The 283,987-nt window shown below is 33.5% G+C and overlaps 8 protein-coding genes, 1 long non-coding RNA gene and 1 pseudogene across 12 annotated transcripts; 4 read left to right on the plus strand and 6 right to left on the minus strand.

The window, feature by feature from the left end:
- Positions 1-7,210: 7,210 nt before the first annotated feature.
- Positions 7,211-16,091, minus strand: LOC133183772 (membrane-associated tyrosine- and threonine-specific cdc2-inhibitory kinase-like). The gene is made up of 16 exons (XM_061318683.1): positions 15,841-16,091; positions 15,182-15,317; positions 12,334-12,431; positions 12,097-12,179; positions 11,865-11,990; positions 11,673-11,748; positions 11,341-11,463; positions 11,129-11,223; positions 10,914-11,020; positions 10,674-10,777; positions 10,537-10,578; positions 10,126-10,300; positions 9,893-9,992; positions 9,495-9,599; positions 7,749-7,896; positions 7,211-7,434 (listed from the first exon to the last, which is right to left on the minus strand). Exons 1-16 carry the CDS (start codon positions 15,910-15,912, stop codon positions 7,405-7,407), a joined length of 1,620 nt encoding a protein of 539 aa, XP_061174667.1. The 5' UTR covers positions 15,913-16,091; the 3' UTR covers positions 7,211-7,404.
- A 15,331-nt stretch (positions 16,092-31,422) lies between these two features.
- Positions 31,423-59,030, plus strand: LOC133183782 (mucin-2-like). Of its 3 annotated transcripts, XM_061318706.1 has the most exons (17): positions 31,423-31,925; positions 47,971-48,876; positions 48,982-49,157; positions 49,545-49,713; positions 50,306-50,505; positions 50,633-50,763; positions 50,872-50,996; positions 52,769-52,857; positions 53,140-53,236; positions 53,357-53,471; positions 53,905-53,944; positions 54,271-54,368; positions 54,669-54,818; positions 55,790-55,815; positions 55,917-56,041; positions 56,725-56,760; positions 57,208-59,030. In XM_061318706.1, exons 1-17 carry the CDS (start codon positions 31,823-31,825, stop codon positions 57,712-57,714), a joined length of 3,093 nt encoding a protein of 1,030 aa, XP_061174690.1. In that variant the 5' UTR covers positions 31,423-31,822; the 3' UTR covers positions 57,715-59,030. The 3 variants fall into 3 exon arrangements, with proteins under 3 accessions (XP_061174690.1, XP_061174676.1, XP_061174683.1); XM_061318692.1 differs by lacking the exons at positions 31,423-31,925; positions 56,725-56,760 and having other exon boundaries at positions 45,713-48,876; XM_061318699.1 differs by lacking the exons at positions 31,423-31,925; positions 54,669-54,818 and having other exon boundaries at positions 45,713-48,876.
- Positions 59,031-61,744: 2,714 nt separating this feature from the next.
- Positions 61,745-120,862, minus strand: LOC133183807 (uncharacterized). 2 transcript variants are annotated; one of them, XM_061318720.1, is made up of 43 exons: positions 120,475-120,862; positions 118,170-118,224; positions 116,410-116,430; positions 108,763-108,894; positions 108,059-108,151; positions 98,891-98,961; positions 98,722-98,795; positions 95,436-95,518; positions 95,010-95,092; positions 94,856-94,885; positions 94,425-94,451; positions 93,802-93,935; positions 93,311-93,443; positions 93,015-93,136; positions 92,443-92,463; positions 91,633-91,753; positions 91,145-91,282; positions 90,767-90,877; positions 90,277-90,446; positions 89,915-90,074; positions 89,183-89,284; positions 88,758-88,883; positions 87,818-87,954; positions 86,982-87,048; positions 85,847-85,900; positions 85,212-85,319; positions 84,938-85,009; positions 82,969-83,088; positions 82,674-82,706; positions 81,908-81,971; positions 80,504-80,641; positions 79,479-79,586; positions 76,228-76,293; positions 74,701-74,849; positions 71,792-71,855; positions 70,411-70,581; positions 70,071-70,133; positions 68,148-68,346; positions 67,700-67,778; positions 66,281-66,961; positions 65,915-65,965; positions 65,031-65,112; positions 61,745-62,963 (listed from the first exon to the last, which is right to left on the minus strand). In XM_061318720.1, the coding sequence occupies exons 1-43, from the start codon at positions 120,508-120,510 to the stop codon at positions 62,830-62,832; spliced, it is 4,683 nt and encodes a 1,560-aa protein (XP_061174704.1). In that variant the 5' UTR covers positions 120,511-120,862; the 3' UTR covers positions 61,745-62,829. The 2 variants fall into 2 exon arrangements, with proteins under 2 accessions (XP_061174704.1, XP_061174697.1); XM_061318713.1 differs by lacking the exons at positions 116,410-116,430; positions 118,170-118,224; positions 120,475-120,862 and adding an exon at positions 111,158-111,829 and having other exon boundaries at positions 70,414-70,581.
- Positions 120,863-128,565: 7,703 nt separating this feature from the next.
- LOC133181283 (uncharacterized) lies at positions 128,566-130,952 on the minus strand. The gene is made up of 4 exons (XM_061315842.1): positions 130,843-130,952; positions 130,278-130,374; positions 129,206-129,395; positions 128,566-129,066 (listed from the first exon to the last, which is right to left on the minus strand). Exons 1-4 carry the CDS (start codon positions 130,923-130,925, stop codon positions 129,020-129,022), a joined length of 417 nt encoding a protein of 138 aa, XP_061171826.1. The 5' UTR covers positions 130,926-130,952; the 3' UTR covers positions 128,566-129,019.
- Positions 130,953-134,199: 3,247 nt separating this feature from the next.
- Positions 134,200-139,676, minus strand: LOC133181390 (protein FAM221A-like). Its single transcript, XM_061315934.1, has 8 exons — positions 139,514-139,676; positions 138,216-138,294; positions 137,836-137,930; positions 137,534-137,724; positions 135,609-135,821; positions 135,055-135,165; positions 134,612-134,724; positions 134,200-134,457 (listed from the first exon to the last, which is right to left on the minus strand). Exons 1-8 carry the CDS (start codon positions 139,588-139,590, stop codon positions 134,323-134,325), a joined length of 1,014 nt encoding a protein of 337 aa, XP_061171918.1. The 5' UTR covers positions 139,591-139,676; the 3' UTR covers positions 134,200-134,322.
- A 6,774-nt stretch (positions 139,677-146,450) lies between these two features.
- On the minus strand, positions 146,451-156,110 carry LOC133183825 (uncharacterized). The gene is made up of 9 exons (XM_061318731.1): positions 155,931-156,110; positions 155,042-155,140; positions 153,751-153,929; positions 152,548-153,447; positions 151,904-152,422; positions 149,722-150,648; positions 149,068-149,228; positions 146,820-146,923; positions 146,451-146,622 (listed from the first exon to the last, which is right to left on the minus strand). The coding sequence occupies exons 1-9, from the start codon at positions 156,001-156,003 to the stop codon at positions 146,489-146,491; spliced, it is 3,096 nt and encodes a 1,031-aa protein (XP_061174715.1). The 5' UTR covers positions 156,004-156,110; the 3' UTR covers positions 146,451-146,488.
- Positions 156,111-158,944: 2,834 nt separating this feature from the next.
- Positions 158,945-202,659, minus strand: LOC133183871 (uncharacterized). Its single transcript, XM_061318768.1, has 10 exons — positions 202,612-202,659; positions 188,107-188,336; positions 187,178-187,276; positions 183,813-183,991; positions 182,595-183,491; positions 165,938-166,456; positions 164,514-165,440; positions 164,240-164,412; positions 162,248-162,354; positions 158,945-159,225 (listed from the first exon to the last, which is right to left on the minus strand). The coding sequence occupies exons 1-10, from the start codon at positions 202,626-202,628 to the stop codon at positions 159,095-159,097; spliced, it is 3,279 nt and encodes a 1,092-aa protein (XP_061174752.1). The 5' UTR covers positions 202,629-202,659; the 3' UTR covers positions 158,945-159,094.
- A 7,092-nt stretch (positions 202,660-209,751) lies between these two features.
- Positions 209,752-210,377, plus strand: LOC133181498 (uncharacterized). Its single transcript, XR_009720480.1, has 3 exons — positions 209,752-209,876; positions 210,103-210,177; positions 210,352-210,377. It is a non-coding gene; the product is annotated as an uncharacterized LOC133181498 (long non-coding RNA).
- A 2,562-nt stretch (positions 210,378-212,939) lies between these two features.
- LOC133181849 (beta-1,3-glucan-binding protein-like) lies at positions 212,940-219,745 on the plus strand (annotated as a pseudogene).
- A 31,406-nt stretch (positions 219,746-251,151) lies between these two features.
- LOC133181859 (uncharacterized) lies at positions 251,152-252,338 on the plus strand. The gene has a single exon (XM_061316499.1). The coding sequence runs from the start codon at positions 251,152-251,154 to the stop codon at positions 252,133-252,135; it is 984 nt and encodes a 327-aa protein (XP_061172483.1). The 3' UTR covers positions 252,136-252,338.
- The last annotated feature ends 31,649 nt before the right edge of the window (positions 252,339-283,987 follow it).

Consider the following 283,987-nt stretch of genomic DNA (forward strand, 5'->3'; position numbering starts at 1 on the left):
CTGGTTACTAAAAATAGAGATTTCTGGGAAATACTTTCAAAACACTACTCCTCCTACAGTTTTGATCTGATTTCAATATAACTTGGCACACAAGTAGACTATAATAAGATACATAATTCTGTGTATCGGTTTTTGATTTCAATGAACGGTGTTGCCATGGTTACTAAAAATAGAATTTCTGTGAAATACTTTCAAAACGCTACTCCTCTTTCAGTTTTGATCTGATTTCAACGTACATGTAAATTGGCACACAAGTAGACTATACTAAGATACATAATTCTTTTTATCGGTTTTTGATTTCAATGAACAGTGTTTCCATGGTTACTGAAAATAGAAATTTCCTTGAAATACTTTCAAAATGCTACTTCTACAGTTTTGGTCTGATTTTAGTGTAACTTGGCACACAAGTAGACTACACTAAGATACATAATTCTCTTTACCAGTTTTGGATTTCGATGAACAGCGTTGCCATGGTTATTAAAAATAGAATTTCTGGGAAAAAACTTTCAAAATGCTACTCCTACACTTTTCGTCTGATTTCAGTATAACTTGGCATACAAGTAGACTACACTGACATACATCATCTTTATTGTTTTTTGATTTTGTTGAATGATATTGCCATGGTTAATTAAATGGAAATTTCTGTAAAATTGTTTGAAAAGGCTACTCCTCCTACAGTTTTAGGCTGATTGCAATAAATCTTGCCACAAAAAGAGACAAAACCAAGGATCATTATTCTACTTATTGCTGTTGCAAAGTTTCAAGTCCAAGTGCTACTTTTATCTTCCTTTATAAGTACAACCAGTAGAGCTACGATCTCGTCAGAGACTTCTGGTTAAAGAAGTACCGTTGAACTTCAGTATCTTGAATATCAATATCTTGAACACCATGGATGTGTCGAACTCATTTGGAAGTCCCAACCTCATTTTCTATATGAATGTAAACTTCAAAATTCCTCCGATATCCCAAAAAGTTTTTTTCTTGGTCCCAGCAAGTTCCAGATATGGTTTGAAAGTACTTGAGAATTATACCTCTAAGACCATGTCATGTGGGTCTCGATCCTAATTTATAGACAATACGAATTTGCATGTAAAATTTTAAGTCATTTAAGTACATGTCAGTTTGCTGTTCGGAGACTGTGGAAACTCTTTTATGTTATTCAAGAAAGCAAAACAAGCCATATGTTTAATCAAAATCTGACCTTATCTCTAAAAGTCATGGTAGACAAGGTGTCAAAAATTCAGAGTTCAAATGTCAAGGTCACAACTCTTTAAGGTTTGATTACAAAGGCTCAAATTTGAAAAGTGATAGGACCTAAATGAAGGCCATATAGTCAGGGTCACCAAAATTGGTACCAATTTTGACAATGTATTGTACGCAACCTATTGTAATGCAGAGGTAGCAATCATTAAAAAAAAACATTTACTTAATGAATGACTAGGGAGAATTACATAAAAATTTGGTCATCTTAATTTGATCAAGGTCAGTTATTTGATTCATATGTAACATTTTTACACAGTCTTCAACTTTGTATGATGCTGTCATGATCTCTTTAGAAAAGGGGATATCTACAGACTTCAAAGCATTAAAATATTTCATCAGCCATGACACTGTATGTTAAATGTGAAGTCAGGAAAGTGAAGTAAATTCAAAATTTCCATGATTTATTGAGAAAAAGCTGTATAGGAAGAAGGAAAACTTTCAAGGATGAACCTAAAATGGGTTGAAATATTCTTCATGTAAATTAAGTGTGAATTTTTTTCATAATCTTCCGATGAAGATCAGGGCCAAGGTGACTCAGATGAGCATTGTGGCCTATGGGCTTTTTTTTTTTTTTTTTTTTTTTTTAAAAATCTTCTTCAGCAGAATAGCAAGGTCATGAGAGTTATATCAACACTGAAGTGTCTCCATATCATGAGGATTCAAATTTAGTTATGTAATGACCCCTTGGGACTAAGGTGTGATCACACTATAGGTTAAAATTTTTCATGGAAATGCAGCAGGAAAACTTAAACATAGGTAATCAAAGATTACGAAGCTCACCTCGACGAATGTTATCTATAAGTAAGGCAAATTTCACATCATATTTTTTTTCTAGTTGGGAACATCCCAAGATCAATATCCTTGCAAGTTTGGTTTAAGTAGGACTTGTAGTTACTTGGAAATAGACCTGCTCAAAAAAACTTTTTTAAACCTATTTAGTAATCAAGAAAATTTTGGTCAGTTCCAACATCCAAAGCAAGTCTGGAAGTTTTCATCCTTAGATGCACCATCTATTCAAGTTTAATCATAACAGGCCATAATATGATATAGCTACACCAAAAAAATTATCCTGGTCACTCATCTGGATAATGTAGATCAGATTCAGAATCCAAAGCAAGTCCTAGATACATCATCCATGCTAATTTGGTTAAAATATGGCTAAAATTCACTCATGTAGAAAATCTAGGTCAGATCCAGCATCCGAAGCAGGTTGGTTAGTGTCCATCCCTAGATGCATCATCCATGAAAGTTTGGTCCAGGTAGGGCTTATAGTTACTTTGGAACAGGACTGCTCTAAAATCTAAACCTGGTCTCACATGTAGAAAATCTATCTCAGATCCAGCATCCGAAGCAAGTGTGGTAATGCCCATCCTTTGGATGCATCACCCATGCAAGTTTGGTCAAGGTAGGGCTTATACTTACCTGAGAAGGGACCTGCTCAAAAAACTTTAACCTGGTCACTCATCTGGAAAATCTAGGTCAGATCCAGCATCCGAAGCAAGAGTGGTAGTGTCCATCCTTTTGATGCATCATCCATGCAAGTTTGGTCAAGGTTATAGTTACTTGGGAATGGACCTGCTCCAAAAACTTTAACCTGGTCATTCATCTGGAAAATCTAGGTCAGATCCAGCATCTGAAGCATATGTGGTAGTGTCCATCCCTATAGATGCAACATCCATGCAAGTTTGGTCCAGGTAGGGTTTATAGTTACTTGGAAATGGACCTGCTCCTAAAACTTTAACCTGGTCACTCATCTGGAAAATCTAGGTCAGATCCAGCATCCGAAGCAAGTGTGGTAGTGTCCATCCCTAGATGCATCATCCATGAAAGTTTGGTCCAGGGAGGGCTTATAGTTACTTGGGAATGGACCTGCTCCAAAAACTTTAACCTGCTCACTCATCTGGAAAATCTAGGTCAGATCCAGCATCCACAGCAAATGTGGTAGTGCCCATCCCAGGCTGCATCATACATGCAAGTTTGGTCCAGGTAGGGCTTATAGTTACTTGGGAATGGACCTGCTCCAAAAACTTTAACCTGGTCGCTCATCTGGAAAATCTAGGTCAGATCCAGCATCCGAAGCAAGTGTGGTAGTGTCCATCCCTAAATGCATCATCCATGCAAGTTTGGTCCAGGTAGGGCTAATAGTTACTTGGGAATGGGACTTGCTCCTAAACTTTAACTGGGACGCCGATGCTAACGCCGACGCCGGGGGTATAGCATAAGCTCATCTCGACTTCGTCGAGGTGAGATAGAAATCTCCAGAATAACAGCAGGGCCAAAGTGACTTAAGTGAGCATTGTTAGGGCCTCACATCCTGATGGTGCCTTTAGTAATCACCAGGTCCTCCAGCTGTCTGTCAACACTTTACTTGATGCAATACTTTATATTACCTTTTACAACTTCCAGACTTCATTTTTAATACATATGTGAAGTATAGTAATAGGGGAAGACACCTGAAGTTTTTTTTAAAAATTTTTTTGCGGGGGGGGGGGGGGGGGGGGGGGAGGGTCAGATTGTCAAAGGTTGATATTACAAAAATATGACCAATCTTATGCAACAACTTACACAATTTGTAACCTATAGCCTTCATATATAATTATATGGAAACGGCTTCAAAATAAATTATAAACACTTGGTCAAAGGTCAAGTGTTCTGCAATATATATTTTTTAATCTTTTTAGTACATAGGAAAAAATTGTTTAGACAAAATCTTTTGAGTATGGATCAGTGAAAAAATATAACAAGGGTTATGAATGATAAACAAAGGTCAGAGTATTGATATGGTCCTGTGACTTTTTCAGTTTTCCAATTCTTGCAATTTTTCCACATCTTCAAAACATTTTTCCAACAGTGATCCAGACCTCAGCATATATCCCATGTACGTGCATACTGTACATAAAGAAAGAGGATATATATAGGCTTTGCCTGAATACACCACTATATATGGGTACATACCTCTAATTATTATTTTTCGAATTGGTAGGGGAAGAAAGTAGTTCACTAAAACAGAACAGTTCTTTAACTTTCAAGCAGTATATAAAACAAGCATTCTGAGATTATTGCATTAGTAATACTAGTCCCCTACCGGCAAGTGTAATCTGGTTCCCGCTAAAAATTGAAAATGCCATAATTCCGTCAAAAATCACTGAAGCGGAATGAAATGCAAACTTGATCTATAAGTAATCAAGGTAAAGTCACATACCAAAAATCAGCTCATTATCTCAAAGCATTTAGAAAAAAATCGCGGAAAACCCTGAAAAATTGAAAAGGTCATAATTCCGTCAAAAATCAATGAAGCGGAACGAAATGCAAACTTGATCTGTAACTCATCAAGATACACTCACATACCAAAAATCAGCTCAATATCTGCAAGCGTTTAGGAAAAAAGTGCAGAAAACCAAGTGGGACAGACAGACAGACGGACGGACAGACTCAGAGGAAACCTTAAGTCCCCTCCGGTTTCACCGGTAGGGGACTAATAAGTAGGTCATCTGAACTAAAGATGCTTGACACATGTACATATGAAAGAAGAGAAAATTCCATGTTCAAAACCATTTTCATTTTTGTGTTAACTTTTAAAAGGAAAGGAATTGAATTGTTTGATATGTGCATACCCTGACTTTGGGAATTACCCTACTTTTACTTTCTTTTTCAGATGTTTTTGTGAACATGTGCATTTCGCCAGAAAACGAATCTGACATGCCACCTCCAGATTTTAACCAAAGAATTTCATTTGAGGGGTGTCCCATCCTTCAACGAAAATTAGGGGAGGAGCTGTGCGAGAAAACCTATGGGAAATGTATTAGTTGAGTGTACCCATATAATATTCTGCATAAATGCCCATAAAATGTCATCTCTTGCTGGAATCTTGACCTCAAACCTGGGCAAAAATACAAGTTAATGGAAAAACAAATCAAAATTGCAAGCAGCTTGTATTTAATATTTTACTCTAGATGCACTGTGTACTAAAATTGCATATGCATATTTCAGAATGCTTTCCAGTAAAATACATGTAACAAACTAGAACTGTCCAAAAGGGACAAATACCCCCCGCTGGGTTTTTCAGAGGTGCCAAATCACTAATATTTTATGGATCTACGAGGTGTTTACAATTTTCTTATTAACATTTAGCGTGAAATAAATAATTGCTCATTATATTTTTTTAATGAATGAAACCAAGGAACAACCTAATAAAACATCAATACCAATACATTGTAATTACATTGTTTTTTAATACATTGAAAAAATAAGTTGCAACTATCTGTCATCTTTTTGAGACATGACATTCTGCAAATTGATTGCTGAAAAAAAAATCAATTAATTACAAAATCAAATTAATCTTGATAACTTTATATCAAATTCATTTTAAAAATGAATGGCTGGTCATCCAGTAACTATGTACTATGACAGACAATAAATTACAATTAAGAGAATTAAAGAACAGAGATCTTTAAATTCCCAGGAGATATAGATAACACATGCTTGATCAGAGATGCCCTAACAACTTCCCACACTGAACTCATTAATTTATCTCTAACTGGATGATGTCCACTCATTACTCCCAAGGGACAAATGGATTTACACTATCTGCTGTGTAATGTAAAAATTGCTTTTAATACTTGGTGATTTTTTTTTGTTTTAATGAATAGTTTTAAGCTGTAGTTCACATTTTTGTACAGATGTTCTAGATTCTGTGTCTCAAACTTTAGAAATAAACCCAAAATGACTAAGTCAATAAAAATAAAAAGAAATTAAAAAAAAAAAACCTTGTAAAATGCAGAAAAATTATCAAATAATGTTGAAAATACCAGGTGCACATCTTCATATGGTAAATAATGAGTGTACAAATTTTCATACAATTCTATGAAATAGTCTATGAGAAAAGGTCAGGACAAAACCACATAATAAAAATGAAAAAAAACATCTGTAAAATGCAGAAAAATTATTCAATCATGATGAAAATACCAGGTGCACACCTTCATATGGTGAATAATAAGTGTACAAATTTTCAGACAAATCTATGCAATAGTTTCCGAGAAACGCTCTGGACAGAATCTTGTCTACAGACAGACGGACAGACGGACAGACAGACGGACAGACAGACGGACATGGTGATTCCAATATACCCCCCCTAAACTTCGTTTGCGGGGGGTATAAAAAAGTTGTCTATACTCACAAATGTAGATCAAATTAACATGTCCTTCCAATAAGAGAAATTAACAAGAACTAACAGAAGCAACAAATTAAATGTAAATAATAACAAAGGACATTTAATATGAAATCTTTACAATCCTTTTCTGTAATAAACAGAAGAAATTATACATAAATGATACAGGTAAATTGATCCCACTTGACTACGATTTTGTACATTTGAAGTGGGACTTTCTTGGAGGAATTTATGTTCAACCAAAAAAAAAAATTAATTCAAACATTTAAATAAACCTTTTAAAGTATAAAAAAATGAATATACCAGTCTATAGTGTCTCTGACATCAAAACAACTTAAGTAGAATGAAACACAAATGGTGGCCCTATTTACTTTATTAACTCTTTAAGTATATTGAAATAAAGCACCTATAAATGGTTTTTGCCTGAGTGTATATTTTATGGCAGCTTTCTGTAAGATTTATAATATCAAAACATTCAAGCAATTAATTGGTGAAATGGGTTTTGTGAATTCGAGTGACATAATGGCTTTGGCAAGATTAAACATTTTGGTGACTTTCTCTAAAATTAACTGTATAAAAATCCATTTTTTAACTAAAACTAATTTAATGTTTTAATAAATTCCAATTTTTATACTTATTCCATAAATTATGTTCATGATTTAAACATGCATGTAAATGATGGGGATAAATGCTAGTATAATATTACACACATGTAATTCTCCAAAATTAGGGTTTTCTTATTCCTTATCTAAAGTATACATATACTATAATCATCAAGTGATACACAACACAAATAATGAAGCACTATTCACAGCTGTTGCTTCCCCTGAAGCTGGCATTCTTACTGAACACATTTCGGTGAAGTCTTTGAGGCAGTCGGTGCTGGTTGAACACATAAAACAGCAGTTAACTCAAAGTCTACAAGCTTAATACTTTTTGGTGCTGAGCAACATCCACTGATTTTCAACAATGCACTAATCTTCATCACTCGTAGCATCAAACATCTGGAAGAAAATATATTTCGATTATTACCCATTTTCTGCAAGCCCATATTTGCTGCTTCCATAACTGTAAAATGATGATACTCAGAAACTTAATTAAATGTTTGTATTTCTAAAGTGGTAATATTACTAGTATGGAATATTAAAGTGGTGAAAATACCATTTACAAAGCCTCTAACACCCACTATTTTTCTACTACAAATAATATTTCTCATACTGGTGACTAAGGTAAAATGGTAATTTTGAAGTTTTTTTTAACCGGACTCTACTACAAAGTAACTGGTAATAATTAACACCGAGAGAAAAAGATGGCTTACATCCATCAGATTCTTGGGTTCGATGCTGACTTTGTTACTCTCCTCTCCACCCTCCATCAGATTATTGTTACTACTGTTGAAAGTAGGTGTGACAGATCGCTCATCTTCAAAACTGCTCTCAAAGCTGGTGTTTGGCGTATCTGGTTTTCTATAAAAAAAAAAAAAAAGCCAAGGTACAGATAAGATCGAATATGGCACACATTAATGTAAATATCAGTTAAGCCTATTGATTGTCTGCAATTAACAATCTTCAATGCTGCAGTCAAAAACCCATCTATTTGATTCTCAGCATACCCAACAGCCACAAGAGGTGGATAACATTTCAAAATTTCCTTCTTTTTATTTTTCACCAAATTCTACTTTTCACTTAAAAAAAAGTGTAACCTGTTATTTTCATTCACATTGTATAGTAATTCAAACTTGTGCATAAAACAGAAAATTGTTGGGGGGGGGGGGGGGGGGTGTTCCTTATTCTGCCTTTCTCTTTGATTTTATGTTCCGACACTAAATTGCCTAATCCGACACCTGTGCAATCCATTTCACTTTGAATATTTTCACTCCCATTTTACTTTTTTCCATGTTGTTTTTACTGTATAACCTGACACTATGTCTAACACAAAATTTGTCTCCCGTATTATTCAGGTTTCACTATACATTTGAATACAGGTAACTCTCGAAACCTCGAAGTCCGCGGGACCGAGGAAAAACTTCGAGAAATCAAGAGTTCGAGTTTTCAAGAGTCCGGAATTTTCCGGGTTTGTCGACAGGTTTTAAAATTAGTCTTACCGGATGTAATGATTTTCATGCAGTGCTAACCTTTTACACGTGGTTTTTATAAAACAACGATATATTTTCATAATTCAGATGAATATTTCATTAAACTGAGTAAAGCAAAAAATGTATATCGTCATATCATGTATATTTATTTATTCTTTGTAATACGGACATCATACTACGCATTCGTTACATGAAAACGACATTCTACAGCGTCGTACATAGCATTGACTATTCCAAACATGATCACTGAACGAAGTTCTGTAAGTATTTGTCCATTAATAGTCGTCATATTGACATTGAGGCTGTTTCTGCTTTTTTCATATTTCGTTTAACTTTGACACTGACTCGAAATAAAAATTAAATTAGTGTTTTGTCTTTTAATAAATTACTACTTTTCAATGACACTGCGTCTCTAAATTATCGTAAGACAGTCGATGATAATTATTTTAATAGCATATAGGCAAAATATGATTCATTATAAATCAATTATCACCTTGCAGCATAAGTGTCACCTGAATAAACATCCTGTTCCTCGAGACCCGCGTCTTCTGCCTGGGGCCATTTAAATGTCCAGGTAAAGGTGCTAATTATATAATCTTGTATACACATAGCCACTTCGAGGTATCGAGGGTAAATTCTAATAGAATATGCATAGTGGGACTGCATTTTGACTTCGAGGGATCAAGGGTTTCGAGAGATCAAGAGTTCGAGAAATCAAGAGTAAATTTGCTTAGTTATATAGTGGAAAAATTCGGGACCGGAGACTCACTTTGAGCGATCAAGAACTTCGAGAGATCGAAGTTCGAGCCATCAAGAGTTACCTGTACTTCATTGTTAACACTGCATTAAAATTTTGCACTTTGTCCATCTGATTCCTTCATCAATGTTTTACCAAAATAATGTTGGGCATATTGATGTGAATTAAAAATTGTTAATAATGAGACCCTTTTTACTTGTTTTCTTCTTTACCTGGATTTGCAAAACAAAGGAGAGGAACTCATTGGAGGACTAACATAGTTCAAAGGTCGTTGTCTTGACACTGGGGATGTGAATGCTCTTCTTGGAGGAGGTTTACTAAAAAAAAAAAAAAAACATTTTTAATATTTTCAACATTTTTTTTTTTTACAAATCAATAACTTTTTGAAGTGTAATATGTGAGAAGTGTAATATATATAATATTAAAAAGAAGCTTACAAGAGAAATACTTTTATATTGTATATACATGTATATGTAATGCTTTTATAAATTTTGGGGAAAAAGAGTTAATTTTCAATTGGGAATGGGTCCTTTTACCAGATCTGCATCTAATGGATATTAAACCCTGATAAAAGTGAAAATAGCAACTTTTTGCAGTCCATCATCCTTACCAAGGAACGATGAATTCACTGAAGCTGTCACCTGAGGAGCTGTCTAAAGGTGACCCCATGGAGTTATTGTGTATGCTCAGATCATCCTCAAAGCATTCATCTGTCAATATAATAATAATGTTTATAAGTACACATCTCCTTCCTTCTCAAGCTGCATATCGTTTACATATGGTCAGATTACACTTTAAGTAATTTGCAAGATAATTCCCAGTATGTATGATTGTTTAACTTACCATCAGAAATACCGTGATCAAGTCCACTGGAGCTGTGGTTACTAAAACTGCTGTTATGTTTGCTGCTAGAAGCAACACTAAGTCTGGAGTTTCTCCAATAACTTGGTGTGAACACACTGGTGATCAGGAACAAAAAGGCTAGTATGCTATGCAGCAAGGCTGACAATGCATTTACCTACAAGATCATATTAAAGTCCTTTGGTTTGAACTAAGAAATAATCAGGAACAAAAAAGGCTAACATGCTATGAAGCAGAACTGACAATATATTTACCTACAAAATCATATTTAAAAGTCCTTTGATTTGAGCAAAGAAATGCTTGCACATAAATTGTTGCTTCCAATATAAACTACTTTAACATGTAGATGATATTTCCTGTAAATTTTCGTCTTGCTGAGATACAAACACTTACTGCTCTTTTGTACATGTACTCTCTTCGTCTTTTCTTCCATACCTACAAAGTAACAAGTAAATTGAAATTCAAGAGACAGATATTGAAAGAACCACATTTAACTGTTTCCTTATCTTTAATTTTTCAAATACACTTACTTTTCTGACATATGGAAAAGCTAGCACTTGGTCTACTGTGGGTCGAACCTTTGGATCAGGATCTAACATTTGCTGTATCACATACTTGAGGTCAAAAGACTTGTCTGAAAAGTAAAATATAACCATGTACTTGTCTTCCCATCAATAAATAGAACATTTTTTCATACAAATAGAAAATGGCATAACCATTGTAAATGTGGATCTACAACCTTAGACTAGAACTAGAATTACTTCACTTACCTCTTAGGAATTCTTCAGGTAGTTGTCCAGAGCGTAGCATATGCCACCCTTCTCCACCCCGTGGAAGATCAAGGTCACTTGCCAACTCCAGTATTGTCATACCAAGACTGAAAACATTTAGGCATGGTAGTTTTAAAATATGTATCTTTAATATTGATTTCTCTGTATTATAATTACATGTACTCTGAGATCAACATTTTTTAATTCTTGCTTACCTGAATATATCAGCAGGCTTTCCAAACTTGCCCTCCATAAGCTCTGGAGACAGGTATTTTGGATCTCCTTCTTGGGCTTCAGATATATCATTACCCTTAAATAAATATGAATTTTTCAAAAATTTTTAGACTTGTCTACTGCACAGAGACCATAAAAACTGATATGTACTGCATTATGCAATGCAAAATGAGAAGAATGTCCAAACACATACCTTTGTAAGGTCCAACACTAAACCAAAGTCTCCAAGTTTGCAGATATCATCAAAGGATATGAAAATATTATCTGGTTTGATGTCCATATGAACCAGATTATGGTCATGTAAATGTTTTAATGCCTTTCAAAAAAAATAACATGCCAAGTTCAATGGTTGAAAATCACTTTACAACACATACAAAACATCATTTAAATCTTCATCAAATGTCTTTCAATATTTTTTTAAATATTCTAATTAGATATTGTAAGAATATTGTATGACAAAGAAATCCAAAATAGTTTATGAAAAAGGTGTTCAAATCTTAAATGATTTCTCAAAATTGCACTCACCATCAGTAAATCAACCAAGTAGTTAGCTATGGTTGTCTCTGATAAATCATGATTCTGTTCAGTGTAGTCTGTCAAGCTGATAATACCAAATCAAATGTTATACATTAGCATAAAAAAAATCTGATAGACTTAATTCTATTTATGTTTCTTTCAAATGAATAAGTAATAATAATCTTGAAATTTCTTTCATACCTTAGCTTACAGAGCTCAGTTTGGATATACAAATGCTGTCGTTCTTCCCAGGCCCTGTAGAAACGAACACAGTTCGGATGTGGTGGTAACGTCTCATGCTTTGCTACTTCTTCAAATTTTCTTTTCCTGATCACAAAAGCAACAGGAACGTCAACAAAATAATCTGACATGATTTGTCGTGAAGTTTTGTAAACAATATAAAATACTTTTTTCCCCTTCAAATTTTGCTAACCTATCTGACTCTCCTCTGAAAGGATCTCGAGACTTCTTTATTGCATAAAACTTGCCATCCTCTTTGCTCTGGACTTTGAAAACCTGCATGAAAAAAGTTCTTATTTTTATGGATTTTTTATATGTGTGTGTGTGCATGTGTTGTGTGTGTGTGTGCCTTCAATACATTTTCAGGACATCAACTAAGAAAAAAAAGATACAAGAAATGAAAAAAAATAAACTAGATAACATTACTAACCTCTCCAAAAGATCCATATCCCAGTCTATTTATAACTTTAAATCCTTGTTCAAAGTACAGATGGTGGCTGTTTCTATTGTACTGGTTTTCTAGAAATGCTGAGCACATAGTTAAAGAAAAGGAAGGCTATTGGTTGAAAAGATCACAACAAAAAAATTACACAATGTTGAATGTTTTCCTGAGACCATTCATAAAAGGGTGTAAATGTACATATGCAATCCTGCACCTTTTTTGCTCAATGGTAGAGAACTAATATTTTTTCCAATACATGTCAGGGTTGTCCCTAAGAACTGAAATAGCGGGGGACATTAAAAAAGTAGAAGGGTGTCTAGGGTTTCACCCCCTATTAACATGGGATTGAGGGGAACCAGAATAACCAGGGGATTATGTCATTGGAGGTGGGGAAATCCCCTGGATCTTAGGGACAACCCTGCATGTGTATCACTACTTGTCAAATATTTCTATATTAAGCAAGCAAGGGCTTTATTGCCTTGGACAAGAGGAGAGAAGAGTGTACTATTGCACACTGGTATTTTATTTGGGGGGGGTCAAGAATGTTTTTTTAAATTACAGCCTCAATGATGAAGCAATTGTATTTTCTCTGATTTAAGGCTTACCCTTAAGGAAAACAACTTCCCTTCCTACTAAAATGGAAATTTTCTCTGTTGCTTAATGTACTTAAATGATACAAAGATAAAAATGAGTTTACCTTGCAGTGCAAACTTTGATACAATTCATTGTTAAAGATGAAATTAAGAAGGTATCCCTCTAACAATTATCTGTCTTTTCATCTGAGTCACTCCTCCTTCAAAATTTGAACTCATTACAAAATAACAAGAAAATATAACTTTAATTTTCATTAAAATATTGCAATACATATCGCAATAGTTATACAGTTAGAAATATCGCAATATATTGCAATACGAAATCTCTAGGCAATACCCCGATTTGTTGAGCACTCTAATGGAAGGGAAAATAAAGGATAAAGGTGAAGAAACACTCTTACAGTGTATAGTGAAATTAGATTATTTCAATGTTGACAGTCAGGGGTGATACTGAAATCCGTCATTTTTAAAATGACGATTTTTAGTCATAAAATAAAATTTTTATTATGACTTAAACTCGTCATTTTTAAGAAAATGACGAAAAACAGTCATAAAAATTTAGAGTGTTTCTAGAATACCGAGTTACCTCTCTTTGAAAAATGTTAGATCCACCAACCGAAAAAAGGACAAAAAACATCGTAAACAAACTTCATTTCTCTAATACAGTTGACTACAATACTGGTTATGTACACAGTACAAATTTCCCAAGCAAAAATAAGAGTGGAAGAGTTATTTGTCAATTTATTTGCATTAAATAGGAAAGAAGACGAAAATGGCGATATGCCGTCTTTTTTCAAAATGGAGGGTCTGGGCGCACTGAAATATCTCGCTTGTTTTTACGGGGCGCACTACTTTTTTATGGCTTTAACTTTTTGTCGAGACTTTTCTCTACAAGTATGTATTCTTCCAGACGGTGTACTATATGTTTTTATAGGTTTAAAAGCCATGTAAAAATGGCGAATTAGTTCTACCAAAATTCGACATTTTACCGCTAAATAATAACTTTCACCTTCTGTTGATGTTCTAACGCACGTGGTTGGCAGTAATTAGTGACCCGGATGAAATGAAACTTGCATAAACACTCTTCTTTCAGCGGTGAATTCAAATTTCGCTTTTATGTAACCAGGATAGAAGAATTAAGTTGAAAAAGAAAATATGACGATAGTAAGTCATATTGACAAAAATGACGAAAATACGTAGTTAGTAAATTTGACGATTATCCATCATTTTTCAGAAATGACGGATTTCAGTCTCACCCCTGACTGGTTGAGCTTACCATGTTTTTTCACTCAATACTTTACAATAATGTTTAACTTATTGCATTTAACAGGGGCAGTGCTAAGGGAATTTCAGTGACTGCATCCCTGCAGTTCATTATAATGTTGTTTAACTGTGTTCACTCAAAGAAGAGCTATGTTATACTATGTTATACATTATAGAATGGTTAAACCTAAGGGTGCAACGATAAACCGTTTGATGGTATATCGCGGTATATTTTTCCACGGTTCAATTCACGATACGCTAAACTGATATCGCGGTTCGGTTCAATCGGTCCAGAATTATCCGAATCGTCCGTTTTGTTTCCTTTTTTACAATTTCAAAATGGCTTCCGCGCAAAACGTGAGGTCACCGATAACGCATTAACGGAAGTTAAACTCATCTCCAGCATCTTACAGACCTCAGATTTAACACGGAGAAAGACTTAATGTGATTATAAGTTATAGATGTTAAGACTAATGATAAACCCTTTAGATTTAAACGTATTCTTTGGTAATACACGATATTTCATCACCTGTGTATTTCGATGAAAATTCACTGTCTTGTTGACTAAAACGTGTTAACATGAGAAATATGACAACTCCTTTTTCATTCCAATTTAAAAGGAAGATTATTAGGAAAGGTCCCCGTAGTTCCCTGTAAATGTTCATCATTGAATTAGAAAATTGTCAAAACTCAAAGATCTACCTAACAATCCAATTCAAGTTAACAAAATTTTATTTTAATCATTATTAGAAAAATATGAACATTTATATAACCCTGTCAAGGTTTAAAAAAGAATACGATACAAACTTGAAAGACTTTTTAACCTTGTCATGTATCGTGATACGTATCGTATCGTGAACTGAATACCGTGATACGTATCGTATCGTGAGGTTAGTGTATCGTTGCACCCCTAGTTATACCATGAAACATATTTTTCATGCAAAGCAGATATTGCACAAATAGAGGTGTATAAAGGATACATCTACTGCCTTCATCACTGCGAAATGACACTACCTGGGCCCTCTCAATGGGACGGTGGTGAAATATTCGGCTGATGGGAGGGGCACTTTTAACCGGAGGTCTTGGTGGACCACAATTCCTTGGGGTTGAACGAGCCTGCAAATAAGTTCACTAGTGAAATATATGAACATTTTATTAGGGTTGCAAAGATGGATGACCTTCAAAATACTGTCACAACAAAATATACTAAACTTCCCATTTGAGTAAAAATGAAGACAATACCATAGATCAACACTGGCACCTTGAATTAAGTCTAAATTAGCTGTCTCAGCGAGTAAATCTTAAGGACAGCAACTCTTCTAAGCTTCAGATACTTGCAAAAACACACTTATTCCATACAGCTAGGGTAGCTCCAGTGCACAGCATTGGGTTCACATATAAGAGAACAAATGTGAAAAAGACAGGGAACAAATGCCGAAGACTGTACATTTCGAACTGACCTCTTGGCATATCTGAACACCATATTGGCACCCCCCATTTATACACATTGCTTGGTCAGCAATAATATATTCACTTTTATTCACCACAATTTGTAGTTTTTCGTTCTAGACGTTGTAGGTAATGAAGTCAGTCAGTTCACAGTGTTGTAAATAATGACATGTAGATGACACTCTCTTACCTTTTTGGTGGAGAATGTCTGAGGTTCTAGAAAAAATTGGGGGGTTGGTCGTGGACTTGGGTACACATCCATCTTCGGATTCACATCTCTTCAACCCATTACATTCACAAGACACACAGTCATTAAGTGATAATGAACAATATACAATTATATACACGACTTTCTAATCTCTTTAATCCTTGAGAATTCCTTCACACTAAACCGTAAACAAAAACAATTCTCAATGGGGTAATAATTCTTTTCGCGGTCTTTTGCCAGAGGAGATGTAACAGCAATTTTCATTGGATAATTATATTTGCAGATTATTGATACTTAAAATTTTCAAAGTTAAAAGGGTTCCCATGAAATGTAAAAGTAATGTCTAATAAAGGTATATTTATTTTTTCGATAATAAATAAAATTGAATGATAAAACATCATCTTATATTTTACGAAACTATTAGCACTATTTCGTAGCCAATGAAAATCGATTTCACGTACCGTTACATTGGGCACGTTGCCAAACCGTTACCACAATATCACGTGGTAGTCAGGAAGACAGGTGATCCTAATGCCCACAAAGGAGGGATTATGAAGATTAAAAATTAACTTCATAGCTGTAACTATGTGATACATCAATACACACAGTCTATTTACATAAGTCTATAAGTTATTATGAAACATTTGCTTATATGAATAATTAAGTATGTGAGGACAAGGGGGGGGGGGCATATTGAGGGCCGTAAAAAGTTTTTTGAAAGGGGGGGGGGGTAAAACAAAAGTCCTGGAAGAGCATGTGCATTCTAAAATACAGTTGAAAAAGAGAATTTATACATACATTTCTATATAACAAATATTTCTTTGAAGAACATTACATTACACCTTTTCAATTGCTTCAATTGCTTTTTTGGGGATGTTGGGTATGGTACAGTGGTGGTCGCGTTCTCTCTCTCTCTCTGATTTCATGCTTGAAATTTTTCCTTGCACCAAAGCAATGAAAGTAATAAATCAAAGTATACATGCACACAATTGAAACCCATTTGTTCTAGAATGAACATTAGAAATCTCAAGTGATCTGCATTTGTATGGCGAACAAGTATAATGCAGCAGCTGAGTCGTGGCATTTCAAGATTTTTATTTGACTTTTGTTTGTGTCTGATGTAGTTAAAAAAATCTGGATTTCACAATTATTTACGTTTTAAAATTATTTACGCATGAATGATGTTAATAATCGAAATTGCAAGCTTTTTGTCAAGAATGCGAATTTCACGCAATCTGATACATCGAACATGCCAAGAAATCCCGTCCATTTTTCCACAGCGATGGAGTCAATAAAAGTGTAATTGATGCAAATCACCCATATTCCCCTAACGCTGGCGAGACAATTAACGGCAGCAGATTTGAGGGGGTGGATCCTAAGTTTTCCGTTTTCTTAGTCAAAGAAAAATAAACTTCTACCCCAGGAAGTAGCCTCCTATGCCCTGAAAAAAATAGTTCCTGTCAAAAACCTTTATTTATTTACAAAATATGTAAAATGCACTAGACACAGGTACCAAAATTGTAAAAATAGACTGGAAGGAAATTAAAAAAAAAAATTCAAAAGGAAAAACTAATAATTTTATATGTATGGAACTACACAAGTTCATTTTCATTGGTCAATTACCGGTATGATACCTTAATAAGGCGCGAGACTTCCACAACAACCAAGTTCATCGTGCCCGATGTTGATTTATACTAGGAAAAAAATATTTTGATATATAAACACTGAAAAATTTGAAAGGCGTCTAATTTTTACTGAACATTTAATTATTTCACTACAAATCATTTCACTTTCTTTTTCTTTTTTTTACTTTTTTAACCGCATATGATTTGCATGGAAAATCGCCCCCCCCCCCTTTAAAAAAAAAACTACAGGAAAAAAGGTGCAAAGGCTTCTAAATAGTAAGTATTCTAGCTTTAATTTCAAACCAGTAAAACTTAAGATCCTTCCCTCAAAACTGCTGACAATAATTGCCTCGCACACATCTCCCTGGGGAAAAATCACAGATTAACGCTAATTCCGCTTTTATTGAGTTCGCTCTAAAACTAGAATGCGTACCTTTTCTTGGCATGGATAAATTTCATAAATTTTATTATTAAAAAAGTAATTGGCGGTTCTTTATTGATCTTGTAACGGCAATGCGTAGCAATGTATCTAACACTGATGCAAAAATGCAATCTTATGACGGTTATCATTTAAAACATCATTTATCTATGTAAGTTCCTGAAGCCGGTTAGAGCTCTCATGTACGAAAGCCTATTAGGATCAAACTACGGTAAAAAAAATTTAAAAGGCGTTATAACGCCTTTTCAAAAGGCGTTATAACGCGAAAAAAGGCGTAATAACGCCTTTTGAAAAGGCGTTATAACGCGGAAAAAGGCGTAATAACGCAAATAAAGGCGTAATTACGCCTTTCCAAAAGGCGTTATAACGCGAAAAAAGGCGTCATTACGCCTTTCCAAAAGGCGTTATTACGCCTTTCTAAAAGGCGTTATAACGCCTTTCCAAAAGGCGTTATAACGCCTTTCCAAAAGGCGTTATTACGCCTTTCCAAAAGGCGTTATTACGCCTTTCTAAAAGGCGTTATTATGCCTTTTGAAGGGCCATTATTATGTTTTGACAGGCCCGTGCTTTTAAAGTTGGGGGGGGGGTTTCCCATAAAATTGACAAGCAAACAAAAAAACAAGAACCCCCCCCCGAAAAAAATAAACTGCCTAAACTTGAGGGGAAACTTTTTCTAATTTTTCGGTAAAACTTTTTTTAAATGCAATGACTTGCCCGAGTTTAACCATACTGCAACAAAATGTTAAGGGACCAAGCAATCAATTAATGATTTTTTATATTTAAACTATAGCAAGACTATTCTCCCAAAAAGTGGAGTGGGGGACCCCCCCCCCCCACTCACATTCGTACTACCGGCCTGTTTGAAAAGGAGTTGTATCCAAAAATGGAAAGGCGTTATTTTAAAATAGTAAATATATGAAAGATTGAACCAAAGACATCTTTATTTATGCAATATTTAGATTATAGTTTTAATATTATAAATTATATTATAAATTATAGTATTTTCTATATTCCTGCACATCTCGCAGACAGTTGTTTGCATTTTGCATGCATATTAAGAGAAGTCAACACTCTACTTTTGAAAATCCAGAATATAGGCAGAACCAGCTTTGGGTTTTGCTAGCCACGTATTAAAAATTCATGTCAAATTTGAAATATTTTTCTCTCCTCTTGGTAAAAAACAGGCAAAGTATTTGCATAGGTATAATGAGCAATTAGCCTTCAACAAAATTTCTGAAATCCATACACCTTGATAGAAGCGTCTGGCATCAGAGAAGGACTAAGTTGGTTTAACACTGAAAATATTTTACACATTTAAAAATCTTTTTTCCTAGAAATCTAATTATAATCAGCCCCCAGGGTGGGCTAAGTAAGTCATGTATTGAAAAAAAGAGGCGTAATAACGACTTTTTAAAAGGCGTAATAACGCCTTTTGGAAAGGCGTTATAACGCCTTTTGGAAAGGCGTAATAACGCCTTTTGGAAAGGCGTTATAACGCCTTTTTGAAAGGCGTAATAACGTCTTTTGGAAAGGCGTAATAACGCCTTTTGGAAAGGCGTTATAACGCCTTTTGGAAAGGCGTAATAACGCCTTTTGGAAAGGCGTTATAACGCCTTTTTAAAAGGCGTAATAACGCCTTTTGGAAAGGCGTAATAACGCCTTTTTTCGCGTTATAACGCCTTTTGGAAAGGCGTAATTACGCCTTTATTTACGTTATTACGCCTTTTTTCGCGTTATAACGCCTTTTGAAAAGGCATTATAACGCCTTTTAAATTTTTTTTTTACCGTAGTTTGATCCTAATAGGCTTTCGTACTCATGCTTTCGATTGATAGCGGTGAACGGTTTCTGGTCACGTGATGAGTAGAGTTCAGCTCACAAAACAGTTACTTTTCAAAGACTGCAACAATGATTTGTATTACATTTACATTCTTCACAACAGAAAGAAAAGTTTTGTATCGTTTTTAATTCAACAAAGAGCATGTGCCTTTTTAGTCACATCCTTGTAATTGCTATATCTTAATTCCTACAAAAAATGCATTCTTAATCATTGTAAAGAATAAGTTTTCTTACCATTTTGATCCTTCAAAATTAACACAGTCACAACTCTGATTAATGCAGACAAGACATTAATTGCAAGAATAGAAAATGTATTAAGATTCAAATATCTGAGGTTAAAATTTATTTTATAAAAACACTATATCAATAGGTGTCCCTGAAAATAAGAAGAATTTATTTGATCAAGCATTAGGTTCACAGGTTGCATATGCAGTACAATGCATGTACATGCATGTGCAGAAATATGAACCAGGTTGGTTCATTGGTTCACGTGTCTTTTTATTGCCTGGTTCATTGGTTCACGTGTCTTTTTATTGCCTGAAACAAGCAGAAATATTAGCCCACCACCACCCTCCAGAAATCTCCAATTTATACTAATCTCTCAAATGCTTAGCAGTCATCTTGTGAAATTTGCATAAGGTAACTCTGGATGTACTCAAATGATCTCCCTTTGAACGACGTAAGTACAACGTTCATTGAATGAAGCTAATGTAAATTTTAGGGGTCGGTGACGAGATGGCGAGATTTCATCTTGAAAAACACACAAGTACTGTTCAAAAACTATATTTTACCTGTTATTAAGCACTTCATGACAAGGAGAGATAAGGTTTAGGTATTCTATTCTTCGTTAAATGTTACAGAGATTTACCGTTAATGCATTTCAAATTTTACAAATACACGCAGTATATTGCCAGTAAAGGTAAACAAAATAAATTTCATAATACATTATCTGTTACACTTAGTCAGCAATGTTATTTTCAGAAATAAATGACATGAAAAACGACTGAATAATAATATGCAAGTTTATGTCTATTGTGAATTTTTGAGGCGAATTGAATTCTCTCTTTCTTTCTCTCTGATTTCGCTCGAAATTTTTCCTTGCACCAAAGCAATGAAAGTAATGAATCAAAGTATACATGCACACAATTGAAAACCATTTGCTCTAGAATGAACATTAGAAATCTCAAGTGATCTGCATTTGTATGGCGAACAAATATAATGCAGCAGCTGAGTCTTGGCATTTCAAGATTTTTATTTGACTTTGGTTTGTGTCTGATGTAGTTAAAAAAAAGTCTGGATTTCACAATTATTTACGTTTTAAAATTATTTACGCATGAATGATGTTAATAATTGAAATTGCATGCTTTTTATCAAGAATGCGAATTTCACGCAATCTGATACATCGAAGATAAATTTCATAAATTTTATTATTAAAAAAGTAATTGGCGGTTCTTTATTGATCTTGTAACGGCAATGCGTAGCAATGTATCTAACACTGATGCAAAAATGCAATCTTATGACGGTTATCATTTAAAACATCATTTATCTATGTAAGTCCAGGAAGCCGGTTAGAGCTCTCATGCTTTCGATTGATAGCGGTGAACGGTTTCTGGTCACGTGATGAGTAGAGTTCAGCTCACAAAACAGTTACTTTTCAAAGACTGCAACAATGATTTGTATTACATTTACATTCTTCACAACAGAAAGAAAAGTTTTGTATCGTTTTTAATTCAACAAAGAGCATGTGCCTTTTTAGTCACATCCTTGTAATTGCTATATCTTAATTCCTACAAAAAATGCATTCTTAATCATTGTAAAGAATAAGTTTTCTTACCATTTTGATCCTTCAAAATTAACACAGTCACAACTCTGATTAATGCAGACAAGACATTAATTGCAAGAATAGAAAATGTATTAAGATTCAAATATCTGAGGTTAAAATTTATTTTATAAAAACACTATATCAATAGGTGTCCCTGAAAATAAGAAGAATTTATTTGATCAAGCATTAGGTTCACAGGTTGCATATGCAGTACAATGCATGTACATGTCATTGGTTCAAGTGTCTTTTTATTGCCTGAAACAAGCAGAAATATTAGCCCACCACCACCCTCCAGAAATCTCCAATTTATACTAATCTCTCAAATGCTTAGCAGTCATCTTGTGAAATTTGCATAAGGTAACTCTGGATGTACTCAAATGATCTCCCTTTGAACGACGTAAGTACAACGTTCATTGAATGAAGCTAATGTAAATTTTAGGGGTCGGTGACGAGATGGCGAGATTTCATCTTGAAAAACACACAAGTACTGTTCAAAAACTATATTTTACCTGTTATTAAGCACTTCATGACAAGGAGAGATAAGGTTTAGGTATTCTATTCTTCGTTAAATGTTACAGAGATTTACCGTTAATGCATTTCAAATTTTACAAATACACGCAGTATATTGCCAGTAAAGGTAAACAAAATAAATTTCATAATACATTATCTGTTACACTTAGTCAGCAATGTTATTTTCAGAAATAAATGACATGAAAAACGACTGAATAATAATATGCAAGTTTATGTCTATTGTGAATTTTTGAGGCGAATTGAATTCTCTCTTTCTTTCTCTCTGATTTCATGCTCGAAATTTTTCCTTGCACCAAAGCAATGAAAGTAATGAATCAAAGTATACATGCACACAATTGAAAACCATTTGCTCTAGAATGAACATTAGAAATCTCAAGTGATCTGCATTTGTATGGCGAACAAATATAATGCAGCAGCTGAGTCTTGGCATTTCAAGATTTTTATTTGACTTTGGTTTGTGTCTGATGTAGTTAAAAAAAAGTCTGGATTTCACAATTATTTACGTTTTAAAATTATTTACGCATGAATGATGTTAATAATTGAAATTGCATGCTTTTTATCAAGAATGCGAATTTCACGCAATCTGATACATCGAAGATAAATTTCATAAATTTTATTATTAAAAAAGTAATTGGCGGTTCTTTATTGATCTTGTAACGGCAATGCGTAGCAATGTATCTAACACTGATGCAAAAATGCAATCTTATGACGGTTATCATTTAAAACATCATTTATCTATGTAAGTCCAGGAAGCCGGTTAGAGCTCTCATGCTTTCGATTGATAGCGGTGAACGGTTTCTGGTCACGTGATGAGTAGAGTTCAGCTCACAAAACAGTTACTTTTCAAAGACTGCAACAATGATTTGTATTACATTTACATTCTTCACAACAGAAAGAAAAGTTTTGTATCGTTTTTAATTCAACAAAGAGCATGTGCCTTTTTAGTCACATCCTTGTAATTGCTATATCTTAATTCCTACAAAAAATGCATTCTTAATCATTGTAAAGAATAAGTTTTCTTACCATTTTGATCCTTCAAAATTAACACAGTCACAACTCTGATTAATGCAGACAAGACATTAATTGCAAGAATAGAAAATGTATTAAGATTCAAATATCTGAGGTTAAAATTTATTTTATAAAAACACTATATCAATAGGTGTCCCTGAAAATAAGAAGAATTTATTTGATCAAGCATTAGGTTCACAGGTTGCATATGCAGTACAATGCATGTACATGCATGTGCAGAAATATGAACCAGGTTGGTTCATTGGTTCACGTGTCTTTTTATTGCCTGAAACAAGCAGAAATATTAGCCCACCACCACCCTCCAGAAATCTCCAATTTATACTAATCTCTCAAATGCTTAGCAGTCATCTTGTGAAATTTGCATAAGGTAACTCTGGATGTACTCAAATGATCTCCCTTTGAACGACGTAAGTACAACGTTCATTGAATGAAGCTAATGTAAATTTTAGGGGTCGGTGACGAGATGGCGAGATTTCATCTTGAAAAACACACAAGTACTGTTCAAAAACTATATTTTACCTGTTATTAAGCACTTCATGACAAGGAGAGATAAGGTTTAGGTATTCTATTCTTCGTTAAATGTTACAGAGATTTACCGTTAATGCATTTCAAATTTTACAAATACACGCAGTATATTGCCAGTAAAGGTAAACAAAATAAATTTCATAATACATTATCTGTTACACTTAGTCAGCAATGTTATTTTCAGAAATAAATGACATGAAAAACGACTGAATAATAATATGCAAGTTTATGTCTATTGTGAATTTTTGAGGCGAATTGAATTCTCTCTTTCTTTCTCTCTGATTTCATGCTCGAAATTTTTCCTTGCACCAAAGCAATGAAAGTAATGAATCAAAGTATACATGCACACAATTGAAAACCATTTGTTCTAGAATGAACATTAGAAATCTCAAGTGATCTGCATTTGTATGGCGAACAAATATAATGCAGCAGCTGAGTCTTGGCATTTCAAGATTTTTATTTGACTTTGGTTTGTGTCTGATGTAGTTAAAAAAAAGTCTGGATTTCACAATTATTTACGTTTTAAAATTATTTACGCATGAATGATGTTAATAATTGAAATTGCATGCTTTTTATCAAGAATGCGAATTTCACGCAATCTGATACATCGAAGATAAATTTCATAAATTTTATTATTAAAAAAGTAATTGGCGGTTCTTTATTGATCTTGTAACGGCAATGCGTAGCAATGTATCTAACACTGATGCAAAAATGCAATCTTATGACGGTTATCATTTAAAACATCATTTATCTATGTAAGTCCAGGAAGCCGGTTAGAGCTCTCATGCTTTCGATTGATAGCGGTGAACGGTTTCTGGTCACGTGATGAGTAGAGTTCAGCTCACAAAACAGTTACTTTTCAAAGACTGCAACAATGATTTGTATTACATTTACATTCTTCACAACAGAAAGAAAAGTTTTGTATCGTTTTTAATTCAACAAAGAGCATGTGCCTTTTTAGTCACATCCTTGTAATTGCTATATCTTAATTCCTACAAAAAATGCATTCTTAATCATTGTAAAGAATAAGTTTTCTTACCATTTTGATCCTTCAAAATTAACACAGTCACAACTCTGATTAATGCAGACAAGACATTAATTGCAAGAATAGAAAATGTATTAAGATTCAAATATCTGAGGTTAAAATTTATTTTATAAAAACACTATATCAATAGGTGTCCCTGAAAATAAGAAGAATTTATTTGATCAAGCATTAGGTTCACAGGTTGCATATGCAGTACAATGCATGTACATGTCATTGGTTCAAGTGTCTTTTTATTGCCTGAAACAAGCAGAAATATTAGCCCACCACCACCCTCCAGAAATCTCCAATTTATACTAATCTCTCAAATGCTTAGCAGTTATCTCGTGAAATTTGCATAAGGTAACTCTGGATGTACTCAAATGATCTCCCTTTGAACGACGTAAGTACAACGTTCATTGAATGAAGCTAATGTAAATTTTAGGGGTCGGTGACGAGATGGCGAGATTTCATCTTGAAAAACACACAAGTACTGTTCAAAAACTATATTTTACCTGTTATTAAGCACTTCATGACAAGGAGAGATAAGGTTTAGGTATTCTATTCTTCGTTAAATGTTACAGAGATTTACCGTTAATGCATTTCAAATTTTACAAATACACGCAGTATATTGCCAGTAAAGGTAAACAAAATAAATTTCATAATACATTATCTGTTACACTTAGTCAGCAATGTTATTTTCAGAAATAAATGACATGAAAAACGACTGAATAATAATATGCAAGTTTGTGTCTATTGTGAATTTTTGAGGCGAATTGAATTCTCTCTCTCTCTTTTTTTTCTTTCTCTCTCTCGTACGAAAGCCCATTGAGCTCATTTTCGTAGGTTAAAAATTTTCGCGTTATAAAGCGAAACTTTCGGGAATGAATGCGAAACTTTCGCGTTATAACGCCAAATTATATATATGACAGATAAAAAACATGAAAGCAGGCAAGAACTTCGATGAATTTATAAGTGACATTTCTTCAGAATTAAGAAAACTTCGCATTATAACGCAAATGTTTCGCGTAATAACGCGAAAAATATATTTCTTACCTTCGAAAATGAGCTGAATGAGCTTTCGTACCCTCGTATATTTCATCTTATTAAAAATCAACTTATCTGAAAAAAACTTTGACGTGCCAAAAAGGAGGTCAGCAAATTCCATATCTTAATACGGGGAGATTGGGGATTGGGTTGAGTTGGGTTAAGGTCCATTAATGTAGGAGGGACTTTACTATACTATATATCAAAAGGGGGTGGGGATGGGGGCAGACTTTTAGTGAACATTTTCAAATAGCAAAACCGTCTTTACGTTCATAAAGAAGAGGGGGGATGTGACATCGATTTTGAAGGGTGGGGGCATTAGAAGGGAAAAATGAAAACTTACCTGAAAGAAATCTTTGACGACCCCCCCCCCCAAGAGGAGAATTTTGAAAACTCCATTTCTCATTTCGGTGAGGAAGGGGAGGGTTAGGGTCCACTTATGTAGGAGGGATTTTAATATAGTGTATTAAAAAGGAAGTAACCAGACTTTCAACGAACGTTTTCAAAGTAAACTGAAAAAACTAAGAAAAAGTGGAGGGCCTTTACCCCCTCCCCCCTTGATTTTGTCTGGCTGCGTGTTATGTTTACCTGAGGGCATGGCGGTCGGATGCAGGTGAAATAACTTTTCAGAACTAACTGTATCAATTTGGAAGTTCTCAATCTATTTTTAGTCCAATGTAGAAAAAAATCCTTATGTTCATCTGGAAGGTCATGTGTAGGTGAACATAAAGCATTTTTTTTATGTTCCCCGTAATCGAAGATTCAAGGACATATAGTTTTTACCCTGTCCGTTCGTCTGTCTGTCTGTCTGTAAAAACTTTGATTTTGCCCATAACTTTTGACTGGTTAGAGTTATGGCTTTCATATTTCACATGTGAATTCCTTGTGACAAGACCTTTCTCTGGGTACCAACATATTTGACTTCTTGGCATTGACATTTGAGTTTGATCCACTTTTGCAAAATTTTACCAAACTTTAATCTTGGCCATAATTTTTGAACGATGCTAGGGCTTTTATATTTCACAAATGTATTACTTGTATTATTTTTGACCTTTTGGCCTTGCAGTTTGACCCACTTTTAGAAAACTTTAACATTGGCTATAACTAGCTGTGTTCCTTGTGACAAGACCTTTCCTTGAGTATCAACAATTTTGATCCTTTAACCTTGACCTTGGACTTTAACCTTGGCCATAACTTTTGAACATTGGTGTTAGGGCTTTCGTATTTTACAGTTCTTGTGACAAGACCTTCTCTTGGGCACCATTGATTTTGAAAATTTGACCTTGACCTTGATGTTTGTCCTACATTTGAAAAGCTTTAAGCTTCGCTATAACTTTTCAACGGTTGGTGCCATGGCTTTCATATTTCACAGGTATATTCCTTGAGAAAAGACCTTTCTTTGGGTACCAACATTTCTGATCTTTTTACCTTGACCTTGGAGTTTTACTTGCATTTGGGAAACTTTGACCTTCGCCATAAGCTACCACACGGGGGCATCGGTGTTTCACAAACACACCTTTTTTTAAACAATGTTGGATTTCAGCCAATCAGAGAAATAGGAATTAATCAATCATATCATCAATATATATTTCGCAATTACGAGGTAAACCATATTCATTTCTGTGGTTCATTCGATGGTATTATGTACAAGCCTTTTTATGCCCCGTATCGAAGATTCGGAGGTTTATAGTTTTTGCACTGTCCGTCCGTTTGTCTGTCTGTTTGTTTGTCCGCAAAAACCTTGCCCATAACTTTTGATTGATTGGAGCTATGGCTTTCATATTTCACATGTGTATTCCTTGTGACAAGACCTTTCTTTGGGTACCATCATTTTTGACCTTGACCTTGGAGTTTGACCCAGTTTTGCAAAATTTTACCCAACTTTAACCTTGGCTATAACTTTTGAACAATTGGTGCCAGGGCTTTCATACTTCACATGTGTAATCCTTGTGACAAGACCTTTCTTTGACCTAGGAGTTTGACCTACTTTTGAAAAACTTAATCATTGGCCATATCTTTTGAACAGTTAGTGCTAGGGCTCTGATACTTCACATGTGTAACCCTTGTGACAAGACCTTTCTTTGGATACCAACAACTTTGACCCTTTGACCTTGACCTTGGTTTTGACCTACTTTTGGAAAACTTTTACCTTGGCCATAACTTTTGAACGGTTGATGTAGGGCTTTCATACTTCATATATGTAATCCTTGTGAAAAGACCTTCCTTTGGATACCAACAATTGTAATTCATTGACCTTGACCTTGGAGTTTGACCTACTTTTGAAATATTTTAAACTTGGTCATTAATTTTGAACGATTGGTGCTTCGGCTTTCATATTTCACCTGTGCATTTCTTGGGAGAAGGCCTTTCCTTGGGCACCATTAATTTTGACCATTTGACCTTGACGTTTGACATTATTTTGAAAAAAAATTAACATTTTCCATATCTTTTCAATGGTTGCTGCTAGGGCTTTCATATTTTACAGGTATATTCCTCGAAACAAGACCTTACTTTGGGTACCAACATATTTGATTTGCATTTGAGAAAGTTTAACCTTTGCTATAAGTTGTCATATGCGGGCATCAGTGTTTCACAAACACATCTTGTCATGTGTTTATGTTACACTTTCACCTACCTATTATATATATGTGCATAACACTGACAATTTTCTTTAAAAGCGACCTCTACGGGTCAGTACAAAGAAATAATCTGATCTCAAGTTTTAATTGAATGAATTTTGAGTGAATTTATGAATATAAATGCTCAGCAATTGCAAATGAGTTTTCTTCACAAGCGACGAGTGCAGAACACTGGGAAGATATGAACCATATCTTTTAGTCTAATAAATTCTACTGTTGTTATATCCATTTTGCATTTCCATTTTGTATTTACTTTAATTGATGTATGTATTAGTACTGAATGTCAGACACCTCGGCCCAACGGCACCTCGGCCCATTGACATCTCGGCCCAATTAATTATAATTTTGAAAGTGCTAACCGATAAACAAACAAGATGCCGCGGCGCATCCTTTGGAGTCTCCAGTGCGTGTCATATTGGTGACAATGAGGGAATAATTACGAGCAGAGGTAATTGTGAGACAGTCATACAGAATATTTACATCCATTTATTTCTTAAGAATTCAACTTACATTAAAAAAACTAGTTCGAAGCCATACATTTTCAGTTGGGGGGCAATATCAACTACCAAAATTCCTTGACAGGCAAAAAAAAGTCATCAGACGTTTTTATTGAGGGGGCACAAGCATATAGTAGCTATGTTTTCTATAGTAATCTATATATCGGCAAAATTATTGGGGGACACGGCCCCCGTGCCCCTCCCCCCTATATCTATGTCAACATGCGATATAATTATGTTAACATACAAGATATTTATGTCAACATGCGATATAATTATGTTTACATGCTAGATATTTATGTCAATATCCGAGATAATTATGTTAACATGCAATATATTTCGCATCAACATAATTATCTCGCATGTTGACAAAATTAAGTCGTATGTTAATATAATTATCTTGCATGTTGACATAAATATCTAACAATTTTAATGATAAAAGCTCATTTTGACCAAATTGTCTTGAAAGACGGTTGATATTTTTAACATAAATAAGTCGCATGTCGATATAAATAAGTCACATGTCTACATAATTATATCGCATGTCAAAATCAGTAAGTGGCATGTCAGAATAATTGTAATTGCATTTTGCATCTATGATGTCAGATACTGGCGCTATAGTAAGTAAATTTACCCATATTAAAATCAGATTCTTTTAAAAGATTTGTAACTTGCATGTCAACATAATTAGCTTGCATTCAGACATAATTATCCTTGCATGTAGAGGGCAGAAATATACCACCATACTTTGATCTGTGTGTTCAATATTTAATCTGTGCACATATGAGAAGTCAATGTGGAAATAAAAAAATAAATGATGAAGAGGGTATTGATCTTTCGTTTTTGAAAGAGTTAGCAGTGTTTAGCTTTCTATGATAGCTAGCAATTTGTTTAAAATCTTAAATGTTACGTTTTACTTTTATTTATTACCTCAAAATAAAATTTGTTTGTAGTGGATCCTGAGGTCGATAGCAATATATATATGTTCAGTAAAACCTATAGATTTCTCTTAGAAACAAATGCATATGGTCCTTTTTTAAGGACAGCAACTTGTTTATTCATACTTGCAAATACATGTACAGCAATTATCATGTTCATGTTGCTCATGGTACGTGTTGTTTAAGGATAGCTGTTCCTCCGCCAATGAAGTTTGAAATTGATTTTTTTTTTTCATGTAACAAGTCTCATTTCATACATCTTTATATGATGTAAAAAGTAAACATTTGCTCTCCATAAAAATACAAAATATTTACATTTTTAGATTATAATCGAATTTCTTTTATCTCTTGCAATGATATCACGCGCTTTTTAGACTATATATTATATAACTATCGAAGTTATCAGAAGAACTTAAATATGAATAAGTATTTTAAAAAAATTCCCCAATGCATGGATACCTATAATTATCTTTTATTTAAATTGATCCTTAAATCATCTTAATTCACTAGCCAAGGGTTTCTGATCCGCTATTCTCCTCACAAATGGGCGTGGCGGATCAGAAACCCTTGGCTATATAGCGTATACTTGTTGTTGATCAATTTTCAATCAGCAAATACATGACTGGTACTTAAAAAAATAATCATGTCCCCAAAATATACAAATTTGAGATTTGATAATCTTCTATAATTTTTTCTTTTTGTCAGTAGTGATAGTGTACTAAGCTGTCCAAAGAGTTGTATAGGAAAACTGAAGTTGTTTTCAGTATGTAGATAATTAGGGGTAGGCATAAAGGTATGCGCAAGGAGAATAAAATGGGGGGAAAATCCAATAAATAAAACAATAAATGCAAAACAAAAATAAATAAATAAATAAATAAATAAATAAATAAATAAATAAATAAATAAATAAATAAATAAATAAATAAATAAATAAATAAATAAATAAATAAATAAATGAATAAATCATTACCAAGTGATAGAAGTATAATCTAAGGATACTTTTTATTTGCCAGACCAAGTAATGTACTGAACGATTTTAGACGTCCTCCATTTTTACTCAGGAAGACAATATAGTATACAATGTACTTACAAATTTCTGTAAAAAAAAAAAGTAGCAAAAATATATCATGAACTTTTTTAACTTTGATTCTTTCGAGGAAGATACTCTCAAAAGAGAAAAAAAAATATCACAAGAATGTAAATTATCCTTTAATACTTCTGTTTTTAGGAACAAAAAAAATTATGCATGGAATAGACTTGAAATTTTGACAGTGTTAAGTGAAAGAAAGGAAAATTCGGCAGAATATTAGGTGATCACACAATATTTCTATAAAGAATTTTTTTTCAATGACATATGTATTTTTAAAAAATATCACTGACTTTTACTTATGGCCTTGTTATGCACATATGTTACTGTGTAATTTCCATAACAAACCTTTGAGAGAGAGAAAACTTGAAACTTGAAACTTTTATTTTCACTAAAGCCCCCACATGGGGTATGTTAGTACAATAAGAGTTTTAACAATTGAACAAATCAACATGTGAACAGTTAACATAATGAACCACAAAAAGATCTTTGATATGGAGAGAGAGAGAGTTAGAGAGAGAGTTACTCCCCTTTGCAGGTTTTCAGAACGCGGAGTCCCATTTACATCCTTGCCAGCGCATGTAAACAACGGACTCGGCAGAAAGCGTGTGGTCTACAGACATGCCACTGTTGCCGAAATTTAAATGGGATGTGCCTTTTCTTTGACGCAGTCTTCTTCTATGCAATGGGATGAACTGAGAGAGAGAGTTTTGATGTCCCTGTCTGGCGACAAGGATGCACATTGAATTTACAGCGAGTCATGAACAGGTTCACACACGCGAAATTTTAAAGCGAAAACTGTTAAAAAAAACTTTGAAACTTTTTTGGGCATCATTTAAACGAAGTGATTAATGTATTGAAAAACTTCAATAACAGTGTTAAAATGTGAAAATTAATAGCCTTTTTCGTTTTGTTGGATTTTGATTGATGACAAGAATGGATAACGGTGCAGTGGTGCTGAGTGTTGTGCTTGTGTTCATTTCATTGATCGTGGGTTCGAATCCCCAATCAACAAATGATTCCATACAAGGTTTGTTTCTTGTGTATAGTTAATAACCTCTGTTTCTTTTGTTAAAATATGAAGATGTTTATGTCAGACAAAGGGATAAATGAATCTGAATGGTCTCAATAAATTAAGATATAGTGTACATCATATAATAGTTAGGTTAATATAATATACTATCAGTAATAGCTTATAATAGAATAAAAATTCCATTGTATAGAATCAAAAATTATAATTTTTGACTTCTTTATTAAAAATTTTGGATTTTAAAAGAGGTTTGAATTTCTTTAAATGAGTTTTTATAATTTTTAATTTAAAAAAAACATTGAGAAGGAAAAAAAATGAAATAGTACATGTATATACTGTGATGAACTATGTTTTAATTATTTGGTCATACAGAATGGGTCAAAATGTATACGTTATAATACTTTATTCATTTTATGTTAATTTTCTTCTTTTATCTATGGAATTTTAATTTAAAATAATAGTAAATATGTGATATAGTTTCCTTGGGAAAAAATATAAACTTGATGAATAACCTTTCCCTCTCTTCTTTCACAACTTTTAAATGTTAATTCATATCGATTTATTAATCAACTGTCAGAATATGATTAATCAATCTGATTTTTAAATCAACAGAAAACTGCAACAGATGATGAAGAAATGGTTACTTTTTATACTTTAAAACATTCAAGCTGTAGCCAATATCAATGCGTTGTAAAAGGTTATCACGTCATAGACATCCCTATTTGTTTATTGTTAGGCAATAAACTTAGATAGATATTGGACATACTATAAATATTCACCTATCCCATGATCAATAATTCAGGAACTAAATATGGGAGTAATTCTAGCAAATACTATAGAGCATTAATGTTATTGCTACTACCATATTAAATGGATGTTCATGATTACGCTTAGGTTAAAAAACAGATTTTCTTTTCATAGCAATATATAAATTTAAAAAAAAAAAGTATATAACAAATGGTAAGGTGATGTGGTCAAGAGATTACTTAATAACTCAAATTTTGTTTTTGAATAGCAACATTCTGTTAAGATTTAATATAAATTTGTAATATGAATTATGATTATTTAACTTTTTATTCAAAACTAGACTAATTAATAAAGTTGTTTTTTTTATCAATGTCCTATTTAAATTTTGTAACTCTTACTTAATTATATCCTCACATGAAAAGTGGGAGTCTTTAGTGATTTGGGTGTCCATCATGCATCCTTCCATCTAGCTCTTATGCTTGGGTGTGCCCATCTCTCATCTGCAACTCCTCTTATACCAATGAATACAATTTTAAGAGACTTTCACAGAATCTCTATTACAGAGTGCAATTGTGCACATCCTATTTTACATTTTGTTGAGACACATTTTTTGGGTTTCCCATAGCAAAACATAGAACGCTGCCATTCTTTCTATGATATTTGGGGGTACCCATCTCTTATCCCCATCTCCTCCTATATCACTGAATAAAATTAAATGAGGCTTTTAGAGAATCTTCATTACACAGTGACATTGTGCACCTCCTATTTTACATTTTGATGACACATATTTGGGGTTTTCATTAATTAGCAAAACATAGTGGACACAGCCATTTTTTCTATAATATTGGAGGTACCCACCTTTTATCATTAACTTCACTTATATCATAGAATAAAATTTAATGGAAAATTCCCAAAATCTTTATTACATAGTACCATTTAACTTTTGATCAGACATGTATTTTGGGTTTTTCATAGCAAGATATGGACTTTGCCACTATACTCATATGGGGGGTGTTATTTTTGTGAGATCATAGCCCACAGTACCTCTAGTTTAAGTTTAGTCTCATGTAAAGTACTAAATATGTGTTTAGAGACTATAGAATTAATTCAATTATTGTTTAATAAATTGTCTGTAATTAAAATTTTAACAAAAACAAGTTAGGAATTAGCCACCATCTTATAAAGGCCTCTTTATCAGTGATAAGACCATCACGACACCTGTTAAATTGGCTTCTCCTGATTGTGCATTTTTCTTCTTTCGTTTTCCGCCAGAGTCCATGAATATTACATAAGCGGAACTTCTTTATTCCTCAGCTGCTGCAGGCAAGGGGTGATGTTTGTCACGCAATTAATCCCTTCTTCTCTAGAAATCAATTATAGAAAAGGAAAACTTACGATTTTCGACAGGAAAGGAAATGTGTTGCACTCTGTCCTCTGGGAAACAATTTGACAGCTGTTGCCATGGACACCTTACATAGACCATGTTTAGAAATCAAGGCCAAAAGTAGTTACCATAGAAAACTAAACAATGCAGTGTTATTAATTATGTACCTATAGGGAAAGAAATTTTATTAGAGATAGCTTCTTCTTGATTTCTTATAAATTGATTCACAGGCTAGTTACCGTTGAAGTTTATTGGTTAATATTGAGGTTATGAATTGTTAATTAAGTAATAAGGATCATATATTGCCCTGACCATCTGACATGTTATTTTTTCTTGTGTGCACGCATTTCATGTTTATGTAAAACTTTCCAAGAGATAAGATATGAGCCAATCTTACCAGTTAATATTGGTAATTAATTGATAGTTGTATAATACTGTTGTTCGCATTAGAATTTATATATACAGTAAAGTTGAGCTTCGCTATCTCAAACACTGATATATTCAATACCAGGGATATGTCAAAGTGAGTTGGCAGTCCCAACCACTCCTAATTATGTTTTTTACTTTCATTATCTTGAATCCTTGAATATCTTGAAGTTTAATCTTGGTCCCATCTTGTCCAAGATAATGAGGTTTGACTGTATTTTTCTTTTTAGCTTAATTCTGAGTTAAAAAGAGAGCAGAATTCAATTTCTTTGAAGATTTATATTTTGAGTTATCTTTGAGTTACAAAACCAAGTTTTGAAAAAAAAAAAATGGTAAGATTATATTTAAAGTTTTTAATTGATGGGATATTAATAATTTGTAATTAGAGTAAAACTCGTTTAGAACACGGATATAGCGAATTTTTCTTGGATCCCCAGCTGTACAAATTTAGCAAATTTCTTATACGGATATAACGAATTACAGATATTGCGAAGTAATTTCATAGGTCCCAGTGACTTCGTTATAACTGAGTTTTACTGTATTATGTGTGTCAATGATGTTAACATTTATAGAATCTGAGGAAGGAAAGAATTCTCAGAAGACAGGTATAATGGTCCGTGAAATTCAACACCAAATTTCAAGTTATCAAACTGAAACATCCTGGTTAAATGATAAGTTGAAAATAAATCAAGTAATCTGTTTACTTATGTCGACTAAACACTGAAAGAAATCAACAAAAACTGAATTATCTACAGACTTCAAAGACCAGAGAAGGGTCCTCCTAGACCACAGTTTTCTAAAATGTCTGTAACCGATTTCTAGAGAGGAAGATAATTTCAGTGTTTGTCCAGTTAGACCAGATCCAATCAATGTCAGTGTTGACAAACTTTTGTGTTACTATTTACAGAGATTACAACCATCTGCAGGTGAAAGGGTAATTAGAGGTCTTTATTGTCCTGTTTTAGATGGTGTCTATATAATGCTATGGAAAATACCTTAAATAAAAATAAATTTGATGCACTGATATTATTTCTGAAAAAAAAATATTTGAAAGTGGCCTTAGCATTGCCATGAAATATATGTATTAAATAAATGCATTTAATTTTCTCCTATATATATAACAGGTTTTTCCTACATAAGGCAATGCCAATGAGGATGAATCTTATCATAAATATGTGTACTTTTTAAAAAAAAAAATTAATAATCTTTGATTCATAATGTTCAATAATAATAACTAAACAACCAAAATATGTTTAATAGATTAATTTGTATGATAACCCAACAAAGGAATGAAAAAATGTCATTATCCATGTTTCAGATATTTTCATAAGGATCGAGAGATTTACATATGAAGTTATTAATTATGATTTAAGTTGATTAAAACAAACCCAGCTAAAACAGATGAGTTACACTTAGTTCAAAGAACCTGTCACAAAGAAGCCGGTTTGTACTGTTAAAATCATCTAAAGTAAAAGTGTTGCATGGTCTCATATTTTTATGTTGTTTTTAAAAGGTGACTCATGCAAGGATTGGGATAATAATGGAAGAAATGAGAAACTTTCTCTTGTTTTAAAAGATTTATTTATAACTGTTTCTACAATTTTACAAAGCATACACATAAATAATGCATATTTTATAAAGACCCCTATCTATAGGGTAATATGTCATTTGTCAGATAGGCGATATCATAGGGGTTACATTTTAAGGTCAATAATTAAGAGAAACTGTAAGGAAAATCTGCTTGATTGCATATAACAGGAAACTACTTAAACAGGGATTCACTAAGGCAGGGTTGACTGTATATAAATAGTTGTACACTGTTTAGGGGGATACACAAAGCAATATTCTAAAAATGTTATGATAGTCTAATACAGTATAAAAAGTCTGTTGAAAGTGTTTTGAGGGGCTCAGCATAAAACCTTTACATGTACACAGTAACCCAAGCATCCTGTCAAAATGGTCTCTAAACTCTGAATTGATTAAGTTGGTGCCTGTATTTCCTGGCTGTGTAAGAAAACATCAGTTTTAATTCAGATGATCTATAAACTCATTAAACTCATTTATATCAGTCAAATTCTTACATCCAAGCATTCATCACATTGAAAAAGTATTTTTTAAATGACTTGTTTGTTACCAAGTAAATGAAAGATTCTCAGGAAGAGGGATCCCTTTGCTTGAAATGTCTGCTCCTGATGGATTGAAAAGCCTCTTGGTACATCAATCTATAAAGAAAGCCAAAGAAAAAGAAAAAACAGTTTGAAAATTTAATTGGCCTAATTTTAAGTCTTTTAATTAGGATGATCAGGTTTGCAGTAATGGCGTGACAATGTTTGACGAAGGCTTGTGATGGTCCGTGTGATGAATTGGTTTGCGCAGGTGCTTGGATATCTCCAGCTAACTGTTTCTGTAAACTTTCTCTCTCTGACATCACCCCAGTGCTTCTATAGAGGAGCAATACAAGTGCCCACTGGAATTTGCCAAACACAGGAATTTTTCTCGTGAATCACTTTAATCACTTTTTACATCAGAAAACTTCATTTTTCAGTAGCATTTTTGCCCCTCCCACAAATAAGGGATTGCCTCCACCTTAGTTCTATATTTATTTTACGATAATGTAAAAACAAACTCCTGCATTTATTTTGTTAATTTGAAAAATGGAAAGTATTTTAATGTGGGGCTGTTTTGATTTTATTGTTTATAAGTTTTGCAAACTTCAGATTAAATGTCAATAGATCTAATGTAATTGTATGTATGGCACGCCAATTTCACAAAAATTAGCGAAACTTAGTTTCACAGTTGATAAACTAGGTTTATCGACTGTAAACTATAGTTTACAAACCGTGAACTATAGTTAACGATTCGTTAACTATAGTTTTCATCTGTAAAACTATATTTAACGGTTGTTAACTATAGTTTACGAATGCTAATCTAAGTTTATCTGTCTGTAATTAAACGTTAACAATAGATTTTGTTGATAAACATAGATTCACATCTGTAAACTATAATTTACAATCGTGAACTATAGTTAAGAGTTGTTAATCATAGTTTCACAAATCGTGAAACTATATTTATCAGATAAACTATGTTTTACATTCGTTAACCATAGATTTCGGTTGTAAACTATAATTAACTGTCATTTATACTCACAAACTATATTTAACAGATGTAAACTATACTTATCGATCGTAAACTATAGTTTTGAGAGCTAAATTATGATTCACATTTGCCAATCATAGTTTATCGTAATAAACTATAATTCACACTCGTAAACTATAGTTAAGAGTTGTTAAATATAGTTTATGAATCTAAACACCTGTTAACGATAGTTTTCAATTCGAAATTTCGCGGCACCAATCGCGAGAAGCAAATAATGGATATTAAGGACACGTGTTGAGCATTATCTAAAGCAAAGATCGAGTTATATATAATCAATATTACTTTCTCTATTTAAACAGGATTAATTGTATTTGTTTTAAAATGTCGTGTATATATACATTTCCCATGGGGAAATTTTTAGAAATATGATAAAATTTTAATTTTTTAAAAGACAGAATATTACGAGATTTTTGCTCAAGCAGAGGAGGGTGAAGCGCGTTTTACAATGTGCCAAGCATTTTCCCGCCACATCTCATCACCAAAACAAAGAAACTGAAAGAGAGGAAATGCAGTGGCGGATATAGATAGGGTTGTGGGGGTTTCAACGTCCTCCTTTGAATTTAAGAGAGAGAGAATGAGAGAGAAGTCCCAAATATTTGTTGTGTTTGTTCCGTGAAAGGCTACTTTTATTTATGTATGAAGAAAATTCGGTTGTTGAAAAATAAATTCCGCGCCTGCAATGTTACATGTACTGTGTTATGTCTTTATTTACAGAGGAATCTAAGATATACATGTATTTTATTAATGACAGATCACGCATTTCGGTCTCTATATTCTCTTTTAAATCAAGAAAATAAAATTTTAATCAATAATTTTCCAGTCATTTTTCTTTTTATTTCCAACTAGATTTGCTTTAAAATAATAGAACATTTACTTATATAATGCCAACAAGAAATATACATGCATATATATTTAACAACAATTGTCGTAACATAGCAAAATCTTATAATGCTGTAACTAGGATTAGCCGATCTATAATTTACAAAAAAAAAAAAAAAACTATTGTTAACTATGGTTTTGATCGTAAACTATGGTTTAGAGTCGTGAAATCTAGTTTCACAGAAAATTGTGCATCTCCGATACAAAATAAGCGATTCTGTTCCTAAACTGTGTTTCTCAAGTGTAAAACTATGTTTATCGCATTTTTGTGAATTTGGCGCTTTGTATGCCTGTAAAGTATACTTTACAAAGCCTTAACTATAATTTACATTTGTTAAGTATAGTTTAGAGTTGTAAATCATAGTTTACAAATCGTGAAACTATATTTATCAGATAAACTATATTTTGCAGTAGCAAATGATTGTTTTCCGTGTTAATTATAGTTTACGCTTGTGAAACATAGATTATCGTGTAAACTATAGTTTACATATGTGAAATATAGATTATCATCGTTAACTATAGTTGACGGTCTGTAAACTATAGTTAACAATCGATAAACCTAGTTTATCAACTGTGAAACTATGATTAGCTCATTTTTGTGAATTTGGCGTGCCATATGTATGTCCCGATCCTAATTGTTTATTCACTGACGCTGTTTTATTCGTGTGGGGACAAAATTTTGATAGCTTGTTTTGACACCTTGAAAGATATTTAGGTTCTTGATACCAATTTATTCTATTAAAACAAAATGTTAGAGTTGACCTTATGATATATATATTCTTTGTGAATAACAGCTACTCCAGAAATTGAGTAGCTAGTACAGTTAAATAATTTGGGTTTTTAAAGAGCTTCACGATGAATTAGATTTACATTAATGTAGTCATTCTAGTTGCTATATATATGTACTTGACTGATTTTTGACTTTCAAAAACATTGCAGCAAATTTGTCCAAATAGACCAAGTACTAAAGCAAGAGTCTGTTGATTGCCTAGCTACAAGAAGGAAATATTCACCCTATCCCTTGTAATAACAGTGGAATGGATTACACTTATCAAATAAAAAGAAAGAAAAAAATTATCTGTCCTGGCAAGGTTTGATAAATCTGTTTGTATATGGTTTAACAGTCCAACAAAATTTTCTCTCATATTGAGAACTTACAGCTGCAATATGTGAAGTACAAATTTTAGACCTTTGTTTTGGGCATTACTTGAAAAACAGAATTTAGACCTATGCTATGGTTAGTAAATTTAGACCTTTGCTATAGGCTTGGGTATACTGACAGTAGGAAGATTCTTTCTTTTGTGTCAACACCTGCTGGAACAAAGGGCGAAGTTTAGTTTTTAAGGTCTTATCCAAAGGACTTGTGACTTTCACTTGCTAATGCTAAAGTTTATAAAGTCTCAAGTTTGAACTTACTATATGACTATAGTTACTCGCGTAAGGTGAATGCCCTAACCAAATAAGGTAGTATATCTGTGTTATATTTTTTTCTTGTAATTTGATAATTCATGGGTTTGAGAAAATAATGTAAGCACTAAATAAATGAATAAACTTTTGGGAAATTACTAGGTAATCCAAAAGTACTTCTAGCTTTGTGAGAACATATTTCTTATGATTTTAGCATATGATAAGAGCATATTTATTTATATTACATTTAATTTTTATACTCAAAAACTAAAGGTGATATGTTACAAATTATAATATCCTCCATCGATACAATGCGAAACATTACATGTTACAGGTCTTGTAGAATATGTCTGTTAGCTTGTCCTCTTTTTCAAGTTTATAAGTCATTAAGTGAGTTGAGTAAATGAATCTTCTTGCACAGTTTTGTAGGAGTATCCATGCCATGATGGATAAATTACTTTATATCAAAGGCTAGAATGAGGCTTATCTACATATTATTGGGCATTGATAACTTTTATGACACTTTAATAGTCAGGAGCATGTTTTTTTTTTTCATTGTTTTTCAAGGGAATGTACATGTATGATAGTCATTGGATTGTCATAAAAATGGATTATCCACATCATGAAATCAATATAAGTAGGTCATCCACAATCAGGATATAAAGGGGGAACAACCATGTTTTGAAAGGTTAATGGATCACCCACAAGAAAAAAGATTTCTCAGTTGCATACTTCACATGAAACATGACTCGGTCATCAAATGTTGCTTCATACCATTCCTCTCTTCACCCCCAGACACACACAAGAAGATTATCTAAACAAATTCCTCATCTGTCATATTCATTTTTTTATCTCTTAAGTTACAAACCTTTAGAAGATATAACATTTTCATCCCAAAGAAATCTCTCTGAGTAGGAGGGATGGCATTTTGATTGTGCTGGAGAGATAGCTTGACAATCATAGTTCTATTGTAGCCAAGCTGCAAAAAGCTCTTAAAACACAAGATAACTGGTTGTTTGTAAAAGATCTTTTAATGGTCTCATTGATGGTGAATGCGAAACTTTTACTCTTTTCCTTATCAAACATGAATGAATTTGAATAAGGGCCATAACAAACACAAAAACCTACTGTTAAAAGAAATTACTTAATACTGTATTCATACATTTTGGTCATTTACAAAATTAAGAAATAGTAGTTAATTAACAATTGAAAATTGATTATTATAAAACTTTGAAATGTAATTTATTTGGCCAGAGAAGGTAAAATGTCTGGATAAGATATGAGTCATCTTTAAAAGATTCAAGATAATTATAAAAAAAAGCTTCGTTGATAGCGTAGATGTTTATTTTTTGAAAAGAATGTGTGTGGTGCACATGTACTTGGAAATTATGACATACTGTAATGGAAGGTGCAAAATAAAATGTCACAGATCATGTCCATTAACTGCATCATTGTTTAGTCACATAATATATCTGTAAACATTATACAGATGCTCCACCCAGAGTTTGGGGGATGATGTGGTCTTTGTTGTCTGGTACGGTCCATTGATTACAGATAAAATAAATCAATGACTATTGTTTGTAGGAGGGAAACAGCTGTGGAGGATATACTTCATCTCTGATTTCTCAATGGCTTCTCATGATTTATTGAAGTTTATATGTGAATTATATGTATAAAGTTAGAAAAAAAAAATAGTCATGCTTACTTGAGTTGTTTTGTTGTATTCATTTGTTAATTTCATATTCTTATATTGTTTGCAAGTCTCCTTTCATTAAAAGTTATTAAAAGGAGACTCGCAAACAATTCTGGTTTTTCTTTATAAAGTAAATCAAAGCAATACCTATAGGTAGTAAAAAATGATTTCTATATAATTTGTCCCTCAAACTAAAGAAATTACATACAGCATTCATGGGTAAATTGCATGTATTCATGGATTTCGTCATTTTGCTTTTAAAATGCAACTAACACGGTCTAGAAAAGTGTCTTTAATCAAAAGTATAGTGACTGAATTTAAGGTGGTGTATTCCTTTTTTACAGTAGAGTGTATTGCTGTTGTGTAAATTAAGCACCATTGAAGTATTACCAACAAGGGCTTTAAGGTTATGCTTTGAGAAAATCTACTAGAAGGATGGCTAAATGATTTCCTTATGTAAATACTTTGCAACATTCAGACATTCTCTTACATTTCATCACAAAGTTCTAGATGGATATACAGTAAAACTTGTCTAATCTGGACACCATTGGTTCCAAAGAAATTGGCCGGATTAGGCAACATTCTGCATTAAACAGCATTTAAAACAATAGAATTAACTGCAAGGGACTTAAAGTTTACACCGTATTGGACAAGATTTCGGCTTACATAACATCCAGATTAGACAAGTTTCACTGCATGTACATGTACCTGTATATTAGTATGCTCTGCAGCATGTTGTAAAGAACTCAAAATTCTTGTTAGTACGTGTGGCATTTATTCCATTAAACAGAGAAGTGTTAAGTTATTGCACAAGTATACTTACTAGCATATGAGTCTGTGTGTATGAAAGAATTTTGAGAGAAATATTTTAGTTATTCATTATCATAAATTGAACTTAATTTACTAACACTAATTGATATTAACTAAGTTGATCTACATCAATTGATTAATGTAACTTTGAAATAGGAAATTGAAACTTGGGCACAATTTGACAAATTTTCTCTGAAGGCAAACAGAATTGACAGCTAGACAAATTGCAAGTGCATAAAATGGAGTACTGGGATCAATATTGCAGAATTTATGTTTTCTTGCAAAATCCAGGTCATTTTTTGACAAATTCTTTGCAGTTGGTAGAGAAGTTTTATTCAATTATGCGGCATATCTGTATCGATTTTTGTTGTTCAGTTGCACAAATCTGGGGGAGATTTATAACTTTCACAGAATATTCAAGGGACTTGGAAAAGTTCATCACTGTCCATTTTATGTGCAGAGGTTCCCCTCTGCACAATAAAGTCTCCTTTTTCATCATTTCCAATCAATATCAGCTGCATACTTAATGACAAGAACTAGACTTGAAGAAGTTAAAGTTGTGAACATACTGTATATATAACATTCTGAAAACCGGGCATTTATTTAGATGATATTTGCATGAGTTATTGTTATTTCCAGTTAGATGCAAATAACCAGTTGGGCATCCTGCGGAACAATTTCATATAATTTCCTGGCATCCACATGATTATAGTAGAATAGCAACCAAAGTAATATTGCTTAATATGAAAGCTATAATTTGTTTGGGTTTTTGAGCTAAATAATGAAAATGTTCATAGACATTTCAATGTCTGGATTGGACCATATTTGCAATATGAAATTTATAGAGTTGCGTACATGACTTTATTCCCCCCCCCCCCCCAAATCTAACACTTATAAAGGCTGTTAGGAGTGGAAGAGTGCATTGGGTGCGATTGCTTCTGCTTTTTGGGGAGTGGGGGTGGGAATCATATTTGAAACAAAATGAATTCATTTTTCTTCTGTCTAAAGTAATGTTGAGAGGTTTTGTTTATTTAATATTAAAAGAAACATCCAGAATGCACCAGAACTCATAAAAAATTGTATCCATTTAATGATGAAAAAAATTCTGACATTTGGGAGGAGGGCCCTCAAAGACTCTCACTGCGCTCCCCTTTCCAGGAACCTAGTGATGGCCCTGCTTTCTAATTAGTGAAAGCTTGGAATACATGTAATTATCTAATTTGCCAGTGGATACCCGAGGAATATTTTATATAGGTCAACATGTACCTTAAAACCTTGGGACTTTACATTGTACCACAATGTTACATTGCTTAACCACTCGAATAAGGCTTGACATACCACTTCAAAGGGTTCCATAAGTGCTCAAATATATCTGTCAATATTGCAGTAAGGTAATATCAATTGTAAGAAGTAGCATGACTTTCTCAGGATTGACAATCAAGATTATCTCCATATAAAATTTGCAATTTGGTTGATAATTTTTTTTTCCAGAAATTGAGGAAGAAATTAATTTCCATTATTTAAATACTCCTATTTAGCAATTTTGATATGTTTTGAACATATTTCAATTCAAATTTGTAAGAATATTGTATCACAGTTCTATGTATTGTTAGTTTGAAGATGCTTTAGTCAATTAGTGTGTGATTTGCTGTGAGTTTGCAGTGGCTTAGTAACCCTCATTTCTCTTGGTGTAGGTGACAGTGTGCTACTAACCTCATCCACAACAGGAAGTGTAACCATGGAAACTAACATAGCAACTACTACAATATCAGAGACTAATGTAGTGTCTACAATAGCATCAGAAACTAACAGAGTGACTTCTATAGCACCAGAAACTAGCAAAGTAACCTCTGAGACTAGTATAGTAACAGATTCAGCAACGGAAACAATTTTAGTGACTTCAATACCTTTGCAAAGTAGTGAATTAGTTTCATCATCAGCAACTAGTTTGGTAAATACAGTATTAACAAATACAGATATTATGACTAGCTCTGTTGTAACAACTTCAAGTACATCATCTTTTGAACCCTCATCAAGCTACTCATCTCATTCCATACAATCTCCATTCCCTCAAACATCACATACAGAGCAAACTTCAGAATCAACTACAAGTCTGTCACAACAAGTTATCACATCCAGCCATATTCAAACAACTAGAGTCACAAGTCAGCAAGAGTCTTTAATGATGTCTTCTGCGATATCAACAGTCCAAGTACAGCCGAGCACAAGTAGCCTGGCTTCATCCAGAGAAGAAACAAGTCAGCAGTTATCTTCCAGTCAGTCACCAACTAGCAGTGAGATATCTAGTCAAGGATCAGTTTCCTCAGTATGGTCCATGCTTCCAACAGCTACATCCACTGGCATTGCTGTAGGTTCACTAACAGCTGTTACACAGTTGCAAACTTTAGATACACCACAAGTAACAACTTTGTCCTCATCAAATACATCACCATCAGCAGTAACAACTCTGGCTTCATCTTTCATATTAACACCATCAGTCACTGAAAGTAACACTATTGCAGATTCCCAGTCATCCATGACATCAGAATCAACAACATCAGTCTTGACACAGAGCTTGATCCCAACAGTCATATCTTCAGCATCAGTGTCTGGAGTCTCAACTGTAACTTCACAGACATCATCCTCATCAGAATTTACAGTTTCATCAACAACTACTGTAACTGATAGTTCCAATTCAGTGTCACAGAGCCCAGTATCATCACAGGAATCTGTACCTTTGTCAACAACTGTTCCATCTACAGCTGCTTCAGTAACAAACATTCTGAGTTCTGTTGTGGTGCTACCATCCTCAGTGACAACATCTTCTGAATCAGTATTAACAAGTTCTCAAGGAATCACCAGCTCTTCCTCAATATCTGTTTCAGTGACTGCATCATCAAAATACAGTGACACAAGTGTTGAATCTACATCTGTGATTTTATCATCATCTCTAACAACCCCAGAAAGTGTGAATACCCTGATAACCAGTATAGACAGTTTTAGTTTCTTATCTTCATCCATTGATATAACTCCAGAATCATCAACATCATCTCTAACAACCTTTACGAGTTCAATCAGTTTACATTCATCTAACATTATTAACAGTATTTCTAGTGATTTGGGTGCTGTGTCAACATCAAATCAGTTAGTTACTAGTTTGAGTGAATTGATTAGTGCTAGTAGAAGTGATGTGATTAACTCAACACCAAGTTTATCCTCAATAGGTTCTGCTAGTGAGTCAGTAGAACTAGTTTCATCCTTTGAAAGCTCATCAATTCAGCCTTCGATAGAAAACACTGAAATAAAAGTTACTATGACAACATCTGCATTGCTAAGCTCCTTTTCCTTAACTGGATCTCCCACAACTACATTGCAAACAGCACAAAATTTCTCAGCTGGCGGACTGTTAACACCATCAAGTGATATTTTGCTGACTTCAGCAGTATCCACAACAACGGTATCCAGCAGCATGTTATCATCTCTAGATATTTCTGAAACTTTATCACTCATTTCAGCCTCTTCAAACACAGAAGTATTAACATCTTCAACAATGGTTATTTCTACCAAACATGTGAGCTCTGGAACCCCTTCAAGTACTGTTGGTCCTACAGAGAATACAACTTTAACACCATCTTCTACAGCCGTATTTTCCAGCTTACAAGTGAGCTCTGAAATTCCTTCGAGTACTATTGGTTCTACTGAGAATTTGACATCAACAATGGTGTTTTCTACTACACAAATAAGCTCAGAAACCCTTTCAAGTACTGTTAGTTCTATACAAAATTTAACTCCAACAGCTGTGTTTTCTACTTCACAAATGATCTCAGAAAATCCTTCAAGTGCTCTTGGTTCCACAGAAAATGTAAATTCAACACTATCGTCATCTACACTGAAGATGAGTACCAGTGTCTTCAGTGCCATGGAGATGTTAACAACATACTTATATACATCTCAGGTGAATTCTGATTTTCAGTCAAGTTTGACAGCAAATGTTTCTTCAGTTCCATCCATATCCCATTCATTGGTCAGTACAGTGGTAACAACACACAGTCCAACATCATTTGAAAGTTCAATGCTGACAACACCACAAACAGCCAGCAGTTTTATAGCCACATCTACTGACGTTTCTTTAGTAACAACTCCTCTACTCAACACCTCTAGTGAAACAGTCCAAATAACAGTGACACCTTCCAGTGAATTTACCACTACAACAAACAATGTATCTTCAACAGTAGAACTGTCTTCTGCACCTTCGACTTTGATACCAAACACTTCTGTTACTGCTGTTACAACAAGCAATTTGGGAACCAGTGAGCTGCTACCTTCAATGATGTCAAACTTATCAACACCTGTGCTTTCTGCCATTTCATCTGAGCCAATTTTTGCAACCATATCACAAACAATTGAGCCAAGCAGTTCTGTAAATGTATCCATGGTTGAACAAACAACACAGCAGGCAACAATGAGTATGTCTTCATTCCCAGCTTTAACTGTTTTCCAAACAGAATCCATGGTGACTGGAATTTTGGAAAGTTCTTCAGTTTTGTCTAATTTGTCAAAAACAGAAATAGCCACTTCATTTACAGTGATGGTTTCTACAAGAAATATGTCAGAAACAACCATTTCACCAACATCATTTATCATGAGTAGTGCATTGACAGCTAGTTTGCTAGGAATGTCTTCTTTGTATGTGTCAACAGATTTTGGAAATGGATCCACAGTTTTGATGTCCAGTACAGCCTCATCAATGATTGAACACTCTGTTTCTATATCTTCATCAGAAAATGTAAGCAGTGGGGTTGTTTCAACTTCATTCATATTGAGCAGTGGACAATCAACAATGATGCCTTTCTTAAATGGATCTTTACAGCCTTCTGTGGAAATAAAGACTTCCAGCTCAAGCACTGAGTTTTCGAGTGAATTCTTCCTGTCAACATCCTCTATACCAGAGATCAATGTGTCATCAACTGCAGTATGGAGCAACTATACGGAACAAGTTACAGGTGGACTTTTCACATCCACTATAGCACCGGATCTTTCAAGTTCTTATTCAACAATTGATATATCAAATTCAAGTACTGTGCACCCTATAGTGTCAACTATATCAACAGAACTAATTTACAATAGCACTTATAGTCCAACAATTACTAATATAGAGACAGTTACTCCCAGTATGCCAAGCTCCCTGGCAAGTAGTCCAGTAATCACCAGCATGATCAATTCATCCATTCTGAATAGTGATAGCATGTCCACAATACTGATTATATCTGAAGTACTAACAAACTCTACAATAGCTGTACCAACATCAAGTAGTCAGATGTCATCAGGTGTTATGAGTGAATTATTATCTAGCACGGGAATTTTGAGCACATCTAGCACAAATATGGTGTCAGAGAGCACAGCGGGAGTGTCACCAAATTTATCTAGCTTGGTTATGGATCAGTCTTCACAACTGGTTCCAGATTTATCTTCACTCTACACAGCACAAAGTTCACCACAAAACACAATGGTCAGCTCTCAAACTTCAAATTTCTTTTCTTCAGTGTCATCAACTTTTGCAGCAGTGACAACAGGTGTTCAAAGCATGACCTTTGTTGTGTCTTCAACTATTCCAAGCAATACCGAAGTTGTTTCTTCAACTATTCCAAGCATCACCCAGGTTGCTTCTTCATCTCTTCAAAGTACCACCCAGATTGAGTCAACATCTCTTCAAAGCACTTTGCCAACTGTTCCAGACACCTTTCTGACTTCATTATTTTCTTCACCTCCTTTGGTAACAGTAACTCCAGTTAGCTCAGTGGAAGTGACATCAAGTACTATTCAGGCAGCATTGTCAACTGTATCAACTCCGCATACATCTTCTGTAATAACAACCTCTTCAGTTAATGTGCTAAATTCCAGCCAGGCAGCAGTTTCAATTTCATCAACACCAGAGGTATCTCTCACAACAACGGTATCTGCAACTCCAGACATTAGTCCCACTCCATCTTCACCCAGTGTAACAAGCCTTGTAACATCAACAATATCAAGTACCCCTACACCAGGCCAAAGTGTTACACCATCACCTGCATCGACAAGTCAAATACCAGACGCATCAAGTGTCCAGACTAGTATATCAGGGGTGTCTACTCTAGTGATGGAGGCATCTCAGCTGGTATCAAGTGTCAACAGTACAGTATCAACAACAGATATGGTCTCCACTGTATCAGCAACAATTAACATCACCACTACCCTTATCCCAAGCTCTACAGAGATGCAGATGAATATGACTTCTTCAGAGCTTCCATCGTCAACTGTAACAGTCTCTTCATCAGTGGTCACAGGTAATATAACTGAGGGTTCAACCACAACAGAGGTTCCCTCTACCACAACAACAACAACAACAACAACACCAACAACACCAAGCCCAACAACAACAGTTAATGTCAGGACCTTCTGGGTTGTTACAGGTATGCTTGAAATCTTTAGTGGATAAAATACAAACTGAATTTTACTGAACTACATGTATCTAGATACCAGAAGGTATGTTGTTTCATAATCTTGTGATATTACAGTCTTGAAGATCCCTATGACAGAGGATATTACCAACAAAACTTTCATTTTATCCATGGAGGTTAAAATTGCAACTGCCTATTTGAAAGCATTTGAGAGACAAAAACAGATTGCAGAGGGCACGTATCAACCGCTTCGTCGAAAGCGTGCAGCACAAGTCCAAGACACTGTTGTAGAAGTAAGTTGTCCATACACAGATGATACTAGTATCTATAAAATGTTATTTTATGTTAGTTTTATCCATCAAGTTGAAATGGTGAATATATTTGTGTGTCAAGTCAAGTGAATACATACACACTTTTCAATAAGTTGGATAAAGTTAAAATGAAATCAGATTTATTCTGCTCAAACACCATTAATTTATAATTGTCCTCTGTTGATAAATCTTAAGCAATTCTGATGAATTCTTTAAAAGAAATATCACAAAAACTATAAAATTCTGGATCCAGATTTTTTTTTAAGAATTAAAAAAAAACCAGAATAACCATGGTTATCTTAATTAACTTGTCAATGTGAATCATCTCTCACTCATGTAAATAATTTTTTTTATGCTTCACTTTAACAGATAGCAAATGCTACCAGGACACAGGGAACAGGAAATGTGACCTTTGTTTACACGATTACCAAAAATGGAACCCAAGTTCGTTCAGAAGAAGCTGTTAGGACACTTGGATTGCTTAGTGACCAGGAAATGGCTCTTAAGTTAGGATATGTTGTTGCAGAAAAAGCCAGTAGTAAGTTTGATTTAGATCATACTGGTTTTTGGGGATGGTCTTTTTGATCTCTTCATTTATTTTTGTTTTTCACCAACTTTAACCTCAGGTATTACTTTTAATTCCTGTGGGATATTAACTTAATATTGTTCAAGTTGAGATCAAGTTGTGTCAGTTCAAGTTATACATAGTGGTCAAGGTCAGTACAAAATTGTCACTGAAGGAATTAGACATCATCAAAAAACTTTTCATCACAAGAACTAGTTTTCTCTTAGTCTTTCAGACCTGATCAGCAGAAGTAATAATGTAAACTTGATTAAAATAAGGAAGCTCTAAACACTGTTCACTGAAGAGGTCTATTTCCATGGTAGTTTTATGCTCTTAGAGTGATCTGCCCTTTGATGTAAAATGGAATACTACCATGAGTGAGTGAGTAAATGGCACAATTTGAAATAACATATGGCAGGTACCCTATGTTGAATAAAGAAACTTAATAAATTTATGTACATCTTTATGATACATTTTTTTAAAGTCCAAAAACATTTCTCATTGGTGTTTAGAGCTTCTTTAAAGAACGCTTTATTTTGCTTTACATTCCACCTCTCATTTGCAGCTTATTATGGAAGGAATAGTGGGGGTGCTGCTCCAGAGGAGGCCAATAATCTGTGGGTGGTGGGTGTGGCTGTCAGTGCAGTTGTACTTGTCATCATAGTCATTTGGGTGATTTTCTGCTTCATCATCAAAAAGAGAGGTCCAGAGAGTTTAAAAGAAGGAGAGCCAGCCCAACTTCTAAAGATGAAAGGTGGAACAAAGGTATTATCTTATACTCAGTATTCATGTAGAATATGGATGATTCCCTTAGGATTAAACAAAATTAAGATCAATGTTGTATATGCGTCTTCAGTTAATTAAAGTTTAGTATTATTTAATTCACGTTAAGGATGATGAGTCAGTAGAGATGGTTCAGTCACCTAGCACCTCAACACAGAATGTGAAAAAGAGGCAATCTTATGAGGTCACCAAGGGTGAAGATATGGAGGACCCAACCTATGCCACTGTTAAAAAGCCAGGGTAAGTTTACCGGTCTTGCATATTAAAAAAACCTTGTTATTGAGACTCATATTCTCTCCATAATCCAGTGAATTAAATTTTTATTTATAAATTATTACTTTTGATCAGCAAAAAGCCAGCAAGAGAAGATTCTACGGCTGGTGAATCTGCTACCTTGGCATCGGATGACACGGGGTTGATACCATCACCGAGTAAAAGGGGCAAGCGAAAGAAGAAGAGGAAACCCCCTTCAGGTACGGATACCGTATTTGGCTGAATATAATACGCACTTTTTTCCCAAAATAATTTTCTGTGAGAAAGGGGTGCGTATTTTACACCACAATGGGATTTTGATAGGTTTTTCTTTCATGTGAAACACGGCTATCATACCCACATACCGTAGTATTACCTCGAGACTTATGCAATTTCTTGCTGTTTATCGCCGTATTTAAAACTTCGGAAAGTTATTGTTGGAATGTAGGCTTGTTAAAAATGTTATATTTATAACCTTTTGATAGTTTAATTAAATTTAAAAGCAAGTTAAAATTAATTTGAGCTGCATGTTCATCGTCTCCGTGTAGGCCGCCATTAACGATGTTATTTATAGAAGTTGACACATTCCTTTGCCACGTGCTTCAGTAATCATAGTACACATGTACCTAATCAGTCGGGCACTTGGTCAAAAAAGTAATAAGACATTTTTTTAATGAAATACATTAAAATAAAATTTATTTTAGGTTTTAAATAACTCAGAGAAAATTCATTTCAACATAAACATCCCTCTATACGTCCCAATGAATGGAAGCCAATGTTGTGAACACGTGCGCTTGTCACTTGATAATTACCCCTCAACACCCCTCCAGGCAATTAAATTGTTTACCGACTCCAAAGCATTGTTTTTACAGTTAGAGCACTGATCATTTACTGCCCTTATTAATGGCTGTGATTATTTTCTTTGTTAAAAATCAGGGGTTGGTTTATGATCTTTCGTATGTATAAGCGTGTGTTGATTACGACACATTAAACAGTTAAAAGCTTGTTAAATGTAATTTTATACTTTATCTTATATCGGCCTCGTGTTAAAATGATTGAGAGTTAAAAAAGGAAATATGAAGTATGTTGAAACTTAAGTGTTAACACACGTGCTTTGTAGAAAATAAAGCATCCACGAAGATTACCTCGATGTATGAAGACATATATCCCATCTTTGTACATCATTTTTCACAGCTTTGGAGGTGTGTTGATAACTACACTTTACACGCTTGTTAAATTTTGATTTTATTTTGATAACATCAGCTATTTATTTAATTAACTAATTTCAAGTTCAAAAGAGGAAAATCGTAGTTTATGAATACTTTGATGTTGCAATATCGCTTGCCCTGTTAATTTTACATGATTACTTTAAACTAAAAATAAATATGACAACTGTTAAACTTGCAACAATACCTCGTGCTTTGTTGAAATAAAATTATTTCCACAAAGAATAGTTAGGATACGGCGACGTATAATTTCAATATCACCGTATGCTTAAAAAAAATTAATAATAAACTCTGTTAATACTTTAATGCAACATTATCTCGTGCTCTGCTAAAATAAATAATTTACTCCAGATTGCCGCGATATGGAAAGTCAAGATTAAGAAATAAAAAACGCATTTGAATAAAATATCGTGTTCTGTAAATTTTCGGCACTTTATCTCCGCGCCGATTTTCATAGAAAATTACCGCGATTTTCAAAAGTTCAAAACACTGCTTGGTAAAATTTTCTGCTGCGTATAATACAACCGAACTGCGTTTTTTTCCCCAGTTTCAGGCTCAAAAAGGGGGGTGCGTATTTTACACCAATGCGTATTATATTCGGCCAAATACAGTAGTTGAATTCAAACTAGTCCTCTTTTATAAATAACTTACCTATTTGAAATAGTTTACTACAAGATCTTTATACAATATGGTTGTTTGGTTCTTTATTTCACTATTATATACTATACTTATACTTATATATATACTATTTTGTATTGATTTTGCAGAGGATTTTGATAATATTGAGAGGGAAACTCACTTAGGTTCGTCAGCCCCACCTCAGCCATCCAGAGAATATAAGCCAATGTCTTTGGAGGTATATTTTAAGTCTTTCTATAAACTTGTGCCATTCACAAATTAACTAATGGCTGTAAAAATATCCAAAAGAGCACTGCTATCCAAAAAAATCCTTATCTATCATATATGGATTAGACAAGATTTTTTTTAAATTGAAAAATATTGATTCAGTATGTTTAGGTATTGGGGGGGGGGAGGGGGGGGGGATGGGTTGTGTTTTCCTGTTTACTCCTGTTTTATAGAAGAAGGAGTAAACAATCCTTGGAGCCATAAATTAATGATGAGTTTTGATTTATTTTAGGATGAAACAGAATACCAGAGGAAGGTAGCAGAAGAGAGAAGGAAAAATAAGAAAAGATTGAGAGAGAAAAGAAGGAGAGAGGGACAGAAAAAGGAAGGTACTGATTTTAATACTAGTAAAAAATTATAGTACCTTGTTTATTTTCTTATACATTATATTGTTTTTAAAATGTGTAATACTTGAATGATTTAAATGTAAAAAGTTGAATTGATTTCAGACACTGAAAACATGATGAAGGAGTACCTTGCTGTTCAAGAGGAGTTAGACAATGTGTTAGATGCCCCTCTTCCAGAGGGGGAGGTGCCCGAGGTCTTCAGAACCTCATCTAAAGGGTAACTATGTACACTGTACAAATTGTGGTAACTATGTACACTGTACAAATTGTGGTAACTATGTACACTGTACAAAGTCTGTACTATGGTAACTAATTTTACTTTGCAAATGCCAGTTATTAATTCAGTCATTATTTTAGATTAATTTTATTTTTGAAGAATATAGTAAAATCATTGTCTACTTTTGAAAGATATCTGTACTTTTATTATATTTCTGGATACCTTCTGTGCATAAAAACTTAAAATTATATATAGTCAATCCATGTTCTACTTAACATCTGCATTTGGAGAAAAAAAAATCAGACTTTAAAAATGTTAAAAACTCTATAAAATGATTGAAATTTTTTACATATCTCTTGATTATTCAAAATATCTTGATCATTACCTATTTTTCCTGTCATGAAACACTTATTTTTTATTTTTCCGTTTTTAGTTCCAAAAAGAGAAGAAGGAAAAAGGCAGAAGGGGAAAAGGTAAAAAAAAAAATGGACAATTTCTTATTGATCCCTGCTTCAGTTTGTAAAAAAGTAGACATATATCAAAAGATTAAAAATAAGACTTATTACTGTATTCCATTTGACACCGTAAAGCAGAATATTTAGTGAGAATGCTGAGATCGCTAAAATTGAATATCGCTAAAAATTAATTGTGTTTTATTTGTAATAGCTTCTTTAGTGAGCATTTTAAAATTGCTAAAATTACTTCTCGCTATAAATAAAATACCAATTTTTAAGGACAAATTGCTTAATTTGTGTCTCGCTAAAATTTCCACTTATGTGTAATGTTTTGTTTTGTTCAGAACGAAGGCTTTGAAGCTGAGAATCTCTCAGACGCCAAGAAGAGGATGCACAAACTGTTGGATGATGCATTTTCCCTAATTTCTCCTCAACTTGATGAGTATGTATCAATAAATTACTTGTCCTGGTTAAAAAGATTTTTTTTGAAAGAATTATGAAAAATAATTTTGAAATCTATTGATAAAACGGTGAAAGTGATTGTTGTCCCTTTACCAGGTTTGAGAATGGAAATTCTGACTATAGGTTGTGACATTCAAAGAAAATATGTATTTGATTGTATCTGCAGCATAAGAATATGCAAGTAAAAGATCATTCTGACAACAAGAAAAGTCATGAGAATGATTTGCATGGTTTAATTATTTTTGGATACCTACCAAGATTTTCTCTTTGTTTCCTGTAGATCTTCTTCAGAAAATTCTGAAGATAAATTAAGTTTGCTTGGTGATAGAAGAGCTCTGTCACCCAAACAAAGTACTATGTCTCAGAGCGAGGGCCCCTCCCCCTCTACTAGCCCCAGGAGTAAATCCCCCGTGTCCCTATTCAAAGAGAGGTATCTTGATGTAGTGAATGCACACCTAAATAAATCACACAAATATCCCTTATTTATACTAGGGAGAAAAAAAATCTGTTAATATTTTTGTTTTTCTGAAACAATGAATTTCAGTCACACAGCATGAATTGGAAATTTAAGTTTTACCAAAATATTGACATTATAGCAGTATCATCTGATAATAATGTCACATATTGCTTGCACAGTTATATTTTGGTAAGGAATTGGATATTGCAAATTTTAGCTCTTTGGCATATTATATTTCTACATGTGCAAGTGTTACAATAATGTAAATATAGATAGATAATTTATTTGATTGCATGTTTATACAGTAAAACTCTGTTATACAGAACTTCCTTATAAGGAAATCTTGGTTTCAAGGAACATTTTACAAATCCCGTAGAAAATGTTTCATTATGTTCCTTATACAAACATAAAGGACCTCAGTTATAAGGAAGCAAAATTCAAAGTCCCAGTGACTTCTGTATATCCAAGTTTTACTGTATATTGTAAAATTCAGTGTTGTTTCATCCTCTACAGTTGTATACAAGTTGTATGCACCCACTCTTGCTTTTGCTGTATTAAGATGAGGCATAACATTTATCCACACACCCAATTTAGGAACACACAAAGTTTCTGTTTGCATGTTCTTTTATTGTAAAACCAAAAATAAATAGAAGAGTTCTTCATTCAAAATTCAAGATAGAGGGAAAAAAAACTTTGTTATAAAAAACTTATGCAAAGCTATATTAAATGTGCAAGTTGTCAGTTGATTTCCTGCTTTCTTATGTCCTGAACTGTTCTTCTGAGCAGAAATAAGGTTTTTCCAGAGGAGGAGATTACAACTTCACCCACTGGGTAATTATTTACATACTTGTCCTGAGTATATGTATTGTAGGACTACACAGTAGTTCACGTTCTTGCAAAAATGTTGGCATGTTTTCATAGTTCCTCCATTTTTTTTCTTTCAGGAAAAACCAAGAGGAGGAGAAGCCAGGTATGTAAATTTTTGAAAATAAATGTATTTTGTTTAAAAAATATTCTCAATATTTAATTTACTCCATGCTTTCGCTTTGTATTATTTATATGCTGATGCAGAAAAGAAACATGAACCTATGATAGTAAATCCCAGTTACCATGGTTCCCGGAGGGAGGGTCTAACCACGTGGAGTCCGTACAGGGCAGCGGATGAGGTGACTTTAATCTCCATGCCAAAAACTGTGGTAGGTTATTTTCTGTGTCGTTATGGATGTTTAAACAAGTAAACAGAAAGTACAGTCAAACCTTGTTATCTCAACTCGATGGGACCAAGAAAAAACTTCAAGATATCCATGGGTTTGAGATATTGAGGGTAAAATACTTAAAGAAAAAGGGCTTGGACTGTCCAATCACTTCGACATATCCAATGTATTCGAGATATCTGTGTTCGAGATACCGAAGTTCAACCTTATTCAATATAGAAAGAAAAACGTTAATTTATTTTAAAAAAATCAAAGTAAACCAATAGAGTATTTGGTAGAGGACTTCTGAATCATAAATAGATTAAGATTGGGTCAAGCAACTTAGTACAGTTGAACTTTGATATCTCGAGCATTGATAGCTGCAGGTTAAATTCTATGGATATGTCAAGGTGAAATGGAAGTCACAGCCACTTTTTCTTTATGTATTTTAATCTCAGTATCTTGAATCCTTGGATATTTTTAAGGGGTTCTTTTCTTAGCCCCATTGTGTTTGATATAACAAAGTTTGACTGTAATCAACGAGTTAGAATAAATGCTCATTTTAGAAATAGTTATCCTATGCTCAATAAAACTCGGTAAAGCTGATAATATTAAGCCCAATATTTCTTTCACCATTAAGTAAGATAATAGTCTGATATTAAAATGTCTTTTACTGCAATATACAGTTGGTAAAACCCATGAGGAGGGGTTCAACAAAGGAAGTGAGTTCCAGTCTTGTATTCCACTCTTGAATCACGCAGTTCATAATTCTTGTTCCTCACAATCAAAGTGCATGGATACAATTTCCACAGTATAAAGAGTTCCAGTTTTATTATTTTTTTCAGTACATTTATTTTTTTTTCCAAGATGGCCAATGAATCTGGTTGATGGACCTAGTCCAATTCACTTGATTATTTGCATGCATTTCATTTTAAATTTGTTGTCGAATTTTTTTTCTCTCCCCATAGAAATAAAGAGTCCAACCTGTCAAAATTTAGTTTTAATTTGTATACTTGTTATGTAATAAAAGCAGAAGTTAAAACAAAACCGAATTTCATAAAACATATAACTATATATATGTATATGAATTTTATACACTGCAAAAAAGTTGAAGAAGATGATGATGACTAAGAAGAAAATTTGATTTTAACTCTCTCCAAATTTTACAGGTTCCTGAGGATGAGGTGGAGAGAAAGGGTCATCACTCAAAGCGACCCGCTGTAAATCTCCCAGAACCTGTGCCAAATACCTCCTACACTACAGAGCCCCCCAAACCAATCATTCTAAGGAGTCTGAGCAAAGACAAACCCTCTTCAAAACACTCAACAGACCCCAAACCTTATCAGCATAATGGTTTTGGTTCTACTGAAGAATCAGCCACAGACAGACTGAAATCCAGTTATGTTAGTCAAAGTGGGTCAGGAAGGGTCAAGTCTGCCAATGGTGACCTGACCCGAAAACCACCAATCCAACATCAAAAACCCTTTAAACGCACCCCAGAAGGGGAAGATATGACTGATGTTGTATCAAAAGAAATTCATCCTGGGGAGACCCCAGAAAATACAATAACAGCTGTGAGGAATGAACTCCAGAATATTGTTCACCCCACTGTTGTGACAGTGAAATCAGGGGGGTGGACCAGAAACTCCTCAGGGGGGATGGCGGATATAGCATAGCTAGGTGATTTCATCACTGAGTTCCATGAGAGTTTGCCTAGTATTCAGTATAGAAAGAAAAATGGATGGTTATTTTTTGTCCCACAATTACCTGTCAAAGGGACATAACTGTGATTTGTTACTAAACTGGAGGCACATTTAGATTTTTATACTACATGTAGTGATAAGTAATTGAATGTAAAAGGATTTCCTCTACATTTGGTTGAGATATATTTAATATTTTTTTTAAAAGGAGTGCTCTTGAAATATTTTAGATACTAAGAAGAGCTGCTGGTGATTTAAATGATAGGGCTATAAATATTTTGCAAGTTCTGGTTGAAAATCATGCATTTATATTTTTACAATAATTTGCATAGTTGAGTGATGTATAAGAACTCATTGTTAGATCTGTTGAAAGGATCTCTTATATATATTGATAATTATAATAAAACTGCATTTATTTAGTTTATTTTGATTGGTTATGGTAGGTTTATAAATTTTATTTGGTTGTAGTTTAATCAAAGTTATACTTGTAGACTGATATTAATGTTTATTTTTAATTATTTAATTAATTCTATGTGTTCCCATACAAAACAATGAGCAATTCTCTGGAATTATTTTTTTATATGACAAAAAGCATGTCACAAGTTGTGGTTTGTTTAGGCTTATAAGCCTACAAGTACTTCTACAAGCACCTCTTTTTCAAATGCTTTGATATTTTTTTTCTGCAAGTATACTGAAAGGTTGGATACACATTCCTGTTTTGAAATTTGATTGGTCTCTTCATTATGTTTTGAGAAATATCCCTATTTTATAGCATTATGTTTTGCAAGTGTTTTATTGTTTAAAGCATTCCACAATTTCTTGTTTTGTATACATACTTTTTAGGAAAGAAAAAATTATTTCCCATGATAACAGTCTTCATCAGAAAAAACTCCAGAGTTGAAAAGTTTAATATATATTCATTGTCACCTGCATTGTTGTTAAGTGGGAGCTGTTAGCGTTGGAGCCCAGTCAGTCTCGCTTCTCTTACCCCCGGAGGTACCATGGGTTTCAGAAGATGAAGCAGTTATTAACAGACATATTCTTTATATTCTTGGAGAATTGAAATCATTAATTTTTTATCAGACATTCCCTATATATTCTTATAAAAGGCAGTATCGACATTCCTCTTCCAAATGTTATCCTTGTTCCCGGTAATAGGGTTGTGACTTAGTGCTGAGCTTATGTGATATTTATAATGTTTTTTTTTTCATTGCACTTGAACAAATGTTTTCTACTTAATAAATGATCTGTTATTTATGATCTTAATAAATTATTGACCATTGTGCACTAGATTTTGTGTCAGTTTGTAAAAACTTTTTGGTTTGCCTTAAAAGCAAACAACAAAGATAAGCAACACTTTACATGTATCAATCTCCCATCTTTCCTATATCCCCTCTAACCTTCACCTTTGATGAACTCTGATTTATTTTTGTCTTTCCTCAATGTACATGTACTTTATATTCCATTAATTGCATGGGAATGGCAGTTTAAAATCACAAAACCTGACATAATTATATTCAGAGATTTGGGTTACTATGTACAAAAATGTCTTCTTGAAAGATACAGAACTGAATTAAGTTATTGCATTTCATTAGTTCCTGCTGGAAATGTGCAATATAAGCTTATGCAAGAATTATTAAATGCTCCAATGTCCATAATACACACCAAGACATAGACATTACCTGGTACTTGCATTTACAAAACAACTACAGTTGAACTTTGGTATCTGAACACCATTATCTCAATATACCATGGATTTTTATTAGGGATGTCAAAGAATATTCGAACATTTGAATATTCATTCGATGAGATGATATTCGAATATAAATTTAAGATTCGAATATTCGGTGTTTTACAGATTTCGTAAAAAGAAATAGTGTTTAATAAATTTTGATTAAATGAAAACCTTCTTGGAATGTCTAAAAGACGTGAAGAGTATACTGATCAAAATAAATTTAATTGATCGTTGAATGAGTGTCTGATAGAATTAGTCTGTAACTGATATTGTAAAGGGCTTAATTTCTGAATAAATGTGTAAATTACTTGATTATCTCGGGTTGTACATAATCCTGAATTTTATATTCATTATCGGTAAATTAATTAATTACCTAGGAAAATTGTCTATGGAAATATTTGTTTATATTTTAAAAATATTTTACCCAATATTTAATCACATCTCTTATTAGACTGATAATTGTAATTAATTACACGTATTGAAATCTAAACAGTATACGACTATTCTGCCTTTGGTAAGACGATTGGTTCCTCAGTTGGAGCTACTATTAATTTATTAAATTATTAAATTTGTTAAAATCATATTTTTCTACATTTAAATCAATTATTTATTTCACACATTGACAAATATCAAATGGAATTTCTTATTGTACAACTACAAAAGCCTTCACACAATTTTACTCCAATATTAGAATACCTATGCTAAACCTTTTATGAGAGTAGGATCATGCATATTTAAAATAAACCAGATTTCATTTATTTTATCGAATATTCGAATATATTCGAATACTTTCATTGAATATTCGAATATGAATTATTGACAAAATTGACATCCCTAATTTTTATAAATAATTTGGAAGTCTCAAACCCTAAATATTTTAACCTTGATATCTTAAATCCTCAAATATCTCAAACTTTTTTCTCGGTCCCATCGAGTTTGAGATAATTGAGATTTGACTGTATTTTCCAACTTTTGGATCAAGCTTGACACATATTGATATGAAGACTCCTCAGAAACAATAATAATTTTCACCATCTCACCCCCTATCTCTCTTCATTCAACCTTCTGACTTGCACTTCAAACTGATCCTATTGCAAAGATTAAAATATTTTAAAGTATTTTGATGTCTGCACATATAAGCCGGCCACTTTGCATCACATTAAGTGGATGATTTGAATGTTTGCTCCAACATATCTCCATCATAAGAATCTTCTATACTGTATGTATGTCAGAGCATCGATCATTTCTCTATCCCTTTTAACCTGAAATTATTTTGGAAAGAAGTTTGATCTTGAACAAGTTGGGACCAATTGCCCAAATGGGATATAATAACCCATTTGGGATATAACATCCCAAATGGGATATAAATTTACAGTGCAAAAAATGAAAATTTTTATTTGGGCTATAGATTTCATAAATCTGCAAAATACTTAAAAAGGAATAACTTTTGGCAAGCAGGTTTTTCTGCAACTCAACAGTTGGCAAGATTGATACCCAAGAAGTTCAGGAACTTTGAGGGATCAATCTCCTAAACAGTGGGCATACAGAAAAACTTGTTAACCAAAAGTTATTCCTTTATAAGTATCTTGATGCAGATTTTTTGCATTGTAAATTTATACATGTATCCAATTTTGGATATTATTTCCCATACCGGCTATTATATCCCATATAGGCAATTAGTCCCAACCTGTTGAAAGTTAATATCGTTGTCTATTATTAGATTACTGATAAATCATGTATCTAATGCCTGAAAATGATAAATTAGTTGTTTGGGCTATATGGACTACAGATATATAGGCTTGAATGGCTTGGTTATAGAGCACCAGAATAGCAATGCAGGGGTCCCAGGCTCAATTCCCAGACCAGCAATGAAATTTCTCCTTTCCCATTATATTTGGTGCCATTGACCACCTCTGGACTTGCAAGTAAAAGTCCTGCCAGGGTGGGCTAATGTATATGGGTTGTGCATCTCTCATGGCTAAGACAATTTAAGGAGGGAGTAATGTAATAGTTTGGGCCATGGAGATCGCCCTGGATTAGTTCGATTCCTGATCCAGCCAAAAATTTTCTCCTTTCCTGTTATACTAACTATTCCCAATATTTAACAATGATTAACTATCCCCAATAAAATTGAATGTGGCAAATTTTGCAATGGTCCTAAAACTTAAATAAGAATGCTTATAATATTAAATGACTTTGAAGAATTCACAAAACCAACAAATACTGTCAAGTATACACCCTCTCTCTCAGACAAACAAAAAAACCAAAAGATAAATTTTTAACATCATTTATAGCTTGAATTTTCATACCAATTACATTAATAAACAATGCATTCACTTTCACATTTTAAAACAAAAAATGGCCTGACTTAAAAAAAAGGCACAGTCAAAACTTAAGTGATCAGCATATTGGACACTCATTTAAAATAGTTGCTGAAGTTCAATACTCTGTAATATCCTTAAAATACAAATTACTAGTACTCTGTTTTCCTAAACAGTAAAAAATCATTATACAGTTATTCCCAACAAAGCTTGGCACATATTATAGAATAAAATCAGAGACATTTTTTGTCTGGCAAACATATGCAGATATTTAAAAAATAACCCTGTTCTAGTAAATAGTACTGTAAATTGTATCCTATATAGTTGTTAACTAAAAATTAAAAAAAAAGAACTTCAAGGTTTTTGTTTGATGTACATCTTTCTTGCACAAATGTACTTAAACATATTTCACATTTTTTTGTCAGGCAAACATATGCTGATATAAAAAAATAACCCTGTTCTAGTAAATAGCACATGTACTGTAAATTATATCCTATCTATATATGTAGCTAAAAAAAATACATTTTCCTTTGATGTAAATCTTTCTTACACAAAATCTACTTCCATTGTACACATATTTCACATTTTGACTTTACATGTATCTGGTGATATATGTATTTGTAATATCTGATCAAATCTAAAATCTGCACACAATTAAACTCTAAATGAACTCTCAATCTCAATAAATATATCTACACAATTTGGCACAATAGAAATGAATCTCTCTTAAAAGTTTGACAAACGCATTCATACATACAGATCTATATACAAGCTCCTGGTTGAAATGGATCAGCAGTTTATACTTCTAGAGGTAGGTCTGAATATTTATATTAATATAATGGCATGGTGTTATATGGTTCATTCTCTACATTATCTGAGTCTCCCATGCCACACTTTTCATGAATTTAAATAAATCTTGCACTGAAGAAACCTGAATGGAATAAATCCATTCATATATAGCACTGAGAAGAAATCATATTTGGGTAACTGCATAGCTTTAGACCAGAAATCTCTCTGATTCAGCACACATACTCCTCATTTCCGTACAGAGCTGTTTCTGTAGAATGGTGCCCGGATGGTCCGGGAGAGGGGGAGGAACTGACCCCCATACGCCTTCTCCTCTTGATGGTCTTGGGTAATCATCAGTTGTATTTTTGTCGGCACAGCCTCTGTAAACATCAAACAATTTCCTCAATAGTTATATATTAAGGCAAATTCTTTGAAAATGCTAAACATTTATTGTATGTTACACATGCTTCAAAAACCTGCAAGCTAGCTGGCATCAATTTACATTAGAAATAATTCAAATAGAAAACTTAGAAAAAAAAAATGAGTGATTTCAATGTGAAGTGGAGAAAATAAACAAGCGTTATAGATATATACTGAAAATAGCCTATATTCACATCTAAAAAAAAGTTTTAATTCACTTTGCAAATCGTTAAAAGGAAGACAAACAACTGCCAATGATCAAGGATCATTGCATTTGAACAATATTGCTTTCAAACAAATATGGAAACGCTGGCACGTCACGAACAATTCTGGTCCTAATATTATTATAAACCTATAATCACTGGCACAGCACAAGGTCTCACCCGACAGTTTCCTCTTAAACACCAGTTTGGGTAGAACTATCGACTCTGTGTAAACCACAAGATATAAAATATATAGAGTAGAGGAAATTTGCTCCGAAGAACTCTTGGAATAATTATATTAAGCAATCGTACAGTTCTTTTATTATTATATTTTTGCATGAAAGCAAGACTTCTTTTTCTGGAGACATACAATTAAAATAAAATTTGAACAAAAATTAAAGGTTATAGTTAATTAACTAGCAACTACAGAAGTAATTTGCCTTTAAATGTGGAAAATAAAAATAAAAAAGCAATAAATTATAATATTAAAAGCAAGCACAACTGGATCAAGTCTTCTTTTAAAAAAAATAAATAAATAAAAAAGATTAAGAAAATTATCTTTTGAAATTGAACAAGTAAAACTGATTAAAGTTAGGATAAAATTAGAATTGTCCAAACAGGATTAATACTCCCAAAATGCCTGGAGGGAAATCAAAATGTGGTACATTTCAAACACTGCATAGGCAAAAGCATCCAATGATGCACCAGATCATGAATTTTGCACTGTTTATCACAAGTTATAACCTGGAAGTAAGCTGAAACCTTACTGATTCTGCATCACAGAAAAGTAATGTAGGTCAGATGCAGCATCCAATACATGCATACACCAGGAAAAAAACTGTTACTTGTGATAAGCAAAACATATGCAAAAAGCATTGTACTTTACCAGTCATTCATGCATATTTGATGCAATCTTTAAATCTTGCATCATATTGAACAATGTCTGCATATTTGGTTGGATATGAAAAGCTATATACAGGCCTAGATGCTGAACATAATCAGTCACTCATGCACTTATGATCAGCTGCTTATCTTTAACAGAGACACTGGAGTAAAAAATATATAGGTTTCATGCTGTAGCAAAGCATATGTCCAGTGGAGCATGCACAGATGCACAGGTGCAAGTTTGGTTTGGATACCACTTAATGATACATCAGAAGTTGACGTAAATGTTAACTAGTTACTGGAGCATGAAACATAAATCAGATGCAGCATCCACAGCATGCATCACACTGAGTATTCAGAGAAGCATCTGACTAGAGGTATCAATGCTGAGCTTAACTGCATAACACAGCATCTGCTGACATGCAGACAGACCAAGATACAGACAGATGGACACAGGAGGATTCCAGTATATTCCCCTACAACTTTTGTTGAAGGGGTGTAAATAAATATTCCAGAGTCAAGCAAATATTAATCATATAAGCATTAACTTTGCTGGCGTGACATAAAACCGAAAGAAAACATCACAAAGTCAAATCATCTCAATGGAATATTTTACAATTCTGTACAGGAAAGGATGGCGGTGAAAAAAAAATAGGGTATTGTGTAACAGTAAGCATAAATAGTTACAATAATTTAACAACATAGAATGCATACTACTGGGTATATATAATAATTTAATTATTTCTATATAAACTACATATATAGAGTACTTGTCCTACAGGATAAATACTTAATATTGAAATACTAAAAATAGTTAATAGGAGGATTAACAAAAACTGAACTAAAAATATCTACATCTACTTCACTATCTACTATAGATATTAAGTGATCTGAAGAATTATAAGCAGAAGAGTTAGAAGTGAGAACGGCAAACTATACCTGTTAGTGAGGTCGGCGTGACGGTCTGCTTACCTACTGAATGGCGACCCGATTTGGCAGACTTCACTCGATTTTGGTGCTGCTAAAACGTGTCATTAGAAGCAAAAGTTACCATAGGTATAGAACACTACATGAATACAAGAACCCAAACCCTAGCAAACAAAGGTTTCACCCTTAACCATTCAATAATGAAGCTTAATTATCATGCTGTTTGATTTAGATTTGTCAATTTGCGAAATACATCTTACTTTTGTATAGAAATTGCTTAATATAGGAAATTTATTAATATATATCTTTGTGTTAATGTATGAAATACTCCCCAGCAACAATAGTAGTTATGCTAATTATTCAAATAAAGGAATAGTACATGCATCTACTGATGAAAAAAATAGATGTAGAAAAAACATGTTTGTCTATACAGAGACAGTAAAAAGGATTCCATGATATGAAAAACCCATCAGCCATAAAAGACTGGGTTTAAATTAATAAAAGCTTATGTACCAAAGCAGACTTTGAGAGAAATTTAATGCTTTGAGATTCAAAGTATCTTCAATTAATATTACCGTGATTTTCAACTGGTCCAAATACTACATCAAAACAAAATAATACAGCTGGTTTAAAGCACCGATTACTCCCCCCCTCTCCCCACTGATTATGGAAACACTTGACATATCAATTAGTATTTGTTATGCATGCTATTAACCATATATACACTGTAGTGCCATTTAATATAATCAACGTTGTTATACATGTATCATACTAGTATTCTGAAATTGCAAGATTATTCATTTGAGTACATGTTACTATAAATAGTTGCATTAGTCATAGTCATACCAGCGCATATCAACATGTAATAAGTCTTATCTTCCAGGGCCATTTCTTACCTTCCCAGGAGAACGATTTTTGGCAGAAAGATTCAATCCAGTAATTTCAAACTAAGAAACGGCAGCAAAGTGTATGAATATGAAAATTAATTTCAGTAGATTTTCTTACAATCAATAAAATTCTTTTATCTTTTTGTTTATTCATGCATTCAAGTGTTTCCATTTCAGCAGAATGGAATTTTTTGACATCATGCAAAGCAAATGCATACTTACAAAGACTAAGAATGAAAGACTTTGAATCCATTTTATCAAACTAATATTTATCTAAATTTTTTCCTGGGTTTCACCAATGAAATATGCATTTGCTTGTCGTGCCTGAACAAAAGCAAGGAATATACTGGCAAGCACACACATGCAGAGACACACCTCAAAGTATTTTTCTGTTTTGTCATTGGACTTGCGGTCCTCTTTACCAGTGACCAAATTGGTTATTCCGTCTCGTAGATCCTTTGCACTTTTTGATTTGGTGTTATAAATAGCATATCCATTGGCATCGGCTACCCTAATTGGATGCATATGGTCAGTTCCTGGGTATAACTCTACCCTGGGGAAGGACCTCTCTATCTTTGATGAAGTTTGAGTGGCAGTGGATGTTGTGTTTGGTATATAGCTATTTCTATGTGAGCTAGCCCCTGCATTGCTGTTATACACTGTATCATTAGCATTACTAGCGGGGATGGTGTAAGCAGTTTCTGAGGTGGATTTTCTCACATTTGTGACATATGTATTGCTGTAGTTGACCGTTGATGTGTCACCTGTGATCATAAGATTTGGATCTCTCCACTTTTGAGTTCTGTCATATGTCCTATCACTGACCGGATAATTAGTCACACTCCTGGATTTGAATCTGGCATTAAATGGTCTCTTGTCATCAAAAGTATTGCCCGGAGGTTCTCGGGTTAACACAGTCTTACTTTTATTACCAATGGACATAGCTTGGCTGTTGTAGTTTCGATTTTCATTGTTAATTTTGTAATCATCAAGTGATTGAAACTTTCTAGTAGTATCTTTTGTTTTCTGTTTGTCCTTTGACAACCTACGTTCTTGCTGTAACAAAATACCAAGAGCCATGGACAGAATGTTAATATTGAAATACCTGGAAACATCACCCTAACCCTGAGAAATTGTTTTTGAAAGGGAATGTTTTTACAGAATATTAATGAGACTATTTTTCTTTATGAATTAGTATTTACAGTATATTCTCAGAGGAAAGTACTTGTTATGAAAGTATTGTAGAGAAATAAAAAGCACACTTTCATAGTCTACGGAATAGTGTTAATTTGTCTATTAATTTCTTATAGTGCATGTTTTTTTCAAACCTTGGAAAAATTTATTCAAATCAAACATTTGAAAAAAAATTCCATGAATATCATTTAATGCTAAAAATGGAATTTTTTTTTTTTTTTTTTTCCCCTTGTAGTTTGATTGTTCCATAATATTTCAAGAAGGAGGGAATAAACTGATATATGAATGACTGCTCTATATACATGCTGTTATATATTGTATCTAGCAAAAAGGGACCAGTCATTGTGTGTTGACAAAAATACCAATTTTAGTAGATCATTCATTTTTTTTACTGAAATAATTAAATTCTACTTCAGTTGCAAATTAGCAACAGCATCATTGAGGAAAATATTTCATCGCACAATCTTGCCTCATTCTGTCTACACAAAATGACTAGTTGGCTATAAAGTCAGCAGGTCAAAGCTTTCAACATAGACATGCCAGTAAAACAGCTGTATATCAGAGAGGTATCATGCATCAACTGCTGTAGTGGGACCTTACCTCGATGTCATGTCGGATTTCATTGGTCAGTTCCTCAATCTCCTCGCCGGTCTCTCTCATCAGTCTTTTTATATAACCACTGAAATTTTTATCAATAAGATTTAAGAATTTTTCGTGTCCCCCCCCCCCCCCTCCCTTCAATGAGTTTGCAATCTACTGAGACTTTTTATTGGAGGTTAATTATTCTATAGAAGTATCTATCACAATAACTACACTTAATGGAAATATTTTCATTACAGGTGTTCTATCTACAAGTCTCTATTACAATAATTACAACTAGGGAAAATAGGCTATATATCAGGGCATTAATATTCAACTTTGTAATGTATTTATAAATTAGAGAAAAAAAAGGTGATCTAAGTAAGTGATAATTTTAGCATTATCCCCCCTCCTTACCTCCCTCCAGGTAAAAGAAGAAAAATTAAAGTTTTTATAGAATAAAACCTACCCTGTTGTTGGACTGAGATTCTGCTGCATGGCATTATTAGCCAATGATTGTCGCAATTCCTTAATGCTCTCCACCATGCTGTCCAAGTCCTTGCCCCCTTTGGCCGATTTGACCCGAGGTCCCCCATGATGATGAGGGTCCTGTATGTAGTCTGGACCCTCTTTTGTTTGAGATGCATCATCATCAGACTCCCTCATTCCTATATAAGTACATTTAAATATTATTTTATATACTAAGTTTTGTGTACTTTCTTGGTCAGTATTTTTTAATACAATCTAGTTATATAGTGCAATTAGTGTCAAGTTAAATTAACAATTAACATATTTTCAGCTATGGCAATTTAATTTTGGGGGGCCAGGGAATGATTTCATAGTTGAGTTATTTTGGTGTTTTATTTTTACTTGTGTTGTTTTCATTGCAAATGCAAACACTGTGATTATAAATCAGGTGATTGATTAATGAATCTTTATGCCTAAAATTAATGTGCATGTGCTTTTGTACAATTTAATAATTAAATATATTAACAAATGTGATTCACCTAAGGGACAAATTCAAATCTACACAGGCAAAAATTAAATAAATAAATAATATATTAATTCCAGATGAAAATTTCATGGAAATTTCATATGAAAGAATACTGAATGAAATTCATGAGAAAAGGAAAATCAAATATATTTACATAGGCTTATACATGTATTTAGTTTGGTTGTGAAAATGGTAAAAATTTTCATGACTGTAGGTCATATAATAAATGACTCTATCATTATTCAAATTATGAATATTTTTCTCGAGACTTCATCTATATGTGTTTTTTTTTTTTTTTTTTTTTTTTTGGGGGGGGGGGGTGTAAAATGATGAACTGTTCAAAACAAGTTAATGAAAAATTTTGATCCAGGTATCTGCAATTATTTTCAAACAGAATTATGTAATTAATGTAAATAAGGTTGTTTCATCATTGTACTTTGAGAAAAGATATGTAAAACCTGAAACAGAATATATGAAATAAAAACTTTGTGTGAAAGTTAACTGAAATAGAAAACAAAACAATAAGTTAGAAAACTAAAAACAGTTAAAAGTGAAAGTGAAATTTCAGCCGGAAAATGCAGGAAATGCAGGAACCCAATTCATGAAGGCGTCAATACCAGTATACGAAGAGTAGTCTTGAAAAGATTTCCGCAACTCAGTTCTAAACTGAGGAAAACAATTACGCTGGAAAGTAGTGCGATCTTGTATTGAGCCTCTACGCAAAATGAGCCTGCCGAGATTTTTAATTTCCCTGCCTGGATTTTTTAATTCCCTCGTTGTAAGAAATGGAACATTATTTTCCTGTGGTATCACAACTGAGAATTTTCTTTCCAGGGCTAATTCTATGGGATTAATGGAATCTTGCACACAGGTAGGTACATAAGTTGGAGCTTTCTTGTCTTGTGAAAACTGGTACAAAATGTTGGTTTCCTCAACTGTTGAATGAAAAATCAGACAATCCGAGCAGCTAAAAAAAACCTGCCTACTACATTACACAGGCACAAGAAATAATGATATCAGTAGTTACAAACAACACACATACATGTTATATTCCATCACCAATGATTTTACCAGTAAATGTACCATCACCATAAAGCAATTATTTTATCGACACTGCATTTAAACTGCATATGGCCACAGAGTATGTGATACTTTAGATATTGCATCTATTATTTTTAAGGATCAATTTTTAGCCTTCCTCATGAAAACACTTCTTTAGTTCTTATGCTAAACAAAAGCAGCATTATGGCATTTAATTGTGCCATAAACAGATTTTTTTTATCACCAAATTTCTTGGCCTCCCCCTCCCCACTTCTATTTCATAAGTTTTTAACATGAAAACAAAACATCAACAATGCTAGTCTATACATATAAAGATAAGCTGATGGTAATGTTTACCCATTCTGCTCTTTCTTCCTCCTTTTTCTTTATGTTTCCCTTTATGACCATGTTTTCTGTGTTCTGGAGAGTGAAGAAAGAGATTCTGTTTGTTAGGGAACACAGAGATTTGAAAATATTAACAACAGGGAGTAGAAAATACCAGTTAAGAAAGAAATGGTTCTGCAAAAAAAAATAGTGTGTCAAGAAAACTTTTTTTTTTTATTTTGAAATTGGTTCAGTTAAAAGTTGAATTACAGTACCACAGAATTCCAAATAAAGGCAAAATGAAGAAGAATTGAAAGAACAGCAAGTAGGTTCTAGAAGTTTCCAGAAATTCTGAGTTAAAGAACCAACTCACCACCCTCTTCATCCTCGGGCTCCTCTCTGGCAGTGGTTTCTGAGGTGGTGTCCATATCGGGTGGTGGTGGTACATGTTCTTCAGGTGGAGGGTGACTTTTGGTGTCATCTTGGAGTTCATAATGATTGAAAGAGGTTTCAGGCACATGTGCTCGAGGTCTGTTGTTCTTTGCTGAAAAAGGGGCAGCCCAAAGTGAGTACATTTTTTCAAGCTCTCTATGAATCCCTTGAGATAGCCAAATGCAATTTCAAAGTTTAGCAATATTTACTCACATCGAAATCTTACGAATTTCATTTTTTCTTAAATCTTTGGACTGATCCATACAAAAATATGGTTTTGAATGTTTCCTTTTAAATCATAATTCTTTAAAAAATGAAATTATTTATTTTTTTTAGTTTGAAATCTTTAATCTACAATCTGGATGTAAAATTGTGTAGTCACCAAAAAACGCAGTCATATAAATTTAAAATAATTTTCCTGACTATTATAATTGAATTATTGACAATTATTATTACGATGTGCAGATATATTTTTGGAAGCTTTTGTGCAATGTTATAATTGTCGTATCATATGCATTTCTCAAATGACATGAATTAAAATTGTGCATGCACTTCATCAATTTATCAAGCCTTTCTGAATTAAGATTTCAAGCAAAATATTACTGCAGATCATGCTATGATTGTGAAAATCGTATTACATGTATTTCCTGGAGTAATAATTAGTAATTACATGCTATTTCTATAATTTTATGACACCATCATCTATTTATCATAATCTACAACACAAGATCTACGATATACAACTTAGAAAATCAAAGCAGTTGAAAAAAAAAATGTCGCAGGATTTTGGAAAGAGGAATAACTACAGGAAACCCTAGGGGAGACTACTCTGACTCTAAAAGGAACAATTCTTCATTTTATTTCCCAATTTGAAGACAAATTACCATCTAAATACCTTATATCATTCCTTTGGCCATGAGTTACAACAAACATGCACAGACAATATTAGAACAATATGAGAAATCATGCAAATCACCCAGTTTCAAGTTTTAAAATTCCCTAAAATTCATCCCCGATATTACAGTTAATAAATACAACAAAGATGAATATGGAGGTATGCTTAACATTTCTCTAAAAACTTGGATTACTTGAATAAATATGTTTCAATTTTTTAAAGCATAATTAATTACATGTAATTTTTAGTATCTTAAGTACCCAAGGTCCCCATGTGAAGAATTACAGTGTGAAATATATGTACACATATATACAACATTCAATCTACATGCAAATGTGACCTTTACTCATAGGGCTCTCATTGGCTTGGTTTTGTGGGAGGTCATTACCATGGTTACAGGAGGGAGGGTGTTAGTAAGGGAGCTTACCATGACTATATTGTTCATCAAAAGGGTTAGGGTGTTGACGAATGGCATTACCTGATTTGTCTCCCTGTAAGAACAAGAACATCATTAATATCATCATTATAAAACAACATACTGATATCCAAAAACATTTCCCATTTCAAGATTCAAACTTTACAAAGTGTGCAAATGGTGTGAGGTTGTAGTAGCATGCACTTGCAAAATCTTTAGTTTCAGCATTATTCACATATTAAATTTTAATATGGAAAAACTTGATTGAAAATGGCATTTAATATATGTGGTATAAACTATAGATTTTGAGTTCAGTGCTGTGTAGTCTGTGAATTTATCACTCAGATTATTAGGAAAGGGAGGGGGAGGAGGTGTCTTTATAAATCTTGTTTGGGATGATCCTGTAAAGCAACTAAAAAGGTCTTATATATGAAAACCTAAAGTATGTGTAACTGGCAGCTAGTGTGTTTTTCTCTGCTAATGTCGTTTTATCTGGCTTGCATATTCTATGAAACTTTTGTTTTTAAAAGTTAAGAGATGTTGAATGTGGGCTTTAAAAAACTTCAATGACGTCACCCATTGTTATTGGTCTACTTATATTTTACCGATTCAACCATCACTAGTTGGATATTTAGAGATCCAACTGGCCATCAGTTGGATATTCAAATATCCAACTGCCTATCGGTTGGGTATTTAAATATCCAACTGTGCATACAAACATAATTAAGCAATGAACAAAAGAGATAAAAGAGTTGAAAATGTATTTCCAATGCACATAAAAAACAATTACTGCGAATATGTCATACTATTAGAATTTATGTCCAATGCACACGGAATTTTAATCACTTTTTTCACACCATTAGAATTGTGTTAAAAATATACTTTCAGTGCTCACAAAAATTAAATTCCTTCGAATTTTGCACACTATTAACACTTGTCGTCAATAAAATATCCAATACTTATCCGATGGTATTTTAATAGAATGTTTCCGGTCTTAAATTTTGAAAGCATTACTTTTTGACATGCTTTTGAATACATTTTCACCTTGAATCTTAATCCACATCACTTCCTGTTGCTGAATGTTATTTCAGGAATGCGTTATTAGCAAATCCTCTCAGATTTTTCGAGGTTTGTCTCTGTTCTCATACTTTTCCAGCGTACTTCCCAAAACAATTTAATAAATTGACACCCCATCTATTTTTTGTCACCCTTTTTTATTGCAAATCTTGATATGGAATATTTTTAAAGCAGGTTCCGCATAAAACCGACAATCTTTTCATCTGTTATAGCTACTAGAAGTATTGTCCGAATGGAGCTCCGCAAGATTCCAACACTTTTCCCCAACAAATCATCATCTTACATGTAATGATAAATTTCCAACCTTTTATCAAAATTTTGTAGTTTTCTTCTGCTTTCAGGACAAAAGTATTCAAAACACTATCTGAACCTCTCTAAATTTACATTGGATTTAAAACTATTCTTCATCTGATTTCATGACTGTTCAGAACAATGGAAAGGTTTGAAATGACATTAGCACCATGCGGTTTCATGCTCACTAGTCCATGAATAAAAGGGGTGTTCGATTAGGCTATTGTATTGTGTCACTGTTGGATATCTGAATGGGCTAGATCCCATTGTATTACAGCAAAGTTGGATATATGAATGGGTAAATGTTTCTTTGGGGTCCAAAGTGGGGAAGTTTTTTAAGTAAGATAAATAACTCGATAGTGTTGAATAGTTTAGAGAAAACATCCCCTCCTCGGGCCTTCGGCCCTCGGAGGGAATGTTTTCTCTAAACTATTCAACACCATCTCGTTATTTATCCATTACATAGATGGTTAAATACAGTTACCTGGACAATGTTCTGTTATATAGAGAGTCAGTGGGTTATCATAAGCAGCTATAATTAGCATTGGTGTTGGTTGGTAGTCGAAACTATCTAATGGATTGCTGGACAATGTTTTTAATTTTCTGGCATATTAAAGATTGAGTCTGTGTGGTTATCAAAGGTAATTAAAAGCAACTATCATTAGCACTTTTTGATTTTTTTGGTCTGTAGTCTAAATCTAAAGGAAAAGCACATTTTAGCCTTTAATTATTATAACACACAGTTAGGAATTTGGGCATGCATCCTATACCTGCAGGACAAATGATTGGGCAAGGGAATCTTGGAGGAGAACCAGATTGGGGGTGATCTGGTCTCGGCTGATGGCCAGTTTGTGGCGGTAGCACAATCTGCCCACTACCGGATAGTCAGGCTACAAGAAGGAACCATCAACATCAGACACCATACAAAAATCAACGATGAGCGATAAATCTGCCGCAATACACTGGCTTTTGTCTTAATGTCTTGTTTGAATATTGGAGTATATATATAATGTAAGTATATACTTTTAATGACAAACACCCTCCACCTCTTTGATTATATATATACATATATAGCATCAACAAGAATACTGATAAATATGTCACACTCTTTCACAAATAAACTAATGAAAAAAACGGTGAAACAAACTGTGAACACATTCAAGTGAAGAAGTTGTTTTCTTTCTTGCAAATTATTAGCATTTAGCAGCAATCTGAGTACCAGAATATGAACCATAAGCGATTTTAAAAGCATCTTTCAAAGTTTTTTTTTTGATAGATCATTGTCTCAATTATCATAATTTTCTAATTTAAAACATAGTATTTAGCAGAAATGCATGATAACAAACTATTGAAATGAACAAAATTGGATTACTTCATCAAATATTTTTTGTGGTAATTAATATAATCTGAATTTCTTATAACAAAAATTTTTTAAAACATAAACATTAACTGGGACCAGAGGTTTATTATCTTTCCAAACTTCGATATCTTTTATTTTTTTTAGAGTTGATCGAATCAAAAGTGAACAAAAACATGCTGTGCACAGTGCTTACATGTTTACGTGCCTGAAGTAGCACATCCTGCTGCCTTTGTTGTGCTGCAGACACCTCCAAGATGTGTCTCTGAGTTGGCTGTCTGGTGAGGGGGATACTGGCTTGGTGGGTGATCTGAGAACGTACAATCTCATCTATTGTGGCATCCGCTGTCAAAAAGTAAAGAGATTTCATTTTTAAACAGTATTATTCTCAGAATACGAGAGTTTTAATTAAAGTAGAATCTCTTTTATTCATTGGCAATTAAATGATTTCAATATTTCTCTATGTGTTTGACCAGAACAACAAAATATCTTTGATTAAAGAGTGTACATCAATAAACAAAAAAATCTCATGCAGTGGCTTTTAAGTGACAAATCTGGAAATCGTGTTTGCTTGTTAATTAAACAATGTACAAGTTACTTATGTTTACTATTTTATTTATTCTAGATTTTCTGAGCAATATTTTTTTCACTTAAGTTATCCCAGTAACTGTAAATATTCTACATACTGATAGAACAATGCCCTCAACAACAAAATATGCATTGAAACTGATAAAAATAAATGCAAGAACAGTCCCATCAATTTCAAAGCTTAAGAAGTTTCTGAACATCAATTTGGAAAAAAAAAGTCATCATGTAATGGAAATAAAGATATGAATTTGAATTGCATTATGGTACAAAGATGATAAATACATGTTAAGAAGAAATAGCAAGAAAACTAAAACATCTGAAATGCTAGTATGAATAAGGAATCCACTTGAAGCCTCAATTCCTGTCTTGGTGCCCATAGTTTGAACAGACATATAAGTTAGCCTAATGCATATAATTTTATTTTTATTTCTGGCTTGATGTTAATAGAAGATTTTTAAAAATAAAGGTACAACTCTCTTTCAATTTTTCTCATCTGGGTAGATGCCCCATATTGCCCTTCATTGTGAATCTCTATTGTCCATGGATACTTTGTAGTGAATTTGGTAAAATAAGCCCATTGTTCCAAGTTGAAAAGTCAAATTTATCCATAATGCAAGAAGGGTGATGAATGGATGAAAAAGATAGCAACATATTACTAAATTGACCCAGGTTACCTAAAATCAAAGGTTGACAATGCAAAAGTTATATTTTTATGAGAAAAAATGCATGAAGAGCATGTTTAAAAAAGGTGTACTAAGCTACTGTAGATTTAGAAACAATTTGGATATACTACAGTACTTTGTCAATTTGTAAATAAATATGCCCCCCCCCCCCCCAGGAAAATGGAAGACAAAAGAAGCCTTTTTATATGATAAACAGGTACCGGTACTTTTTGTCAATGCCATTACAGAGAAAGAAAATACAATATGCATAATTTGTCTTCTTAAACAAAAGGGAACTTAATTAAATTCCATACATCTGACCACATAATTTTATATTTTACATCACATTGTATTTGCTTTCTTTTTCAAAAACATGAATTGTCTACCAAAAAAACTACAAGTGAAAGTGGTAAGACTAAGCACATATGGAAGAAACTACTCTAAATGAACTACATGTACGAATAGGGTCTTACGGAAATTGCTTCTCCTAGATTTATGTATCCTGTCTTTCCAAACCTTTACAAAGGTATTTCCTACAACTAAACAAGCAAGTCTTTTCCTTATTACACTCATTTAAGCAAAAACACTAAATATACATGTAAAACTTTAACTTACCAAAAAATAGAAGCTTGAAAATGATATTTAATATCAAAGCAGAGGAACTTAAAACTTTTTTGACAAAACAACTAGAAAAGCTGAAATTTTTTGCTGAATCCATGCAAAGTTGATGACAATTCAGACCAAACCATCCACCAGGATAGAGGAGTTTGGGCAGGGTTCGACACTAACTTTTTAAGGATTAAGTCCGGCCGGACTAGTGCTTCTTTACTTTTACTAGTCCGCACGCGATTTTATGAGTCCGTCAAAAAAGAAAAAGAAACATCAATGTTTTTAAACATTAATTTAAATTGACAATTAATAGACGTTTTATACTTTTTTTGAAAAAAAAACAAAGCATTTACGTGAAATACATTATTCCACAGATTCGTTGAAATCTCGCAATCAGCAAGTACGATCGTATTCCCGATCTCGTTTTTTTTTAGTCTTTACATTACATCCAAAACGTACAACATCTTTCTTTAAAGTGTCATACTAAATCATGATCGCTAAAAACATTTTACTTCATATCGATCATGACTCAGAACTGCGTAACTACCCGCCAAAAGCTAGAAATCTAAAAATACACGGAGATTTTCCAGTAAACGTTGTCGAGAATGGGACATCGGTAATTTATTCATATTGTTTTCCAGAAATTTTTATTGGTCCGCTCGGACTAATTAGCCACAGATTTTACTAGTCTGAATGAAAATGTATTAGTCTGAGACTAACGGACTAACGTTAGTGTCGAACCCTGTTGGGTTTGTGTTCAAAGCAATGTAAGTGGAAGAGAGTTCAGAAAAATTGTGTATGTATAGGCTTTCATGGGATTTGCAAATGATCGAAATAAGTATCATTAAATTTCAAGAAAAATTATTTAAAGAATAGAGTATTGTACAATATATAAGATATATTAAAAGATTCATACCCTTACTCTCAGTTACATTGAGGAAATCAATACACTCTCAAAGATTTTTATGTCCATGTTTTTCTTGTGAAGGATATTACTTGGAACAAGTACTCAATATTGACTAACTACAGGGATTCTACTCCACAATTTGGGAATTAAGTGAGAATCTTTTCTTATAACAACCAACCACCAAAACTGTCCTCATTAAGTTGTGTCTCCTCCACAATGTACAATAGACCTAAGACTATCCTATCTATAACCCCACAACCTTCTCTCACCTGGGATGGGCAATGGTCTCAAAGGTGGGCACACTGCTAACATTTACAATACAAATGGAGTGAGCAAGACAATCTTGTAACATTGAAGTGGACATAATGGATTAACCAAATCTCTAACTACACAGTAACTAAAATATGAACTTATTAAAAACAGACTTTGAAAATTGTTTTTTAAAAAATGCACATTAAAGTTTAAAATGTAATTCATCAAGACTGAAGGTGGACTTGTTAACCACGGCACATATCTAAAAACATGCAAATTATTTTCTAAATTACTCAACACATGTGCAATCTTGGTGCCATATATTCATTACATTAGTCAATCCTTGCATAATAATTTTAAAGTTAATAATTTTCTTAGTATTACAAATACCAGTTTCTTTACTAAAATTGTGCAAATCTAATTCTGGCAACAGACACAATATTACAAAACTACTGCAAAAAATGCCACAATTTAAATGGCTGCTGCAATCTATACACAGATTAAAAATATCAAATTCCTGAACTTGCTTGTTTAAAATTATTTCAAACTCAAGTCTCAAATTGGTGAATATTATAACGTGTAATTTCATTTCACAATCCTGACACTTACTTCCAGTACTGTAGATCACTAAATTTTCACGACACCTTATTTTCATGAGAATGTGGTCTTGGTATGTATAAGGCCAACTTTAAAATAATGTTTGTTTGCCCTCTCCCGACTCAGGATGAAAAAATTGGGTTGGTAGGTTGGTAAAAAAAATATTTTCCAAGAAAATTTCAAGATCAATGCCGAATTTTTAAAATCTATTATTCTGAATGCATAAAAAATAATTGTTTCCTGCAGATTCAAAAAAAGTTTTGAGTCAGGCCATTTCAGTCAGTCGGTCGAGAGAGGGCAAACAATTTCTTAAAGATGGCCTAAGCAAAACAAAATTTTCATGAATTTTGGTTATTGCTTTATACAATCTTTACAGTAGAATTATATGTGAGAATGAAATTTTCGCAAGCAGATGGTCTCGCATTATTATGCAAAAATAAAGTTTGACTTGTGAATAAGAAGTGATTTACAATAATTAATTTAATATTTTCACAAATCTGTTTTTTTAATTTAATTTTACAATCTTAACTGAAGGTGCATATTTTGTTCCCATTAGTGTACCATAAAAATGCACATTACTTAATGAAAATGGCAACTGTTTAGTACAGCTTTCCAATTTGAGACCTGCAAACATTAGTGTGCCTGTTGCAGGTGATGCTAGTTTTATTTTTTTCAACCACTCCCAGTGATACTACCTCCAGCATGCTGACCCCCCTTTAGCAGGGTCTGAGGGGTCACAAGGGCATCAAATGGCCCTGAATATGCCATGGTGGTCACAATGCTGTCTGTTGTTCCAAGCTGTGGAGCATGTGCATGGCACACCTCTGGCACAGCAACTAAAAGATTGCACAATCACATGCTGTAGCACTCTCCATACATTTGTGTACAGTTTTTGTCAAGTGTCAATACTACAAACACCACTGCGATTCTCCTAATTTTAACCAAAATCTAAGCTTATAATTGTTTAAACAAATAACAGCATTCCACTAAAACACATAACACAAAAAGTGCAATACGACAAACAAAAGCTTGTGGTGAAAATAGGTGGGTGGGTCGGATATGGATGATTGATAAGCTGATTGATATGATTACGGTCTCGTTATAACTAAAAATAAGCCCATGCATTTCCTACATCCCTCACAAGTGCAAATCAATCTCCCTCTCATATGAAATTTGGCATTACCATTATATTTCTTTAAAGTGTTGCCTAAGCAAAAATTTTTTCTGAAATGTGTCTTAGAGGCTCTCTTTGATTTTTTTTTTTTTTTGGCAATTAAAAAAAAATAATTTCCATGAGAGAGAATTGATACCAAGAATATTCCTTCTCTGCCACCTGTGAGATGAATGGGAGTAAGCTACCTGCAGGCATCCCTAAAAGTTTTGCAATTATCTCATCCTGATTTTTTTGACGGAATGGTTTGAGAATTTTGGGTCGTCCTCTTATCCCATGTAGCAACCAATCTGGATCTATCATTAACAATTGACAAAACAACATCAACACTTGGTTTCCAAATATAGCAATGATTTTCAATAATAATAAAGCCAAGCTGCTGCTCATAAACTTCTTCAATGCATATCATTACATATGTTCCCACATCTAAAATTTTAGATTTTGGCAGTCGCCAGACTAAATAAAGAGTATGTTTATAACATTCTGCAACTTAGCAGTTTTAGCAAAAAAGTGAGTGTCAAACTTTGCAGTGTATAAAGTAATTTAGAAATTAGGAGCTTGACAAGATTAGATTATGAGCAGCACAGCATATTAGTACTAAGGAAAGAAAAAAAAATAGGCTGCAAAAAGAAGACTGTTATTGGTAAACTTATAATGTATGAGGAATAAAAAAATTTAACAATTATTTAATAATGTTAAGAATACAAAGTAAGGTAATTATATATGTATTTATAAAAGTTAATTCTTAAAAAATCATTATTTCAATCTGATATCTACAGCTACTCTATGAATACTGCTAATTAAGCCCAGCTACACTAGAACTTACACTTTCTATCAGATTTTACTGGGCCTTGTTCAAATATAGCTAATAATGAAAGACATAATCAAATGTAGTCTTATTTCATAAATCTTGGCATTTTTCATTATGATACTGAAAGAATTCAATCAGTTTAATTAGTTTTTAAATTTTTAAAATTTAATTTATTTCAGCTGAAACAAAGAAATAAAGAAACATTTCAATAAATATATATACTGTATATAATCATATTATTTAAACACAAAAAAGCAAAATCTCAAAAGCTGCAATGCACTAATAAACACAACGTGCAAAATGACAATGAGACAGTGAAAGAAAAGCAGAAAGGGTTTAACTCACACAGATAAGACACAAAAGAGTTAGGTTAAAAGGGGGGATAACTCTGTTCCTGATTACCTCCACTGTTTATGTTTTGTATTTGCTGTGCCATATACTGAGCAGCAAATGTCTGCTCATGGTGAGGGCACAATCCGTCCAGATTAAAAGGAATTGTCGGAGATACCTTGTTGCCCGAGTAACGGAAATGTGGAGCTGCTGAAGGAGAAAAAAAGGCAGAGAAAGACAATATCATGCTGCGTGATTACACAAAACAAGAAAGCGGCCATAGTGTGGCACTCTCCCACCTCACCATAGAGTAATCTAAGTCACCAAAGTAGATGGTTATAAACATATGTTCTGTGATAGTTGTGTGACCAGAACTGCACTGTTCATATGAAAATTTACATTCTTATAACTTTTTTTTTTAAAATTTCAGATATTTTATCATTTATATGTATTTACTTGAAAATCCAATTCAGCAGAGATACTGTGCAAAAGAAAATTAAGTGAAAAAGAAACCTTTTTAAAGATACTGCATGGCACTAAATTCTGGAAACACTACCATATCTGACTCTACAAAACCTTAGTAGGACACAGTCATAAAGATATTGGAATCTTCATTGTAATGGCTTATAAATATATTTGTACAAACTTCTTATTGAAACTTTATGACTGTGTCAAAGATGTTTATCATGTCCTGGTTGATGTCAACTATATTCTAAATTCTATGCGTTATGGAATTTTTTGTTGAAAACATACAAGTAGGAAGGAATGGAACAGATTTTTAAGTTGTTTTCTTTTTCTCTCTTCACTATTACTTTTTATGAAATAAAACAGTGATTGCTCATATTTTTTTGTTTACCAACATAAAAAATGATTAATAATGCTTTTTCTTAAAATTAAATTTAGAAATCTTTTAGCTGGACAATGCAGCTTTAACATTTTTCCATTCCTACACTGAAACATCCTTTACCAAATTGTATAGGGTAAATTTTACAGAAAAAAAGACTTCACCTCCAACCCAAATACATAGAGATATATTTTTCAAACAATCCAAACTAGGTTCCCATTTATCTATTTGTACCTTTCTTTGGATAGGGTTTGTTTGATTTAACCTCAGATCCTAGAAGGAAAATTCCAGCAAGGCATTTAAGTGCAATATGTTTTTTCTTGTGCATTTCAAAAAAATATTTACTTAGATTGAATTGTGTCAGTGGCTTACTTTTTTAAATGCTGTAATTACTATGTGGACAACTAAAAGAGACTACAGTATATGTGTACATTAAATTCTCTCTTCTTCCAGTAGCCTTATAATATGCATGCTTCTACAACTTGATTCACATGCAAGTTTCTCTATCATGGCTTAATCTATCTCTCTGTATTTCCGATCAGATCATGCTTAAGAAGCTATGTAGCAAGATCACCATCATTCTGCGGAGAGAAGCATTCATCATTCTTCTAATTAATTGTTAAATGCCCTACCTTGGTCCTGAACCAGCAATCCATTTCTGAGATACGCGTTTGTCAAAGCTTCGAGATAGTCACTCTGTAAAAGAATCGGCATTTTGTAATAAGTAAAATGCATTTTTAAAAAAATCATTCATACAAAACTGAGGTATTTATATGTAGATAATTGAAACATCACTTTTAAATGACAGCTTTAAATAACAAATTAATGCAGAAATTCTATTCAAAGCAAAATCCTGCAACAAAAATTTCTTGCTCACTTTAGTCACAACTGTTATGTCTTAGAGATGCACATAGTTTACGATTAAATCTGCACTCAGTTTTCCATAACCAAAATTAATAAACTCTGTCATCCCACCACCATCTTTTATATAAAGCTTTTTGATTTTGCTTTATAAATCATTAATTGATCAATATTATTTGAATATGTAATGAAATTCACTTGACAACATATATATATATATATAATTTTAAAATTCATGCATTTTTGTTAAGAATTCACACTCTATAGATAAACCGTAGGCTGCTGTAAGGAAATTAATAAAGTTGTATCCTCCGCTTATAAACAAATGTTGATCACCTAATCTTTTAAATATGAATCAATTGATTATATGTTGTTTTACATCCCGTTCGAGAATTTTTAGCCATATGATTGATCATGGAATTGTAAATTAACTACAATGAAATTACCAAAATGCAAAATTGGAAGAAGCATAAATATGAACATTGATCAACATTCATTTAGTAAGAGGTCTTATGGCAATTTAATTAACATATTTACGTGGTCTCGAGGATTGAAAAGTGTTGTGTAGGCCTAATATAAAATTAAAGAAGTCAAAGATGATTGTTAGATAGGATACATTAATGAAAAAGTGCAAAATAATTCCATACATTCTCCTATATTTTAACATGAAAGTATATAAATATTTTCTGAGCTGTTTTTTTTTTTTTTTTTTTTTTCGGTCAAAATGTGAAAAAATAAATTAATTGTGCTGGTTATTGCTGAGATTGAAGTGGAAGAAATTATAGAACAGAGGCCGTTCAATATGAAATTCACGAGGAGGTGTCTACATTACCCTTCGAGCACGTTGTTCCGATTTCTCATCATTTATTATCGGTTGTGTTGAATGTTCCTCACTAGATTTGGGCCTCTTTACAGCTAATGTATACTTCATACCAGTTGGAGGTGAAGTCAGCTGTTAATATCATAACTTGTCATTTAATGGTTTAGGCTTTTTTAAATATTGCATGGATTTTTTTATTTTACTGGCTTGGGGGAGCTTTGCTGATCTGAATATCTGTTTAATGACCTATTAGGTTTCTTCGATAAAAATAGAAAGCAGATCATGGGGCCTGGTCAGATACTCATGGTTGTGTAGAATTAAGACCATGCAACCTGGAGTTTCTGACAATTATATATTCCCCTGAAAATAAGACTGGTTATTTTTCATATATACCATGAATATATATTATTATATGGCACATGCAATAAATACTGATAGTTTATATTTTATTAACCCGTACTGAGTTTTAGAAGCAAGTTATCTTTTTCTCCAGTGTTAAAGTCATGGTCTACCTCTCTACCTCAAAATCTTGTTTTCTTTTACTTGATTTTTTCTTCAATGGCTGGAATTGTCAATTTAAGCTTTATTTGAAAAGTGGCCTTTCAAGAAAGTGCCTATCAAGGTATGGTTTATTATAGCAAGTTCATGTGGTGCAAGAATTAAAAAAAAAAGGAACATATCAGGATATAAAAAAAATTACAATATGCAAAAAATGGCAAAAAATATGCTGCTTCAAATATAAAAGTAATTGGAAAATATTTATTGAACTTAATAAGCTCAAAAATGCAATTAAATAATTCAGACTTTTTTTTCTTACTCAATGTTTTGAATGAAGCAACATTTGTAAGTTCATATAATATGAAGGAGCACTGTCTATGAACAACATAATAGCTTTCTTTAGCCAGCTAGGTATAATGTCTAGTTCAAGCTCTGAATGTTGACACTGGTTACCTAAGTTACTTCCACGGAGGGCCAATCCGTGGCAGTTCAAGGGGAGCAACTCCGTAATATGGCTGAAAAAATATAAGCTTCTACTTGTGAAAAAAAGAAAAAAATATATGAATTTCTTTTTCCTCCAATGCAAATAATTTAAAGATGGACTCCAAATACAAAGACACTAGCTCAACAGCCTGGGGCCCTGGCTCTAAATATATAGAGCTATGACAAGATGATGCCAAATTGAACTATCTTACATTATCTGTGGGATTCTGTAAGAGAAGAATTATCAGAATGTTTTTCCTGCCATCAAAATTGATTTCTTATTTTTCATATTTTACAGCAGCCTCTTCACCAAAGTGGGAAACTAATCCGTTTTCTAATCAATAAAATATTGGGTTGTTTATAAATAAAGAACTCGTTCCCTTCACCTGCTTTTAATCACACTTCTACCACCCATAAAAAAAGTGCCTAGTCAAAACATTTTTTTTCAATTTAAAAAAGAAAATCCTACTATAAACATGAAAAAAAAAGAAAACATTCAAACTAATGCAATCACCTGGCATGCAGAATGGTTTGGTTTGTTTATAAAAAGTCTAAGTTTTAGAAAATCTTTAAAGGGACATAACTACGGAATAACTACGAAATATCATACAGGGACGTAAGGGTGCTGAAAACTGCATGGCTTTCCTTAAAATTCCATCACCTTTCTTACCTGTACAAATTTTAATGAATACTGCAATTTCATTTTTCAACCATTTATCTTTACTTTAAATAGACTTCAACAAAGTACATTGTATAAACAAACTCAGCTATTAAATGCACTAGAACAAAAATCTGGTGTAAAACTTCGGATAAAATTAATGGAGTATAATGTGAAAATTTATCTTAAGAAAAAAAAAAAACAAGTTAAGGCCCTCTCAGATCCTGATTATTTCAGTAAGAAAAAAACTGATCAGCAAAGGTTTACACCTTTATAAAATAACATGAAAATATTAAAAAGATATTATTTATTAGAATCTAATGTCTATTAAAAAATGTATACCTTTTCCTGCTTTGCATGTGCTTGCTGATGCCCTGTCAACATAGGTGGTTTCTTCTCACAAGCATGTGGATCCTAGAAATGTTTAAGAAACTTTATAAGAAAATATATAGCTCAAAAGAATTTACATTAAAATATATCATAATGTATTTTGATCCACTTTGATTTTTTTAAGGTCGTGTCAAATATCTTTTATTATTTACATTTATATTAAATGAAGTAGCACGCATCTCATTCTATACATCATAACATTACAATCACAGATTTGCAGACTTACAGATGCAGGTCTATCTTGGGCTGGCTTTTTTGGCGGTTCCTCCTGTTTTAGACTTCTGACACGGTCCCTCTCTTTCTTCGTCTTCAACTTTTTCTTCTTTTTAGTAGGCTGTTAACAAACATTGCAATAATAAAACACATGTTCGTTACTTTAACAATTAATTGAAGTAAAAAATGATTCATAAGGAATAGATATTAGAATCTTTATAGCGTAATACATGAATCGTAATATCCAGATTTGATCTTAATTATTATAAGTTTTTATATATCATAGGATTAGGTCACAAATAGTCAATAAAACACTGTATCAAGCCTAGACATAAACATCCTTTTTTTTTTTTGCAACACACACAATTATAACTGACAAGAAAAAAAATATTCAAAACTTCAAACCAAAGCCACTTTCTTCTTCTACAGTTTAAGTTTATATTAAAAAATAGTTAAATAAACATAAATAATGATAAAGAAAAAAAAATGACAAAACCATGTGAAGGGATTTGGTAAGTTAATTATTATTGATTAATTTCAATTTTTTAGTATTATTATTATTATCCAAGGTAAGCAACATGTCTCAGTTGTCAGTGGTTAACAGTCTCAAAATTCTTATTGCGACACTTTTGTCATGTGACTTCCTACCTGCCAATCAAATGGCATGACCCGAATACAGGGTCGTGAATGAGGTCGAGTTGGCTGTGTAAAAAAGTAATAAAAAGTTGCTGCTCAAGTGAGATTAAATAAGCTTGAGGAAAAATAATATGCATCTAACAGTCTTCAGGATGAAAGTAATGCCCAAATTTGGATACATCTTAAATTTTCATTGATCTGAGTGGATTTTAATATTTTACCATGATTAAGATTATGTTATACATAATTTAGGAATATTGATGCAGTACTGATCAACAAAGTATTCAGTAAAACCTATCACTATCTTGAGGGCGAAAATGAAAATTTTCATTCATTGCAAGTTTTCATACCGGATGCTTTAGACTGGCTAATAAAACTACAGAAATATGTCAGGTAGATAATCAGAAGTGAAAAACATTAGTGTCAAATAAAAAAAAAAAAAGAAAAGAAATAAAATGAGGTATTTAAAAAAAAAAAAATTGAATACCAATATAAATTTTCTGATTCAAAAAAGCACTCACCAATTAATATTGTCCACAGATGATTGATTGAAATGAAATGATTTTAAAAAATTTATGTCAGACTGAGATATAATTTTTTTTAATGTAAAAATTAATTTATGCAGATTTTATCCTTTTATCGACAGTTATATGGTTAAAAAACATAAGTCAGGATTGTAAATAATACTGTATTTTCATGCAATTGAAAACATATAGGTTCATGCAGTTTAAGGATAATATTACATGTACTGGTGAATTAAACTCATAAATCTTGTCTAAAATGTTAGAGGAATATATACAGAGTTTAACTAGTAGTTATGCATTATAAGCTCTTATAAGGGCTGATAAAAAATGAAATTATAAAAATGTGCTGTACAGTACAAGTATTAAGAAAATGTATTTAATATAACTTCTTGAAGAGGGTTTCCAATAAAAATTTAGACAGTTAAAAAATGCTATTTGCAGAGGAATGAATATTTGCTCTAAAATGCATTGCATAGTACATACATTCTGTTCCTGTCAAAGTGGGAAATAAAAAGACAAGAAAAATGATTATTACAAATTATTCCTTTAAATTACCCTTCAAAAACATTTAAGTTCTATCAATAATTCATATAATATCATATAAAGGTGATATGAAGACTTACTCTGGAGGCGTTGAATTGTAGATGGACTGGTGGTCCATCAGATACTGAACTGTCTGATCCCCCATCACTTCAAAATAAACACTCATTTTAGAAAACATTACACACTTTATTTCATGTCTCTGGGATTTATAAAACTATCCAGGATCCTAAGAAAAGCTGAATATATATTATGTGCTGAAAGAGGAAGATATAATTATGGTCAATGTCTAAAAAACAATTACAATTAAATAATATGCCTATGCATAGCTCAAAAAGATAACACAATAACAGAATTCCTACAGCTCTGCACAGTTACAGAGTAGGGATGCGCGATTTTATCGGTATACTGGTATGTCATGATTTTTTATTGAGTGATACGTATTGTGATACGGAGACTAAAGTACTGGTATTTGGTACATAACTATAAATTCTGGAAATTATTCATTTATTTGTTCAAACTATTGAATGACAATTAAAGAAAGTGTAAAAAATATTGAAAACAATTAAATAACGGCATTCAAACATGTTTATATTAAATAAATAAAAATTTAAAAAGTAAAGTCAGGTTTTTAGAGCATATTTTTAAGAAATATTAAGGAAATTCATTTGAAATTGTAGTAAAAATTGTGTGTAAAAATATTAAGATTTATCGTGATATTTTTGGGAAAAAATCATGATATATCACGATAAGAAATTTTTGCTGATACCCATCCCCATTACAGAGTTCCTACAGCTCTAGCCTATTTGTGCCCCTATTCCTCTGTACCCTGTCATTTCTGCACATGTATAGAGCTCCTAAGAATCTAGCCTAATTTTGTCTTTGTCCCTCTGTTTCCTGAGCTTATTTAAGCTCCTACCTTGACTCTACATCTGAGGAGTAGTCACTAAGGTTGATGTCGTTGATGTCTGTCGTAGTTGTTGTTGAGATTCTCTGGAGTTTAACCATTATCTCCCATTTCAAGCGCTCCTCAAGTTCAAGAAGAATATTGCAGGTCTACAAAATATTCATAGAACATGAATATGTCTGCAGTTTATTTTGGCTACCAAATATTTTTCTTTCATCAAATGACCATAACAACATGACTACCTCACTAACAGAAATACTACAAATACAATTAGCAGATTGGTTTGTTCATAATCCTATAACTAACAGAAATCCTTGGAAAATGCGACAAAGCTGATCTCATTCTGAAAACCACATGTAAAGTTTTTCTACAGTATTTAGAAGTACATGTTTCTCATAATATTGAAAATAAATAGTACATGTGTATTTCAAAATCAAAGCACAAGTCTGAAGGTCACAGCCATTTTTCCCCCCTCATACATACATACAAAATCATGCCTGCGCATATATATGTTTGTAATGTGGGTAACATCTGTTCATGCACATGCAAATTTCATAGTTCCATTATCATCATATCATGATACAAATCTTTAAAACAAAATTTCAAAAGGAAAAAAAAATCAGAGAGGCAAACAAGACTACAATGTCAGACTTGTTTCTCAAAGCTGGTGCTTACTGTGTTTGCTTGTTTAAATGGTGGCTAAACTCTAATGCACTTGATATAATTACCATTATTTATGTATTTCCTCAAATTTTCACACCAACATCATGTAGGCAAGCATTTCAAAGTGAAATCTGAGTTAGTACACAACATATTCAAACATCATTACCCAGGTAATGTTGAACCTTATCATATAACCTTGAACTATTTTAATGGTGGCAAAATTCACGAAATATTAGATATGAAAACATGGTATATCTTGTTAGTGTTTTATTATTGTTTAGTTTCTTACTTTAGTGTTATCTGGATCACAATAGTCTAGTAATGTATCACAGAAATGGTATCCTAATGCCTCAAAGTCAGCCATACTGAAGTGGTAACCTTTCTTTTTGCCCATCGTGGATCCACAAAATGTGGCCTAGAGAGTAACCATATCTCACATCATCAGCATAGGGAAAAATATGTGTACATGAGTAAAACTTGTCTTATCTGGACACCATTGGTTCCAAAGAAACTGGCCAGATTAGACAACATTTAAAACATCGAAATTTAATGAAAGGGACTAAAAATTAACATCATAATAGGCAAGACTTCAGAATACACAACATCTGGAATAAACAAGATTTACTATATTTTCTAATAATTCTTCCCAATTTAGAACTTTTGAAATAAGAGAGAAAATCTATTAGAAATCTTAACAAATTATGCGTAACTGACCTCCATTGTATAACTGTTCATGATGCCCATGTTCCACATGACAATTCTGCCTGTGCCTTCCTTACTTTTCTGTACTTTGAACTTGCAGGATTCAAACTTGAACTGTGATAATGAACAAAACCTTTTCAAGAAATGCAAATAATAAAAAAATAAATATACCTGTAACTGAATTGCTATCCTACATCTCAGTACTCTTTATCAAGTTAAGAACTCTGCATGACTCCTTCTAATATTTACATGGCAAACAGTCAAAATATCACAATTAAATAATTTTAAATAAATTATCTCTTCTCAAGTCATCACTGTAAATGTCCTTTTTGTGTATAAATTTGATTTTAATTATTTTCATGGTAACCAATATACAAAAAATATAGATTCTGCAAATAATGTGCTAACAACTACAAAAAATATGATCATATACAGTAAAACCTGTCTAATCCTAATCTAACTGGGAGACAGATTTTGTGTCAGAATGGACAGGGTGTCAGATTACACAGTTTAAAGTAAAACAGAAGGTCAGAATTCACAGTGAAACAGATTGCACAGGTGTTGAATTAAACAGTTTTCACTGTACTAAATTAAACACTGTCTTGTATTATCATGCAATCTCACAATGATGATAACTTTCAGGGATCTTAACAAATAAATTAAACCTGAAAGAAATTAAAAGACCTTTGCAGCATTTTTTTGTGTGAAGTAATATGTATGTTCTTGGCTGTAACAACAACATACTTTGTCAGGAGCATTCTTGTTGAGCATGAGTGGAAACACCCTCTCCTTCAGCCTTTTCTCTGCATTGTGTCTATTCTCACAGCCATATATAAACACATTTTGTTTTCTACTGTGTCCATGTAAATCACAGTACACAATTATCTCCCTTTCCTGCAACAACCTGCAAAGAAAAAAAATAATATCTTAAATTTAATAAGTAAAATAAATTAAAAATTCTAACTTTATAAGGAATGTTATACAGAAGTATACAAGAACAGGACTTACAAATAAGTCTTTGAATAAAGAAAAGTATGGATTTCAATTCTCTATTCATATTTTCTTAAATTCCTAAAATTTGTCAATAGAAGTTCAGTTGTCCTTACTTTCTGATCATGTTTTTGGTATGCCACACTGAGGGGTAGGAGTCCTTGAGCACCGTTTTGTAGTTTCTATTGAGATCCCTCCCTGCTAGAGAGCACCTATAGTTACCCACTATCACTCCATCAGGGTTCAACATTGGCACAATTTTAAAAATAAAAGTATCACGAAGCAGCTGAAAGTAAAAGGAAATCAATCTTAAATGTTGTCTTATCATATGCAGAGTTTTTTTTCAGACAGAGGTGTAAAAAGTATAAGCTATGTGTCTATGTGATCCAACAGAGTATAGACACCTTTACAAGAGCTAAAGATCTCTACAGATTTGGTAAGATATTGGTAGATTTTGAATTTTGCTTTGCTTCAACCACCCAGGATTAGACCGAGTTCAGATATTCAGGCCATAAAACAACACAGAATTACCCACCACTGAAAAGTGTGGTATGTAGTGTCCAACAATTTTTGCTCAGTACTGAGGAACAGTAGACAGTAGTTTACCTTCGCATCAGCAGAATTTCCTGTCAGGTAGTCAAGGAAGCCCTTCATCATCCAGCTAGAGTTACACTCCCCTGGATGTACCCTGGACGTGATCACAACAGCCTTCTTGTGCTGCAGAAACAGTGAGAATTGAAAACATTTTTATTTAATTTACTCTTGACATTAATTAAATGTCAAAATATTTAATACATTTTTTCTAACACCACAAACAATTTCGAATTTCATGGATATATGTCTAAATGCGTTGGATGTACTTAACACTTTTTCTTTATGTATTTCAACCTCAACATCTCTAATCCTTGAATTTCTTTAAGTTTTTTTTCTTGGCCCTATTGAGTAAGAGTTAGTGAGGTAAGCCTAGGGTTCAGTTTAACTAACCTTCATGTCCTCTGGGTTCTGTGTGGGGGAGGTGATACTGAGTAGGTAGACTAGATTCCCCGCCAGTGTCCGACAAAGAACTCTCTGTTTACAGATCTTACTCTTCACTGGATCATTATTGAGGTCCAGAAGATAGTCCTGTAAAGTTATAAAAGAAATCAAATGATCTGATGTCATCCAACCATGAGAACAGACTTCATTGCAAGATAATCTAATGGGTATTTCTCAGGTGTGATAATTTCAAAATTTGACAAATCAATACTTTCTGTCTATGAAGCAATGAATATCCAATCTAATACTGTAGGTATGCAGTAAAACTCTGTTTAATATAAGGAAGTCCCTGGGATCAAAATTTCATTGAGATTCTTTACATCTGTACAAGAAGCATATTGAAAAGTCCTTGTCGGGATTGGTAAAAAATACCCCGGATTTTCTCGTAAGCGAGTACTTTATAACCAAGTTTTATTGTAGACCTAATTACGCCATACCTGGAGGTCTGTATAGGTGTATGGGAAGCAGTGAGCAAAGTATACAGTGTCATGGTTGTGTTCAAACTTCACAGTCCACGTCAGAGAGTAGAAAGACTTGTCACATTTAGACGTTGAATACCTATACAAAAACAGAAACTACTTAGTTCAGATACTCATTATATAAATTTTACTGACAATATATGGGTATACACACAGCCATGAATTAAAGCTCTGCAAAAATCAAAAAAATTGTATCATTTCTATATCCATATCTGCAGAATAGAACAATTTTTTATGTCAACACAACACAAAGTATTTTCCCAAAGCCAACAATATGCCTTTTCTCTATTTTAATCCTCTGAAAGCTGTATAAGTAACATTAACACTCCAATATTTTAAAAAAAAATTTAGATGAACAACTTGCATTAGCACTGAGTCAAACAAAGCATTTGGACAAGAGCCTATAAAATAATGCTAGCCAATACTATGTCATCAATCCTTCTCCATATAAGCACATTAAACTATTCCTTTTCAAACCAATGCTCAAAATCATTTGGACAAAATTATCGCTTCTTTAAGTATATGTGTGTATTTAAAAGTTTAAAAGTTTTTACCAAATTCAACAAATAATATAACCTTTACTGTCAAACTGTAACTTTAAACTTGAATTTAAAATATACCGGTAAGTGCAAGAACATTTCTTAAAAGTGCCTAAAAATGAAATATTTAAAAAGAAAATTGCATCTTAAAGTATTTTTGTTCAGAATACAACAATTATACCCATGACTGACTATAGCTCTATTGACATTTAGAAGGTGCACAACATACCTGTTGATAGTGCCAGATAAACTGTATATATACATGTAGATTTGATAATATCTGAATCTATTCTTATTACCAAATGATTGTTTTAATATCTAGTTCTACTAACAATTTAATATTTGAATATCTGCATTTTGTTTATACAATGTAATGACATCATTGCAGAATATTAATCAATTACGTAAATGTCTTAGAAAACATATTGTGATCAATCTCCAAACAGAATCACAGGAATGATTTTCAAGGTTACTGTGTACAGGGTTATTTTCGCCTCTGTGTTATTTTCGCTCTTTCACACTTGTAAATAATTTTGCCCCATTTTAAATTTGCCCAGTCACAGTTCTGTTTAAGGAAATATACTGTCTTCTTTGAATTCATCCCATCTTAAATTTTCCCACTTGTGTCTAAGGGCGGAAGATAACAAATATAACGGAGGCGAAAATTTCCCTGTATAAAGTATTTGTTTGCTCATTAATGTATATTTTATTATCTTGATGTACAGTAGGAATTAAGCCTTTATCATTCTATAACGTACAAATTCTAATCATCCGTACTCCTGTAGACCAAAGCTGTCTTACCTGAGATTATTTTTATAGTACTTGATGTCACTTCCACCTCTCACCCATCCAATCTTCTTTTGTTGAGCATTTTTCTCACTGTATATTAATGGTTTCATTCCATTATTGTACAGACTATCAGACTGAAAAAGACAAGACAAATTCTCTTTTTTAAACATTCAAATTAGTAAAAAAAAAAAAATCATCGTATAATGAAAACAAATTAAAAAACTAGAAATACGAGTGACTCAGGTGACCTGAAAACTAGACAACTGAAAGAAATTACCCACTTATATATTATTCTTTTGAATCAATACCTTCATGAAGTTGACGATGGTGAAGCGATATGTTTTGTTGGCCCTAGTGTTAGATACCCTGAAGTAGAACCATTGTGTATGCTTGTTTGTGTAGAGGTCGTATCTCAACCACAACTCATAATCAGTGGAATTACTGAAAAAAAACAAAGTCAACTTATAACTATATATCTCAGTCATTACACAGGTAATACATTATCTAAAATACTATATCCATATATTATGTTGAAATGAGTTGGAAGTCCCAACCACTTTTACTTATGTTTAACCTCAATGTCTCAAATCCTCAGATATCTTATGATTAGATCTTTTTCTCAACCCTACTGCATTCAAAATAACAAGGTTTGACTGTATGCATTTTCCTTCTATCTCATTTCATACATAAAATGGAACCTCAACATTTCATTTTAGAATTGTAATTAACATAGTGTAAATTGTTTACTGCTGCTTGAAATTAATATTTCAGAATAGTCTGACAATTATTGTATTCTTACACTTGAACAGCTTTGGCAAGATTTCCACTTTCAAACCGAGATTCAAATATTAGAGTTTCATCCTCCTCAGATTCGAGGTCAATATTGCACTTCTGAGGTCCAGAGCGAAGTCCTCCTACACGGGACCTCACAAACTGAAAGATAACATAACAAATTAACATTACAAATTAATCACAGTGTACTGACTACCTCACTTTAAGGGTTTAAAACATAGACCTCCTTCATATGACTTGAACACTTTAAAATAAATGCAGATTTGTCTAATCTAGTTTATCATATTCTTCAGAAATTTGATTTTCTTAAATGTTAACATTTAGAATTATACTTTGTTAAAATAGCCTAGCTAGTTTAAACTTCAGCCATTGAGATATTAAAAAGACTATGGCTAAAATTTTCCAAGTATACAGTAACTTCATAATCACAACAATACATGTAGTACATACGCATTTTTTAAAATTATTATAAATAAAAGATATTTTAAGTCAATAAACGCTCTCAGACTGAAAGAAAATTTTACTTTCTAATTTGTAAACTTGTCAAAAGAAAACTGAATTACAGTGGTTCCAAATGGGGATATTAAAAAAAATGGAAAACTGAACAAAATAATGAATGAAGTCATATACCTCCTCTTCTTGGCCTGGGCTAGGTGACTGTTATGATAAAAATTCTACTTATATGTGGAGCTATAACCACCATAGCTGAATTCATTATACATTGTATGTTATAATGTAAAATTCACATTCACAAAATGTGCCTCTTTATTCAAATTTCATATTTTAAGATCAACAAAATGTCTTTAATAGTTTTTCTTTTGTTTCATTTTAAAGAATTTCATGGTTTTTTGTCTTGACTTAACATTGACTATTTCTTCTGTATTAAATAATGTCACAGAAATTTTTTTTAAAAAATTAAAAATTCCAAAAAAATTTCAAACACCAAATATATCAAATATATTATTTCAACTTCATCTTTTTCTAAAGTAAAACTGGCCTTTTTTACCCCTAATCTCCTAAATAAACTAACTAAACAGAACCCAACATTGAATAAACTTTACCTTCAAAGGTTGGGAAACACTCTCTGTAAACTGGCACAGTAACAAAAATACTAATGTATATTGAAGTTAATTTTTGTCTTGCTATACCATTACTTTATCATTGGCACATTAAATTTCAGCATTACAATGCATCAACAAGTGTACGGGTACTTACAAATGTGGAACGGGGTTCATACATAAACACCAGGCGGCCTCCATTTTCTTCTCCCCGTACCATTGGTGTTTTCTCACAACCAGCTGCAATTATCACCATGTACATTTGAAAATGTGTCTCTACATATATAAACCTAATACATGTACATAACAAACCAATTGTCAGATCTTATATTCTAGACAGATGATCTTGTACTCGAATCATAAAACTCAATCATATAACACATATAATGGTTACTGAATAGCATTTGAGTATGTTTATAACTTTCCCTTCCCCAATTTAACACACACTTACATGTATATATGCTCTCATATATTTTCAGACACCCTTTAAATGATCCCCTCCCCCATAACAGTGTTTTTACCCCTCCCCTTTTTCCCCCAACTCACACTTTATTGCTATAAATTATTAATTTCATTGACTCACTTGGTTTATAAAATAACTCAGGTTCTGGTGGCAGGTATCTTATGTGTTTGACTTTCTCATCCAGGACTTGAATATCTGCTGGCCTGGAATAAAATAGGACAAGATTGGACAACCAAAATTTCTAAATTATGAATTAAAAGGGGATTTCTTTCAAAAAGTTTTCAGTGATTGAGGATCATGCATTATAAGAAAATTGCAGAAAATGAAAAATCTATGCTTAAGGGTTAAATTTATTTCCCAGCTTGTTTTGCTAGTTTGCTATCAGAATTCAACAAAAAGTTATCAGTGTAATTTGGACTTCAAGGCTTGAGAAAAGTAAAAAGGTTTGGATAAGATCCAGAGCAAATAAATGTACATGTATTTATTTAAGGAAATGGATTGTTAGCCTTATTGCATGTTGTACATGTATTTCCAAACACCAGGCTTCCCTATTTGGCATTTTTCAAAAATATATACTTTAATATATACAAGAGGCCCAAGGGCCTTAACGGTCACCTGAGTATGATAAAACAATTTCAAGGACGCATAGAGTATAAAATGAACTAAAAGGTGAAGCTTTGTTGCCCAAAAGCAAGAAAAATAGGGTGATCATGATCAACAAAATAATTGGTCTTAATATTCATTAACAGTTCATAAATTAGGTTCTAATCTGTTCCCCATTTATCACTATCACTATACAGTATATTAACAAATTATCAATGCTTCTGTACTATTTTAATCCTTTGTTGAAATCTCTTACATTGGCATCTCTTGGTCTTTGATGAATATTTAATAAGACAAGTTATTTTTGTCTCATTTTTATTTATCTACTACTTACAAATCTATCTGATCATTAAAACTATGAAAGTACTTTTTGTATTATACAATAAAAGTTTTTGCATAATTCTCTATTTACCTTTCAAGTACATTATTTACAGTGATAAATTATCAAAAGTAAATGGCAAAGGGGAATAACTCCTCTCAGTAGAATACAAACTAATAGAGCCCTGGCCAGGACCAGAACACTTGACCAAATGGTCCAGATGTTCAAAAATCTGGTAAAAATTCCCTTCCTTATAAAAACTTTTACTCTGTTTGCCTCAGATATGCCCAGGTGCGGAGAAGATTTTAAAAATAAATAATGCATTTTTACTACAGATTCACTATATTATCAATAGAGCCCCCCCCCCCCCCCCCCCAAAACACCAGAGCTTCTGACCCTGGGACCATATGTTTGCTCATCATCACTTTGTTTATCTGCTTAACACTAAGGAGCAAACAGGATTATTTAATAGAATTAATGCATTTGCTCTAAATTATTAAGAGCCCCACCCTCACACCAGCACATCTGACCCAGAGGTCATGAAATTCACTACTCTGGAAGAAGCACACTTGCTCATCATAACTATACACTTAGCTTCTTTGCTTTTTTAACCAGAAGAAGAAAAGAATATTTTCAAAGAAATTTTGCTTTTTCACTTTATAATCAATAGAAGCCCCCCCCCCCCACCAGAACCCTTAAACCTGGGGTCATAAAATTCACAATTTTGGAAGAGGCATCCTTGTGTATCATGACAATGTACTTAAGCCTGTTTAAGCAATACCCAGGGGCAGAGAAGAAGATTTTCAAAGAAATAATTCACCTTCACTATAGGATCTATATAACCCCGCCCTAGCACCAGAACTCCTGTCCCCGGGGCCATGAATTTCACAATTTTGGAAGAGGCATCCTTGATTATCATAACAATGTACTTAGTTTGTTTAAATAATACCCAGGTGCAGAGAAAAAGATTTTTAAAGAATTAAAACATTTTCACTTTATAATCAATAGAGCCCCGCCCTAACACCAGAACCCCTGATCCAGGGGCCACGAATTTCACAATTTTGAAAGAGGCACTCTTGCTCATCATAACTATGTATTTAATGTGTTTCAATAATACCCAGGAGTAGAGAAGAAGATTTTCAAAGGATTAATGCATTTTCACTATATAATCAATAGAGCCCCACCCTAACACCAGAACCCCTGACCCAGGGGCCATGAAATTCACAATTTTGGAAGAGGCACTCTTGCTCATCATAACTATGTACTTAGTTACTGATTTTAATACCCAGGAGTAGAGAAAAAGATTTTCAAAGGATTAATGCATTTTCACTATATAATCAATAGAGCCCCGCCCTAACACCAGAACCCCTGACCCAGGGGCCATGAATTTCACAATTTTGGAAGAGGCACTCTTGCTCATCCTAACTACGTACTTAGTTAGTTTATTTAATACCCAGGAGCAGAGAAGAAGATTTTAAATGAATTAATGCATTTTCACTATATAATCAATAGAGCCCCACCCTAACACCAGAACCCCTGCCCCTGGGGCCATGAATTTCACAATTTTGGTAGAGGTACTCTTACTCATCATTACTATATACTTAGTTAGTTTATTTAATACCCAGGAGCAGAGAAGAAGATTTCCAAAGAACTAATGCATTTTCACTATATAATCAATAAAGCCCCGCCCTAACACCAGAACCCCTGCCCCTGGGGCCATGAATTTCACAATTTTGGAAGAGTCACTCTTACTCATCATAACTATATACTTAGTTAGTTTATTTAATACCCAGGAGCATAGAAGAAGATTTTCAAAGAAATAATGCACTTTCACTATATGATCTATATAGCCCCGCCCTAGCACCAGAACCCCTGACCCTGGGGCCATGAATTTCACAATTTTGGTAGAGGACTCAATGCTTATCACAATGATGCCAACAGTTTGACTGCTTGATGTCCAGGAGTAAAGAAGAAGATTTTTAAAGATTGCATTAATTTTGGTGGTTTTAGCCCCACCCCTCAGGCCCCAGGGGGGCAGGGACCATGAAATTCACAATTTTTGTTCCCCTTCACCCATAGATGCTATATGCCAAATTTAGTTGAAATTGGTTGAGCGGTTTCAGAGAAGAAGCTAAAAATGTTCAAATGTTAACGCACATCGCACGACGCACGACGACGGACAAAAACGGATAGCAATAGGTCACCTGAGTGACTCAGGTGACCTAATTATCAGACACCCTTTAAATGATCCATTGTTCACAAGAACTGATAAAACAAGAATACACCAACATAAACCAGTCAAGTGTACCTTTGGTCTTGGACATTAACAAAGTCAACATTTAAATGCTGAACCAGTAGAACGGTGGTCAATATTCAGGTACTAATGCCTTTATCATAAGGCATTGTTTTAGACACTTTTACTTATTGATTGACAGATTGAGTTTATCAACTGAACATGGTTCTTCCATTAAGTCAAAGCCTCACCATCTAGCTGCCTGCTGGGGCCCAAGTTCTTTGGCAAGAGCATACAAGTTTCTAGGTTCTCGAAGCTTTGGGACCTAAAACAAATTTAAAATATTTCAAACAAATGATGTCTGTCAATTTCAAAGTTCTTAAAATGAATCAGTTCCATGTTTTTTTGGGGTCAACTTACCATTCCTTTTCCATCTTTATAGCTGTAGACAAGCTGAGTTGTGCGTAGAAGGTCTTCCTGTAGTTTATTGTCTGAAAAAAGTCCATAGTAAAATTATATAGCGACTGGTGTTATACATGAGGGGACAAGGGAGGGGGTCATCAGGACACTGTATCTCTAATGGCCTTGATTTTTAAAGTCTGAATTGTGTTCTGAAAGGTTTATTATTAACATTCATTATAATTTTCTATAGATGATTGACTCTCATGAAATTGACTAGCACAAAAATAATTCATCAGGTTTGACACTGAAAATTTGGCCACAAAAGATTTACTTTGATTTCTTCTACTTTTGGGACCATGCAACCAACCCTTTTGGCCAAAAGCCAAACACAGGACTTTTAACCTTTTTTCCTTAAACCTGAATTTCCATTTAGTTTCAAATTGATAAGAACTTGTGTTTCTGTTAAAGATCTAATACAATTTTTTTTTTCGGTTACTTCAAATGAGAGATGTTTGACTGATTTACTCAAACATGACAATCATGCAATTCAATACAATCCTATTTACTGCAACCAAGACACTTCAAAATTTTTAAAACAATCCTTGATGCCAAATCTCACGTGTCTTCAAATGACTGCAAATAAAAGCAGTCATGGCTCCTCTAATATCAGATATGCACACGTTACAGGGATTAAATTTCTAAAAGATAATCTGATTAAAGTCCTTAATAAAGAATACTTATCTACACAATAAATTCTACGCACATCACTTTAATCAGTCTACAAGTCTTAGACATCATGCTCTCTATGCTTTTGTTGTAGTGGCTGCAATGTGATCTAACGAAAACGCAAACCTTTCATTCAACTGACAATCTCGAAGCATCAACCATTGGAAACAAAACAATTAGAAGCTAGACTTTTGATCAAAGTATGTCATGTAACATTTGAAGATATCCAATATATGACTATAAAAATAAAATAAATCCTAAAAAATTCTTGAATGTTGGTCTTCAGGTAAATTGATTCAAAGTTTCATCTGGCAAATTATTGAAATGGTGTGAATTAAGACCTTAATTTGTCACTGCAATCATTTCTGATAAGTAGAAATTCCAAATAAAACAAGTGTTTTGAATAAATAAAATATTAATATCTCAAATTTTATTTATATTTTATCACTTTTCCATTTCATTTAATTTTCCATTTCATATGAAAAAACAATTTACTGAAATTTTCAGTCTTAAAATATAACTGATCAGTTGAAATTTCCTGTTCAGTGATTCACTCAAACACTGGTCTTTATCCAAATAAAAAAAAAAGAGACAAATTTTACACTTTTCCATCGATTCTTGATTTAAAATGAAAAGCAAACACTGCCAACTGATAAATAATTCTGATGGAAAACTCTATTTAAAATTCTGAATGCCAGTGAGCTTGTTGACACTCTATATCAATTTCTTTTTTCCATTTGAAGGAGAAATTCTATAATTATACAAACACGATATATTATTCATAGATGGGAACTAAGCGAAGTACCTCACATAGAAGGCAAAGGGCCAATAAAGAAGGGGGTGTTTCAGCCATTTGAAAACTTGCTCTTTTTTCTGGGAAGGGGGGGGGGGGGGTTGGAGGACACTTTGTTTCAAAAGTGATCTGTTTAGCTGTTTGTCCAGTGGTTTCCAAATTATATTTGGAAATAGTGAAGCAGAAGTTTATGAATTGAACTTTTCCATAATACACACAAATGGTCCGAAGTAAAGTCTGTCTATGGCTGAAGAAAAATTTCAAGATTTAGAGAGTTACTGAAGAGGACTATATATGTACAAGAACCAAAATTACATTGAAAACCAAACCATTTAATCTAAGGTCCACAATTACTACACAAAAAGGAGGAAAACAAATACCCTGGTACTATATTTATTTGTAGTTTGATTCAATATGACTTCTTATTTCAAACTGTCCACTTGACTTGAAATTTAAAATACACACAAATGTACACATTATAAGTCACCTTACTCTTGGGTAACAACATAAGCACATTCAATGGACAAACACCACTCCCCTGCCAATAAGCTGAGGATTTTAACAGTGGTCATTATCAAAGGCAAATGTTATTTCAACTGAAATAAGAAAGTTCTTATAAATCTAACCTTTATTAAATGAAGTTAATCTTTTCAGCCCTTGAAAAACTAACTCATGTAGTACTGACCATGCAGTACTAAGATTATATGATCAAGTTTTCTCTTAAGGTCAATGAAATTTTTTATTGACCCCATCTTCCAAAATATTATGCCAACATTACATTTAAGTTAAAAACAAGATTGAAGCTTGACACTTTACCTGCATTTTTGAAGAAATCAAAATGATCTAGAATTTCCGAGGAATCTAAAAACTGCCATAACATGAAATAATTATCCTCATCCTCGGAACTATTGGTATTAATATTATTCTCCTCCTTGCCTCTAGGTCTGGACCCAGGTAGACTTTCCAAAGTCTCTTTCTTTTCTTTCATGGAAAATATGTCGTTTTTGTACATTTTTCTCTGAGTCACCTAAAATTCAACTGTTTTCCTTCCACTTCTGCAAACTCAGTTCTCATCCATTTAGAAGCTTTGATTCTCTGAGTAACTTTGGACTTATAGATCTATTTCAATGCTAACATTGGTAATGGTGTATATAAATCACTCCTCAAATACTTATTCAGATAAACATACGGTATATTTAAATTTCACATTTGTTGTCTACACAGAGAAATAAATCTTCCTTCAAAATCTGATATGTCAATAAATTACATATCTAATATCACTCAGTCCCAACCATGTTTGACTGAACTGGGGTGTAGTTTTCAGGCAAAGTATTGGTTTAAACAATGGGGTCATGTAATACAAGTCCCATCAGTACTCAGTTGCTACTGTATGTGTTTCCTCTCTAAGAATGTTTGGCATCGCAAGAGAAATTCTCTTCAATTGTGCATTGAAAAAACACAGGAAACTGTCCGTATTTTATTTGAAAATTATCTTCCTTTGGGATGGCCAGAGTTGTTCAATCTTATCACATTTTTATGGTAAACTATTATCTCATTTCTCATTTCACTTTCAAATAAGAATTAATAAAACCTCACCAAGGCCACCAGTAATTGAAAGGAGGTAATTTTATACCCCTGTTGATCAACTCCTAGTCGACGAAAAAGTGGTCTTTAAAATTTTTTTTCCTCCAAGAAACACACTGTAACTGTTTTGTCAATATGTAAAATAATCATTTACACCGGAAGAAAAGTTTTCAACTTCTGACAAATGATATGAAAATGGCACATAATGGATCAAACTAAAGGGTAATCAATAAAATCCACAAAGATAGTCTCCATAAATACCTTTCCAGCATTTACTTTCTTATTAAAGTCTAATAAACATGAATGAACATAACACTTATGGGACAGCCAGGCACCCAAAAAATTCTCATTATTTCTCCTACAAACCTTGTAATGGCAGAAAGGAAATAGGGACAAAATCCTTCGTTAAGAAGATGGAAAAAAAAAGTTTTAGAGACCACAACAAAAAAATACCACTATTACGCTAATTGTTATTATAAGTCTTAAAGAGCAAAAACAAGCTTTGGCATTAAATCCATGACGGTGGTTTTAATTCGCAAATCTCTCACAATCTTAATTCCAAATTAACAATCTCAAGGAAACAGACATTATGTATGATTCATGTGCAAACATTGCAAGGTCTTATAAAAAGGATCCAATTGGTCTGGTTGGCAACTACATTTTTTACATCCATGTAGCCATACAGCCATATAGAAAAAAAAAAAACTTAATCCAATTTTTAAAAGCTCTTAAATCGTCAATATATAAACTCATATTTGACAACGGAAGATGACAAATATACTCTTTCTCAATTTTGTCGCCTATGAATGCATTCAAGATTAAAAAAAAACCTCTTTAATCATGTTCAGCTACCAAATTCAGATTGGTTTGTATACACAGGTACATACAATAGAAAGTGAATTTATCACTCAATACCTCTAGATAATCACTATCTTGCTCGTAATGGGGATAATGCTAGGAACATAAAGCTGCCATTTAGCACGGCCAAACAGAAATTTAAACCTCTCCATATGTTCAAAATCTGCCAATTTTCTGTGTATACAGTACTTTATAACATAGATACATAAACTTTAATTTGAAATCTGTCAATACTTGGATAATTATCTTCTCAAAAAAAACCTACACTGATTAAAATGTCTTCTTTGCCCTGCTACAATGTACCTTATAATGCCATGGCAACAAACCTCTTTGGACAGGGGAAGATAAGATGTTAATAATTTATAAGCACTCTGCTTTGGTGAATGTTACTTTTTAAAAATTGCTAAAAATAATAATAGGACTTTTATTCCATTTATTAACTTCATATTTTTTTAAATTTAAAGTGAACCAGTGAAAATTTTAAGACTAGTCTATTACTTGTTATGAAATGAAGTACAAACTTCTATTTATGTCCTGCTCCGAGTTTTTCTAGTAAGAGTGGCTAAAATAGGGATTGCTTTAACATCTACTTGCATGGGTACACCATGTAAATGGCATGGGTTCACCATATCAATGTCATACTGAGCCAGTGGTATTAGACTGGTATTGCCTGTCTCTATCATACGATAAAGGCTGTATATAGTGCATATCAGACAGGCAAGGCCAGACTACCAGTGGTATATGGTACAGAAGAGATACAGTTGAACTTAGTATCTTGAACATTGATATCTCAAATACCATGGAAATTTATCATGTCAAATGAGTTTGTGGTACAAACTACTTTTTCTTTATGTATTTTAACATCAATATACAAATCCTTGAATATCTCAAAGTTTTCTTGGACCCATCAAGCTTGAGCTAATGAGGTTTGACTGTATTTTGATATACAGTAGCACTTAAATGCCTTAGCTGTTGTCCTTGCTCATCTGCATAAGAGATTGAATTTACCAGTAAACACTTTAAAGCATGATGTTCAGTAACTGTGTGACCACAAAAATCAGAAAGCATTGGCACTTCCATTTAAAGCACTTAGTGGTTTGGTCATAACTTTTAAAGAAAAATAATTGTAAACCAAAAATAAAAAGGATTCATTACAATAAAATGCTTAATGACACATATATGTGTAGCTAATTTTTGGAAGAAAGCCATCTGAAAGACATACATTAAAGTTTTGAAAGTTTTAAAAATATTTTTTGATCAATGCATTAAATTACATGTATGTTTAAATGCAGAGTCCATGACTTCATCATATACAAAAATAGAATAAAATAAAAATCAGAAACTCAAAGTTATTTTTGGAACCATTTGTGGGGTCTCCACTTGCATGCAGTTGAATCTATATACATAAAATTATGAAATGATTTTTACAGAAATGAAATAAGTCTAGCTACTTCGAATTCTGCTTTAGAATATCAAAACTGCATTGGAGGTGCAAACAAATGCTACAAAAGCATTCAAGTATGTCTAACACTCAGTAGAAAACTTACAGGTAAATTTTTTACATTTCATTTCTGTACCTTACATAGCAGCTGTGTATATAACCAAACTGATATAAAGACATACAGTACATATATAACTTACAGAAAAAAAGTTTATTAATTAAGAAAGAATGATGAATGTGAAAGTGTCTGTTTTCAAGATAAATTGCACAAAAAAAGCCAAAAACAAAAAAAACAATAGAGCTACATTAGTAACTACATGAGCTTGGCCTTATTAAAGGCACCTCAGTTAATCCAAGAGTCTTGATAATTGGCCACTACATTTTCTTTTCTTTTTTTTTTTTAGTCCCCATGCACCTTTTAGGATTATTAATTGATCATTAAAGCAGAAAGACTGGTTGCATGTCCTTGGATGGGTGCTAGCTGTTTTTTCATTGGAAAGCACTTAATCTGCATTTGCTTGGACCATTTATAACTGTAAACTGGCGCCAACCAAGGGAGTGATAGTATATATAGAACATGCATTTTACATTAATAGCCAGCTTTAACTTTCCTTTTATAGCCTTCATGGTAAAAAGAGGATTAAATTTTAATTAATAACTTTTGTGCACATTTCTTTTTTTTTTAATTGAATCCTAAATATAGCCTCATCTTGATCTCAAGGTCCTGGCTATCAGAGATATATTTAACGAATTCTCAAAAAAGACATTTTCTTTTGAAGAATTTTATATATCAACGATGATACATAAATAACCTCTTGTGTAATTTTTAAAGGATTTTCCTAATATGTTGACGGTGCGACCGTTGGGGCGAGCGCATTGTTCACTTCATTTTAAGATCCGCCTCTTCAAACCTCATGAGACATTTGGAACGTCTAGACTGTGACGTCACATGACGTATGTTAGCTGCATTTCCATAAACAAAGTTTAAAAACTGCACATATTTTAACAAAGAACGTTTAATCTACTATCTGCATGCAATATCCATTAAATTAAGGTGACTTTATTTTTTGTGAAATTTTAGTTGTTGTTACCGCGTGAATGAAGTTAGCAGCGAGAACAAGAAGTGATGCATTGTGGGTCAGAATTACTGAGGAAAAAAATTCTATTGAATGAATGTGCAGTAGTCCGAATTTTCTCTTCGCCCAGGCGTTGTCGTTAGAGCTCGCAGTGACGAGCGGCGCTTTGCGCCGCTCGCTGCGCTCGCTATTATTGATTGTAAAAGAGACGATATTCTTCAAATTTCTGATGAAAGTGTATCTCCAGTCCAAAACCTGTGTAGTTGTTTCATGGTTGAAAAAAATGAAAATCTCAAATGATTTTGATGTACATGCATAGTCCAGTGGATTAAGAAATGATGAACAGAGTTAGACAAATCACATTTAACACTTCAGTGGATACATTAGCAGCATGGATGATGGGGATTTACTGCACTTGGTTTAGTCATTATTATTAATATTAAGATAATCTCCTGTATTGCACAAATTGATTTTGATGGAACAAGAGAGATAACTCTTGATCCTACAGATAACGTCTATTCATTAGAAATGCAAGAAAAAGTACATTCATTTGGTAATATAAACTGTCTTTTTTTTTTCTATCCAAAAGAACATATAACAACACTGAAGAAAGCAGAAAGAAAAATACCTAATTCTTAAATCAATTACTGAAGCATTATTAGCAGTCTTTCTACAATTAGTTTTTACTGTCATCAACATTATTAGTGATCTTTCTAATAAGTTTTTACTGTCATCAACATAATATTAGCAGTCTTTCTAAAAAAAAAATCTGTACATCTGACATTAACATGATTTCAACTTAAGAGAATAATTGATAGAAATTTGCATGTACATGCATATACATGTTATAACACATAAGAACTAGCTAGCTCATTTATGGGAAATTAAATTAAGGTAAATGAACTTTCTCTATACCTTGCATGTTCATTGTATTTCATAATTCCCTTATAATCAATCATCCAATTTAACCCAATATCCCACTTCCGTAATGACTCAGATGATTCGATAATTAGTTACAGAGAATTTGCTCCTAAGACTTAATATCAATCTTTAATGACTGCATGGACTTCAGAAAAAAAATGAACTAAGTCTGGAAAATTGTGTTACTAATGTGCAAACAAAGTAAATCTCAAACAAAAGACAAAACACAATACTATTTATCTTGGGCTTAGTAAATGGTGAAATCGTGCTAAACTAGAGTGTTCAAGGAACGATTGTCGTAATTCATAGTGATATGGAAATATCAGAAATTTATATACCAGTACACAGCATATATTGTATACATTGGGATGGGTATTAACTGTACAGATTGTTGCAAACACATTAATCAGAGCTCATCACTCCCCCCCCCCCCCCCCCCACCTTAAAAAAAAAAACATTGATTTTGAACTAACCATTATAACTCCTGTTAATGTTTGTATCTTGATTACTGAGATGTCTTATATCATGATGTTTCACAATTTAGGCTATATGAATTGAAATAACTATAAAGAGTATATATATATAAGTTTGCCTCCTCCCAGAGAGACAGACACCAAACAAGGGGATCTCAGTGCATCTGCTATTGCTTTGTAGGTGACCCCCTCAAAAAATGTTTCTACCATGGATAATTGACCTTTATTCTCCTTTAATTGTCCAGTGCTCAGTGTTACAGTTAGGAGATGCTTCCTAGTCCATTGTAAAACAATCACAATGGTTGATAAGGAATACACGTCACCCCAAAGGTTTTTTTTTCCCGTGAAAAATCAACTGAGAGATGGATGGATGGAGTGACAAATAGATGACAAAGTGACATGCTCTCCAGGGAACATAAATACATGTATAAGTATAAAACTGAGTCTTTATTTCAAGTTTTAATCCCCCGAAAACTTAAACAAATGGTCTAGGATGCTTTCATGTTTCAAAAAACAACAACACTATATTGAAACTCTCTTTCGGGTCTGACTAAATTCCACTAGTTTTGCTAGAATGGGGAAATCACAAATGTCTGATGCTGAAAGTGAGGCCTAACTTCAATGAATGCACTCCATATTCTTTGTTAGTTTGAGGAAATTGCATTAAAATTGCCAGAAATACTGTTTGTTCTGATGAAGAACCATACTGGAATCAATAGCTGTTTTACAGTATTCTTTAATTGACTTGTGATGGCAAAGTTGGAAATTGCTACATCAAACTAGCCACTCTCAAATAAAGCATTGATACAATCATCCTGTCCATAGAGTACAGTGTCATAGCAAAAACAGCTGCATTTTTTATTGTCTAACATGAAAGACATATATTATCTATGTAAAGTGCTAATCCCAACCAACACACAGACAAAGTGATGCTAGTAGGTCTCTTAAATTCTGCTATTCAGGAGACAAAAAAGTATCGCAAAACATGAATTTTCTTATTATAAATGAATAGCTATATGTAGAATGATCATGAGTTGTTATACAAATAAAAATTAAAAAAAAAAAACATATACAAAAAGTATAAATTTAATGAATTCATTCCTTAACAAATTGGAAAAATTAATGTCTATAATGTTTATAGTGAAAAAAAGTGAAAATTCTACATAAAATGCCTACACAAAATTACTACTATGGCCATCATGTGAAATTACAGGTGAAAACATGCATGAAACCCGGTGGATATGGTGTCTGCAGACTAACATGAAACCATTTTATCATCGGTGAATAAGGTGAATTCTAACAAAGAAACCTTACCACTTAGATTTCCGTCTACACAACTCTTAATGCCGCTATCACAATTAACACCTGCACGTATATGATATGATCTCTCTTTATCCACCACTATAGCTGATTATACAAAAGCATGTATTTTTTAATTCTGATGATACAATGTAGTTATAGAACATGTAGAAAATGACAATTTTCATGAACAACTGTGCAAGTATGACATTGGTTCTTGAGTATTAATCACTGCAAGTGCACCATATGCATTGATGGGTAGCATTAATTTATGATTCTTAGGTTATATTTATACCAAAAATTATCTCTAAGGATGAATGGTAACTTAATTTTTATTTTTACAATTTTAATGTTGTTATTAATGTATGAGTACTGATGTCTATGAAAAAATGATGTCCCATCTGAACATTCTGTACATGCAAGCAGAATAGATGCTCTAAGGAGCAAAACTGATGCCCATGGGAGCACCATTAAAACAGATAGCTACTGGACTACTTATTAAGTTATCCATGTTTATTTTTCTTCAGTGGACAATCTTTTTATTTGTATTTTACAATGCAGATAACACTGAAAATATAAAGATTATGGAAGAAAATATGACCAACAGAGAGTGATATAATTTGTCTCTGTCATCCCTTCAGGTGGAATGCCAGTTCAAGCAAAAGATAAAAATGTAGAGGTAGTTATTTTTAAGAGTGTTACATAAATCTAGAACATACCATTTTTCTTGTCATCAAAGTCCGAGTCGGAGTCGTCACTCTCGCTCCCACTGCCGCTACTTAACTGGTACCCATACGTTTTCTCCCATTCAGCATAGGAAGAAAAATTGTGTCGGAAGCCCTGATTCCTCCCTGAAACCCAAGTACAAATTTGTTACTAAGGAATGTTTCTACAAAAACGTTATCATGATACAAAACTAGGCATCTTCAATAACATTGAAGAGATATCTCATTAAATATTTCTACATATAGCAAAACAACATTATATTTTGTTAACCATTTTCATATACATACCATTGAAATTTAACTTGAGCATTCAGTGACTAAACAATCTGCATGATCCATTACATATTTATGTAGTATCAGTATATATTTAGAAAGCATATGTCACTAGGTCTCAATATATACATGTATCTGCAAGATTATGACTTACCAGACAGGTGATTACAATGTATACAAGAACAAAAAACACTTATATTAGTACTTCTAATTCAAACACTCTATAATTATGATGTTTGTACTTGCACACAAATATAACTACATGTAGTATATACACATAAACAAAATGTAATTTCCTGAAAATTAACTATATAATTTTCTAAATCTTTGACCAAAAATAAATGTTTGGTAAATGAATGGATAGGATAGATAATTTTGGACATTTGCACTACTTTCAACTTATCTTGAAGTCTAATAAGAGCTATAGCTATGTATGTAACTGCTACTACTAGATGCATGACTTCAGATCTTTTCTGGCCCATAACCCAATATACAAATAAAACCAATTCAGAAACTTAAATGATTGTGACCACTTTTATAGTATGTAAGAAATGTATATAAAAAAAAATGCCACTCATCATAAAGTTTGAAGTCAATATCACTTATATACAACAACATTACAATTGTGCTTCTTCATCCAAATAATGTATTAAATCTAATGTGATTTACAAGTAGATCAAAAACTAGGCAGCATCTCTAGCAGTTTGGGGTAAATCTCAGCTGAATTCAAACCCTTAGTCTGGTCTAGCATACAGAGCTGACTATGAATAGACAACATTAGACATACACGACTACTCAGACAAGAGACCTGTGAGGAGACTGAAATCCTCCTCATATTCCTCGCTTTCAAATGACCCCTCTTGACCCTCATCTTGGTCATCTTTGCTCTTGTCTGAATCAGCTGACTTTGAGGGACGGGAAGATTCGGTTATTGGAAAAAGCTGACGATTTCGGGCTGTAAACATTTGCATTAAAATCTATTTTAACAAATAGTCTTTCACTCACATGCATGCAGGTTTGCACTGTTAATACAACTAAAAGTGTTTTCATAGTGTTGATACATGTACTTAAACAATAAACAGCATTTTTCCATTCTTAAATCCAATATTGATACAAACTGTTGTTGAAAGCCCTGAATTTCCATTAATCAATGCCAAATTACCAACAGACTTGCATATTTTTCAATATTTAAAGCGGCGCAGAGGAGAGCATAATTTCAGGTCTTTGTTGTTTTTATTTAAACATATCTGCATGACATCAAGAAATTTAAAAATTCCATTTGTAGAAAAACTGTACAATAACAAATGACTCTTACGTAAAAGTTGAAAAAAAAATTTATATACATGTAGTTAACATAAAAGAGCCAATTACCCATTACCTAGGACACTTCTAAACAAAACATATTTATATGAGGTAAAGGTAGGGTTTATAGTCTAGCTTGCTTACAATTTGAAAGTAAATTGCACTGCATGACTTCTACAATTTAACCCCTGAAAGAACCTGCACCATCAAAAGCATTCTCACCCTTCCTCCCCCTTGGGAGGGGGGCATAAAAGCAGAACTCATTTTAACCCCTGGGTTTAGAGGCTGCACCAGTAGAGAGTAAAGTAACTTGCCCAAGTTAATAATGATAATGCAGAGCAGCGGCCGAACCACTGCGCCATCACCTCCACTGAGCATAAGAGCACCGACACAGTGTAAACTGACTAAACACAGTCTTGAAACACACACATGTAGTAAATTCATTATTTTACATCCATCTACATACACATGACATCATCATTGGAATTTCATCATTTTAGTTTTCAGTGAAGTTTTTTTTATCAAGTTGTATTAATATTGTTGTTATATCTATCATCTCCTGTACAAATTAAGAGATTCCAACATACACATTCTCTTTTGAAAAGTTGATAAATCAGCCTTTGTGAAAACCCATACCTATTGTCTTGATGAAAGCTACATATATATGCCAATTTATTGACTTCGGGAGAAAGCAGATAAATGTATTTATGTATTGAATAATTAAACATACAAACAGTTAATTGGTCAGATCACAGCACTTCAATCTAATTAACTACATACATGTAGTACATAATTCTACACATTCTCTACATACCAAATATAGATACATCTATGGGCCGAAAAGATAAGTCCACCTCCCAGAAATTACTGGGATCCTCCTCTTGATAAATAGGTCCTTTAATCCTGGATCTCGCAGACTGAGACGTTCTCGGCCGAGATATCATTTTCTCTGAGTCCAACTTCATTGAATTACATCAAATCCCACTCTATGTAGCTAAATCCTGTATTAAAATCCGTTAGGAAGCAAAACCATCGACAAAAATGAAACATAATCTCAAGATCAAGTGATTTCTAATTGTGATGAATAAGTAATGCACTGCCGACAAACGATTTTTCCTATTTGGTGCTTATAATTCCTCTGCTACATTCAGTTTGTTCACATCTCGTGAAGGGCGACTTTCAATGAATACAAATCAACAGACCTGACAACCAATATAAACTTCATCAATAATGCCATTTTACGATGGTTTAAGAGCAAATTTTAAAATCCATACACAAGTTCATATAAATCAATTGGGCTACTCCTTAGTTCCTCTAGATTGGATACATGTTTTATTGCCCATTTTACGTCCTAACAATGCACTTAAATATCCAATCCTGCATACTTATTATGAGCACTCCTCAATCTTAAAAACTGCTTATAAGGTAACTGATTATGCACTAGTCCTTATCTTTATATGTCTGTACCACAGATCCTTGCAGGTGAAAAAATTTGAAAATTCTATCCAATCAGGTTCACCGAGACTTAAACACTTTTCAATCTCTCACCCGTTTTGCTAATGGTTGTCTGCCCTAGCCCTGCCACGTTAGTCTATTACTCAGAGTGGTTGACAAGATAGATTGATGCCCCCTCTTACTCGGCACCGTTGCTTGGAAGGACTGCTCACAATTGTATAATCTATCACATAGTATTTTTGTAAGCCTTTCTTTATTAATTAAAGGGCTACTCAACAGGTTCCTGCTGAACAATAGGACTATATTCTTTATGCCATGCGCACCATTTAAAATTCTGTATTGTTGCGATCCTGATTAATAAAAGAGCATATCTGGACCATATCAAAAATACTGGTTTTAGTATTGTGCCAAACATAAATAGGTATTGAGTTAAGGAATTATTAGTTTAAACCCAAGCAGGTCTAGAACTCTTGTGACGATCTTCTCTTTTAACTGGTCCAAATTCCAATTCTGAAGTACAGTCAAGATTAAATTGGAATTATACAGGCCATTTTTCTTCACTTTCTTTAATGCTAAAACCAAGATCACTTGGACTATAGCAAGAAATTTTGAGATTACAGTCTTGCAAGATGAATGGAATACTATATCTACTACCTCAATCTGGCAGCTGTTGAATCGTATGATAGTATACCATAACATTAAACAATCTAATGTGGCACCTACATCCATACAGCTTTGATTTTTCTCATATGAAAAATTAAATAGATTATAACTTTTTATACACAAAATCATTTTTCTCTGTGATGATCTGAAGTTACAGTTTTCCATCACTATAACTGTACGTTTATTAATCATTTATGTAAGGTTATGTTCCGTATTAAAAATACTTTTTTTTTTTACAAAGTGATATTATTAATAAGTTGATTACAGGTATTCTGTGCAAAAGTTAAACTATATTATACTGCCCACCAAAATGGCAATAAAAAATTTTTAAATTATCATCCATTTTCTTGAGTAGAACATGTAACCATTAAGAATTTGATGAGTAAATGTATTTAAGTCTCAACGAGAGTTAAACTGCGTAACCATTTAAAATATAATTGCTGTATGTGTTCAAAAAGACCTGTGCTTAATTAGAATGATAAGCATCCTTCATATTCAAAAAGACCTGCAATTAAAGTCTGCTCATTGCATAAAATCAAAATTGAATGTTCATGCATCATAGAAAAATGGTACAAATATAGCTACATGCAAGTAAAACTGGGGACAACGGAACTTTTTTAAAACAGCTGACACCATCAACTATTACAGTTCAAAATAAAAAAAATTGAATACAGCATTGTCACATCTCATTGTAAGCAAAATGGTCTAAGAAGTTGAATTCATAATGATAAACTGCATATCTTCTTTAGGCTGGACTTAGCCACTGCGGAGCATGTAATCCTTAAAACATCACAATAGTCCAGTTTGTTTGAAATTCTTCAGTTGATACGAGTAGATATGGGGGGAATACTTTGTAGATCTTGGAACAAGAAGAAACTTTATAAACACTCCAAATTAAACAAACATCCACCAAATTCAAGAAGAGCAATCCTATATATTCTATGTAAATACTTTTTGAAATTTTTCTGATAGGGACCAACTGAATTCAATGAATGAGGGACCTTCCATGGGCTTTTATTGATTACACAAATATATATTTAAAGAACAAATTGATCACTAAAGCAATTTCTTATCAAAATAATTTCACACAGATTTGCTAATAAAGTACACGTTTAGCTAGTTAGCAAAGACTAGAATCCTTCTCTGAGCACATTCACTAGTAATATGTCCTTTATCAAAACATAGATTTATTATTTTATTTCCATTTTTTAATGTTAACCAATCTATCTTAGTCATGGATGGCCCCTGGATTCATCTGGATGTTAACATTATAGGTGCCCCATCCAGATCAGGGAGCCATTGGATTATTCATTAGATATATATTGAAGGGGGCCAGGTATATGTGTATGTAATTATCACAAACCATGGCCAAAATGTATGATCCAGCTCTCCCATTCTGGAGAGAGCTATATGTGGACCATGGCTTGAGATGATGAGTGTATATATGTTAGAAACTTCACATAACAAGTGCTTCCAAGGACATTTTGAAATAATATCAAAGATTTTTACTTATATACAGATAATAAAAAATGGCTCAGAAAACCTAGTTAGTAAGTATCACTTCACTTGAAATTCAGTGTATATGAAATTTTTAAATGATAGCTCCTGATAAAATAGTTTGTAGACCAAACTTGAGATATCTGTATAAAACCTGTTGAAATGTAAGACATTTTGGCAAGCAGGCAAACCAAAAAAATTAGTCAAATGCATGATATAAAATTATGTAACAATTTAAGTCTGAGTCTAAGCCAAAATCAAAAAATCCTATTGCACTGAAACAACTTTTATTCACAACAGCTAAATATATACATACAAAGTACCCACTGGCTACGCTTAACACATATAACATGACTGTATAAATACATGAATAAATCTCTCCAATACTAATTCATTTAAAATCAAGAAAGGTGTTCTACATAACCACATAAAAGATTTTTATTACAGGTTAGCCTGTATTAATAAAAATTAAAAAAAACTGTAAATTTTCAAACAAATAGATGGGGGGGGGGGGGGGGGGGTTCGGTTGCAAACTTCAATTGCACTTACACATGTAAATACCATGTGAATACCAATTTAACAGAGATAATTCATTTTGTAATTAAAATATTTGCCCCATTCAAGCAAGATGTGTTTGAAATACACTGATCCCCCAATACAGCAGCTCAAGGCCATGGGGAAAGTTTTTCAAAAGCAGGTCAAACTTTTAAGTCAGGGTCATGAGGTCAAAAATAATGTCTTTACTCAAAGAAATGTCCTGTCACAATAAATACACATGTGAAATATGAAAGCCTTAGCACTAACCCTGCAAAGTTATTGCCAAGGTTAAGTTTTTCAAAAGTATGTCAAGGTTATGAGGTCAAAAATAATAGTATTCAAAGAAAGGTCTTGTCAAATGAAATACACATGTGAAACATGAAAGCCCTAGCACCAAACCATGGAGAAGTTATAAGCAAGGTAAAAGTTTTTCAAAGTAGGTCAAACTCCAAGGTCAAGGTCATGCAGTCAAAAATAACGGTACCCAAAGAAAGGTCTTTTCCCAAGGAATAGACATGTGAAATATGAAAGCCCTACCATCAACCGTTGAGAAGATATGGCCAAGGTTAATGTTAATTAAAGTTTTACAAAAAAAAAAACAGGTCAAACTCCAAGTTCATAAGGTCCAAAATGTTAGTACCCAAAGAAATGTCTTGTAACAAGGAATATACACATGTGAAATATGAAAGTCCTAGCATTAACCATTCAAAAGTTATAAGCAAGGTCAAAGTTTTGCAGACACACAGAAAGATGGACAGACCAAAATCTTAATTTTCTTCCTTTAATCTCCAATATACAGAGGCATAAAAAGGACATGAAAGAAAGAGTACACTAGAAGCAGATTCATGTACTTAGTACTAATTACAATCCAAACAATGTTGTGGAAATTGACCCCCCCCCCCCCCAAATTGAGTCTCCCCCTCCCATCCTGAACACGTTCTGAAAACTTCAAAAATCATTGGTGTAATAGATAATTATACAATGTTAAAGAAATGAAACTTGACAGAGATATAATACACCTTATGACTATGGCATTCAATCCAAAATTTAAGCTTCTCCAGCATGTCTAGTGTACTGTGCTGACAGTATACAAAAATAAAAGTCTATCCTCATTCGCATATTGTACAGTAGTCAATTGCAGTCATAATATGGTATATTTATTCTCTGAATCTCCTTTTAAATGAGGAATTAAATATTTTGATTTCAACAATTTTTTTTCAATATACATGATATATAAACAAATATTCATACACAGTTGAACTGGATATCTTGAATCCTCTGATATCTCAAAGTTTTTCCTTGCCCCATCGAGTTCAAGATAACAAGTTTTGACTGCATTAAGAGTAAAAAAATTCATGAAGAGCATTGCATAGCTGATCCTCAGAATGAATTTTATATGAGACATGTTGTATACATATATAAACATGTACTGATGTAGTTTACATATTCATGTTGAATGCATATACAATTTTTACATTTCATAAATGTGCATTTACTGACACATGCTACTCCATGGGCATTGCATAGGAATATAATTATTTAGCAAAAGTATACAATTATGAAAAAAATTACCAGGAATGTTGGAGGGTCTACAATTGTAATATATTACACCCCCTCCTGAAATGTATGAAGTAAAGACATGCATAAGAGATATTTTTCTAATTATGAAATATCATCAAAGCAACCAGTTCCTGGAAATTATTTAGTAGTTTTTTCAAGTACATGCTGATAATAAGAGGAATCAGAATAAAACAATTCATTATGTAAAGGTGCATGCTCATCTCTAAGAGTGAATGAGTGAAAAAAAAAAATGGTGATTCACTAAACATGTAGTTGCAGAAAAATTCTACAATAAGAAAGCAAAAATTTGTGATAAAAACAAGAAAATTTGTTAGTTCTGTCAGCCTTACTCACATTTGTCAATTTCAGTTTGAGCTAAAAGGAGGGAGAAAAATATGTAAAAATACTTAAAGAGAGATAACTCTTTCCAGATTGATTTTAGAAATTATCAGAAGGGTGCAGCCACTTTATACTGTTTGCTTATTAAATTAACAAGTGCCTTTAATAACCCATTTAAATCTTTGTTGAACTATGGCGCCACTGATATTGGTTTCACTATAGGGGTATTTGAAACAAACATCAGTGAATCTACAGCTCGGGAAGTCTTTGTTGGTTTGTTTATCTGTATAAGTTTAGTACACTGACTAATTGACAAATTAATGGTCTCTATACAAAATACCAGACAAAGTCAACAAAAATATTGACTTCATTGACTGGAAGCTTGGTATTATATGCTTATATTTTCCCACTCCACATCAAATATTCATGGGTATTTAAAATGCAGAATGAAAATACTTGTATTACTAAGTACATGTTAAAAATTTTGATTACAGTGTTTGCAGTAAGAAATAATTAAATTATTTTAGACATATTTTTTTCTTATGAGAAATAAGACAAACTTAAACTTAAGATAGATACAAAATAAAAACAAACATACTCAATATACTTTTTAAAAAAATAATTTGGTAGTTTTCATGAATTATTATGATTATTAGTATACATATTTAGTTATTAACAGAAAATGGATTATCTTGTATTATACATCCTTAAAAAGTTTTTGTTTTCCCTTTACTTAAGATTATAAAAGACATGTGATTTCTTGTTTGAGAAATGTTCAACTCCCATAATTTAAAAGAATTGATACAAGGATATGCTTTCATTTTTGAAAATGTGAAATGTGTCACAAAAATATAGAATGCATTACCATATCATTTTAAATTCCATTCTATGAATTTTTAATGCTTAAAAGTGCTTTTAAAAAATTTCAGTCCTCAGTCTAACTAAAGTAAAGCCATCCCTCTCTTCTCCCCCTCCCTTTAGCCAAGTGCTACATGCATGTCCATCCAACAAACACAGTGGATATAGTTGGGGACTACTGTAGCAGGGATACTTAGTCTTGTACATCCAATTAAGACAAATACTCATTCTTATACTGATATACTGAACTAAAATTTCAAGAATCTAAAATGTTTATAAATTTATATTTAAGGCTTGTGCACAATATAATACTGAAAATTTAAAAAAACAATAAACTTTATCACCTACCATTGCATCTTGCCTTAATAACTTTCAGGTTTATTAATCTAATGATGATCTTATTTTATCAATTACATACAGCCCACATATCCATGAATCACTACATGTATATGTAGAAGCATGGTTTAAATATCAAACTCAACCCAGGATTAACCAACTTGCCATCAGGGGTATATTATATTCATGATTTCTGGTTCATTTATAATCTAATTATCTTAAAGAAATTTGTCAATTACATATTTTCCAAGGTAATTTTATCAGAATAGATGGAAATCTTGTCAGTATGTGTGAAAAGATATACCTGGCTTGATTATTTATAAAAAAACATAAGATGCCTTTTTTCAACAAGATTATTAGATATATAGCATGAATATGATTTTGCGTGTAAAGGGACTATAAATCAAAATTGTCTTAAAGAGTGTAAGTTTACATAATTATGATTGATGTGGATATATATATTCAAACAATAGTTATTGACATAAATCATAAAGGACACAGATAATAAGAAATAAAGATTTGCTGTTGATTATTTATTTTACTCAGGCAATTACGACCTGAGATATATCCAGTAGAAGTACCTGTATAGTATCCATAGTGTTCCAAATGCTTGCGCATAAAACTGTCATATGGATTCTAAAATGAAAAAAAAGAGTCTGTTATATGCACATTTTGCCACTATACATGCTTAACAGACATTCTACAAAAGTATATGCGCAATAAATCAATCCATAAATAACGTTACAAAGAACATGAACAAGGTCCATGATTATGGAGTGAGTGCAGTGAGTGGTGCAAAGCACTACTCACACTGTGAGCTCTTACCAAAATGCTTTAGTGAAGAGAAATTCGGAATTAGCATATTGATCCAAATGAATTTTTTCTGCAGTAACCTCAAGACCTACAATGCAATGCAAATGCATCTTGCTGCTAACCACATTGTTGTGGTAACAACAAAAGTTCACAAATAATAAACTCACCTTTTTTTTTGAATGAATATTGTGATATCATAAATAGTAGATTAAATGTTCTTTGTTAAAATTTGCAGACTTCATTTCGGTAATGCAACTAACATTCAATGTCATGTGACATCAAAGTCTAGATGTTCCAAATGCCTTGTGCGGATCTAAGTTAACACTGAATAGGTATTCAGTAATACACATCTGCACTTGCCCTAATGGTCGCACTGTCAACATATTATGGTACATGTAACTTAATTAAAAGAAATACATGCAATACGTTTGTTAGCACCTTCTGTGAGATAATGGATGAACATAGTTATGTTTGTCTTAATTATGACAAACTGCACCTATTTTTAATTTTTAAATTAAGCTCACAATTTTTATGTCATAATTTTGTGCATGAGCTTTGTGAAGATCTTTCATAGTTTTTCAATTTAATAACTTGAATGAGAATTTTACTGATACTAAGAAGATATAGATGCATAAGTATCTAAATTCTTTTTACCTGAGCCTTGTAAAAACAGCTCTATATTCAAATTAATTTTTTTCTTCAAAATCTTTACAGTGTTCCTACTCAAGTTTGAACTTTAAAGATTGTATGCATCCCTGCATGGTCTCTATGTGGTATAGTGTTTCATGAAAATAAGTGTTATCTTTGAAAAGAAGGTTTAAAGGTATGTAAACGTAGCTTATATTGACAAAGCAGTCAAGGTGAAATGTTCAAACTTAAGTCTTAAAGGCAGACAAGTAGGAGAAAATTACAATTCTCATATTTCCGATTCTATTCATGTTCACATTCATGTCTCTAAATAAATTTATTCAGTGCTAGAACACTAACTATAGCACTTCTAATAGTCAATTATTATTTGCATTTCAAAAAGAAATGAAAGAAGTGTATTAATGATTAAAGATTTTTCTAGTAAAAAGGTATTTTTTCAAGTGCATGCATATGGTCTCATTTCTTTCACACATTAGTATCAGATTTATAATTATCTTTTAGTTCAATCATTAGCATCCTTCTTTCTTTCTCTCATTCTCTCTCTCTCTCTCTCCGGGCATCCATTTATTGATATCGATGGTATATACATCATTACATTGTGTAAGACGGTTACTTAGAAACGTGAACTAGCTCAACTATTTATGAAGTAGTTGTGGGACAATAAAAATTATTTGCCCAACACCTTTAAAATACATTAAAGTTTCCTTGTGTTACTTTCAAAATGACATCAGAATTCAATGTGAAGACAGAAGGTTAGGATAGATAATAAATTGTCATGAAATATGTCATCATTTATATTAGATAAAGAATGAATATCCACAAATTCTTGATTTACCATGTTTGTTAATTAAAAATGCATGTAAATCTATATGTGAATACATATGTTGAAATATTCCACTTGAAAGTACACAAAACATCTGTACAATGTAACAAAATTAAGACCTTTTGAACCATTATCTACAGCATATCTGAATTGCTTTGCCTCTTGTACGAGATAACACTAGCATTTACCAGTATATAGATTAAATAGTCAATAGTGAATCAATGGCATAGCTTTCAAGAGCTGTTATGGTGGTTTAAGAAATGTCTGAGGAAATATTTGCTCTAGACTTGACTTTTAATTTTTTTTTTATCTCAGCATGCATTTTGTTTTGGAGAATCTAGCACCTTAATATTATCAGATTATAGTGGGACATTTTAGGTTATAGGGCTTAATCATAGTTATAATGTGTGTTTTCTGATTTTGTCAGTTCATGATTTTAGTTGGTGTTTTCAGTACACATCATGAATAAATGAAAGAACATGTACACACACTTTCTGTGTGAACATCTGCTCTAATCATATTATAATTATCTTATACTTTAAAAATGTTTTAAAACAATGAATGAAGTATGGACATGGACAGTCCCTGAAATTCTGACTTACCAGATCAAACTGAAATTCACTGTCAGAATTCCACATGGTAAATCTATTGGCATAGTTTCTTACAAGCTGAACGATCCCACAAACAGTTACACATATCTTAGTCAATGGAAGTCCGAAGAAAATACTAAACGGGTTCTAATTAAAACTGCCATTCTGATTAAACTCACTAAACTGAGCTTTTCCTAAGATCATTAGTATCGAAAAATGTTTGTCGCAGACACATTTCTGATTATCCCTTCCTTACATTGAAATTCTTAATCAGTTGAAATAATACATAGTGCGATTTTTAATACTTCTCGATTTAAATCCCCGCTAAATGCTATTTCGATTGTTCAATATCAAGCGCTAACGTGCTTTATTTTGGACCAATGACTATTTACATCGAAAGACGCCACCTTGCGCAAGAAAGTAAACCGGTAAAAACATCAGTAAGGTCAATCTTGATCATTGAAAATTGCCTTTCTTCGGAAAAATTTTTGATTGAAAATACATAATTACATATGTATGATTTATTTTCATACAAAGAGTCATGGAATGTGTTATATAAATAACTAAATAATTGCTCCGCTGCAGACGACGTTGTCATGCAGAAACCCGCAGTAAATTAAACTGTTGTTGATCACGATACATTTAATTATTGACAACAAATTTCTTCTATTGCTTGTGTATGAATGATAAACGAATCTAAATTTTTGAATGATTCACTTCTTAAATTTTGATGGTAAACAAGTGCGCACCTATCGCACATACTTTCTTTTCCGGTTGGACGCCATACTTGAAAGGAGTCCAACATGGTATGAGATGAAAACATTGATGTTTATCTGTATATTTATGAAAAAAGCATGATTAAAACAAATGGAAATTAAATAAAAATGTCATTTAAGTATTGATTTTATGCGATTGCTCATGGATGACGAGAAGAAAGACGATTTAATTCATTGTTTATGTGATGTTCGAATTTCCTCGAAAAATGTTTATTGAAATAATGAAACATGTTGCAGGGTGCCCATAAAAGTTACAGAACTAAGATGCGGTTAGCTAAGAAACAAAAGCAAAATCGCCCAGTGCCCCAATGGGTTCGAATGAAAACTGGAAACACTATCAGGTACGTTTCATATTATGGTATGGCATACAGCATTACAGAAAACAATATATGTTTATGTATTGAAAAATAGTAATAATAGGGAATCAAAGAAGCTTTATTTTATCCATATTGCTTTATGTGTATATTACAGAGAGTGCAATATGGTTAAGAACCCCCTCTGAGTGAATGATACTATGTTAATTGTTGCAATAATTCGGTGGACTTGACCAGTCCCCAGAATCCATAAGATCGCAAGCACATTTCACTATGATGTAAGATTTACGTCACATAACTATTAAGGGTTAGCCTTGCACAATACTTGACTGATTAGGGTTAGTTTTGACCCACTTCAGAGATTTTTTTTAGTCCCTGAACAAATATTTGACTGATCATAGGGTTAGTCTCGCATCCATCTGAGAGATTAGGGTTAGTCGGTGCACACTATTTGACTGATTAGGGTTAGTCTAGCATCTGCCCTGGAGATTTGGGTGTCCTCACATACCACCCGAGAGATCAGGGTTAGTGTCTTGTTCTATTGAATAAATTCAGTTGCATTTGTATTTTTTGCAAGATCTTACAGCTTCAACAACATTTTTTACATGGTTTACATTAAAAATAACATGAAATGGCACTAACCATGTGCCACACGTTTCGTTGACAATTATTTTGTCAGGTTTTCACTGAATAGATAGCAGCATTTATAGAATGTTGTTTGAGAACGAGGTTTAAAACTTCATTTAAAAACAAGGTTTAAAACTTCATTTAAAAAGAAGTTTTAACGTTTAAAAACGATGTTTTAAACTAAACTTTTATCTGTAGAATTCAATTTTGGAGTCAAAAGGCCCAAAACTTACTTTTATTTTGATCGCTCACATGATCTCATATATATTGAAGTACCTACGGTACAGTATATTTTAGCGTGTTTTTTCTGGAGACTGGTAAATTATATTGTTGTCATAAATATGATTCGTTAGCATACTTGATTCTGATAAATTCGGTTGAGCCTAATTAAGCATGGTAAATTTGGCTAAGCACTTCAAATCAAGCAACCTGGCCTTATATATACAATAATGGAAATGTATTTCTATCGTAAAACATAACCTTGCATAAAAAAGTACTACCGTTAAACAATAATGTTCATATCACCAGCATACTTTGATCAAAAGCTTCACATCGTAAACTACTTTTGACACTACTATCTCAAAAGATGCCATGTTGAAGCTGCCTGAGTCTATCAGATTTTTCAGGCTCAATCAGCTAACCTGTGTTGACACCAGCTCATGATAAAATGTGTTGCTGGTCATCGGTGGTTTACCCAGGGGGTACACTGTATTAATGAGAAACACGTTTTTTACATGCCAAGTTTTTGATAATTCTATCTGTTTTAAATGATAGAGAATCAGTGATTTTATATGAACATGCAATATGACCCTTTCAAACAAGTATTTTTACTGCTTAGTGGTTCACAGGCACCTGAAATTTTATCAATAAGTTGCATATAAAGCCCTAGAATTAAAAAAAAACCTAAACTAAATATAAAAATGTGAGATGTGTAACACCATCCCCACTTTAATTAGACATAGAAATTGGACATACCAACTGGTTTGTGTGTTGCAATGAATGGGTTTAAATATGATAATTCTCATTACCCATTGTTTCAAAACTTTTAATTTCACAGCATTGATAATGCTATGAAGTATGAACTGAATTCCTTTTCCACCAAATCTTAACTTCCATTAATAGCTGGTGTCACTAATTGAAAATGAAGTTGGCCTTAACTGTGTCTGCCGAACTATGGATTATATAGATACCATATGCTGTTAACCAACTGGCAATTCTTCATTTGATTGCCAGGCTATAATATATTCTAAAGGGCTAAATTACTCAGGCTCTGTTTTACTATTCATCATATTAATTACCGGCTATGCAGTCTCTGATTATAGATCTGCACAAACTAGTGATAAATCATTAGAACAAACATAAATAGCTAAACTGATTATGAAGTCTACATTTTTTTGAGTATATTATATTTAAGTAAATAGCAATATGAAAAATACTAGGATCTTCATACTATGTTTACTTATATTTTTTATAAAAATTGGGCACAGGCAATCAGTTTGTGAATTCGTGTTTGATATGTGTATTTGGAATATTAACATTTTTCTAGAATTAATAGCTTAGTACAACAATCATATAGTTTGAAAAAATAAGAGTTGATTAAAAAACTCAGTTTTAATATATACTCTGTTTAAATCTCATTTCAGGTACAATGCCAAGAGGAGACACTGGAGGCGTACAAAGCTAAAGATGTAAAACTACCACACTCTATTGGACTTCTTACTAGTTATAATTTAAGAATGTGTCAATTTTGGGCATCTGTTATGTATGTGTTACAACATTTTTCAGAAGTAAATATTCATTAAAGGCACATTCAAAATACATCCATGTCCTTTTTATTTTAATACAATAAACATGGAAGTAGACAATTTTGCCATGGTTTTCAGCCTATCACAAATTGTGTCTGAAATCCTTTATTGCCCCCTGCTTTCCCAAAAGTGAGAGGACATTGAATCTCATTCATCTCTCAGTCAGTCCATCTGTATGTCTGTCTCAGTTGTCTGCCACAAAAACTTTAACGTTAACGTTGGTCATAACTTTTGAATGAGGAAAGATAGGACTTTCATATTTCATGTGTACATTACCTGTGATAAGACCTTTCCAAGTATACTAAAAAAAAATTTACCTCTTGACCTTGACATTTGACCTAGTTTACAAAAATTTTAACATTACTTTTACCTTGGTCATAACTTTTGAATTTGATTGAAATGATATAAGGCTTTCACATTTTACATGTACATTACATATGACAAGACCTTTCAAAATGTATCATGATTTTTGACCCCTTACCTTGACCTTGGGGTTTGACCTAATATCCTAAAATTTTAACATTGGTTATAACTTTTGAATGAGAGAAGATGGGGCATTCATATTTGACATGTGCATTACCTGTGGCAACTTTTCCGAACATGCTATGATTTATGACCCTGTGACCTTCACCTTGAAGTTTTATCTGATTTTCAATAATTTTAACATTGGTGATAACTTTTGAATGTTAGAAGAAAGGGCATTCAAGTGCATCACCTGTGACAAGGTTTCTGAATGAGCTTTGATATTAGACCCTGTGACCTTGACCTTCAAGTGTCACATTATCTGTAAGAAGACCTTTCCAATTGCACTATGACTTTTAACCCCTGACCTTGACCTTGAAGTTTGACCCAATTTTCAATAATTTTAACATTGCTGATAACTTTTGAAAGGCAGAAGACAGGACATTTATATTTGACATTACCTGTTTCAAAACCTTTCTGAATGTGCAATGACCCTCTTGATCTCAACCTCTAAGTTTAACCTACAACCTTTTTCCATTTTTTTACATTGGTAACATCTTTTGAATGAGAGAAGGTAGGGCTTTCATATTACAAATGTAAATTGCCTACGACAACACCTTTTAGAAAGGATAATCATTTTTGACTTCATGACCTTGATCAAGAAGTTTGAAGGACAAATAAACAAGACAGTTACAATATGTCATAAATACATGTAATTGCATCCCAACCACTAAGACACGAAAGGGGGGGGGCACAATTCTTTGAATTTGCTTGTTTGAATGAATTTGAACTAGCATGGGGTGCTCATGACCTAAAAGACTGACCATTGAAAGATGATATTTTAAAGGTCAAAAGTCATTAGTATAGGAGTTGTGAGAACACTGTTGCAAATCGTATATGGGCTTCTCTTTGCTACTGCATAACCCGCTGACTGGAAGGTCTACTGTGTAAAACTTGAGTCATGATCTTCAAGGTCACAGATGTATGAATTATATTGGGAAGGAGTTGTACACCAAATTGAAGGAGTCATGAGATTAAATGAACTTTTAACTTTTATGATGAATTTGGTCTTAGTTTTTAGCTCAACTGGTCAGAGAATTTATGAAATAGTAAGGTGTCCATCATCCGTTTGTCTGTAAACATGCAATTTCTCAAAACGCTACTACTCCTACAGTAATGGCCCAATTTTAACGTTACTTCGTACACAAGTACTATATACTAAGATACACAATTCTGAAGTCGACAAATGATGTTGCTATGGTGACTAAAGCTAAAAATCTTGAAATTCTTTCAAAATGCTATAATTCCTCCTACAGTTTGTCCAATTTCAGTAAGACTTGGTACACAAGTACCCTATACCAAGAAACATTTCTATATGCTGGTTTTAGATTTCAACAAACGATGTTACCGAAAATTGAAATTTCTTTGAATTTCTTTCAAAATGCTACTCCCCCTACAGTTTTTATCCATTTTAAGCAAGATTTGGTATACAAGTTCACTGTACTGGATACATAATTCTTTTTATCCGTTTTTGATTTTGACAAACAATGTTGCCATGGTTTCTAGAAAATAGAAATTTCTGTGAAATTCTTCACAGAAGAAGCACTAATCCTCTTACAATTTTCGAAGAAATTTCTATATTTAGTAATCATGGCATTTACACATTTGTTGAAATCAAAAACAAATAAAAAGAATGGTGTTTCTTAGTATATTAATGACCAAGTCTTACTGAATTGGACCAAAACTGTAAGAGGATTAGTGCTTTGAAAGAATTTCGCAGAATCCTGAAGCACATATGATTTCTTACGTAGGTAGCAACCATGGAGGGTCTAAAGTCAACGGCACCTGGTGTGAATGAAAAATTTGATTTTGGAAAATATTTGGGTTTTAGGACGAATCTTCACTCGTGACAAGCTTATTTTTGAAGAAGGGGGGGGGGGGGGGGGTGGCATATTAGCATAATGGATGTTTACATTTACGAGTTTATTTTAAGTTTGACCATACATTGTTAGGAATAATCAAATAAATATACATTTTTTATTTTAAAAAAAAAACTAAAGAAAGGAAATGCCACATTTTTACAGCTCTAGACCAAATGACATAAATGCAAATTATACAGGGCATCAAAGGTGCTGCCTTAAAGAGATGTATCGCAAACATTTTTTTTTACCTCTCACATGCAAGAGTTAAATTGCTGTTTTTTTTTGTTTTTTTTTTTAAATTTCTTTCAATATATATCTAATTAAGAAAATTTGTAAAATTTAGAAATAGAGTATTGAAAATGTTGCGAGAGAATCATTACAGAAACAAAACTTCATCATATTTCTAAAACTTTCCAAAAATTATATTGCATTGTAAAATTATATTTACCGACTCTCCACCAAATTTTGTTACGCATGTTTTAATTTAAAAAAAACTTGGGTTTTGTCTTCGAGGGCGAAAACAATTTAAGAAGAGAGGGATGTAATGCTATGGACCATAGGTATCGGCCTATGTACGCCCAGTAGGTAGTGCACCTGATCATGACTAGTGATGCTGAGGTCCTGGGTTCGATTTCTGATCAAGCCATATATTTTCTCCTTTCCTGCTCCATAATTTGGTGTCGTTGTCCACCCCTGGCATTGCAGGAAAAAGGCCTGTCAGGGGCAAAGAAGAACTTGGGTTGTGTCTTTGAGGGCGAAGACAATTTAAGGAGCGGGGATGTAATGATTTGGTGATTTGGACCATGGATAGTAGGTAGAGCACCTGTCTAGTGATACAGGGGTCCCGTTTTCGATTCCCGGTTCAGCCATACATTTTCTCCTCTCCTGTTATAGAAGAACTTTATGTAGAAAATCAATGTAAGTGCAGGAAAAATGTTTTGCTGTACCTGATTTTATATTTGTAGGTGTGTGTGTGTCCTTTCAAGTTCTTTGCATTTACCTCAATTGATTTTCAAACTATAATATTCATGGCCGTAGAAACCGGGGGGGGGGGGGCGTGCACCACCACCCCACCCCCCAAATAATTTTGCCGATATATAGATTACTATAGAAAACATAGCTACTATATGCTTGTGCCCCCTCAATAAAAACGTCTGATGAACTTTCTTTTTTTTTTTTGCTTGTCAAGGAATTTTTGGGTTGATTGTGCCCCCTCAACTGAAAATGTACGGCTGTGCCCCCCAAACTGAAATTGCTTCCTACGGGCCTGATATTGATAGTTTTTTATGGTAGCCTCAGTGTTTTAACACTCTTGTACTCCTGATCTTTTTTTTAATTCAAAATGAATAGGAGACCCTGTGGAGACTTTACGGGAGAATAGCACACAGTATTACTATTTGTTTTAGGGTACTTACCTCAAATTATCCAGGGATTGAGACAAACTTCTATTTTCAATATCTTACATTTTGCCAACTGCTGACATAAAGTTAACAGAAGCCCCCCCCCCCCCCCCCCCATTTCCGAGACTATGAAGTCTATTTTGAAACATATTCTTTATCAATATTGGTATAACGATCAAGGGTATGTCAGAGCCCTAACTAAAGAGTTATATTTTTGTCAAAGTTACTTTTCAGTTGGATTGGGAAGGATTGGGCTAGGCATTTATGACGTATCTTCTTTCAAACAAAATTCATCCTATATTTACAGCTCTTTTACACTAGCCTTTGCTGCTATTTGAAAAAAAAAATAAAATGAAAAACAATACCTTGGTATAGGATTTACATTTAAACAGAAGCAAGTACCCATGCCCCTTTATGGTATGTTTGCTTAAGGCTGTACTTATACATAAATTTTTCCTCCCAAAAGATACCTACCAAGACTTATCTGTAACTAAAGTGAGTGATTGTCATATTGTAAACTCAAAATATTCTCTCTAGAAATTACAACACCCATAGTCATTTGCTTCAAATTTCATTCATTGTATACAATCACAGAAAAATAAATTTTAACAAACATTGATAGTTTCTCCTTCTGGTACACATAATAAATGAGCACAATTTTATCACAGTTTAGAAAAAAGTCTGCCAATAAAACATTTATTAGGGAAAGCAAAAGTATATTGCTTCCTTTAATAAATATGTATCTATAAAAAGATTGTAAATATAAAATAAAAACAAATAGATGTTGGTATAAAAGAAAATACACTTATACTGAATATAACAAAAATCTTAAAATTTTTGTTTCATGATTCAGAAAAAATAATTCCACAAATAAAACCCTAAATTGGTTCCTTAAAAATATTGATTAAAAAAATGTATATAAAATTCACAAATGGATATTGGTAAAAAAGAAAAGGCTATAAATGTAACAAAAACGATAAATTCTTGATCGTGTACCTGATTTACGCTTCAATTATTTCGGGTAACATGTTTCAAGTACCGTGTATGCAAAGGTCTTCAAATGCAAAGAAATTGAAATTGTTTAAATTTCCAAAAAGCCCATGCAGAATAAGAAATATTGTGAGCTAAAGCCAACAAACTTGACACTTTTTAAGTAGGCATTTCCTGTATGCCGGTGTTGTTTCTTTACTCCATGTGTTGGGTCAGGATCATAAAACCACTTGTAGGATGAGTGGTCAAAGAAGTTTAGGACTACACCTGTCTTTGTTGATATTCTTTGTTCCAAGGATTTAGAAATCCTAAAATTACACATAAGATTTGATTTAAGAAGTTCAGTAATAAAACCAGTATTGACTGCTAGTCTTTATAAACACATTTCAAAATTAGGAAAAGGAATTGTATGTACCTTAACAAAAAGTTTAACTGTATTTTACATACTAAGTATGGAGTTTCCAGTGCAGAGGAGAGCAGCCCAAATGTACATTAGTATAAAGATCACTCCCCAAACAATCATCCAGTTCTTCATCAACCATTCCTTCAGCCTATTTTCAATTCGTAGAAACATGTATCTAAACAGCAGATGTAAGGCTACAAGTACTGCCACATATCCGGACAACTCCAATGCCATCTGTTAAAGAAATACTTAATAGCTGGTTTAATGAACAAATGCTATATATTCATTCTGAGAAACACAGAAAAAACTTTCTTGCATAAAGCTCAGTAAATTTACAATTCCAAACCTATCATTTATGATAGGTAGTGTATAGCTTATTATTTTATATGTTTTTAACTCAACATTGTTAGAATATATGCAAGCATATAAGGTATAAACGATAGGGCCAAGGGTCAGAATGCTTCCCCCTTTTTTGATACCCTTTCAGGTGTCAAAACTAAGACGAGTACTTTATTCAGACATGATCAGATACATGCCCTTATTTGTCAAAATGCAGTGTATAGCCATGTTTCTGTTTATAAAATTTATTTCATCAACATTACTACCTCGATCCATGGGACTAGAACCTAACAAACTTAACTCTGCATTATATGAGAAAGACTTCAATTTCATTGGAGGAAAAATTGCAAGATTTTCCTTGCATTATCCTTCTTAGATTTTACTCCTCAATAAAGCCCCACCAAAGATTTGAACAGCCTTGAAAATTTCTCTTATATTTCTAATTATAATTTGAACCCCTGCTAGTACCCTACATGTACCTAACCATTGCCTATCAGGCAGACACATGTAGACAATTATTTCTTTCCTGTGTGTTCATACTCTACTCATAGAGTATCCCTTCACATGACCACCAATTCATTGATGTCTGTATATGCTTCAAAACATTCAACACTGATCAACAAAATGTTCACTTAAACCTCAAGCTGAGCCTAGGTGAGTAAATTTTTATTTCTTTTATACAAAAATGCAATATGAGCATTAGTTTCTTTTTTTTTTCTCAAAAAAGAAGAAGCTTTGAACAATACAATAAAATTGTTTGGATTTTGGACACTTTACCTTGGTCACTTCCTCATTTCCAGGACAGGGATCTGGTCTCTTCATAAAATTCAGATATATTTTCACCTCATCCCAGTATGATAGTTCTGGTTCTTTGCTGTGCAGAAATATTTGATAGAATAAATAATGACATAAGGTAGCCTAGTTTATCAGTATTGAAAAAAAAATTACAAAAAGAGACAGACGAGTGGCAAAGATTGAAATATCCATACTGTTCCTCTCCTTTGAATGATTACCTTTACACCCACTGGCGGATTTAGAGCCCCCCCCTCCTTTTGTGTCCAAAATATACATAAAATTTAATAAACCAATTTTTTTTTGTGGCCGTGGGCCCCTACCCGACCCCAAACTGGTCCTCCCCCCCCCTTTTCAAGATTCCTTGATCTGCCACTGACACCCTTAGGTTTAAGGGTCTCTAATTAATATTTCATTACATCAAAGGCTTTTATAAACAATATTTTACACCATATGGAAAGTAAGTGGGAGCTGCTCGAAATGTGTCAAATATTTCCCCCATAAGAATCATTGTCAGTGCACTAGATTCTCTAAACAAGATAAATCTTACCAATAGAAATACTCCTGGTGGTTGAAAAAGACAATGATGGTGAGAATCAACAAAATCAGAGTGATATACTGCTTCTTATTCATCTTGAATTTGACAAATGCCGCCAACTCAACTTAGTTGTTGTCAAGACAATATGGCGCATGCGTAACATTGCTTTGAACTTATTTTTAAGAACGACATATAAGGAAACGAAATTTGGATTTTGTTGGTAAAATGCAAAGAAATACCACTTATTTGAGATGTTTTAATTTTTTTTTTTACCAGGGATGGTTAAGGTAAATTATTGCATTTTAATATATGTTGGCCCATCATAAATAAATGTATGTATTGCCGGTATAAACTCTATAATAATCTGTAATTATTTAAACGATTAATCTTTAAAACTATTTAATTGTTCAAGTTTATGTTTTTCACTAAACCATAACCAAATTATAAGTAAACAAATAGAGTACAATCGTAAATATTTTTTAAATCCAATTAACTATAGTTTCATAAAGGAAATTTATATGAGAGAGAGAGAGAGAGAGAGAGAGAGAGAGAGAGAGAGAGAGAATCTTTCTTGTTCATATACGTTAACAGAAGAACCAACAGAAATACCAGCCGTGCATGTATGTTTTATCGTACAAGGAATTTGCGGCAAGCTCTTAGTTATGCATGGGCAGATCCAGATCAGTGCAAGGAGGAGCCATAATAAGCTCCCCACAGCCTTTTTTTAATTAAATTTAAAGAAGAAAATACATGAAATAGACAAACTTAGTATCATCTTAGAACACAACTCATTAAATATTGCAGAATATTTGCCTGAAATGATTTGCTTCAATTTGACTTTAATAAATGAAACAAATATCCAAAGAAATTGCTGATTCATATTTAATTATTTTAAAAAGTTAGATAAAAGTTTGTTTTCATACAAAGACATTTAACTGCATGAATGTTTAACTGTTCTGTAGATATAAATGTATTAAAGATACTATGTTATTATATACTTGGCTTGGACATCTTTAAAAAATTGTTTGTTTGCTCGCTCCCGACCGACTGGCTAAAATATATTTTGCAAATTCAGCATTGATGTTGAAATTTTCTGGAAATTTTTTTTCCACCTACCTGCCGACCCAATTTATTCATCCTGGGTCGGGAGAGGGCAAACAAACATTATATTTAAGTTGACCCTAATGTATAAAGTTGGCATACACCCGTACCCCCTTAAATCCGTCACCAGATAATACAAGATTTATATTCAGGATAAGTTTTGTTATAAGAATATTCCCAAACTGGCTAAAAGAATCAGTTAAGAACATCAAATATATCTTTGCTGCTATAAACTAAATATGTTTTTACTACATGAAGCGCAATTTTCATTGAAAATTATTGGCAAATTATATTCAGTATCTTGAAGATGAATTGTTGTATTGTGTAACTTGTGTCATAAACAGTAGGTTTACTTGTTACTCTGAATTTCATTATGTTGAATTATGATATCCAATATCCGATGAAATATTGGCCAAGAAAATATGATGTTTATCATGTAAAATTATATTAGAAAATACAACTACCCCCCCCCCCCCCCAAACACACACTCACACTCTTTACCGATTTGGTATATAATTATAATTTTGTTACTGTTTTTTTTCTTCATATTTCTTTTCTCAGGTGCATTATTGTAAATATTTCTTTGCTGTAATATTTTTTCTACACTGTTTATGAGAATAAAGAATCGTCATTGTCATTGATAATTTCTTTTTAAGGGCATACGCAACGTACCTTACCTACTGATGATTTTTCAAGATATTCTTAATATAAGATTATAGTGCCATCAGATGTTCATAGACAAAAAATCAGCATACATTACCATGGGTTTAAAAAAAAGATATATCAATTGCTGAAAATTCTTGATTGATTCGAAGAAAATATATTAAAATTACAAAACATATATTCTATAGATTTTTTTAAAAAATCCAAACTTATTTTAGAAGAAGTGAACAACACCATATATAGACATAAAAATATAGCACACAGTTCCTTCAAGTATAGGAACTTTTCAAAACCATGGAAAAAGGCAATAAAGTTCAAACTACGTTGCGTATGTCCTTATAAAAAAATCTCTCATAATAAATGATTAGTCAAAAGAATTAACGGGCATTGGATTCAAATCATATATCACATAACAAATCAACATAATAGACTAAGTATGCTTTTTTCGAAATGTTAAAATACTTTGACTCCCTCACTAACTGGAAATCAAATATATTCCACTCCTAATTAGTGTCCTGAGCAAGTAAGAATCTTCCCACCCCGTTTCTTCTCTCTTTCATGTTGAAAATAATATACATGGCTTTTGTTTTCAGGATGGAAGTTTCTGTACTTAAAACCATTCATAAATGTATATCATTTTACATGTATGCACTTAATACATGTTCCATTTATAAAGTGTGCATGTGTGGACTAATTCATCTGATTTGCGCACCTATTCAATAACAGAACTCCTCAAATAATTTTAAAATGATACATGTATCTTCAAATATGAATTATTGCATTTATTCAATCGTTGAAATCATAAATTCATTTCCTGGAGAGATTCGCGCAATAATTGAATTATTGCTCTCTTCAAAACGAATTAATGATATCAACAATTAAATTGATGCGCATTTTAATTCAATTTCAAGAGGGCAATACTTAATTTAATGAATGCGAGCAAAAACTGGAATACCGCTCTCTTCAATTGAATGATTATGCGCATCGATTCAGTAAATGCGTGCAATAATTACTGTTCTCCTCAATCGAATTAATGATATTATTAACTCAATCAAAACACATAGTAATTCATTTAGAGAGAGAGCAACTATCTAATTAGGGATATCTTCTATTCGACATATGAATTGAAATTGAATTGATATATGCACATGATCTCTTTAATTTTAATTGTTGCTCTCTTTAGAATAATTTATGTACTAGCTAATTTCTCTAACAAATCATTGTAAAATACATGTTTAATTAAGTATACATGGGTCTTCACTTAAAGTAAAGAGATCAACAAATTATTTAATCCGAGGTCTGAAATATTTTTTGGAGCAACAATACCACCACGTGATTGCTCTGATCATTTGAATTTGATGCGCGCATCAAATCAATTATTGCTCTCCTTGATTCATCAATATGAGAGCATCAATATGCGCACATCTATCCATTTGACGAGAGCAATGATCGAATTGATGATATCTTAAGATATTAATTAAAGATATCGCCAATTATCTTTTGGTTAGGATGTTAATCCAAACTTGGGCATAAAGTTGTTATCTATTACCTGTAATAATATTGCATGGATACAACATACAAAATAAACCCATTCCAAGTAGAGAACAGTGTTAAAAAGAGTATATTCTTCCTTGACATAACACTAACACAAGTATATCATAATTACACATAAGTATAGTATGTGCACTCAGATATTACATTTATTAATTGTTTGTGATGTGTCTATTTTCACTTCTTTGATGTCGGTCTTGACGCTGGTCTGCGTCCAGATCCAGGCTTATCCTCGATGGCTCTTCGACTTCCGGGACGGAGGGAATTGTGGTCCAACCCTTGTGTATTGCTGTTGCTTGGGACAAGTTGTTGCTGAAAGAAATGCAATGTACAGTACAAAAAGAATCATTGCTAAATTTGATTTCTCACTCACTCACTCACTCTCTTTCTCTCTCTCTAATATTAATATAAACTTCATAATCGTCTGCATTCCTGTTTCGTGTCCCTAGTAACATGTGTGTCTTACCCTTTCGTTGTAACGTCTTTCATAGTACGCCATGTCGTCTTCTCCTGGTCGTCTCATCTGAGAAACACGCTCCGTGATGTCATCAAACATTTCGTCATCTGGGTTTGTTAAACCTGTCAGAAAAGTCCAGCAATGTTAAGGAATAAAGAAAAAGGTTACAGATTTTTATTTTATTATTTTTTTTTTTACACTTGTAATACATTTATATAAAATTTCGTATCAGCTCACGTTATCCTTGAAATAGTCGGGGAAAATAATCCAAGAGTTTTCTAAGGCTTATATAATCTCATTCTTTGTAGCAATAATCGCAAGACCAACCTACATGCATCAGTGGAATCGTCCTACTACTAGTATTACAAAATGTTTCATGTTTACAGTTATTTTGTCGCAATGAAAGTTTTTCTAACGTTTTATATGGCACATTTGACTTGCCATAGTCTTACCTTTGCCTTCTTTTTTCATTTGATGAGCTTTAATGGCCTGGACATTGGACCGCAAAAATGGGTTGTCATTAGATGTTATCGACTGCTCCAAGAAACCTTTGTTTGGTGCACCTTTGCAAAGCAAATATAAAAAGATTGAAATATTTCTTCAAAGTAGATTTGTAACATTGCATTCCACGAGCGGATTCAATTGGGGCGGGGGTATATCTAGTATTTGAAGTGCTTGCAAATTTAGAAACACTTTAATAAACAAAACTGAAAATAAATTTTGACGAAAAAGAATGTTAATAAAATATCATGGTCAAAAAGGTCGCTTTTTTCTGAAGTCAAATTTCCCCTCCATTGGATATATGTTCTCTTCCTAGCTGAATCCTCTGAAAATTGCTACATCCGAATTTTAGACTTATACACCGAAGAGTACAATACATGTACTTATTATTAATAGTAAAAGATGGCTTCTGTATCGCTGCCGATAAAGAGATAAAGCTAATGTTTACGCATGTATTAAATAAAGAATTTATTCAATATTTTGTACATATCGGCAACTACCGTACCCTTCCCACTGGGATCTAACCGTTGGTATCCGTCAGCCAATGAGGAAAACCCTGTTATCCCTCCCATGGCAGCATAGGGTGTTGACTCGCCCAGGGGGTGACCTCGCGCCTCCCTCTCCTCGGCCGTCTCTACAATCATTTTATGGTCCTTTACGGGAGCCATACACCCACAGGTAAAGGAACTCTTAAAGCCAGCACATTTCGTGCAACCTCCTAATGATAAATAAAAATGGAGAGATGTTAATAAATAAATAAATAGATAAAAATCAAAATGGAAACGAGTATCAAAATTGAAGAAATTCAAAATATAATGGAGAAAACTAATACAGAGGGAAATCAGTTCGTCTATTCATTAATGTATTGACAAAATTCTAAATGCAAAATATTTTTTATCCGAGAATTTGTTGCTGACAAATTTATTGCCCATTTTTCATCAATTTACTGTCATTTTGACCGATTTACCGCGTTTGCATTGCTATAATTACATGTACATGTATGCATGTGCATGTACTTAGAACTTTAAAGTGCCATCTACGGTATATCTAACGGGAAAAAATATATTAAATCCACAAAAGGACTGATGCATGAAAAATAAATATGAACATGATTGCTATATGTATAATGTACATTATTTCCGGAATATATATATTTCTGAATTCCATGATTAAGTAAAGAAGTATCTACTGAGAATTCAACCAGTGTCTTACCCTAAGACTTTATGTCCAATTGAGTTATTGAGCCTGTTGAAATACTTTAATAATTATTAATTGAAATACTAGTACCTATACATTTTCAATGTAAAAATAAGGATATTTATTTACTATTCTTGATAGCTTTTAATAGGAAAACCTGAATCCACATCATCAGACATGTGGCAACAGATGGGGGGGGGGGGGCTGTCCCCTTTTTTCAAAACACAACTTTTTACTTTTGAAAATGTTTATTGAAAGGCTAGTCCCCCCATCCACTGTTTGTTGCTGTATAGTCAAATATAGTCAAATAAGGGTAATGTGAAATTTGGTACTGAAAGAAGTTGGAACTAACGCCCCATCCCCCCCCCCCCCCCGAAATAGAATTTGTACAATTTTAATTTTTTTTTTTTTTGCTTGCCAATTTTTTTTTATCCAGGTACTGACTATGTTGATTTTTTTCTTTGGCCACCCCTTTCAAAAATGACGCCATGTTCCTGATCATAAATATGTGGATACTGATTCACAGTTATGAGGATCCCCATACATATGAAAATTCAAAGCTGTTCTTGAACAGCCTAAAAAGGAGAATTTTGAATATATTTTACTATACATGTATCTGATTTTGAAAACATAAATTTTTAAACGCTTCTATTTCTTTTCGAATCTCTTCGATTCCTTACCCTGGAGCCATATGATTTCATACATAAACATAATTATGTATTTTGATATTTGTGGTCAAAAGATCATAAAAAATCATAACTGACTTCAACATTTTCATCTATTTCTTTCCCCATTTCGAGAGAGGAACCAACACTACAGATAATGAGCAAAAACTCAAGCTAAAGTGCTCTCAAGTGAGCTGATAAAAGCAAACAAAACAAAGGTGGAATTATTAGGGAGTGAAAGAAATCCAGATCAGTTAGGTTAATGGTAAACACAAGATCGAACTCCTTGTCCTTTAGTGTTAAATGTGAAACTGAAAAAAATCGTAACTAAAGGCAACTTGAAAATCACACACTACGGATACAAACCTCCCGTCTGTGCTAGAAAAACAAGTTGGTTCGTCATCGAAAATATATAAACAGATCGAGAAACATATATGCAAACCTTTTAAAGGAGAAAAAAACTTGTTGGTTGTCTTTCCAATTTTTAAAAATAAATCTTTAAGGAAAAAGGCATCGTATATGGATAGAATATTTTGAAAATTTGAAGAATCGTTTGTGCATGTCTTACTGCGCTTGCAGAGGAAGGGTTCGAACTCGAAATGTTCCTCTGATGTGTGTTTGCACGTGCATCTGATGGGTTGACCCCCGTTCATGGGGATGTAATTGTAAGAGACACACTTGCACCCCTTCTGGCGACACGGGAGAAGAATTGGTCTTTCTGTAGGTATAACCTCAAAGTCAGTTTTGTGTTGCTTGTACCTGCAGAAAATGGTTTGAATGTTTTTTTAAGGTTGAGCTGGTGTTGATGTACATTACAGAGGTATTGCAGTACAGTTGATAAAAATTTTCACGACGGAAATTTGATCGCACCTATGTTTGCAGAAGCAGGGTGTTTCGGGTCCAACCAGTTTACAGTCCATTCCTGTGGGTCCGGTCCAACAGGTATAAAGACGGTTCTTCATTCTCTGATGACAGATATATAGCTCATGGATATAGGCAATGTTCTCTGGGTATTGTACGATATTTTATTGATTCTCACTTCATTTGAATGATACTATACATTTAAATTTAAAAAAAAAGATCAAGAAGCTAGCTTTCACCCAGAAATTAGTAATGAAGCCCGAAAAAAATTGTACTAAAGACTATTTGTGAACTCAACAGACAAAATGCTAAATTGCAGTGAGTTTTTACACAAAAAAACTTGATAACCAAGTAGGAAAAAAAATGACTAAATGATTTTTTTTATGTACCATCGGTAGGACTTTTTTCTTATATTCCTCATACTGCTGCGGTGTGAACAGTTCTCCTCCATCGTCATCACCCACAATCCTAAAAACCGGAAAAAGAGAAACTGACTTAAAAAGTCTATATACATGTACATGTACTAAATTCGGAGTGGATAGAAGAGTACCACTCGTTGAAGGGGTGGGTGGGGGTATGGGGTGAGAAATTGATATGAGACCAAAGTAAGTAAGAATATATATATATATATATATATATATATATATATATATATATATATATATATATATATATATATATATATATATATATATATATATTGCTTGTTTTTGATAGGTTGTTATGGTACATAAGAGTTGAAAGGGGATATGAGTGCTTTACCTTTTTTTTATTCTAAAAGTTCATTTCGCATACAGTATTATGAGGCAATAAATAAAGGAAAAGGGGTCTCCAGATGCACCCCATAATATCCTACTGCCTAATATAGTGCCTTTCTACTGTCATGATTATGTAGGTTACCAAAGAAACACATATTTGTTTCAACAAAATCATAAATCTATATTGAAGTAAGTGTACAAATTTAAGCGCTGTTTAAGATTTTACAATCAATGTTAAAATTTTGTAAGATTTCTCTGTAGCTGTGAATCTTGTAATCTCTACTTGCCAAACATTTCCATCTAATAGATCTGATGTCAGTTTTGAATGTGGTCCAAATTTTAATAGACACGTTTGTGGAAAACTTCATTACTCTATGCAAGTATCGTAAAACACTTTTCTTCTTTTTTTTTTTTTTTTAAATAAATCAATGCCATGCTCTAAGGATTGAAGCGGATATAAACTTGATTAATAGGTTTAAATGCCGGAGTCAATCTAGTGCATGAAAACATGTTTATGCTGATGTTTTGAAACTAAGTTTAATGAATTTCATGCCTTAAATATGCCTTAGATATATATATATATGACGAAAGCTTTCGGAATGCAATAATTAATTTAATAAGACATTAGTTTGAAAGTGTAGAAAAGAAAATATGACAAATGCACATTAAAGATATAGAATAAAAATAATTCCAGGAAATATGTTGATATATATTGATAAAATGATTAATTAATTGAAGTTAAGGATATTCCCCCTTCTTTTCCCGATGTGTATAAAAAAAATATTCGGTATGGGTATTCAGTTACAATTTTGTAAAAATTACGACTGTATTGGAGTTATCTCTCTTGTGAGAGAACACCATACACAATCGGCTGACTTGTCTAAGATGGAGATAATCAAAGTAATTTTGATAAAAAAGATAAAACCTACCTTGAGTACTCTAAATACTCGTCTACTGCTTTCGCATTTGCCCCATCAAACTTGAGTTTAAATTGCTGTTCCGCCATTTGTATCTTCTACTCGTCCGCCATTAAAGTTGTTTTCATTAACGACGGATAATACTTTTCTTATCGATTTTCACTGTGGGCGTTAGTTTAAATTGGAGTGTGATACATTTAGGCGTTTTCCTCTTGTTGTGTTTCTTGCATAATGTTTAAATCCCAACGTACTTTGACTTTAATAAATTAAAAATATGAAATTCACAGCAAATATAGTTTGTAAAATTAAGTGCACGTGCATATATTAATTGAATGATGATAAATCATTATTCATTGTGTAACTGTAGGATGAATTAAAAAAAAATGACCAGACACATATTTATCAACCTGCATTAAAAATACAGGCAATCAGAATAAATTTCTATAACTCAGCAAATGTCTTTTGATATTGTCTAAATACCTGTCAAATATCTCATTGATATCTCAAGTCACAAAAAGTTATGCCCAAAAATGATGCTAAAAAATTCAGGAGTGCAACACCTTTTTGTGACATTTTGAAAATTCAATATTATTTGGAGATCTGTGAAATAAATAATAATGGTTTATGTTGGAAATAAAGACTTTCCAGAAAATATTCAAAGTATTGACCTTTAAATGTAGTCTGTAGCAACTTTTCTTTGACCAGCTTGTAGTCTTGGCTGATGCTGAAAAAAATGTTCCATGCCAGGAGTGCAACAGAAAAAAATGTAGTGTTGCCAAAAACACTGATTTTTAAAATCTTTATGACAAATAATTCAAAAAAGAATTTTCGAAGTGTAAAACAATAACTGATATACCATTTAAAACTTTAAAATGTTACATAAATCACAGGTAGCATTAATGAGAGTCAAGTATCTGTGCATACCCAATTATGTCTGGAGTGCAACATTTGATGTTTTGCTCCCCAGCATGGAAAAACTTTTATCATTATATGATTCTCTGATTTCTGTTGTGGAAAATAAAGACACAAATAATATTTTTACCAAATAGATCTACCAATTACAATTAATTGTCCACGTTTCAGATCTATATTTCTATGGTTAGGAATGCAATGCATTTTTTAAAGATCCAAGTTACATGTATATGATGAAAAACTTCTATCCATATTAATGAATATTCTTCAATCAATAGTGAACTATTTGAATAGTTTAGTACTAAATTATTGACAGTTTTATTAATAAAATCTGTCTCTTTTTTTCCTCAATTTTATCAATCCAGATGTGTTTTTATTTTTTCTTTGAATTTTTTTTTTATGAACACACACATACATACACCCTTACACACACTGAAAAATTGTTATAAAATTCAAGTAATTCTACCTCAACTTCAGTGAAACTGATATAATTTATGCTTCACAAGTCTACTTTAGAGACTCGCATGCTCTTAGTCTGGAGTGCAACAAAAATGGTAGAATTATTGCTGTATGAATAAATGTAAAGAAAAACTCCAAGAGTAGAATGTTTCTGGTTGACCTCAATTGCTTACAGTGTGTGTCCCGTGAAGGAAAATATACTATAAAATATACTTTTATCTTTGAAATATATTTTAGCTAGTATTTTTTACATAAATAGAGAATAATTAAAAGAAGAAAGCTAAGATTAAATACTTTTAAGAGTTCTAACCATGAAGTGATGACTATAAATACATGTATTGCACAAGTTCATTTGATGTAGCCAACACTTTATGAATTTTTGTGTACTATGGTTTAAATTTTAAATTTTACTGTAGTCAGGAGTGCAACAAAACTGTTTTATAATTATCAATGAACTTCATCTATCCTTACTAAAAAAAATAAATTGCAGGAAATGTTTGATACTATTTGTGGTACAAATTATGTCTGTCAACAAATTACAGATATTGTTTGGACATTTTACAGTCAATTCACAGAATAGTTTTTGTCACCAAATATATTTTTTTAAAATATACAATGTTTATTACGCAAGCAAAGTTGAAGTCCGTAAGTTGAAGTCCAGAAAATATGGAAAAATTGCCGTAAATGGTTAAAATACCAAAACGATGAATCGATTTACAAACTTTAAAACATTGTTTAATAAAATACATATCAGATGTCAGGAGTACAACAAAATAAGGCAAAATAGGATCACTTCAAAAACTAGTATCTTTTGTAAGAAAACTTGTAAATCAAAATTCTTTTTTTTGGCTTAGATTTAAAGAATTGACTTAAATCGACAAAAAAGTAATTTTGGGGGAAGTTGTTGTTTCATATTTCTTTCATATTAAAACTGTTCAAACCAGAATAAAAAAAATAATGTAAATAACAATCAAAACGTCAATATTTAAGAACGTCTTTTAGGATGTAGAAACATTTCCTTTTTTCAATTAAAGTTTTACTAATAAAAATTCTGAAACTTTTTTTTAATGCAATTGTCTATTCTATTGCCACTTCAGGAATTTTAATTAGAATGCATGTACAGTATGATGATATAAGTGAAAAATATGGTTAGTTGAATTTTTTTTAAAAAATTCAATTTAATGATCACTATCTTTGAATTCACCCTGTACATGTACAATTTTACTTGAAGTTAAAATGACGGAATCAAATAAAAAAAACAACAAAATGAACATATAGATTTATTTTATAAATAACACATGAAATGTGAAGATAACGAGCAGTGTACATTCTCAAAAGTCCATGCACACACATTATTATCTTGACAACGTTATTAAAATATTCAGTGTATATCTACAGGGCTTTTATAGAGTATAAATCTCTGAAACAAGCATTTGAAACATTGTCTTAAGTTGTGAAACTAAATTCTGCTACTTAACTAAAACAAGAGACCTGTGGGCCATGATGGTCACCCGAGTAGGATAAGTTACAAAGGCTATAACCACTTTGGCCTCATCTGGAACTGGAATTCTATTTTTTTTTACGGGGCTTTATAGTCATTGTTATATTCATGCAACATATCTGCTAGAAGTTGAGGAGTAAAGAAGATAAGGTACATTTATAATAAATTTCAATATAGAACTAAATTCTGCCCTTTGATCCGGTTGATATGAAGTTTTAATATTTGTAGAGAACTACATGTATCTGCTCATTATAATCTTGCAAACAATTTTCTCGTTAAATGTCAGTGAGTAATGAAGAAAAATTTCAAAGATGTAATGCACTTTCAAAACATGACCAAATTATAGTACCATCCTGTTTCCACTTCTGAACCATGGGACACTAATTGTACCATTTTAGCCGAAGGCTGAGTGTTTATTATAATGCAAAAAGTTTTTCCGCCAGATGATACTGGGGGAAGGGTAATTTTCAAAGGAGTTATGTATATTCAATACGTGACCAACTTCACCTAACTCAGAGACTTGAACATCGAATGCTAGATATGAATTTACAATTTTGATACATGTAAGAGGTACGTACCTTACGCATTCATTGTAAAAACACAACCAGTTTACCCACTGAATGTCTTTTAGATAAGATTTTCAAATGCATGATTACATGACAAATTTTTGTCATGTAATCGTTTTCAACTTTAGATTGAAAATTTATAAACGACACTAGCATTAGAATCATGGAAATGGTTTGCCTGATGCAAAGGTTCATAGGGCCTGAATGATGGACCCAGGGACCATGAAATTTAAAATTTCGTGAAATGTTGAATATAAACATTCAAACAGTATGCCTGCTAGATCACGAAATTTACATCTTGATCTACAATTCTATTTCCGATAAATACTATTTGCCGAAATTAATGAAGCCGTTGAAGAGAAGAAGCTGAAAATGTTCAAAAGTTTACAATCAACGGAAGAAGGAAAACTATAGACGAAAACAGATGGAGATAGGTCTCCGTCACTCACGTGACCTGATGAAAATAAAACAAAATAGGTTTCACAAGTGCGTCCCACTATTTTTGAAAACACAAATACATGTACTTTATCGTATATTCTGTAAAATATTCCCTTCAAGAAACATTCATCCCTCCTGTTCTATTTCAATAGATGTTTTAAAAATGATTCTTTCTCCAAGTAGTTCATTCCTTCAATATACATGTAGACCGTTCACGGTTGCTCAGTCGGTAGAGCGCTCGCTCCGTGATCGGGAGGTCGTGAGTTGGAATCTCGGCCGCGACTGACCTAAGTCGATAAAAAATGGGTAGCAACTGTTCCTTCGCCATGCACTTTGAAGTGAAAGTTGCGGGTCCTTCGGATGAGACCTTAAAAACCGAGGCTCCGTGTCATGGCAGGCGTTGGCACGATAAAGATCCCTCACTGCACAATGGACCTGAGTGCCGAGTAAAGGTCAAAATTTGAAGCCCTTCACCGGTATATGGTGACGTCTCTATATGAGTGAAAAATTCTCGAATGGGACGTAAAACAACATACAATCAATCAATCAATCAATATACATGTACAAACAGTTCTCAATATGAATTTCCTGGTGCTTGAGCTACAAGATTTAGATAATTTGCTGTCAATACCTATTTAGCCTGCTTTTAGAGATTTTCCTTGTTAATAATAAAAAAAACAACAACAATAATAAAAATATTTACAAACATATGCATTCAATTAGTAATGCTATATTTACGCTGAATGTATTCACACATGTACACAGTGAAACATCATCAATATGAATGAATTCAAACTTTTCATTTATAAACGACTTAAACTTAAGTATTAAGATCCTTCTATACTCTGAGAAAATTAAATCGTATAAAGTTTTTGTTTGTTTGTTTGTTGTTTAACGTCCCTCTCGAGAATTTTTTACTTATATGGAGAACCCACCATTTGCCGGTGGAGAGCTGCAAATTCTGACCTATACTCGGCACTTAGGGAAATTGAGCATTGAGGGATCTTTTTCGTGCCAGCACCTATTGTGACACGGGACCTCGGTTTATACCGTCTCCACGTCCCACAGTGGGATTCGAACCCGCGACGTAAGGATCAACTCCTTACTTCACGACTCTAGAACAGACGCTCTAACCACTGCGCCACGTGGGCGACAAGAAATATTGAGTATATCTATTTCATTTTCAATGTAGGGTACCAACCATTTACCCCAGGAAAAATGTTCAAAGACAATGTAGTGCTGATGATGTGTGGCGGTGAGGCAGGGTTGATCGCCGGTGACCAGCTAACTCAGACTGGGAGAGCCTTGGTTGGTATCTTCTTTGTGTGTGTGTTGGGGGGGGGGGGTTAGGCTTGAGGAATGTGGCCGTCAGTCAGGTTCGATCGTGGACGGATGGTACAGCACCCAACTATTGATTCAGGGTACCCATTTTCTACTCTTCTGTTACAGTCATTTACTTAAATAGGAAAAGTACATTCAAATAAAAGTATTCAATTACTGGTAATTCATTTAACATAATAATAAGTGAAATAAGTGTCCGATCAAAAGAAAAATAAAAGGTGCACAATGGCATTATGTAACAAAGACCCTGTGAAAGTGTCATTAAATTTTATTCAATGGTGTAGCTGAGTTGCGGATAAGAGACTGGCACCCCTCAATATTATAGAAAAAATGGCAGTGTCTATGTTTTGCTATTGAATACCCGAAATGTGTGTCCGATCAAAAATTGAAATAGGAGGCGCACAATGGCACTATGTAACAAAGATCCTTTGAAAGTCTCATTAAATTTTATTCGGTGGTATAAGAGGAATTGCGGATAAGAGGTGTGTACCCCAAAGCGTAAGGGACGGACGGATACTCCCATCACTATACATCCCTCGCTTTTCAAGCGGGGGGTATAATAACAAGAATGCTTAACGAGGTTGGATCCTGATATTTCAAGTCTTAAACTTTTTTGTCAAGTATATTTTTAGTTTCTACACACATAGCTTAATTAAAAATCAAAACCAAAAATGGGGGTCAATATGCTTCTTTTGGCGCTACAGTACATTTAATATGACCTTTTTGCACTGAAATTTGTGTCTTAATCAAAAATCACATCTTTGACGTTTTCCCTCCAATGTTTTTATCCAATTAAATCATGGGACAAAAAAACATTAGTCTACTTTAAAAAAAGACACTTTAAAATTGTGTCTAAGAAAAGTTTCACATTGCTTCGCATAATCAATTATTTGACCTTTCTGCACTCAAAAAATGTGATTTTTCTGGCATTAAAAATTTAACAAGCAAGAAAATTATTTTAAAGTCTTTAACTTTTATTGAATTTAGGCAGATTGATCAAAGTTATCTTATATGCTCAGAAAAGAAAAACAAAAGTGGGGGTCTATGATGTAAATTTTTAGATATTACTAAAAAAGTGTTAATTTTATGTTAAAATTGGCTAAATTTTTTCCTGGACTTTCAGAATATATTTACTATATTTGTCACAATATAATGAAAAAATTCATAACAAATAATTTAATAGATATTTCAGAACCAACACAAAACATTTCACTGCAAAAAACAGCTCTGTGTGCAACCAGCATGGAAAAATAGGAATCTAAACTTAACAGTGCTGTGTATATTTCAAAAGGGAGGAAAATGATCATTTTCTCCTAAAAAAAAGCCTTCCTCCACAAGAGATAGTTCCTGGCTTAATCCTATTTTAATGGAATTTAATCGCGGTTGTTTTCATTGGATATAGTTTAATTTGCATTGTAGAATCCAGATTTAATGTTTGAACTTAAAAACTATGCAGAATTTTATAAATAAAGGTCCAGACCAAAATCTGCTCAAAAGCTCATCGAACTTCCTTAAATTGATCACAAATTGAGTGATAAATGGTAGATTATTTTAAAACTAAGGACAGATCACTCTAACTTCATAAAAATACCATAGAATAATAACTCTTGACTTAACAAAATATCAAAAATGCTTGAAATGATCACAGTTTGAGTAATATAAGCTATATTTAAATTTATCTCATTTTAGATTTAATGGCAGATCACTCTAACTGCATAAAAATACCATATACAGTGTGCATTGTTTATAGAGGCTTTTTATTTAAGCCATTCATTCATGGAATGTAAAGCCGTTGACAGAATTATGACCTTGATTGTTTGCTTCAGGATTAATCGTCTCCACATCTCGTTCCCCCGCATACTGGACAGTCAGATAGTAAGGATCCGAAGGCTGCTCACAGCTATCTGTATGATCAATTAGAAAAAAATTAAATAATTAGTCAGTTGAGTTGTCAGTGACTTTTGCTTAATATCGTAATGACATTTAACTGAGTGGCTAAATAAAGCACCTTTAAGGATGAGGTTCTTTTGTTTTACGTGCTTTAAATATGACTCTGTTTCGAAAAAGTTCAAAAAACTAAAAGTCGAGTTTCTAGAGTTACCTCGCCTTTTTTCCCACCATAGACGCAAAAATAGAACTATAAAGAGAATGGCCAAAAAGCTGGTAATACTTATTCCTACAATTAGCAAAATCTGCGTTAAGGACCTAAAACAAAGAGAAAACATATTTTAATAGGTGCTTATGGCATGGCTACTTAAGTTAAACAAGAGGCCCAAGGGCCCTAATGGTCACCTGAGTAAAATACAACAATTTAGAGGATCCATAGAGTATGAAATAAACTGATTGATGAAGCTTTGTTTCCCAAAAGCAAGAGAAATAGGATGATCAGAATCAACGAAATACTTGCCCCCATTTATCCCTAGTTATCAAGCATATTTATTTATAAAAAATATTGCTTCTATACTATAGTTAACCCCATATTTTTACCTCCCACAGTGTCTTCTCTTGGTCTTTGCACAGCATTTAATAGGATGAATAATTTTTGTCTCATTTTTTTTATTCATTTATTATTTACAAGTCTACCCGATCATTAAAACTATGAAAGTACGTTTTGTATTATACAATAAAAGTTCTTGAATAATTTTATTATTTTATTAACCTTTCAAATACATTATTTACAGTGATTAATTATCAAAGGTGAATGGCATAGGGGAATAACGTCTCTCAGTAGAATACAAATTAGAGCCCTGGACAGCGCCAGAACACTTGACAAAATGGTCCAGAATATCAAAAATCTGGTAAAAATACCCTTGCTTATGAAAACCTTCACTCTGAATCCGAGATGCCCAGGAGCAGAAAAGATTTTCAAAGAAATAATGCATTTTCTCTATAGATTCAATACAACCCTACCCTAACACCAGAATCCTCACCCTGGGTCATGCAATTCACAAATTAGAAGAGGTACTCTCGCTCATCATAACTATGTACCTATTTGAAGATTTTCAAAGAATGAAAGAATTAACATATTTTACTATATTATCAATAAAACCCCTCCCACCCCACCCCCGAGAAACACCGGAACCTCTGACCCTGGGACCACAAGTTTTAAAAATTTTGAAAGAAGCGCTCATGCTCATCATAACTATGTACTTTGTTTCTCTGCTAGCTCAATACCCAGGAGCAGACAAGATTATTTAATATTATATATTTAATGGATTTTTACAATATTATCAATGGAGCCCCACCACACCGGAACATCTGACCTACGGATCATGAAACTGGAAGAAACATCCTTGCTCATCATAACTTAGTTTCTTTGCTTTATAACCAGGAGAAGAAAAGAATATTTTTAAAGAAATTAAGCATTTTTCACTATACAATAAATAGAGCCAGCCCGCCCTTCCCTCCCCCCCCCCCTCCCCCCTTTCATCAGAACCTTTGGGCCATGAATTTCACAATTTAGGAAGAGGCATCCTTGCTTATCATAACCATGCACCTTGTTTGTTTACATAATACCCAAGAGCAGAGAAGAAGATTTTCAAAGAAATAATGCACTTTCACTATATAATCAATAAAGCCCCCCTCCCACAGGACTCCTAACCCTGGGGCACAAATTTCAATATTTTGGAAGAGGCGCCCGTGATCAAAATACATATGTACCTAGTTTATCTGCTTAATATACAGGGGGAGAGAAGAAGAATTTATGCACTTTCACTATATGATCATTAGAACCCACCCTAACTCCAGAACCCTTGACCCCGGGGCAATGAATTTTATAATTTTGATTGGAGCTTAACGCTTATTACAAACAAGCCAACAGTTTGACTGCTTAATGTCCAGGAGTAAAGAAGAAGGTTTTTAAAGACATCACTGATTTTGATGGTTTTAGCCTCATCCTTTAGGCCCCCCCCCCCCCCCCCCCCGGTATAGTATAGATACTATATTACTCATAGATGCTAAAAGCCAAAAATGGTAGAAATTGGTTCAGTAGTTACAGAGAAGCTGAAAATGTTCAAATGTTGACGGACGACGCACGCCGGTTGTCGAAAACAGATAACAATACATGTGGTCACCTGAGTGACTCAGGTGACCTAAAAATATAGATATATTTTTAATTTATTAGTATTGAATCAATATCTAATCAGAGCAGTTGTCAAACTTGTGTTTTAACATAAAGATAGTGTCACAAATCTGGCTCTGGGGCCTTAAAACTTAGATGACCTCTCTTTTCCCTCATACATTTCTTTAGTAACAGTTAGGCTGAGATCAAAAGTGACCTCATCAAAATTCTGCAAATGCTGGCATGTGTTTTTACTGCATGTTAAAACAATTGTGTTCGCCAAACTTACAGGTCTGAAGAATCATCGTTTGTTTGTCCTTCCTTGTTCAGAAATTCTCGGCAGATTTTACAGTCTGTAGGATTCGGACAATCCGTCCCTCCAGAATATTCTGGAAATATCTCGTCCTCCTGATTAAATACTAGATCACTTGATTGGGTTCGACGTCCGACCTTATAAGGAAAAATGAATATTAGTAAATAATTATTAATAAATATCTACATCCTAGGCAATCTGTGAAGTTTAACGCCAAATAGATTTCACGAAACAAGAAAAACAAATCTTGATTGAAAAAAATCTTTTAATATATTGCATTTGATTCAACACCAGTAATTTACGATATTATTCATCATACAATTTTTATCACTTCAACACATGATTACACGTATCAATTTATCCTTTGAATATCAGACAATGGAAATGTTTTTCAAACCCCTAATTGTATCCAAGCCATGTTAACAGATTTTGTGCATTTGTTTGTGTTGAGACAATGGCAAGTCTTAATTTCCTTCAATAATGACTTGCCATTGTCTCACCACATACGTTGTTTCTTGATGTCTACAATCCTGAATCCTGTTTTGATCATATATAAAATGTACCGAGTATATACAGCGTATATGTATTTGTATCCTGACATACACCATACTTTTCTTTTCAATTACTTACTAATTTATAGGACAGCTCCCCCTCATCAGAAACAATATGATATATCCGATGTCCATATTTACCATTTCCGTTTTCATCAAAAACGGGTACAGGTAATCCTTTTTGATTGAGATCAAGGTGGACATTTTTTATATGTTGTAAAACCCTCTTCGTATCTGAATAGTCTGTGCATATTTTTGATGTTGTCACGCAAATCTCGCGCAAAGCATTTGCCGAACCTTTCAGAAGAGCAAGGACAGCATTATAAAGATATGGTGTCCATGGGTCCAAAAGGGCGCTGTCGTTCTTAGTTAAATGGTCGTTTGGTCCACATTCTCTGGACAAAGTTTTTGATTTGTTAAAACTCCAAGGATAAAAGCATCCTTGACGACTTTGAATTGCATTAAGAAGCCAAGAATTATCATCGGTTGGTTTTGGAGACTTTGTTTGTAAAAATTGAAGGTATGAAGGACTTTGGGGCATTTCTTGTGCTACAGATAATGTCCCTTTTAATCGAGGAATAAGGTACTGCTTGCGAGTACCAACAGTCTCTGAACCTATGAAGTGAAACTCGCCACCTGACTGCATATTGTCTGTGATTGCTTTCATTACGAAAGGTCCAACATGAGAGCGAAGAAAAGTCAAAACCACCTTGGCTGAAGGTTTGACTCGAAGTTCGTCCAGAACAGTGAAATAATTAGATTTCTCGGGTACTTCTATAGTATTTGCCACACAGATGCCATATTTCTTTGCACTGGATATAATGGCATCTTTTCCATCTTCTCCGTAGAATCCAGAGCTATATATAACTTGAATGTATAAAGCATTAAGTTGTTTCGCTAATTGAACCATTGCGTCTGCTGTGTGCTCCAGTGAGGTTGAAACACGTACAAAATTTGGATACAAGTCTTTATTGTTAAATTCTGTACTTGTGGAACAGCACCCGACCTTAAAAAAAAAGCAAGGAAAAGGAAACATTTTATTTTTAGAATGAAAACAACCACGCATTCACACACATACATGTACAACCCCCCCCCCCCCCCCGCGTCCAGCTATTTTTCGACGTTCTCCTCCATCATCATGCGAGGGATGATCAAAAGGTTCGCGAACTATCTCTATATTTACAAAACCACTATTCAGATCAGAATGAAATTTGGCATACATAAACATGTTCTATAAATAGCAGATGTAACGTCATGTTTTCCTCCTTGTCTGTGACGTCACAATGTGAAAATGACGTCAAATGTAGATGACTTGTGACAAAAAATGGCTGACTCAGTCGTACTCGAGCAATTAATGGCTGTAAATTAACGTATATCGTGGAAATTCTTTTGCAGTAGAATATGATAATTTGTACAAGGTTTATAAAGTCAAAAGGCTTGCAAGAAGTTCAATCATTAATTGGATTGATTGTTTTAGAGAAGGGAAGGGAGATGGTTAAAAATGATGATTGTTCTGGAGCCTATTGAAAGTAAGCTGGGGAAGAGATGTGTCCTTAGTTGAGAAATTTCTTATAAAAGATCACCAAGTTACAGTTAGAAATGTAGTTGAATATCTTAAGAGTATTTTAATTATAATTTTATAATTATAATATTATAACTATTAAATCCCTAAAATACCGTTTACTTAAGATTTTAAACATACCAGATATGATAAAAAGAAGGCGCCCATACTTTATCAACAATGGAAAAACGACGCACCCAAGACAGAGAAGTCGGGTTGTGATGGTAACCATGTTTATTCTGGAAAAGGTATCCTTATTCATCCATCCTATTGCCGAGATTTGGCCGTTTGTGAGAAATGGACTATTCTTGTTTTTAAAAAGAACTTGTGTGGTAAGAAATATAAGACTCGAAAAAATCTTTTAGCTTCTGTGAACAGAACGCTACGGAGCATGTCAAGTGACCGCCTGGATCACGTGATTCAAGCATAGGCAGAACGGTGGCAGATGTGCATTAAAATTGGAGGGGACTACTTTAAAAAATAATAAACACCGAAATCTGATTTTTTTTTCTTTTATGGAAGTTATTCGATTAGTTTGCGAACTGTTTGATCACCCCTCGTACAGTGGTCATAAAGGCAGTAACCTGTGGACACCGCTAATACAGTGTATCATGTAATGGCCTTATGTTATATAGTCATATAATCATATCTTCGATGAAAATAAGACATTTGCTCATCAAGGATAAAAGGAAATATTTACCTGTGGTTTTCCTTGCAGCTCTTTCGTAATCGAAACCATTGCCAAAGTCGGTGTACTACCCAGAGAACCAACAAATCCAAGGATCCGGTCTGATATATCAGAAGGCAGTCTCGGATAACCATCCGCTCTGAACAGACGGAGCACCCTTTCTTGAATTACGAGAGGATTATTACAAGAATCTAAAATAATAAATCCAATTGAAGTACCATCGAAAATGGTTTTGTTTTCGTTAATCTTGTCTACAGCATGCTCAACTGTTAGTGCTACATCAAGACCGACGTTGCTCCTCAAGCCTCCACATTGCAGAGGCTTTGCTCCAACGTTATGTATTGCAAATGCAGCAACAATGATGAGGTCTCCAGCTTTGTAGTAAATCTGCTCGTCGTCGCGTAGGCAAATCGTACATACATCACCCGGTTTACATTGAGCTTTGTGATAACTTCTTTCATTTCCAGATTGGTCATAATCTTTTAACAGAGCTTGGTTTATTGCTATTTTGTTATTAGAAAAGTTGGCCACCTACAAAAACATTCAGTGTTTTATTACAAAATAAATTTTCTCACGTACATTTCATTGATCTCAAAATTTCAAAATATGTTTGAATTTTACCCATTGAAAAGAGATATAAAGGTAAGAATTTTTACCCTAACAAAACAGTATTGGGATTCGTCCTCCAGACATTTTCGGTGATTATACACTGAAAACACTTCTGCATTTTTTGCTGGTTGAATATTGCCATATTCGTCAAAAAGAAGTCTTTGTTCTATTGGGAAAATTGATTCAAACTCTGCCGTGGAGTTTATCTGTATGTCTCTTACTGCTTTTGAAAAGTTTTCTATTCCATCTACATGAATTGATGAGCAAGAATCGTTCCTACAAACTTCATTCTTCGAAATTTTTAAAGCTTTTGCAAACATAGATACAGCATCCACAGCAAACTTAATATAGATATTCTTTGACATAAAATCATCCATTTCTTGTTCTGTTGGTACGATACACGAAACATCTTCGTAAGAACACCCTTTTATATCAAAGAAAACATCCTTTAACCAAGGATTGGTTTTTATTTCGTGTAACAGCAATGTCTTATTTTTAAAAATGGCTTTCCAATGTTCCAAGAAACTCTGCACTGGTTGATACTTTGGGCTAACTACAAGATTTCCTCTTGATGCTGCAATAGTCTGTGCTTTAAATACGTCCTTAGATGTACCAACACCTTCTGAAAAAATGATAGATGGTGTATCACCTCCGAGATTAAGATCCTTCATGGCTGTCAAAAATTTTTCGGCAGACGTCTGTCCTCCAAAGAATACTATCCCGCTTACTGCCCCATCTTTTGGTAAGGTGATATCCTCAATGATTTGACTAAGAACTGATATTTGAACTCCGTATGTAGTATTGAAACCATTAACGGTGCGGATGCATATTCCATGATTAAGGAGTTCCGTTCTCAATGCATCAGCACCATGGCGACCGTACGCGTTATTCTCGTGCACAATAGATATGTAGTTCCACTGTAATTCCGTCATTAGAGTGGTTATAACCTGTGAAAGAAAATGATATGCAAGAGACACTGAAATGGAATTTATCATATTTACCATCATTTTAAGATCGAACGATCATACTGTGAAGAATTCTGTGTTGACTTCTTTTGTTTGACTTGTACTTTGCAAACTGGCAGAAAACGAAAAAAATATGTTTTCTTTGTATTTGCCCTTCAAAGAAATTAATCGAATGAACAATTTCAAAGTTTGACCATTCAAGTGATTGTTTATTTTATTATATTTCCTAAAATGAAAAGCTAACTACAGAATATAGACACTCTCCATTGTATTAGTAACGCTAACCTCGACTTGTATTTGATCTGAATAAATTGTTCTGAAGAAGTTGGGAAACCTCAGCTTATCACTTAGCGATACGGATGTAGAAGAATATGAGATCATGGGTGGAGCAATGGAACGGGGAAGTCTCGCGAGAATTGTTGAAATTGATTCGGAATCGGAACTTCTCTCCGCTCCAATGATTCCTGTAAAACAAATTGTTAAAATTAAATCAATGTCATTTGAACGAATTGTTTATATTGCTATATTTGGCGAAAATATTTGATTTTCTGATGTTGACAGGGACTTCTGTTTATTTATGTCTGGAAAAGGTTGTGTGTATAGTATATAGTGAGTTTTAGTTAAATTAAACTATATTAATGGAAATGTCGTTTTCCAATTTTGAACCCATAAATGAGTAAGGGTGGAGATGACCTTAAAAACTACCAGTTTATACCTTAGTCATATACCACAAAGCGTAAATGGTTCCAACCCAGGTTATACAGTATTACTGTGTACTGATCCACTAATACATGTAATCTACTAAAATCCATTATGAGTTAATTACCTATTATTAAATGTAAAAAAAAAAAAAAAAAAAAAAAAAAAAAAAAAAAAAGACAATTTCCCTTAAAAATGACTTCAATTTGTACAGAATTTGATTGTATATAAGTTTTGACGCAAGTTTAAAGCATTGGCAATATAGGATTTACGATATCAATGATATATTAATTGGATGTGAATTGATTTTAACACATTCAATTAACAAAAAGTCAAACGGATAAGACACAAGTTGTGAAACTTAGTCTTCTCCTAATACAATATTTTGTAAAACTACCGAAATAAATATGCTATATATAATGTACAAACTAGTCTTATTTGGACTTGTTTATTGTATGAATAAACCACATCAAGTGCAAAGGTTTGTTCCTATCCATATGTAAGATCTGCTTTTAAAGAGTTCCTAGATTTTGTAATCTGAAGCATAATGACAAAGTGATTTTTTTTATGAAGAATGTTGAAGAAAATTTAAAATACATATGCATTATTTTTGAACACTTTACAAAAATCTCCAGCCTTTGGTAAGATGTGATTTAAATTATAATCCGCTTTTCTGTTTTCTGTCGAGTAATTCCTAATTTAAATGGGGTTTTTCGAAAGAAAATTCCTAAACTGCAATCAATGTCCCATTATTTAGGAGATAATAAATTAGACTTTAAACAGTCAATAAACTGTACACTTGAAAATAAAATATGACCCGGTATTAAACATGGTATTCTAACGCACAAGGTACACATTTTCTACTGTTTGCCCTTACCTATAATATTTTCTGACTTCTCCTTTACTGCGGTTGAAATTTCCACTGCTCTGTAACCGGCCAACTCCTCTGACAGACAAGTGGGATAGGCGATCAAACCTATGATAAACAAATTATAAACACAATCAATCTTGGAGTTAATAAAATATGACCTTGGCTTTATGTTTTCGCACAAAATTGATAAATATTTCTTTATCCATATTTTCCAAAAAATGAGATAATATGCATCGCGACTCTGGCTCCAGACCATTTGTAAAGAAGTGGCATTAAAAATGACAGAATTTGTACATGTATTTCGTACACTGTTTTTTCTAAGTAACCAAGGATAGACCAGCTGTATTCAAATATCGTTTTCTCTTGTTTATATTCTATATTAACATCTAGATTTTTTTATCCAATCTTCAGAATGAAGAATTGAAAGATTTGAGACGCCAATCCAAGGAAATTGGTAAAATATGATAAGAAGATATTATGACGACAACTTTCCTATTAAAGAATTGAAACTGCAATATACAAACACATTGATTCAAACTTGAACCCCCCATTTGTGGCCCCACATAATCATGGGTGAATGACTTTGAAAAATTTAAGTTTCATGGATATGTTTGAAAAGATGTTTTACTCATGGCCTGCTATATTCTTGACTCTTGAGATGGTTTAGAAAATTCCTATGTATTCCTTTATAAAACTTTGAACTCTGAACTGTCATTCTTGATTATTTCAAAGGCTTCTGTGGTCTGGATTTTTCTGTTTGCAATTTATAGAGTAAAATCCATTGTAAACTATATCTTGACCTATTTTCATAAAAGAAAATTATCTCTGGAATTTTTGTTTCATACAAGGTCACTAAAAAGACACTTAGATGTATAAAATGTTCATGAGAAGTTACCCAAATTAACCCCAGGAATGTAATTTTGCTGGTTTAGTCGACGTATTGCCCATTTCACGGCTTCTAGTCCCATTACTGAGGTAGTGGACACTTGACCATTACATTCATTTCCAGATGTTGTTGAGGATTTTATGGTAAATATTCCTGCTAAGTAGATGTCGCCAGGAACTGATGTTACCGGAGTCATAAAGGCAGAAGTCAACATCACGTTCACAATAACCAATAGTATAACTCTGAAATAGAGTCTTAATTAATAAAAAATATAACACTTTTTATGGTAAGTATTGTGTTTAAATACATTTTTTAAAAAAAATCTTTGTATAAAGTGTCAAACTACTGAAACCACAATTGTTAAATTATTGAAAACGTTAAATAAGAAATGAAATTGTCATTCAGAAACATGAGAAGCAACCCCAAACTCGTACCAGGAAGTGAAATTCCTTACTGAATGTAAAATGGAATCTTTCACAGGTTACTAGAATATTCACTATCCTTCTAATGTTTAAATTGCGTATATTTCACTTTATCCATTATTTTAAAATAACATCATCCATCACTAGGAATATTAATGAGTCTATTACATTTAAATGCTGTTTGTTAAAAAAATATCAATAGTTATTTAACTGTTAATTTCATGATTTCAAAGAAAATCTATCAAGACTTTTCACTCACTTTAGGTCCATTCACGCCTCTTATGATCTCGAAGACAGGAAAATTGCCCTGAAGTTGTGACTGACCTTCCTCCTCCTCTTGAACAAAAAGGGGAATCTTCACCGAAATCAGGTTACCTAGTTGATGTCGCAGTGAAAATATTTAAAACCGATAAAGTGTTCACTGCTCCACTCTTTTATACTTCATAGTTTACTCTCAAAATAAGTCGTCGTGCATAAATGAACATATTCAGGGGTTTTGAAGAATGAACTTCGCCTCAAGTAAGCATATCGAAATGAATAGACCTAGATATTTTGTTTATGCAAGTGTTACTGGTGTTAGGTAATAGATTTAATCGTTTCAATTTTTATAAAAGATAGTGAACAGTGATTCAAGAGAAGTAGAGTTATTGATTTGTATATAGATATTTTATCTTTCATGTTTATAACCAAAAATCAGTGATGTTTTAGTTAGTAATTATAGCTTGTTTTTAAAGAAATTTAATTTTTTTCCACTATTTATATAAGGAATATTTTTAAATGTCTCGATCATTTTCCTCCAAGATATTGTTCTTTTTTTAAACAAAAATCTTAAATTATTCGTATATTTTTTAAGGATCCAAATTCCAAAAAAAAGAAAATTCCTTTTCAAAACCCCAGAAAATTAATCAGACTTGTAATAACTTAGCAAATTAAATCTCAAATAAATTTGTTCAAACAAATAATGATAATCAAGTATAATATATCAAAATCGAAGCTGAAAAAAGTAAATACAACACATATCAACAATTTAAATTGACATATCCATTATAAACGGTGTTGTAAATTATGGATCCAAATTCAAAAAAAAAAAAAAAAGAAAAAAGAAAAAAAAAAAGAAAACTGCTTTTAAAAACCCCAGAAAATTAATCAGACTTGTATTAACTTATCAAATTTAATCTCATAAAAAATCTCATAAAAATACTATCAAGTATTATTTTACAAAAGTCTAAGCTGAAAAAAGAAATATTCAATATACATCAACAATCTAATTTGACGTATCCATTAAACAATTTAATTTGACGTATCCATTATAAACGGTGTTGTTAAATACGTTAACTATATTCAAGGGGGTAATTAAGCAGAGGTTCAATTAAGGGTTTGTTCCCGTTTTGCACGCATTTGATAATTAGGTATAGTACAATAGGTGTAAAATATGTTTTGATAGTAATTATAGTCTGATCGCCGTTTAGGATTTTCCTGGAATTACCTGTATTTAATTACTAATGCATTATAATATATATTTAAAAAGAATAAATTTTGAAAATTTAACTTGTCAACCCACCTGATAATGAAGTGGATAATTATGACAAATATCATTATGATCGCAGTTTACCCTTTCATTATTTTATAAAGATAAAATGGACAAGTAAATGATTTCAATCTTAATTAATAATGAAAAAATAACTTGTCCAGTTAGTATCAAATGAATACAATTATAGTTTGATTAGTATTTATGATATTTTTTCTATGTTTTAAAATAGTTTTTTTTCTTACCATGAAATTTCAGAAATAAATCAAAATATCAAATGCAAAATTAATCATTCTCTCTTCATATTCTTTCCATAGATTCTTTTTTTTTCAAATTCATATTAACTATGATACAGAATATAGCAATTAAGTAATTATCTTACCTAGATAAATTCCCGTTTTGCACACATTTTTTCAGTATCTGAAATTCAAATATGTGCAAAACGGGAACAATCCCAATTATGACATCCAAGCAAAAGATCATTATACTGTGATCAGATGTTTACACTTATATTCAAGCCTGATGCTAATTTAGTGTCAGATATTTATATTAAATATAAAAGGTGAAGAAAACGAACAGTGATCAATCTCATAAATCCAGTGAAGAATACGAATCGTGAACATGGCAAAGTAAAGAACCGCGAAATTTACACAGTTTCTTATTTCAAAACAAACAGAAGAATTAGAAATCAACATCATCAGTATTGCATCGTTCTTTACAGATAGTTATTGCTATCTCTGCTGTTCCTTTCCATTACAAAATTTTTAAAGATGTACCATATTTGATTTATTTTGTACTTAAAAATTATTTTCAAATATAATATCGATCACATACAAAATTGCCAAACGAAAATTTACACACATCTCAACTTTATAAGATAAAAAATGTTTTTGCAACAGTGTTCATACATATTGTTTTTTTAAAAACTTTCTGATATATATATATATATATATATATATATATATATATATATATATATATATATATATATATATATATATATAATCAAATGATAATAATCGTTTACACTGTATAGTGGAAATAGTGGTAACTCATAAAAAGATGACGCAAAATGTGCAAAACATTTTATTAGAATAAAACTTCTTCCTTTAAAATTAAATGAAATAAGTGAAGGATATCAAAAAATACGACACAATAAAGAATTTATTTTGCGCTTTAAAACCTTGCACGATGATGATATATGCTGAAACAAGCAATCATGTTTAGTAAAATTTATTTCCAGCACAGTCGGACTCATCAGTTGAGATTGGCGTTTGCGTGTCCCGAACCTCCATATAGCACTCATTCCCTATCCCCTCCATGCTACTAGGTATTATATAAGGATCATCTGCTTCTGAAATTGACAAAAAAAAAAACTATTACTATTTTCCTTCCTTTAGTAATACAGACGACTTTCACATTTACGAGTTATTTCCCTTTCTTGGGAATCTTGGGTCAACTGGCATAAGGAACTGTTTTCTCTCTATAAAATTGCCAATTTCATGGGCCAATGTCTGGAAAATCAGATTTATATGTATATGTTCATTATGTTTTCTATGTTGCCCAATTCTATGCCAATATAGAAATGGTATTAAATTGTCCAAAAGAGTTTGAAGGTTTTAATTACTATTGTTATACCTTTAAAAATTTGTTCCTATGTAAATCAATACTTAAAAAAGTCTAAAATTTCTGTTTTACTGAGCGGGCATAAAAAAATCGATGTTTTACTGAGCGGGCATAAAAAAACGATGTTGACCGCGGTGTGAGATATTGGATATGTCGATGAGATGTTGGACCGCTTACGTCACATAATGAGCGGGGTCAGGTAAATCTCATTTGCATTCGTTGGTGTTCGACATATATGTATGTCAAAAAAATAATAATGATAAAATAAATACGTAAATAAAAGGTATAACAAAACATTTATTGACGGCGTTCTCGGGCAAAATGCGTTTTGTCGACCCCTCGAACCAAATGTTTGCCTTCGGCCTAACGGCCTCAGGAAACAGTTTGGTTCTTGGGTACGACAAAACGCATGTTGCCCTCGAACCCAGTCAATAAATGTATAATATTTTCTGGTAGGTCACAATGGATATCGCTGACAAAAAATGTGAAAATCGTCTGTTTTCTTTGTCCCTACCGAAAAAAATAGAAATGGGTTAGATATCCGTAGAGCTTTATATAGAGTTGAGCATATACAGATATTAGTACCTAGCTAATTTAATTAACTGTTGTTAAGTAATTATTTAAATTTTTCACAGCAGTCACATATTTTATATACACATATCCGCTGGCTTTGTGTGGGATTGCTCTTTTGGCAAGCCCGCGACAGAACTTTTCCTTAAGATTGAAAGGAATAGTTCAAGGGTTTGATGAAAGATGTTTTCCACTCATAGCCAGTGGATAATGAAATAGGTGATGTTAACGAACAATATTCGATCGCTAAAAACCTACAAATAGATAGGTGAAGTTAACGAACAATAATCGATCTCAAAAAACCTATAAACTATACAAATCTGTCAACTGGGCATAAAACACAGACCCAATGCAATTCGTAAGGTGGGATCAAGTGCCTAGGAGGAGTAAGCATTCCCTGTCGACCTGTCACAACCGTCATTCGCCCCATATATTGATCAGGTAGACGGAATAGTTCGTAGTCAAATTTACTATAATAAGGCCTAACAATTGGTATAAAATATGTCTCTTAAAATACGAGCCAAAGATAGGATGTATTTGCTAACAAGGTCATTATAATGACTATATAATTTACGAAATGTTTGAAATCCCCGTAACGTCAACTTGTCAGAAGCCTACCTCGGTTTAAAAAAAATCATCGTATTCAGAGTATGCTCTCGAGTGTCGAATAAGTTGAGAGACACCATATGCAGGATTATTAAATAAATAAGGAAGTTGACGATGGAAAAGCTGATGTCATCTTTTGTCATACAGTTTAGTTGTTAGTTGGCCCTTATCGTCAGTAAAACATCAAAATATGAAACAGATGTTGCTAACTCTGTGGTGTCTTTTATTTCGAGTTCTCTGGGATATATCGAGTCTACATATGAATGGAAGTACATGTAACTATTGTTAATTGATAAATCTTCGACATATCTGAATGTCGAGTTTAAGGCCATAGAATTTTTTTTCTTCTCTTCATGTAGAAGTTCTTGAATAAATTCTACTTCAAAGGAATACAAAAACAGGTCGGGTATAAAAGAACACAACTAGTGTTCATTGGAATTACAACAGATTGTTGGAAGACCTGGTCTCCAAAGACTACACATTCATAGATGTTGTCCATGAGGAACTCCAGCATCCTTTCCTTTAAATATCAACCTCAGAGTACTTATGTGTAGATGGGAGTAAATTTTTACAAAGTAATTTTGATGATGACCAATCACAAGATATGAAAATTTCCTGGTTTCCTCTTTATTGAAGAAGCAGTTGCCTATGATATCAAAAAAGCCTAGATTTTGATTTAATGTGAGAAATGGTTGTACAAAGTATCAAAAATCATATACTGTTATGTTACTGACTTTTAAAAAAGTTTTGTGACTTTAAATTTAAAAAAAAAAAGTTCTTTAGATTTTTTGAGAATCCACATTTGATTTACACCACTTCTCAGTTATGCTGTAGCACAGTACGTATGAAGTTTCTCCTTTTCAGCAGCTAATATTTAATATATCATATGTAAGCGATTTTTATACTGGTGTATTCATTTCTTGAGGGGTATAGCACATTTAATTCACGGGGCATAGCTTTGTGTAACTCGTCAATGTTGGGGAAATCAACGAACCATCATATTACAGAAAATCAAAATTAGCGTAAAAATTTGAATGAATATTTTCTGAGGGGTGGACAGTAAATACCTATCCACTGACTGTGAGTAAGATAGCTCTTTATTCCCCGTGGGCTTGCCCGAGGAAATAGCCAGTGGATAAGCGATTTTTAAACCAATGTATGTATTTCCTGAAGGGGGGGGGGGTTAGTACATTTTATATCAAAGGGTAGAGCTTTGTGGAACTCGATAGAGTTCGAGAAGTCCCATCCAATTATATTACAGGAAATCAAAATTTGCCTCAAAATCTGAATGAAAATTTTCTGAGGGATGTTTGTTTATTCTCCAGGATAAGCTTAGGTATAAATGAAGATTTTTAAAGTATAAAAAAGTTATTTCATACCTTTTAAACTCTATATAGGAAACATTTTTACAGTTCTAAGTATAATAACACATTTATACTCCAAAGTATTTTTCAGACTATTAAAATGTTATTTTATTTCCTCAACTTGATATTAAAAAAAACAATTTTACAGAAGTGTAATAAATTGAATTATACGTTCATTTTAGAATTTACAAAAAGAAACCGTACAGATACCTTGACGTTTTTGATAACACTGGTAGGAGAAGAGAGCGATGAACAAAATAGCAAGAAAACTTGTGACAGCTACCGCCGCAATCAGAGGGATATATGCTGTAGTAGACCTAGATTTAGAAAAAAAATTAAGTGAAATCAGTATTTTGATTAATTTACCATGAAGAGGTCCCATTACTTGGTATGAAAATTAAAAAGACCTCTGTTTCAAAGGAGATGTACTTTTGTACAAATGTATATTTTAAAACAATTATTAAGACAATTTTAAAAATAATTCTATAGAATTAGAAATGAAAATTTAAATAGAATTAAAGATATGATTTTTACGCATTGTCTGAGAATCAATTTTAAAGAATCAGGATTTGATAACATTGTGATTGAAGGATAATTTCCGGCGCGTAATAAAAAATAAACAGTTTTCTGTTGCAGTTTTCGTACACATAGCAAATATACAAAAAGAAAACAAATACCAGTATGGCATGTAAAACATTGAATAATTATACATTTTCAGACAAATCACAACATTATTGCACATAAATCACATCATATTTTCGAAAATGAATATAAATGCAATATTTTCGAATATGAATACAAATCACAAGATTTTCGAATATGAATCACAAGATTATTAAGGAATGTTTTTAAGTTTTGTGTGTGTAATTTTGTGTGTTTGGTGTGTAAATCACACAGACTTGTCACGTAGGCATATTTCATGAAGCGCACTTGCGCTTCATGGAAAATATGCCTACGTGCAAGTCTGTGTGATTTACACACCAATAATTCACACTAAGCTTTATTTTATTTACATTTTACAAGTTTAAATGCTCCAAAAATATACTCAGTGTTTGAATTTCTCGCTGCCCTATATCGTCATATTTTTATATTAACGTCTCTGTAGCCTCATTGTGACGTCACTTATGCGCAAGTTTCTCCGTGTACATTTCTACGCGTGAGTATACACAAAAATGGCTTTCAAATCAATTTCACAGTTGGCTTGGTAGAAAAGCACAGCAAATGTAAATATTCGAATATGAATCAACATTTTTGTATATAAATAATGTTTTCGAATATGAATGTCAACTTTTTGAATATAAATCACAAGATTATCGCATATAAGCCACAACTTGATGCATATAAATAATGCGTTTTCGGATATGAATTTTAAATTTTTGCATAAAAATAACAGGATTATAGCACATAAATCGCAAGATTGTGGAACATGAGCAAGTTTGTACATATAAATAGCAATTTTTTTAATATGAATATAAACTTTATGCATGTAAATCTCAAGATTTTGCATACAAATCAAAAGTTCAGGAATATGAATCATAATTTAAAAAAAAAATATGAAAAAAGAAGTTTTCAAATAATAGAAGGAATAAAAGAATTTTATTATAAATTAAAAGTTCTATTAAATATAACACAAAATCTGTTTACAGTTTTACACACCATTTACCAGCAGACTGGACATACTTTTGAATGGTTGTAAAGATTTTGCAGAAAATTAGGTTTTTTGGCCCAGTTTTGAAAACTGTTTCTTGTGTTCATTTGTTACGAAAAACTCTGTATTCAAGCACTATTTTATGGAAATTGAAAACTGATAAAAGGTGAGTCTTTGGCAAACATGTTTTCCCTCAATTAGTCAAAGAAATTAAGTTATCAAAATTGATTATTGATTTTACATGAAGCAATGTCCTACTACGATAGCATTGCTCGTTTGCAACATGTTGCAGCTTTCATGGAGGGATACTCGTACCTTATTTACTCTAAAATAAAACACGTCCACGCATTTTCTGTATCTAATAGAAATCACCTCGGTCTGAAAGCTTCAATGCCATTTTGTCACAAAAATTGAAATAAAAAGAAGATACATGTACTTTATCAATATTTTGTAATTTAGTGAAGATAAAATCAATTACATCGGAAAATTAAGTACGTATGTAAAATATTTCATTCATTACTTAGATTTATACATGTAAAACATAGTCAACTTACTGGTCAGACGACTTCGTTGCACCAACATCGCTGTCACTTCCTTCTGTCCGCAGAAAACTGTTGCAGACTTTACAGTCCTGGGGATTTGGACACTTCGTCTGACCAGGATAACCCGGGAAAATTTCATCCTCTTGACCAAAAGTTAAACCGGCTGATTGTGACCAATGTCCTATCTAATGAAAATTTTATGTTACAAAATAAACCATTCGTTTTGAAAAAAAGAATAATAACGGTAAAATATGAAAGCATTATCTGAGGTTCGACCATATCTTACTGTTTTGAAAATCAATTTTCCTTTTTCTGATACGATGGTATATATCGTATGACCATATATCCCATTTCCGTCTTCATCAAAAACCGGGACTGATGAACCATTTTGGTTGAGATCAAGCTTGACTTCTTTAATGTGTTGCAAAACTTTGTTTGTATTAGAATATCCAGAACAAATTGTTTTCGTTGTTTGGCATATTTCACGCAGTGCACTGGCTGAACCTTTCAATAAGGCTAAAGCAGCATTTAAAAGGTACGGTGCCCATGGGTCGACAAGAAGACTGGCATTATTAAAAATATGGTCACTTGAACCACATTGTCGGGTTAAAGCATCAGATTTATTAAAGCTCCACGGAAAGTAGCATCTTTGGCGACTTTGAATAATATCAAGAAGCCAGGAATTATCGTCCGTTGGTTTTGGCGACTTAGTTCTCAAATACTGCAAATAGGAGGTACCTTGTGGCATCACTTGCGCAACGGACACAGTCCCTCTCAGTCTTGGAATAAGATACTGTGTGCGTGTTCCAAGAGTTTCTGATGCTATGAAATAAAACTCACCGTCTTCTTGCATCCTGTTTGCTGTAACCTGCATGACATGAGGCCCAACGTGAGATCGGAGAAAAGTCAAAACCACTTTGGCTGAGGGTTTAACTCTAAGCTTGTCTAGAACAGTGTTGTAGTTAGATTTTTCAGGGACTTCAATCGAATTTGCTACACAGACACCATATTTTCTCGCACTGGATATTATGGCATTTCTTCCACCTTCACCATATGACCCAGAACTATATATTATTTGAATGTACCTTGCATTTAGTTTTTTGGCTATTTGAACCATTGTATCTGCTGTCCGATCCAGTGGCGTTGAAACTCGTACAAAATTTGGATAGTGTTCTTTGTTGGAAAGTAATTGAGACGTTGAACAACATCCAACCTTTTAGCAATGAAAATGAGACTAAGAAAAAGTATGAAATTCGTGCGATTAAGAATTAAAATATAAATGCAATGTATAAATTTTGCTCTTATTCTGTAAAATCACTAATTTTCGTACGGTCAAATTTTCCTGGTTTTACGAAAAATTATTGGTTCGTGGGGATTTCATTTCGTGGCAGAAGAAGTGTTGAGTTGTTAAATATTACTGATTAGAAATCTTATTATTTCGTGGAGTACATGAACTTTGGTCTTTTCATACAATGAAAACAACGAAAATTAACCCCCAACGAAAATTATTGATTACACAGTATGTAGAACTTGGGCAACTATCAATGCCAAAACTTAATGGGAATTATCTCATAAATGATAAAAGATTAACCAAGAAAAAATACGTTACTATAAACTTTGATAACAAATGCCTATAAATTGATTCTTTATGAATATAGGAAATGCTTAATTAAGAAAATTAATAAAATAAATATTTATATATTTTATTACCTGGGGCTTTCCTTCAAGTTTTTTTGTGACAGAGACCATTGCTATAGTCGGTGTACTTCCTAACGATCCAACGTAACCAAGAATCCTGTCGGCGATATCAGGCGGTAGTCTGGGATATCCGTCCTTCTTAAATAGATGTAGTATACGTTGCTGAATGATTAGAGGATCGTTACAAGTATCTAAAATTATGAATCCGATTGGAGTGCCACTAAAAATCGTTGAGTCGTTATTAATCATTTCCACAGCGTGCTCTACAGCCAAAGCCACGTCAAGACCTGTATTACTTCGCAGTCCTCCACATCGTAAAGGTCCTGTGCCAACGTTATGGATGGGGAATGCAGCAACAATAATCAGGTCTCCGGGTTTATAGTATAAATGTTCATTCATTGAGAGACAGGCAGTACAAATGTCGCCTTGCTTACACTGAGCTTTGTGGTAGCTTCTTTCTAACCCTCCTTGGTCGTAATCCTTCAGTAAAGTTCTATTTATTGAAATTTTATCATCAAAGTACTTCGCCACCTGCAAAAAAATAGACATTGCATTTTAAATAACTCTTGATTAAAATAAGATTTAAACACCAATACTTGTATGTTTGTAAAATCATTTTTGTAATGAAAATTTACTAACTTTGAAAGATTGAAGACGAGAATTATGTTCTTTTTATATTTCAATCACACTTTGAATCACACTACTAACATTCCCTGCAGCTCAACTTTTTGCGCATGTTATCACTTCGTGTACGTTTCTGCTAGATTCCAGATGTAAAGATTTAAAAAAGTTTATAAATAAAGCTGTGCAACTCATCCCTTTAGCTGATGATACCCACATGCAATACTCTGATTTTTTCATTCCAATTTTTGCCAATTGGGCAAAAACAGGTAAATTAAGCATTGTTGGTAAAATCTTTTACTTTTCAGCTCACCTGAGCTGAAAGCTCAAATAAGTTTTTCTCACCACATTTTGTCCATCGTCTGCCTGTCTGTCCGTCCATCTGTCACCCTTTAATATTTTGACTTCTACTCCAGCCAATTTCAACAAAATTTGCTACAAAACATCCTTGGATAAAGGGGATTCAAGTTTGTTTAATTGAAGGGCCATGTCCTCTTTCAAGGGGAGATAATTAAGAATTAGAGACAATTTTGTAACATCTTTTAAAAATCTTTTTCTCAAGAACCACTGAGCCAGAAAAATGGAAACTTACGTGAAAGCTTTATTACAGTGTTGATTTAAATTTGTTCATAATATGACACGGGGGGTAGATGGGGCCATAATAGGTAAGTTTTACATAGGAATATTTAAGTAAAAATCTCTCAAAACTTTCTTTTCAAGAACTACTGGACCGGAAGAGTTGAAACTTAGGTGAAAGCTTCACTACATATAGTGTAGATTCAACTTTGTTCAAATTACGACCCCGGGTTTAGGGTAGGGTCACAACAGGTGATCAAAATTTTACATAGGAATATATAGGAAAAATCTTTCAAAATCTTCTCAATAACAGCAAAGCCATGATTAGTTATACATGTATTGATAATGAAGCGTCCTCAGGTAGTGTAGATTTTAATTTGTTCTAACCATGACCCCAAGGAGTAGGGTGTGGCCACTATGGACGATAAAAGTTTTTCATAGGAATAAATACATGTAGAAAAAATCTTTCAAAATCTTCTCAATGACAGCAAAGCCAGGATTAGTTATAGTGATATGAAAGCATCCTCAGGTAGTGTAGATTCAATTTTATTTAAATCATGACCCGCGTTGGTAGGATGGGGCCACAATGGACGATCAAAGATTTACATAGGGAAAAATCAGAACAGCAGGCGTCGCCCGCGTGGCGCAGTGGTTAGAGCGTTTGTTCTAGAGTCGCGGAGTAAGGAGTTGATCCTTACGTCGCGGGTTCGAATTCCACTGTAGGACGTGGAGACCGGTCCTTCGGTTGAGACCGTATAAACCGAGGTCCCGTGTCGCAGTAGGCACGAAAAAGATCCCTCACTGCTCAATGGCCGTAAGTGCCGAGTATAGGAAAAAAATTGCAGCTCTCCACCGGCAAGTGGTGGCGTCTCCATATGAGTGAAAAATTCTCGAGAGGGACGTTAAACAACATACAAACAAACAAACAAACAAACAGAACAGCAGGCCATAGTGGCTCAAGTGAGCGTTGTGGCCCATGGGCCTTTTTTCTATATTGTGCGTTTTTATATTTGCTTTATCCAACGAGTTGAAATGTGTAAATGAAGGGCAAGCATGGTCAACTCTTCAAAATTGTGATAACAAAACATGCGGTTTTTAATAGGTACATGTAACTGATAACTCTGCTTAAAAATAATTGTTATGGATACACTGTAAGTGGTATTTCTGCTTATCAAAACGTGAACTTACAATATTCATAATTAAGATCAGGACTAACGGTGAAGTGAGTTAAGACTTATTCAAGAAATAACGATTACATTGCGACTCGGTGCCCGTTTCATCAAAAGTCGTAAATTTAAGACCAAACTTAGGTGTACTTCCCGGGCTTAGGCCAAAATTAGTAGCCTAAGACTAGTCGTAAACAATACGCTTATTAGTCTCAGGACTACGTCCTTGACAACGCTGCATTGCACATGCGCAAAAAAAACCGAAACATAAACATACGTATTGTTGTTCTACATACATTGTACACAATACGGTCACACATACATTAACTTAAATGAAAAATTACATTAATTTTTAGGTACCTTGTAGAAAACATGCATCTTAAATCTACTTATTATAAAATATTAACTACTTACAATATACCATCTGATTAAACTCCAAAATTAAAGGTCTAAAAAAAGAAATAAATGTTCTTGTAAATGTAATTGTGACACGATAGCGGTGTTTTTCTTTGAAGTTTGCTATTCTGTATTAGCAATACGGAACGGGAATACAGTGGGTGGAGCTACTTTCCGTTCTGTATTAGCCCTCATGACTTCAGTCATGGAGTTATAATAATTAATTTTTTGACTTGGACAGTTAATGAAGTTTTTTTGTCACATTAATTTGGGATAAACCCCCCCCCCCCCCACACACACACACACTTTTTGGTTGTTTAGGGGTTGTTTTTTTTTTTCTTTTTTGGTTTGTCAGATTTTTTTTTTGGAGAAGTTGCCCCCTCCAACTTTTAAACTGTTGCTACGAGCCTGTTCCAGCCCTTTGCCACTACCTTATGTGTATTTGATTTAAAACATTTAACATAAGTGAAAGACAATATGGCTTATAATCAAAGGAAAATTACTTAAAATTCAGCATGCTTAATTTATTCGAATTTTTCGTTAGTACTTATACTATGTACTTCGTTTGAGTTTTAATGTAAGATTGTATATCGAAATAACACAATCGTGTACACGTTTATGTTTTTCTAATGTAATTTGTACCTATATCGATTTTTTTTTTTGAGCATACAAAAATAGTTATTTAATTTTAATGCTTCGACCTTGAAAATACAGGTGGGTTTGTGTAATATATCTGTTTGAAAGATGGTGAAGAGAGAAAACATGCACGCGCGCTCATGCTTTCCGTGCTTTACTTTTGTATGTAGGTTTAAGTTTGATATTTGATCCGCCACATGTAATTGTAGTTTCTAAACCAAATAAAATACGATGTGCGCATGCTTAGTACTTAGCGGAGAGGTCTTAGTCTTAGGCCCAGTCTTAGGCCGCTTTCTGAAACGCGATTTAGGCCCGTCTAAATTTTGGCGTAACTTCCTTAGTCGAACTAACTTAGGCCAAAATCTACGACTTTTTGAGAAACGAACCCGTTCTGTATCTAAAATACAGCACGGTCTAAAAATAAATCTGATTCAATTTATCAAAAGCACGTACAAATAGTAAATGCTGATTTTTTTCCTATTATAAATTTTGCAGAAATATTTCCTTAGGAATGTAAAATGTCAGAATTTCGCAATCACTTTCAAAAAAATTATTCCACACAGAATCTACACGTTATTTCGATCCAAACGAAAAGGAAAATTCGCACTTATGGAAAACATCCTATTATGTATAAATTCCTGAAAACCTGTTTGCTTTCCCTGCTTTTTTGTCCCCTTCAAAATAGTAAAGCCAATGGGTTCACGGATGCAGCATACATTAGGTGAAATTCGCACTCCCACTCCCCCCATTTTCCACAGTGACTCTTCTCATGCAAACTCAAGTCCATTTTTCAGTTGTTGTTTTTTTTTAAATTTCATCTTAAATCCTTATCGCTGACGACTGCCGCAAATCTCTTTCACTTCGTTTTAATGTCGCATTTCAATAAGAAAATAAAAATCCGTAACATCAGAGTCCATCGAAAAGCTGTCTGTATCGCCTGTATGTGTATCTAGTTAAACTGAGATTTTAAGACCCCAGAAATAAATTAGGATCAATCTCCATCTACAACAAGGTTAAATCGTCCTTCTTATCAATTAAGACTGACTTCAAGTCTGTCACGTCTACCCCGTTGTCAAAACTAATCTGACTAAATCTTATGTTTTCCGTGGAAATATATATACTGCGGATGTCTACTCCCCGTTGAGGCCTCATCTAAGAGAGAACAAACGAACTCTGGCGGAAGTTTGGATTCTGCACAGCTATAAAATGGGCGGTGCTTTTTAGTCCCCTACCGGTGAAACCGGAGGGGACTATAAGTTTCCTCTGAGTCTGTCCGTCCGTCTGTCTGTCTGTCTGTCATTCCGTTTGTCCCTCTCTCTATCTGTCAATCTGTCCCACTTGGTTTTCCGCACTTTTTTTCTGAACGCTTGCAGATATGGAGCTGATTTTTGGTATGTTTGTGTATCTTGATGAGTTACAGATCAAGTTTGCATTTCGTTCCGCTTCAATGATTTTTGACGGAATTACGATCTTTTCAATTTTTAAGGGTTTTCCGCAATTTTTTTCTAAACGCTTGCAGATGTTGAGCTGATTTTTAGTATGTGACTTTACCTTGATGAGTTGTAGATCAAGTTTGCATTTCGTTCCGCTTTATTGATTTTTGAGGAATTATGAATTTTCAATTTTTAACGGGAACCAGAATACACTGGCCGGTAGGGGACTAGTATTGCTATTGCAATACTCTCAGAATGCTTGCTTTTTGTTGGTCGTGTCACAAATCATTTAGAGAACTCGACAGGTTCTGTATCGTAGATACAAAATTGGGGGGTGGAGACTCGTACTACGCACTCGTCCACCACCAAATTTGTATCTACGATACAGAACCCGTCTCGTTCTCTAAATTATACTAACTGGGCATATGATGGGCTAGTCTACTAAATTATTAAGAATCGAGAAAATAATACAAAATTTGCATCATCATGAAAAAATCACAGGAGTTTGCATACCTATCAATTTTACCGAAATTTTCAGTAAATATAAAAAATACATAATACCTATAATAACAAGCATTCTGAGAGTATTGCATTAGCAATACTAGTCCCCTACCGGCAAGTGTAATCTGGTTCCCGTTAAAAATTGAAAATGCCATAATTCCATCAAAAATCAATGACGTGGAACGAAATACAAACTTGATCTATAACTCATCTAGGTTAAGTCACATATCAAAAATCAACTCAATATCTGCAAGCGTTTAGAAAAAAATCGCGGAAAACCTTGAAAAATTCAAAAGGTCGTAATTCCATCAAAAATCATTGAAGCGGAACGAAATGCAAACTTGATCTGTATCTCATCAAGATACACTCACATACCAAAAATCAGCTTAATATCTGCAAGTGTTTAGAAGAAAAGTGCGGAAAACGAGTGGGACAGACTGACAGACAGACAGAGGGACAAACGGACAGAGGGACAGACAGACAGACGGACGGACGGACAGACTCAGAGGAAACCTATAGTCCCCTCCGGTTTCACTGGTAGGGGACTAATAACACAAGGAGTGCAACGCATTCCAGGTCAACGGGGAACCCCTCCCTTAATATCGAGGCTGCCGCGCAATCAATTTTCTATCGAAAATTATAAAACACAAACCATTCTTTTCGGCAGGAACCATTCTTTATGTCTGTTAATGCATATGATTTGAAATGCCTGTTTAACAACAGTAGCAGTGACATTTCTCAACGACTTCGCTCAAACGTTGGTTGTCCGCGACGCCATTACGTGACGTTATAATGGGTGCGTTGATTTACCCAAAAAGAAAAAAAAATGCCTGAGATGAAAAATAATATGTAAATTTAGATAATTTGAGGTCATGTACGATATGAATGTTCTACAAACAAATTCAACAGTTCTTCGATTTTACATACCGATGTAAATAATATGAAGAATACAACGTACAAAATGATACATGTAAGAAATCAAAATGAATTACATGTACTTCCAGTAGACAAATGATTTGAACTTAAAAGGGAAATGTTATGAGCAGTGCGTTTCTCCTAAAAGATAATTATTATTTCCTTTTGACATTTGAAACATCATTTCAAAAAATGCTTTGGGCACTTTTTGATATTCTTGCATGAAGTGTGCGAGGGTCTGTACATGCATGTGTAAAATGAAATGAATTATTTAATAATGTAACGCTGCATTAATGTGAACAAAATTGTGAGTGATATACATGCAGTTCAATAAAAAAAATCATATATCCCCCCAATAAATAAAAGTAAAATGGAAGCGCACGTTCAGCGATTGAACAACCTTAAATATCTAACCCCCCCCCCCCCCCGACAACTTATACGTCAACATAGTAAATACATCCCACGTATATATATACTTATAAAATGGCCTCTTTTCTCTTGTTAAAATAACAGACAAGTATAGATCAGAAAAGCTCAGTTTGAGCCTTCGGCTCAGGTGAGCATGAGCACAAATTATGCGTTACATATTATTTTTAAAATAAGTATTTATTAGGTTTTTTATTTACTGAAAATTTCGTGAAAATTGATGGGTACGCCATCTTCCGTCATAGTACCTATATTAAATTCTCAAAGTGTACGATTGTTAAATAATCTTTTCGTTCTTCCTTTTTTTACTTGTCAAAGATTTCCTTGCCAAAATTGAAGACACGTTAACTTGGTTTAGACACCCCCCCCCCCCACCCCAACCCCCTCGGCTCCCCCGCTTTCAAGTTTTTTTTAACACCTCAAACGTAATCTAGTAGGAATATTTGCTTAATTTTTAATATATTACATTGAAAAATTCAAAAAGGATTGGAAAACAGGCAAACCCTTTATATACCCGTTCAATGTCTAAAAGGTCAAGACAACAAGCAGTACTTTAGTATACGTAAGTTAATAATCAATGATAAAGATTCACGGGCAATTTTTTAGGGGTATTTTAGAATAAAAATGAAGATGATGTCAGCCCTCTAAATTATTCACATATTGTTCCATTAATACATAAAAATTGAGATTTATTATTCATAAGTTGTGTATTGACCATCCCCCCTTTCCGCCTAATGCCCTACAAATCTGCTAACTTATTAATGTAAAATGTTTTTTTTTTTTTTTTTTTTTTTTTTTACATTTTATTTATATTTCACAATAGACAAACAAGTACCCGTATTTCAAGGTAAAAGCTTTATCTCTGGTATCATATTGTATATGATTATTCATTTCAGGCATTACTGATATGTTCCTTTTGGGTAAAGCGACGCGCCCGTAATATGTCACGTAATGGCGTCGCGGGCAACCAACGTTTGAGCGAAGTCGTTGAGAAATGTCACTGCTACTGTTGTTAAACAGGCATTTCAAGTCATATGCATTAACAGACATAAAGAATGGTTCCTTCCGAAAAGAATGGTTTGTGTTTTATAATTTTCGATTGCAAATTGATTGCGCGACAGCCTCGATATTAAGAGAGGGGTTCCCCGTTGACCTGGAATGCGTTGCACTCCTTGTGTTATTATTATAGGTATTACGTATTTTTCATATTTACTGAAAATTTCGGTAAAATTGATAGGTATGCGAATTCCTGTGAAAAAATACTCTCTATTTCTTCTATGACATTACATGTACATGTACCTTGTACGCCATTCCGTTTGTTCCTAAAAATTGTAGTATTTATTTTTTAAAATAAGATTTTAAGATTCTTTTTATTTTTCTCGATAAAGAAAGGCAAGTATCATCGATATTTATTTTGAAATTTTCAGAAATCGATCATTCATTGTTTAAACATTAATATATTGTCATACATGGGCGTAATAATTGTAAAATTACAGTCATTTCCTAGTGAAGTTTCTCTAATGGCTGATTCTCAGAATCTTTCGAGTGACTAGATATGTTGCCCCTAGTCCCTAAGGTAAAATCCTCTCTAATTTATATACAATATCAGGACAAATTGACTTTCAAGTATATTTAAGTAATCAACTGGAATCTTTTTCGTCTTTTGGACGTTAACAACTTTTTCTGGACGCGGGTGCTGTTCCGTGATGCTTTTTTTTCATTAGGGAGGGGCAGAGTCATCAGTAAACAAAAATTCCATCTGAGAAACTTGCTGACAAGCTAAAGATAGTAATTTTCTTTCCCAAACCTGAAAATCTTATTGGGGGTCCTTCCCTTCAATTCCTAAACTATGGTTCTTCCTACCAACGTACTAACTTAAATCTTTAACAGGGGTCCAAGGTCATTCTTATTTCTCACTTACTTTACTCTAGATTTGTACGAGGGCTGTTCGGAAATTATTGAGACATTGTGTATATTCTTCTTTCTAATGAACGTCTTTCGGTGAAAATTTGCATATACGTTTGACAAACAAAAAATATTTCACAAATATTTTATTTCTTCTTTTCGATGGTTTATTATTGTGTCAATGGTAAGGGTACCTGGCACAGTCAGGAAATCACATATTGAAAATATGTAACACCAACGTTCAAACTCCTGGTGGATCTACAGTAAGACCGAAAATAATTCAATATATCTATGTACTTTTGCATTTTACTTTTGCAATATAATTTTGATGGTGCAAATTTGTTAGAACTTCGATCAAAAATACGGAGATCATGAATAAATTTAAGCACGGTAAACAAACAAATCCATGATTACTGTATACAATTTACTTATAATGATTAGTGTTTATAACCTAGGTCCCACTAATATTTCAAACGTATCCCAAAAATAATATTTTGCATTTACATGTATATGTCATTTGGAGAGTGACATTGGAATCAGTGATGGATCCCTTCCCCTCCCCCGACGAAAAACTAAAATTCTTATACCAGTATATTAAATATAGAAAATTATTTTTTAATGCATAATATAAATAGAGGGATGTTTTAACATAGAAAGTCAACCTTAAATAATTCTAAATATATGTTTAACAAAGTTAAGACATACTTAAGTCACCTCTACCGGCCGCCTAAGTTTTGCTAAGATTGTCAAAGCTTAGCACGTTTCTAGTTACGGTCTTAAGTTTAAGACTGTACTTAAGTCCTACTTAAGCGTGGTCTTAGACTTAAGTACCCTTTATGTTACGACCCCCTGATGACGAAAATGGATTTTGACGTCAAGGCGGCGCATCGAACATACATAAAATTTTGTGTAGCGCTATGGAGAACTCTTATCCAGACTAAACGACCTGCTAAAACAATAACAATGAGAAAAAAAACCATGTCTATGGGTTTGACTTTTTCAATTGGTGTATATTTTTTTTCTTACAAATAATGCAACCAGAGTAAAAACCTTAAATGACGTAGCGATGCTGCTCCAAGTCGATAGACACATGTATGTTTATAATTTCACCGAAACTTGTCTAATTATTCTATAAATTAGAAATTTTGCACATTTGTTTTATTCTTTCTTTATAAAATGTTGACAAATTTTCATTAATTTATCTCTGTCCTTTATGGAGTAAAATTAAATGTCTCAATAATTTTTCGAACAGCCCTAGTACATTGATAACTCCACAAATTGCTGCGAAGAGGACTGGACCCCTCAATGACCCCCCTCTAGATCCACGCGTGTAAACGTGAAGTAAATAAAATATGGAGTTTTCGAGCACGACAATTTTTTTTTATTTAAAAAGCCTACTTGGTTTTACGATGAGTTAATTTTTTAAATATAGATATTAACCATGCAAAGCTAAAGAAGATAACTGTGCTTTAGTGGAAAAATTACTTTTTTCCAAAAAGAAAAATATGTTGGGAAAAATAGCTTCTTTTTTTTTTTCAAAATAAACATTTTTAATAATTTTTTTTTTTCAGTGAATGACACAAAATATATATCGTGTAGTGGATTTACAATACCTCCTCATACTCAAAATACAACAATCAAATGCGTATAAATGCAGGATTGTCAAAACTTAAGAGATGGTTTTAAATTGAATCCTAATAAGGCAATCTTTTATGAAGAAATTTATTAAAGTAAGTTATAAATACTGTATGTCAACTACCTCCCCGAGGGGATGTACCCCCTCCCCAATTAATATTTCTGCTCTCCAAAATCTTAATAGTTTGTGAAATTAAATTATATACATCGTTTGTATTAGAGACTTCTTAGAACCGTAATTCTTCTTAAAGAATGGCTAAATCGTTTTCAAATCAGTAAAGTCGCTTTATTTTATGTTTACGCCCGAACTTACGCCTACCCATGAGTAGACGTAAAATTCTGGGGCCCGTTTCATCAAAGGTCGTACGCCCAGTCGTAGCGCTACGCCGACGTAAAGTCGGGACTAGCACAAAGATTAGCGTTTCATTAAATAGCGTATCTTTACACCGAACTAAAGTTAGGCCAAAATTTTACGTCTACTCATGGGTAGGCTTAAGTTCCAGCGTAAACATAAAATAAGGCGATTTTACTGATTTGAAAACGATTTAGCCATTCCTTAAGAAGAATTGCTGCTCTAAGAAGTCTTTATAATACAAACGATGCATTATTTAATTTTTACAAACTATGAAGATGGGGGGGGGGGGGGTTACACGCACTCGGGAAGGTAGTTGACATGCAGTATTTACATAACCTACTTTAATAAATTTCTTCATAAAAGATTGCCTTATTAGGGAGTAATTTTAATACCATCTCATAATCCTGAAGTTATACACATTTGATTATTGTATTTTGAGTATGAGGTATATTTGTAAATCAACTATACGATAAACATTTTGTGTCGAAGTCTAAAAAAAAGCTATTTTTCCCAACACACACATATATATGTATATATTGGGGGTGGGGTAATTTTTCCACAAAAGCACAGTTATCTTCTTAAGCTTTGGTTAATAATTTATATTTTTTAAAAATAATTTTTTAACTCATCGTAAAACCAAGTAGGCTTTTTAAAGAAATTGTCGTGCTCGAAAACTCCATTTCTTATTTACTCCATGTCCACATGCGTGGATCTAGAGGGGGGTCAGGGAGGGGGTCCAGTCCTCTTCGCCGCAATTTGCGGAGTTATTTATGTACAAATCTAGAGTAAAGTATATAGTAAAAAATGAAAAAAAATGACCTTGGAGCCCTGTTGAAGAGTTCAGTTAGTAAGATGGTAGGAAGAACAATATTTATGAAGTTTAAGAATTGAAGGGAAGGACACCCCCCCCCCCCCCAATCAATAAGATCTCAGGTTTGGGAAAGAAAATAACAGTTTTTAGCTTGTCAACAAGTTTCTCAGATGGAATTTTTGTTTACTGATGAGGCTGCCCCCCCCCCCCTTTCCCTGAAAATAATCACGGACCAGCTCTTGCGTCCAGATAAAGTTGTTAACGTTGTAAAGACGAAAAAGATTCCAGTTGATTTCGTATATATACTTGAAAGTCAGTATATCCTAATATAGAATGCAAATTAAAGAAGATTTTACCTTAAAGGTGCTTAGACACAGATTTGAACTTAATATTTTCTCAAATTTTCTGTATAATATTACGACTTATATATTGCAATAGCATTTCACACGAAAATATAATTAAAAACTTATTTTATCTGGAAATTATTGGAACTACGAATTCCGGGACGCTTTTGATTAACACATCTTTGCACTTACACAAATTTTAACTTTATCCTTTATATTTAAGAAAAGAAGCGATTTTGTTATGTATTACTGAAAAATATTACATCTATAATCCAGAAAATTCAGAGTAGAAATGTTCGAAAGCAAAACCAGCTCACCAGTATTGTCAGTCCGTGCTCTGTGATGTGTACAGAGTTTAACAAATTGAACACACCCGTGAAACGTAAACTGTTTTTGTAAACAGGGCACGAGCTCTGTTATTGTTAATGTTTACAATTCACCGGGTGTGTTCAATTGTCAAACTCTACACACACCACTGAGCACGGACTTACAATACTGTGAGTGGGTTTTGCTTTCGAACATTTCTACTCTGAATTTTCTGGGTTATAATTTTAATATTTTTCATTAATAAACAACAAAATTGCCACTTTTCTTAAGTATTAAGAATAAAATTTGTGAAAGCGCAAGGATGTGTCAATCCAACGCGTCCAGAAATTCGAAGTTTTAATAACTTCGAGATGAAATAAGATTTTTGTCATATTTTAGTATGAAATGATATAGCAACATACAAGTCATGAAATTATACAGAAAATTTGAGAAAATATTAACTTCAAATCTGTGTCCAAGCACCTTTAAGGACTAGGGGCAGCAAATTTAGTCACTCGAATGCTTCTGAGAATCAGCTGTTAGAGAAACTTGACTCGGAAATGACCGTAATTTACAATTATTACGCCCATGTATGACAATATGTTAATGTCTAAACAATGAATCAGTGAATGATTTTCTGAAAAGTTCAAAATGAATATCGATGATATTTGCCTTCTTTTATCGGAAAAAATAAAAAGAATCCGCATTTCTAAAAAGGAATACATCATTTTTAGTAACAAACTGAATGGCGTACAAGGTAATGTCATAGAAGAAAGAGTTATGTCCAAGACACGATGTAGTTACGATATCGACATATTACTTTTTTATAGTTTGCTTTAATACTTCTCTATTCTTTTGTGTTTATAACAGTACTTTCTGTTTTAAGAAGTTTTCCTTACTGTCAATATCCACGATATCGTACCGATATCGAACCATGATTGTTCAAAGCATTATGGTTTCCATATCCTTGATATTGTGTTTTTTAAAGTTATTGTGAGTTACTTGAAAACTATCTTTTATAAAACTTTCCCTGTAGTGTCGATATCGTCGATATCGACGATATCGCTTTGATATCGAATCATGTTTGCTCAACCCTTGGTAAGTACCGTCCTTTTACTTTGTATGTGTGTTTTTGTTTAAATACTTTACCTTTACGATGATTGTACTTGCAATCGATATCATCGATATCGACGATATCGTATCGATATTGAATCATGATTGTCAAAAACATATTACTTTACCAACCTTCACCCTAATACAAAACCTTACTTTTAACATCCAAAGACAATAACTTCTGTGTTTCTTAATGCAACACTTGTGCATATTTACTTTCTGATTAATAAGTTTACCCTACTGTCGATATCGACGATATCGTATCGATATCGAATCATGATTGTTAAAACATATTTAACAACTTTCTCCCTTACCCAACATTTTACTCTAAACCTAATCCAAGACGATAACAACCCCTAACCCTTTGTTTATCATCATAATTTATTTTCATATTTATGCCAATAGTGAATCAATTTCGACATCACTTGTGGCCTTGTAAAATCATGCTATACCTCATTGTGAAAATGAATTGTACAAATAGGATCGATATCGATACGATATCATCATGATATTGTCGATATCGACGACATCGACATGACACAGAGTCTCATATATGGTACCAAGTATTTCCAATTAATAGTGCTGATCAGGATCGATATCGATACGACATCGACATAATATTGTCGATATCGTCGATATCGACATCGAATTCTTCTTGGACATGTATGAGAAGAAATGGGGAAAAAAATCTTCATTTTTTCATGTTTATGCATATTCCGTATTATTTCATCGATTCTTAATAATTAAGTAGTCCATCAAATGCCCAGTTACATATATATACAAATATATAAAATTATAACGGATTTTCTCTCCCTCTTTCACTCTCTGTCTTTTTCTCTCTTCCTGTATCAAAATTGAAGGGGGGGGGGGGTACTGTAAACATTCTAATATAAATATTTTCTTTCCATTCACTTACAAGAAAATTTATTTCTTTTCTCAGTCCTTTAATTTTGGAGTTTAATCGGGTGGTATATTGTAAGTAGTTAATATTTTATAATAAGATTTAAGATGCATGTTTTCTACAAGGTCCCTAAAAATTCATGTAATTTTTCATTTAAGTTAATGTATATGTGTGTTGTGCTACATACATTGTACACAATACGTATGTTTTTGCGCATGTGCAATGCAGCGTTGTCAAGGACTTAGTCCTGAGACTAAGCGTATCGTTTACGACTAGACTTACGCCACTTCGTGAAACGCAAATTACGCCCGACTAAATTTTGGCGTAAGCCCCGGAAGAACACCTAAGTTAAGGCTTAAATTTACGACTCTTGATGAAACGGGCCCCTGGGGCCCGTTTCATCAAAGGTCGTACGCCTAGTCGTAGCGCTACGCCGGCGTAAAGTCGGGATTAGCACCAAGATTTGCGTTTCATTAAATAGCGTATCTTTACACAGGACTAAAGTTAGGCCAAAATGTTACGTCTACTCGTTGGTAGGCGTAAGTTCGGGCGTTAACATAAAATAAAGCGAGTTTACTGATTTGAAAACGATTTAGCCATTCCTTAAGAAGAATTACGGCTCTAAGAAGTCTTTTTAATACAAACGATGCATTATTTAATTTCAAAAACTATGAAGATTTGGGGGAACGGAAACGGGGGGGGGGGGTTTACACTCACTCGGGGAGGTAGTTGATATATACATGCAGTATTTACATAACTTTAATAAATTTCTTCATAAACGATTGCTTTATTAGGGGTTCATTTTAACACAATCTCCTAAGTTTTGACAATCCTGAATTTATACACATTTGATTGTTGTATTTTGAGTATGAGGTATTGTAAATCGACTATACGATATACATTTTGTGTCATTCACTGAAAAGGAACCTATTAAAGAATGTCTAATTTGAAAAAAAAAATATTTTTCAAAACACATTTTTATTGAAAAAAGTATTTCTTCCACAAAAGCACAGTTATCTTCTTTAGCTATGGTTAATATATATTTTTATAAATTAAATATAATTTTTTAACTCATCGTAAAACCAAGGAGGCTTTTTTAGAAAAAAAAATTATCGTGCTCGAAAACTCCATTTCTTATTTACTCCACGTCTACATGCGTGGATCTAGAGGGGGTCAGGGAGGGGGGCCCAGTCCCCTTCGCCGCAATTTGCGGAGTTATTTATGTACAAATCTAGAGTAAAGTAAGTAAAAAATTAAAAATTACCTTGAACTCCTGTTAGAGTTAAGATAGTAGTTGGTATGAAGTTTAAGAATTTAAGGGAAGGATCCCCCTCCCCCGAAATAAGATTATCAGGTTTGGGAAAGAATAATCATGTGTTAACAAGTTTCTCAGATGGAATGTTTTTAAATTGATGACCCCCCTAACCCCTTGAAAAAAAATCACAACCCGAGCCTGCGTTCAGAAAAAGTTGTTAACGTTCAAAAGATGAAAAAGATTCCATTTATTCGTGAATATACTGGAAAGTCAATATATCCTAATATTGAATATAAATCAAAGAGGATTTTATCTTAGGGACTAGGGGCAATAAGTCACTCGAAAGCTTCTGAGAATCATCTGTCCGAGAAACTTGACTCGGAAATGACAGTAATTTTACAATTATTACGCCCATGTATGACAATATATTAATGTTTAAAAAATGAATGATAAATTTCTGCCTTTTTTATCGGGAAAAATAAAAAGAATCCACATTTTTAAAAATAAATACTACAATTTTTTGGGAACAAGCGGAATGGCGTACCAGGTCATGCCATAGAAGAAATGGGAAAAAAAAAATCATTTTTGCGTGATGATGCATATTTTGTATTATTTTATCGATTCTTAATAATTTAATAGTCCATCATATGCCCAGTTACATATGTATACAAGTACATAAAATTGAAACGGATTATTTCTCCCTCTTTCTTTCTCTGTCTCTTTCTCTCTTCCTGAATCAAAATCGAGAGGGGGTGGGATAATGTAAATATTCCAAAATAAATATTTTCTTTCCATTCATTTACAAGATCATTTATTCCTTTCCCAAGACCTTTAATTTTGGAGTTTAATGAGATGGTATGTTGTAATTAGTTAATATCTTATAATAATTAGATTGAAGATGCATGTTTTCTACAAAGTCCCTAAAAATGCCTGTAATTTTTCTTTAAGTTAATGTATATTTATGTGTGTTGTTCTACATGTACATACATTATACACAATACGTATATTTATGTTTTTTGCGCATGTGCAATACAGTGTTGTCAAGGACTTAGTTCTGAGACTAAGCGTATCGTTTACGACTAGACTTACGCCACTTCGTGAAACGCTAATTACGCCCGACTAAATTATAGCGTAAGCCACGGAAGTACACCTAAGTTAAGGCTTAAATTTACGACTTTTGATGAAACGGGCCCCTGATCTAACTTTAGTCCGGTGTAAAGATACGCTATTTAATGAAACGCAAATCTTTGTGCTAGTCCCGACTTTACGCCGGCGTAGCGCTACGACTGGGCGTACCACCTTTGATGAAACGGGCCTCAGATTGTTGTAACATTCGCTAAATCTATTGTGATCAAATGTTCACTAGATACATACCTGAACAAAACAGAATTTTGCATTGTCGATTAGACATTTCCGGTGGTTATACACCGACAACTCAAATCTCTTGACTTTCAAGTCGATATCACCATTTTTGTCAAATTTTAATCGACTGTTTAAAGGAAGAATTGCCCCAAACTCTGCAGACACGTTCACGTCAACAGATTTTAAAGACGTTGAAAAAGTATTCATCGCATTATCCTGAAGGGAACTGCAGTTATCATTAGAACATAATGAGTGTCGAGAATCTTTCAAAGCTTTCGCAAACATGCAAACAGTTTCTAGAGCAAACTTTACGTAGATATTGTTTGATGCAGCATTGTTTACATCTTCTGCCGTTGGAACCTCTGGAACCTCACAGTTACCACAAGTTTTAATGTCTTTGAGTACATCCTCTAACCAAGGATTCGTGATCTTTTCTTCAGCCAATAGTGTCTTGTTTTGAAAGATGTTTCTCCAGTGTGTCAGAAATTCCTCTACCGGTTGATATGTAGGACTCACAACAAGGTTTCCTCTAGAAGCTGGCAATGTTCTATCATTAAACACAGCCTTCGAGGTTCCGGCACCTTCTGAAAAAATTACTGATGGCGTATCTCCACCGAGTTTCAGGTCTGCTAGGGCCGTTAAAAATTTCTCCGCGGAAATTTGATCACCAAAAAACATTATGCCACTGACTGCACCATCTGCGGGTGAAGTGATGTTTTTTATGATTTGATTAAGTAGAGAAATCTCAACCCCATACGTTGTATTAAAACCATTTATTGTGCGGATACATATCCCATGTTTTTCCAAAGCCATTTGCAATGTTTCTGCTCCATGAAGGCCGTATGCGCTATTTTCGTGAACAATAGATACATAGTTCCATTGTAATTCCAACATCAGTGACGTGATTACCTGAAAATAATTATACTCTTAAACCTTCAAGAACATCAATTATAAGTTTTCAAAGTTGGTAATGATTTACTTGTATATATACATCTCTCTCTTTCTCTGCCCCCCTCTCTCTCTCTTCATTCATTCACTTAAAGCAATTGCTAAAAATATTATTTGTGATAATATAAAAAAAAAATACACCAACTGTGAATTACAAAATTTGTACGATAGTTTGCTTTTACTATTTGAATCTCATGGAATATTTGATAAATGCATCATTTTTCATAAAATCCCAATTTTGAAGAAAACATTCATTTTAAGTTATAAGTGTTTAAAACCCACCTCTATTTGTATATGATCTGAATAAATCGTTCTGAAGAAATTCGGAAATCTCGTTTTATCACTCAAAGACACGGACGTGGAGGAATATGACATCATCGGCGGCGAGATCGTGTCCGGAAGTCTTGCTAGAATGGTAGCCACCGATTCTGATTCAGAACTCCTTCTTGCACCAATGATGCCTGTGGAGATTTTCAATATCAAATACATGTATTTGGTTATACGGTATTCATTGATAAGCTTTTGGAAGGTTGCACAAATTTAAGTCTCTCGATTTATAATTTTTGTTACTTATATGTAATATGGACAACAAATGTACATTTATTCGGATATAAGCTAGAAAACCTGACCAATATCTGACTGACTTTGTTAAAACTGTTTTTGTTTCTAAACATTTATTTGACTTAACCTTAAAAACAAAATATCCCAAGATTTAAAGTTAATCATTTGGAAATGCTTAAGATTTTAATTAATCCACCTTTGCTAAAAATTCATTGATTTTCATCGTGGTTTTCAAACTCTTTGGTTCAGAAAAACGACCTTCATGTTGTATAAAGGGATACGTCTTGAGTTCTTAACTAAGTGTAGTTATTTTGCAAAATTGCGAATTGGATCAAAATCCAGGAATATGTTAAACCCTCTACTTCTTGAAAGTTGGAAAATAAAATGTCTTTCTGTCTGTTTTTCTGGACAGTAACACTTAAAAGGGGATGATTAAAATTCAAAGTCCATACTTCAAAAATATTTACATGTACTAGTATGCTTTGAAGCAATGTAAAAAAAAAACAATGCTCAGTAACACTATATAATGAAGAAATCAGCAAAAAGAATAATACTTTCCTCGCAAGTCTTTATTTCTTTAGAAACAAACACTAATTTGGACTTAACAAAACGATTGCTTAAAAGGTGCAAGTGTGATGAAAACAAAATGTGTTTTTAATTTCGTATGATAAATTTTCAAATACTTGACTGGACTATCACTCCATAGCAGAGAGAGAGAAAATAGAAATATATTTTACACAATTGACGTTAAATTAAGAGTTGGAATTGTTTTCAATAGAAACCTAAAATGGTTTATGACTTAAATATGTGTCTTGAACCTAATTTAAGATTATTCCTAACAAGGTACACATATATTTTTAATAGGAAACCGTAAATAATAACATGTTCTGTTGCTGATTGGAATCAAAATATGTGCACACTTTAGGCCCGACTACATTGCAATATTTAAATACGAGCACGTAAATCTCATTCTCATATAGTACTGTTGTATTCTGTTTAAAGTGTTTGTGAAAAACTGATGCCCCCGTATGGCAACTTATACCAAAGGTTAAGCTTTCTTAAAGGCAAATCAAATGAATATGTTGGTACCCAGAGTAAGGTTTTGTCTCCAGAAAGATACCTGTGAAATATGGAAGCCGTAGCAACAACCATTGAAAAGATATGGAAAAGGTTAAAGTTTTTCAAAAGTAAGTCAAACATCAAGGTCAAATGGTCAAAATTAATGGTTCCCAAGGAAAGGCCTTCTCACAAGAAATACACATGTGAAATATAAAAACCTTAGCACCAATCGTTCAAAAGTTATGATCAAGGTTAAAGTTTTTCTAAAGTAGGTCAAACTCCAAGGTCAAGATCAACAGTGACAATTGTTGGTAACCAAAGGAAGGTCTTGGCAAACGGAATAGACGCGTTAAATATGAAAGCCCTAGCACCAACCGTTCAAAAGTTATGGCCAAAGTTAAAGTTTTCCAGAAGTAGGTCAAACTCCAAGGTTAAGGTCAAGTTGTTGGTATCCAAAGAAAGGTCTTGTCACAAGGATTGCATATGTGAAGTATGAAAGCCCTATCACCAATTGATCAAAAGTTATGCCTAGGGTTAAAATTCGGTAAAATTTTGCAAATCTGGTCAAACTCCAAGGTCAAGGTCAAAAATTATGGTACTCAAAAGAAGGGTCTTGTCACAGGGAATACACATATGAAATATGAAAGCTATAGCTTAAAGTTAAAGTTTTTGAAGACAAACAGACAGCTAGACAGATGGACGGACAGGGCAAAAACTACCGTATAACGGGTATTTTCTGCGGTTGGAAATTTTTGCGATTTAACCCCTAAAAGATAGCAAATTAATTTCTGCGTTTTCAATTTCTGCGGTTGCATTATACCGCAAAAAAAATATATACTGGGTATGCTCACCAAACTCTAAGAATATCAGATAGCTGCCATGTTTACGTTTTATAAATTCATTGAGACATATTGATCAAAGGTGCATGAGAACTGGTATTAAGCTATATAGCTTAATTCAACTACTATCTTTTAGTTAGTCTTTGTACAATTATGTCGAGTCCCAATTGAAATGAATTATTACAGTATCAGTCCACCCAAACAACAATAAAAATCTTTATTCTACATTGTAACAAACGTTTTATGCGATCTATTAAAATATTTAAATATATAGATAATTAATGCATCCAAGCCATATTCTAAAAATACACTTAAAGTTAATTGCCATCAAAATTAACCTGGTGTTTATATTTTAAGCTCAAACAAACAGTTGCATAATCAAGTAACCTAAAGTTGACCGTATACAATCACAGGTGCCATGTGCAATGAGGCGTAACTAATCCTGTCAGTCGTCTGCATTGAGTGAAATTCACGAGACAATCAAGCCACATTGTGTATACAAGCATTAATTATAGTCTCAAGATAAAACACAAGATTGAAAAAAAGTGTTAAAGAAAGAAAGAAAAGCTAATATGTGTTGTTTGCAGCTATCGGAGTTTGGACGAATAATTGCGAAGTCTCTTTTAGTCATTTACATGTAGGCCTACATGCATATCCGTATAAAATAAAGAAATAGGTACAAGAAAATATCTTTTTTTTTTTTTTATAAAATTATTAAATTGATATTATTTACAGGAACGTTTTGATTCAATATGTTTTGGACAAATCCTGAGTGACATCTAAAATCTTCGACTTTCGATGACACCCGAATATTCTCGCTAACGAGGACGTGTCCACTCATGAGTCTGCGGACGCATCGTTTTTAAGAACCTTGCGTCCCAAATAATTTTGCTGCGTCCAGTACGCAGCTTCTTGCGTTAATGAGAATCCTGTGACATACGCACAACTTATCATACTTGCATGTATAAATAAATATCTGAAGAAATATTGAAAAATATTTTGTGATTGTAATTTTTGCGGATTTGTCCTATCCGCAAAATTCCGCAAAAATTGGACAACCGCAGAAAATACCCGTTATACGGTATATACCCCCGAATCTTCCCAAATACGGGGGCATAAAAAATCTTCATTTAATGAAAGACCATGGAAATCTCAATCATCTGCTTCTCTATTTTATATTTTTCCTACCTAAGATGTTTTGGGACTTTTTCTTTATTGCTGTCGAGATCTCTATCGCTCTGTACCCGGCAAGATGTTCTAACTGACATGTAGGATAGGCAATCAAACCTAGGAATTGGGATAAATGAATGTAAATATATTTTAATTAATTGACATATAGGCAATAGAGCATCTCCATTAAATAGAACATACTAGTATAAGTCAGTCCATCTGTGAGATGCTTGATGAAATGATTTTTAATATGTAACATAAAACGTTAGCTTTTTTTTCTTATCACAGAATTATCTGCTATGGATGCTTCTTGTTTGTTAAATTTTATTTCTTTAAAACAGAGGAAAATCTTTGTACTTATTTACATTAAAGGGGCTTGAACACAAATTTGAAATTAATATTTTCTCAAATTTTCTGTATAATATCATGACGTACATGTCACACAGAAATATAAAAAAGCGAGTTCAGAAACTTCTTTTATCTGGAAGTTATTAAAACTACGAATTCGGAACGCGTTTGATTGACACATACCCTTGCACTTTTTGAAAGTGATTTTATTCTTAATACTTAAGAAAAGTAGAAATTTTGCTGTGTATTTATGAAAAAATATTAAAACTATAATCCAGAAAATTTAGAGTAGAAATGTGAAACAGCAAAACCAACTCATCAGTTCGTCCTCAGTGATGTGTGCAGAGTTTAACAAATTGAACACACCCGGCGAAACGTAAACATTAACAATAACAGAGCTCGTGCCCTGTTTACAAAAACAGATGTTTGACGTGATGTAAAGAAGAATGTCGTTGTCACTGAATTCTAAGAATATTCATGTAAGTTTAGTTCATTTAAGTGGTTTTATTTTTTGAATAAATATAGAAATTTGAAATGTAAGCAGTACAACTTTGTCAAGGCCCCTTTAATGTTTAGGACGTCATTAATATTAACTTTACCTATTTTGACTCCGGGAATGTAATTGTTGTCGTTCAGTCGTCGTATTGCCCATTTCACTGCCTCTAGTTCCATTACAGACGATGTTGAGACTTTGCCATTACATTCGCTGGAACTTGTGGAGGAGTTTAAAGTGAATAAACCAGCAAAACTTACATCACCCGGAACTGACGTCACAGGAGAAATTGACGCCTCCACAGACAGTACGCTCAATATAAAGAGTTGCAGTATTCTGAAAGTGATGAACATGGCAAATAATACATTATACATGGATATAGAATCCAGTAGTATCCCATCGCGCTATTACATCATCGAGGTTTGAGTCGATGGCGCAATGACGATGGTGCAATGTTGCAACCACTATTGAAATAACGCCCACTATTGAAATAATTATTTCAATAGTGGTTGAGAGTGCATTTCAAAACCAATCAAGGTTGTAACCACTATTGAAATAACGACCACTATTGAAATAATTATTTCAATAGTGGTTGAGAGTGCATTTCAAAACCAAACACAGGTTGAAACCACTATTGAAATAACGTTCACTATTGAAATAATTATTTCAATAATGGTTCAAAGTGCATTTCAAAACCAAACACAGGTTGCAATCACTAATGCAATAACATACACTATTGAAACAATAATTTCAGTAGAGGCTTTGAATGCAAAAATCATGCAAAAAATTGAAAAATCATTTCATTAGTGACCGTTTTTTCAATAGTAGTTGCATTGATACTACCGCTATCGAAATAATATCTACTATTGAAATGATTTTTCAATAGTGGTTGCAACCATGCACCTACTATTGAAATAACGATCACTACTGAAATAATTATTTAAATAGTGGATATTATTTCAATAGTGGTTTTATGTGTGTAACCACTATTGAAATAACAACCTCTAATGTTATAACACTTATACTTAGTTTTCCCAAATAGCTGATTTTATGTATTGAAGAGTAGAAACGTTGGATTTACTACCCATATTAGAAATGTATGCAAGCCCATGAATATACGCGAGAATTTACTTCTATTCTATATCCTTTTGATTGAAAATAACCATTTTTTATCAGAAAGTTTGTATGAGATATCACATAGATGTCTTCTTTCTTCTTTTTAATGTAGATATTCTAATTTTCAAAACTATCTGTATCGATCACCTTTAACTCTCCCTGATTAATAACAAAGATGAACCTCGTGTAACAAAATTGCTTAAAATTAATAGATCAGTTAAACTGCAGATGTCCATGTATTAATAGTATTTCTAAACAGAAATTAAAACATAAAATTACATATCATTTTTTAAACTCAATAAATCAATTTATTATGTTGGAAAACATATTGAAGAATTTATCCTTATATTTTCTTCCAATAGAGGGGTTATTTCAATGAGTCTTGCAATGTGATTTTTATATTGAAATCATTGTAAGCAACTATTGAAATAATTATTTTAATCACTATTGAAATCATTATTTCAATCACTATTGAAATCTTTATTTCAATAGTGGTTGCAACTTGGTTTAGGTTTTGAAATGCATTCGAAACCTATATTGAAATCATTGTTTCAATAGTGAATGTTATTTCAATAGTGGTTACAACCTTGTTTGGTTTTGAAATGCACTCTCAACCACTATTGAAATAATTATTTCAATAGTGAACGTTATTTCAATAGTGGTTACAACCTTGTTTGGTTTTGAAATGCACTCTCAACCACTATTGAAATAATTATTTCAATAGTGGTCGTTATTTCAATAGTGGTTACAACCTTGTTTGGTTTTGAAATGCACTCTCAACCACTATTGAAATAATTATTTCAATAGTGGGTGTTATTTCAATAGTAGTTGCAACATAGCTTTTTCCTCTACATGCAATAAGAACCCTTTCTTTGCTCTGTGAACCCAATATTAGTCAATATATGTAGTGGAAGTACATGCGTGCACTAATTTTACAACTTTCAATCTTATGATAGAAGTTTATTAAAATATTTAATTTAATTAAAGAATTTGCACCCGAGTAAGAGATGTACCATATTAAATCTACACTAAAAATAGTTACTTATAAATATAGATGTTTTAGCATCGCTGGTTCGGAAAAGTTTCTTCATAGCAATTTCCATATGAATTCCTATGATAAGCTGTTTATGTAACATATCCTATCCGAGGGTTTTGAAAAATCTGAATGTGCAAAATATAAGAATGCTGTAGATATAATCTTACTATACATAGTACGAGGGTTTAATGTATAGGCTAAAAGTTACAAAAAAAATTATATTTGAATTAAATGGGGGATCATTGAATTGAAATTTTACTACAATTTAGCTGTCGATTGCAAAGGAATTTTTCTATTTGTTCCTTTGTAAAACTTTCAACCTCTACTTGTTCTGTCTTAGTTGCCTGGTTACGGGATCATGGCACTGATTATTTAAATTTCACACTAATTAGATACCCTGCTTTTACAGGGCACCAGAATTTAGGCTCGGATAAGCGGATCTGTGTTTATGGATATTGCAAATCACAGGCGTTTTAAACCGCCACTTCTTACGGAAGAGAATACAGTTCAAGTAATCCGTATGCTCCTAAAACTTAAATTTGCCAGTAAATATTAGTAATATTCTTAAGCACAAAAGTTGAAGTCCACACATTGTACTTCTTACAAATATTCAACAACTATTGCTTCCAAGCCTTTTAATTAAAAAAAAAACTCTACAGTATCTAGATATTGAACATCTGAAATATAATCCTCCTACATGTTCATATTCTTCTTCAGTCTACAACTATTGCTCTGCTGGACACGTCATAAGTGATGACATAGATATAGTTAATAATGAGAAATCACTTTTGTCAAAAGGGTCAAATTTAGGGAACCCCGATCTTTCAACTGGCGTCAAAATTTCATAAATATTATGAATTTTGGGGGTAAATAATCTAGACGATGGACCAAACATGAAAAAGACGACCCTGTGACTTTGTCAGAATGGATTAAAAGCATCAGATGGATGTTGAAATCTCGCATAAAACAATTGAGGGGCAAAATGAAAACCGTCCACCCTTCTGTCTTCAATAATTCAGAAGTAATAAAAAGATTTTTTAATAGATAGAAAGCACGATGAATATGTACTGATCCCAGTTGACAAAGCAGGTAACAACATTGTCTTTTTTTTGTAAGGCTCATTATTTTAATTGTATTTTAGAGGAACTTTAAGGGATTTAATCTGCAAGTGGTAATCCAACTTGTACTCATCATGGCCGTAGGAACCGGATGGCACGGGGGGGGGGGGCTGCCCCCCAATAATTTTGCCGATATATATTTTACTATAGTAAACATAGATACTATATGCTTGTGCCCCCTCAATAAAAACGTTTGATGCCTTTTTTTTTTTTAATTTTGCTTGTCGACTGAAAAATGTATGGCTGTGCCCCCCCCCCCCCCCCCAACTGAAATTGCTTCCTACGGGCCTGCTCATAGTTACCTTTCTAAGGAGGAAATTCTTCAAAATCATATGTCAAATTTAATTTTTTTTTTATATTCCCAACGATCAAATTAAATTTGAAACACCATACCTACAATGGATTCCTAAACTAAATAAAAATCCATAAAAACAAAGAGACATAGGTTCCAATAAATGATATACCAAGCCTCTTCTTTACTCCTTACTAAAATATTAACAACAGTGAGGGAGAAACTTCAGGAGTACTGAAAAAATTATATTCGAGAAGTGGTTTATATCAGATGTGGATACTTAAAAACTCTAAGGAACTAAAACTCTCCGAAAATTTGAAATTACAAAATTTTACCAAAATCAATAACATTAAAACGTACGATTTCTCAACACCTTATACAGCTATTCCCTACCATTAATTAAAGTCCAGGATTTTTGACATCATAGACAGCTGCTTTTTTAAATAAAAGGGAACTCGTAAATTTATTTACCTTGTCATTGGTCGTTTACAAAACTATTTTGTTAAAAAAAAAACATTTTGATTGTACACACAAGTACTCCGAAGTTGATATTAAAAATATGCTTGAGTTTCTGATTGACAATATCTATGTAGTTTTTGGAGATCTCGTCTTCCACGGGCCCATAGGAAGCAATTTCAGTTTGGGGGGGGGGGGGGCACAGCTATACATTTTCAGTTGAGGGGCACTACCAACTACCAAAAATTCCTTGACAAGCAAAAAAAAAAAAAAAAAAAAAAAAAAAAAAAAGGTCCTCAGGTGTTTTTATTGAGGGGGCACAAGCATATAGTAGCTATGTTTTCTATAGTAAACTATATATCGGCAAAATTATGGGGGGACGCACGCCCCCCGTCCCACCCGGTTCCTACGGCCATGTTTCCAACAATCTGTCTGAATTCCCTAGAGTACTAATTGCGCCCTGTTATAAGCAGACCTAGTTTTGTATTAAAATGAAGCAGAATTTATTCAAAAACTCCTATAGCATAATGGTAGGGCGTTCGCTTCGTGATCGGGAGGCTTGGGTTTGATTTTCGTTCGCCGCGACGCGTCATACCTTAGACGTAAACATTCATGAATCAGTAGTGATTGTTGCTTCGCCAGCATTAGATATGGAAGCAACGGGTCTTTCGGATGACCAGAGGTCCCGTGTCACGGTAGGCGTTGGCGCGATAAAGAACCCTCACTTCTCAATGGCCCTGATTGCCAAGTGTAAGCCCTTCACCCGCTTACGGTGACGTGTCTGTATGAGTAAAATAAACAAATTCTCGAATATGACGTTAAACAACAATCAATCAATCAATCTACTTGAAAAAAGAAGTCTCTTGCTGTGGCCGTCAATTCAACATTTATATATATCGACGACGTTTTATCAATTAACAATATTCACTTTCATTTCTACGTTGATTCGATATATCCATTTGAACTCGATATAAAAGACAACACAGAGTCTTTAAATGAAAAGCTGATATTAATATGGAAGAATACCTATTATTAGAAAAAAAATATCTTTCCTTTTTTTTGAAAAATAAAAAGAAGGAAAAAATTTAACTGTATTTATTAACATTTTCAATGTGTTTTATTATATATTCAGTATCTATTGTAGAAGTTAGCCTTTGTGAGATAAGCTGTATATTACATTCCACCGACTTTGGCGTGCGAGAGAAAGTTACTTCCTTTGATGTGGTGACAATGTGAGGTAGTATATAAACTTTTCGACATGGAAAGCGTCAGCACGTCACAAACAATGAAATCCTTATATGGTATTCTGCAGAGAGCTCTGACATTCAATGACTAAATCAAACCGGAAAATTAACCATGCAGTCCCATAAAATCAAGTCTTACATGTATATTCTGCGACTCTGACAATGCACGTACGAAAATTATTCAAAAGGCAGGAGTATAATTCGTACGCTCAGGACCAGTTTGATTTGTTTTTTTATATTGCTGTTCTTCAACTACATATAATTAACGAAAATTTGACTAAATCAAAAATAGCATTATACTAAGATTTTAAAACAGAGGTTTTTGCGAACTTCCACGTGTATGTCTGATAAAGTTATAGCTTGAACGCTTACAATTGTGCAAGATGCAACAATCAAAACATTATTTTCAATGTATTATATAGTAGGTTGCTTTCTAGGGTATATAAGACAATTTTGATTAAAATCGCTAATAATAACTAATTAAATATCGTCATATGTTCAGCAAAAAATTATAACGCTACATTACCGTTATGACGTAGTTTGTTAAAAACTAATATGTGTTTGAACTTTAATCACACCGAGGCAAACAATTCACTTTGAGGTAGGGTTAAACTCTGAGGTACATATATATCAAATACAAATATACTCTTTACTTTTACAACTTTAAAAAGCATCATTTTATGAAAGGGTACCCCCCCCCCCCCAAAAAAAAAAGAAATCGGAAACAAAATTTATATTAAAAAAACAGGTATGTTCTTGTTGATAAATGACTTGCATTAACTTCTTAGAGCACGTGTTTAATGTCACGCTAAAGCAGGGGTGTGCAAATACCTAGTGCTTTCCTAGTTAAAATCAAATATGCAAAGAACAATTAACATTTCGAACAACTACACCTGTATTTGCATGTTATAACTTTTGCCTTTGGACGGCATTTTAAGGCGATGAACTATAAATGGGTAATTTTAATATGGATATTAATTCAACAATCCATATTGTAGAATATCATCGAAATGAGAACGCAAAAAGATTTTCTAAACAAAGAAGACTGAATACAAGAATCTTCTTTCAGAAAAAAAATTGACTGAATTTTGTTTCAATGAATCACTTCCATAATAAATACAAAGAAACCCGAAGGACACGCAATCTAGGTCTTCAAATGAATACGGAAGGCGTTAACAATAACACGGAAGTTGTAACCTCTGTACATTTTATTTAGATACGCATATGCATCTTACTTTAGTAACAATTTCTGTTAAAAGTTTGTTGTGATAAGTTTACCGAATTACATAACAATTTAAATTGATGTTAGGGAAATTAGTTTTCACAAACAGGAAGAAAACATCAACTTGATGTTCTATTTAGAGCGTAACGAAGAAGCCTAAAAAATATTTTTAATAAAATTCTAATTTTATTGGACACAAGCTGGATATATATGTTACGTTATAGTTAATAATTTTTGTAATGTACAACATGATTAGCCAAACAGAAAAGTCCGCAATTAAAGTTGGACAGAAAGTAATTTTAGCAAATTCACTTTTTGTCCTGCTTTCTACGAACAAACCTCTGAATCATCTCGAATTTTTATCACGGGCTTTTTATTTATCCCGATCAGATCCTCTGTAAAGTGAGTAGATCCAATTGCCACAAAGCTGATCCCTCAAGTTTCACCAAAGGTGTTAAATGTCTCCTCTTCTACAGACCCGTACGCGGGGGAAGGGGGGGGGTGCTATCCTTTTTCTGAGAATAGTATTTTGCTGTACTTTTAATATGTAAATTTTCATTTAGAACCTGCTTGTCCCTCTCCCATTTTTAGCTCACCTGAGCTGAAAACTCAAGTGAGCTTTTCTGATTACATTTTGTCTGTAGTCCGTCTGTCCGTCCATCTGTAAACTTTTCACATTTTCGACTTCCTCTCCAGAACCACTGAGCCAATTTCAAAGAAACTTGCCACAAAGCATCCTAGGGTTAAGGGGGTTCAAGTTTGTTCAAATGAAGGGCCACACCCTCTTCCAAGGGGAGATCATTAAGAATTGGTGAAAATTTGTTGTCATCTTTTAAAAATCTTCTTCTCAAGAACCATTGGGCCAGAAAAGTTGAAACTAATGTGAAACCTTCATTACATAGTGTAAATTCAAATCGTGTAGGGTTGGACCACAATGGGGAATCAAAGTTTTACATAGGAATCTTTAAAAATCTTCTTTTCAAAAACAACAAAGCCACAATTAGTCATATTGATATGGAATCATCCTCAGGTAGTGTAGATTAAAGTTTGTTCAAATCATGACCCCCGGGGGTAGGGTGGGGCCACAATGGGGGATCAAAGTTTTACATAGGAATATATAGAAAAAAAATCTTTAAAAATCTTCTTCTCAAGAATAACATAGCCACGATTAGTCATATTGAATATGGAATCATCCTCAGGTAGTGTAGATTAAAGTTTGTTCAAGGCATCCTCCAGTAAGAGGGTGGGCCGTAATGGGGGATCAAAGTTTTACAAAAGAACATATATAGGAAATATCTTTAAAAATCTTCTTCTCAAGAACAACAAAGCCATGATGAGTCCTATTGATATGGAAGCATCCTCAGGTAGTGTAGATTCAAGTTTGTCCAAATCATGACAGGCGATCAAAGCTTTACATATCAATATATAGGAGAAGAAATCTGCTGACGAAGAACAACAGGGCCATATTGACTCAGGTGAGTGTTGTGGCCTATGGGCCTCTTGTTGTTGCTGTAAGGTCAATCGAACTGGGAAATTCCAGCATTTGAAAAAAAAAATTACCGAGAAGTTAGAGAAAGCCCCCCCCCCCCCCCCCCCCGAAATAGGGTTTTCGAGTTTGGGCAGTTTAAGTTTTTTTTTGGTCAAAATTTTCGGAGATCCCCCCATTTGAAAAACGTTGCTCCGGACCTGTTCGACAATTTCAAACATATTGATTTATGTGAGTCTCGATATGCATCGTTTTTCAAAAGGGGGGGGGGGGAGAGAGATTGTACATAAAAAAACTTTTACAAGCAAAATAAAAGAAAAGTTGTTTAAACTGGAAAAACTTTTGAATACATTTACTTGGGAAGATTTGACCATACTGCAACTAAAAAATTAGGGAGTAGGCAAGCGACTTTCGATTGAAGAAAATTTTAATACTAAATTATCAGCAATTTAATGATTGAAAAAAGAGTTGGTGATGGGTAGCCCCCGATCCTACATGCTTGTGTTCAGGCCCGTTGCAACGGTTTCAAAAGTGTGTGTGTGGGGGGGGGGGTGGCAACTTCCCCAAAAAATCTGACAAAAAAAAAACCTAAACTGACCAAAAGTGGGGGTGGATGGGTTGTGTTGGGGGGGACAACTTTAAGGAAAATTTACTATAGCAAACTTCTATACTAAAAAAAATCCCCCCCCTGCGTTCTACTGCCTTCTTGTGCTTACATTCTTGTATCTTGTCAATGCATAGGCATGTAATATTTGACGTGTGGACGTATCATGGAAAGACGATGTCACACATATGACCTTGCACTTTGACCTCAGAGATTCAAATTAATATTTTTTTCAAAAAGGCTGTTCTTGTGTTAATAGATGCTTATGATATTTTGTGTTCTCTTACAAAACTGTGTGATGTATCTCAAAAGATTTTTTCCTTGACTCGACAAAAGAAATTTGGCGCGGATCATAAGACATCAGATAAAACGAGATGCGACTTAGATCTGATTATCCGCGCCTGTCAATGACTTACTGTTATAATAGCCTGGTTCCCTGGTTCATCCACGCTACGATAAACTAAGACTGCTAATGGACTTTTGCGAGAAGCGCTGACTTTTACAGTCGACGGCTTACTTTGACATTTAAATCTTCGTCATGTACGGAGGTACAGAAGAGATATTAGATAAGAAAACATTAATAGTGGTTATTGGTATGGTGTTAAGGGTGTTAACATGATTACACGTTATATAATCAACACAAGAGATGATGTGAGGCAGAATAATAGAACTTAAAATACAATTATTTGTGAGGGGTAGTACCTCCTTTCAATATCATTTGCTGAAAGAATCAAAGGAAGAAAAAAACATTCCTAAAGGAAAACTTGGCAGGAGTTAGTCCAGGTGGAAAGGGAGGGGGTCAAGGATAGAATGGTTGCAGTTCCCTTTCTAGATAACATAATATGTGCTTTGAAACGGCCAATTATAACTGTTTAGCTAAATATTCATATCTCAAAAGAGCTTCCATATATTGTCCTAGTGTAAAGTAAGCCGTTGACTGTAAAAGTCAGCGCTTCTCGCAAAAGTCCATTGGACTTTTGTGAGAAGCGCTGACTTTTACAATCGACGGCTTACTTTTCCACCAGGAAAATATACGGAAGCTCTTTTGCGATATAAATATTTAGCTTAACAGTTAATAAAACGATAATAATGGGCCATTTCAAAGCCCATATTACGTTGTCTAGGAAGGGATCGGCAACAGTCCTTCCCTCAACCTCCTCCCTTCCCACCTCACTTGACTAACTTCTGCCAACTTTTCCTTCCAGAATGTATTTTCCTCTTTATTTAATTCCTTTAGAAAATGAAAAAAGGAGATACTATCTCTCATGAGTAAGGCATTTTAAGTAATTTTATTCTATCTCTAATCATTTCTTGTGTTGGTAAATAATTTTAATACCATAACTATAACCCCTATTAATGTTTTCTTATCTATTATCAATTCCGTACCTCCGTACATAATGCAGGACTGTAAAAGTCAGTGCTCCTCGCAAAAGTCCAGTACTGCGGAGTACATAAAGCATAGCATTGACAGGGAATCACGCTACTGTTATAATGATATTTATTTGTTTTAGAATCTACTTTTTTAGCTACTGAAGAGAAAAAAGCCATGTATGCTGTGTACTACGTCACCAGTTTCAGAGTGACATTGTGGTGATCAGGAAAGTCAAGATAATACCGACACATAATTGCAAAAATTGATTGTATTTTTAAATATAAATTTAAAAAAAAAATGCCGACTTTAGAAACAATCTTAAACAGTTAACACACATACAAGTATTACTCTTTAGTAGTTCTTGGTGTTGTATTTCTGCAATAGCTTTTTACAGACATTAGCCCTACCATCGAAAACAAAGCGCAAAACAGAGAAAAAAGAATAAAAACACAAATCGTAATTGCATGCAAAAAAAAAAGAACATATTTAATAGCTATCGAAATACAGAAACACTTTTTAATAGTTGCTATAAAGATTAAAGTGAGTTTCATTTTATTGTTGTTTTCTCTTATTCGTTTTCTCATTAAATTCTTAGGTCGAAGGGAAAATAAGATCACTAGCAAATATGATCTCCCCTGCATTGAACAGCATTTCAATCAATGAAATTAATGAAAATTTCCACAACATGCTTTTTCTACCAATCAAAAAAGAGAGGAAGTGCATAGTCTGTAAACTGAAAAATTCGTCAACTCTGTATATGGTTTTTCAAGAAAGACGGTAATAATGTTTTTAAATATAATTATGTGCTTGGAATAATGAAATAACAATATATCTTTCTGTGGGCGGCCTATGGCAACCAAATCGTATCGACTGTCCCAATGTACATGTACGCACAGTGTAGTTCTCCAGAATATGTTTTCTCTCCTCTTTGTCGAGTATCGTTCAGATTTCACCAATACAGTGCTTTTAAAGGTGTGCATTTTATTTTGCCTTGAACACAATTTTAATGTTCTAGTTAAAACGATATGTTGAGTCGTCATTCACCTCTACTCCATAGGATTTATTTTCTAATTGAATTATTCCGAGCTCTCTGACTGGCTGAAATCCAACTTTCCGGAAATCACAAAAAGTTATAACAACCTATGCCCTCCAGATGAACATAACCTTAAGTTGCATTTTCTACATTGCACGAAAAGTAGATCGGGAACTTCTAATTTCATGCGATTAGACAAAAGATGGAATTAGTAAGAGCTTTTCCGATCAAAGGGTGTCCGTCTGTTGGGTATCGTCTGTAAATTTTTCAATTTTCACTTTTCGACTCCTTGTCCAGAACCAGTAGACCAATCAATTTTAACCAAACCTGCCAGAAAGTTATCTTGAGGGAAGGAAATAAATTCAACTTTCTTCAAATAAAGGGTCACGCCCTTTTGAAATAGAAGATAATTCAGAAAAGGAAACAATTGGGTGATTTCCTGGCATAAATTAAAGTTTGTTCATATCTTTTGGAAGAAGATAGTGCTACAAATTTTACGTGAAAGAAATATATTAGGGAAAAAAACTTTGTAAGAACAGCTGGGCCATGATTATCCATATTGATATGCTAGCGTCCTAGTTTGTTCAAGTTTGTTCAAATCATGGCACCAAGGGGTAGGATGGGGCTAAAGTAAGAGATAGGTGTTTTACATGGGAATCTATAAGAAAACTATCTTTAAAAATCTTATATCTCAAGAACAGCAGGACCATGCTATTCATATTGATGTTGTTTTGAGGTGATTTTTTTTTCATTGGAATAAAGAGGGGGAATCTTCTGAAGAAGGCCAGAGCCAAGGTGACTCAGGTGAGCGTTGTGGTCATAGGGCTCTTGTGTTTATTTGTGTCATCCAACGAAATCCTGTGTCTTTCATGACGTTCGAGTTTGTTTGTTTATTGTTTAACGTCCCTCTCGAGAATTTTTCACTCATATGGAGACGCGCCCACTGGCCGGTGGAGAGCTGCAAATTTTGAGCTATACTCAGCACTCAGGGCCATTGAGCAGTGAGGGATCTTTTTCGTGCCAGCACCTACTGCGACACGGGACCTCGGTTTATACGGTCTCATCCGAAGGACCGGTCTCCACGTCCCACAGTGGGATTCGAACCCGCGACGTAAGGATCAACTCCTTACTCCGCGACTCTAGAGCGAACGCTCTAACCACTGCGCCACGCAGGCGACTGGAGTTCGAGTAGGACTTCAGCAGGAAAAAATGTCGAAATAAATTTAAAGAGTTTGTATCATTTATTATTAATCATTGATTCGTGTGATATACCAGGGGTTTTTTTTGGGTCGAAACGATGATTAAGCAAACCTCGAAGAACAATGTTCACTCTGTCTCTTGTGCTTATCGTACTTCTTGCGTTAGTTAGATAATTGTACTGGCCTCAACTCAATATATAATAGCAGTAATTGTATAATATTTACCTACACCAGACCTTCCAGGTGAATATGATATTTGATTTTTTTCTATATTGCAGTAGAAATAGATCGGGAATTTCCAAATTCATATAATTGATTTTTTTTGTTGTATAGTAAAATCCAGCGTTTCTCACTATGTTCGGATAAACTTCAGCAGACGTATATACAACGAAGACGACAAAGTTTGGTTAAGGCACATCGTTCTCTCCAAAAAATTGCTATAATGCTTATGATTTTCAAGAAAAAATCTCATCAATAATTGAAATGCTCACTATTTCAACATACATTACGTGGCAAAATTTGAAAGAAATTGCTTTTTTACTTGACAATAATAGTCATTTATTCCAGTGAAAGTTATCTCTCTTATCAGAGGGTAGGTGAACCTTAACGAGTTTGTAGCGTTGAGTCATAATGAACCATTGGACTCGGTGAATATTGGGTTCAACTAGGGTATACGGAAAAGTAGATCCGTAAAACCGACTAACATCTTTCAAATTTAAAACAAGGAAAGAAATAGTTTCCTTTATAAGTTGCCTTATTACGTCAAATAGTCCACAAGAAAAAAAATAGTCCACAAGAAGAATTTTTCCGTAAATGGTTGACAATTTGACACTTAACCTGTATTGTCAGCACAAAGGTCGACAGGTCGACAGTTGACACCTAATTGGTAAACTCTTATCACTTAAAATAAAGGTCGACAGGTCGACATCAAATTGCTAAATCTTATCCATCACAACAAAGGTCGACAGTTGACACCTAATTGGGATAAAACAAAGGTCGACAAATCAACAGTTGGTACCCGTGCGGTTTCGTTTATAATTCAAAACAAAAGTTGACAGGTCGAAAGTTGATTCGGTATTCCGTTTATCCTCATAACATCATCTCGAATTAATAAGGTTAATTCTTGAACCCTCCCAAGAGTTTAGTCCTCGAACCCATCGGAAAGATAAGGGTTAGTCCTCGAACCCACCAGAGAGATTAAGGGTAGTTGCCGAATCCACCGGGAAGATTAGGGTTAGTCCTCAAACCCACCCGAGAGATTAGGAGTAGTGATCAAATAATCCGTTGACTTGTCGACTTCAACCCGTCGACTCATCTACCTGTCGACCTGTCAACTCGTCAACTCGTCAACCTATCGACCTGTCAACCCTTCGACTCGTCGACCTGTCAACTCGTCGACCTTTCTTCTTTAATACATTTTGACCTGTCAAGCAAACAATCTGTCAACCTGTCGAATATTGTACTCCTGACGTAGCTTACTAGAATTAACATGTTACTGATCTTAAACAGCAAATGAAAAATTGTTTCATATGGTGTCCGGGGTGTGTGTCCAGATTTTTTTAATTTTCTTACTCACCTATCAAGGAAAATGCAGAAAATTATGGGGTTTTTTTTATTTCCATAGGTCAACCATTATTCATACTTCATTAATCTTTGTTTAATAGTGTGTAGTAATTTTTTTACGAAAACTTTAGAAAACAATTACAAAATCAAAAGATCAGTGTGTAAATTCAAGATTTCCAATACCCAAACCACATTGTTGCTTCATGTAGACATTATCTGAATGAGTATAGTGTAATGACTTCCACCACAGAATATAACATAAGAAGCTATGGTCAGCATTTGTGATAATGCTTCGTCCTGATACATTTTTACTCGCCTTGGGTGTAATTTTATTCACGCTTCTCGCATAGAGTTTCTTCACGAAAGTAACGTTTGTGTTATTACATGGCCGTAGGAACCGGGGGGGGGGGGGCACGGGGAGCCGTGCCCCCCCCCCCCCAATAATTTTGCCGATATATAGATTACTATAGAAAACATAGATACTATATGCTTGTGCCCCCTCAATAAGAACGTCTGATGAGCTTTTTTTTTTTTTTTTTTTTTTTTTTGCTTGTCAAGAAATTTTGGTAGTTGATAGTGCTCCTTCAACTGAAAATGTATGGCTGTGCCCCCTCAAACTGAAATTGCTTCCTACGGGCCTGTATTACATTGATAATGATATTTCAATGCCTTACACATCTTCTACCAAAAATATAATAATCATGAAAATATTGAGTAGCATTATTTGTGATATGACTGTGCATGTGGCAAGTGCAATTTTTAAGTATATGGAAAAATAAAAATACAGTAGAAATTCATACGTTTGATTTAGGACTAGTACATGGAAAAAAAAAGTTGCTCTACTTTAACTGCATCTCTTTTATCACTTACCTGAATTCTGCTTTCATGACTGCTAGAGCTGTATGACTTACGGAGAATTTTCCGTCTTTCAAAACCCCAAGGTAATCAAACTAAATAAAAACCATCAGCCCTATTGAAAACTGTTTGTGAAACTGTTGATTTACGTAAATGTTAACTGAAGCAAGAAAGAATGCAATCATCTAAATCGTCCTTGTATAAAAATAATACATTAAGTGCAGTCAAATTGTAAATGGGAAGTAAAGAAATTTAACGTGTTTTAAAAGCTACTACAAAAACTGTCTAAACATTTAAAGGAGCTAAATAGAAGTTTACCTGAATCTTCCATTTGCCATTTCATTGTCTTTGGCTTAAAAATATTTGAAGATTGAAATTATTAATTTGCAATCACTTCCTAAAATGGCTTAGGTTTTATATTTAAAAAATCTCAAGTTTTCCCCTATTTATCCCTTTCATACATGTACCATTTTCGATACAGTCATTTTTGGAAACAAGTTGAATGTTAACAGATTGTCGCTTCTAAGATCTCTAAGTAAGTTCATTAATGTCAAATTTATGAAAATCCGCTGAGCAGATTTCTACTGTTTACCACCACTTATTGATCTATTGATCATCAACAAGCCAGTTAGTGGTAAAACCATTCTGGCCGCAGTTAGTGATGAAACCATTGTGGCCGCAGTTAGGGGTAAAACCATTCTGTCCGCTGAGTTCTGCAGACTCGGTAACCTTTGGACTTCAAATGTGCATGTAAAATTTTCTATCAAAATAATTCTGACTAACATAATCATAATTGTCACAAAATGAAGTGATTTAGATAATATGATAAGCATTCAAAGATGTAACCACATTTCCATATTTGGATTTCACATATCACTCCCTTACATCTTCCAATTTTTTTTAGATGAAAGAAATTTGCAACCTAAAGAGCTTATATAGTTATTACTTAGTTGTTGGAAGATGATTTAATGGTAAACTTAATATCTCGATGCTGCTGCATTATTTTAAATTACTGAGTAGTATTTAATTCTACAGTCAATACTTTTAGTTTTAGGAAAGATGATGCAAACTGAGGTTGCGCTATGATTCCCCGCAGAGTACTCTACAACAGCAAACACAATTCAGATAGATAGAATGATGGGGATGTTTTCAAGTTTTATTTTAGTACAGTGTTAAAAAAACTGTTCCCTAGGTTCAGTATCAATAACAGTATTTCTTTTTGGGTCACTTAAAACTCAGTTACTAAATGCCATCTGATCCAGCTTGTCGTCGAGCGACGAAGGTTTTCGTAAAGCTTGAAAATGTCGAGGTTCTTCTCTAAATAATTGAAACGGTTTGAATCCATTTAGGTATGCATCTATTGACAAAAGAGAACAAAAATTGTTTAATATTTCCTCTTCCTTGTACACTTGAGACCTAAAGATTGAGACAAAAAGATGACAAAACACACGATTTTCAAAAAAATCTTTTTTTTACTCCTGAAAATCTGAGACAAACTTTGTAATTACTTATAAAAATTTTCAAATTAAAAACCTCAAGGTTGGGCTAAATGGTAATATAGTTAATATACTAAATAATTGTTATAACTTTGACAATTCTTCTACTCTTGTTCTAAGAATCATGAATTCTTGTAAGATTTCGAATATGCTGATCATACAAGCAGGTGAATTGAACATTCGTTTGATCTTTGAAAATCTTCCTTTGGCAGACAAACTTTGCTCAAGTTGGCAATTTACCCTTGACTTGAAATTTGAAATTCATTTCCCCAGTTCCAGAGTTTAGGTCTCAAGGGTAGGGCCTAGTTAGTCATATATTGAAATTCATATAAAATCCTTCGTTACTGTTTACTCCTGGACATGTAAGAGGCTAACCCTTAATATAAGAAGGCCATCTTCCAAAATTTGTGAAATTTCATGCACCCCATTGTTGGGGGTTGAGGCCTCTGGGTGAGGAATCAATATATTTTCTTGGTTCTTACATTTTTGTGAATTGTGCAAACACCATTTACAACCTTGAATACTGTTAAGCGGATGGTACCCTTCATAGGGAGGGATGAGTCCATGGAATCCTCCCCCTCAAAGGAACTAGCAATCTCCGACAATTGGATCCCAAGAAGTAAGTTGATTTCAAAATATTTCAGCAGTACTAGAATTATGTATTTTGGATGAGGAATAATTTTTTTTATTATTAATACGGACGGATACTTGCGCTAAGGATTTCTTAGCGTAAATTATCCTCAAGTTATATCGAAAATATGTAACGCTATAAAATAATAATGGTCAAAAAGTCCTCAACTGTATTGGAGTCACTTGAGTCAAGGAATTGTTATTAGATAATCATATGTTGAGAAACTCGTGATACTCAGTTTACCTCCAAGACCTATGAACCTTTTGTCTCCAGTAAAATTTAATCAAACATACATTCTTTGATAAGCTGGTTTAAGCCCCGAAGATTGTAATATTCATACAAAGATTATTACTGTCAGAGTGCAGGACGATTCTGAAAGATAAGCAACTTGAAGTGAGCGATTCATAACGAAAACAATGATTAGAATATATAGTGTCTTTACTGTGGTGACAATAATTGTTTTCTCACATGCAAAGCTTAATTCTCTTGAAATCTTTATGTCAGGGGGCGTGGAACTTAATATTGAGTTTAAAGGTAAGAATTTTTAACCTTTTATCTGGTAGCTTTGATTTATTTCTAACTGTCTGTTTTACAATAATGCACACAACTTCAGAATATCTTATGGGGGCAAAATTTGACAGAATTTAACTTTTAACTTGACCTTTTTACAATTAAAAACATTCCAATGACAGTGATGACTTCGTTGTGGAAAGTACAGATAAATACTAAGTTGTTTAAACTTTCCTTGGATATCTTAAGCTTATAACAATACAAGTGTAACAAAAATAAATGGTTTGGCTTATATTGTAATTGCACAGTCATGTATGGATTCATTTGTGGACCTTCTATAACCTAATGAAAAATAAATTTTTGGACATTGAAAATATTATAAAAATTACTATATAGAAGTGTAAATATTGATTTTATCTATCTCATTTTCAACAAAGAGTACCGGCCCAGGAAAAATGTTCAAAAACAGCGAAGTATTGATGAACATAAGTCACTGTTGCTGAATATATATGCAAATAGTTAGTGTTCAATTATTTATCTAGGCATAATAAAGTGCTAAAATGTTTGATTACAAATTCAGTAATACATTGTAGATTTCAATTTATTTTATTTTAGGTTCCAAGGCAGATCACTCTTTCTGCATAAAATACCAATTAGAAATCTTTAATAACATGAATTAGAAATCTTTAATAGCAGTGCATTAAGGGTTCTTAAAGGGACTGGGACACAGATTTGAAGTTCATATTTTCTCAAATTTTCTTTATACTATCATCGCTTATATGTTGCTGTAGTATTTCACACAGAAATATGATGAAAGCATGTTAATAAACTTCTTTTATCTGGAAATTATTAAAACTACGAATTTCGGGACGCCTTTGATTAACACGTATACTAGCACTTTCACAATGTAAACTTCAGAAAAGTTATGGCATGTCAAACGTTGCAATATTCTATCTTTTCCATTTGTATTGTAAAATTTTCCATTTGCATTGTACAATTTTCCATTTGTATTGTATAATGTTAATTTGTATTCTATAATTTTCCAATCGTATTCTATAATTATTCATTTCTATTAGATAATATTTATTTGTATTGTATAATTTTTCATTTGTATTGTATAATTTTTCATTTGTATTGTATAATTTTTATTTTTATTCTATAATTTTCCATTTATTTTCTATAATTTTTCATTTGTATTGTATAAATTTTCATTTCTATTGTGTGATTTTTATTTGTATTCTATAATTTTCCATTTGTGTTCTATAATTTTCCATTTGTGTTCTATAAATTTCCATTTGTACTGTACAATTTTACAATACAAATGGAAAAGTAGGATATAGAAATGGAAAATTATACAAATGAGAAATTATACAATACAAATGGAAAATTATACAATACAGATCGAAAATTATACAATACAAATGGAAAATTATACAATGCAAATTGAAAATTATACAATACAAATGAAAAATTATAGAATCCAAATAATTATGCAATACAAATAAAAAATATACAATGCAAATGGAAAATTATAGAATACAAATAAAAAAATATACAATGCTAATGGAAAATTATACAATACAAATAAAAATTATACAATACAAATGGAAAATTATACAATACAACAAAAAAATTAACAATGCAATTGAAAAATTATACAATACAAATGGAAAATTATAGAATACAAATGGAATATTATACAATACAAATGGAATATTATACAATACAAATGGGAAAGATCGAATATTGCAACGTTTGACATACCATAAAAAGTAGAGTCTTTGTTGTCTATTAATGAAAATATTAAAACTATAATCTAGAAAACTAAGAGTAGAAATGCGAGAAAGTAAAACACCTCAGCTATATTGTCAGTCCGTGCTCAGTTATATGTGCAGAGTTTAGCAAATCGAACAAACTCGGTGAAACATAAACATTAACAAAAACATATAGTCCCCTCCGGTTTCACCGGTAGGGGACTAATAACAGAGCGCGTGCCCTGTTAATTTTGTAAAAACAGATGTTTGACGTGATGTTAAAAAGAATGTCGTTGACATTGAATTCTTAGAATATTCATGTAAGTTCAATGTAAATTAAATTCATTTAACTGGTTTTATTTTTGAATAAACATGGAATTTAAAAAGTAAACCTTGCAACTGTGTCCAGACCCCTTCAACATTTAGCAAATTGAACTTACTCAATTCAGTACCCATATTTTAAAAAATATATAATATAGTGATCCCAGAAATTATTGAGAATTTCTTCGCTATTTTTTAGATACTGTAAAAATAAAATATTTGACAGTTTGATATCAATGTTTTTATCAAAGGATAATACTATTTTCTTATGTGCAGTTTTCATGAATTACTTACCTTTTACATTGTATACTTCCTGTCAATTTCTGATGTTCAAAGTGACTGGTTTTGGAAACAAAAAGCCTATTGTAGATATGTAATATCATGAGATTGTAAAACTTTTGTTATTTCTAAAACATTTTAAAAATATTTAACTATCCACTTTTGTTTTACATGGAGCAACATACTGAAAAAAGCGAAAGAATTCAGAAAAGGAAAAGAAAGCCAGACCTCTAGGCCTACCAATTCTTTCCCTGAAATGAATTTCTATTTCTTTTCTTTTTTTCAATAATTTGTACCACACAAAACACAATAGAAACTGAAATACCCAATGTTTCAGAAATATCACTGGGTTTTACAATAACTTGATATGTCTTTAATAGACTTTCTGTTCTCAAAACATTCATTTTGAACAACAGTAGATACACGTAACAAGAAGTAAATAGAATAAAAGGGAGATCATCAACGAAAACTGTATGTTTCATAAAAAAGAAGGGCGTATTAGTATTGTCATTGGATAAAATGTTATATTAAGGACAGATGATACGTTCCTCAATAATATATAACTTTTTTCAAGATTTTGTCATTGAAGTATTGTTACTTTAACATGTTTAATCACGAAAAATTGAGGTACGTTTACTTACCAGGCATCTGTGCAAGATACCAGAGGGTAGTTTTTCTTATATAATCCTTTGGAAAAAATTAATTTGCCATTATCAAATATTTTAGTGTTTGGATTTTTTAAAGACAATTAGAAACTCGTTTAGAAATCAAAGGGTAATTAAATTTTTGAATATTTTTCATACATAACGAAGATATACATAACAGATATTTGAGGAACCTATCGCCTGACCTTAAATTATGTTATTTATGCACAATCTTAGATAAAATTTTTTTAATGTATACATAAAATTTTCAATAGTTTCTGGCACTATACAATAAGATGTCCATGATATATAATTCATATTATGATAAATATAAATAAATTATTAAAAAATATTACGATGGGAAAAGATTAATTTGTCTACATGTAATCCCATTTTGTGCAAGTCACCAAATCTCTCTGGTTTGCGAAGATGACTCAATCCACTAGCGAAGTAAAACTTATGGTTAAACAAATTTCAGTTTGACCAATCAAAACGAATTTATGAAAATAAAAACAAGGACGGTCTTTATGGCCATATGTAAATTAGTTTTTTCTTTTGCATATCCTTGACAATATTGAAATCTTTCAGCTTTCTTTTTTTAGGAAGCAAAGAAGTTTCTAGAGTGATAGTGCATATTAAAGGAGAAAACACATCTAAGATTTATGACTTGGAACAGGATCAAGGTAAGTAAATAAAACAAAAGGACGTTTTGTTTTCATTATTATTTTCATAACCAATTATTTGGGGGTAAAATGTCTAGATTTCTCCTATTATACCGCACCAGGAACCCCTTGAAATAGCTAAGATATCATTCATTGCAAATTATTTTAAAAATCTAGGGAAGTACATGTATTTAAATGTTGAACTATGGACTATAACTGAAGAGATCTTATTTAAGTTTCATTTTTGAGATGATTTATATCAATTTCTGGTGACTTTTCCTCTCTTGTTTTCTTTATTCCCAAATTTCCTTAATGATCAGCCAATCTTATTCCAGCTATATGAGTTTCGGGTATTTTGTGTTATGTTATAATGTACAACTCAGAATAGTTTGTTAAGTAACGGTTTGTTAAAAGATGTGACCAAGTGGAGTTGCATGGACAGATATCCTCAAGTCAAACTGGGTGAGATGATTCGTTACCAAATCACGGTATGGAAGAGAGGATATTCCACAGAATCCATGTCGAATACAGGTAAATGGTGATTTTTTCCTATAAATAATTTTAGAAGTTTTGAAATGTTAAGAATCTCTTCTAAAACAATACTTTAAGTATTAAGCGTTACTTGGTTTGCTTTGATGAGTTTGAGTAATTTATAAGAAAAACTCTTCAGAATTTGTCAATTATCATTAGTATACCATTGAAACGATGGATGATGAACTTGCACGTTACATGGAACCAAGAGAAATACAGTGTAGTTTATAATAATCATAAACAATGTATCACTCATTTTTCATAATTATAATTATTAATGTATGAACAACTTTGTAAAATTCATTATTTTCCCCGTTTGTGCAGTTATGCTGTCCTCTAAAAATTCTTTGGCTCCTTTGCGTAGTATCAGGAGAGTTACAGTTTTCCGAGATGATTTCAACCATTTTGACAAAAGCCATTACAAGATGGAGGTTGATGCCACCTGAGGCGGAGTAAGATTAACAAAACTTCATAATCAACTTGTGAAGTGTATGTAATATCATACGATTTGTTCTCTTTCTATTGTTATGGAAGGTCATACAATAACATTTTCTGTATAAGTTTGAATTCTATATCAGGTTATTTCATGATATACGTGTAGTTATTTTTAAAGGTACATAAGCACTTCGAATCCAAGACATGGTTACGATATCGATTTTGAAAGTCTACGCATTTTAGAATGGGGAATTCCAAATATACACCCCGGAACACCGGAATCTGTACACTGCTAATGGATATCTATATATTAAACCAGTAAGTGAACAACATTATCTGACCCTGTATTTCTTTATATGAACATACTAACATATAATAAAAGATGTACAAATGTACATGTACATTAAGATTTAAAAAAAGCTTTGTAATAGTATTTTTTGAGCAATATGGACAATGATTTAAACTTCAAGTTGTTTAATATTTCTCAATTAGACATTGACTATCGACCATCCTGCATTCACTACTGGACGAAAAATGTGCTGAGAATCTCAAATTTTACTGATAATGTTTGATAATTACTGATACGGTGCTGTTCTTGCTGATAAAGACTGATATTTACTGTTATTATTACTGTCGTTGCTGATAATTTTAGTTGTTTCTGATAAATACTGATAATTACTGTCGTCTTTACTGTGGAGTCTGATAAATACTGATAAATACTGTTGATGTGCTGTCGATGCTGAGATTTACTGATAATTACTGTGGTCTTTGTTCTTAAGCTGGGAAGGGCTAAAGAAAAACTGAGGGCTGTAAAAACCTTCAATTATTTCTTTCTTTTAATTATAAATTATCATTACGACATTTTCATATTTCTTTAAATGTTCTGCTAGTGACAAAAATTACGCTGATCTTATTTACTACAATACGGTTGTGAAAATGTTGACAATAAATAAATGAAACCTTCCGCGTATATTAAGCAAATGTTTTCTACCGATCTATGAAAATAGTATAATTTATCTGTAAGCAAGATAAATGGAATTTTATTAATGTACTGTAAATATATAAAAAGAAAATAAGGCTATCTTTTAAAAAGATTCATCGCCGCCCTCTCCCGACTCCAAGATATTTGGGTAGGGAGGTCGGTGATTTTTTTTTTTTTTTTTTTCAATAATAAGAAATAGTTCTTAATGGGTGGAAAAAAAATCGGGATAAAAAATATTTCCTGCAGGTTAGAAAAGTTTGATTCACACGGTTTCACTCCGTCAAATGGTCAAGAGATGAAGACATTTTCTTTTTAAAGATGACCTTTCATATAGCTATTTTTGTTTTTTCTTTCTCAAAGACATTTATTTTTTTTTTCATTTTTAAATGTTTGGTTTTCTGGTCTCTGTCAAGATATTTGAAAACTTGCTCGAAAATTAGAAATTTGCATTTTTAAATTTAATAAAGAGATGAAAACAGAGGTGAATATGTTCAATCTGGAGGCACAGATTATTTATTTATTCATTCATTCATTTATTTGAACGTAATATAGGCATTTTAGATTCTTCCAGAATATCTCTTCTAAATCTACATGTACACGATACATATATGTGCAACCGGCAGATTGGGGGCTGATTAAAAATTAGTGCATGGTCAGAATCCCCAGTGTCAGAGCGAAGGTACACATGTGTTTATGTTATTTTGATGTTGGTCTCTTAAAATTTCATGACACGAAACATTTTTATTCAATAAGTTTTAAAATCTTATTAATTTAATTTTATGGAATGTGAAATAAGAAATGAGACCTAATATAATAATTATGTTTACTTAGTAAAGTACATGTATATGATTAAATTGATCAATTTTAATCTTGTGTGGTCAAAAATTGCATGGAATAAATTGATCTTCATTGATCAAAAATCGAAGATCAGTCTCTGATTTGGCTGTATTGTGTACAAGACTTCCGCCCCGGGGTAGAACGGGGTACATCTTGTATATTCAATGTAATTTGTAGTGGTCAGCGTAACAATGGGCACTAATTACCTATTGTTCCTCGTCTGCGGCCACCGGTGTACATAATAAACAAACTACCTACACTGTACATGTACTTTCTTCTTTGAGCAGGAAAATCTTTACGGTCGCACGGAAAAAAAATTATCCTGTAATATTCAATTTGTTGACGAATAAAATTGAAAAATGAAAAAAAAACTATTTAGCAAAGTAGGACATTGCAGTACTAAGAACAAAAATTGAAGTTATATTATACATATACATTGTACAGACTTAATATTCAATAATTATTTTAATTCACATAAATCTATCTTTGCTCAGTATTTAATTTTATTTGTTAGTTTTATGCACATTTCTTGACATGCTTGAGATAAATTTAAAAGGAAATCCCGGGGAGGGGGCTACATGTATTTTCAATTGTGAATCTCGGTTAACGATGGTTTGGGGCCCGTGAAACGGAGACGAGAAATTGATACGGAACATTTGACTTCATCTTGTAATTAAAACATTATGCAAAATGTACATATAAATTTAAAAAAAATAGACAATTGAAATTATATTAATAGCATTAACTGTTCACAATTCAGAAACAGGTAATTAAACTCCACATCGCTCAGAATCCGTGAAAAAAAAAAATCTTTTATGAATTTTGAATGACAGTAACATGACATTGTTTATCGCACTCATGAATAAATGTTATAGTTCTGAATTTGGTATCGTTCATATTCTAAAATAATTTTATTCATGTATATAAAAAATATGTAATAAGTAATTATAACATGTATGACTTATTAAACATAAAACTAAAGAATCAACCTTGCGCGTATCAGTCTTAAGTTAACAGTATTCCCCCCCCCCCCCCCGTTTTTTTGTGCTACAATAAAGCATAATCAAGTCGGTAAGTGCCCAGCCTGTACTGTTCGTTTATACAAAGGTCTCCGACAAGGAGAAAATGGAATTAAAAAACATTATAATCTCTGTACAAAACTATTTCTAATTTTACGAAATTCATGTCGCACGATACACAGAATGTACTAATAATTGACCCGATTCTCAAAACGAAAGTAGAACTTTTACACGTGGTTGACATGTGTGTTCCAGAACAGCAATTTAGCAAGACGGCATTAATGGACGAAAGTAACTTCAAGTTTTGTTTTATTTTATTTTGTTTTGTTTAACTGACTGACCACGTATAACATGTATAAGCAGTTATTTATTGACCTCCCTGATACTGGCGTATGTCCATAGACCTAACGCAGATTTATGTACTATTAACAAAGAATTAAAGAAAGACGTGTATTTCATTGATTGAAAATCACACTGCATAAGATTTGTAGTGTACTGATGGCTTAACAATTAAAATTAAAAAAAAAACACGAAAGATTGAAAGCGTCGATACCACACAATGATATCAAATTCGCATCGAGGACATAATCAGAGAACTAGAGCGCACTGGCTATATGTATATAAATGAAAGAGATTATTCTGCAAATTAAAGATGTTTTATTTTTATTATTTAAACCTGTCACATTCTTCAATAAAAGGATATAGTGTACACAACATAAAATCAGAATAGATTTTTTTGTGAGATATATTTAATACTGGCTAAGGTGTCTTCTTAAAATGAGAGTTGTATGTAAATAAAGGGGGGGGGGTCTCAACTTACAGAGCTCATACATGTTCAGTTCTCCACACGAAAAAATAAATTGACAATAACAGCCATTGACTGTATTAAAGATGCCCTCTAAAAGCTTTTGATGACAATACAAATACACGTGGAAAAAATATGAGATGGGATTTTTTTAAACCTTGAAAATAAAAACTTGTTTTAAAAAGGTCTTGGGGAGAAAAAACATTGCAATAACAACACAATTATTATTTTCCACAGATATTGAAAACTTTGTGAAAGGAGAAATATAAAGGAAAAACACAAACATTTATGATCTAATTTTAACATTATGATGTAAAAATGATTATTATAATAAAATTAATACATGAAATTTAAAAACAAATAAAATGTGACTTTTTTTTCTCTAGAATATTTCTTTTTTTTTTTTAGAATACTGTAATGAATTTGTTGATAAAATACTTCCTTTTCAAACAAATAATCATTTCTTAGGCAATTTTAGTCCCTTCCCAGATTAAAAACAATGACCACAGTAATTATCAGTAAATCTCAGCATGACAGCACATCAACAGTATTTATCAGTATTTATCAGACTCCACAGTAAAGACGACAGTAATTATCAGTATTTATCAGAAACAACTAAAATTATCAGCAACGACAGTAATAATAACAGTAAATATCAGTATTTATCAGCAAGAACAGCACAGTATCAGTAATTATCAAACATTATCAGTAAAATTTGGGATTCTCAGCACTTTTTTCGTCCAGTAGTGATTTGACAGTTCTAAATTATACAATGGACAACTGGATGTGAAAAGTAAGTTTAGTATAAGACTTTTTACATGTATTAAGTTAATTTCTGTTTTCCATAAACTGCACACACTTTGAAACTTTGAGAAAGACTGTATTTAAGATGATTCCATTTTTGTTGACCCTCAATCAAGACAATGCTCGAATCTTGACGTACATTTTGTTTTCATTTGTTCTTCTCTCAATAACCTATTTTAACGACAATGATCTTATTCACGCAATGTTGCAATCATACGCGTAAAAAATTATCAGTTATATAAATTTTTGGAATGAAGGTTTATGGGGAACCTGCACTAGATCCTTTAATTCGGGATGTCATAAGTCCGCGTATGGACAGGAGATTCTTCCACCAGTTATGTCTGGCAAAGTTTACACTAACGCTGCCATAAAATATGGACGAATCGACGTGCGAGCAAGACTTCCCAAAGGCGATTGGCTCTGGCCAGGTAGTCCTCTATAAATATAATATTAAACCCATCATTTTGTTTTGAATTAACAAACCCTGTTTAATTATACTGTATTAAAATTCAGTATCACCCTTGAATTTTATGGTTTTATTTGACAGCTATATGGTTGATGCCACGTCATGGTGTATACGGTACTTGGCCTCGTTCCGGAGAAATTGATGTTATGGAGGCAAGAGGTAGAAAACAATCCCATCACTTAGGGGACTGACGTTTTTGCAATGAGATTAGACATATTTTCATAAACAAAAGACTTGAATTTCATAAACTATAAAGTGGATAACATGTTTGAACAAAGTAACTTTAGACAAATCATTCTTATGCTTCTATAAATGGTTTAGTTTATACCCTCTTTAATATTCACAGCACCGACTACAGATAAAAAGTCAATTACTAGTACTTATTTTATAGTATATAGTAGTAGAGATCCAACAATTTTGATACTGGACCGAGTATGACACCGACATTGGTCCAACATCAAAATTATTGCACCGCTTATGTCAAATTAGAAGTCATTAAGTGCCCTAAATGAACGCTCGCGAGTTGTTCATATAAAGATTACGTCCCAATCGTTATTGTTCACATGCAAGTGGAGGGTATATTAAAACTGCTATCGGCAGAGTATGGGGGCGACATATGATTTATTGGGCTCTGGGACACAAATATTGCCATGCATCAGCCTTTGATTTTGGGCAATATTTGTCTTTACGTCCAGCAAATCAAATGTTGCCCTTATACTCATATACGTTCAAGACCTTCAATGACTATATGAAAACTATATAATAAAAAGTTTGATTTCAGTATGTTTAAAATGTAATCTCTGCAAAATTTCTTGATCAAAAAACTCAATTTTAAAATTTCTAACTAACTGTTTAATCAGGAAATGCTAAAGCTATGTCACACGGAGTTAACCATGGTATAACTCAGGTAGCCTCCACTCTACATTGGGGACCGGATCGAGATCAGGATGCCCACCGCAGCACTCATAACGAGAGGTATCTACATTTTACCTTTCCCACTTTATCTCGAATAATCTTTTCTCCGAATCTGTAGAAATGTTTTGTTATCAACGCTGCCTTATCTCTACCTTACTTCAAGCTTGACATATTTAAAATTTACTTCAGCTTACCAAAGCTTAAAACTTATATTAGTTTTTCAGATCAAGGTAACTATGTTTGTCTATTGTCTTTCAATCCCCCCCTCTTTTTTTTTAATTTTGCCTTCTTCTCAAGAACAGTTGACATATGTACAGCGAGATGCTTGTCAACAATATTTTTGTGCAAAGGTGAAGTAAGACTCAAATTTGCTTAATAAACGGCTATCCCAAAAATGGAGACTATCGGTAAATTAGATAAATAGGGAGTGGTCATAAAAATCCTTTTATCTAAACCACTTGACCAAATATGATAAGAGGGTTTTTGAAAGTTTCTTTATAAATTGTACTTAACTATGGTAACATCATAACTCGTCGGAGGGGATGGGGTTATAAGGGCAAATTAGAAACTGAAAAAAAAATTGTACAGGGAAACATGTGGAAATCTCAAAATTAGGACCATAATGACTCATATCAATATGTAAAATGTGTCTGCGTTGTCTAGAATCAATTTTATGTTATAAAGAAGGGCCAAAATAGGTGATGGTAAAATCAAAATATAAGTTTTACAAACGAATGCAGTATGCTCGTGTTGTGTGTAATTTCTTTTCAAATCATAGTCATTAGCATTTATTGACTCTCAATTTGGAAGTCAGGATTTTACTTTGGGTATAATCAAAAGTTCTTTTGCAGTCCAGCTAAAGAAAAGCACAATATGTAGAAGGTTACAAATGGAAACGCTAAGTTGCTGAAATGGCCCATTGGAGCTGGTTAAGTGAAGGATGAGGAGAAAAATGCATCAGATTAGCGTTGTAGCCCTTTGGGCATTTTGTTGTGTTACAGTTATAATTCTGACGACAGGGAAAAGATTTATGTACGTCAAGAGTTCAATTGTATTGTTGGTTTTTAAATCTCAATTTATACAATCTTTTTCTATTGTAAAACTGTCTTGTTTTAAGTAAATTCAAATTAATGTAACTAAGATGTGTCGAAAAGGGTGCAAAAATGATAATTGATGTAAAAATTTTCTAATCTTGTCATGCTTTGGAAGGAGGTTTGTGACGGTACATATTGTCGTTTTGTACATATTGTCGTCGGCGACAATATGTACCTACCCTCACTGCACATATTGTCGTCCATTGGTACATATTGTCGCCGACTGAAAAGTTACATATGTACATATTGTCGCTGGCGACATTATGTGCCTCACCCTCACTGTACATATTGTCGCCCCACAGAAATTGTTGTTTAAAGATGTCTTTTGTTGTTTTTTAGTAGTTTTGTGAATGTAATTGGTGTGAAAATCACACTGACCTGTCTTGTATGCTTTTTCATGCAGCGTGATTGTGATGGTACATAGCTGATTTATCAGATATCTCAAGAATTAAGGTAATCTTGATATGTCATAGTGATGTACATCAATCTTGGACACAATTTTCTGACCAAAAAGTTTTCTCCCTACAGTTTGTTGTTTAACGTCCGTCTCGAGAATTTTTCACTCATATGGAGACGCCACCATTTGCGGGTGGAGAGCTGCAAATTTTGACCTATGCTCGACATAGGGCCATTAAGCAGTGAGGTGTACATCAATCTTGGACACAATTTTCTGACCAAAAAGTTTTTTCCCTACAGTTTGTTGTTTAACGTCCGTCTCGAGAATTTTTCACTCATATGGAGACGCCACCATTTGCGGGTGGAGAGCTGCAAATTTTGACCTATGCTCGACTTAGGGTCATTAAGCAGTGAGGGATCTTTTTCGTGCCAGCACCTACTGCGACACGGGACCTCGGTTTATACGGATGAGACCGGTCTCCACGTCCCACAGTGGGATTCGAACCCGCGACGCAAGGATCAACTCCGCGACTCTAGAGCGAACGCTCTAACCACTGCGCCACGCTGGCGACTTCTCCCTACAGTATTGTGCGTAATGCTGTCTGTCTCCCTCCGTGCGTGTATGTGTTTGTCAATCTCTCTTTCTTTTCTCAAGTAATTATTCGTCAAAACAATATATTGACGACAATATATGCCGACCTTGACTGTACATATTGTCGCCGACGACAGTATGTGCTGGTGCTTGACTGTACATTTTGTCGTCCATTATGCAGGAGGAAAATAAGGCTCGTCTCGGTACATATTGTCGCCCGCGACAATATGTACCGATGGACGACAATATGTGCAGTGAGGGTAGGTACATACTGTCGCCGACGACAATATGTACAAAACGACAATATGTACCGTCACAAGGTTTTTATACAACGTATTTTTTCTACATATAAAGAGCAATAAAATTTGTAATATTTACAATTTTACATCCACTGAATATTATTTCCTTTATTTCTTATGAAAACCATTGTCTTTTATCAGTCACTACAGTCATGCCACTAAGCAAGCCACTTGCATAGATTTCTTGCGCAACGGCTCTTCCAATTACATGTATGCATACAATGACATACACATCTATAATACAATATTTAACATATTTAATTTTACTTTAAATGTTTTATTCAGACATATTTACATCCATGAATATTATTTTCTTTATTACTTATGAAAACAATTGCCGTTAATCAGTCAGTAAACAACATTTAAGCAAGCCACATGCACAGATTTCTTAAGCAAACGCTGTTCCATCAATTATGCATACAATGACATACACATCTATAATACAATATTTAACATATTTAATTTACTTTGAATGTTTTTTTATAAAGATATAAATATAAACAATAAAATGTTTTTCTTTGTCTGTTAGTACGGGAATTAACGTCGCAGAAAAAAATCACATAACCCGCTAAAGCGGGTTATGTATTTTTTCTGCAACAGCTGCGACATTAATTCCCGTACTAACAATCAAAGAAAGCATTTTATTGTTTAAATAAATATATACAATAAAATGTCTTTCTTTGTTAGTACGGGAATTAACGTCGCAGCTATTGCAGAAAAAATTATATAACCCGCTTACGCGGGTTAAGTATTTTTTTCTGCAACAGCTGCGACATTACATACATGTATGTAATTCCCGCAATTCTAACGACCAAAGAAAGCAATTTATTGTTTAAATAAAACTGATTATAAAAGTCTTGCTCACATGCAGGTGAACAAATCTTTTGTTTTGGGAAGTTTTGTGTGGAAAATATTTTGTACATTTCAATGATTAATGCTTTAATCTGTTCTACTCTAAACCACCTTTGTTCTGAAACAGACATTCTACTGGGGGTGACTGGCATAGTTGGCACACATATTCCTTAGAATGGACAGCTCAGCACATCGTGTACGTGGAATTTTGATTAATACATTTCTTAAAAAAAAAAAGAAATTTAACCAATTATCCTGGTTCATAATAAATCATGTGGTTAAATGCGTAATGGTTTAATTTTTCTTTATTTTTTTAAATGGTGAACAAGGTGTCTGGTGGATAATCACGAAATATTACGAGTCAATACGCCTTCTCACGGCTTCTGGAACGCTGGACATTTTTCTGGCACAAATATATGGGGAAACAACAAAAATGCACCATTTGACCAACCTGTTAGTATTTACATTTCACATTTTAAATATTATTGGGAAGTTTTCAGGATTAAGTGGTAAAAAATGGAAAAATATACTGTGCCTATAAACAATTTTGTTTATAACTTTATATCGTTAAGCTTGATGCACTTTCTTCGGCTTTTTTGGATTTAGTTTCAGATTTTGTTGAACGTTGCGGTTTTGTTGAACGTTGCGGTCGGTGGTCTGGGTTTTTTCTCTGACCACTATCAATACGACACTCCTAAGCCCTAGCGCGATGACTCTCCTCATCCGAAAAGAGATTTCTGGGAGAAAAAGAATGTGTGGTTACCAACATGGCATGGTGATAATGTTGCAATGTTAATTGATTATATCGAAATGATTCAGTATTAAAAGATTTCTAATGTGTTGTGTTTTGCATGAATTATGTTAAACAGTAGTCAGGGTTTGACGCCCGAGTTGAGCTTTGTTTTGATTTTAGCAACACTTGGCAAAAATTAGAAAACATCAGGATATATCATTCTGTAAATGTTAAACTAAAAAGAAGAGATTCAACTCCATTTACTACTTTTCTCTTTATTAAACGTATAAACCTGTAGAGCTACAGTCGCATCAGATACTTCTAGTTTCAGGTATTGTGGGAACACGGATTCTGCAATTATTTTTCTTCAGATATCGGAGAGAAAAAAACTAGGTAAGCATCTTAATGTACCAAATATGAATGAAATCCTAGTGAACCTACTAAATCGTACAAACGATTTATTTTAACTTTTTTCTACTAATTCAAAATAGCAAGATTGACCTGCCCGAATTTACCCGTGTGTGTGTGTCAAGAAATACCCCATGCTGCCAGTCTTTTTTTTTCTAATAAAAAATAAAATCTAAAGGAGAACAGCTTATAACATCGACATAGCAATTAATACTAATTAATAATATATATAATTAAGTTTAATTAAGTTATAATTAAGTTTGACATCGGTTCAAAATTCGGTCACTTGTAAGTTTCCTTATCAATGTATTACTTCTGAATCGAAAGTGGATTTTCCAGGTTTAAAATATTATTGGTTTACATTGAATAAAATGATTCTATGGCTTTTATAAATATGAACCGGATATTTTCGCAACTATAGTTATTTCCTTATGATGGAAATGTTAGATTGATTTCATGTAAAAGAGAGATAATTCTATACAGGGCGATTGTATTGTTGATACAGTTATCGTCTGGGATATTGTGGATACATCTTGTTTTTCCACACTTGTAATCACTTAATGCATCTCTGATTTGGAGGTAAGTGTTGCACAAACTATGTTCTTCTCACCTCTAATATTAAATTTTAAAATAAGTTTTATTTGAAAAATTATCAAAAAAAAAAAAAAAAAAAAAAGAAAAAAAAAAAAGCGAAAGAAATCATTTCTAATTAAAAATTTTATTATTATTTATTTGCTACATCACTATTTTCATGTAGCAGATTTTTTTAACATTATGAAATATGTAAGAAAAGACGATATCTTTGGATTTTTTGACAAACGATTGCTTTTCGTTACTTGCAGTTATGTTCGTCTTAGAATGGACGAGATGCCCAAGATATCGAAGAAAGTCTACGTGGACATATGCAGATTACTAGGCACACCTACTCAAGTACACATACGACGAGCGTTGTTGAATATTTCTGAAATTTTACGTGCACCAAATATAATATGTTGTTTTATGAAATCTGTGTTGGGTGGAAGTACTGGAGATGGGTTTGGTGTGGGGGCATCGGACGTGGACTTTATGTTCTGGCTGACTGATCATCACGTTATATGTGATTTAAATCATGCAGATAGATACAACATAGAACGTTCTTCTCTGATTATTATGGAGTACTCTGAAGACCACCCTGGGTTTACCATGCTACAGCTTCTGACTCCTACAAACAATATTCATGTTCAACAATCGTGTGTTAGAATAAATAATGGACTATATATATCAAGCTCATGATACAGAGAAGAAACCCTACCCGTATTAATAAAAGATTCTATTCAGCATGGACCGTGTGCAAGTGGAAAGATGCTTAATTTGGAATATGATTATGTACATTGTTTTGCATGTAAACACTGGCCACCTGTTGCCACTTCTTTTACTTTGAAATGCCAGTCTCAAGCATGGCCACCGGATCATGTCTTAAGAGAGATTATCAACTCAGGTTGTCATGTTGTACCAATAGGATTCAAGGGATCACCACAGGAAGATTGTGAATGGAGGATTTCATTTTCCTTAGCTGAACAAAAACTTGTATACTGTATGAATCACACACAGTTCATGTGCTATGGATTGTTAAAAATATTTTTAAAAGAAGTCTTGACTATTGTGGATACAAATGGACAGCCTCTCCTTTGTTCGTATTTTATGAAAACAGTATTATTCTGGGTTATTCAAAAGAATACCGTAATAGACTGGAATCCATCAAACCTGTTGTCGGGATTCTGGTTGTGTTTCAAATTTTTATTGTCCTGTTGTATCGTGGTTATCTTCCAAACTTTTTTATTGCCGAAAATAATATGTTCATTTCAAAAGTATATGGACATTCACAACAGTTAGTGTATGATCGCCTATTTGAGATGTACAAGCTAGGGACTGCATGCTTATTACATTGCCACTCACTCAGGGATTGCTTAACTCAAGCTATTTTTAACAGGCAGTATGTGTTAAGTACAGATGAATCTGATATTATATCAGAATTTAAAATTGATCAAGGGTTCTGCTACGAAATCCATATGCTTGATTTGTTTGATAGGACATATTCTGATACACAAAATATTTTTACTTCTTTGTGTTCTGCAGTCAGGATCTTAAATTCACCACACGTCAGTCAATGGGAACGTGCTGGTTCCAGGAAATTTATATCAGCAATTATCAGATACATTGTGTATGACTTATCCAATACTTCTATCTACATTTACAACAAAAGAAGATTGAAAGTTATGTACACATGCTTAAATTTGTTGAAAGTTAGTCAAAACATGGGGTTTGCGTCTGATAGAATTTATTTACCATTATTCCTATATTCAAGCGGTTAGTATATGGATGCAGTAACATGTCTTAAGGACATTGGCAAGGTTCCTGGTTATTGTATAGAATTTTTCAAGAACTTTTGAGTAGGTTTAAATGTACTAAATATGCTATATTCTGGATCGTTTTACCTACCAATCCAGCATTCTTTTTTAGATTTTGTCAAATTAGTGTTTTTACAATTCTTAATGCATTTTCCTATGTAAAATGTTGATAAAAGGGACCTACATAATTTTTCACCATAATATTTCTTCAAATCCCATTTATTTCATACAGTTTTTGTATTATATACATTATTGTAACTTCATTTCCTATGACTTCTAGATATTTTGGTTGAAAATATATATATAGAAAAAAGACATGGATATACCGGCACCGATCATCATTTTTCAGTTGCGTCCCTTAACAGCTAAAATTGGTCAAGTGACCGGTTGATTGTTTTTATCATGTAATTGACTGAATTGATTGAAATACATTGTCATAAAAATATTGGCATGGATTTATTTTTAACTTTTATTCGTAATTACGAAATGCTGATTCGTTCACACGACCTAAGAACTGTTCTCAGTCGGCATGGTCGACCTACCTTTCAGCATATGTCACATCTTTGCCCTTCCCAGCATACTGAGCAAAACTATGGTAAATGACGACCTGTTTGCTCTTTGTCCCTGAATACAATGTACAACAAAGCCATTACTACTTTTCTTTCTTGCTGTATAGATGATTCTACCCGTTGAAGGAAGTACACGTGCTTTTGTTTACCTCTATAACATACGCTTTACTGGTTTTCACCGCTTAGAGAATTCTACACGGGAGATCACTCTCAATCACTATTTTACAAGTGAAAAAACCCATGTATTAAACCTTTTTTCTCCGGAAAGCTTTGACTTGCCAATGTCCTTAACATTACAAAAGGAATTATTGCACAACTTTATCTCATGTTTCCCGACTTTGTGAATGAAGACAGATATACCGAGGAAGTAGGGGGACAAACACTTAGTGATAAAATGGCTAGAGCCTTCGCTATGCATATCAAATTACAGCGGTTTATGTTAGAAGAATTAGAATTAGAATACAGAGTGACAAGAAGAAATTTCATCAATGTATCTCCGTATGTCATGACACTCATGTTATTAATGTTGTGTTATCGTGGGAATCCCCATAAACAACAAAAATGTCTTTATGAACTGTATAACCTCCTCCATTATAACCAGGGAAATTATTTTGCAGAACCATTAGGAGATATTTCTTGGCAAATTCTTGGAATCTGTCAACAGATTTGTGGAGACCACGATGGTGCCCTTTTATCGTATCAGAATTCTTTTATGCAATTTCCATTTCATGAGATACAGGAAGCAACCTATTACAGAATACAAGACATACAATACAGAATTCAACAGTCATGAGCAAATTATTTATTATTCCTGAAAGATCTCAATTTACTAAAGAAGAAAGAATTGAAATCGTCGTTTTAAGAACTTATATAATTTATATATACTTCTGTAGCTTATTTGTCCGTTTTCCTTTTATTAACTTATTATGTAATTTATCTTTCCTGAAAGAAGGCCAAATATATCAATCATGAACACGTAGTTTGTTTTATATATAATAATTTTTCTTTTTTCAGGAACATTACAAAGATTTTAATTCATCTTGCTTGTACATGAATTAATTTGAATTGCTTACCATAAGCATATGTCTATACAAAAATCAAATTTTATTTATGATTGTAATAAATATGAGGACTTAAAATGCAAAGCTCTTTAAATAGATATTGACTGTTATAATTATACTTGCTATCATATAAGTATCATGTTTTCATTTTAATTGTTCACAAGGAACATATATTTCCTAAGAACGGACAGAAAACCTTCAGCATACTTTAATTATATGTTTCTGATCATATGTTGGCCATCATCTATTGTATTTTTTTTCTATTAACTCTGTATTTCAAAAGTAGAGGATATAAAATGCAATAGGATTGCTAGAGTGCATTTATTGGTAAAAGGAATTCAAATATGTTCCAGGAAAGGGTCACACTTCCTTCATCATATAAAAATATCATAAAAGCACTTAAAGATCATCTTTATAACTAGAGAGCAGGAAAAAAGGAAGTACATATATATGTAAGCTTTTGTCTAAAGTCTAAACATTTGAAAATTAAAATACTTTCGAGAGGACAGAACACTCTTAACGTTACAAAAAACTTACATGAAAGAATCTCGTAAGAATTTTTGTGAAAAGAAACAATAAATTTTTGCTTGTGATTAAAATTAATTGTGAAATATTTTGCTAAAAGAGCTATAGATCTCCTATCTTTAAATATCAGATGTTCTTACACGACATTCAGATTTATCAATTACAATAGTTACTTCAGTTCAAATGTCGACTTATTTATCCCAGTGAACTCGAAATAAAGACACCACAGAGTCTGCCACATATTTCATATTTGGATAGTTTACAGACTATAGACGATAAGGGGAAACTAATCTGTATGACAAACTAAATGACTTCAGCTTTTCCATCGTCAACTTTCCGAATTTATGTGGTAATATAATCACCTGCATATATCGTTTATGTCTGCCAACTTACTCGGTTCTCAAGAGCATGCTCTGAGTACAATCAAATTTTACACCGAGGCAAGCTACTGACAAATGAGTTGATGTTATAGGAATTTCTACAATCTCGTTTAAAGTCAACATTTCGTAAAATGGTCGTTATAATGACCTTGTTGCAAATACAGCATATCATTAGGTCATTTTTCATACCAATTTTTAGACCATATACTAAATTTGACTAAGGGTAATTCCGTCTACCTGATCAATACAAAGGGCTGATGGTGGGTGTGACGGGTCGTCAGGGGATGCTTACTCCTCCTAGGCACCTGATTGCACCTCTGAAAGGTACACTTCTATGTAAATAGGAATCTGATCTATAGGGCCGGGATTGGTTTTTCTCTTTACCAAAAGCTTCTCGATTTCCGTTCCGGTTAAAGACTTTAGGCTAAATGCATGTAATAATTTGTTTTTCATAAATCTTTATTTCAGTAGTAGAGGTAGGAGGAACCCTTTCATAGACATTGACTATGTAGCATGATATTGTCAACGCATTTTGAGTTTGTTATTTCGAAATGTAATAATTGATATTTTTCTTTACTTCTCATTGTACATAATGGTAATGTCTACAGTCTCAATTCTATTCCTGACGTGTATTTATTTTATAACACATTTCCTTGAATATAATAAACACATGCCATTAATGTTTGCAAATTATATAAATGAAATCCAAGGGAGTGCAGTTACTGATATGTAGCCATACTGTTTCAAAACTTAAGATCTGAGTTTAGAAGATTGACTCAGAACTAAAGTACACGTATGTATTCTAAATATTTTAAGCTCAAATAATACAAGCAATACGTAACATATTAACAAGACAAACACTAGTACATGTAGTACAGACGGAATAAAAGCAATGTGATTAAATTCAAAGGAATAAATACAATTGAAATCCATCGCAGTTCATTGCAGCCAAGAATACCTGTATCGAGTAACACAGAGTGAGTTATTCTTGTCCTCGAAGAAAGTGTGCTATACTGAGGTATAGTTCCGCTTTACTGTGTTTTAGTTCATTGGAATGTTACGATTTGCTCTCTCTTTAGTGTTTCTTGTATCAAGAATGGACATGTATAAAAGAAAGATATTTGAAGGAAAATACACAATCCTATTAAAAAAATTAAAAAAAAATATTTTTGAAAAAACGAGAATTCAAAACTATAAAAATGTGGCACGAGGTGGATTCGAACCCACTGCTTTAGAGAATATACTCGCAGTGTGAATAGTCAGCGGTTATATCAATTGAGCTATTCTGACTATGAGAAATGAAATGTATAAATTTGAGCCATATTGTGAAGTTTCCTTATTTTTATTTTATTTTATTTATTATTTTTTTTTTGGTAGTTTTTTTTGTGAATTTCGACCCTAGGGCAGGGGTGCCCCTAAAAAACCCTATCTTAAATTATTCCTTTCATCCAAACCTAGCAAAATATCACAATTTTGTCTAGGGGCAGCCTGCCCTGAAGGACTTCTAGGCTAAAATCCATGCAAAAATCGGCGCTTTAACGGACAAAATGCTGATTTGGCCAACTTTGGAGGTTTATTCTAAAGTTGTAAATAATAAATTTTAGGTGCAAAATACAAATTTGAAAAATTTAGACATATATACGATAGAAAACAACTAATAAACATTAATTTTTAAATGTCACTTTTTCCGGGAAATTGTTTTCTCCTATGGGTCAATTCTTTTGAAATTGTGAATACATCCTTTCCAGGGGTCTGTGTTTTATGCCCTTTTCACAGATTTCTATTGTTTGTAGGCTTTTTCTTTTTCACTGGCATTTAGAAAGCAAAGAGTATGCATAATGAAAATATGCTATGATCTTTTATTCAGTATGTGAAATTTATGTCCCGGTGGTGGAGCTTATTTGGTCATGTATCGAAAAAACCTAGTAACATTTCGTTATGCTTCAATGAAACAGGCTTAAAGCAATGTGATGAAGAAGAACAAACCTTCCACCAAATTGTAAAGATCGTGTCACATGGGTCCATAGTGCTAGTTCTAGACAGGGCCAAGTTGGTCATAGCCCGAGAAAATGATTTCTCAAGTAAACATTAATATCTCTTGTAAAACTTATTAAAATTAATTTCCAATAGGCAGTTTCTCAAAAGTTGAAAGTTTTCTTCTTCATCACGAGGGATTATTTTGTTAGAGTGTCTTGAGTGTAAGGGAGATAGCCGATAACATTTTTAAGTTACCAGACAAAAAAACCTTTAAAATCCGATAGTTTGCTATGCAATCAATCCCCACCATTCAAGGTGCTTTTCTAACAGTCTCTGATATTTTCTGTTTCAAGAAACATATTTTCATTTTGCAAATTACAGTATTTAAGAATCTGGACAGGTGAGTACATTATATTAATAAATGAATTATTCAAAGCTATACAATGCTTTTTTGCATCAAATGGTTAATATGACATACAAACAGAGGTCACTTTGTCCGTCCATTTATTAGTCTCTCTGGGCGGTCTTGGTGTTTTAATCAAAATAGTGCTTGTGATAAACTAAGCATCAAATTAAACAAAAATAACATTAAAACTTAAGTCTTTTGAAGGCTTTATTTTGTTGAATAGTAAAAATGTGTCTATCGTCTTCTGATCTGCTGTTTGTCTGTGTTTGTCTATATGTTAGCTATTGTATGCCCTAATTGTGGCAACCTTGACAAAATACCTCAAATATCTGAACAATAAGCTTGTGAAGTCTCTTTAAAATATTATTCTAGTTCCATGTTATATGTTCACCATTGATTTTTTAAAAGACATATACGTAGAAATGGAGATAACATAACTTATGTAAAAATGATTAAGGAGAGTATAGTTTAATAAATTTGTCCCAATTAAATATTTTTCGCTTATCACAAACCCTTGGCAGATTGCACCACTAAAACTGTTGCCGAAATAATCGACATCTTCTAGATGCACTGAATTTTAACTCTGGATTCAAGTCAATCAGGTAACAGTTTTCAAATTGTAGTTCGGTCTCCACTGCAAACCAGAAACGAAAGATGTACACGAAAGTAAAGAATAAAGAACTACAGGAGATAAAGACTTATCAACGGATGAAAATAGACAGGAAATGAGAATATAATGTTTACGTGTTTAAAAGAACACGAAGTAGTATGACATTTATATAGATGATTGTTCGTCTGTTGCTTTTGTAACGGTGTCTTATTATAAATCTGGGGCCCGTTTCACAAAGCTAACTTAGGACTAAGTTGTATCTTAGGAAAGAACTTTTTTCTAAGTTCATTACTTATCCGTTTCACTAACCTCGTCTTATCTTAGGATATTCCTAAGTTGTGTCGTAACTTTAAGACAAGTAAATCAATAACTTAGGAAGAAACTAAATATGGCGGCTGTAGATACATGAACAAGGATTCTTACAGAGAGATACTGTGTGTGTTCAGGGAGAGAAAAAATCCAAAGGACTACTAGTATATGAATGATTGTGATCCCTTCAGGTTATATATACCTGCTTTACTTTGTATGTAATAGCTAAGAAAGAGATTTTAAGAACTGTCAGAGATGTGTCTTTATCACTCGTCAAAATTAATCAAAGGTAAATAAAAATGTCCTTTGGTGAAGTTGGAACTACAAATACATTATACTTAAAGAGTGTTTGATTTCTCACGAATTCGTGGATTTCCCAATGTTACTACAAAATAGACGATACGCATGTTGGATTAACAGAGAGATACTGTGTGTGTTCAGGGAGAGAAAAAATCCAAAGGACTACTGGTATATGAATGAATGTGATCCCTTCAGGTTATATATACCTGCTTTACTTTGTATGTAATAGCTAAGAAAGAGATTTTAAGAACTGTCAGAGATGTGTCTTTATCACTTGTCAATATTAATCAAAGGTAAATAAAAATGTCCTTTGGTGAAGTTGGAACTACAAATACATTATACTTAAAGAATGTTTGATTTCTCACGAATTCGTGGATTTCCCAATGTTACTACAAAATAGACGGTACACATGTTGGATTAACTCCCCATCATTTAAAGAGCACGATTTTGTAAACAAAAAAAAAATCCACGCTATATACACTATTGTCTGTGTTGGAAGACTTTGCATATAAATTGAACCATTATTATATGTTTTTAAATCTAATAATATTACTAGTATTTGAATCGATTTATAGTATTTGAAAGATTATATTTGATAAGGGAACAAATTTGTTCTCTTCAGCTCCTGATATAGCTGTTTCTCCAAAAATTACTTCTATCTAAGCTCCCATGGGAGGAATGAGGCGTTAAAGTGCAAGACTTGGGCCATTTTTCCTCTGTTTCCGCTTAATGAATCCACTTCTATTCAACCCTGAACAAATGTTTGTTGTGTTACAGAATATGAGGTCCCCCTATCCATTTTGGGGCTGATTTGTCACGGTATAATTATGCATAAAGATTATAATATATATATTTCCTTTTTTCAACTTTTTTTTCTGTTAGTGTTGTCATATTTCCACAGTCGCGAATTTGGAATTTTTATATCTGTCGAAAAATTCTTATTTAAAATTACACGGTAACACGGACAACTAACGTTGAGTACTCATTCGCGAAGAAATAAAAAGAAAATAAGGCCTCTGTTAGATTGCTTTCCCTTCGAAGCAATTATTGTTCTAAATTTATTCCATTTCCTAATTGAAACGATACTAGTAGAAAAATATATAGTAGGGGGAAATAAACAATTGCAAACCTCCGATACCTTATACAGAGCAAAATAAAAAGCAAACATATAATAGCACAAATATTAGTTTAAAACATAGGTAATCAAAGATTACGAAGCTCACCTCGACGAATGTTATCTATAAGTAAGGCAAATTTCACATCATATTTTTTCTAGTTAGGGAACATCCCAAGATCAATATCCTTGCAAGTTTGGTTTAAGTAGGACTTGTAGTTACTTGGAAATAGACCTGCTCAAAAAACCTGTTTAGTAATCAAGAAAATTTTGGTCAGTTCCAACATCCAAAGCAAGTCTGGAAGTTTTCATCCTTAGATGCAACATCTATGCAAGTTTAATCATAACAGGCCATAATATTATATAGCTACACCAAAAAAAAAAATTACCCTGGTCACTCATCTGGATAATGTAGGTCAGATTCAGAATCCAAAGCAAGTCTGGTAGTGTCCATCCCTAGATACACCAACCATGCTAATTTGGTTAAAATATGGCTAAAATTCACTCATGTAGAAAATCTAGGTCAGATCCAGCATCCGAAGCAGGTTGGTTAGTGTCCATCCCTAGATGCATCATCCATGAAAGTTTGGTCCAGGTAGGGCTTATAATTACTTGGGAACAGGACTGCTCCAAAATCTAAACCTGGTCTCACATGTGGAAAATCTAGCTCAGATCCAGCATCTGAAGCAAGTGTGGTAGTGTCCATCCCTAGATGCATCATCCATGCAAGTTTGATCCAGGTAGAGCTAATAGTTACTTGGGAATGAAACTTGCTCCTAAAACTTTAACCGGGACGCCGACGCTAACTCCGACGCCGAGGGTATAGCATAAGCTCATCTCGACTTCGTCGAGGTGAGCTAAAAATATATACGTCATGTGACTGGGAGGGGGGTATATGCGTGTCACTCTGTGTGTGTGAGGATGTGTTGGTGCTTACTTTAAGTAGGAAACTTATTAAGGTTAAACCATACTTCTGTCCAAGTCCTTTGAAAGTGGAGGGTAACCCCTAACCTCCCGACCCTCCCCTTTCAAGCTTTTTTTTTTACTTGAAAAAAAAAACGACTCAAACAAAAGATTTTTACTCATACTGACATCCTCCTAACAGTATGCTAAGAAGCTAAGAATGTAGACAGAGTGGAGAAGTTATTTCATTAGTCCATAACACAACTTAAGAAATGTCTTGGGATAAATTCAAGATAAGATTGTTTCGTGAAACAGATGTGACAAATCTTAGGAACTTCCTAAGTTATAACTTAGGCATATCTTAAGTTATGTCTTACAACATATCTTAGGAAACCTTTGTGAAACAGGCCCCAGCTGATTTGGCTCACAGTACATGTATGTCCAGGTCATAAAACTACAAATTATCATATTTTACATAAGTAAACCTATCATCATAAAGATATCTAGTAGACATATATAAAATAATAAATACTTTCAATAAAACAGTTACTCCTTAAATACTGTCTCTCAAATCAGATTCTGACTGTGTTAGTACTATGGAATTAACTTTGGCAAAATTACAGATTTTACAGTTAAATCAAATATTAGAAATCATATTAAAATTATTATATAAATGTTATCTTACCTTAATAGAGAAAAGTATTGTCTCTGTCAATTTTAAAAAGTTGTAAATACAAAACTTAGTAAATACAACCCTCTCTGGACAAAAACTGGACAAAGAATGACCATAACAAACAACAACTTTTTGGAGGGAAAAATACTGAACCAATATAACACAACCTTACAAAGTTCAAACCAATGAAAACAGTGAATACTTCAAACCAAAGACCCTAGACCAGAACCTTCATAACCCAAGGCAATAATAATTAAGTACAGGTACTGCCTGTTCTACTTGGGTGACCTTTAAAGATTTAATACTGCATTCATATTTACAATTTAAAAACATATGAAATGCATTATAGATTTATTAAATAAGTTAATAAGTCTAATACTGTAACACTTTTATAAATGGCATGACAATTTTATAATGCGACATAAAAACAGTTTTTTCATTGGTTCCAATGGTCTTGGAAGAAACAACGTATCATCCTCAGTTTTAGTGGAGTAATCTGCCAAGGGGTTTGCATGGAGCAACCCTTGGCTTGCGAAGATGGTTGGAGATTGTCCTGAGTTTAAGGGAGATATTTTTTCAAAAGGTACGTGCTGAGATTACGTAACAAAAACCATTATTAAATCGATAGTGCACAATGAAATCAATATTCAAGGTGTGTTTCTAAACCCTCTTGGTTAAATTTCGTAATTTTTAGAAAATCTTGCTGGAGGTCGTAGATAAGAAGTATATAAATTCATTCTCAAATTTGTGAATTAAAGTGTTCGGGAAAACTGGCCTGGTGAGTATATAATGAAAATAACATAATTTTTTCCATAGTTATAAAATCCCTTTTTGCCATCTGCTTGTAACAAGACATACAAGTAGAGGTCCCTTTTACCATTGTGTCTAGTCCGTCCATCGGAAAGTGAGCGAGGTCTTTTACGAAAAAGTCACCTACAGACGATGTATGTCTTTTGAAAAAACAAAAATAAAATTGTGATGTGCTTTGCATCAAATTTGTTAAAAAGCAAAATAAAGATTTTTCAAAACTTGTATCTCTTGTGTTAAGTAATAAAAACAATGCTTATTTGCCGTATTTTTGTCTATTTAACTTGTCCGTATTCAGCTATTGTGTTCCTAAATTGTAAGATCCCTGACCGGTACATAACAGATTTTGAACAATCACTTTGGGTAACAACTCTTTTAATATAATTTCAATTATTTTTTTTTTCCGCGGACGCGGAGTTTGAGATCAACACAAAATAAGTAAAATATTTCAAGGACAGTTTAGTGAAATCGTTTGAAACGCATGTAGCAACAGAAATATTATTCTTTAAAACAAATGGCCCGTATATCTTACTTTTCAAATGCTTTGACTATTACCAACCCGATGTAAATCCTTATCATTAAATCCTTCCTCAATGTTACCTTTGCCGTAAGACTGAAGAAGGATTTATTTATCAGTCAATGCCAGTGTAATACAATCAAGATCAAATTTGATCATAGTCATTCAAGTCATTGATGTATTTTTAGGTAAAATGCTCGAAATTAAGTGGCAGTAAAAGCAAATCTTTTTGCATAGAGTCCATCAAGACCCATGTAGATGTAATCTTTTTCCAGAATTCTAATCTCAGTTCCAGGATTTTTAAGTCTCACTAGCTAGGATATTTTTTAAATGGAGGTTTGACACATTTTGAGTTTTTAAGAATTTCATTTAAGGAATGAATTTAATAGAATTTAAAAATGTACATATCCAATTTATACGGTATAAAGTGGGTTGCGGCAGTTTACGCTTTATAAACCGCGTTTATCAAAAAGCGTAAACTGTTCCAACCCACTTTATACCGTATAAATTGGGTAGCTATTAATTTCATTCTTTATAATTTAAAAGATGATTGTTCTTAAAAAATGACTTTAAATTGTACAAAATTTAAATGTAACGTCAGGCGGATCGATAAGTTTTTGACGCAAGTCATTGTGACGTAGGCAACCCAATTTATACGATATAAAGTAAATTTTTTTTATCCAATCAAATACCACGTTATAACCAGAATTAAATTATTCTGTCATGAAATGGGTTAAAGATGTTGAATTAGATTTCTGATGCTGCAAGTGATCTAAATTTCAAAATCTTGCATAGACAATGCATCTTAGGATTCATATTAGTAATGATAATTAGGACACTGCATATGACCTATATTATCGACATGAGTTGTGAGGTTTATATTTCAGAAAAGCCTATTCACAAGTGATTAAAAGTCAGCACTGCTGTCATCTCGATGTATAGAATCTTATTTCCGATTTTGCATAGTGCCTACATTATACATCTACATAAAAAGCATCACGTTTAAGCATTTGTGCATTTCAAAGTACTCATTATTCAAGCAATAGAAAGTCTTAATACTAGTAATTCGAATTTGAATCTGCACTTCATGTAGAATATTTAAGTTATCAATCATATTATGTCTTTAATGCTTTTAATTCTGATCCAAATCAATCTTAAGTTGATATGAACAATATGTATGTACATAGATGTTATTTTTTTTAAAAATTCTTTAATTTTTTAAATTTGCCTTACAAACTCTTAACAATAAAACTGGAATTTTATTTTCAGTTACTTGGAAATTAGTTAAAAATTAAGATAAAATATTAAAACAATATCATGGATGAAGACTGTGCCACAAAGTTGAAAGCATCAAAGTGCTCAAAATGCCGAGAGAAACCGGAATACCACTGCAAAACGTGTAAACATGACTTTTGCGTTCTTTGTCGGGAGAAACACATTACAGACCATGAAACTAAACGCAATGCTGTACCAATTTACACAAGGACTGGAATAGGCGGTGCAAAGAATGATCAGCCCTTGAAACTTATGCCTCATCCTATATTGAAGACATCTTTGGAAGTGGGAGGTGTAAAAGAGGGTCGTTACTTTTTACTGGTGACACAAGACCAACTCTGGATCAGCGATGCCTATAACCTCATCTTAACAGACACAAAAGGTGCTATTTCTTACCACTTGAAAGATATATCACAACAAAGCTTTCAAGTACACACGATAGCGAATGATGGGACACTCTTTTATATAGATAAGGACTTCCATATCAATAAATTGAGTAACGACCAGCAAAGCAGAAATACATTGATATCACTAGAAAAATCATGGGGACCACTTTCTGTCCTCTGTTCCCCATCAAGTGGAGATATACTAGTCGGGACACATATATCTCCTATCGATGAAAGTCAATCCAAAGGAAAGATAACTCGATACAACAGCGATGGACAACAGGTCCAGACGATCCAGTACGACAACAATGGCGAGATGTTGTACAGGTATCCTGGATATCTTTCAGAAAACCATAATGGGGATATCATCGTGTCTGATTGGCGCCGTGTGGTGGTAACTGACCGTGATGGTACGCTTCGCTTTACATACACAGGACCTTCAAGACCACGGATTTCGCCATTTGGAAACTGCACAGACACGCTGTCGAACATCCTTGTCTGTGATATGAAGACCAAATCAGTACACATAATCGACAAAGATGGCCACTTTCTGTCATATCTACTGAGGAATGAAGAGAACATAATCGAACCGTACAGCCTGAGTTATGACGAGAGAAACAACCTTCTCTGGATCGGATCAAACCTCTGCAACACACTGTGTGTCTATCAGTATTTAGACAAACAGGAGCAACTAGTAGGTAATTTTAATTACGTAAAAATATTCAGGAAAATATACTTAGATGTATCTTACCCTTAATTCTGATAATTCGCTTAGATAAATTGTTGCATTTTGTCACAGCATCTGTTTCAGTACTTCACTGGTAGATAAATCAATCAGTGTCTTGTTCATACTATATTGATGTCTTATCCATAACAGCAATTCGATTTAGCTAAAGAAGAATCAACAAAATTTTGTAGATCTCAGTTGTTTTAAAATTTTAAATTTAAAATACGAGGGGCATTTCAAAAGTTCTGGCAACTGGTATATAAAATTTTAACTACGTTACGGATTAAAATGACTCTAATACCACTATAAAGCTAAGGCAAATATGCATTAGTAGTGACGTCATTTTACATTCAAAATGACGTATATGTCTGCTAAAATGACGTCATAATTAGGTATACTCTGTATACCGGGCGTAAAAATGACTGATAAGGAGAACAATTTTTTTGTTGAGCAAAGAGCGTATTGCAAAATTCGCTCATTGCTTGGCTTTACGGCAACAGAAATAAAAGACGATTTAGATGTAGTATATAGAGAGCATGCTCTTTCATATCGAGCAATAGCAAGATGGGTAGTTCAATTTAAAGAGGGTAGAAAATCAATTGACGATGACCCCCGTTCGGGGCGTCCAGTTTGTGCATAGGGCGAAAAAGAAATCGTCGCTGTTCAAAATACTGATGATGCTAGATATAAAGTTGAGGAAATAGCAGACTTAACTAACATTAATTCGTCAGCAGTTTTTCGTATTTTAAAGGAAAACTTAAAGCTTAGGAAAGTCTGTGCTAGATGGGTGCCGCGTCTTCTCTCGGAAGAGCAAAAGCGCATCCGGGTAGAAATGGCTTCACAGTTACTAACAATTTATGAAGATTGTGACCAAAGGCGAATAAATGAGATTGTAACTGGTGATGAAACATGGATATATTTTTTTTAACCGGAAACTAAGCTCAATAATAAAGTTTGGATCGGTGAAAATGATACAAGGCCTCAAATTGCACGCAGAAACCGGTCTGTCCGAAGAGTAATGTACGCCTTATTTTTTTTTCTAAAGGCCCTGTTGCTCAAGTTCCGGTTCCAGAACACAGCAGTGTTACTGGTCAATTTTATGCAGAGAATGTCTTGTCTCAGGTTGTAGAGCACTATAAAACGACCCGACCAACAACCAGTACTAGAGGAATAAAGCTCCTCCATGAAAACGCACCTGCCCATAGATCAGAGGTAGTAACCAAATATTTAAAGGAAAATGGTATTGCCGTTTTACCAAATCCACCCTACAGTCCTGACCTAGCTCCATGCGATTTTTGGTTGAATGCCGTTATCAAAGAAGCCCTCCGAGGACGGCGATTTGAAAGTCGTCATGCAGTCGGAAGTGCCGTATTCCAGTGTATGAAGCATATACCGAAAGAGGACTATAAGGCAGCATTTTCCACGTGGATTTCAAGACTGAAAAAGTGTGTCCAGGTCAACGGAGACTATTTTGAGGGATTGATGTAATTTAATTTATGATAATGACGCTCATTAATTTACCGCACACCAGTTGCCAGAACTTTTGAAATGCCCCTCGTACATGTAAATGTATGCATCAAAACAAAGAGGTATATTTATTTAAAATTATGCATTTATTGTAACATTGATATATTTCTTTACGTTTATACCTCGTGAACTAGAACTTTTCGGCTCAAAGATGAATTTGAGTTAAAATATTTCATCAGAGCGTTAATAAAACGCAATAGATGAGTTTCCAACCGCTACAAGATGTGATGGAAAAGAGATGGAGTGATGGAGGGAGGAGTGAGTGCAGAAAAATGCAAAAATCCGTCTGTGTGTCTGTGTTAGGTTTTGTTGATAATATATCTTTGTAGTCCTGAGAATTTTTGTATTTTATCCTAGGATGATGGACTCAGTGGAACATCCGAGAAGAAAAGAGGACAAGAGATAAAAAAAGATACAGATATCGAAGACTTGTGCCCATGAATATTATTTATATTCTCACAAGAAATCTGTTACATACATCCATGTACTTTGCTGTAATCATTTATCAACTTGTGTCAGTTATTCAACTAATAGCTAATGCATTATTGGGGGGGGGGGGGTTTCTCTGTATGACAAGTGGACATATCTATATCTTTCAAAGCAAAAATGTATTTTAAGGAGGCTGGGGGGTCAACAAATTAACCATCAGATATAACTTAATTTTTTAGATATGATATCTTAAGCTGTCAACTATAATTTGGCAAACAAAAATTTCATACATTTTAGTTTTAAAATTTGATCATTTTTGTATATCTTTATATGGAGCTCTTCTTCTAAAGGAGATCAATATAGTCTGAAAATGGCCACAACCACCCAGCCCTCTTAAGTCTCGTTTGAAGTCATCTTTTCGCAAATTTTACAGTCGATACAATGACCATGTCAGCACATACAACCTATCATTGAGTCAAATGCTGACTGACGTTTTTCATACTAATTGTTAGGCCATTATTTATACACAGAACTGTATACGGATTTTTCCCGGGGGGGGGGATCATGACAAGAAGCACACGGCGGGTGTGACCGGTCGGCAGGGGATGCTCACTCCTCTATGGCACCTGATTCCACCTCTAAATTTTGAGGTCCGTGTTTGCTCTGCTCCAAATTGGTATCGTTTCATTGGACTTTCGAGATTGAATACTGTTCGTTATCTTCATATTTCATCCAACAGACGATATATGATTTATGATATATGATTTGGCACCGCTTTTTTGATTAAAAACTAAAAAATACTCTACATTCCATGCAAGTATATTTAATGACTTTTCCACGTTTTGTTTTAGCTCATAAATGGAAAACATTTATTTACTGATTAACATAATATTGTTGGTGCCGAACCTTTTTCTATTTTCAGCAAACTTGGTAGATCGTTGTGTATTTCACCGTTTCTTTGTTTGTTGTTCATTTATACGTAAATACGGTTCTTGTTTCTTTTCGTCCTGGACAAAAAAAAACTTGAGACATGTTTTAAAGAAAATGGAGAATACCGTGAAGGAATATTGATATAATTCAATTAAAGGGTGTGATATATTTTTATATCCATTTGCATTATATTTTTGAACGACCTTCTTACATTGATCCCCTGATCGTTTGTTCATGCAAATCCTGAGTCATACCCTGGATCACTTAATAGTCAACTATATCTTCAGAGTGTTAAGATTTACTATCACATACCTCTAGATCATATATTAAAAAGCTATGCTTTTGTAGAAATGAGTATATCGCATAATAAATTTTGCTCTATTGAATACATGTCTAGCATTAAAAAATTAAAATTTTAAATTATATGTCTTCCTTTTCACCATCAATTTTATAACATTTCGACTTGAAATAAACATACAAAAAACTTTTAACTCTATTGTGGCCTCAGCTGCAGTACTGTAGCTCTCTGGTTGAGAAAATTCGGGCAGACAATCCAGAGAGCTATAGATCCAGACATTGTACAATCCTTCGATGTACGGTTTCTCTTTTTTTATCGCTCGCTTCGATTATTTCCTGTATTATCTACGTTCCCCACTTAAAGCATGGTATACGTTAATTAAAGCTTAACACGATTCGTAAAAGGAATTTTCCCGCCATATTTCTCTTATCCTGCGTTATAGCTGAGGCCCTATATAAGCCACTCACTCAGTCTTGGTATTTCAGTTTTCATCTAAATTGGGGGAATTTTATGAGTCTGATAAGGTATCTTATGAGAAAGTTGGGTGGAGAAAGAAAGAGCAAGAGCCATTTAGGGTCTTTTTTGGCCCTGAGAATTTCTGAAAAATCGAAACTGCTCAGTTTTGGTTGAAAATGCAGTATTTATAATTTGGACCCTTGCTGACCGTGTATCTTTTGAACATGACGTAATTTTCTCTCTAGTCAATGCATTAATGACGTCATAAAATGCGTCATTTTTCCCATATCCTGTAAATTCCCTTAAAAATGGCCAAAAGTTGAGATATTTTTTCAATATTTCATATAGAGCACAACCTCTGATCCAAAATATGCACTTACATTATGAAAGATCTGTTTCCAAAGATCACAAAATGTTTTTAAATTTTTGGATCGTGGGCTGTGCTCATATTTTAATTCTTTGCTGAAGGTAATCAAATACGCATGTTTTCTGCAAAATTCAAGAACATTGCATTTTCTCAAAGCCTGTTTTCTAATACCTGGATTCTCAAAAAGAAATTTTGTTATAGGAAATGAAAGCACTAAGTTTCTACTTTATTTTGATATATAAAATGGGACAGAGGGTGAAAGTCAATTAATTGATATAAGGACAGGGCCATTTTATGCATAAAGTGAACCTATCTCTTTCTGACTAGGACAGAGTCCGTCAAAGATGCAGCAAAATCTGACCAACCTGTGACTGTAACAGGCAAGGCAAATGTCTCAAAAAGTCAGGGAAATAATTGAAATTGATGGCAGATACACGATTCGTGATATTGCCAAAGCTGTTGACATATTGCTATCGCGGTTGCATTTCATTTTGAAGCGTAATTTGAAAGTACGAAAGATTTCTGCCAGATGGACACCGCATATGTCGACAGATGACCAGAAGCAGGTGCGAGTACAAACCGCTTAGTAATTGCTCAAAGTGTTTCCCAAGTTCTATCAAAAACAATTTGTAAACATTATGACGAAAAATGGGTTCACTATTTAGAACGAGTACGAGAAACTGGACACAAAATACGGCTAACTTAACACGGTACGTAGAAGGTCTGTAGTTGTCAAAAGAACCATAAGCACAAAGAAGGTTATTTATTGCATATTCTTCTCATATGATGGTATAGCCGTACAAATTCTGGTGCCGAAGAGCAAAAGTGTTACAGGTCGGTATTACCGAGATGTTATACTAGAAAGCTAAAGAAATACATGTATCATCATAATCGACGCCCTGTGTCAGGATTTAGGAATGTTCGTCTACTTCATGATAATGCATAATCCCATACATCTGAGCTTGTGAAGCAATTTTTGAAGTCGGAGAAGGTTACCGTCTTGAAACACCCACATACTTTCCAGATTTAGCCTCACGCCACTTTATAACTTTTTCCAAAACTTTAAAAATAAAGGTCTTATCTGGTAGCTTACAAGTTCCGACAAAACCTTGGCTCAGCCATCAGTCAGTGCCTTAGATGTCTAACTAAATTAGCGTACCGCATTTCACTATTTGAGTTGAATGCTTTTGTGATATCGTACAATACACATTACATATCAAACAACCCTCGTATAAGAGGTGAATGAAATATGGAGATAACGAACAGTTGTCAAGCTCAAAGTCAATTTAAACAATACAAATCGGGAGCAGAGAAAACACAGACCTTCCAAAAAAATTAGAGGTGGGATCAGGTCCATGGAGGAGTGAGCTTCTCCTGCGACCGGTCACACCCGCCGTGTGCTCCTTGTCATGATCGAGAAGAAACGGAAAAATCCGCAGACAATTCAGTGTGTAAATAATGGCCTAACAATTAGTATGAAAAACGTCAGTCAGCATTTGACTTAATGATAGGTGTATTTGCTGACAAGGTTATTGTATCGACCATAAAACTTGCCAAATGATGACTTCAAACGAGACTGTTATATCTTGTTTCATCAACTTGTTTGTCAATAGCTTGCCTCGATTTAGAAATTGCTCATACGTAGAGCATGCTCTTGCGCACCGAATCAACTGGGAGACAAAACCCTATATGCAGGTGACAAGGGTTTATTGCTACATAAGTAAGGGAAGTTGATAGTGAAAAATTGAAGTCATTACGTTTATCATAAATCTTTGGTGTTAGGTAGGTCCGTCAGACTCTGAGGTATCTTTTATTTCAAGATCACCGGGATACATGTATATCGAGTCGACATATGAATGGAAGTAACTATTGTTTATTGATAATACTCGTCGATATTGTTTCTTCTTCTCATGTAGAAGTTTCTTAAATAAATTGTGCTTTATATGAATACAAAAATAGGTCTGCAAATAAGGGGGCGCAATTGGTACCCATGGGAATTCCAACAGATTGTTGAAAGACCTGATCTCCAAAAACTACATATATATTGTCAATCAGAAACTCAAGCATCTTTATACATGTAATATTAACTTCAAAGTACTTGTGTGTACAATCAGAATGTTTTTAACGAAATAATTTTGCAAATGACCAATGACAAGGTATTTACGAGATATTTACGATTATTTAAATGGTTGTATGAAGTGTTGAAAGGTCGTACGTTTTGATGTTATTGATTTTGTTAAAATTTTGTGTTTTCAAATGTTTTAAAGGTTCCTTGAATTTTTTTAAGTATACCCACATCTGATTTACACCACTTCTCGAATATACCGTTGTACAGTTCTCCTGAAGTTTCTTCTTCACTGTTGTAAATATTTTAGCGAGAATTAAAGAAAGAGGCTTGGTTTAACATTTACTGGAACCCGCTATGTATATTTGTTTGTAAGGATTATTATGGAGTTTTGGAATCCAGTATAGTTTTGGTAATTCAAATTCATTTTGATTGTTGGGAATATTAAAAATATTCAAAACCGACTTATGCTTCTGAAGAATAACCTGAAGTGTTTAACTACCAGTTTAGGACGACACGTAGAGCACAATAAAAGTTTGAATTTCATTTATATTATATATTCAATGTATCTGTGTAATGTGCATGTATAGAATTATGGATTTTCATATTTGACATGTTATATGTACTTTGTACAATATAATAAAGGTTCTGCGTGTCGTTTCTATGTCTGAATGAATAGTGTGTTGTTGTTTATTCTGCTTTTATTTGAAAGTAATGAATGGATTTAAAGAAAAACTGCAATAAAATGTAAGCAAAGGTATAATGTAAAATAACAAACACGAACATGTGTCGTCCATTTCACACAGTTACCCATGAACAGAAAGCATTCAGGTGTAATGAATGCGAAGGGTATACCTCAGTACGGATATCGGATATAGGAAATCTGATATGGCTTATGCTTATTTACGAGTTGTGTTCAGCCTGAACCATATATTTTACTCTTATTCTTGATACTTTAGTTACCCTCCAACTGGTACAAACATACCGATGTGTCAGTTTTAAAAACACGCATTCCAACGTCCATGTTGAGGCAATGCAAAATTACGCCTGAAAAATAACACACACATGCCCAGGAAATCTGAATAATTTTTGTGGGGTGGGGGATGGGAAGGAGAGGATAGGGTCAAATAGCTTCTACTAAATATAAATCCTTCGTCTATAAAAGAAGACATAATGTAAAAAAAAAAATGGATATTAAACTCGGACGTGTTATTTTAGTATGTTTCCAACATGGACGTCGGAATGCAAATTTTTAAAACTACCATTCAAAGGCCATATAGGGCTATTTGGAACAATTGAAAGGGAAATAAAATAACATAGGTAAGGAGCAAAATGTATGGTTACTCAAAGAATACCATGCTTTTGGCGGAGGAATGCATATAATACAAAAAAAAAATACCTGAAAAAAAGTGGCGCCGTAAATCGAATGGTTTTACAATGTTTGGATCTGTAGCTCTCTGGTTTGTCTGTCCGAATTTTCTCAACCAGAGAGCTACAGTACTGCAGGTACATCTTCCAATTCAGTGCAGATAATTTACCCTAAAGTGTTACGATACTATCTAAACATCCCCGACTTAAACGTATTGTTAGAGGAATGCGGAAACATAAGTGGATGATTTCATCAAAAGAGATGTCAAAGGAGACCGTGGGTAGGATAATTTTAGAAGGCAATTTTTTTGGTTCCAAGATAGCTCCTAATGTCCCAGGGTGACAGACCTCAAACTATTATGCAATTGCAATGTTCTATATACAGGTGAGGAAAGAAATGGGTATCTTCATAGGTCTGTATAATTTATGATACTTACAGAATATAGGTGAAATTTGTTGCTATTCCCGTGGTCCATGATGGGAATGTCGAAAAGGCAGAATGTTACAGTTAAGATTCAATTTCCTTGTATGATCTGCTTTGTGTGCAATAAACGACAGTTTGTGAATTTAAAGATTTGCGGTAATGCAATAAAAAAATGTAATATAGATCGCCTTAGAGTTGTCCTTCTTACATTAAATCTCTCTCTCTCTCTCTCTCTCTCTCTCTCTCTCCCTCTCTCTCTGACTATCTCTCTCTCTCTCTCTGACCCAGGAGTAATTTTTCGCCGTTGAAAATAATAACTTTTGGTCTTTATTTGATCTTTTACCTGTCTAAAATGTGGCATCACCCTTAACATCTGCATACCCTAAGTGAAGAAAATCGACCCCAGTAGATTTTATTAGGTATGTATTTTTTCTTTTTCTTAAAAAGATAAAAAATTATAAAATTAGAGACCCGTGGGCCAAAATGCTCACCTGAGATAAATTAAAAATACAGCGAAGATATGTTGGTCTCATTAAATCTTTCTAATATTTTTTTTTATTATTATATATTGAAAACATTAATCGACTTCAATCTAAACTTTGTTGAAATACTTCCATAATAATTTGAAAAAAATCCTCTCATTGTTTTAAAGATGTATTTATTTTTAATTTTGCTCATATATTTCACAGAGAGATAGTTGTTTATAATGTTAATCAAGTTGCCTCTGATTGCGTGTTTTTTTGTTTTTTTTTTTAGTTTTAGGTCAATGATTTTAACAGTGTACATACATGTTAATTTCGGACATATAGCAGAAATATCTTACAATATGTATGAGAAGAAATACGTGATGTTTAGAGACTTTTGGTACATTTTTATTAAAAACAAAAGAATAAGCATTTATTTAGTGGAACTATCCAACGTAATGGCAAACAAAAGCTGAGAAGCAAGCAATTTTAACCTTAACTGCAAGTAAATATTCCATGAAACTCCAGAAACCGCAAAGGCATAGAGTCATTAAAAAACTTGATCCGATATTCATTTATGTCCCCAACATGCACTTCATCCAAGGGCTTTTTTCATGTACCAACTTTGATTTTCTGTATGTTCTTTATCAGAAAAAAGTTTTGTCCTTAGAAGAAACATCGAATCTGTTTGAACAATTACATGATTCGCTGAGTGGTCCAAGCAAATATCCAAGTCGTCCGAACAATTCCGAACATAACATCATAAACGATCTGTGAAGAAGTTGATTGTTTTAATTTAGAGTAAATTTTATTAAAATTTTGTTATAACGGGTTTCCACACTGTTGAGGTTGTTTTGTTACGGATATGTGAAGGGACCGGTTTTGTCAGAGTGGTCAGATCTAGATCTGCTCCCCTCAAGACTCGGCCAGAAAAGATGAAACTTAATAGCTTCCAGACATAATGTAGATTCAAGTTTGTTCATATCATGGCCTCTAGGGTCGGGTGGGACAACAATGGTTGATTAATATTGATTCATGCAATCAAGCATTTTGGAGGGGGGGGGGGGTCAATACGACGATTTAGCAAACCTTGAAGTACTCCTTAGTTAAATAATCGTATTGATCTTAATTACTGTATAATATTAACCTACAGCAGACCTTCCAGGTGAATATAATATTTGATTTTTTTCTGTATTGGATCATAAATAGATCGGGAACTTCCAAAATGATACAATTGGATATGTTTATTTGTTGTCTAGTGAAATTTCGCCTTTCTCACTGCATTCGGCGAGAACTTCAGCAGAAGTTAATTAAGATCAAACAAGGATTACAAAGTTTCTTTAAGGTTCATCGTCTCTCTGTACATGCATTTAAAATTTTGCTTAAACGCTAATGAGTTTCGAAAAAGATTATAATGAGTAATTGAAATGTACACATTCAGCATATACTACGGGGCAAGATTTGATATAAATTGTCTTTTTACTTGACACTTTTATTAAGAAATAAAAAACATTTATCCCATTGGGAGTTATCTCTCTTATCAGAAGGTCGATGAACCTTAACAAGGAACCTTAATCTTTGGGCTTGGTGAATATTGTATTCCTCGGGTAACTTAATAGTAATCATTCGTATTGACCTAAAACAGCAAACAAATAATTTTACAATGTGGTGTCCCGAAAGGGAAGGGTGTTGAGTTGGCGGTGTTTGCAGTGTTTTCCATTCCCAACGGTCAACCTTTATTCATACACCATTCATCTTCTTCAATAGATCAGTTACCTTTTTTTTTTTACTGAAGTTAGAAATAATTACAAGATCAAAAGAAATTAATGTGTGAATTACATGTTTCCAATATCCCAACCATAATGTTGCTTTACCAAATAAGTTTTTCAAATAAATTATGCATTTTCACTATATCACTGTGTATAATCAATAGCACCTTAACACTAGGATCACAATTTTCACTATTTTGGAAAAGGCACCCTTACTCATCATAACCATCTTATTCTCTGCTCTGAGGTATTTAATTTATCTGTTAAATACCCCAGAGCAGAGTCTGGGAACCCTTTGCCACAATTTTGCAATTGGAAGAAAGACCATATGCATTGCTCATCATAACTAGCACTTAATTCATCTGTTAAATACCCAAGAGCAGAAAAGAAGATTTTTCAACGAATCATTGCATTTTCACCATATAATGTATAGAGCCCATTCCTAACACCATAACCCCTGACTCATGAATTATGAAATTCACAATTTTGAAAGAGGCCCCTTGTTCATCATAACTATGAATTTGGTTTGCTTAATATCTAGGAGCGGCTAGACAAGAAGATTTTTCAAAGAATTAATGCATTTTCACTATATGATCTACAGAGCACAACCCTGGCATCAGAACCACCTATCCTGGGGCCTGAATTTGACAATTTTTGTAGAGGGCTTAATGCTTATTACTATTTTTCGAACAGTTTGACTGCTTGTTGTCCAGGAATAAAGAAGAAGACTTTTAAAGGTTGCATAAATTTTGATTTTAAAATTTTAGCCCTACCCCTCAGGCCACAGGGTTGCAGGCCATGACATTTTCAATTTTTGTTCCCCTTCGACCAAAGATGCATTCTGTCTGCTGAAATTGGTTGTAAATGGTTCAGCGATTCCAGAGAGGAAACTGAAAATGTTCAAATGTTAACTCACGCCGAACGACGACCTGCGACAGACAAAAAGAGATAGCAATTGGTCACCTGAATGAGCCATGCAGGTGACCTAAAAAATTTTTAAAAAGAGGTCACCTAAAGCTTTTATTGAAGGGGCACAACAGTAAGCTTGTGAATATGTTAGCGTTTATATTGGGGGTTGTCGGTTCTCTCGGGTCTATCATCAATATTATTATATCATGATATGTATGGTCCATGTATTTTATCATGTATCTGTAATACATTGCAATTTGGAGAAATTATTACTTTTATAATATGTTTTTACCCTCAAAAGTCAGCTATGCCATATATTTTTCGCTTCCTTTAACATTACCCATTTGAAGGAAACGCTTCTTTTTTATGCAAGCCATTCCGGAACAAATCTGAACCTCTATGTGTTAATCCAACTAGTAACTACCAATTCAGAAACGTTCCAACAACAATTATATCATTCTTATTTAGCAATATTCACCACTGCCATATTTCTCCCCTTGGTTATCATAACCCGAGAAAAAATTCTTTTTATTTCACATTATTCATGGCGATATATAAGTCATTTATGAGCTTAGCTAAAGACTGAGAGGCAGTTATCCGCAAATAGTTATCCTCGGTTGGGTGAATTTCTTTGAACAACGAATAAATATTAATATTAGATGATTTTTAAAACATATTTATAGATTAATAAACCCATTAAATTGCATTCCGGAACGGTGAACTTGTAGGCGTTTATTCAGTATTATTAACTTCCACTTCGAAAACGGTCCTCAATCGTATTAGCAAAACCTCTAATGACCTAACTCGCTTGGAAAAAATTCAATGCGCTCACATAACACCTAATATGAAACTTTGGACATTTTCATTATGGATATTTCATATTTTTGGTAAGTACTTAAGTATTCTTAGATTTTACGATTAACGCATCAAGAGCATGCTTTGTCTTCTAGAACACAAGTTGGGGTGTGAGTGTTTTTTTGTTACATTTTTTTTAAATGAAGTTAAGGTTTTAGATATCATATCAGGCTAAATTAATAGTATTGAAAATAAATGTTCTCCTTTACAAAAGCCAATTCAAAATATTTTTTTAATTCGATATAACGAATTGTTGAATTTGTTAAAACGAATTTGATTCGTTATAACAAGTTTTTGAATTCGTTATGCCGTTAATCTGTAATAACAAATTTGTAAATTTTGTTATAACGAATTCGAAAATTTGTTATAGCAGATTTCATTCTTTCAAACAAATTTCAAAATTTGTTTAAACGAATTTAATTCGTTTTATAAAAAAAAATTCTTAGACGAACTAAATTAGTGAAATCGAATTCGACATTTAGGACCTATACTTTCTTTTTAATTTAATTTGACGAATTATCTCGGTCGTGAGATGGTTTTCTGAAACGGGCCCTGATCTTCGATTTTCTCTCAATGTGAAGGATCCAGCATTCAGTATATTAGATTAATTTGTCTTCTTTATAATCCTAGGGATGCAATTATTCTTTTAAATTATCTAACAGAGACATTTAATCAATGTACACTGACTCGCTTAAATCTGAATTCCGATAACAATTAAACCTAATCGATAGCAGTTTGCTTATCTAATAAATATAAAATTCTCTTTTCCAATGCTGACATCAATAAATTCATTTAAATTTCTAACATTTTTCAAAAAAATATCAGTAATAATATTTATTAAAACAAATTGATAATTTCTTATTTAAGGTATTTTGCTATAACAAATTAATAGTTTGTTATGAAACATTATTAATTTTTTATTTAAAAAAATACTAATCTGTTTAAACAAAGAACTTATTTGTTTTAGCAAATTGCTAATTTTTCTTATATTAAAGAACCAATTTGTAATACCAAAGAACTCATTAATAATTGATTTTATCAAAGTACTAATTTGTTATAACATATTGATGATTTGTTATAATAAAATGATAAATGTGTTATTATAAATTTTAACTTTCAATAACAAATTACTAATTTGTTATATCAAATTACTAATTTGATACAAAAAATATTAAACAAATTACTAATTAATTGAACATTCAAAGTCAACACATTTGACACCATAAACTACTGTAGGCCTACATGTACCTCATCAGTTTAAACCTGTTACCATAACAACAGTCACAACACCAAATTTGTTTTACTTGTTTATGGAATCAGGTAGCCAAACACATCACACAATATATCAATTAAACAATTTCAAAAAGGGATAATGGAAGAAAGTGGCTGCATTGCATTAACCCAAGGGTCCGAGGGAATATCCAGTACACACCAACCTAGCAATATAAGTATAACTGTCAAATCGGTGACCTGTTGTTGAGGGCCAGTACTGAAAATCCCAAACTATGAACATTCCACCCATTTGGGACTGGAAGTGAACATACCATCCCATTTGGGATTGGAAGTAAACATACCACCCATTTGGGATTGGAAGTGAACATACCACCCATTTGGGATTGGAGGAGTTTTCAGATTATCCGTTTACCCCTTTTCCCAGAGATTGCACCTGGTTGTTATTACTATGCCATGTACTATAGGACTAAACCTCCCTTCTTTGTATAAAAACTCATTCGAAGAAAACATGTTTGGTTTCTCACCTAGTTTCATAATTTACCGGTATTGAATAGTTTATTCTTCTTTCCTTGTTTTAGTCATTAGGCATTAATTCCATTACATAATCTTGTCTGCTCCTGTGTATTAAGCAGATAAACAAAGTACATAGTTATGGTGAGCAAGGGTACTTATTCCAAAATTTTTAAAACTTGTGGTTCCAGAGTCAGAGGTTCTGGTGTTTCGAGGAGGGGGAGGGGATATCTACTGATAATAAAGTGAAAATGTGTTAATTCTTTAATACTTTGAAAATCTTCAATTAACAGCATAATTATGATGAACGAGGGTAAATCTTCCAAATTTTTGCATTTCATGACCCTGGGTGATGGGTTCTGGTGTTAGGGTGGGGCTGTGTTGAATCTATAGTGAAAAGGCATTATTTCTTAGAAAATTTCCTCTGCTCCTGGGCATCTTGGAGGCAAGCAGAGTAAAAAATTTAATAAGCAAGGATATTTTTACCTTTTTTTTAAATTCTCGACCATTTGGTCAAATGTTCTGATGCTGGTCAGGGCGCCATTAATTTGTATTCTACTGAGAGAAGTTATTCCCTTTGCCATTCACCTTTGATAAATAACCACTGTTAATAATGTATCAGAAAGGTTAATAGCATAAGAGAAATATGCAATAATTTTTATTGTATAATACAAGAAGTACTTTTATAGTTTAATGATGAGGTACATTTGTAAATAATAGACAAATAAAATGAGACAAAAATAACTTATCTCATCCCATGTTTACTCCTTTATCCCGTGGATATGACGCATTGGATATTTTTTATATCCCACAGTTAAGTGCAATTGTGACGTCACAATGATTTTTGCGTTAGCGTGATGAAGTAAAATAAAGTGGAGTCCTATATAAAACAGTGTAAAACATTGGTTGTGAAGTATTAAACATGGGATAAAAAGAATCTCCCATGATTTGTAGTTGGATACTAGTATGACTTTTATCCAACTCGTTGTGTTTTTTTTATCCCCTCGCCAAGGCTCGGGGATAAAAAAAAAACACAACTCGTTGGATAAAAATCATATCCAACTACAAATCATGGGAGATCTTATATTTATTAAATGTTCTTCAAGTTCTTCAAAGACTAAGAGAGGCCAATGTGAGAGGTAATTATAAGGGATTACAGAAAGTACTAATTATATAAAAGCACTGTTGTTATAGTCAGCATGATGATAGTGATAAATGGGGGCTAGAAGAACTTACTTTATGAGTTGCTACTGAGTACTAGACTGATTATTTTGCTGATCCTGATCATCCTATTTCTCTTGCTTTGGGACAACAAAGCTTCATCTATCAGTTTATTTAATACTTCTATGGCTCCTTTAAATTGCTGTATTATACTCAAGTGACCGTTAAGGCCCTTGGGTCTCTTGTTTTTACTATATGATGGTCAAAAATTGTACTCATTTGAACACAGGTCTTCCAGCAAAGTAATGGAATTCCATTCGTCAAAATTGTACCCATTTATAAGCCAACCTGTTTTTGTATTCTGTATTTGTAATTACTATGAATTAGAAGTTATGAAAAACAAAACTTCCACACAGGAAGGAAAAAAGTTGCTATGGCATTCAGTTTGACGTATACAGTGCAGTGAACTAATTTTATTACAGCAACTATGTAGATTTTTTTTTATCCTTTGCTTTCTAATTTGAATGTTTTCTTTGCTTGCTGATTCAATGCTAATTATCCCTATCCTGCTACTATTTTGCTGTTTTAAAAATTAGGTCAATGCTACCGGTAGTAGCATTATATGATACCGGAAGTAGTTAATTGAATTTCAGCATTGCAGTATAAAGCAATAAAATTTTAACACTTTTTTTCTCATTCTATCATTTAATTTCATTATATATAAACATTTTGAATTATTAAACCAGTTTTCTCTCTCTGTTTTTGATTTTCTACTTAAAACAAAACTGATTTTCAGATGCTAGTAAAGTCAATACTGATTTTTAAGTAGGTCAGTTCTAGCTATCCTAGTTCTATCCTTTGCTTGATGATGCTGATCCTGGGAATGTTATTTTTTAAATGCTGATACTGATGCTAGCTGGATGCTTATGCTTATTTAAAGAAGCATAAGCATCCAGCTAGCATCAGTATCAGCATTTAAAAAATAAGTTATATTCGCGGTATTTTCGCGATCAAATTCGCAACCGAACCACTGTTCATTATAATTACAAAAGCACACACAACTTTTTTGAATCACCAATTCATTATACAAATGGTATGATCGTGCATATTAATAAAAAAAAAGTAAATTAATGGAATGGATATTTAAAACAATTAGAATTTTTCCATATAATAACGAACATACAATGTACTATAAGACAAACCAACTGTACCCCCCTCCCCAAACACACAACTTGTTCTGGAGATTAATTGATATTATCATTGTTTTTGGGCTCGGGTTCGGGGTGTAAAAAAAACCCATGTGTATTCGTTATGTGCACATGTTGTTGATGTTCGGACATTAAAGTGCAAAACAGAATATTCGTTATTTATCGCCAACAAATGGTAGCAGAGCGTGGTTATGGCAAACAAACAAGAAGAAGAAAACGTTTCGGAAACCTCAGGAGCACAATTCAAGGAGAATGACGAAAAAACAAACTTCGAAGAAATGAAACGGGAGAAAACGAAAGTAGAGTTGACTCGAGACGTCGCTGAAGCATCGGAGGGAAAGCCAGACCTGGACGATATAAAACGTGAGAAGACAAAAGCTAAGTCACAGTTCACTCGAGCTAAACACCATTTATTAAATTTATTGGATCGAGGTTTACCTAGTCGCAGAGAACTTCGTACAGCGAGGCAAAAGTTGATTGATTTACAGGAACCTGTCATGAATTATTTACTGTCGCTCTCTGCAGAATACAAAAAGGCAAGTGACACAAAAAACTTAATAAAAACAAATCAAGAAATTGAGTTTATAGAAGAATCATTCGAAAATTGTCAAGAAAGAGTACATGACTATTTAGATGCACGGCGAAGTGAGGCATCAAGCATTAACACGGTGTCTCTACGAGGCAGCTCAAACCTCTTAAATGAAGAGGAAATCCAAGCTTGGAAAAGAGCGGACACAATTCGGAAGGAGGTGCAGAAGGTTGAAGAAGCTGAAAGAGTTTTAGAGGAAGAATGTAAAGCAAAGCGAGAACAATTAGAACAATTAAACGAAACCATTCAAGAAGGATACAAAGAACTCGAGCAAGCGGAAAATGAAGTGCAGAGGATGCAAGAGGAAGAGAGTGTTGGTTACCATGACACTGCCAATCAGGAAACAGATAGTATCATCAATGTAGATATGGATAATGATAAAAATGTATATACGCCATTTTCAACTGGGAAACAAACTAGTAACAATTCCATAAATCAGCCTACAATTGGTATTGACATGTGCAAACAGTTGAAAAGAGTGTCAGTGCCTGTATTTTCGGGTGACAAACGTACATATGAAAGTTGGAAAGCAGCCTTTGCTGCATGCATAGACAAAGCTCCAGCAACTCCAGAGTATAAATTATAACAGCTGAGACAATATCTATCTGGTGAGGCTCTGAAGGCTGTAGAAAACCTTGGACACTCTGCATTTGCTTATGAAGCAGCAAAGGATCGCCTTGACCGAAAGTTTGGAGGCCAGAGACGACAAGTTATGCGTCACCTCGAACAGTTAGACTTGTTTCGACCAATTCGGGCTGGGAATTCGAAGGATCTCGTGAAATTTGCAGACATACTGGATGTGTCAACCTCAAGGAGGCAGGAAGGACAGACGAACTTAAAAATGGTTCTTTGTATGTCAAAATACAAAAGAAAATTCCAGAGACAATGTTATCTACATATCACAGATGGGTGTACGAAAAGCAAAAGACTGAGTCAGTGGAGACTCTAAGAGAGTGGATTATCCAGGAATCTGAATTCCGAACTGTTGCAAATGAAACTGTGTATGATTTACAAGTGGATTCAAACAATAATTTGGATGGAAAAAAGTGTGTCGGTAATCGTATACATCAAAGAGCATTCTTTGGAAACACTAAGAACTTATCAAAAGTGTGTAAGATCTGTCAAGGACAACATGGTATCTGGTCATGTGAGCAGTTTAAGAAACTTGATGTGTCTCAAAAGTGGAATTTTGTTCGTCAGTCAAAGTTGTGTTATCGTTGTTTGGGGTCAGGTCATTTTGGAAGTTCATGTAGGAGGAGTCGACCCCGCAGTATTGACAATTGTTCTGAAACGCATCATAGACTACTACACATTGGAAATCAAAATATAAACCAGAGTGCAAACAGGTATCAGCATGTCCAAGCTGCATCAGTGTTGAACCGAAATGCTCCAGAATTTTGCCCACCTAAAGACACTCAGAGACAGAACCCCTCAGTTAATTCTGTTGTAAACAATAATGTTGATACCCAGAGATTGGTGAATCAAGACAGAACTTTAACATGTCATGGAGGGGAGCCACAGTTCATTGCATTGAGAACCATTCCAGTTATTGTAAGAAATGGGTCAAAGACAGTGAGAATTAATGCATTGCTGGATGATGCCAGTACGCGAACATACATCAACTCAGACGTTGCAGCAGAATTAGGCCTACATTGCAAAGAGTGACAGTCGGAGTTCTAAATAACAAAACTGAGTCATTTGAAACCATGCCTGTAAAATTCCAAATAGAAAGCATTGATGGCAAGATTAAAACCAAAGTGGAAGCCTTAACAGCAGACAAAGTTACTGGTGATATGTGTGTAGTGAATTGGAAAGAGTATCAACACAAGTGGAATCATTTGAAAGGACTTGAATTCCCAGTCAGAGGTAAACATCCACTTGTGGACATGCTTATTGGAATGGACAACAGCGAACTTCATTATGCTTATCGAGAAATCAGAGGTCGACCTAATGAACCAGTAGCTAGGCTTACTCCATTAGGATGGACTTGTGTGGGGAAAATTTATGGTGGTAGTGAGATATGTGTTCAGACTCATTATAACAGAACTTACTTTCTCCACAGTCAGAGGAGTGAAAATGAAACGGACAAAATTTTGTGTAAATTCTGGGAGATGGAAGGATTCAGTGAACCAAAGAAACAGTTGTTCAGTCCAGAGGAGCAAATCGTGTACTCAAAGGTGAAGGAGTCGCTAAAGTTTGTAGAGGGTCGTTATGAAGTCGCTATACCTTGGAAGAAAGATGCACAGAATCTGCCAAATAATTATGACATGGCACTTCAAAGATTAGAGAACACTGAAAAGCGATTGATGAGGAACAAGGAAGTGAGAGATTCGTACTCAAAGACTATTGAACAGTACGTGGAAAAAGGATACATACACAAAATTGACCCTAATGAAGAGAAATCTGGGACATGGTATCTTCCACATTTTCCCGTCATTCGACCAGACAAGACCACAACAAAGATATCGTATTTGATGCATCAGCTAAACATGGTGGTGTTTCACTAAACGACATGATTCATTGTGGCCCTAAACTTCAGAATGAGCTCTTTAATATACTACTTAGATTCAGAAGAATCAGAGTGGCGCTAGTGTGTGACATTGCAGAAATGTATCTTCGAATAAAGGTTCCACTGGAAGATAGACCCTATCAGCAATTTTTGTGACGTGACATGATGTTAGATGCGAGACCAGATGTGTATGAATTTAGCAGTGTTGTGTTTGGGATAAATTCGTCACCATTTCAAGCACAGCTTGTTGCACAGACGCATGCTGAGATAAACAGAGAGAATTATCCCATGGCTGCAGAAACTGTTTTGAAATCCACATACATGGATGACAGTATGGATTCTGTATCGAATGAGGAAGATGGGATTAAGCTCTACTCACAGTTGTCAGCATTATGGAGAAAAGCTGGTATGTATGCCAGAAAGTGGTTGTCAAATTCAGTGAGTGTATTGTTCCTGAAGTGGATCTGCATGATAACAGCCTACCATCAGTGAAAACCCTTGGAGTGTTATGGAAAGCTAAAGATGACATTTTTACCTTCAAAGCAAGTCCACCCGAGGGTGATTTTGACTATACAAAGCGCAACTTTCTGCGAAAAATTGCAATGCTGTTTGATCCTTTGGGTTTTCTTGGACCATATATAATACGAGCTAAAATTCTACTGCAAGAAATGTGGACCGCAGGTCTTGATTGGGATGACCCACTAAGTGATGGACTTGTAACAAAGGCTGAGAAGTGGTTTAATGAATTAACAGAGCTATCACTTATTTCGGTACCGAGATGTCTTCGTCTGTGTCATGGTGAAGTCGTATCTACTTACCTACATACTTTTGTTGATGCATCACAAGATGCATATGGTGCTGTAATTTATCAAAGATTATCTATGATAATGGAAGTGTGTCTGTGAGATTTGTCACAGCAAAATCCAAAGTGGCACCACTTACAGCAGTAAGCATACCTAGATTGGAATTGATGGGTGCAGTTTTGGGAAACAGACTGACTCTATCTGTAGCAAGTGCCTTAAGCTTAGAATTGGACATTGAACAGTGTTCATTTTGGACTGACAGCATGAATGTTTTGTGTTGGATCAAAGCTCGAAGCAGAAGTTTCAAGCCATTTGTAGCAAATCGCATAGGAGAAATACAGTCGGCTTCAAATCCAAAGCAATGGTTTTATGTGCCAACTGAGTTAAATCCTGCAGATATGATTTCCAGGGGAGTGTCTGTTTCACAGTTCAAGAAGATAATGCCTGGTGGAGTGGACCACACTATCTGCATCTGGGTGAATCTCATTGGCCAAAACAGAAAGTCGAAATGCAAGACACTGATATGGAGAAAAAGAAGTCGAACAAGGAAGTTGTGAATTTTTCATATTCGTTCTTGACAGAAACAGTTGACTGTAAAGATATTCAGTGTTGTTTAAACCCGGAAACTTATTCCAGCTGGATACGACTTGTTAGAGTTCAAGCATGGGTCAATCGCTTTCTACACAATTGCAGACTGAAGATCAAGGACAGACTTACAGGGGAATTGAATGCTGAAGAACATGAAGAGGCAGAAACTCAAATCATTAGGACTGCCCAGAAATGCGAGTTTCATTGTGAATACAGATTACTGAAACAAAACAAACCTCTCCAACTTAATAGCAAGTTATTGTGTTTGAACCCAGTGATTGATGAAAATGGACTTTTGAGATGTGATGGACGATTGAAATATGCAGAATTCTTACCTTACGATGTCAGGTATCCTATCATTCTTCCTCGTATCAATTGTGTCACAACTCATCATCAAGTACTACCATGAAAAAGGAAAACATGTAACGGGAACAAATCATACTCTATCTATGATTTCGTCACGTTTTTGGATAATATCCGCAAGAGAGGAAATTCGGAAATGGGAGCGACAGTGCAATAAATGTTGTCGCAACAAGGCCAAACCAGCAGAGCAACTGATGGGTCCTCTTCCATCAATTCGCACCAAACAACCATTGCATGCATTTTCTCGAACTGCGGTACATTACGGAGGACCTTTTATTACAGAACAAGGACGAGGAAAACGACGAGAGAAAAGATACTTATGTCTTTTTACGTGTGTGATGTCAAGGGCAGTGCACCTGGAGATAGCCTTTGGTATTGACACAGATTCATTCCTTAACGCATTTTACCGAATGGTGAGCAGAAGAGGCCTACCAAAAGAAGTTATATCTGATAATGGAACTAATTTTGTCGGAGGCAACAATGAACTCAAAGAACTTGTTGGTTTATTGGACCACAGAAAAATTCAACGGTCTACAGCAAACCTTGGAGTCATGTGGCACTTTAATCCGCCACTTGCACCTCACTTTGGAGGTGTCCATGAAATAATGATTAAAGCAGCAAAGAGAGCTATCTATGCAGTGATCGGATCGGCAGATGTTACAGATGAAGAACTCATGACGGCGTTTGTAGGAGCTGAGGCGTTGATCAATTCCAGACCCTTAATTTTCCAATCAGCAAACCCTAACGATGATGTTCCATTGACACCAAACCATTTCCTGCATGGGCAGGTTGGAGGTCAGTTTGCACCAGAAACTGTAGACACCACAGAGTTCAACCCACGGAAACGTTGGAGAAGAATACAGGAGCTTGTACGACACTTCTGGCACCGATGGATGCGTGAGTGGTTACCAGGATTGAATGTGCGTAAAAAATGGACTCAAACTCGCAGAGATATATGTAAAGGTGACATTGTGCTTGTCATTGAACCTAATGTACCTAGGGGACATTGGCAACTAGGTCGTGTTTTGGACGTTCGTTCTGGCAAAGATGGGCATGTGCGAATTGCAGTGGTTAAGGTTGGACCAAAGACATTTACGCGCCCAATAACCAAATTGTGTCCATTGGAATTTAGTGACTAGATGAGCCATTTTAAAAAGTGTTGTGTAAAAAGAACTGTTTAAATGTATTTCAGTATTTGACATTTTAATGTGAATTATTTTCTATCATGCATAACGAAATCAAGTAATTTTGGTGGTATGCAAACAATCAAGGAGGGAAGAATGTTCTGGAGATTAATTGATATTATCATTGTTTTTGGGCTCGGGTTCGGGGTGTAAAAAAAAAAACCGTTGTGTATTCGTTATGTGCACATGTTGTTGATGTTCGGACATTAAAGTGCAAAACAGAATATTCGTTATTTATCGCCAACACAACTTAAAAAAATATATACGATATAAACAAAAACAATCTTAAATAATATGCTTGTATCACTGTCTACAAGTTGTACGTGTATATTAAATCTTGATGTTTTTGTATATACAATGTATATAATTTATTTAACTTCATATCCTACACATGCTCTGAAGAGCAGACGAAATTCTGGTCGAAAACAATCGATCAAATTTCCCACTTTAAAAGTAAATTTGCCGTGATTTTTGTCATTTGATCGACTTTACGAATTTAAAAACTTTAGAATAGTAATATACTTTTAGGGGGTGCCTTTAAATTCTTCAACAATACATTTACATCAATGAAATGATTACGATACCGTAACGATGTTTGACTCAGTGCCAACATAATTCTAGAGACGTGGTTCTGAAGTATAAAGACATATATTTATAATATTTTTTTAATTTCTGAATAATATATTTAAAAATGCAACTAGCAGTTATACGGTTACATGGAAGTGTGAAAATAAATTATTTGTCTTTGTTCCTTCATGCGTTAAATAAGTTATTTTGCTGATGCTGAATATCTGTAAAAAAAAAAAAAAAGTTCCCTGAACTGTAGATGTATCGATGGCGTTTTATCAATTAAAACAAAAACTTTTAATCACAAACGGAATGATTTCAGTTCTCCATAGTGAACTTCTCCTATTTACATAGCAATGTCAAATTATACCCTTCATTTTGTGTTTGTAACTCCAAACCGATTCGGTTCGATCGCAATTTAAGAGAATGATCTGTGTCATCGTCGGATACCCGCGGGTGATCTCGTATTTTACTCATCCTTGGGCAAAATCGTCGTATGCAATTAATATGCGCGGATCATTTGATTGGCTGCTCCACAGAGTCGCCATGGCAAATTAACAAATTAAAGTTTACGTTACACATGACAAAAACTTTTCCGTAGTTAACACGCGGATTGCAAATAAATCCACTCACCGATGCATTTCGCAGTTTGAAAAAAGGTGCTCCCATATAATTTCTTACTGGTATTTGATGTAAGTGACCTATACGATTTGTCTTTAATCGTTTTAAAACAAAACGAGCGGCAAAATATTATGCATAAATAGCAAACTAATAAACGTATTTTCAAAATTGAAGAGTTCTAATTATCTGATTCGTTGTCTGTAAGCAACAAATTAGCATATTTTACGACTATTTTTCGGTGAGTTTGCCCACGGGTGAAGAGTAAAAGACGAGATCACCTGTGGGTATCCGACGATGGTTTTGTGTACGATCGATCAGTTTTAACTGAGGCAGGCTACTGATAAATAATTGACAAATAAGTTGTTATATGAATTTTAACAGTTTTGGTAAAGCAAAGCTATTGCAAGTTCTAGGTTGTAAATATGATTTTATGTTTACAAATACGTCAAATTTGACTGATAATGATATCTATATTTATCTATATATATATCTATATTTATACCAATTGCTCGGCCTTTCTTGTGTACTAGTTAAATCCTGTAATTTCCAGACCCTCCCTTCTCAACCAGGTACATGTACCTAGATTGGATATCAGACAGTCAGGATTTTTTTCGAATAGAGCACAAATCTTACCACCATTCCCATTGCAGATTCATCATTACATGTATATAAGTAATTGTTTTATGTTGGTTTCAAGGAACTATGCAAACCGAACCAAGAAGTACTTATTTTGTAATAAACACCCGCTACAAGGACGTTTTGCCAACATCTGGGTTTATACATGTATCTATGGGAGGTCAGTGGACACTCAGCGCCTGTGCAATCCTGTGCGCCTCGGACGATTTGTGTCAAACCATTTTCTTCAAATCACTGGAAAAGAAATGTTTCCTTTACAAGTATTCCATCTGGCAGCATACCCAAAGTAAACACGAAAGTGGTGTTGACATGTACGAAATAACCTGTAAGTTTCCTTCCAGAAAAAATAACCTATGAGATACTAAAGTTCACCAATTTAATATTTTGATATTTAAAAAATAAATCGTTTACAGGCATGTAGAATTCATAAATTCTTTTGTTCATAAATAACGTTAGAGAATCTTTGAAACTCTTCTTACAAACTATTTTAATGATTTTCACAATTTTTATTCCAACTTTCAGCATCCTGCTCTGTTTTTGGTTTCGTGCACAATCGGGCAGGTGGGATCTGTTTCCAGAGTTTCGAGACTCTAAACATGGAGTCTACTTGGGCAATCACATCGTGTAAACAGTTTGGCGGATCATTGATTTCTTTAGATACAGAGCAGAAAATAGGATTCGTGACTACGTATATACGTAATTATTGTGAGTATAGAGGTAATAGAGGGTTTTTAAACAAATGCATACAGCTCAGAGGTAAATCAGACTCTTTTTTCAATAAGACCTTCAACGACATGTATTTTTACCGAGAGTTGAAACCTAAAACTTTAAAATTTATGTGACCAGTAATTTTAATGTTATGTTGCCAATTGTTGAATCGATAACTAGTTATTTTTTAACGCTCGAGTTAAACAAATTACTACTTTGTCCAATCTCACTTTATGAGTTAAAAAATGATCGTGAGTCACTCTTCAATTTTGTATAAAAATATTTTTATTATATGATTGAATAATTCTTAGAACTCCAATTGGCTGAAATCCAACATTGTAAAAATTATACTACGTTATCTTCACCTGCATGTGACCTTTCAGGTGAAAACGAGGATTTATTTTTTGTACGTTGGACTAAAAATAGATTGAGAACTCTCAAATTGTTCTCGAAATTTATTTCATGAATTGCATGTCACTTCCACTCAGGCCATTTTCACATTCATAGAATTCGGGGAGGGGGCATGAAGGGGGTCTGTAACCCCTCACCACACTTTTGTCTGAATGTAAATTTTTACTATTAATCTAATATGAAAATGTTCATTGAAAGGCTGGTTGCCTCCCTTCCCCTTAATGGACCCAAACATTCCCCACCATTAAGTCTGGAGTTGTAGATTCTCCCTTTGATTTGGGGGGGGGGGGGTAGTCAAAGATTATTTTCAGGTATGTTGTCAATTTTTTCCCTATAATGCTCCTCTTCCCCCTCCCCCCCTTTTAAAATCCATTCTACCTACCTGACTTATTTTTTCTACACCACACCTTAAATAGATAAAAAAAAAAATAAAAAAATAAAAATCCATATTAATACAACTGGTTATGTTTATTTTACCCTGCTTCTCTCAAGGAGTTTGCCTAGGACTTCAGCAAATGTAATCAAGTAGACATGGATTGCTTAATGAATTTGTATCAATTAATCATTGAATCATATAATAAAATAATTATTGCTGTTTTTGAGGTCAATACGCTTATTCAGCCACCTGAGGAGGACAATATTTACCTCGTCCTTCGGGATCGGTGAATATTGTCCTCCTCAGGTGGCTTAAACATCGTATTGATCTCAGAAACAGCAATTATTGTATAATGTTACGATTGAAAGCGGTTGACAAACAATGAGCTTATTTAATGTGTTTGAAAAGGAATCGGAGAGAAGAAAAACCAGATTTGAACTTAGTCAGGGGAAACGAAATAGAACTCTTTTTGTTCCATGCAGTTTTTGTAAAAATACATTTAAAAAGTTTAGTCTTTTATCAACTGTACTATCAATGTAAATATATGCTTTTTCATTTTCAAAGATGACTACTCAAATTCTCAACAAAGAACATTCCAGATAGGACTTAACAATACCCAAGGACCAGAAAAATACACTTGGAAGTGGTCGAATGGAGTTAAATTGTCACCAAATCTCTCCATTCCATTTTACTTAAACAATTATGATGGCTTGATGAGATTGTGTGCAGTTGGACATTGTGGAGTGCTGCATGTGAAAAGTAATAAAAGTTCAGTGTTTGATAACTGTTGTCTTAAAGTTTCATCTCTCTACATATGTTCAAAAGACATTGAGAAATGAGGTAATCGTCTTTAAAGTGCATAAGGCAGAACTTACCCACTTAAAAAAATAAACTCATTGTGTTCACCGAAAAATAAAAAGTTTAAGTTCGAAATGAACACTTTTCTCTAAAAGTGCTTACACCGGTATTTAAAATTGATTTTTTTTTAATTTCACCTACACTTCCAGTTTTGACATTTTAACCTTTACAAAACATCATATACATGTAAAACAAAGTCTGCAATATTTTCCGTAATAATCTATTAATCATACAGATGCCAATAGCTCACTGAAATCCCTGAGTAGAAAATATCAAGTATTCCTTTTAAAGGAATGATCGTGCGGCACGATGGGATCATAAAGTTAGCATAATAAAGTGTCTTGAAAAATGTTTGCAGACATTTCTTTTTATTTTAATTGACTTAGATTAATATTTTTCTATGAGTATGTATATATAGATATTTAATTTCACATTATTTCTCAACTGAGTGTTACGTGTAAAGCCCTGTTAAAATGCTAATATCAAAATTTTTAATTGAAGAACACATTTTAATCGGGATTAGGTATTCTGCTCAGTTCCACACTTAATCAAGTTTGTAAATGTTTTTTTGTTTATTAATAGGATTTGTAATTATGTTCAGTAATATCCCTTGCAAAATTAGGTCTAAGAAAATAGTTTGAACAACTTTGTACATAAAATCCAAATGAATTATGAGCCATTTGCAAAAATCAATCGATACATGCTATAATTAGCTCTGAGAAAGCGTCATCGTGGGTAGATAGAGGCAATGTGCTATGGCTATGTGATGTGTCAAGCACTTTTTTAAATTATCATAACGGTAAAATTCAAAATACATCTAAACTGAAATTGGAAGGATTATTATAAACGATAATATCTGAAAGTCAACAATGCTATAAATGGACAGAATCGGATAAGTCACGCTTTCTTAATTCGATTTATTGCTTTCCGAAAACATCAACGAACGAATTTTCATCCTTAAAGGAGGCGTACTTTCGAATGAAATTCTTACACATGTAAAAAAAAATGTAAGTTTATTAACCATGTGACTGAATAAACGTTTAATATATCTTAAGGTAAATGCATCAAAATAATGCTCGTTAGTACTTAACATGTTATGAAAGATTTACATGAAGCTGTTAAAAGTTACATTTAAGTTAATTCTGTCCTTCAAAACCTGCAGCTCTGAGTTGACCTAAATTTGTCTTCTGATACTGAGTACAAAACGGTAGCATCTTACAAAAATCTGGAATTGAGTTAATTTTTTGTTTGGAAAGGGGGGGGGGGTTTATAGTTTTGGAAGTTAATAGTCACGTAAGTCAATATAATTAATTTTTTTCGGCTATATAGGATATGGAGATTTTTTTTTCATTTATACATTTTACAATTACATTTTCATGTTAGATAATCTATCAATAAACAAGTTTTTCAAATGTAGAAATGATATTTTTTTTGTATTTCCAGAAACTTTTAATACATTGTGTTTTATAAATAACTTTTGTTTATGATTGTGTTTGACCAAGTTATGGTAATGGCTGCTGCTGAAAAAAATGATATACCATGTCGGGAGTGCAACAGAAAAAAAAATGTAATGTTGCGAATAAAATTTTAAAAAGAGGCTCAAGGGCCTTAACGGTCACCTGAGTATAATACAACAATTTAGAGGATCCATAGAGTTTAAAATAAACTGATAGATGAAGCTTTGTTGCCCAAAAGAAAGAGAAATAGGATCAACGAAATAATTAGTCTAGTATACAGTAACAACTCATCAATTAAGTTATAATCTGTCAACTATTTATCTCTATCACCATATAGACTATTAACAAACTATTAGTGTTTCTGTACTAATTTTAACTCATATCATAACCTCTCACATTGACCTCTTTTGGTCTTTGAAGAACAATTAATAAAATACACTGTAAGTTATTTTTATCTCATTTTTATTTATCTCTTATTTACAAGTCAAACTGATCATTAAGGCTATAAAAGTACTTTTTGTATTATACAATAAAAATTCTTGCGTGATTTACTTACTGTTTTAACCTTTTAGATACATTGTTTACAGTGATTGATTATCAAAAGTGAATGGCAAAGGGAATAACTTCTCTTAGTAGAATACAAAATAATAGAGCCCTGGCCAGGACCAAAACCCTTGACTAAATGTCCAGATGTTCATAAATCTGGTATAAATACCCTTTCTTATTAAAACTTTAACACTGTTTGCCTCCGATATGCCATGGAGCAGAGAAGATTTTTAAAGAAATAATACATTTTTACTACAGATTCAACACAGTCCTACCTTAACACCAAACCCATGACCCAGGGTCCTGGAATTCACAAATTTGGAAGAGGTACCTACATCATCATAACTATGCACTTAGTTGAAGATTTTCAAAGAATTAACATATTTTCGCTATATTATCAATACCCCCCCCCCCCCCCGCGAGAAATACCAGAACCCTTGATCCTGGGATCACAAGTTTTAAAACTTTGTAAGAAGCATCCTTGCTCATTATAACTATGGACTTTGTGTATCTAGTCAACACCAAGGAACAGAAGGATTATTTAATAGAAATAATGCATTTTCACTATACGAGTATTTTCAACAGAGCCGCACTCTTATACCAGAACATTTGACTCAGGGGCCATGAAACTCACAATTCTGGAAGAAGCACTCTTGCTCATCATAACGATACACTTAGTTTCTTTGCTTTATAACCATGAGCAGAAAAGAATATTTTCAAAGAAATTAAGCTTTTTCACCATATAATCAATAGATCCCCCTTCTTTCACCAGATTCCCTCGACTCTGGGACCATGAATTTCACAATTTTGGAAGAGGCACCCTTGCTTATCATAATTATGCACTTAGTTTGTTTAAATAATACACAGGAGCAGAAGAGAAGATTTTAAAAGAATTAATGCTTTTTCACTATATATTCAATAGAGCCCCGCCCTGACACCAGAATAATACGTTACAATAAAACGTATTATTTCTACGGTCACATTTTTTAAAGGTCCAAGTTAAATGCTGAAATGGCTTCTATTTATTCTAATAAATAGAGGATATTTTCTGTTTATTACATTTTCTTCGATTTTCCCATTTCCCTCTGTCTTTTCTTAATACAGTGTCAATTTCTCGTACAATCTTGCTGAAACGAGAGTAACAGTAGCCCCGGTGTCAACCAAAACTTTTGTTTTATCACCCTGAATATTGACACTGACGTACAACCCACATTCTTCAATTGAAGATCCGAGCCCAACAGACACCTGGGGACCTTTACTTGGTCCTTTGTCATCTGGGCGAGTCTTTGACTGTATTTCTGCTTGGACTTTTTTCTCAAAGAAGGACAGTTGCGCTTAATATGCCCTGGTTTGTTACATTCATAGCATATGACTTCTTGTCTTGGCCTATCTGCTTTCTTACCACTATTCTTATGCCACCTGTTATTCTGGATTTTGCCTCGTTGTCTTTAATTCTTTCAGCTCTTCTGCTAAGCTTTTCATACTATCTTCAACAGACTTCATCCAGCTCTCAAGTCTGCCATTTAAATTATCTCAGGTTGCTCTTCTGCCACAGCCGATCTTAAATGCCCCTTAGCTCTCTTTCCCTTCTTTCGACTCTATTATATGCTTCTAGCTTAACTGCAAGACTTAAAGTCTCATTAAGATTTGCTTGTCGTGACTGTTTGATTCGAATACGAATATCTGAATCTATCAGTGCATCAATGAAATGATCCTTTGTAAGTGTTTCTCTGACTTCACCAGGCGCCGTTGGGTACGCTAAGTTTGTAAGACGGCGAATGGCTTGACCAAACTCAGACAATGTTTCTGTAGCCTTTTGTCGCCTTTCTTTAAGCTGCACTCTGTACAAATCGGACCGGTTCGGCGGAGAGAATCTTTCTTGCAAAGATCTTACAAGTGCCCCGTATTGTTGTCCCCTGTCACTTGGTATGTCGCCTAGCACAGCTTGTGCTTGTCCAAGCAGTGACAAAGCAAGGAACAACCCCTTTTTCACTTCTCCCAGCCATTGACATTGGCACAGGCTTCAAAATGGAACTTGTAATCAAGCCAAGAGCGCCGTCATAAGTCACTGGCTTAATAAATATTTTATTGTCTCTATCTACCCTAGACGTCTTCATCGCAATGGTGCACTTGCATTGTCTTTGGGAACATCTAGTTCGGAAGGCCTCTCGCGATTACTTGCTCCGAATGACAGATTGCTCTTCAGCCAGTCACCATCCTCTTGTCCTTTACCATGTTGCTCGTCAGCAAAGTGGACCTTTGCGCCCCGCCACTGGCATATGCATATCGAGACTTGTCTCTAGGATCATACATATCGTAATTTGCATCTTTTTGTACATTGCAGTCTGTGAATGAATACGGCGACATTTCACCTTGGTATAGGTCATAAGACCCAGGTGACAAATTGCTTCTTGTTTCATGGTGCTTGTCACTCTTAGGAGTGGAACTTTCAAGACGATAAGGCTTCAATTTCTCCTCTATCCTATCCATCGTTGCAAGCATACTTTCGTCCACAGCAATGTGGTCTTTCCCCGATGCACTCATTATGTCCTATAAGATCCCACCGCTGCCACCAAATTTTGTAACGTGCGGGACTCAAGCGATCTCCTTCGGCTCGTACTTGGTTAATGCCCAAGTCTTATAAGGACGATAATAAATGCAAAATATACAGATCAAAGCAAAATATACAAATACACTTGTCTAATGTATTCTTTAAACAATATATACAGATATCCCTGCGACTTGGCTATATCAAGGCCACTTGGCTATACAAAGGCCACTTGGCAATACCTGCTACTTGGCAATACTATAACCAATTGGTTTAATCATACAAACGCCACTTGGCAATACTTGCCACTTGGTTATATGAACGCTACCTCGCAATACTCAGTACTATAGCCACTTGGCTCTTCAAAGGCCACTTGGTTATGCTATAACCCCTTCGCTTATACAAAGGTCACTTGCCAATACCTGCCACTTGACTATACAAAGGCCACCGTGTAGTTCTAGCCACTTGGCTAAACAAGCCACTTGGTAATACTATAGCCCCTTGTCTATATCTAAACGTCACTTGGTATTACCCGTCACTGGCACACAACGACCTTTGGCCATTAATTAATATCAGCCACTTTTTAAATATTTCCTTATCTTCTATATTCAGTACTACGTAATTATCACCAGCTTACAATTGACAATCTCTGTCCAACAGAAGTCTGTCTCCAATAACTTGGATGCCGAAGTGTTACACCCCGAAATCATTGGCCATCTGGCTACTTCTATAATCTTTATGTTAATAAATTTAAGTCTTTACTGACAAGAATCCGTTTCTGAGCGTTTCTGAGCATACTTTGCTCGTCTTAACCAAACAATTATTTTTAGTTTGTTATTATATGTATAACTTTCTTTACTGTATTATATATTTACATTTGCAATGTTTTCCTTTATATAACACTATTGAAAGCAATGTGTATCTATATCCGTATAAACACGGGTTCCTCACGTCATAAACGTTCGACGTAATTTCTCAGTGAAGTCATAAAGGGTCGACGATTAAACACGTGCCCTTGAGTTTGAAAAATGAAACACTTCATACGTTAAAAATTGTAATCAGGCAAATATAGATATAAATAAGTCACAAATGTAAATATAAGTAATAAGGTATCATTTTTAAACATCTATCGGGATATAAATACGGGTTGGTACGAGATCAAATTTACCATAAAGCCCTTTGGGCTTTATTGAATTTGATCTCGTGACCAACGCGTATTTATATCCCGATAGATGTTTAAAAATGATACCTTATTTCTTAATTAATCAAATAACCCGTTAATTACATTATTTACCATGATTTCTTGATTAAAACAATTTGACAAACGGGGGATAACTCTAAACCGTTTCACATGTAGAATGTACATAACTTCAATGATAAATGACCAATAAAAGATATCTTGTTGATTGAATGACAGTTTTCAACCAAATGCACTCATACAACAGCTTTTGTCTTACTGTTTGGCATGATCGCAAACCTTTCTGGCAACTTTCCTTTATATTTTATGATAGAATTCCTCAGTCCAAGCATTTTGCCGGTATATCGGTATCACAAAAACGTATTGCAATACAATATTTTTTGTCAACATACCGCAATATACCGAAATATCGGAGTCCGATGTTAAAACAAGATGTGTTTGTGAAACACTGATGCCCCCGTATGGCAACTTATAGCGAAGGTTAAACTTTCTCAAATGCAAATCAAATATGTTGGTACCCAAAATAAGGTCTTTTACCGAGAAATATGCTTGTAAAATATGAAAGCCCTAGCAGCAACCATTGGAAAGATATGGAAAAGGTTAAAATTTTTCAAAAGTAAGTCAAACATCAAGGTCAAGGTCAATAATAATGGTGCCCAAGGAAAGGTCTTCTCACAAGAATACACAAGGTCAATGGGCTATAATTGTTAGTATCCAAAGAAAGGTCTTGTCACAAGGATAGCATATGTGAAGTATGAAAGCTCTAGCACCAACCGTTCAGAAGATATGGCCAATGTTAAAATTTTTCAAAAGTAGGTCAAACTCCAAGGTCAAAGGGTCAAACTTGTTGGTATCCAGAGGAAGATCTTGTCACAAGGATTACACATTGAAATATGAGAGCCCTAGCGTCAACCGTTCAAAAGTTATAGCCAATGTTAAAGTTTTTCAAAAGTAGGTCAAACTCCAAGGTCAAAGGGTCAAAGTTGTTGTTATCCAGAGGAAGGTCTTGTCACAAGGAATACACCTGTGTAATATGAAAGCCAATCAACCAATCAAAAGTTATAAGCTATGTTAAAGTTTTTGCGGACAAACAGACAAACAGACGGACAGACAGACAGACGGACAGACAGGGCAAAAACTATATACCCCCGAATCTTCGATACGGGGGCATAAAAATAAAACGAGTACATGAAAATAACAAGATGTGTTTGGGAAACACTGATGCCCCCGTATGGCAACTTATAGTGAAGGTTAAACTTTCTCAAATGCAAATCAAATATGTTGGTACCAAAAGTAAGGTCTTGTACCGAGGAATATACCTGTGAAATATGAAAGCCCTAGCAGCAACCATTGAAAAGATATGGAAAATGTTTCAAATGTAAGCCAAAATTAATGGTGCCCAAGGAAAGGCCTTCTTACAAGATATACATGTGTGAAATATGAAAGCCCTAGCACCAACCGTTTAAAAGATATGGCCAAGGATAAAGTTTTTCAAAAGTAGGTCAAACTCCAAAGTCCCAGTCAAAGGGTCAAAGTTTTTGGTATCCTTAAGTACATACACATGTGAAATATGAGCACATTTTACTGATAAATTTATTAGTACATCCTACCAATAATCTATAAATATACAACTGCTTGGCCTTTACCATTATTTCTATGCCCATTCATACCAAAGCTTTTTTAATGCCCCCGTATCGAAGATTTGGGGGTATATAGATTTTGCCCTGTCCGTCCGTCTGTCTGTCTGTTTGTCCGCAAAAGCTTAATCATTGCTCATAACGTTTGATTGGTTGGAGCTATGGCTTTCATATTTCACATGTGTATTCCTTGTGACAAGACCTTTCTTTGGGTACCATCATATTTGACCTTTTGACCTTGACCTTGGAGTTTGACTCAGTTTTACAATTTTTTTCCCAACTTTAACCTTGGCCATAACTTTTGAACGGCTAGTGCAAGGGCTTTGACCCTTTGACCTTGACCTACAAGTGTGACCTACTTTTGAAAAACTTTAAAATTGGCCATATCAAAGAATCACACCACTAAATTTCACTGAAACTCAATTTTTTTTGCTCATGCAACCATTTCGTGTATGTTTCTGCTAGATTCCAGATATAAAGATATAAAAGCGCTATAAATAAGGCTGTGCAACTTATCCTTTTATCTGATAACTGTCCACATTATTCTCATTATACTCCTATTTTTCATGCTAATTTTTTTCAGTTGAATAAAAACGGGTAAATTGAGCATTGTTGGTAAATCTTTTATACTTTTTAGCTCTCCTGAGCTGAAAGCTCAAGTGAGTTTTTCTTACTACATTTTGTTCATCGTCTGTCTGTCTGTCCATCCCTCTGTAACCTTTTAATGCTTTCGACCTTTTCTCCAGAACCACTGGTCCAAACATCTAAGTTTGTTTAAATGAAGGGTCATGTCCTGTATCAAGGGGAGATAATTAAGAATTAGAGAAAATTTAGTAACATCTTTTAAAAATCTCTCAAGAACCACTGAGCCAGAAAAGTGGAAATTTACGTGAAAGCTTTATTACTATGTAGATTTAAATTTGTTCAAAACATGGCGCCGAGGGTAGGACTGGGCAACAATAGGTGATCAAAGTTTTACAGAGGAATATTTAGGAAAAAAATCTTTTAAAAACCTTCTTCTCAAGAAACACTGGACAAGAAGAGTTGAAACTTACGTGAACGCTTCAATACATAGTGTAGATTCAAGTTTGTTCAAATCATGATCCCGTGTGTAGGGTGGGGTCACAATGGACGATCAAAATTCTACTGGGAATATATAGGAAAATCTTTAAAAATCCTCTCAATAGCAGCAAAGCCAGGATAAGTCATATTTATATGAAAGCATCTTCAGGTACTGTAGATTTAAATTTGTTCTAACCATGACTCCAGGAGTAGGGTGAGGCCACTATGGACGATCAAAGTTTTTCATAGGAATATTTACATGTAAGGAAAAAATCCTTCAAAACCTTCAAAGGCAGGATTATCCATACTGATAGAAAGGCATCCTCAAGTAGTGTAGATTCAAATTTGTTCAAAGCATGACCCCAGGGTACGGTTAGGCACCAATGGACGTTCAAGTTTTACATAGGAATATATAGGAAAAAAATCTTTCAAAATCTTCTCAAGAACAGCAAAGGCAGGATTAGTCATATTGATATGAAAACATCCTCAGGTAGTGTAGATTCAATTTTGTTTAAATTATGACCCACATGGCAAGGATGGGGCCACAATGGACGGTCAATTTTACATGGGAATATATAGGGAAAATAAGTTGATGAGCAGCAGTCCATAGTGGCTCAAGTAAGCTTTGTGGCCCATGGGCATCTTGATTAATTTCCAGTTGTGTGTAAAAAGTATATCTATATTGTGTGATTTTATATATGCGTTATCTAACGAATTGAAATGATGTATATTCACAAGGCTTGCAGAGCGAATGAACACCATTTCAACGAGTTGGATAAAGCAAATATAAAATCAACATTTATATATATTAGCCTAGTGGCGGGGCGCTCGCTTCGTGATCGGGAGGTGCGGCTTCGATTCTCGTTTGCCGCGCCGCGTCAAACATAAGACTTTCCAAATATATATGTTTCATCTTTTCTGGTCCAATGGTTCTTCATCTTCGCAAGCCAAGGGTTTCTGATACGCTACTCTCCTCATAAACCCTTGGCATACGGTGTTAAAAAAAGTTGGGATTTTTTTCTCAAGTTGTGATTGGAGTTGATCGACATCGTTCGACCAATCAGCAATTGTTTTTTGTAAATGACGATATTTGCGTTCGGGATATATCTTGACTTTTTAATATCGGGAATGAAAAACGCAAGTAAACAACGATCCGTAAGATAACATTCCATTCTGGTGTCATCCAATATCTTCAGCTACGTGCAAAATAAGTGATTAGGAATCTATACTGAAGATGTTGATTTGCATTTTAACATGTTTAAACAACAAATTAACATAGCGCAATACCTTCTTGTAAATTATTCTTTAAAAATATTATTTTTTTTACATACATTTTTTATTTCTGTCGATGACGCAATCTGTGTGTACCTGGTAAGAATCATGATCACGTGACGAAAACAATCCCGTCTTTTGTCAGCACCGTATGCCAAGGGCTTATGAGGAGAGAAGCGTATCAGAAACCCTTGGCTAGCGAAGATGATGGTTCTTGAGAAGAGGCTTTTTAAAGAGTTTCCATATATTTCAATGTTAAATTTTGGTCCCGTACTGTGGGCCACCCTCTCCCCCGAGGGCATTTTAAACAATTTAGAATCTACCTTAGCTTAAGAAGCTTTCACATAAGACTCATCTTTTTTGGCACAGTGGTTCTTGAGAAGAAGATTTTTTATGACCCCGCCTTATTTTTTTTTTTTTTTTGCCTTTTCTTGATTATCTCCCCTTACAAGGGACTTTACCCTTCATTTCAACAATTTAGAATTCCCTTAACCCAAGGATGCTTTTTGCCATCTTTGGTTAAAATTGGCTAAGTGGTTCTTGAAAAGGAATCGAAAATTTGAAAATTTTAAAGACGAACTGATAGACAGACAGGCGGTTGAGCAGAAAAGCTCAGTTGAGGAAATAGTGAAAAAAAATTGTGACTAAGCGATAACATTCATCAGAGCAAGCAGAGGAATGCGTATCTATTTAGATAGACATATATTTGTTCTGACTCCAAAGCGTACATGTATCTTTGTTAAAAGATTCCAAAGTGTAGACATCTTTATTCACAGATTTACCACGGTTTAGGTTGAAACTTATGAAGAAGGACAAAAGTTGTCATATAAATGTTTGCCAACAGTGATATTACAAACATTTTATCCATGTTATTAACTGGAAATTGAAGTCAATGAAGAGCAAACATGACCAAATTGTTGGTGATAACAAAACATGCGGTTTTTAATAGATTACTGATAATTCTACTTAAATATAACTGTTATGGATGGATAACTGGTATTTCTCCTTAACAAAACGGTAATTACTAATTCATAATTAAGATCAGGAATAACGATAAAGTGAGATGAAACCTGTTCAAAAAACAAAGATTACGACGCGACTCAGATTGTTGTAACTGATGGGCTTTTCATTCGCTAAATATATTGTCATCAAATGCACAATAGATACATACCTGAATAAAACAGAATTTTGAGTTGTCGATGAGACATTTCCGGTGGTTATACACCGACAACTCAGTTCTCTTTATTTTCAAGTCAATATCACCATTTTTGTCACATTTTAATCGACTGTTAATAGGAAGAATTGCCGCAAACTCTGAAGAAACTTTCACGTCAACATATTTTAAAGACGTTGAAAAAATATTCATCGCATTAGTCTGAAGGGAACTGCAGTTATCATTGGAGCACACTGAGTGTCGAGAATCTTTCAAAGCTTTTGCAAACATGCAGACAGTTTCTAGAGCAAACATTACGTAGGTATTGTTTGATGCAGCATCATTTACATCTTCTGCCGTTGGAACCTCACAGTTACCACAAGTTTTAATGTCTTTGAGTACATCCTCTAACCAAGAATTCGTGATCTTTTCTTCAGCCCATAGTGTCTTGTTTTGAAAAATGTTTCTCCAGTGTGTCAGAAATTCCTCTACTGGTTGATATGTAGGACTCACAACAAGGTTTCCTCTAGAAGCTGGCAATGTTCTTTCATTAAACACAGCCTTCGAGGTTGCGGCACCCTGTGAAAAAATTACTGATGGCGTATCTCCACCGAGTTTCAGGTCTGCTAGGGCCGTTAAAAATTTCTCCGCAGAAATTTGATCACCAAAAAACATTATGCCACTAACTGCACCATCTGCCGGTGAAGTGATGTTTTTTATTAAGTATATTTGATTAAGTAGAGATATCTCAACCCCATACGTTGTATTAAAACCATTTATTGTGCGGATACATATCCCATGTTTTTCCAAAGCCACTTGCAATGTTTCTGCGCCATGAAGGCCGTATGCGCTATTTTCGTGAACAATAGATATGTAATTCCATTGTAATTCCAACATCAGTGACGTGATTATCTGAAAATAATACTCTTAAACCTTAAAGAACATAAATTTTATGTTCAAAGTTGGTAATGATTTATTGGTATATATACATCTCTCTCTTTCTCTGTCCCCCCTCTCTCTTCATTCATTGCAATTTTCAGCTTAAAGCAATTACTAAAAATATTATTTGTGATAATATAAAAAAAAATTACACCAACTTTGAATTAAAAAACTTGTACGATAGTTTGCTTTTACTATTTGAATCTCATGGAATATTTGATAAATGCATCATCATTTTTCATAAAATTCAATTTTAAAGAAAACATTCATTTTAAGGTATATGTGTTTAAAACCCACCTCTATTTGTATATGATCTGAATAAATCGTTCTGAAAAAATTCGGAAATCTCGTTTTATCACTCAAAGACACGGACGTGGAGGAATACAACATCATCGGCGGCGAGATCGTGTCCGAAAGTCTTGCTAGAATGGTAGCCACCGATTCTGATTCAGAACTCCTTCTTGCACCAATGATGTTTGTGGAGATTTTCAATATCAAATACATGTATTTAGTTAAACGGTATTCATTGATAAGCTTTTGGAAGGTTGCACAAATTTAAGTCTCTCGATTTATAATTTTTGTTACTAATATGTAATAAGGACAACAAATGTACATTCATTCGGATATAAGCTAGAAAACCTGACCAATATCTGATTGACTTTGTTAAAACTTTTTGTTTCTAAACATTTATTTGACTTAACCTTAAAAACAAAATATCCCAAGATTTAAAGTTAATCATTTGGAAATGCTTAAGATTTTAATTAATCCACCTTTGCTACGATTTCATTGATTTTCATTGTGGTTTTCAAACTCTCTGGTTCAGAAAAAAAACAACCTTCATGTTGTATAAAGGGATACGTCTTGAGTTCTTAACTGAGTGTAATTTTTTTGCAAAATTGCGAATTGGATCAAAATCCAGGAATATTTTAAACCCTCTACTTTTTGAAAGTTTGAAAATAAAATGTCTTTCCGTCTGTTTTTCTGGACAGTAACACTTAAAAGGGGATGATTAAAATTCAAAGTCCATACTCAAAAATATTTACTAGTATGTTTGAAGCAATGTAAACAAGCATTCTGAGAGTATTGCATTAGCAATACTAGTCCCCAACTGGTAAGTGTAAATTGAAAATGCCATAATTTCGTCAAAAATCAATGAAACGGAACGAAATGCTAACTTGATCTATAACTCATCAAGATACACTCACATACCAAAAATCAACTCAATATCTGCAGGCGTTTAGAAGAAAAGTGCGGAAAACCAAGTGGGACAGACTGACAGACAGACAGAGGGACAGCTAGACAGACAGACGGACGGACAGACTCAGAGGAAATCTATAGTCCCCTCCGGTTTCACCGGTAGGGGGCTAAAAAAATCAATGCTCAATAACACTATATAATGAAGAAATCAGCAAAAAGAATAATACCTTCCTCGCAAGTCTTTATTAATCCCCTACCGGTGAAACCGGAGGGTACTACATGTTTCCTCTGAGTCTGTTATAGATCAAGTTTGCATTTCTTCCTGATTTTTGATGGATTTCTGGCATTTTTAATTTTTAACGGGAACCAGATTACACTTGCCGGTAGGGGACTAGTATTCCTAATCCAATATTCTCAGAATGCTTGTTTCTTTAGAAACAAACACTATTTTTGACTAAACAAAAAGGTTGCTTACAAGGAGCAAGTGTGATGAAAACAAAATGCAGTTTTAATTTCGTACGATAAGTTTTCAAATACTTGACTGGACTATCACTCCATAGCAGAGAGAGAGAGAGAGAGAGAGAGACAGAGACAGAGACAGAGAGACAGAGAGAAAATAGAAATATATTTTACACAATTGACGTTAAATTAAGACTTGGAATTGTTTTCAAGAGAAACCTAAAATGGTTTATGACTTAAATATGTGTCTTGAACGTAATTTAAGATTATTTTTAACAAGGCACACTTATATTTTCAAAAGGAAAGCGTAAATAATAAAATAAAGTCTTGAAAATGGTTGTGTTGCTGATTGGAATCAAAATATGTGCACACTTTAGGCCCGACTACATTGCAATATTTAAATACCAGCACTTAAATCTCATTCTAATATGGTACTGTTGTGTTCTGTTTAAAGTTCTTAATTTTCTTTTTGGGACATAGCTACTCGGACGTATTACTTTATTGTTTTTAAAGCTATGAACAAATCAAGAAAAACAAGATGTTTTTGTGAAACACTTATGCCCCTGTATGGCAACTTATAGCAAATGTTAAACAAATCAAATAATATGTTGGTACTCAGAGTAACGTTTTGTCTCGAGAAAGATACCTGTGAAATATGAAAGCCGTAGCAGCAACCATTGAAGATATGGAAAAGGTTAAAGTTTTTCAAAAGTAAGTCAAAAGACCTTCTCCCAAGAAATATACATGTGAAATATAACTGCCGTAGCACCAATCGTTCAAAAGTTATGGCCAAGGTTAAAGTTTTCCAGAAGTAGGTCAAACTCCATGGTCAAGACCAAAGGGTCAAAGTTATTGGTATCCAAAGAAAGGTCTTGTCACAAGGATTAAATATGTGAAGTATGAAAGCCCTAGCACCAACCGTTCAAAAGTTATGGACAAGGGAAAAGCTTTTCAAAAGTAGGTCAAACTCCTAGGTAAAGGTCAAAGGCTCAAAGTTGTTAGTATCCAAAGAAAGGTCTTGTCACAAGGATAACACATGTATAATATGAAAGCCCTAGCACCAATTGTTCAAAAGTTATGCCAAGGGTTAGAATTCGGTAAAAATTTTGCAAAACTGGGTCAAACTCCAAGGTCAAGGTCAAAAATGATGGTACTCAAAGAAGGGTCTTGTCACAAGGAATATACATGTGAAATATGAAAGCCATAGCTTAAAGTTAAAGTTTTTGAGGACAAACAGACAGCTAGACCCATGTACGGACATGGCAAAAATTACATACCCCCAAATCTTCGATACAGGGACATAAAAATCTTCATTCAATGAAAGACCATGGAAATCTCAATCAACTGCTTCTCTATTTCAAATTTTTCCTACCTAAGATGTTTTGGGACTTTTTCTTTATTGCTGTCGAGATCTCCATCGCTCTGTACCCGGCAAGATGTTCTAACTGACATGTAGGATAGGCAATCAAACCTAGGGATTGGGATAAATGAATGTAAATTTATTATACATTGTAATTAAGTGACATATAAGCAATACAGCATCTCCATTAAATAGACATATAAGTCAGTCCATCTGTGAGATGCTTGATGAAACGATTTTTAACATGTATTATGTCTTTATAAACATTAAGCGTTAGCTTTCTTTTTTCTTTTTACAGAATTATCTGCTATGAATGCTTTTTGTTTGTTAAGTTTTATTTCTTTAAAACAGAGGAAAGTCTTTGTACTTATTTACATTAAAGGGGCTTGGACACCAAAAAAATTAATATTTTCTTAAACGCGGCTATGTTAAGGCTGTCCGAAGGCTTAACATGCATTAGAAATGCGCTATTATATTTTGAGCTAGATTTTGATTTTAATTTGTAATCTATGTATACATGTGCAGTAAATTTGTGAAGAGAGTTTAATAAGGTATTGTGAAAAAGCAAATGTGTGATGTCACATGACTGTGTTGATCACGTGACGGACACTTATAAATTTTCCTAATTGTTGCACGAAACTCCCATCGGCACAAGTGAAAAACGAAATTATTGAGGACAGTTTGTTACATAAGTCAATTAAACGTATTCTTGGGTATACATAAAGTGCTGGGGGCAAGTCTGAGTTTTACTTCTTAAGAAAATATTTAACGAGAAATTCAACTTACCCACATACAAGGGGGCATTTTCCACTCTTCATCGCAATTTATACAGAATAGGATAAATTACATACGATCCCCCAGCAAAATTCAGTTAGAAGACACACTTCTCTACTAGATTCACATAGAACATCTTCAGTTTATCTTTATTAATCACTTGTGCCAGTCTAATATATGCATGATTTAAAAATTCTAACGTGTAAGGGGGGTCGTTTCATATTCATTTTTTTGTTATTGGTTGTATAAGTACATTATCAGAAAAAGAAAGGAATAACGACATTGTATTGCAAATAATCACCATCATAACAGCATATAGGAACTTTAACCAACAATTCAGATACGTAATTTAGACATCAACGTCGAAATAAAATCTACATGCAATGGGAAGGAATGTTAAAGTTATGACACTTTCCCCGTCATGACTGCTCAAGTTTGCAGTGACTTGACGTCATATTCTATTATGACGTCATATCTTGGTAGTTCAGAGAAATAACAACGGCTGGTACACTGTGATATTTATCGGACAGCCTTATCCTAGCCGCGAATTTTCTGTATAATATCATGACGTACATGTTACTAGAGCATTTCACACAGAAATATAAAAAAGCGAGTTCAGAAACTTCTTTTATCTGGAAGTTATTAAAACTACGAATTCGGAACGCGTTAATGATTGACACATACCCATGCACTTTTTGAAAGTGAACTTTATTTCTTAATACTTAAGAAAAGTAGAAATTTTGCTGTGTATTTATGAAAAAATATTAAAGCTATAATCTAGAAAATTTAGAGTAGAAATGTGAAACAGCAAAACCAACTCATCAGTTCTTACTCAGTGATGTGTGCAGAGTTTAACAAATTGAACACACCCGGCGAAACGTAAACATTAACAATAACAGAGCTCGTGCCCTGTTTACAAAAACAGATGTTTGACGTGGTGTAAAGAAGAATGTCGTCACTGAATTCTAAGAATATTCATGTAAGTTCAGTTCATTTAAGTGGTTTTATTTTTTGAATAACTATAGAAATTTAAAATGTATGCAGTGCAACTTTGTCAAGGCCTCTTTAATGTTTTGGACGTCAGTAATATTAACTTTACCTATTTTGACTCCGGGAATGTAATTGTTGTCGTTCAGTCGTCGTATTGCCCATTTCACTGCGTCTAGTTCCATTACAGACGATGTTGAGACTTTACCATTACATTGGCTGGAACCTGTGGAGGAGTTTAAAGTGAATAAACCAGCAAAACTTACATCACCTGGAACTGACGTCACAGGAGAAATTGACGCCTCCACATCTATTACACTCAATATAAAGAGTTGAAGTATTCTGAAAAAGATTAACATGGCAAATAATACATTATACATAGAATCCAGTAGTATCCCATCGCACCATCACACCATCGAGGTTTGAGTCGATGGCGCAATGACGATGGTGCAATGTCACAATGTCATTATGACGATGTCATATTGTGTTATCGCACCGCTGCACAACTGCCATCGACATGCGCGACAGTGACTTGCATGGTCGTATCGAGTGCCATACAAACTTACCATACTCTACACTAAAAATAGTTACTTATAAATATGGATGTTTTAGCATCGCTGGTTCTGAAAAGTTTCTTCACAGCAATTTCCCTATGAGTTCCTATGATAAGCTGTATATGTTACCTATCCTATCCGAGAGTTTTGAAAAATCTGAATGTGCAAATTATAAGAATGCTGTAGATATAATCTTACTATCCATAGTACGAGGGTTATGTATAGGATAAAAGTTACAAAAAAAACCTTTATTGAATTTGAAACACCATACCTACAATGGATTCCTAAACTAAATAAAAATCCTTAAATACAAAGAGACATAGGTTCCAATAAATGATATACCAAGCCTCTTTCTTTACTCCTTACTAAAATATTAACAACAGTGAGGGAGAAACTTTAGGAGTACTGAAAAACATTATATTCGAGAAGTGGTTTTTATCAGGTGTGGATACTTAAAAACTCTAAGAATCTGGAACTATCCGAAAATTTGAAATTACAAAATTTTACCAAAATCAATAACATTAAAACGTACGATTTCTCTACACCTTATACAGCTATTCCCTACGATAAATTGAAGTTCAGGCTTTTGACATCATAGACTGCTATTTTTTTTAAAAATAAAAACAGAACTCGTAAATTTACCTTGTCATTGGTCATTTGCAAAACTATTTTGTTAAAAAAAAACATTTTGATTGTACACACAAGTACTCCGAAGTTGATATCAATAATATGCTTGAGTTTCTGATTGACAATATCTATGTTGTTTTTGGAGATCTCGTCTTCCAACAATCTGTCTGAATTCCCATGGTTACTAATTGCGCCCTGTTATTAGCAGACCTAGTTTTGTATTAAAATGAAGCAGAATTTATTCAATAACTTCTACATGAAAAGGGGCCGATCCCTGTAGCATAATGGTAGGGTGTTCGCTTCGTGATCGGGAGGCTTGGGTTTGATTCTCGTTCGCCGCGCCGCGTCAAACCTTAGACGTAAACATTCATGATTCAGTAGTGATTGTTGCCTCACCGGCATTAGATGTGGAAGTAACGGGTCTTTCGGATGACCAGAGGTCCCGTGTCACGGTAGACGTTGGCACGATAAAGAACCCTCGCTTCTCAATGGCCCTGATTGCCAAGTATAAGCCCTTCACCCGCATACGGTGACGTCTGCATACGGTGATGTCTCTTTATGAGTAAAATAAAAAAAAGTTCTCGAATATGACGTTAAACAATCAATCAATCAATCTACATGAAAAAAGAAGTCTCTTGCTGTGGCCGCCAATTCAACATTTAGATATATCGACGATGTTTTATCAATTAACAATATTCACTTTCATTTCTACGTTGATTCGATATATCCATTTGAACTCGATATAAAAGACAGCACAGAGTCTTTAAATAAAAAGCTGAAATTAAAATGGAAGAATACCTATTATTAGAAAAAAAAATTTAATTTCAGAATTCAGAGTAAGTGACCATTCTTTAGAAATTGAAAATGGTAGACACAAAAATATTCCAAGAGATCATACACTTTGTGAAACTTGTAATAAATTGGATGATGATTACCACTTCTTTATTACATATTAATAAGGTACCGGTACATACATATTTATAAACCAAGACCCAAGTACCTGTGCATGTACTTAGTATTTTGACAATTATGTTGATAATTTTGAATACGATTTCCCTTCTCGGCAAAAATACTAATATATGGGGGTATATATTTTTCCTCTTTTTTTGAAAAATAAAAAGAAGGAAAAAATCTAATGGTATTTATTAACATTTTCAATGTCTTTTATTATATATTCAGTATCTATTGTAGAAGTTAGCCTTTGTGAGATATGCTGTATATTACATTTCACCTACTTTAGCGTGGGAGACAAAGTTACTTCCTTTGATGTGGTGACAGTGTGACGTAGTATATATAAACTTTTCGATGTGGAAAGCGTCAGCACGTCACAAACAATGAAATCCTTATATGGTGTTCTGCAGAGAAATCTGACACCAATGACTAAATCAAACCGGAAAACTAACCATGCAGTCCCATAAAAATCAAGTCTTACATGTATATTCTGCGACTCTGACAATGCACGTATAAAAATTATTCAGAAGACTGGAGGATAATTCGTACGCTCAAGTCCAGTTTGATTTGTTTTTATATTACCGTTCTTCAACTACATATAATTAACGAAAATTTGACTAAATCAAAAATCAAAGAGCATTATACTAAGGTATTAAAACAGAGGTTTTAGTTTTGATATGTAAATTTTGTCCCCCGCTTTCCCTGAAAGTGGGGGATATTAATTTCGGTCTGTCTGTCCGTCCGCCCGTCTAGCTGTCTGTCCGTCCGTCTGTATTTCGATCTGTCTGTAACACTTTCGTTTCCGCGCGATATCTCGCGAACCCTTTGAGCTTTCGTAATGAAATTTTACATAGCAACTCCCTATGACCTAAAAAAGAACCCTATTGATTTTGAGGTCAAAATGTCAAAGGTAAAGGTCATAAATTCTGTCTGTTTTAACACTTTCGTTTCCTCGCGATATCTCAAGAAGCCTTTGAGCTTTCGCAATGAAATTTTACATAGCAACTCCCTATGGTCTAAAAAAAGAACCCTGTTGATTTTGAGGTAAAAGGTCAAAGTTCAAGGTGGTAGATTCATACATTCTGTCTGTGTGCAACACTTTCGTTTCCGAGCGAAATCTCAAGAGGATTTTGAGCTTTTGCTATGAAATTTTATACCATAACTCCCTATGGCCCCTCTCGCCCCTCTCAAAGTGTCCCGACCCGTTTTTTATTGTATTAAAAGTCGTTTGGCACTATTTTTAGCACAGAGACATGCGGAGAGTTATCACATATAATACAGGTTGTCGGTGGACTTTATATTAACATGTTGCTGATCTTAAACAGCAAAATTATGAAAAATTGTTTCATGTGGTGTCCGGGGTGTATGTGCAGATTTTTTTTTTAATTTTCTTACTCACCTATCAAGGAAAATGCAAAATATTATGGGTTTTTTTTCATTATCATCGGTCAACCATTATTCACACTTCATTAATCTTTGTTCAGTAGTCTGTAGTTATTTTTTTTACGAAAGTTTTAGAAAACAATTACAAAATCAAAAGATCATTGTGTAAATTACACGATTTCCAATACGCAAACCACATTGTTGCTTCAAGTACACATTATCTGAATAAGTATAGTGTAATGACTTTCACAACAGAATATACCATAAGAAGCTATGGTCAACAGTTATGATAATGCTTTGTCCTGATACATTTTTGCCGCCTTGGGTGGAATTTTATTCACGCTTCTCGCATAGAATTTCTATTACATTGATGATGATTATTATCTTAAATTTCAATGCCTTATACATCTCCTACCAATAATATAATAATCATGAAAATATTGAGTAGCATTAATTGTGATATGACTGTGCATTGTGGCAACTGCAATTTTAAATACATGGAAAATAAAAATACAGTAGAAATTCATACGTTTAGTTTAGGACTACTACATGCAAAAAAAAGTTGCTCTACTTTATCTGCGTCTGTTTTATCACTTACCTGAATTCTGTTTTCATGACTGCTAGAGCTGTATGACTTATGGAGAATTTTCCGTCTTTCAAAACCCCAAAGTAATCAAACTAAATAAAAACCATCAGCCCTATTGAAAATTGTTTGTGAAACTGTTGATTTAGGTAAATGTTAACTGAAGCAAGAAAGAATGCAATCATCTAAATCGTCCTTGTACAAAAATAATACATTAAGTGCAGTCAATTTGTAAATGGGAAGTAAAGAAATTTAACGTGTTTTAAAAGCTACTACAAAAACTGTCTCAACATTTAAAAAAGCTAAATGGAAGTTTACCTGAATCTTCCATCTGCCATTTCATTGTCTTCGGCTTAAAAATATTTGAATATTGAAATTATCAATTTGCAATCACTTCCTAAAATGGCTTAGGTTTTATATTTAAAAAATTTCAAAGTTTTCCCCCGATTATCCCTTTCATACATGTACCATTTCCGATACAGTCATTTTTAGAAACAAGTTGTATGTTAACAGATTGTCGCTTCTAAGATCACTAAGAAGTTCATTAATGTCAAATTTATGAAAATCCGCTGAGCAGATTTCTACTGTTTACCACCAGTTTTTGATCTATATTTCATCTTGATCATCAACAATTTAAGCCAGTTAGTGGTAAAAATATTCTGGCCGCAGTTAGTGATAAAACCATTCTGGTCGCAGTTAGTGGTAAAACCATTCTGAGTTCTGCAGACTCGGTAACCTTTGGACTTTGGACTTCAAATGTGCATGTAAATTTTTTTATCAAAATAATTCCGACTAACATAATCATAATCGTCACAAAATGAACTGATTTAGATAAAAAATATGATAAGCATTCGAAGATGTAACCACATTTCCATATTTGGACTTCACCATATCACTCCCATACATCTTCTAAATTATTTCAAATGAAAGAAATTTGCAACCTAAAGAGCTTGTATAGTTATTGCTTAGTTGTTGGAAGAAGGATTTAATGGTAAACTTAACAAGCATTCTGAGAGTATTGCATTAGCAATACTAGTCCCCTACCGGCAAGTGTTATCTGGTTCCCGTTAAGAATTGAAAATGCCATAATTCCGTCAAAAATCAATGAAGCGGGACGAAATGCAAACTTGATCTATAACTAATCAAGGTAAAGTCACATATCAAAAAATCAGCTCAGTATCTGAAAGCGTTTAGAAGAAAATTGCGGAAAACCCTTAAAAATTGAAAAAGGCCGTAATTCCGTCAAAAATCAATGAAGTGGAACGAAATGCAAACTTGATCTGTAACTCATCAAGATAGACTCACATGCCAAAAATCAGATCAATATCTGCAAGCGTTTAGGAAAAAAAGTGCGGAAAACCAAGTGGGACAGACTGACAGACAGACAGAGGGACAGACGGACAGACAGCTAGACGGACGGACAGACTCCGAGGAAACCCATAGTCCCCTCCGGTTTCACCGGTAGGGGACTAATATCTCGATGCTGCTGCATTATTTTAAATTACTAAGTATAGTATTTAATTCTACAGTCAATACTGTTAGTTTTAGGAAAGATGACGCAAACTTGGGTTGCGCTGTGCATTCATCGCAGATACTAGTACTCTACAACAGCAAACACACAATTCATACAGATATAATGATGGGAATGTTTTCAAGATTTATTTTATTTCAAAGATGAAAAACTTCTAAGGGTTCAGTATAAAAAAGTGTTTTATTTCAGGTCACTTAAAATTCAGTTAACAAATGCTACATCTGATACAGCTTGTGGTCGAGCGACGTCCGTTTTTCGTAAACCTTGAAAATTTCGAGGTTCTTCTCTGAATAATTGAAACGGTTTGAATCCATTTAGGTATGTATGCATCTATTGACAAAGGAGAACAAAAATTGTTTATTTCCTGTTCCCTGTACACTTGAGACCTAAAGATTGAGACAAAAATTGTCAAAACACACGATTTACAAAAAAACTTTATTTTTACTCCTGAAAATCTGAGACAAACTTTATAATATATAAAGGACTTGGTTCCTTATTAAAACTTTCAAATTCAAAACCTCAAGGTTGGGCTAAATGGTAATATAGTTAATATACTAATAAATTGTTATATCTTTGACAATTTTTCTACTTTAATT

The sequence above is a fragment of the Saccostrea echinata genome, unplaced genomic scaffold (assembly GCF_033153115.1).
Source record: "Saccostrea echinata isolate AGI-Se365-2 ecotype Australia unplaced genomic scaffold, CSIRO_AGI_Sech_v1 ptg000001l, whole genome shotgun sequence".
Lineage (NCBI taxonomy): Eukaryota > Metazoa > Mollusca > Bivalvia > Ostreida > Ostreidae > Saccostrea > Saccostrea echinata.

What these genes read in the sequence shown, in the direction of transcription:
- LOC133183772 (XM_061318683.1), bottom strand. Translation starts at nt 15,912, where the DNA reads ATGGATGTGTACCCAAGTCCACGACCAACCCCCCAATTTTTTCTAGAA. An exon ending in ACTTGGTTGATTTACTGATG is followed by an intron (nt 11,464 to 11,672) that starts GTGAGTGCAATT and finishes TTTTTTTGAAAG; the next exon opens with GCATTAAAACATTTACATGA. An exon ending in ACCTGAAGAATTCCTAAGAG is followed by an intron (nt 10,778 to 10,913) that starts GTAAGTGAAGTA and finishes TTTACTTTTCAG; the next exon opens with ACAAGTCTTTTGACCTCAAG.
- LOC133183782 (XM_061318692.1), top strand. Translation starts at nt 45,741, where the DNA reads ATGACAACATCTGCATTGCTAAGCTCCTTTTCCTTAACTGGATCTCCC. An exon ending in TGTTGCAGAAAAAGCCAGTA is followed by an intron (nt 49,714 to 50,305) that starts GTAAGTTTGATT and finishes TCTCATTTGCAG; the next exon opens with CTTATTATGGAAGGAATAGT. An exon ending in ATAAGCCAATGTCTTTGGAG is followed by an intron (nt 52,858 to 53,139) that starts GTATATTTTAAG and finishes GATTTATTTTAG; the next exon opens with GATGAAACAGAATACCAGAG.
- LOC133183807 (XM_061318713.1), bottom strand. Translation starts at nt 111,308, where the DNA reads ATGAAGTTGGACTCAGAGAAAATGATATCTCGGCCGAGAACGTCTCAG. An exon ending in GTGTTTCCCAACCTTTGAAG is followed by an intron (nt 94,452 to 94,855) that starts GTAAAGTTTATT and finishes TTATCATAACAG; the next exon opens with TCACCTAGCCCAGGCCAAGA. An exon ending in ATTGCTGGTTCAGGACCAAG is followed by an intron (nt 80,642 to 81,907) that starts GTAGGGCATTTA and finishes TTTCTCCTTCAG; the next exon opens with CAGCTCCACATTTCCGTTAC.
- LOC133181283 (XM_061315842.1), bottom strand. Translation starts at nt 130,925, where the DNA reads ATGAATAAGAAGCAGTATATCACTCTGATTTTGTTGATTCTCACCATC. An exon ending in GAAATGAGGAAGTGACCAAG is followed by an intron (nt 129,396 to 130,277) that starts GTAAAGTGTCCA and finishes TTTCTTTAACAG; the next exon opens with ATGGCATTGGAGTTGTCCGG. An exon ending in CACTGGAAACTCCATACTTA is followed by an intron (nt 129,067 to 129,205) that starts GTATGTAAAATA and finishes GTGTAATTTTAG; the next exon opens with GATTTCTAAATCCTTGGAAC.
- LOC133181390 (XM_061315934.1), bottom strand. Translation starts at nt 139,590, where the DNA reads ATGGCGGAACAGCAATTTAAACTCAAGTTTGATGGGGCAAATGCGAAA. An exon ending in AGAAAAAAGTCCTACCGATG is followed by an intron (nt 137,931 to 138,215) that starts GTACATAAAAAA and finishes ATCTGTCATCAG; the next exon opens with AGAATGAAGAACCGTCTTTA. An exon ending in AAAGACGTTACAACGAAAGG is followed by an intron (nt 134,458 to 134,611) that starts GTAAGACACACA and finishes CATTTCTTTCAG; the next exon opens with CAACAACTTGTCCCAAGCAA.
- LOC133183825 (XM_061318731.1), bottom strand. Translation starts at nt 156,003, where the DNA reads ATGGGACTAGAAGCCGTGAAATGGGCAATACGTCGACTAAACCAGCAA. An exon ending in GAAGTCAGAAAATATTATAG is followed by an intron (nt 153,930 to 155,041) that starts GTAAGGGCAAAC and finishes TTTGTTTTACAG; the next exon opens with GAATCATTGGAGCGGAGAGA. An exon ending in AACGATGATTCTTCAGACCT is followed by an intron (nt 146,924 to 149,067) that starts GTAAGTTTGGCG and finishes TCTTTGTTTTAG; the next exon opens with GTCCTTAACGCAGATTTTGC.
- LOC133183871 (XM_061318768.1), bottom strand. An exon ending in CAGATCATATACAAATAGAG is followed by an intron (nt 183,492 to 183,812) that starts GTGGGTTTTAAA and finishes AATTATTTTCAG; the next exon opens with GTAATCACGTCACTGATGTT. An exon ending in AACTTGAAGGAAAGCCCCAG is followed by an intron (nt 165,441 to 165,937) that starts GTAATAAAATAT and finishes CATTGCTAAAAG; the next exon opens with GTTGGATGTTGTTCAACGTC.
- LOC133181859 (XM_061316499.1), top strand. Translation starts at nt 251,152, where the DNA reads ATGGCAAACAAACAAGAAGAAGAAAACGTTTCGGAAACCTCAGGAGCA.